This window comes from Phycodurus eques, chromosome 16 (assembly GCF_024500275.1).
Source record: "Phycodurus eques isolate BA_2022a chromosome 16, UOR_Pequ_1.1, whole genome shotgun sequence".
In the NCBI taxonomy this organism is placed as follows: Eukaryota; Metazoa; Chordata; class Actinopteri; order Syngnathiformes; family Syngnathidae; genus Phycodurus; species Phycodurus eques.
In genome coordinates, this window is record NC_084540.1 from 4,021,566 (window position 1) to 4,257,500 (window position 235,935).

Consider the following 235,935-nt stretch of genomic DNA (forward strand, 5'->3'; position numbering starts at 1 on the left):
GTGCCTCACTGGCATAAATAGAAGAACAAAGATGCATTATTTACTGTCAATAAAATGTTTTGAGCAATTAAGTACACAAGTATATACAGTAAATGAACAGGTCATTTAAATAGACACATTCCTCCACCTTGTGATCGGATCGGTGATCGGTAACCTTTTTGTTTAAACTCGCTGATCGGTGATCGGACCCGAAAATCCTGATCGTGTAAAGCCTAGACTCGTTAGGACACCACCGTAAATCTTACTTTCGGAGGACGGATGCCAATCAAGATGACTCATTTTTTTTGGGGGGGGGGGGGGGGGGGGGGAGGGAACTGCATGAGTGTGTTTACAGATCAAAAAGCAACAGCTTTGTCATGCAGCTCTTAAATTGTGACTGCCCAAAACTTTGACATTTCAGCCCATTTCTAACTCGAGAAAACACCTTGTGGTAAATTGCAGACGTTTTTGCTGTTGTTTTGGCGTCGGATGTGGCAAAATTAACTCATGCACACACGCACACACACACACCATCACTAAGTCTTCTTCATTTAAGTGAATAAAAAAAGTAATGTTTCTGTAGGGCCCAATGCATGTGTTGTTTTTTGGGCAGTTAAAAATTGAATTGAAAAAATGTAAAAAATGTGGCAGGTGTGTGTGGACTCCCATACATATATATTCTTATTTGACGTTCAGAAGTTACTCACAAATTACTCTTTACCTTCATATTTTTTTCACTGTGTGATTTCTTACTATTACTCAAGTAAATATTTGGATGACTACTTTTTACTTTTACTTGAGTCGTCCTATTCTAAAGTAACAGTACTCTTACTTGAGTACAAGATTTGGCTACTTTACCCATCTCTCGGTCATATACAGTTGTGGTGTAATTAGTTTAACCTGTCTTAATCCATTTCTTAACTTCTTCCACTCAATACCAACACACTCCTGTCATTAACATTGCTCATATGCACTGCATTTAAACATAGCAAATTCTTTATATTGTTAGGAGTTAGATGACATTTTCTTGCCAGGAAATATTTCCTTGAATTGTTTTTCTATGGAAAATGTATTTTATACATAAATGGAGAAAAGAGCAGAGAAGATTGCTATTAATTTCATGTAATGTTAATGAAAAACACAATATTGGGATACATATCATTATCGGCATATAAAATTACCAATATTGAATAATGGGTTTTAAAATTTGGTCCGTATTGCACAGTACTATGCAGAAACATCTTTTGTATTAGCATATCATATCATGATACATATAATAATAATGACAAGAATGAAATATATCATTTATATTAATTCATTTGTGCACCTAATGAGAATCGGTGGTAGGAGAATTGACAAGGGAATCGGACGGATAAGCAGTACTAATAATGAAATCGGAACCGCTAAATTCTAATCAATTCCCCGTCTCGACCGTTAATCCTCACTAGGGTCGTGAGTGAGCTGGAACCTGACCCATCTGAATTTGGGCGAGGGGCAGGGTTCAAACTGGACTGATTGCGAGCCAATCACAGGGCTAAGGCTCTATAATTTGGGCTTTATAATATTAGAATTATTGCACACACATATTTATGGGCCCATTGTTCCAATTTCCACATTACATGGCATGATCTTTCGCAAACAAAAATGGCAAACTGGATGGAGAAAGAGAGAAGAGTTGACTATTGTCTCCGTCGTTGCCTTGGTGACCCCAGCCCTTAAACCCGCTGCAGATTGATAAAGAATATCAATCTTTGTTTGTTTGTTTTTGTTTTGTTTTTTTGCTGGTTTCCAGCTGCATTGCCAACTAAATGCTTTCCATGAGCTTTTGGTTTGGGTCACTTGTGTTTACTTTGAGCTGCCATTGGATTACGCAACATGAAATCCAACATTTAAAAAAAAATCTAATACCTCAAGAAGCTTAGGAGCTCTTCAAAGCCTCTTTGCAACATTTATTCAGAACTGAAGGGTGCTCTTAACAGTGCCTCTTGGATTCGTTTAGGCACACTAACACACGAAATCTTTTCAGCTGCAAAATAGCACCGGTGAGTGTCGAAGCGCATTTGCAGATCTGACAGAGAACCTTGGCGTAACAAGTTGATTACCTGGATCAAAACAATTCCTTCTTTATTTATTTATTTATCAATGAATCATGTTTATTATTTGTTTCAATTTATGTTGTCCAGTGAAGTGTAGAATATTCGAAACAAAAAAAAAAATCTGTTCAGGTTGTCTTATTTGACGTTTCGCCTCTCATCTGAGCAGGCTTCATCAGTTCATGCTCAAAAACAACAGGACGGGCAAAACGCGGCTTGTCCTCATTTAAGGCACACTCCGTCCTCCGAGATGGTGCTTTCCCGACAAAGTGGTGTTTATCAGAGATAACCTCCAGAAATGGAGAGTGCAAAGAATGACGTGACCTGCCAAAGGTACTGGCCTCAACCCAACTGAACACTTGCGGGATGAACTTGCAAAAGCTATTCTGCTCGAGTGATCATCACAGCGCCATTGGCCGACTAGCGATCACTCCAACTTTAGGAGTACAGTGCCGTCCCACAACAGTGTGTGACCAGGCTTATCAGGCTTAATTGTGCTGTTCATCCAACAAGTGCATGTCCCTCTATGTGGCTATACGAAAGACGGGTCATTTGCTGATTAAACCATTCGGCACAATGCATCAAGGTGTTGGTCTATGCGTTGTATGCAGTGCAAAGCAAAAAGGTGCTCGCTACTGCTTCCCAGAATTCTTTGTGATGCTCTTTTTAATTAAAGTTTGTAGAAAATCAAGCTAAACGTTGCTCTTTACTTGCATTTGTTCCAGATTGTTTTGAGTGTGTGCATTATCTACACTGTATGTCGGGCTAGGTTGTTATTTGAGAATTTATTTCAGGAAACTCTCCCTGTGTCTTGTGTGTTAAGCATTGGCATTCCAGTCATGTTAACTGCATTACAAAGCAACTTGGCGCCTTACCAAATGCGTGAGTTGAAATTGATCAGTAAGGTACTTTCTCTGCAAAGCAAAATAGCAAAAATTGTACCGATGTGAGTCATTGCTGTCACATAATAGTCAAATAGCCAGCAATGCTAACTATACCAAAGATGTGTAGGTGAGTAAACACACTACGTTGATTAATAAAAAAAAAAAAAAAATCTGCGATGCACTAAATCTGAAATAAGTGAACCGTGATATAGCGAAAGATTACTGTAAAAGAGAAATAATAAGGCTCTTCAACAGTATAAAATGTGTTTGCAATAAATATTATGCCATGACAGCACATACAAAATGCTACAACAGAGAAAGAATCTACCAAACAAATACAGTACAATTATCACCCGCTATCTCACGCTTCACCTATCGCGGTGCCGCTAAATTGCAGATTTTTCTGTTGAACATTTTTTTATCGAGGAAATGATTGCGATAGCGTTAACATGAGCATTTTATAGCGATTTCTTACGGGCATGACACACTCCCCAGCCTTTTGTCACCTGCATGCGCCAGGTTAGACCAGCCGCAACGCAGGCAGGAAGGGGACGGCTGAACAAGTTCAAGATGCCATTTTTCAAATATGTTTACAATGTGTTGAAAGCCTATTTTCTAATAAGTAAAAAAAAAAAAAAAAAATGTAAGCATGTGGCAGGGGTATTTTAAGGCCTAAATTGGTTTAGAATGCACTGCAACTCCTGCAATGAACAGGGGATCACTGTACAGTATATACAACATTACAAGCAAAAACTAATTATCATTATGTGAAATACTTGAAAGGAAACATTTCACCTGGACTAATAAACTGGATAATAAAACAATCACAATAACGATTTTGGGCACACAATTGCATGGGTATGATGTCTGCAATGTGATGTTTCGTGGTGCACAGCAGGGCTGAGCTCAGTGAGCCTGGCCTTGTGAAATATTAACTCGCTCAGTCTTCAAACAACCAGTGGGTTTATCCAAAGGGCATACTTTTGTGTCTTCTACCTTTTTATTGACAACATCCACTCCTACAAAGATGTGTTATGATTAGTGACGATAGCTGGGATAGGCTCCAGCACGCCCGCGACCCTAGTGAGGAGAAGCGGCTCAGATAATGGATGGATGGATGGATGGATGGATGGATGGATTTAATTGAATGAACCATTGCCCTTGCCCTTTTAAATGGATGACATCATTTCTTTACAAAAGAGCTCCAACATTTGGTTTCAACAATAAAACAAACAAAAAAAACACTGTCAGTCCTCTGCTCCCAATATAAGCCCTCCACTTTCCCTGACTTCATATATTATTATGACAATATACACATCAACAGCTGATTATGCAGATATGCCGTGACAAAACTACAACCGTGGTTGCTTGCGTAATTAATAGAAACCTCACTGCAAATTAGAGCAACTGGGACCACTATTTGTGTAGTGGACAAAGCGCGAAATAAAGATAAAACCACAGATTTATGTAGGTTAACTTTACATTGCGACAGAAATACAGTAGTTCCACCTACTGTGATGGCTTGCAACTTTAAAGTGATTCAAAGTTGAGCAAACCAAGGGTTCAATGTCCATTTCCATGGTAACTGCACCATTATGATATCGAGTAATACCTTAGTCAAAGTTTGCAGGTTTTCGTGGTGTTGAGGCAAAAGGTGGAGGACCCAAATGCAGGGAAGCAGAGAGGCAAGGTAGGAGTGCAGGATGGTGTTATGGTATTTAATTTAAAAAATAATAATAATGACAAACAAGGTATGTAACAGAATCAGAACAGTAAATCATCAAAATCCAGAAAAGCAAGATTCAAACTAACAAAGAAACACAGGGAATAACTCACCACAAAAGGAAACATAACATGACTAGGTTGTGACTAAGGCCAATACACGCATAAAGACAATTGGCCTGTTTTTGTGCCGATCAAGTACGGCAAATGCCAGGCAATCTTAAATCTGATAAGATTATCCTATAAGATTGTTCTTAGGTCTGGTGTGTGATAAGAGTGGATTCGTCCCAATTTTAGGGTCCGAAACAGGTAGGGGCCGACAATCTTAAATAACGAACGTGTTCAATATTTACGACCAAAACCTCTGTGTGGGGAATGCCGACTTCTCCGGAGTCATGACGCTGAGAATGCTGAGGTGGAACAGAATGTAGCCAATCAAAGAAGCACCCAGACCGACGCACACAGAAGCGACCATAAATGAAAACAAATTTCTTACCCGATGTCGTTTTATCTATAAAACTGGGTTCCTCAGACAACAAAGCAAATGTTTTTGGGGAAATTTTACAAGGCTCTCTGCTCCGGGAACGTTCGGGAAACATCGGCGCCAAACCAGAAGTGTTTCTTGTTTGTTGGTTTTGTGAGATTACGTGTGACCATGCGAGACTTCGAGATTGGTGGTGCATTCGAATCTTTATGTGTGTGGTCTGCTGTGTTGAGCTTCTCGGAGGTGCACCACACACATGACGACCAAAACTCTTGAATGCCCGATTTTTGTATCTTTATGCGTGGGGTCTGTAGCCGATAAAAAAATATTTTACGAATAGAAAAACCTTTGTGTGTACCAGGCATAACATAGCAACATGAAGGAACAGGCACAGACTGAAAGAAACTAGGGAACTAAACATAAGCTAATGGATGAGACAACGAGGCACACCTGGAAAAGACACAAGTGACTGGAGGGAGATGACTGGTAGGCACAAGGAGCAGGGCTAACGAGAACAGAAGACGAGAACCCAACGAGGAAGACCAAACAAAAACATGGGACACAGGAAAACAAGACAAAACATGAAACAAATCTAAACACAAACAAAGATCTTGGTAGTCAACTTGGGGGTAGGCTCCCTCCTGTTCTCGTACATACCGTTAGCATTGCACCTCTGTTACTACATCAAAAGACACCAACACTATCCTGTCAGGTGCTGTCCCAAATTAAAGTAAGTTCAATTGCTGGGCGTTTCTCGTGACGCTTTCCCTGTTTGCGGTCACTGGTACCATTCTGTGGTGGCATCACGAAAAGCAAAGGAAAAAAAGCAAAACACTTGGGAAGTTCATCATTTGTTGCTCAGTTGCTCTGCTGAAATCTCAAGAGATTTACAGACGCCTCGAGTGATCGTGCATGAAGTGACTTCTGATGTTTCGTTTCGAGCCTAGTCAGGAGAAGCGGAACAGAAAATGGATGGATGGATGGATAAAGTTTATTGATCTATTTTGCTGAAGATAAAGTTAACATACAGACTTTTACTTTTAGCTTCATGTTGTATTTTGCAGATATATATATCTATCTATCTATCTATGTGTGTTTGTATAATCGTTTAAAGTGTACTATTGATTATGCAAACCATCACGTTGCAATTTTATCATCATAGCTGCATAATAAACTGTCAATGTTAAACTCTCCAATAATATATATATACTTTGTTAAATTGAACTCCAAACTGTACCACGTTCAGTGGGGGTTTGACTGGGTAGCTTCTGCTGGAAAAAAAACAACAATTCAAAAAAATATATATAAATATGTATATATTTATATTTTTGAACTTTGGACGGGGAAAAAACAGTGGATGCGTCAATGGCTGGTGGTAACATGCATCTCGGCCTGAGATAATGGATGGATGAAACAATTCATCCATCCATTATCTGAGCCGCTTATTCTCACAAGGGTCGCGGGACTCTATTGTTTGTTTCGCTTTAAATAGCACCAAAATACATTTGAACAATGTGGCTTTCGTCACACAAAAAAATGATTTCTTCTCCAACCCATTAATTTATTCTCTGCTTGCTCTTATTCGGCAGCCATAGTAACGGCCATTTGCCTCAGATCTTTAATCACTAAATCTGCACAGTGTGTCATTATCAGATTATGGGATTATCCACTCCACGCTGAGAAATCAAACGGGCTGGGACCCAATCATAGAGATACATTGCACTCATCACTCTCTCTCGATCACTGACACGTACGCAAGCACGCACGCACATGGCTTTTAAATATCCCCATCAGACCAGTTAGCTATGCAAGTACAGAGCAGAAACTTCAATGGGTTGATTGGAGAGAGCAGAACTAGAGCTAAAAGCGAACTTCTCTGGGACAGACAACTCCAGTCAGCGTTTTGCTCCGATGAGCACATCTTTAGTGGAGAGAAAACACAACTGCAAGGAAGTCAATCCTATTGAATCAAACATCTCCAGAGGGGATGAATACCACAATCCCCCCGAAAAGGTTTAATAGGAATCCCGTGACTTGTCATTGACTTTACCTGAGAGAAATGGAGATGGCGTTCACCATATATGGAAGGGGCTCAGAAGAATTTGGAACAGGGATTTCAACCAGAGTTGATAACATTTCAGGATGTAAGAAATTCTCATTACCCAACTGTCTTTGGGAGACATTGGGTCATCCAAAATAAACATTATATTCTCCTTACTTCTCTCAGCTTCAAGGTTTATAAACGTTGGGAATCACTGTGTTAGAGTGATGCACACCACTATTTAAGGTGCTGTGAAATGGTTCCAATCGACCTTAAACCAACCTTCTGCATAAAATAATTTTTGGGGTGAGGTTATTGATCGGCGGCACGGTGGACGACTGGTTAGAGTTCCTCACAGTTCTGAGGACCCGGGTTCAATCCCCGGCCCCGCCTGTGTGGAGTTTGCATGTTCTCCCCGTGCCTGCGTGGGTTTTCTCCGGGCACTCCGGTTTCCTCCCACATCCCAAAAACATGCATTAATTGGAGACTCTAAATTGCCCGTAGGCGTGACTGTGAGTGAGAATGGTTGTTTGTTTCGATGTGCCCTGCGATTGGCTGGCAACCAGTTCAGGGTGTACCCCGCCTCCTGCCCGATGACAGCTGGCATAGGCTTCAGCACGCCCGCGACCCTAGTGAGGAGAAGCGGCTCAGAAAATGGATGGATGGATGGATGAAGGTTATTGATCGTGGTGTAATATGTATTTTGCTCTAGATGCCTGTTTCTGGTGAAATTAATCCTAAAGCTCTTGATGTACATATGATAACACGGATGCTTGGGCATAATACCATGCCATTTTGGACCTTTGGGCAAGGAGTTAAATTCCAGTGACCCATGAATCAGGCTATTGAAAGGAAAAATATTGTTCGCTGACCAATTGTTTTTCTATTCGTGGTTTGTGTGGACAGAATTTGTTGATGTAGCCAAGGCATGGATAATGTTTCTTGTGGTGGCCTTTCATCTCTGTCATTTGCGAAGAGAGAATTTTACAACAAGGGAAGGAAAACATGCAAATAAGAACGAGATTTTTTTGTAAATTAAACATACAAACATATTTTTAAAAAGGCCATACTACAGCATGTGTCTCATGACTGGTTTTACTGTATGTTGTGATGCATCTAATATAACCTTAGAAGCAGTATTATGCACTGCACTTAGTGCACTTCATACAGTACCTGTATTTGATTTGTGCATGGTTGTTCATCTGTTAGTAAGCTAATAAAATTTTAAAAAACATTTTTTAGTGAGGATAAGCGGTCCGTAAAATGGATGGATGGTTGTTTTCTGACCTGGTGACTCATACTGTATGAATCATGAGTGACTTTAATATTCATATGGACTCAAAATATGAACCTCTTAGCAGGGTGTCTCAGACAATAACTGATAGTTTTTGGCTTCATGCAGTTATTCCATCAACCAATGGTGTGAGGGCCTCCAGAGCCTTTTCTGCTGGCCTAAACAATATCAAAATCACTGACCTACAATTACAATTTACGGTAATTCAATAATTATTTAGAATAGTTAGGATTAAATATAACAAAATATATATGTATATAATAGCATATATAATAATATATATATTAATTTATTTCCAAGTCCTTTGTCTTCATGTCATAGCTGAGAATTTGCTCAACTTCCAGTCGTGTACAGTGCTCTGATTGGTTGAGTTTAATATGTGCATGATTGACTGAAGAGGATGATTTTTGCACATGATTAAAAATTCATTTTCAAGGTCACTTTAATTAAAAAAAAAAAAAAAAAAAAACCTGAACTTTGCGGGGCTACAGCTCAACCAACATATTACTATCTGGTTTGTTTTCAACCCAGAAAATGATTTTGGGGCACTGTCAGAGCAGCATGTATGAGCTTGCTTACACAGACAGGCAGTAGAAAAGAAAGGAGGTCCGCTGCATCTCCATCAACATCTCCGGTGAGTGCGATGTATTTTATTTTATTATTTGTCATGTTATTAGAAAAATTTTGATTGTGAACTGCAATATCATAGTTTATACACTACAATAACTACAGTATAGCGGTTTGGAGTTGTTTGGAATTGATGTATTGGAATATCAATGTAACTGTGTTTCTTGCTTTAGTAATAATGGCATTCATCCTCAAATATGGGGAATGCCTCTCTTGTCTTTAAGGCCACACACAGTAATACGTGCAGTGTTTTTGTACATTATTTTTGCGATGTGATGATGTTATGAAGAGGTGGATTAGGATTTGTTTACTCAAAAAATTGAACTCATTAGAGAAGAGAATGTACTCTGTCCCAAACCCAGTTAAACCCTGACTAATACGGGCACTAAGGTAAATTGTTTGGTTCCACTCTCACACCATGAGGTAGAACTGCAGTGGACCCCTGCAATTCATGGGAGATAAGGACATGATCGTCACCATGTTAAGGTGGTTATTAAAAGAGTATCTATAATACAACACATACCTGTAATATGAAAGCTAAAAAAATATTAATAGTATATTATTCTATGGGTTGATTTCTTCATTTATTCATTCATCTTCCGTACCGCTTATCCTCACTAGGGTCGCGTATGTGCTGGAGCCTATCCCAGCTGACTATGGGTGAGAGGCGGGGTACACCCTGCACTGGTCACCAGCCAATCGCAGGGCACATATAAACAAACAGCCATTCGCACTTACATTCAGACCTACGGGCAATTTAGAGTCTTCAATTAACCTACCATGCATATTTTTGCGATGTGGGAGGAAACCGGAGCACCTGGTGAAAACCCTCGTAGGCACGAGGAGAACATGCAAACTCCATACAGGCGAGGCCGCATTTAAAACCGGGTCCTCACAACTGTGAGGCACACGTGCTAACCAGTCTTCCACCGTGCTGCCGGTTGATTTCTTATACATGTAAAAAATATAAAATCAGTACCATAACTGCATTTTACTGTTTAAATTAAATTTAAAAAAAAAAGTGTATTATATGAGTATATTGTTAGATTCTTTGGAAAACCTAATGGTTTTAAATGCTGTAAAGCCCATTAAGTCAAAATGTATTTCGTTATTGCTGCTTAATACTGCTTAACCTCAAATGTAACCCAAAGGTTGGGGGTGTGGTAACAACTGCCTTCATTTATTCCCCCACAGTTGTTTTCCCACATTGCTGATGGAAGTAGTTAACCCACAAGGGAGAACATCTATCTGATATGTGGCAGAAATGCAAGCTTGCCCCGTGGATCTTAACAGCTTGGTCAGTTAAATGTCAATTTATAGTTCATTTCATAGTTAAGGCAGCCTAAACGCAAAACACGTAGAGTAGAACACATGCTTAAACCCTTGCTGTACGTTGGGAGTGGGTATGGGGTTGTGAAGGGGCACATGATAACAGTATGTCACAGAGAGGTAAAGATGCTGAGGCCAGGTGACTTAATGAGAGCATGTCCTCTGTGACAGCAAAACTAAAGAGAGAGCCACCAGAGGCCTGAATTCCAAAGGAAAGGATTAGAGTTAGCCTGTCAAGTCAAGGTGCATCCAGCAACACCTTTCCTTGCCTTTGGCCATTTTAATGCTAAGAAAATCAATTCAAGGACACGTCAGTTCAATTTTTAGATAAATCGCTGAAAATCTTCTGTCTGATTTTTTTAAATTAAATTTGCAACAAAAAAAATAAAATAATAATAATTAAATTCCCACATGAACCATATGAAAACAGGTTGAAATATTTTTACAGGCAGTTTAAAAGTCCTGTGGTCATTTTACCTCGCTGACTTTAGCTTTCATTAATATTGGTGGTGTAACCTGGACACTTTCTTGTCTTACGGCAATGTCAATTTCATTATGTTAGTGCAGTTACAAACTAAACCTTTGCGTGTTCTATACAAAATCTGCAATCGGAACTATCCAAACATTTTACAATTTCAATTTTTCAATTTTCTTCACCCATTATCCTCATTTGGCTCACGGTTGAGCTGGAGCTTATCCCAGATGTCTTTGGGTGAGAGGTAGGGTGCACCCTGGTCTGGACAGCAATCTCCGCACAGGAAGGCCACGGCCGAGAATTGAACCCCAAACTCCAGAACTGTGAGGTAGATGTGCTAACTGCTCAACCTGTAGTAAAAATAACGTAGAAGAAATTATATAACTAAAACATGACAAAACGTTTACCGTAATTTCTCGTGTATAATGTGCCCCCGTGTATAATGCGCACCCACAAAGTTGACCTCAAAATTCTGGAAAACCCTTCTACCTATGTGTAATGCATTTTACAATGAATGATTTTGCTTCTACCCATATGATTAAAGCATGAACATAAATAAATTAATGATGGTTGTCATTCAGTCATCAGTCATATTTAAAAAACAAAAAAACAAAAAAAAAACATTTCACAAATTCTTCCAGGGTATGTAAACTTATGAGTACAACTGTACATATTATGCAGTTCCCCTGTCATATTGGAATGAAAGTGTAGTCTACACCTTTTTCATAACCACTAGGTGGCATACTAGAATGAAAGTGTACACATTTTTCATAACCTCTAGGGGGCGCTGGCATTGTGAAATGAAAGTGTGGAATGATGGAGGCATACATTGATAAAATGTAAAAGTATTTTTCATTTTCTCTTATACCTATGTATAATGCGCACTATTGACTTTTGACAATTTTGGGGGTAAAAAATGCCCATTATACACGAGAAATTATGGTAACCTATTTGTAACCCAGCATTTGTCAAAGATTTCTTTGAAGCTCGGCCTGCCCTGTAAAACTACATTAGCTTCATCATGCCAATGATCACTAAAAATATCAATTTAACACACAAACCAACCAACGAATGGGGTTGAAAACAATATCTCTCACCTTGGTGTATTTCGCGCTCAGCGAAGGTAACTACAATATATCATATAATATACAAAAATAACACTGTGTATATTGAGGGCAGGGAGTAGGGAAGGCCGCAGCTGTTTAATGTTCTTTGAACTGAGGTCCTCTTTCCCACACTTTAAAAATCCATGTGGTAGACATTTGTTTGATAATGTATTTCCCAACAGCGATGAAAAAAGATTTCATTTAAAAAACAAACAATTAAATGGATGAGTAAGCAAAATCGCACAGAAAAGAAACTTAGGTGTACATATAGTCGTACATTAAAATGAGCAGCCATCCTCCTGTTTTGTTGTTTTTATTTTTTACCTATTTTCCATGGTAGTAATGTTAGTCTTTATTTCTTTATGAGGTCCCACCTCAGTTACCATAGAGGGCAGCATTAGCCTTTAGAGTTGTTTGCAAGCTAATGTTTTTGAGATTATTGCAGTTTAGGTGAGTGTGAGAGTGAACCAGTCTTCAATTTAATTCAATTCTGATCTGTATGGGTTCTGCACCATTATGTAAATACAATACATATAAAATCTATTTAAATAAATATATCTGAAACAATGAAAATTTAATGAATGATGATAAAAGAAATGTTGATTATTACGTATACAGCCAATTGTTTGTTACTGTTCTATCAGTGTAAAACAAAGACGTTGGTAAATAAAACTAGGGTGGTATCACAAAATATTCAAATCCAACCAAAAAAGCAAAACATACTTCTGGCATTAATCCTTTACATGTTCACGAAGGCGGCATGGTGTGATGGCGGTTATCACATCTGCCTCACAGTTCTGAGGACCGGGGTTCAAATCCCGGCCCTGCCTGTGTGGGTTTTCTCCGGGTACTCGGGTTTCCTCCCACATCCCAAAAACATGTGTGGTAGGTTGATTGAAGACTCTAAATTGCCCGTAGGTGTGACTGTGAGTGGGAATGGTTGTTTGTTTATATGTGCCCTGCGATTGGTTGGCGACCAGTTCAGGGTGTACCCCGCCTCTCGCCCGAAGATAGCTGGGATAGGCTCCAGCGCACCCGTGACCCTAGTGAGGATAAGCAGTACAGAAAATGGATTGCAACACCTTACATACCAGCAATGAAGCTTGTATTATTTCACGCTTTGTTTCAGTAGAGACATTATCGTAGTAACAAAATATGATCCTGGTGTGCTGCTCTGGGTCAAGGTTTACGGTAAACACGCAGCTGAGATATGCGTCATCTCTCTCCTGAGCTTCAACGCTGACTGCGTGAAAGTGTCACCACTCATTCCCCTTGGAATCAATGAGATGGAAAGTGGAGGCCGTAACAGGATGCTCAGTGTGAAAACACACGCACACACAAGCACGCACACACACACACACACACACACACACAGAGATGACAAGGTGGAGTTGACTGAGGGTTCAGTGGTGCTGCATTTAATATCCCATATACCTGCATAAGTCTTAATTCAGCAGTATCCTGCTGACTGCTTTGAAGCTAAGGCATGCATTTTTTGTTGTTCTCATTTCATACTTGACCTTAGCCTGAAGGTAACCTGAATAACCTCTGAATATAACAATATTAATATGTGCATAGACCATTTTACACTTGAAACTATGTGAGTGCCAGGATGCACATGTCTTGAAACAATGAGTCCCAGCCCTTGAACAATGAGCCCCTGCAACTTATTACGGAATACAGATACAGAAATCCTACGCTATATCACGGTTCTTGCGTCGCTGTCGCGCTATGTTACAGATTTTTATTACAGTTGTTACTCTATTTTTTTACACTGTACAATATTTTTCTGTTATCCATTGCTCTCTCTCGCAATATATAAAGTGTTTAGTGTCTAAATTTATAATTTTTTCGGACGATATATTTGTCATGATCTGTGCCCTGCAGTTCCTCTTTTGGATCTTGGATGGCGCTTTGTGCCCCGCCCTCCCCGCTCTATCTCTCTCCCCAGGAATTACCACCTCCTTGCCTGCGCACCTGTTCCCAATCAGAATCAGAATCAGAATCATCTTTATTTGCCAAGTATGTCCAAAACACACAAGGAATTTGTCTCCGGTAGTTGGAGCCGCTCTAGTACAACAGACAGTCAATTGACAGAACACTTTGGAGACAAAGACATTGACAAAAAACAATTGTGCAAAAAGATGCAGAGTCCTCTAGCACTTAGAGCAGTTCAAATGACTAATATTGCAATAGACCGGTGCAATGACCATTGTGCAAGGGGCGCTGAGACTTCAAGGAGTGTATGCGGTTTAAAGTGACGAGTAGTGCGATAATCTGGGACAATGTTGGTTGTGCAAATGTTACAGATACTCCTCAAACAGTGTGCAAATGGAGCAGATGCTACTCTGGCACGAGTGGCCAGTATATGCAAATAGTGCAGCATGGCGAGACAACTACAGTGAGTGCATGAGTCACACATAATTGGCCCCACAGAAATGTGACAACGAACTCAAGTCAAAAAATTGCCAGCTTATTGTAATGGAATTATAGGTTAGGTGTTTAAGAAGTTGATCGCAAGAGGGAAGAAGCTGTTGGAATGTCTACTAGTTCTAGTTTGCATTGATCGGTAGCGCCTACCTGAGGGACGGAGTTCGAAGAGCTGGTGACAGGGGTGAGGAGGGTCCGAGAGGATTTTGCACGCCCTTGTCTTAGTTCTGGCAGCGTGCAAGTCCTCAATGGTGGATAGGGGGATACTGACAATCCTTTCAGCAGTTTTGATTGTCCGTTGCAGTCGGAGTTTGTCCTTTTTTGTAGCAGCACCGAACCAGACTGTGATGGAAGAACACAGGACTGATTTGATTACCGCTGTGTAGAACTGTCTCAGCAGCTCCGGTGGCAGGCCGTGCTTTCTCAGAAGCCGCAGGAAGTACATCCTCTGCTGGGCCTTTTTGAGGACAGAGTTGATGTTAGTCGCCCACTTCAGGTCCTGAGAGATTGTAATTCGCAGGAACTTGAAGGTCTCGACGGTTGACACAAAGCAGCTGGACAACGTGAGGGGCAGCTGTGGTAAAGGATGCCTCCTGAAGTCCACGATCATCTCTACAGTCTTGAGCATGTTCAGCTCCAGGTTGTGTCGACCGCACCACAGCTCCAGCCGCTCCGCTTCCTGTCGATATGCAGACTCGTCACCGTCCTTGATGAGGCCGATGACAGTGGTGTCATCTGCAAACTTCAGGAGTTTGACAGTCGGGTTCGCTGAGGTGCAGTCGTTCGTGTAGCGAGAGAAGAGCAGCGGAGGGAGGACACAACCTTGGGGCTCCCCAGTGCTGATGCTGCGTGTGGATGAGGTGGTCTCTCCCAGCCTCACCTGCTGTGTCCTGCCCGTCAGGAAGCCGTAAATCCACTGGCACATGGCAGGCGAGACGCTTAGCTGGAGAAGCTTGGATGAAAGGAGTTCAGGGATGATGGTGTTGAACGCTGAGCTGAATTCCACGAACAGGATCCTTGCGTAGGTCCCTGCACTGTCGAGGTGCTTTAGGATGAAGTGCAGTCCCATGTTGACTGCATCATCCGCAGACCTGTTTGCTCGGTAGGCAAACTGCAGGGGGTCCAGCAGGGGACCTGTGACACTCTTGAGGTGGTCCAGCACGAGACATTCAAAGGACTTCATGACCACAGATGTCAAAGCGACAGACCTGTAGTCATTCAGACCCGAGATTGCAGGTTTCTTGGGGACTGGAATGATGGTGGAGCGTTTGAAACAGGATGGAAATTCGCACAGTTCCAGAGATCTATTGAAGATCTGAGTGAAGACTGGAACGAGCTGGTCCGCACAGACTTTGAGGCAGGATGGGGACACATGGTCCGGGCCTGCCGCTTCGTTAATCTTCTGTTGTTTGAAGATGCGTCTCACATCCTGTTCATGAATGGTTAACGCAGAAGTCAGAGGTGTGATTGTGGTTGCGGGTGCGGCCGGGTGGGTGTGTGGTGTGAAACTGTCCTTTTCAAATCTGCAGTAGAAGGTATTCAAGTCGTTGGCTAGTGTGCTATTGTTCTCAGCTTGGGGGCATCGTCGCTTGTAATTGGTCAGTGATTGTAATGCATGCCAGACTGATTTAGAGTCGTTTGCGCTAAACTGTTTTTCCAACTTTGCTGCATAGTTTCTTTTTGCAATGTTAATTTCTTTAGTCAGCTGGTTTCTTGCTCGATTATACAGGGCCCTGTCCCCGCTCTGATATGCGTCCTCCTTAGCTTGGCGAAGCTGCTTAAGTTTAGCAGTGAACCACGGCTTGCTGTTGTTGAATGTGCGAAAAGATTTTGTTGGTACACAAACCTCTTCACAGAAACTGATATAGGATGTAACAGTGTCCGTATATTCATCCAGGCTGCCAGCTGAATTTTCAAAGACACTCCAGTCTGTGCAGTCTAAACAGCTTTGAAGTTCCATCTTGGCTTCATTTGTCCACTTTTTCACTATTTTCACTGTAGGCTTCACGCATTTAAGTTCTTGCCTGTACGTCGGTATTAAGTGAATTAAGCAGTGATCAGACGAGCCCAGGGCTGCACGAGGAATAGCACGGTATGCTTTTTTTACCGTAGTGTAGCAGTGGTCTAAAGTATTATTTTCCCTGGTAGGACAGTTGATGTGCTGCTTGTATTTAGGGAGTTCGTGGTTGAGTTTAGCTTTGTTAAAGTCCCCGAGAATAATGAGGGGTGAGTCCGGGTGTTTTTTTTTCATTTTTGTTGACTTGTTCGGCGAGCGTTAGCAGTGCGGCGTTCGTGTTAGCTTGAGGCGGGATGTAGGCTGCAGCCAGGATGAATGATGCGAACTCACGTGGCGAGTAGAATGGTTTACAGTTTAAAAATAGCGACTCCAAATGCGGGCTGCAGTGTGTGCTGAGCACCGTGACGTCCGTACACCATTTTTCGTTGATATAGAGGCATATCCCGCCTCCCTTTGTTTTCCCCGATGATTGCATGTCGCGGTCCGCTCGATGAATGTGGAAACCGGGAAGCATAACGGCGCCATCGGGTACAGCGTCGCAAAGCCAGGTCTCCATGAAGCACATGGCCGCCGAACGTCCGAAGTCTTTACTGGTCTTTAACAGAAGATGAAGCTCGTCCATTTTGTTGGTAGGGAGCGTACATTCACGAGGTGGATCGACGGGAACGCCAATCTGTGTCCTCTCTTGCGGAGTTTCACCTGAATTGCCGGCCCGTTTCCCTCTGTGGCGGCGCTTCCGTCTCCATGCGCCGAAAACCGCGGACGCCGCTCCGGTGAGTAACTCGGGGAAAAAACTGAGCGGATTTGCGAAAGTTGGTGACAGAAAGTCCGGAGTAGCCTCCTTGATGGTTAGCATGTCTCCCCTTGTGTAAGTGAGTCGTGTAAGGTCTCCAAAGACGGACGAAAAACACAAAAACAAAAACAATACTAGAGAGCGCGTTACCGTGGCGACCACACTGGTAGGCGCCATCTTGTAAAGCACTCATGACTACCTGTATTTAAGCCTGCCTGACCCAGGGATCTGGTGCCTGTTTTTGATTGGTTTAGAAACCAGATGGGTTTCATGTGTCTGCTTTCAAGTCGCAGAATTTGTTTTTATCTTCCTGTGCGGACAGGTGGCCTCGCTCTGCTTTTTTCTTTTTCTACTTTTTTTTTAGCCACACTGTTCAGAAGTTAGGGCACATAAGTGACCAAATTAGTCGCACTCTAGAGCCCTGTCTTGTCAAAAAAATGTATACGCCAGCTTTCCAGCACCACGCCAGAATACTTTAATATAGCGTTGCGTCCTTAGACGCAGACTGATCTTATTTTATGCGTCCTTGCTCACTTTTTGTCATGGTCTGTGTATTAGTTTGGGGTGTGTTTGGTTTTGTTTTATGTTTTCCTGTGTCCCATGTTTTTCATGTCTTGTGTTCTCATTTATTGTATCCACCTGTTCTCGTCAACATTCCTACCTTGTGTCGACCAATCAGCTCCCTCCAGCCACTCGTGTCTTGTCAAGGTGTTTGGACTTTTGTTGATTTAGTGTAACCTCCTTGATCCTTGTTTGACTTTTTTGGAAATCATTTTTTTTTTTTTTTGATATTACTGCACCCCTGCCTTGCACACCTGCCTCCCTGCTTCCCTGCTTCCCTGCACCTGGGTCATCCACGTTTTGCCTTGCATTCCTTGCTCTTAAAACCCCCCATCGTGACAGTATGACCACACAAGGACCCAGCAGGAAGCTCACGGCGTCGCCCTGCATGCCACCATTCTGCCTCCCAGTGCTCTCAGCCTGCCAACCATACCTACCGTCCTCCAGTAAGCCCCATCGTTTCCTTCTTCTTTGACCTTTTTATTAGTGTACCCCATTTTTCCAAGCTATTCATACCTCCACGTTTCTTTCAGATTCAAATTTTTCCCATTGTGAAGATGACCCCGATTGAGTTAACCTATCTTCTGATTCTGACTCTGACACAGATTTGGATTTTTCTGGTTCCTTCCCTAGTTTTTCTCATCCCAGTCAGTTTTTGTCACGTTTTCCCTTTTCCAACCCCTGTGAGTCCAAGACCATGTCCTTTTCCTCTGACCTTTACTTGGGCACCCCTTTGGTCATCTATCCTGGACCGCCGCGTGATTGCCAACGGAGACGCCCAAGTACAGCTCAAATTTTATCCTCCAGTTTTTCTGCCTGTTTCCAAATCACTTAATTTTTCACCAGTTTCCACACCTTGTTCCACACCTCCAACTAAATCAGCTCCATCCAAACCTGCCCCCTAGTCACCTTGTTATGTGGGGGTGGGGGGACTCGAGACTTGAGTTCACTTTTACTTAAGTACATGATTTGACAAGTCATCTCATTTAGAGTTTGAAATCTATATTTTAATTAAGACAGTTTGCCTTTTAAAAAAACAAAACGTTTTGCAATGTCAGTCGTGCCAGGTTGACTCAGATGAGCTTGGATCTGGGTGTTTTTGATATACTGTGTGGCTTTCGCTTTGCATGGTAGAGTTAACTTGCATTTGGAGATGTAGCGACAAACTGTTAACTGACAATGGTTTTCTGAAGTGTTCCTAATGTCATGTGGCAATATGCTTTACATAATGGGGCCTTTTTTTTTAACGCAGTTCCTCCTGAGGCATCAAATGTCACGGGCATTCAATGTTGTTTTTCAGCCTTGCCTCTTAGGTGCAGAGATTTCTGCAGATTCTCGAAATCTTTTGATGATATAATGGACTGTAGATGATAAAATCCCAAAATCCTTGCAACTGTATGCTGAGAAATGTTGTCCTGAGTGTTAGACTTTTTGCTCACATAGCTGTTCACAAAATGGTGAACCTTGCTCAATCAGTGCATTCAACTGAATATACAGTAGGTTGAAAACGATTTGCAAATCTTTGTATTTAGTTTTTTTTTTTTTCATTTTACTCAATGTCCCAATTTCATTGGAATTGGTGTTTGTGTTTAAAATGTGAATGGGTAAACAACTACACTAAGCTCTTTATATGTGGTGTCCATATTGCAGATTTTCACCTATGACCAGTGTGTGTGGAACATACGAACGTATAAATGGGGGTTCATAGTATATGTACAGCTCTGGGGAAAGCTTTTGCAGTAATTTGACCATATTTCATTTTCTCCAAATAAATGTCGGAAATGACAAGACAGTATTTGCATTTGGAATTTGGGAGTTATGGTGACAGACCCTTATAATAAAAATAAAGAAAAACTAAATTTTCATGTGCCACATGTACATTGTAATCTTTTAGGACCGCCATGCACTCCTCACTACCTGCTACATGACACAAAGCACTGAACTTTATTCGTGGGTTGGACGTTGGTACGGTATGCACAGTGTTACCTTCATGTTCTGTACTACTGTAGGAATTTGTGCATATATTTTTAAACCCAAAAAATGTGTTGGCCTCTGCTTCTCTGGCTGGGCCACTCAGGGCCACTCGTGGCCCGTGGGCACTAGTCCATCACATGGCACAAATAGAGACAGACAACCCACTTGCATTCACACAATCACTCAGTGAAAACTGAAGCCTCACTCAACAAACGTCAGACAAGTGAACTACTATATACAGTGGGTGCGGAAAGTATTCAGACCCCCTTAAATGTTTCATTCTTTGTTATATTGCAGCCATTTGCTAAAATCATTTGTTTTTTGTTTCCCCCTCATTAATGTACACACAGCATCCCATATTGACAGAAAAAAACGGAATTTTTGCAGATTTATTAAAAAAGAAAAACTGAAATCTCACACAGCCGTAAGTATTCAGACCCTTTGCTCAGTATTTAATAGAAGGACCCTTTTGAGCTAATACATACAAAGTTTTTCACACCTGGATTTGGGGATCATCTGCCATTCCTCCTTGCAGATCCTCTCCAGTTCTATCAGGTTGGATGGTGAACGTTGGTGGGCAGCCATTTTCAGGTCTTTCCAGAGATGCTCAATTGGGTTTAAGTCAAGGCTCTGGCTGGGCCATTCAATAACAGTCACGGAGTTGTTCTGAAGCCACTCCTTCATTATTTTAGCTGTGTACTTAGGGTCATTGTCTTGTTGGACGGTGAACCTTCAGCCCAGCCTGAGGTCCTGAGCACTCTAGAGAAGGTTTTCGTCCAGGATATCCCTGTACTTGGCCGCATTAATATTTTCTCCGATTGCAACCAGTCTCCCTGTCCCTGCAGCTGAAAAACACACCCACAGCGTGATGCTGCCACCACCATGCTTCACTGTTGGGACTGTATTGGACAGGTGATGAGTAGTGCCTGGGTTTCTCCACACATACCGCTTAGAATTAAGGCCAAAACGTTCTGGGGTTTGTACCAAACTCCATGTGGGCTTTTCATGTGTCTTGCACTGAGGACAGACTTCTGTCGGGCCACTCTGCCATAAAGCCTTTGACTATTATATATATATATATGTGTGTGTGTGTGTGTGTGTGTGTATATGTATGTATGTATGTATGTATATATAAATGTATACACACGATGTCCACAATTTCCAAAAACAATTTGAAATGTGGACTCGTCGGACCACAGAACACTTTTCCACTTTGCATCGGTCCATCTTAGATGAGCTTGGGCCCAGAGAACCCGACGACGTTTCTGGGTGTTGTTGATAAATGGCTTTTGCTTTGCATAGTAGAGTTTTAAGTTGCACATACGGATGTAGCGCCGAACGGTATTTACTGACATTGGTTTTCTGAAGTGTTCCTGACCCCATGCGGTGATATCATTTACACATTGATGTCGGTTTTTGATGCAGTGCCGCCTGAGGGATCGAAGGTCACGGGCATTCAATGTTAGTTTTCGGCCTTGCCGCTTACATGCAGTGATTTCTCCAGATTCTCTGAACCTTTTGATGATATTATGGACCGTAGATGATGAAATCCCGAAATTCCTTCCAATTGTATGTTGAGGAACATTCTCCTTAAACTCTTCGACTATTTTCTCACGCACTTGTTCACAAAGAGGTGAACCTCGCCCCATCTTTGCTTGTGAATGACTGAGCAATTCAGGGAAGCTCCTTTTCTACCCAATCATGGCACCGACCTGTTCCCATTTAGCCTGTTCACCTGTGGGATGTTCCAAACAGGTGTTTGATGAGCAGTCCTCAACTTTCTCAGTCTTTTTTGCCACCTGTCCCAGATTGTTTGGAACATGTTGCAGCCATAAAATTCTAAGTTAATGATTATTTGCTAAAAACAATAAAGTTTATCAGTTTGAACATTAAATATCTTGTCTTTGAAGTGTATTGAATTAAATATAGGTTGAACATTATTTGCAAATCATTATATTCTGTTTTTATTTATGTTTAACACAACGTCCCAACTTCATTGGAATTGGGGTTGTACTAAAGTTCGGTAAAGATAATTATCGGCCCTTATCACTGATTAATGGAGATATCAAGATTATCTCGAAAGCCCTCGGAGCGAGACTTGACCAGGTACTCCCGTCGATAATCCACTATGACCAGACAGGCTTCATTCAAGGTAGCAGTTCCACAAATAATGTCAGACGTCAGTTAAATTTAATAAGCATGTCACAGCATAAAAATCTAAACGCAATCATCATGTCACTTGACGCAGAGAAAGCTTTCGATAAAGTTAACTGGGCTTTCCTCTTTGCAGTACTTTGCAAATTTGGCTTTGGAGATTCATTTATACATTGGATAGCAGCATTATACAATTCGCCGAAAGCGAAAAGCCAAACTTTTACATTACAAAGAGGAACCAGACAAGGATGTCCACTCTCACCAATGCTATTTGCAATATTCATCTAACCTCTTGCTGCCGCTGTACGTCAGAATGCTAATATTAAAGGTATCTGCTCACTAGTGACAGAACACAAAATCAATCTGTATGCTGATGATATCCTTCTTTACGTAACCCAAGTATTCTCTTCAGAGAGTCTTCAATCTCATTAAAACATTGTCACTAATATCAAACTACTCTGGACTACCCAAAAATCAAAATCAACAATACTCCCAACAACAGCAAACTCATGGACTCCTGCAGATCAAATCCCAGATTTCCTACAGGAAACATTAAATATTTAGGTATTAATATTTCGCCAAAACTCACAGAGCTAACCAATCTAAATTGCTTCTGGAAAAAATCTGAGCTGATTTAAGATGCTGGAATAACTTGCCTATATCACTACTGGGAAGAATAGCCACAATAAAAATGAAAACCTTACCTCAAATAATTTATTTCCAATGATTCCATTTAACACCACATTTAAATGGTTTCAAACCCTAGATTCTGCTGGAGTAAATTTTTATTCAAAAAATAAGAAAAATAGAATTAGTCTATCCAATCTTCAGAAAAGTAAACAAGAGGGAAGCCTCAATGCTCCCAACTTTAAACACTATTATTAAGATAACCACTTACAATACCTCATCAAATGGTTGCACCACAATGAGGAGTGTGATTCTTGGCTAGAATTGGAACAAATAGACTGCAACAACATCAAACTCCCAAAACTCACATTTATTTCCACAAGTCTTAAACGCCATAAATGCTTCAAGAACCCAATAATCATCCACCTTAACGGCTTGGTGGCAAAGTTTAGAATCTACAGGATCTCTATTAGCTCCCAATCTGTCATAATCCAGATTTTGAAATTAATAATACACTCCTTCATTTTAGTACATTGGAACAACATGGAATTGACCACCTACAACAACAATTTAACAACAATGTTTTTAGGACACGTGATGAACTGTTCCAAGAATTCCAAATAACAGGCGGAAACTTTTTCCAATACAATACATTAAAAGCAGCAATAATAATAATAATGAAAAAAAAAAGAATACCGACACTCCAGAGCACCCTCGGACTGCCGGAGTTTGTCAAGCAAATAGTGAAGCTTGTCCCGCAAAGTAAAAGAAATCTCTCAAAGGTTTATGAATTCATTTCATGTACTAAATCAATGCACTTACCAATCACCAAATGGGAAGAAGACCTTTCCATGTCTGATGACCGTAACTACTGGATACAGATATGTAACAATACGTTTAGAGTGACAAAAAAAAAAAAAACACACACACACAAATCTACAGCTTATACGATATAAAGTACTCCATAGAACACACTTTACTCAGTACACTATGCATAAAATTGGCTTTTCTCCAGCTAATATATGCGCGCAATGCACCAAAAATACTCCAGACACCTATTTTCATGCTATATGGGAATGCACACCAATTCAATGCGCAAAAACTCTTATTTTGAATTTCAGGATTCCACTTTCCCCAAGATTGTGCATACTTAGCGACTTAAGCATAATCGACATCCCTAATAAATATTCACAATCATTATTCGTCGGATTAGCATTACTCGCCGCTAAGAAAACAATTCTTTAGAACTGGAAAAACAAACGCGCTATTAACATCAATCACTGGCTAAATCTCATTATAGAATATATTGTGTTAGAAAAAATATCAGCAGAATGAAAAAAATCTATTCCATATATACGTAGATAGCTGACTCTGGGCATGTACACATATGCATGAATGACACAGACTCCCCACGTTTTAATGCACCACATACACCCATCTCTGGGGGACGGCGGGTCATGGGGGGGGGGGGGATTTGGCTATCAGGCAGCAGTGCACTTTTTATATCCACTGCATATATCCACTTTTATTTAGTTATTTTTTATTTTATTTGACATTCATCCTATGATTTTAAAAAATAAATCAGAAGTTACTCACGAGTTACTACTTGAATATTTTTTAACATTTTTTTTTTTTTTTTTAAGTAATTATTTTTTACTTGGCATATTATTGGAAAGGAACAGTACTCCAACTTGAGTACAATATTTGGCTACAATATGCGCTCGTGACTGAACACTTGCTGCCCTCATCTGGACAGCCTCACATGCAACCGTCTCGCACTTCCAACGCCACGTCTGTTTCCCTTGATGTACAGAATTATTCATACAATTTACTATTGTGATTGATGGAGTAGTTTTGTTGTTAGAAGATTCAGGAACAGACAAGATGGTTTGCGAGAATATATTCACAGTCATCCGTGCTTTCTGCGTAAGGTGTGGTCCCCCCCCCCCCCCCCCCCCCCCATTTTTTGTTTCTTTTTTTAGCACAAATGCCAAGCTTTCATCTTTCAGCTACAGTAACTGGAATGTCATGTAAAAGAATGTGACTCACATTTCCGTACCGGCAGATTATACAGTAACTACTGCACACAGAGTGGTCCCATCACAGTTGCTTGACTCGTCACACTTCAATCAGTCCATTCACACAAACATATGTAGTAACATCTGGAGTTTGCTTGTTCATCCACACACAACCATTATGTAAACTGTCCATTCTCAAACACACACACACACACACACACACACACATGATGGAAACATCTGTTTGTCCATTCATTAAAGTAATAATACCCAGCAGTATGGGCTCATGCACCTCACAGGTGGCTACAAAATGGACACACAAATTAGATCACTTACTCATCTATTTAACTGTAACTAACTTTTAAAAAGGTATTTTCAGTTAGTTTCATTAGTAGATCGTACTCTAATGCTTTTATATTTTTGCATTAGGGATGGGCAACTACCGATAGTTTGACACATCTGCAAATCATCGTGTGCGTCAGAAAGAAAGAAATGTCTTTGTTCACAATTATCTATCATTGTGTTAATTAAAATGTTATGGATCAAAAGTACGAGTGGTATCGGTAATCGGTATCAGTGAGCACTCGAGTATTCTTTTACTGGTATCACTCTCCCAAAAAAAATAAAAAAGTGTTATCGAACATCCCTACTATGTATCTGGAATTAACTAAGCCAAGGCTCATTTTTCGAGTGGTGCACATGGAATAATTACCTCTATTCGAAATTATGACCACTGTTTTGTTTGACGGCGGCACGGCGATGCGCGGTCATCACATCCGCCTCGCATTTCTGAGGACCTGGGTTCAAATCCCGGCCCCGCCTGTGTGCAGTTTGCACGTTTTCCCCGTGCCTGCGTGGGGCCACTCCGGTTTCCTCCCACATCCCAAAAACATGCATGGTAGGTTAACTGAAGATGCTAAATTGCCCGTAGGTGTGAATGCTAGTGCAAATGGTTGTTTGTTTTTTGTGCCTTGTGATTGGCTGACGACCAGTTCCGCCTTTAGCCCAGAGTCAGCTGGGATAGGCTCCAAGCACGCCAGTGGCCCGAGTGAGGATAAACGGTCAAGAAAATGAATAGATGGATCGATTTTGTTTTACTTTATTTCATTTTACTTTCACGTATTCTATTTTAAAAGACTTATACGTATGCATGGTATGTTTAAACTTTTTCTTGTTTTTAATATTTTTAGCAGTGTTGTGCTCAAGATCACTCAATCCGAGGCCAAGACTTGCCCAAGGCCAAGATAAGACCAAAGTCCAAGATTTGTGCGAGTCGAGACCAAGACCGATACAAGTTGAGATAGTGACAAGACCGAGACCATAAAAATCCATTTTAAAAAACCGTGGCAATGTTGAACTTTTTCATGTTTTTTTATTTGACGGCCCGCGACCCTTGTGTGGTGGATAAGCGGTACGGAAAGGCATGGATTTATTTGACAGCCGAAAACACAGCGTTAGCAACTCTTTCAAAACGCAACAGTGTCAACTAAGTTCTTGGGGGAAAAAAAAAAAAAAAATCCTATCTCATCAATTAAGTTACAGAGGCAATGCAATACCTCATCCACTGTTCAATACATGTCGGATACCAGTTTTATTTCTTTTATTATTATTATTATTTATTTATTATTATTTATATTTTTTATCATGACAACTCTCCCCAACGACTAGAAATGATAATGGACCTCAATGAAAAACTCAATGTTATATGTGGCCTGCCATACATTTCTTGACCATCCTATTTAATTACAGGATGCTTTCTAATCACTGTGCTCTTCAATCATCCATCCATCCATTTTCTACACTGCTTATCCTCACTAGGGGCGCGGGCGTTCTGGAGCCTATCCCCGCTAACTGCGGGCAGGAGGCGGGGTCCGCCCTGAACTGGTCCTCAGAACTGTGAGGTGTGCGTGCCGTATCGTCAAACATTTACTTGTTGAATTTGAGTGCTTTTAAATTCGATGCGGACGTCCACAACCAAAGACGTGTAATGTCGAGATTTAATATAATGTGCCTGAATAAGAAAGAACTCGTAACAGGAGGCAGATGCAGCACTGGCTGCAGGAGAGGATTTAGAATGCATCACATATTTGAGGCCAGGGTGGAGGCATCTTACATCTAGATTTTACATGGGTGGCTCAGTGTAAGAATGTTCACCCCCCCCCCCATATTGATTCAGCACATTTGTTTGTAAATAGATACATGGTGTATTTCATGAAACATGTTTGTTTGAATAGAGCATAGTCGTCACTGATATGCTATTGCTTTGTTGCAATCACGCTCCACTGAGACAAAACAGCTTCCTCATAAGTACAACCCCAATTCCAACGTAGTTGGGACGTTGTGTTACAACAGCGTGGCTTCGTCGTAAAAGAGTGCGGGTACTTGACTGGCCAGCCTGCAGTCCGGACCTGCCTCACATTGAAAATGTGTGGCGCGTTATGAAGCGTAAAATCCGACAACGGAGACCCCGGACTGTTGAACAAGCTGAAGCTGTACATCAAGAATGGGAAAGAATTCCACCTGCAAAGCTTCAACAATTAGTGTCCTCAGTTCCCAAACGTTTATTGAATGTTGTTAAAAGAAAAGGTGATGTAACACAGTGGTAAACATGACCCTGTCCCAGCTTTTTCGGAACCTGTTGCAGCCATAAAATTCCAAGTTAATGATTATTTGCTAAAAACAATAAAGTTTATCAGGTTGAACATTAAATATCTTGTCTTTGTAGTGTATTCAATTAAAAATAGGTCGAACATGATTTGCAAATCATTGCATTCTGTTTGGCGGCACGGTGGACGACTGGTTAGAGCGTCAGCCTCATAGTTCTAAGGGCCCGGGCTCAATCCCCGGCCCCGCCTGTGTGGAGTTTGCATGTTCTCCCCCGTGCCTGCGTGGGTTTCCACTCCGGTTTCCTCCCACATCCCAAAAACAAATTCCTGTCTTCTGTAAAAATGCGTATTCACAATACAGTGAAAATACACCAATGAAGTGACAGATTACGTGTAGCGGGTGGTAATTAACGTTAAAAGGCTACACTACGATATTAACGACAATCGCTGCATTTTTTTGCAGTGTGGCTGACACCTCTCATGAGCCATAGAATGCAACATAACATAACATTCAGAGTCACCTCAGACTCAGGATGTATGCCAACACCCTTGGCAACAATGTGCCATACTTGTCATACTTGTGTCTTGACCCGCCTCCTCCAGGTAATTAACTTCCAAACACACCTTAAAGCTGCTGAGGTCCCACCTCCAAAGGGAATGTGGAAACCCAACAAAGACCATACTTGTGTCCATTCATTGGCGGAGTAATGGTGCACCATCAACCTCATCACATTTTCATTCAGTCACGTGGGTGCATTATTGTCACATACACAATGTCTGTACAAAAACTGGAACGCTATGACTGAGTTGTTGTTAATGACTTTTCCCAGTTAAAAATGATCATTTTTGCGGAAACACGCAGATAATAGATTAAAACCTCTTTTAGGAACACACATTAAAAGCAACCATATGATTCAAATGTATTATTGTAGTTACTGGGTTAGGGAACACATTGGCCTCGGTGTTATTCAGCTGCATGTCCCTTTCACAATTGCCCTGTGATTGACTGGAGACCACTGCAGGGTGTAGTCCACTTTCCAGGATTGTCTCCGGTCACAGAAATGTGTGTTTTTGGATGTTATTGTCGCAACAATGACTCTGGACAAATGCACTTTAGTTTCTGTGACATCATTGCCTTTTACGGAATCTCACAAAGCACATACAAGTCACTAAATCCTAATAATATTCAATCTGACAATGCTGGTACACACAAAAAAATGCTTGAAAAAAATGGACAGATGGCAGTTTACACAAGAATCAAAACAAATTTTAAAATGTGTTTATTGTCTATGTTCAGACTGGGTTTGAGTAAGTGACATTCTTATATAAAACATTGTTTTATATCAGACCCTGTAGTACAAGCATGCACATAGTGTTAATGTCTGAAGTGAAATCGCTAACTACAGCCCAGCCAGCCCAGCATGAATGGTAAACTGTACGACAGGCACTCAAAAAGTGATTTTATTTTACCTACTGACAATAGATTTTTTTTTTCTGAACTTTTCAGTTTGAAGTTTAAAACGTTCTTTCAAAGTTTAAAAATTTATTTATTTTTTTTTTTTTTTTAAAGCTTTGTTTAAGCCTGTCCACTTCCTGTCAGCTATTTTGGATATGACGTCATTGTTGGAAGCCTGTCAGCAGCAGAGAGCTGTGATTGAATTTCTTGCATTAGCTTGGGATCTGCCACTAAACATTTTCAAAAGGTTGCAAAATGTGAACGGCGTTAGGGTTATGTCATCGATGAAAACACACGATGGCGACGTCATCAATGGCGACTCTACGATCTCCTCTAATCAGTGCGTCGACCCGAGCACTATTCCCACGATTAACCGCTAAAGATGGTCGGCCGCTCCTTTGCTTGTCCTGGAGGTCACTCAAAGCAGGCTCTTGTTCTTCACCTTTAATCCCGGACACCCACTTTTTTTTATTCTGCTGTAGCCTACTGCATTAAAAACATACTTGGGGGCCATGTGGTTGACTGTATAGTTCCCTTACAGTGCACTTGTGTTCAAGAAATGTTGGTGCCTTGCCCAAGCAGTGGTGGTTCTAGCCCGTTTTTAGCGGGGAGCCAGACTGGGTTCAAGTGTTTTTGCAGGGGGACCGGACTATAATCATCAAGGGGGAATTGGAAGTTTTGACAGCCTAGTCCGGTCACATCCTATCCATTTTGACAATGGGGTGTTGGGCACGGGGGCCAAGCCCAGTGTTAGGGCAGCCCCCTGGCCGCACCCGAGAGCCGCCACTGTGCTCAAGGACACTTCAGCTGCAAGTCACACTTCGGTGTAGATGAAAAGTAGAGTGAATGCCTGAGTAAAACACCTTTTAAATTGATATCCAGCATTTGATTGGTGTTTCAATAAGCTCAGCTGTTGTACTATGTAGTGCTTGTTCTCCTGATACACGAGTTATTATCACTCAGAATGCTGCTAAACCAGTCCAACAATGCAGGCAGACATTCCAGTCATCGTACCGTACTGATGTGACTTCCTGATTATCCCCTTCATTACCACCTGTCACAAATACATAGGACTTTCTGAGACATGTTTATGGAGCAACTTCAATGACAAGCTCAGCTCCTGATACGAGGCCTTCCTCAACCCTAGTTGTGCTCGTGTTGTGAATCTGCTGACTGAAAAGCACAGTGTACACAATGGTGCCTTGAGATACAAGTTTAATTTGTTCAGTGACTAAAAGCACTCATATATCAAATTATATTTCCCCACTGAATAATCGTAGAATAGTATATTAGTTCAGCTTGTTGTGAGTTGAGTTCACACGACTCTCAAATTCTTGCTCGTAAGTCAAAGCAAAGAATTGGCCGAATGACGGCCCGTATCTCAAAAAACGTGTCACTTGTATCTCAAGGAATCATTGGACTGTATATTAAACCTTTGCCAGAAAGTATACAAAGCTGCATTTTCCCTGGTTAGTTTCCTTTTTTAATTGACAATTTCCAACTACAAGAAAAACCCAAACAAACTTGTTTAACATCTTATGTAAAGATAAGAGAGGCATAAAACATCGCATACCGTAACTAAAAACATCCCAAAATGTACTGAAAGGAGTAACAGAAAAGAGAGACAGAAAGAGACTGTTTAAAGGATAAAACCAAAGCGCATCCAATTTAACTTGAATGCAGCAAGAGCACATACTATTCTGTGAAGGTATGCGTTAGAAACTACTCAACTCTGCATTCACCTGCCACACCTATGTGAGCAGCATTCCACACTTGAGAGTCCTGTGAGAACCTGCAAAGTTTGCATTGATGATCTTCTTCTTCTTCTTCTTCTTCTTTTCCTTTCAGCTTGTCCCATTAGGAGTCGCCACAGCGCGTCATCCTCTCCCATGTAAGCCTGCATCCTCCTCTCTAACACCAACTGCCCTCGTGTCTTCCCTCACTGCATCTATCAACCTTCTCTTTGGTCTTCCTCTTGCTCTCTTGCCTGGCAACTCCATCCTCCTCATCCGTCTACCAGTATACAACTCCAATTCCAATGAAGTTGGGACATTGTGTGAAACATTTAGTAAATAAACATTAACTTGGAATTTTATGGCTGCAACACGTTCCAAAAAAGCTGGGACAGGGTCATGTTTACCACTGTGTTACATCACCTTTTCTTTTAACAACATTCAATAAACGTTTGGGAACTGAGGACACTAATTGTTGAAGCTTTGTAGGTGGAATTCTTTCCCATTCTTATTTGATGTACAGCTTCAGCTGTTCAACAGTCCGTGGTCTCCGTTGTCGTATTTTACGCTTTGTAATGCGCCACACATTTCAACGGTAGACAGGTCTGGACTGCAGGCCGGCCAGTCGAGTACCCGCACTCTTTTACTATGAAGCCACGCTGTTGTAACACGTGCAGAATGTTGTTTGACATTGTCTTGCTGAAATAAGCAGGGGCGTCCATGAAAAAGGCGTTGCTTGGATGGCAGCATGTTTCTCCAAAACCTGTATGTACCTTTCAGCATGAATGGTGCCTTCGCAGATGTGTAAGTTGCCCATGCCATTGACACTAACACAGCGCCATACCATCACAGATACTGGCTTTTGAACTTTGCGTCCAGATGTTTCTTTTCCTCTTCGGCCCGGAGGACACGACGTCCACAATTTCCAAAAACAAATTGAAATGTGGACTTGTTGGACCACAGAACCCTTTTCCACTTTGCATCAGTCCATCTTAGATGAGCTCGGGCCCAGAGAAGCCGGCGGCGTTTCTGGGTGTTGTTGATAAATGGCTTTTGCTTTGCATAGTAGAGTTTCAAGTTGCACTTACGGATGTAGCGCCGAACTGTATTTACTGACATTGGTTTTCTGAAGTGTTCCTGAGCCCTTATGGTGATATCCTTTCCACATTGAGGTCGGTTTCTGATACAGTGATCGATACTGAGGGATCGCAGGTCACGAGCATTCAATGTTGGTTTTCGGCCTTGCCGCTTAAGTGCAGTGATTTCTCCAGATTCTCTGAACCTTTTGATGATATTGTTTTCCGTGGATGATGAAATCCCTAAATTCCTTGCAATTGTACGTTGAGGAACATTGTCCTTAAACTGTTGGACTATTTTCTCATGCACTTGTTCACAAAGAGGTGAATCTCACCCCATCTTTGCTTGTGAATGACTGAGCAATTCAGGGAAGCTCGTTTTCTACCCAATCATGGCACCCACCTGTTCCCAATTAGCCTGTTCACCTGTGGGATGTTCCAAACAGGTGTTTGATGAGCATTGCAGTGTTGCTGCCATAAAATGTTAAGTTAATGATTATTTGCTAAAACCAATCAAGTTTATCAGTTTGAACATGAAATATCTTGTCTTTGTAGTATATTCAATTAAATATAGGTTGAACATGATTTGCAAATCATTGTATTCTGCTTTTATTTATGTTTTACACAACAGTCCCAACTTCATTAAAATTGGGGCTGTATATATTTGTGATTTTTCTTTTGTCCAGTCCAAGATTCTGTGACCTTTTTTTCTTAGTGACTAACGGTTTAGGTGATGAATAGATGAAAGAAATGCTAATGGGATACAAACCCAGTAGGGCTCTGAGATCTACAGACTCGGGTCAAATAACGGAGCACAGAATCCAAAGCAAACATGTTGAAGCAGCATTTAGCTGTTATGCTGCACACAAATGGAATAAGTTGCCAACAGAAGTGAAGTCAGCCCCAAGTGTAAATCTTTGTAAGTTCAGGTTAAAAACTTTGAATTTTTTTCTCATACTTATGATTGAACATTTTGGAGCATTTTCCATTTTTAAAAGATCGTTCTTGCACTGTACATTTATTTATTTTTTGTTGTAAATTGTGTCTCTTTGTTTTTTAATTATTTTAAGCTCTCTTTTCCTTTTCTGTACTTGTTGTGTCTTATGTCTTTTGCTCTTTGTTTTTAAATGCTTTTAACCATGTAAAGCACATTGCATTACCTTGTGTATGAAATGTGCTACATACTGTAAATACATGTGCTTGCCTTGTCTTACAATAGAAAAAAATGTATATTAAGAGAGAATAAAACAATAAAGCCATTACATTACATACAAAAAATATTTTACAGGAATAAAGTCAAAATATTGTAATGTTATTGAGGGCGGAAACTGTTCTCCAGAAACGAGTCAATAAAATCAAAGTTTAAAAACGAATCGTTCTCAAACATGAAATGCGAATGTATTGAACTTAAAGTTAAATACAACTGAACTGCACTTAGGCAGTGATTCATTTGTATACAAGTAGAGGGAGCCCGCATACCACTCGTGGTACTCGTCGCATACTATGAATCATTGCTGTAAATCAAAAGATTCTTCTTGGGGTGTGCGTGCTAAACCATATTAGCATATTTGCAGATACCCCTCTCAATAGATCCTTTTTTATTGTGGTCTTTTTCTTTTTTTTCAATTTGAACAGGGTTGTACTCACTTTCTATATCCTCTTTAATATTCTTATGGGAACATACAGAAACGCACAATTGGTTTGGCACCACGTAGTTAGTTGTTCCTGATCTTCCTTCCAGGAGATGCTAGCATTTCCTGATGGGGTCAAAGGGTTGAAGGCAATATTGAATGACATTCGAGATAGCTGGATAGAAAGAACTTAGTGTGTAGGGTGAAATCTTACACACTAAGGAGATGAACAATTATGGCTCTCCACTTGAACTATAACACAATTTTGAAGCATTTTCTTGTAAATATATATATATATTTTTTAAATACACTGAGTTACAAGAAATAAAGTTGTCTGAGTTTATTCAACTGATTTGGGACAATTTTGCATCGCTGAATAAAAAAATAAAAAAAAATGCTAACCATTTTTTTTGTTTATTAATCAAATATTACAAACTTTGCTTACTGTAAATTGAATAATAGACATTGATATAAAAAAAACATACACGTAAATGTTACTACGTGATTGTTCAAAATGCGGGGCATGAATTTGATATATCTAAAGCGAAAATACCTGTACATGTAAACAAAAAATGGGGCAATAGTTCAAAAAGTTGACCTGATTGCGCAAAACCAATGTGATATTTGGATTCATCATCATTAATGCTCCTTGGTTCACATAACTCCATGTCAAGATCAATCAAGATCTCAACCGCCGTTGACTTTACGTGTCTCTGGAAAATACTAAAAAATTAGACTATTTTCAAATGTCTGGGGTCAAACTAAAAAGTTGCTACAAAAACACACTTTAAAGGCCCTGTAAAGTGAAAATAAAGTGTCTTGTAAATTTGACACGCCACGGAGAAGAGTATCGTGAAAAAAGCCTGCCAAATTAGAATGAATAAATAAAAATTTAAAAAAGAATCGCCAAATAGGCCTATATAAAATGAGGTTCCAAAATCATGAAAATCATCGCTGTGGGCATGTCCACTGAATGCGCTGAAAACATGCCCTGGTCGACCTAAACCACGTGCCGCTGTTTAATAAGCAGTTAAAGTGTGTCTGTTATGTGGAGATCCACACACACTTGACAAACTTTATGAGATCTTGGCGGAGCTACACCAGCGTACCCACAAAGTAAAATAAATATGCGAAATAAGCACGTGGCAGCTCTTGTCAGAATAAAGTATGTAGTACGTTATTCTTAGATCCGTTGTGAATCGAATCACAATATTTTTATTCAGCGTGCGTTTTTTGTTTTTCAGCAGACTCGAATGCCAATTTGAATCACCGCTGATGTGTGCATTGCCCAAGTATTTAGAAACAAAACACAGAAATGACTTTACGGACTTTTTGAGTAAAGTACAGATACCTGAAAAATCCACGTAAGCACAGTTAAAACGTATTTTTTTTTTAACTTTATACCACTGCATTCATAACTATGGAAGCGTATTGCATTCACTTGGAAAAAAAAAGATAAAATAAAAAAACTTCTGTTTTTCTGAGTAATTTCTTTGATGGCTTTGTTTTTTTAAAAGTATTTTTTCAGTTTTTCTGACTAAATATTTTTCTCCGTTTTTCTGTCTATTTCCTTCCCCTGTTTCTCTGAGTAATTTAACCCCCCCGTTTTTCAGACTATTTTTTTTCTGTTTTTGTGACTAATTTTTTTCTAATGACTAATAACAATACCATCTATGTGACTCAAAGACAGGAGTATCTCCCAGTGTCTTAAACCCATATAAAAATAAAACTTGATCAAACTAAATAAGCCGGTCATGTTGCTTACTACGGAGTCCGCAAAGAGTCACCTGCAATTCGCAGGTTCTCGCGTGAGTTCGATGTGTCCCGACTAACTCAGAAAACAATGAGTCAGAAAAACAGAAAAACTCATACAAATAATTAGTTAGAAAAACAGAAAAAAATAGTCAGAAAAACAGAAAAAAATATTTTAAAAAAACAAAGCCCTCAAAAAAATTCTCAGAAAAACATGGGTTTTTTTTTTTTAATATTTCCAAGTTAATGCAATACGCTTCCGTACATATCAATGGACACTTTAGAGTCTGCATTTATTTATTTATTTAGAACAGAGGAGGAGTACTCAGAGAAACCCCACACCCACGCAAGCACGGTGACAAATGTGCAACCTCCACACAGGGAGGTGCTGAGCAGCAAAGAAAAGCTGTGCATTCTGTAGTAGGTGTGCTGCAATTGCAGTGTGTCAAGTCACATTCTTGATGTATAACGCCCTCGTGCATTGGCGTTCACATGCACTCAAAAGACACTGTCAAGTCGGACCGGTTCAGCCAGTGCAATGCGTGTGTGCGCCTTTGGGCCGTCAATACCTGCACGGCTGCATGGAGCCCCGCCCCTGCGGGCTGTCAACTAGACAGGTGTGGAGCGACTAAAGTCAACTCAAAAGGGGACTTCTCCGGGTAACGATCGCAGCGGAGCAGGTCGGGGGAAGCGTCGACATAGTGTGGACGCAGCTGACACACGGTCACCATGATGAAGAAAAAGAGCAAAAGTTCCATCGTGACTCCGGTCAAGCAAACGTAAGTAGCCTTTTAAATTCTCCATGTGGCTCATTGTATTCATGTGCATTACATAATGGTCAGACTTCCTGCAATTCACCATTTAGAGTCGCCTTCATATTTCCCCTAAAACGTCTTACTTAATTGAGTTACAACTTGAAGAGGACTTCAAAATATAGCTACCTTACCAGGTTCACTCACTGTATTTTTGTTTTCATTTAACAATATATTATTTACAGTACGCTTACAAAATGTGTGCATGCAGGTATGACCATTTTACAGACATGGGTGTGAGATTTAAATACCAGCCCATTAGTTTGCATGATTTGCGCTCTTTTCAAGAGCGGGTGTGGCACTGTCGTAAAGTTGTAGTAACTGGTTAGATAGGTATTCAGCTGTGCCTCCTTTAAAAGACAATGTGCATGGAATTGCTCGCAGCCTCTCCCACACACCACAGTACTGTCTCCCTGAACCAAGCTGTGGCTGATGATTGGTAATGCGCAGCTGCATTAAGTTAAACAAATCATGATCTCCGAAATATTCTCTTTTCGTTCGTACTCGTAGTGACCTGCTCTCAGTCGCTTCGTTGCGCGGAGATCAAATGATGTGTTTAAGAGTAGAGCGTCATACCGCAGGTTTTAGGGAGGGTTGGGGGCCCGGACAACATGGTGACTAGCAGAAGAGTTTGTAATATTTTTTTCCAGTAGTTTTCCCAGACTGCCATAGACAGATAACAAGCATTGTATAATTTCTTCAACCTTACATACATAGCTAAAATACGGAGCCCCTAAAGGGACATGGGGAGGGGGAAAAAAAGAAAAAGAAACGTAGTTTCTCATTGTAACGAGAAAGTTTCTCTTTACAACGAGAAAGTTTCTCGTGACAACGAGAAGGTTTCTCGTGACAACGAGAAACTTTCTCATTTGAATGAGAACTGTAAACCTGTCTACCTACCTGTGAGTGCACGCATAGCAAACTATGGCTCAGCTATTCTATAGCCTGTACTGCTATATTCGTGTGATGAAGGTTTACATTTATACTCACCTTATCTTCTTTTAGTTGGTCGATGACACTATCAGGTATATTTCTTTGTTTTGAGGAAAGAGAGCAAGTCCTCTTCTGTTGCCATTCTCACAGCTTGACATGCGCTGGAAGAAAGTTTTAAATAAGCTCCTGTACGGCTACCCGAACGCAGGAAGCTACCGCTAGCAGGTAAATAAGATAGCACTCAGAGGTCGACGTTTCTCATTCAAACTGAGAAACTTTCTCGTTGTCCCTTTAGGGCCTCCGTACTAAAAAGCTATATTATTATCATTATTATTATTTGTTGGAGTAGTAGTAGTAGTAGTAGTTGCAGTCGTAGTAGTATATCTATATAAATAAGTTACGAAGTGACAAGAATTACAGCATGGCAAACATCAACCACCAAACAATGGTAAACCATACTATGGCATCACTAACTGTTATGTCTCAATTTTGCTCCGCAGACAAGAATAAACTATACGTAGCTGTATATGTCCGGATGGCTCGGCGGGCAACATTACACCAGACCAAGTCACACAAGCGTTATTACAATGTTAGCAAGCTTACCTGCAAAATTGCAAAAGTACGAGGAGATGTAAAGGTTTCAAGCTTATACTCCGAGCAGTTGCGCTGCAGTGCTGGACAAGTCTTCGTACGTCGTTTTTATTCATTTCTATTTATTTTCTTCATGTCTTCTTGGTGAATTTCAGGGCGGCGCCCTTGCACCCTCTGTTGGCCAGCTGCCACCAGTAGTGCGGAATTCCTGTGACGCAATCCTGCCCACTTGGTTCTGTTATTGCTGCTCTGGTTGTTCATTTGGTTGCTGAACAGAGAGAGGGCAAAAAAAGACAGTGACAAAAAAGCCTCAAACTGTTTATACACGGGTTTAGATCTGTTACAATTATTTCTTAACCTAACCTCTTGATAGAATGTTGGCAAATGTGACTACCGATAAGGTATAATGTCTCTCCCAACGTACACACAGAGACCAGGCACCAGTAGAAGGATTTACTGTGATGTTCACAACAAATGACAACAACCACACCCACTATGACTTTACCATTTGAGCGTTCTGTTCCCAATTCGTTTCCCCCTCTGTGGAAACATCGGAGTTGTGTGTGTTTCTTATGCTTTTGTGTCAGGAACGTCCCCCGAACCAGCACATGTTTGAATTAGTGCAAGTGAGCAACCAGGGAAACATTTGACAACACCCTTGAAGGGGAAAAAAAAAAAAAAAAAAAAAAAAAAACATGCAGGAAAACATGACATTTCCTTCAAATGTTCCAACTGCACAACCCTGCTTTTTGTTTTTTGAAAGCATTTTCATTACAATTGCTCTTTTTTTTTTTTTTTTTTTTTTTTTTTTTGTTAAATATGAAATTATGTAAAAGCCACATTTTGGCTTCCACAAGGGCCTTTTGGCTAAGAGCGTCACTGAGAATATTACCTTGGCAATTATGGGTTTGTGTTTAAATGATCGGGTGTTTTTTGTTGTTGTTGTTGTTTGGATGGAACAGCCGCTGTTAGATTGTCAGACATTAGGCCACACGCCAGTCCAAACTTTTTCTCGATTTGTTTCACATAAAACAAACAAAACAAAAAAAACGAAATAAACATGAAAGAGGCTGTTATTAAAGTTACTGGCGAACATGCAACCAGTGGGAGTTATGTAAGGTTTGTTCGATGCTGTGGCCGTGTCCATGAGCAGATGAATGTGAACTAGTGTTTTAAAATGACATGTACATAATTTGTCAAACGCACACACAGACACACACACACATGAACACGCGTTGTCACTGCACTCGCACAATTCGATTTGATAAATATTCAGCCGTGAGGACATTTTTACGATTCATCAGTTTATATGCTGTGCACCTACCAGCATCTCAGGATGAATGAAACAAGCTAAACCTCTACTGAGTCATATTTGTGTTTAAATGGGAAATATTTGGTCTTGAAACGTGAACTAGTCTTAAAGGCAGGAATATAATATAAAAATTGCTATCTCTAATTAGCCATATTCAGGCTGCTTCTACTCAACAGTATGTCGTCTGGGATGTTAATACCAAGCTGATGACTCCCAACTTTTTACTAAAAGCTCTAGTCTCATCAGTGCTATAAGCGTCTCCGCTTGAAAACACATGAAATGTTACAGTGCATTATTGTTTGACGTATTTGATGTTTTTTTTTAATTGTTCCTATGAGGTAAAGACACTTTTGACAGCAAACTGGCCCAGCTGGTTTTTTTGCTTCCTTTCCTGTCTGTGAGCAGACACACCTCGTGCTATCACTGACCGCTACGATTGCAATGAGGGCGGAAGTCCACGAAGCACTCATCGCACTCACAGTCGCGCCTTCATTGAGCATAGGTTGGGGTTAGCCTATGAGACCTTAATAGTTTATATAATTTTAGTTGACACCCTACTTGATCGGGAGAGGCTCACCAGTTTAATGGCCATCTGACTATGTTTTTGTACAGTATATTAATCCGGGAAACTCAACTCCAGTTATTAGGAGTAAAATAATTGCTAAAAGATGCAAGCAAATTTCCATACTTAAATGTGTACTAACATACTGTACAATTGCAGATTAATACGATCCAATATAAGCGCTGTTCAAGTTATTCTTAGGCACGTTTCAAGTCTACACCACGAGTAAATCCATGATAATACATATAAACAACTCCCTGAGTTATTTTTATGTATTATTCTGAATCCTTTATTGGGCCGGTGGGTGTACAATTATATACAGTCGGCCGCAGTTTTTGCTGATATATGCAGCAAAGACATTTTGTCAGCTCATTGAATGCTGTGTCTCACTCTGGCTTTTTCTTTTAGTGTTTCTTCCACAGAATTGACAGCGCTGATCGAGAAGCTGCAGAAGAATGCAGATAAGGTGGAGAATAACATCTATGATGTGGAGCAGAACCTCAACAAGGTACAATTTGCTCAGAGGTTAAAGAGCAACAACTCTTTCAATGCCAGCCGTCTTCAGGAAAGACAACCTGTTGAGTGCCAGCTGATTTAGAACATTCTGGCTCATCTTTAAAGGCCCACAGAATATTGTTTTTTGACTATGTAAACACAGAGACGAACTATTTACAAACTATTAACAGGCTATTTAGAGTTACATGTTCCTTCGCGCGCGTGTGTGTGTGTGCGTGTGACCGCATGCGTGCATGCATATGCATGTGTGCATGTGTTTTTGATTGCAAAATAATGAATTTATAATTAGGCAATGGAACATTTTTACATTTGACTTGACTTCTTGAGGGCCCGGCCTTCTTTGTTGTGGGTATATGCAAGAGTATATTTGGCATTTAATTTTGTGAGTTTTATTCAACTTTTGTACACTCTTCATGTTCATGGTCAAAAATAACCGCTCATTAGAAATCAATGTGGAAGATAACAACTGCGGCGCACATGACAAAAGACTTGTACAATAACTTATCTTTCAAAAACAAGAGGCACCACAAATTTGAAGATTCAAATTTTCAAATCTAAACAGGATGACTTGTCGGATCACATATTTCAAGTCAAAGTCAAGCCAAGTCGCATGAAGACCAACTCAAAACCAAGTTGCGTCTTTCTTGAGTTTTAGCCAAGCAGATCACGAGTTCTAAAATTCGCGACTCGAGTCCGATTCGAGTCAAGTCATGTGACTCAAGTCCCCCACAGCCGATAAAGGGAACACGCATTAACTCTAGGTAAGTGAGTGGGTGAGGTCACATAATGAACATGCACTGTGGGGGGGGGGGGGGGGGGAATAATCCTTAGAAATGATGTTTTGCACTGAGTGTATTCCCACATATGTTTGTCTCACACTGACTTGTCTTTGCTGCAGGATGTAAGTAAGATCAATGAAGGCAAGCAACCATTGTATCAGGAAGACACCAACAAGCGCCTCCTCAATTCTCTGGATCTGCTTGTTGGCCTGGATGATGATGCTGTCAACGCCAAGCGCCTTCAGCATCCTCAGGCAGAGATGATTGAACAAGAGTGAGTCACAGTCTGTGCCTTCTTCATTTAATGTTTTCCTAAATGGCTCAATGACTGCGTGCGTGTCTCTGTTTACACAGCATGAGGCAGCTGCGTGAGAGAGTGATGAAGCTGAGGGAGGACCGTGAACGCATCTACCAACTCATTCGCACAGATGGGGTGCCCACCATCAACTGGGGCAACATGATGGATGAGAAGCTGGTAGGGAGCAGATATACTGTATAATGCGCATCTGGTGGTCATTTAGTTTGTGAAAGTAATCAAGCAGCCAGGCAGTTTTATTTTAATAGACTTAATAAGGGTCAAAACAATGTGAAGACAACTCAAAAGGATTAGCAAGTGTTCACAAGGAATAATTGTTATATTTGATTTGTGCTTTACATCTTGCATGATATATTTGTATTGTTAATATATCATTATATAGTCTTTTTGCAACTGTGTTAGAAGTATCTAATTAAGCTTCTTGAAGAGGGGTTATATGCCACCAACTTCGGCATTCGGCAAAACAGGTTGAATGACTTCTTTCTAGTTCACGTGACTGGCGGAGCCCTATGGCAAGTCTAAAGCAAGTCTACAAATATTAAGACGTCTACAGTGCAGTCTTTTGTTTTACACAAGATGTCTTCAAGAGTCACCAAAGATGACCATATCCAATGTTTAGATTTCATTCGTGTTTACATGTCATATCATATGTGTACAGTATAAATGAAATGCTACAAATGTATTTCAATCATTCATTCATTTTTTTATATGGCACTTTTTATACATGCAATGAAACCCAAAGTGCTTTACATCAATTAAAATCAAGCCCTCCAACCACTTCTCCACAGGGACACAGACACATACACACATACATTTTGTTCAAAGACACCAGCCATAAAGAAAACTAAATTTTAGCAAGTTCAGATTCAAACCATCGTGTCATCAGCCCGTGGTTACATTAATTATCGCAGCATCCACAGGAGGTCTGCAAACCTATTTTCTCGGTTCGGTCACATAAAGTTCCGCATAAAGTGGATTCAATTCAAGTCAAGTGAGTAAGATGATTACACACTGTAAAATGCAGGCATCTTTATGGTCGAACTGACTAAAGAAAGTAATTTAAAAAAAATATTATAATGACTTTGAATCAGTTACAGCAATATGCATGAGTAAAGTTAGTTGTTTGCTTTAATCTGGTTTCTTAGGACATGCTGAGCAACAAGGGTTTCGGCCAGGACCTGCCATCTGTGGAGAATGAGGTGGAGGAGCACAACATCTTCCATAGTGAGGTGGAGGCTTTGGCTCCTCACATTTCTGCCGGTGGTGACAAGGTACAAACAAACAAAGGAAAACAATTGTTCTATGTAAAAGCTGTTAGGAGTTTCACTTTCTGTGATAAAGTACATATTACAAAAATGTATAAGTCATGAAACACTTTTAGTCCATTTAGAATTTCTTGGCAAAATGTGTTTTTTACATTTTGTCTGTGTTTCTACAGGAATATATCAGTGGGCTCCAGATGAAGTACAACAAACTGTTGGTAATGAAAGTCACACACTATCCTGCTCATGTGTACCTATATGCAGAGGTGGGTAGAGTAGCCAAATATTGTACTCAAGTAAGAGTACTGTTACTTTAGAATAATACGACTCAAGTAAAAGTAAAAAGTAGTCATCCAAATATTTACTTGAGTAAGAGTAAGAAAGTACTTAATGAAAAACTACTCAAGAGTAACTTGTGAGTAACTGGTGATTTTTTGTTTTTAACTTCGAGCATGAACATCAAATAAAATACAAAAATAATAATATATGGGATTCGACACACACCTGCCACCATTTCAATTTTTAACTGCCAATAAAACAACAACACATGCGTAAGGCCCTACGGAAACATTACTTGCTTTATTCGCTTAAATGACTTCATGAAGAAGCTATTTGTTGACCAGACTTAGTGATTGTGTGTGCCTGTGTGAAGCCATAGGATAGGGCTAATGTTGCCATATCCACTGCCCAAACAACAATAGAAACATCTGCAACTTACCGCAAGACGTTTTCTCAAGTTAGAAGTGGGCTGAAATATCCAAGTTTGAGCAGTCACAATTTAAGAGCTGCATGACAAAACCGTTGTTTTGTCATGCAGCTCTGTAGAGTAAACACGCTCGCACGGCTGTTAGAACTCCACCCCCCCATAATGAGTCATTTTGATTGGCTCGCGAAGGCTAAGTACGTGGTCATGTGACTGCCCTGTGTCATCCGATTGGTGAATTTAAGTCAAATGACATTAGTGATCACGTTGGATTGGCGCAACAGACGCCCTATGCGGAAGTGGAAGATGGAGTCTAAAAATAGACACGGACACACAAGAATGGATAAATAAAAGTAGCGAACGGCATGTCGATCATTGTAACGGAGTAAAAGTATTGATCCTTCTTCACATAAATACTTAAGTAAAAGTAAAAAGTATGATGCATTTAAAGTACTCTGACAAGTACAGTTTATCGAAACTGTTACTTGAGTAAATGTAACGCGTTACCACACACCTCTGCCTATATGTATATGTATTTAGTGTACAGTGGGTACGGAAAGTATTCAGAACCCCTTAAATGTTTCACTCTTTGTTATATTGCAGCCATTTGCTAAAATCATTTAAGTTCTTTTTATTCCTCATTAATGTACACACAGCACACCATAGTGACAGAAAACAACTGAATTGTTGAAATTTGTGCAGATTTATTCAAACTGAAATATCACACAGCCATAAGTATTCGGACCCTTTGCTCAGCATTTAGTAGAAGCACTCTTTTGAGCTAATACAGCCATGAGTCTTTTTGGGAATGGCGCAACAAGTTTTTCACACCTGGATTTGGGGATCCTCTGCCATTCCTCCTTGCAGATCCTCTCCAGTTCTGTCAGGTTGGATGGTGAACGTTGGTGGACAGCCATTTTCAGGTCTCTTCAGAGATGCTCAATTGGGTTTAAGTCAGGGCTCTGGCTAGGCCATTCAAGAACAGTCACGGAGATAATCTGTAGCCACTCCTTCATTATTTTAGCTGTGTGCTTAGGGCCATTGTCTTGTTGGAAGGTGAACCTTTGACCCAGTCTGACGTCCTGAGCACTCTGGAGAAGGTTTTCGTCCAGGCTGTCCCTATAATTGGCCACATTCATCTTTCCTGCGATTGCAACCGGTTGTCCTGTCCCTGCAGCTGAAAAACACCCCCACAGTATAATGCTGCCACCACCATGCTTCACTGTTGGGACTGTATTGGACAGGTGATGAGCAGTGCCTGGTTTTCTCCACACATACCACTTAGAATGAAGCCCAAAAAGTTCTATCTTGGTCTCATCAGACCAGAGAATCTTTTTTCTCACGATCTTGGAGTCCTTCAGGTGTTTTTTTTTTAGCAAACTCCATGCAGGCTTTCATGTGTCTTGCACTGAGGAGAGGCTTCCGTCGGGCCACTCTGCCATAAAGCCCCGACTGGTGGAGGGCTAGAGTGACGGTTGAACTTTCTCCCATCTCCCGACTGCATCCCTGGAGCCCTCTCTCACATACTCCACTCCCCCGATTGCTCAGTTTGGCCGGGCAGCCAGCTCTAAGAAGGGTTCTGGTCGTCCCGAACGTCTTCCATTTAAGGATTATGGAGGCCACTGTCCTCTTAGGAACTGTAAGTTCAGCAGAATTTTTTTTGTAACCTTGGCCAAATCTGTGCCTTGCCACAATTCTGTCTCTGAGCTCTTCAGGCAGTTCCTTTGACCTCATGATTCTCATTTGCTCTGACATGCACTGTGAGCTGTAAGGTCTTATATAGACGGCTGTGTGGCTTTACTAATCAAGTCCAATCAGCATAATCAAACACAGCTGGACTCCAATGAAGGTGTAGAACCATCTCAAGGATGAAGAAGGTGTAGAACCATCTCAAGGATGAAGAAATGGACAGCACCTGAGTTAAATGAGTGTCAAAGCAAAGGGTCTGAATATTTGTGGCTGTGTGATATTTCAGTTTTTCTTTTTTAATAAATCTGCAAAACTTTCAACAATTCCATTTTTTCTGTCAACATGGGGTACTGTGTGTACATTAATGAGGCAAAAAAATAAACTTAAATGATTTTAGCAAATTGCTGCAATATAAAAAGAGTGAAAAAATTAAGTGTAAAATGTAATTTCTGAATACATTCTGTATCCACTGTATATCATCACAGAATGAATGTAATCTTAATCATTCAATAAAATAGCACCGGTACATAATACATACAGTGTGTAACTCTATAAATTGCTAGCTGTCTTTAATTTAGTACATGAACTACCCAAAGTTTGAGTGCAAGAAAACAGTTTTTTTGTTTTTTTTCCCTCACCCTCCCTAGGCCCTTTCCAGCGATCGCCAGCGCCACTTGCGGAGCCTGCGTGACTACATGCAGCGCTGCACCAATGAGCTTTACTGGATGGACCAGCAGGCTGAGGAGAGAATCAACTATGACTGGAGTGATGGCAACCTAGATTACCCTGCCCGCCAGAGGCAGTATGAGGTACACACTATAAACACTTTATATATAATTGTGAGAATTTTGTGTGGTTTCCCACTCCGCGCATCTATCTAGATCCCCTTCAAAAACAAATGACAGTATATGAATAAATGTACCATAATTTATCATGTATAATGCGCACCCATGTATAATACGCACCCCCAAAGTTGACCTCCAAATACTGGAAAACCCTCTACCTATGTACAATGCATTTTTACAATGCATGATTTTGCTTCTACCCATATGATCAAAACGAAGTACAGTTGTATTATCTGTATTTTGTTAGCTTTTTTTTTATTCTGAAGTGAACCACTTTATTTGAACACGTAATACTTTCTTTATTTACTTTCTCTTATTTTAAAATTCAAAACCCTACTTTTAATGAGTAAATAAGAAAAAAAAAACACAGTTGTCCTCATATGTTTGATTACACAGGCAGAATTTGAAAGATGGGTACAATTCTTTAAAGAAAACATGAAGTGCCAGGCAAAGCACATTTTATTTTAATGTGATTCAAATTAAACGGTCAAGCATTGCAGAAAAGCATTATCATGAAACAAAACATAACCATAAAGTAATTAATGATAGTTGTTGTTCAGTCATCACTCATATTTAAAAATAACATTATTTCACAAATTCTGCCAGGTTATGTATGTGTACTTATGAGCACAACTTTACATATATGCAGTCATACGTACCCCTGTCATATTGGAATGAAAGTGCACGCGACACCTTTTTCATAACCAGTTGCTGGCAGTGGCATATTAGAATGAAAGTGTACACCTTTCTCATAACCTCTAGGTGGCTGTGGCATTTTGGAAAGAAAGTGTACAACTTTTTCATAACCTCTAGATTGTGGCGTATAAATTTATAAAAAAGTTAAAGTGTTTTTCCATTTTCCCCTATACCTATGTATACTGCGCACTATTGACTTTTGACAATTTCTTTGTGGGAAAACAAAATTACATTATACACGAGAAATTATGGGATGCTTTATTACATTTACAGAGCCTGTACCGTACACAAATAGAAGCAAAACATGTATAGTTCAATTGAAATACTCAGCACCACTCTTGTCCAAACAGACCTTCATCGGCAAATGTTTGGAGTCTAAGGAGGGGACCATCACCAAGCTCAATGAAGATGGAGAAAAGTTGATTGCTTCAAAGCATCCAGGGTCGAACGTTATTGAGGTATTCCTGAAATGATCTGTGTTCTCTGAAGGCAATGATAATAATAAAAAGGTTACCATATATTACATTGATCGTGTACATTATTATTATGATGATGAGTATTATTATTATCATTATCATTATAATTGCCATCAATATAATACTATACTACAGTATACTATACTATACTATACTATACTAATACTAAGCTTGTATGTACAAAGTCAGTGAGATGACGTGGGACATAAAAGGCCATAATGAAAAGAACAATATTTATTTTCATACACACTGTACAGGGCGGCACACTGGCCGACTGGTGAGCACGCCTCACAGTTTGAAGGTACCGGGTTCAAATCCAGCCTTCCTCTGTGGAATTTGCATGTTCTCCCCATGCATGGGTGGGTTTTCTCCTACCACATTCCAAAATCGTGCATGGTAAATTAATTGGAGACTCTAAAATGTCAGTTGGTGTGAATGTAAGTGTGAAAAAATGATTTATGTTTTCTAAAACACTTTCAACTTTAAATGCCAAAATAATGACAGTTTTGTGTCAGATCATTTTTCATTACTTTCTTCAGAATCACACACATTAAGCACTTCCAATTTACCACTTTCATCATTTAGACAAGATCTCAATAGGTTAGTTACTCTTCACTTGTTCTTGTTAATGAGATACTGTACATTTATCATCATCAAAATGATCAATATTCCGATTCAATTATTGATTCTAGAGCATAAAGATCGGTATTTCAGTTTCACACTGCCCATCATCCATCCATTTATTTTTTTCAGTCAATCACTGGGCGCATATAGAGACAGAGAACCATTCACAGTCATATTCACACTGTCACTGAGTGGAAACTGAACCCACACGGCATGCATGGAAGTCAGCCGAATGTACCACTACACTATCAGTGCTTTTCATATGAACATTACGTTTTATTTATTTACCTACTTCATTATTTCGATTTGTTTCACAAATCATAAATAATTACATACACTCTTTCCAAGGCTCATATGGAGGCCGTGCATGCTGACTGGAAGGAGTACCTAAATCTGCTCATCTGTGAGGAAAATCATCTGAAACACATGGACGAGTACCACAAGGTTAGACACTGATCAAATATAAACACTTACACGGGTTTAAACTGGGTTGTATACACGCGCACGCACACACAGTTAATTGGGAAACACTTTGTAATAGAACAGTGTGTGTGTGTGTGTGTGTAGTATCACAAGGAGGCACGTGACACCCAGGACCTGTTGAAGAAACTGGACATGGATATCAAACAGAAGTACAACCCTGAGTTTAAGGATGTGTACCAGATGGAGAGTCTGATCAGAGAGCTGGATGTAAGCTTTTCTTGTTAGACTGATCAACCATTACCACCATTTTCTAAACTTTTCTACACTGAAAATGTCATTTGCTTGCCTCTATAGGACCAAACCAAGGCTATGGACCACTTCGATGAACGGGTCAAGGCTCTTCAGAAACGTGGCCTGCAAGTTTTACCTCTGAAGTACAGACGGGAAACCCCTCAAAGGCTTCTGCCTGTTGAGTCTCTCTGCGATTTCGACTCAGATGAGGTACTGAAATTGTTCTTGTGAAGGCCTAACAAGTAAAGTTTTGTCAGGTCTCTTTACGTGTGGCTTTCAATTCAGCAGACCACATTAATAGGTATCTTGGTTGCCCTCGAGATGAAAAGCCACTCCGCATAGAACAAACAGGATGGGCCACTGATTGTGTGTACAGTACTTGTATTGTGGTACTCTTGAAACTCAATACACAGCTATTTTTGACATGATATATTTTAGTTCTCTTCCCGATCTTAGTGCTTGGACACAGTTGCCTTTTTCTAGCAAATCTTTCATGGTGGCTGAAATATTGATTTATTATATAATATCTCTGACATATTTTTATCTTCCAATAAAAAATGATTGATCTTTTGTCAATTTTTCTCTTAATTGGATTGAAGATACTGTCAGAGCCATTTTTTTTTTTTTTTTTTTGTTGCCACTTGAATATAACTTCTTTGAATTCCATGACACTGAGATATTATACCTTCTGGATGGGTGCAGGGGCAAATTCTGCGTGGTAGCAGATACACTCTGCTCCGCAACAATGGAACCAAGTGGGACGTGAAGGACGCAGCTGGACAAAAATTATCTGCTCCAGCAATCAGTTTCATTATCCCCCCCACAGACACTGAGGCAGTGGCGATCGCTGACAAGTGAGTCGGTATATTTTTGCAAATTCATAGTGTATCCTGGAATGACGATATGAATCTGTAAGCTGTTGTGTGCTCACAGCCTGGCCGGACAGCAAAATTCGCTTAAGCACAAGATGGGAGACAGCAAAGCAGCACTGCTGAGACGCTTTGATGAGCTGAAAAAATCCAGTGGTGGTGCAGGTAAAGTCAACACTTATTTAGCATATTTCATCATCTAAATCATTGCGTAAATTTAGAGTCGGCTTATTGTATGATGCAATTCAGTTCTACATCAGTGAAAATGACACCCAAAATGATCATGAACAGATTGTGTTGTAATTTTGTGTGATCAGACAAGCAGGAGCAACAGTGCCGCCAGATGATGGCTGGACTAGATAAGGTTGCCAGTGACCTGGACAAACAAGAGAGGGCCGTTCAAGCTCGACTGCGCCCACCACTGGAGCTGAAGAAGCCACTGCAGGATAGTGGGGACCGGCTGCAGGATATGAGGGTAATTAATTGCTATTATCCATTCTACCTCAAGAGCATTCATACATGATTCATGCAGGTTTAAACTCACCCACTCATGTATTTTCTCCAGGATATTGACATTGCAGTCCATAGAATTGAACCAGAAAAGACCTCCAAAGTGCAAGAAGCAAAGAACTTTTTGGTCTCCAACCCGACATGTGTCAGTGCTCCTCACCTTCACAATAAAGCAGATGAAGTCAACAAGAAGTACAACTACGTAGAACAGCTTCTTCAGTGTTCTCAGGAAAAGTATGACACTTGTTTATTCAACACTTGATTATTTCTCTACCTCATCGAAAAGCAGTATTGTTGATATGCTTCTGTTCTTTCCAATCCTCTTCAAGTCAGTTTAAATTTCACTACACTAACAATTAAATCCTGCTTTCTTTAGAATGAAGAATTCCAACCAGCTGGAGGCTTCACTTCAAAATGGGAAGGCTTTACTGTCCAGCTATGAGAACAGGCTGGCCAGGGAGGATGTTGCTCCCTCTGACATATCCTCATTGGAGAAAATTCAGCGCGAGCTTGCAGTAAGATTAACCTAACCCATTGTACTAGAGAGATATATACCCTCAGACATACTGTAGAAGACCGTTACAAGAAACAAAGTTGCATAATCTTGTCTGGTTATGTGCGTGTCAGAGAGCGTACTGTACCTTATACACACACTGTAAATAACTTGCAGATGATTTTGTGTTTGAAAGGAATTCAGAATCCGAATCATCTATATTTGCCACGTATATGTCCAAAAACACACAAGGAATTTGTCTCTGGTAGTTGGAGCCGCTCTAGTACGACAACAGACAGTCAATTTACAGAACACTTTGGAGACAGAAAGACATTGACAAAAAAAAAAAAACAGTCACTGAGCAGTAAATGGTTGCTTGGTTATCTGGTAATGCCGGTACATTTTTTTGGGGGCTAAGTAAACCAATAGCAAAACAAACAAATAGCATCCAAAAAGTAATGAGCCATCAAGTACAGGAAATAACAATTACAATTTGCAAATGTTTTTGGAAAACAGAAAAAAATGATTGTAGCACACAAGACAATGAATTATAGTTAAACCTATAAAAGAATAAAAATCATTAACTTGTATTTATAGTGAATACAAAATAAATAGGGTACTTTTTACAACGGCTGTATAGATTTCAAATATTGCATGCTCCACTGTTAGTGGGATTATTTTTGCTTGAGAACATTCTGCGAACAATATCACGTTCTTAACATTCATCAAGAACAAAGTGTGTGGTTCTCTCCTCCTTTTTGCTATTAAGATTCTCAAATGTACCTATTCACTTCCCAACAAATATTAATGTCTCGTGTATTTTTCTTTTCTGAAGCTAATCGTCTTCGCAACTATTGTCTGCCTGTCTACACTAACAGGATATTGCCTCAGACCTAAGGTCCAAGAGGGCAGTGATCAATGAGACTGAGCAGAACCTGCGTTCGGCCAAAAACAGCTCTGACCAAATGGCGATAAAATTCCAAGAGCATTGCCCTGACATCGAGAGGCAGGAATCTGACGTCCAGAAGCTAAACAAGCGCTTCAACATCCTGAACAATCAGATCGATACCAGGTCAGATTGTTCTCATGGGCAAGACAAAATCCAACCTATGACTATCACTTTCAATGCTTCCCTTTACACTATGTCACAGGGCCCAAAGTTTGCAGAGGGCTAAGATGTCATACAATAATTATCGCAATGATTATAGCAACATGAACAACTGGCTTTCTCGTATCCCAAACTATGAGCCGTCTGAAACTGATGACATAAAGCAACTGGAGACAAAACTGAAAAATCAGAGGGTGAGCGCAATGTGCAGCTGAATCTGGCTATGCTAAACTATCGGTCACTATGGTGCAAGGTTACAATAGGTAAAGGTATGATTTATTCATCTACTCCCATGTCTGCAGAACTTGCTCTCTGATATTGCAAGAAAGGAATCCGACATGAACAATCTCTCCAAAAATGGTCGATTTTACCAACAAGCTGTCAAAGTAAGAGAGTTTTTTCCACACCAGTCATAGGTTATACAAATAAAAAATAGTATGGTAATGGTTTGAATCTTACCAATGGACCTTTGTAGGACTATGAGACTGAAACTGAGAAGTTCAGATCCATACTGGACCTTGATGATGGACTTGTACCTCAGACGTACAAGCGGAGCCGAATGGAATCATCTGCACTGGCAGTCAAAGCAGAGGTGGGGCACGTTGCCAAAGTTTGTGTCAGTGCAATCAAACAGTAACCTTACGCTTCGAACACTGATTCCCAACAAGCCATGGCACCCTAGTGTGCCTCCGGAAAGTATCCAATTTCACTTAATTTGTCCAAAGATTATTATTCAGTCGTTACAAATGTATCTTTGTTCCTCTATCGATGCCACTGACATATTGTTACAGGCGGAAGAATTAAATGATTTTCCATAAGATGCCAAAATTTGCAAAAAACGGTTAACGCACGTGTTACCATACATACAACCGAATATGTCCTTTCTTCCTGCAAGTATATGAGCTTTGTGTCCAATTGGACAGGCCCAGGTTTTGCACGGAGTCACTCAGTTTGTGAGCACATTGAGACAGGATAATTATTATTTCAGTTTTTATACTTTTTGTGGCATTTTTGTTGGTGGTGTGCCATGGCATTTGACAAATGGGAAATGAGTGCCCTGGCTCAGCAAAGGTTTGGAAATACCAGACTAGTTTATTGAAAGGGGCATGTACTTTAAAGTAACCAGTAAATGCAAAAAAAAACATAACACAATTTCTCTACCTGTCTGTACTGGAAAAAAAAAAATCAGAAAACTTTGTCAGCATTGACTAATAACACAATGCCTCAAAAATAGTTAAGTGTGATTCTGTCTCTTTGACAGAAAATGTATTGATCTGTCCAGGATTTACATTGACTCTTGCCCAATGTCAGTTGAGATATGGTAACTTATCATTTTACGACATTGATTTCATTAGGACCATTATGGTAGACTGGATTATATAGAGAATTTCTACCTTCATTGTACTCAAAAATAGTGCTGACTTGTTCTTTTTAAAATATGAGTGTGCCATCTCTTTTATTTTTATTTTTATGTAACAGCTTACATTTTATAAGGACTGGAATTAATAGAAAAGCAGAAGCTTCTCCCAGCCCTGTTATCGGATAAAGACACTTAAATTAGAAGCTGCAAGAGGATTTAAGTAGTTGTAGAAGTAGACGAAATGCTAATTTCCCACAGTTAACATTTTTCATGTAGATGTAGCCCTTTAAGCTATTCTCACAGTAGAAATTAAAGCAATTAAAGGAAACCCTGAAATGTTGAAATGTCCAAGCTCGTCTATCTTTGATTCATATAGAAACTACTCCAACACACCGGGGCAGCTGTGGCTCGGTCGGTAAAGTGACGACCGTTTGGAATCCCAGCTCCAGCTGTCTGCTATTGAAGTGTCCTTGGGCAAGGCACTGCACCACAAATTGCTCCCAGTGGGCCTGGCAGCGCCTTGCATGGCAGCAGCCGCCCATAACTGTATGAATGTGTGCGTAATTGAGTGAATGTGAGCCTCTGTAAAGTGCTTTGGGCACACACTACAGAAGTGCACTCCATTTGCCATTTACACCATGTTGCTTGCATTTCGCACTTCCTAATAATGCGAAAGAAGAGTGCCTAAACAAACTTTAGCCATGACAAAATTTTGACACTAATTCAGAGGCACAAGTCGAGGAGGTTTTTGTTTTCTTTTCCCTCCAAGACTTAAACACACATGTAATTTATATAACACAAACAAAATAATTTAATAGCTGTGCAAATCTACTTTTTTTAAAACTACTACAAATAATGAATCTTCACTCGCATATCCATCCATTCACTGAAGTTAGGGTTATCAAGTCCAAGTAGATGTGTCTAAGAGTTGAATAAAGGTCCACAGAGTCAGATGGCAAATTACTGATTGAAAAATAATAGTGTGTATCAGTACAATGACATCTCATTTGTTTGTAGTGTCTCGCACTATCCCGTGCATTCAAATACGCACGTGATGTAAGCATCTGTCTGTGAAAGAAAAAAAGACCTCACACGTATCTCTTCCTATGACATTTTATTTGTCCCTTCTCAGGAAGCTGCTATTGAGGCCAAATATACTGAGGTGAATGCTCTGAACAAGCAAAGACTGCAAAATCTCGAGTTCACCCATAGCCTCCTCAACCAGGTAAATTTCTGCATTACACTGAACCATAAAGATAATTACCATAAATTACATTATTACTGTACACTTTCTTCTTTAGCAACCAGATATCCCTTTGATCCAGTCTACAAATGTCCAATCAGTCAATGCTGGTGCCCCAGGAGGGGAGCTTTGGAGAATTAGGAAGCAGTTGCAAGATGAGATTCAGAGGAGAGAGCAGTTAGAGAAAGAAATTGAGCTAATCCAGACTGACATATATGTCCTTGAAGGACAGAAGCCTCAAGATACTATTGTCAAGAAGGAGCTAATCAAAAAGGTTCCAGATCCTCAGCTCGATGAGGAACTGTACAAGGTTCAGCAGAAGCTTTCAGAGGAACGTCGTATTACCCATGTTCTAGAGAATGACCTTGAGGTACTAAAATTGAAGCTCCGTGGTCTTGAGACCGAGGTCAAAGAAGGGGCACAGCAATACATGGTGAAAGAGGTTCTCAGAATTGAAAGAGACCGTGGTCAGGAGGAGGAGATGCGCAAGCTTAGGGAAGAGTTGGATGAGCTCAGAAGGCTGAAGTTGATTAAAGACAATGAGCTCATTCAGATACAAAAGCAGGTGACAATCCTGGCTGAAGAAAAGAATAAAGAGCAAGAAGTTATTAAAGAAGAGGAAGTCATAAAAGTACAAAATGACCCCCAACTTGAAACAGAATATAGAGTTCTCTTAAACAGGAAGCAAAAAGAAACTGACGGAAGGAAGCAATTAGAGGATGAATTGAAATTCCTCCAAGAGAAGCTCCGTAGGCTGGAGAAGGAGAAATCAATGGCTGAGGAGAAGATTTCCATTAAGGAGGTTCTTAAAGTAGAGAAAGATGTTGTTCTGGAAAGAGAGGTAGAAAATCTGAGGAGCCAATATGAAGATGAGAAAACCAAACGGAGATCATCCCAGCGAGAAAAAAATGACCTCCAAAGAAAAATTGCTAGTCTAGAGGAGGAGAAGTCCAAGGTTGTGATCCAAGAGAAGATGCGGGAAATTGTCCGCCCTGACCCCAAAGCTGAGAATGAGGTGGCCAATCTCCGACTTGAACTTGTCGAGCAGCAGAGACGCTATAAAGATGCAGAACTGCACCTTAGGTCTCTGCAGGATGAGCTGACCATGCTCAAGAACCGGGGACCTCTCGTGGAGGTCAAGGAGATCATCAAAGAGGTTATCAAGTACAAGACAGATCCACAGACTGAAAGAGAACTTGAGAGACTTCGCAATGAAATTGTTGACAAAACTCACCAGACTGAGAAATCTGAGATGGAGATCCGCCAACTTAATGATGAAATTCAAAGATGGAAAGATATGAAACCTCAAGTGCAGACTAAAGAGGTTGTCAATGAAGTGCTGCAGTATAGAGAGGATCCAAAAACTAAAGAGGAGGTTGAAATCCTTAAAAGAAAACTGGCTGATGAACAGTCGAAACGTCTCGAGCTTGAGAGAGAAAAATCATCCCAAGAGGAAAAGATCAGAATAAGGAAGATAGACCTCTCTCAGGTCCGTGAGAGGTTTGTGCAGCAGGAAGTTGTCAAGATGGAAGAGGATGCCCTGCTCCGATCAGAGTGTGAAACCTTTGTACAAAACATTAACAATGAGCAGAGACAGAAGGATACTCTGAAAGCAGAACTCTATCAACTGCAGAGACTGAAGGCCGACTTGGACATGCAGCTGGAGGAACTTGAGCGTGAACGTAGGGCAAGACGTGAAGCTGAATTGGAGATCCAGAGGCTTCGGATCAGACTTACTGAGCTGGAGATGCGAGACAAAGAAAATCGTGAGAAGGTGACTGTCAAACAAAAGGTAGTCCTGCAGCAGGATCCTCAACAAGAGAAGGAACACTCTATTCTCAAACTTCAGCTGGATGAAGAGAGGCATAAACGCATCTTGCTTGAGAAAGAACTGAATGCGCTGATCCAGCAGCAAGTCACCTTGGAGAAGATGGATGTGAAAGAAAGAATTGTTCGCACTGAGAAGGTGCAGGTGGAGAAGGATCCAGAGGCTGAGCTTGAAATTGAGAATCTAAAGAGGACTCTGGAAGAGGAGAAGAGGAGAAAGAGAGAACTCGACCAAGAGTCGATAACTATCACTTCCAGGCTTTCTGAGATGGAATTTTCCAACAGCAAGTCAAGTAAGGAGCTGGACTACATCCGAGAAGAGAGTAATCGCTTGCAGCACGAAAACCAAAGACTGCAGAATGAAATTCGCAAGCTTCGTTCTGAGATTGAGATCACTAGCAAAGAGACTCAGCTTATCACTGAGTCTGCACCAAGAGAGGATGGAAAGAACATGGAGTTGAGGCTTGACTCACTGCAGAGAGAACTTGCAGAGCTCAGAGGCATCACCATCAAAAAGGATGAGGAGATTGATAGGCTACAAAAAAATCTGTCAGCTGTTAGAATGAAGAGAGAACAGAGAGAGAGCCATCTGCGAAGGTCCATTGTTGTTATTGACCCAGACACAGGGAAAGAAATGCGACCAGAGGAGGCCTTTAAACTGGGGCTGATTGACTGGAAGATGTTTGTCAATTTGCAAAGCCAGGAGTGTGACTGGGAGGAGATCACAGTCAAGGGCCCCAAGGGAGAATCATCTGTTCTCCATGATAGAAAATCAGGGAAAAAATTCTCCATTGATGATGCTTTGAGTCTCGGGCATATCACAAATCATCAGCTTCAGCAGTACATGAACAAACAATTAACCATCCAGGAGTTTGGTGTAATGGTGTCGGGAAAGAACCAATAAATCCATCTTCAAAACAGCTACAAAAGCATGTTTGATTTTATGCAACAAAATATTATTTTATTATTACATTGCTTAAAAGGTGTTTGCCTTTTACTCGCTCCTATCTTTTTTTGTTGATTTTGTGGTGAATTGGAATTTGTTTTCCCTCCACTTCCTTGATGACAAAATGGACTATGTACTTATTTGCTTATTCAGATTCTACTCTTTGGTACTCAAATGAACAAACAAATGAAACTACAATTAAATATGGTCTTATAATATATATATAATAATGCCCATTGCTGAGCTTTATTTCTACACTGGGGTCAACAACTTTTTTCCCTTGATTTTTCAAATACTCTACAATGCATTAGAACACAGGAATGTTTCCATTATTTGTGGTATTCTTCAGGAAATTAAATGTATGCTCTGCTCTATGTCTAAATAAAAGTCCAGTTAAACTGAGAAGTATTTTGTGTGTAATTAGAATTTATTAAAACGTGCTTTTATTTGCGATCGCAGTATTATGTTATCCCACACAGCTGGTCTGAAACGCTATACTGGAGTTTGCATGTTCTCCCTGTGTCTGCATGGGTTTTCTCAAGGTACTCTGGTTTCCTCCCACATTCCAAAAACATGCACAGTAGGTTGATTGAAGACTGTAAATTTTCCATAGGTGTGAAGGTGACTGCAAATGGTTGTTTGTCTATATGTGCCGTGTGATTGGCTGGCCGCCAGTTCAGGGTGTACCCTGCCTCTCGCCTGAGGTTTGCTGAGATCGGCACCAGCACACCCACGACCCGAGTAAGGATAATAGGACATTTCAGAAAATGGATGGACGGATGGAAAGGAATCAAACATTGATGCACAACACATCATGTGAAACACCCATTTAGTAACTATATTCACAATTTAAGTTCCCTCCAAATGAATATCTGCCTATTACACATTTTTCCATGTAGAAATTGAGATTTCCCTCTTTAATCTACAATTTGGCAAGTAAACACTGATGTGGTTTGATATTTATTACCAGTGACAAGACAAGCCCTATTTTGGGTGGGCTCAAACCCACCCAAAACTTGCCTTGGCCCACCCTATAAATTCGTCCTTTGTTTGTTTTTGTTCTGTGGTGATAGCACATGCTTCGGCATTGACAAAAAAGTAAACCTCGGATGAGAAATGAGCAAGTTGTTATGACTTCATTTCAATGTCCATGCATTGCCTTTGAAGGGAACATCGACCTTCCCAACATCGCTGGCACGTAGGCGCGTCGATTAACAGGGCTGCTACAGCGCGCTGACGTAAAGTCTTCATGTCTATGTCAGAACCGCTACACACATTTCCAGCTGCGTTAACACTAATGACCAGGTAATGCTTGCTTTACAATCCTCACACAATCTATGAAATGACAGTAGAACACACAGCGATCCTTCAATGTCTCCTTTTCAATTGCTGTAATGTGACGGCACGGATTTGGCGGCAGAGGCTTGTAATGGTGCGTAGTTGCGATTAGCTAATAAGCTAATTAGGCAAATGGCGCTATCACTAGCTAATTGAATAGCAAAGAGTTTTTGCCCAGTGTATCTGACACGATATGACATCGCTGTAAAGTATCTTATGCCATGTAGTTGTTATACCGTATATACTACATTTCCCACTGTGTTGTCGCTTACTCAAATCAAAAGGTCACCTTATAGAGAACTTTTTTCTACTTTAATAGAGCTAGAGACTAGCCAAAACGTTTTTAACATTCCTTTCCTCTGAGATGAAATTCTACTGTATATTGTATTCCTACTGTTACAAACGGTCTGTGCTGTTCTGCCAATAAACCAGACTTTTATAATGTATTGACTAAATGGATAGAATAATAATACTGTGATTGCCTGACGACCAGTTCAGGGTGGACCCAAAGCTAGCTGGGATAGGCTCAAGCACGCCCACGACCCTTGTACGGATAAGCGGTACGGAAAATGGATTAATGGATGGATAATAATAATAATAATAAGAAGAAGAATAATACTAGGGTCATAGCTCTATTAAACAGGAAAAGCTGTTAGGTGGGGACAGGCTTCAGCAAGGAGACGGAATTAATTTTCAGGGACTGTGGAAGCCATGAACGGGGACCTGGTGAGAGAGTTGTGGGCGTACTCAATCCATGGGAGGAATGAGGTCTAGGATGACGGGTTGCGTTCCGCAACACAACGGAGGGCTGATTCTCAGGATTGATTGGCCTGCTCCATTTGGCCGTTGGTCTGTGGATGATACCCTGAGGACAAGCTGCTGCGCCCACTACTTTACAGAATTCCTTCCAAACCTGGGAGGAGAACTGAGGGCCTCTGTTAGAGACTATGTCGATGGAGATACTGTGGAGTCTGAAGACACACTGGACAAGGAGGTTAGCAGTGTCGAAGCAGATCGTAGTTTGGGGAGGGGAGCGTAACGTTCCAGTTTGTCAGGGCCGCAGAGGGGTGAGTAAGAGACTGGGCATCTAAAGAAATGGCCAGGTCTTTGTTGAACACCAAAGAGAGATCATGGTATTCTTCAGGGACTCAGGAGAGGTCAACGGGGGCGCGGAATAGGGTGGCGATTTATCAGAGGGCGGTATAGCTGAGAGCAGGCAGTGAAGGCTCCATCCAGTGATGGCTAAGTGTGTCCAGTCAATGGTGGGGTTTGTGTTTTTTTGAGCCAGGGAATTCCGAGGCCTAATGGGGTATCAGGCGAAGGGATGACAAAAAGTTGTTCTCACGGTGATTACCCGAAATGAGCAAGGTGAATGGCACTGTTTGCTGGGTAACGGGGGAGATGATTCGGCCATCCAGGACTGTGACTTTCTTCGGGGACGGAGGTGGTTGGAGAGGGATTTGGAGCTGGTGAATTATTGCTTCATGAATAAAGTTGTCATCGGCACCGGAATCTATAAGGGCAGTATTGGGGGTGTTCTGAGCAGAAACTATAATGCAAGCGGGAACGGTCATCCGAGAGGGAGAGCTTGAGGGAATGGAGGTTTAGCAACCACTTGCCTGTTATTTGGAAAAAAAACAAATAAACAAAAAAACTTACATTTAACAGGCATGCATCAGAAACAATCGCTTGGGGCATTCAAACATTTAAAGAATGTCCAATGGTGTTTTCATAGCATAATTAAGACTAATTGTTGTTTACTTCTGTGAAAGCGGCTCGCAACTGAGCAGTCGGAAAATGCGGGTCACAGGCTGACAACAGTTGAGAACCATTGATTGAGCTCATCATTTAAAGTTTTGCATTTATTTTATCAAATGATACACATATTGCATACGATTACGTCTCGTTCGTGGCTTTGTCCCGCAAGTATGACATACAGTACAGATATTTGATAGTCTTTTGTGTTTTAACAGCAGTCTACTTTGTTCACGTGACCTGTCAACCGGAAAAGGCGTAAAGTGCGTCTGAGCCAATGGCAGGCGCTTTGTGCGTAGGAAGGGCGGGTCTTCTTTTAGTCATGAGTGGGTGTGTGAAGCTTGCGAAGTGTTGTCTTTTCCTCTCATTCGTTGCGACGTTTTATTAGAGTTGCAAGATGGCGACGGTGCATCTGAGAATCGGGGATCTAGTGTGGTGAGATGTCCTTTAAACGTTAAAGCCTGCCAGTTTTCTTCGTAATGGTCTCTACATTCATTAGTTTAGTTTAGTCTAGTCTAGTTAAGTTAGCCTACCATATAAATTCATTACCACGAACTCAATTTTAATCCTTAAAAGTGTTAGCCACTTGGTTAGTTGATGGACAACCCAAACAAATTGTTAGCCAAGCTGACTCAACATTCGTCGCTAGCTCGTTGCTAACATTAGCGGAAAACTAGCAGTTTTTATTTACTTAAATTATATTGTTTTGTGGGTACAATTCTATTCTTCGGAGCACGTATGTCACAGTTGTGCTTTGTATCCGTTCACGTTTATATTGCAGTGGACGTGTATAATTTCCTGCTTTGAAGACGGGTTTTTCTAGCGCAGTTGTTTTAAGCGGAAATCTGGGTTAGCAAAGAGGTGTTAACACTGAAAACTCTTAATTCGTCGATTTGCTTAATCCGTAACATTTTACAATTTGCCTGCCTATAGCAGAGTTTATTTTCACCGATGTGATATATATGTTTTATGGATATGTATATAATGGCAAACTGCTCGTAACGCTGGCCTCGGAGCACTTGTTTGCGTTGGTCGTCGCGAATGATCCACCACTGTTAGACTTCCACAGTAATGCAGCGAACAAAACTGAAGTAAAGCACCGAATATTTTCCTATGGAGTCGTTTTATAGCTAAATGTTAACCCTACATACCATTTACAACATGTAATACACGTCTTTTCGTTCCAAATATATTTGTCTGATGTTTCTTATTTTTTATTTTTTGGGTGTTTGTGGAAAATGGTCAATTGACGGAGAATAATATGGATTTGACAGAACGCCATGCTGATAGAGTTGTTAAAAGCGTTTGCTTGTTATTCCTAAAACGTTTGTGGATGTAATTGTAAACAAAGAAACCCGTTATCTAATTTAAAAAAATAGCATTGGTTATTTATTAACATACAAACGTTTGAGTAAACAAGCACCGTTTTTAAATACATTTGAAGTAACTTTACCATGTTTTTGTTCATTCATTTTGTTCATCATACCATGTTTGAAATTTCCCTTGGTTTTAATAGTGTATGTATGCATCTATACGTCTATCTACCAAACATCACGTTACAAATGCTTTTTCATTTCAGCACTATATTTCTGTACAGTACCTTCTCTGCATGCCACTTGCTATACATAGAAATTATAATATTATGGCTAAATACTTGTCGAATTTCAGGGGGAAACTTGGCCGATATCCACCATGGCCAGGAAAGGTAAATGATTGGGTGGCAAAACCACTGATTTATGGCTCCAATGAATACAAATGATCAATGCCACTGTTGGTTTTGAATGAATGAATGTGTATATGTATATGTGTGTGTGTTTATTTTATTTTTTTCCAATTTAGATTGTAAGCCCACCCAAGGATCTAAAAAAACCGAGGGGCAAAAAATGCCATTTTGTGAAATTCTTTGGAACTGAAGACCAGTAAGTAGAAATGTGAAATGTTGTGATTGTATTGACTAGTTCCTCTTCAACAAATGGGGATGATCATGTTTCTGTCCCAGTGCTTGGATCAAAGTGGAACAACTAAAGCCTTATCATGCTCACAAAGAGGAGATGATCAAGATAAATAAAGGCAAGCGCTTCCAGCAGGCAGTTGATGCAGTGGAAGACTTTCTTAAAAAATCAAAGGGGAAAGAACAGGTGAGGAAGAAGGCCTCTTTATACTCCCGCGGCCGACAACGCCCGCATTGCGTCACATGACGGACGAATTGCCCCGCGTGGCCCCTCTGCGTAGCTTGAAGCGCACATGGCAAAAATAGTTGCTGCGCGTCGAACGCCGTGGAGATCATCTCTCGTGATTGGTCCGTTTTAGTCGCATGGTGTGATGACGTACTCAGCGTGCCCCTTGGTTCTACATACCATCTCTCGTGATTGGTCCGTTTTAGTCACGTGCTGTGATGACGTACTCAGCGTGCCCCTTGGTTCTACATAACAAGGCAGCGGTATAGATGTTATTTTGCAGCATAATTAAACGTATCATCTGGTCATCTAGGTCCATTTGTTCTCGCAGAGACTGTTCCACGGTCACCATTGTTGTTGCTTTGTTCCTTGTTACTAAAAGGAAAGTGGAAATGGCTACTAGAAATGGCCAAAAAATGCAGAGGAAACTCCACCCTGTGGTGTCCTAGCCAATACCACTCGTAGCGACACACCTGAACTGCAGCACATTTTCAAAACTGCGCGCGTGGGTTGCGCTCGAGTATAAAGGCAAACTATGCGCCGTATAGCTGCAGTGTCGTCAGTACAAAGAAGCCTTAATACTTACAAAACAGTTGAGGGAACGCTGTGTTTTTGTGCTAATGTATTACCATACACATTATAAAAATAATATGCTGATAAGGCATGATGTTGTAAAATATTGTTAAAATTCCACCAAGTGAATATGGATCTCAGTCGCACAAGATGGAGACGCATTAAGCGCCTCTGTGGCACACAGATTTAAACTAACATGCTGTAATTTGTTTCTTATCCATTTCCATACATTTCTTTTCATGGATCATAATTGGTATAGTATTAAATTTTTAAAAAAAAAAAAATCAACAGCAGCGGTGTGTGTTGCCATTTGTACTGAAACATGTTTATTAAATGTCTTAGAACATATTTAATATCCTGTACATGCATTACTCCATATTGTGTTTGTAATCCAACATAGAAATATAATAGAGTGCACCTCACGTTAATTCAAGACATATGGGTAGCACACCCAGATCACTCAATTTCTTGTTATGCCATCTACGGCTGAAACAGTTTAAACAGTGATAAAATTTAAAAACGTTAGTCTTGCGTTACAACTTTTGTCACTTTTAGGGCTCTTGAAAGCAGTAGTTGTTTTTTGATGTCTTTCACGTGGCGTGGACTGCTGTACCTAACAATTCATTTTGGGGACTGCTCTGTACAATTTTTAATGTGCTATCGATAAATAAAATGCGGATGACTTTTATTTATTTTTTCCCCCCCAAGAACTCTGAAGGTAAAGGAGACGCCAAAGGAAAGAAGACTCCTAAAAAACCACTAAAAATACTGGATGAGGATGATGAGGATCTCAGTGCCTTGAGGGACCCCTCTGAGAAGGTCAGTAAGACAGCAGAATAGGAAAAGAAAGATGTCAGCTGTCAAATTATTCATCAAGGAGTCACACTGAGATTTACACCACAAATTCACTCAGATGGTGCAGACATCTGCAACAGTCCACTCCTTCAAATATGACAGGTAAATCACATGCCAGAACATCAATATGGCAGCTGCCATGAGAAAGAATAAGAAACAGACATATACTGCAGTATGCTATGTAAAATGTCACCCGCTTTGATTTGTTTGGCATCGAAATATGTAGCCCTGCTGTTCAGTAGCCTGATTTACTAATATCCCAAATAGTGGGCGTTAAATTGCCTATTTGCGCTGATTGCGTGCGCTGTTGGTGGCCATGTTGAACAAGGTCTGCTTAAAGGGTTGTCCATGCAAAAATTGCCGCAAACTTAATTGTACACGCAAAAAGATGCAGAAGCTTATCCACTAACCAGGCACGACCAACATTTCGAGAAATTTCGTAGCGCTGTGGGAAGGGTTTTAGTAAAAATGTGAATTTAGTATGCGCAGTGTGATTATTTAAAATCTGAGATGAATTGCCATGGCTCATTTGTCTTTTAAATAGTGTTTCTGAAAGGATTTAGGGCCAGTTTGATACACACTTGTAAAAAAACTAATCTAGTGAAATTCCTTTTAATTATTAATATCAATGATATTCATTGATATGAATCCACTGATCATGTTAATGATTTCTCACAGTAACAATGATTTAACAAGGTAGGAAACATCAATTGTCAATATGCAACACTAGCTATAAATCTCTGCAGGTATTTACATTTTCAAATGATCGTCTCTGCAACATTCCTCGGAAATCACAATGCCCCATCATTAATAAGGTACGGGTCCTTGAGGGCTACATGAGTGCACTGACTGTGATAGTGACGGCCTGCCCTAACAGATTGTGTGCCGTTGGTCTGGATGTGCGCATGATTTACTGAGATTGTGGTGTTTTTGGCAGCAGGTGTAAAAAGGCTGAAACACTAAAGAGTGGATTTAAAAGACAAGGGTTAATACTGTAGTTGAAATAGTCCAAGCAAACTACATCAACACAGTTTTTGTCCCTCGTGTGGTGATTTCATTTCAAGTAGCGCCTCAGACAAGCAGAGTTTCTTATAATGATCGAGCCATTTGTATCTGTAAGGCAAGGGTGTCCAAATTTCTTTCTTCCAATGACTGCTTATTAAAAAAAAAAAAAAAAACACAGTTTGCAAGGGCCACTTTGAAATCCTTTGTTTACACAGAACACCGGAGAAGGCGGCGGATGCATTTTGGCTGGTGCGCTTGAGCAACCGCTTTTCCCTTCGTTAAAAGCTGTTTTCAAAACGCTTCTTTTTAGTTTAGAATCACTTGCTTTAACCAGGATTCCTTGCCGCATGATGACTGTGGTCTGTTTTGTGCCGGCCTCAGCGCCGTAAAATGTGGAAACCCACGATGGCTGGCAACATCTGCTACTACTAAGCCAGCTAGCTAGTCTCGTTGCTCTTTAGTGGTAGCTGGCGAGCTCACCTAAATCATCTGCCATGATGTGTTGAATGAATCTTGCATAACTTCGCAGGGCTAGAGATGCGATCAAATTGGTCACATATGCGACATTTATTTCATTTTGTCACACTTGGGCGAGTGCATGTTTTAATGGTGTGGAATTTAGTCGCTCACTAAACGGTGAGAGAGAGAGAGCTGTGACGCTGTCTCAATCATTATGAATTTCATTTTAGTTAAAAAGCGACCCTCGCTGCAATATGATTGGCTGCCTGCTGCAACATAATTGACTGCTTCTTTCAGATAGGACACGCTATTATCAACAGCACCGTCGCGTGCATGTACTAGTATGCCGTTTTTTGGCCAGTGGCGTGGCCACCACATACCTATATTGACGCTGGCCTGCTAATTCATTTCACATGACAAGTGTGAGCTGTCATCTCATCTGGTGAGCAAGCTAGCTAGCCCGTACCTACCTTGGAAAGTCCGGGAAGCCGGTAAACGCCCCCCACCGCAAGTTACCCACAACTTTTCTTTTTACACACATTATCATGCTGTTACATATGTCACGGGAATAAAAGTTGTTTCCCCAAGCGACGTCACGTATGGTCGTCTAAATATTACGAGGGTGTGCGTGTGGGCAGGGGGGCTATACTGCTAACTGCAAAGATTGCCTGCTTAAACTGTCTCTCGTTTTCATTTCACTTATTATAATAGTCCTGTGCAAATGTTTTAATAACGTTATGAAGCTAGCAAAGCTAATCTCTCTCTTGCTCTACCCTGTTTATAGCATAGACACGTGCAAAGTAAAAAAAAAAATCCACACTCGAAACAAGACTGTACAGCAAACTGTCATTAAAATATAGTGCAATGATTGCTGTAGTAATGATGTATCCATGTTCTGTTTGGGACTATGATTTTAAATGGGTAAATTGGTTTGTTCTGCTAGTAAATAATTTGCTAAATAGTGTGGATAATCATAAATGGTACTTTTATATGGTGGTGGTACACAAAACAATCATTTTTAAATGTATGTCAATCATATGGTTGTGGTAATGCTCAAAATTAAGTGGTTTTACCAGGGGAAGATGGTTAGGAGCCCTCATGATGAAAACTGGCCCCTCTGAGTAAAACAAATGATCAAATAAAAGTAAAGCCTTTATATATAATGTGTGTGTGTGTGTGTACGGAACGTATTCAGACCCCTTAAATGTTTTTTTATATTGCAGCCATTTTCTAAAATAATTTAAGTTAATTTTTTACACTTTAATGTACACACAGCACTCCATATTGACAGGAAAAAAAACTGAATTCAGACCCTGTTGCTCAGTATTTACCCGAAGCACCCTGTTGAGCTAATACAGCCATGAGTCTTTTGGGGAATTAAGCTTTTCACACCTGGATTTGGGGGTCGTCTGCCATTCCTCCTTGCAGATCCTTTCCCCTTCTGTCAGGTTGGTTGGTGAACATTGGTGGGCAGCCATTTTCAGGTCTTTCCAGAGATGTTCAATTGGGTTTAAGTCAGGGGTCTGGCTTGGCCATCCAAGAACAGTCACGGAGTTGTTCTGAAGTCTTTTCTTTTTTTAATGAACCAGCAAATATTTCAACAATTGTTTTTTTCTGTCAATATGGGGCGATGTGTGTACATTAATGAGGGAAAAAAAATAACTTAAATGATTTTAACAAATGGCTGCAATATAACAGTGTAAAATTTAAGGGGGTCTGAAAACTATCCGTACCCACTGTGTGTGTGTGCGTATCTATATTTAATTGACCTGTTTTGTCTGCCACTGCTTCTTGTTCACAAACTATATAGCAAATATCATATCTCGAGTCACTGTCAATCTTCATACAAAACTGTTATACCATGGCCATGCTGTACCTCCTCGAAAATTCTCACTTGCCCAGGGCAACTAAAAAATACTCACGGGCAAGCGAGCAAAATATACACCAGTCCCGACGGGGCAAGAGTTTGCCATCGATACAAAGCAAAGCCGCTTAGCCAGGCTGCTACAGCGCTTCACGTCCTCATTTGATGTGTAAGCCATATAACCATGTGTGTACGTCTAAAGAAATAGGCCGATTTTGCTTACTGGCTCACGTGACCGCAACGTTGAGAGGAGTGTATTAGCGTTGCAGCACTCTACGGCGTACTTCGCCTGTCAGAGAGTCTGTTCACAATCAATTGGGCAAGACAGAGGCGCCTTGTTGTACACGTCGGCCTCTGTCCCAGCAAACGCCGGCTCACGGGCTGGGATTGGTTGCCGTGGTCCTCCGCTTCGCACAGACAGCATCCTGGCTCGTGAGTCGTATCTTCGTGTGTCACCACCGCCGAATTGTTCAAGCATATCGTAACAGTATCACTCTTTAGTAGTGTACTATTGAGTCGAAAGTCAATAGTTGAATGTACATCACATGTAGAAGGAATAACAATTCTAACTCCTGGTAAAACATACCTCCGTAATTACATTCCATTAGTCCCAAAAATTAAATTATAAAATGGGTCCACTCAATATCGCTGCAAAAATAAATCCTTTTATTTATTGTTACATAGCTGTTTCGAAACCCGTTGCCTTTGAGTGTTCCTGCCTTTCGGATTTGACTTGATTTATTTTATTTTTTTTGACTCACGCAAATAAATCACTGTTAGTTGGCATTGATGTTTTGTTAGTTAGAATAGCAGCAATTTCTAATGTTATAACTTAATAATAATGTTTGATGTGAAGATTTCAGTAATTCTGCTTTCACCTCTGTGCCCCACCTGTACCGTCAACCTTTCTGCAATACCGTGAGCTTTCCCACAATAGCGCAATAATTATCATTCTGTGAGATTAATAGTGTGGTAAAACCAAACATTAAGATACAGCAAACATTTGGGTACACTTGACCGAACAGGACAAGCTCAAGTTTGCCAGACGGGTAAGTGCCCTAAAAAGTTAACTTCGAGCCCTGGCAGTTTGTCTTAATAAATCGCATTACGCGTGCTAGATTTATCTTTCTTTTTAAAAAAAAAATAAAATAAAATAAAATCTATTTCCATGTACTTCTCCCACAATACGCAGAATACACTCTGTGGCAAATTGTGCAATTTTCATTACCACGGGTTTGTAGATCAGCTTTAGCATTGGTTTGTGTGCACAAACCAGATTCCACTCATTATTTCACACGTTACATAAATAAAGGCCTAGATATTCTGCTTTAATGTATGGTACATGGTAGATGCCTTGAGACATACAGTACAAGTGGATATAATGTATACACAGACCCGTTCAACTGCCAGGTTTTTTTTTTCATTGCATCAAAACGTTTTTCACCATTGTGGACCTATAGCCTGTACAACAACCTAATTAAAAAAACTGACATCTTTTAGCAAGGATAAGTAAAAAATAAACTGATAATGTGGTTGCAGAAATGTGTACACCCTCCTATCGTGGCTGTTTTCAAAATTAACCACATTTATGGGAATCAGCACACACCTGCCACCATCTGAAGTGCCTCTGATTTAACTCCAAATAAAGTTCAGATTTTCTAGTAGGCTTTTCCTGACTTGAAATAACTTCTTGCAGCGCAAGCCATGTTCCACGGAGACCTTCTACAGCATAACAGGGATCTCGTTTTTCAAAGGTATCAGTCAGGAGAAGGGTTAAAAAAAAAATAATAAAAAAAAAAATAAAACAAAACTTTTCCCGGCATTAATATACCATGGAACAGAGGGAAGACAGTCATCAACAAATGGATTGCCCGACATCACTGGCCAGTACGGGACTGTGTCTTGCCACTGTGACGAAAATGTTCATTAACGAATTTGATGAAACAAACACTATATTGTTGGGGGGGGGGGAAAGTTGCTTGGGGGCACACTATATTATTCCCCCCTCACCCCACCCCAGGGCTGCCAAGCCGCGTAGACGAAAGTTCTCTTTGCGTCCGGTGTCAACGCAGTTGCAAGTCATTAATCATTGCCTCTAAGGTAGCGAATAAACTACACTTCTTGCCATGCTTCGTACATGTATCGTTTATGTTATCACAAAGGGAGGGCGGGATGAAAAAAGATAGAAAAGCATGATGCTAATTGATAAGCTATCGTGTCATGAAGTCTCAAAACACTGAAGTAAGTGATTGGGTGATACAGTAGAATTGTCCCAAAGGTCTGGCTGTAGCCATGTTATAGCGGAGACTAAACAAGTTTGAACTACAAAAACACAAGCCAATTAATACGTGTCTGGAGATATAAATGTCAAATAATTAACGGCCTCTGAACCGGAAATGAATTATGTTGCTGGAGATGTCATCTGAGAACGGGGTCAAGTTAAAATTATATTTATGAATTATACATCTTTGTAAGATAACTGTTATTAGTCCCATAATGGGGAAATTTCGTTCATATCAGTAGCAGTAGTAGATATAGGAAATATAAATACATAATATAAATAGCATGGAAGAGAAGACATCTATACAAGTACATTCACAAACACAGAAATCTAAACTATTGTCCATTCATAAACTATTCAGTTCAATCGATGAGCAAATTATTTTTCTCTGCAAAACAGAGTTCTAGGTTGCCTTTTGAGATCCGATTTACAAACTTTTTCCTAACCAAGGTTGTAAACAGGATTGGTAAAGGCGACTTAATCCATAGACATATTTTTGACGACGGCACGTCGACATCTCATATACTTAGTTAGATTCAGGTTGCAACTGCATCTGCCATTACAAGGTTGGTGCAATAAAAACATCAAAATAACAAATATTGAAGCCATAATTTAATAATGATTACAAATATTGAGTCATGATTATGTTGTGCAATTGAACAGTATGCAGAATTATTTTTATCCTATTACATAATATACTGCAATAACTGTCTCGTGGTTATGTTGTTGACAAAATTTTGAAAATATTTAAAGTCACACAAATTTGGACAAATTGTTCTGGAAGTGAATTTCTATAGGTTGGCAGCTCTGCTATGATCTTTTTTTTTTTAGGTGTGACATTTTATGGATTTATGCCAGACTGGCTGTTCAAACAGCTTTGTCGGGAATTCTCGCATACCTATTTATTCATGTTCGTCGATTTTTGTTCATATTTTGGATTTGTGTCCCTCACACTGGTTAATTTGAGGATTGGTGTCTTTAATCCTCAAAACTCCCCTGGTTTTTATATATCTGAAATGGGTACCCCCTGCAATACACAGGAATCTCAGCAAATTCACCCTTTGTTTTAAAGGTGAATATGTGTCTCTCTCCTTCTTAAAGGACTTAACTGACTCTGACCCCGAGCCGTCCACTATTGAGAGGCTGGGGGCTGCACCTGGATTCAAATGGGAAAGCAGTGTAGGTGAACCCACCCCACCCCACCCCTACTTCCCACCAAGCTTGCCTTGCTCTTCTACCTTACCTTAACTCTTGGCTTTAATGACCAACTATGCAGACCTTTTCCCTTCTGACCTTTTGGTGCTAGCACTTGACCACTGATTCTGTTTTCCCTTTTGGTTTTTGACACATTTCAGTGTACAACAGCTTTAGAATGGCTGATTTGTTTCAGTTGATCCAGAAAATATTATTTTACCTAACCACTAAGCATTTAACATCCTTAAAACATGGGTTGTAGCTCTGCTCGAGGGTTTAGTTGAACCTAATATGTGGCCTCAGCAGTTTATAGTTAGATGTAGATTTACTGTTTTAAACTGTCTTCCTTATTTGACAGTGTTTGTGACATAACATTGGATAAAACTGTACAGCGCACAATGGATAGCTGCATTTTAAAATATCAAATTCACTCCACAAACTGCACAAATGAAATAAAATAGAAAAAGTATTTTTTTTCTCTGCTAAATCATTTCAGTTAGCATTGATTGATTGATTTTTTTATTTTTTTATTATTTTAAAGTCACGATCTGATGCATATAACTACCAAAACTAAACGTTTAATATTTAAAATAACAACCCAAAACTAAATTAGTAACACATAAAATAATATTAAAAAAATTTAGCAAATAGAAATAATTTTGGTAATCCCATTTAGCCTACATCTGATTTCATGTCCTGTTCCTGCTATGCGCGTGCCTTGGGCAGTGTGGTGTGATGCATGCATGGAGCGAAATGTTTGCAGTAATTAAAAAAATGTTTTTTACCAGATTAGGAATATGTGCCTGCGAGTATTGTTATATTACTTGTCTGCATGTGTGACTATGGAGTTTGTGTATAAATATTCGTTATTTGAAGGTAAATCCCACCCATGATCTAATGCTAATTCTAGCTAGCCCGTCAATGGGGGTTTCCATTTACTGTTAACATTAAGCTTGCGATTTCCAAAACGATCATGTCTTATATCGAAAAATACAATGTGTATATTTCTTTTTGTTGTGTGTTTATTTTAACAGTAAACTACACCTGGGGTGTCATTAAAGAGTTGAAAGCACGCTCAGGGAGGGCAGAGACCGTGTTTGTATGCGAGTGTCACCCGCGCACACGCAAACACACTGTCTGCATGTCGCTGTCATTTATATTATACCGGTACTAAAAATACCTGGAAAGTTACATTGTTTAATATAAAAAGAAGCTATTACTGTTCCATTTGGTAAGATCTTTGTACCTTTGGATTATTTTTGTCTCTTTGTGACATTTAAAATGTTAGAAAATGAATAACATTTTTTTTCACCTGACCTCGACCAGCTGAAAATCATGTGATTGACCCCGATTTTCGATCTCGTGATCGGCTCGGGATACCCCTCCCTACTTTCTAGTGTTTTTAAAAAAAAAAAAGATATATTTATATATATATTTTAATACCACCATGGTCAAATTAGTCTTTGTCAAATCTGTGTCGTTTCTTTGCTCTCAATGAGCTTCTGATCTGATAAATCCTAAACTGGTTGACCATTTTATGTGTACATAAAATTTGCCTCCATTAACGGTATATATATTTTTTTACCCCTCCCATCTGGTGCTCTCATAATAGTAAAGTCGGTAGTATTTTTATTCTGACTGCTGAATCCTCAGATTAGCTTCAGCTAAAGTTTAGGGTGCCCCTTTCTCCTTCGTAAGTACAGTGGTGAAATTGTCGTGCAACTGCTTTATTTTGGTTATTGTACATGAAAATGAAGCGCACTTTTAACCGCATTGATCACCAGAGTTCGGTTTGTCTGTAAAGGCAGCTGTCCACATGTAAGTGGGAAGATATTTTGATAATTGTATTTATAGTTTCCTGAAAATGGATGAGCAATCAGAACTGTTCCTTGACCTTGAAAGATGGATTAACAAGAGAAAATTGGTATGTAATGGCATAAAAAAACAGTTTGTATGTTTTCAGGCTGATAGATACTGCTTCAGCTTTTTCAAATGTCATGACATGAATCAGTACCCTTTGAGGTGACAGCAGCCTTGGTTTTTGCATTTGCTGAAACGGAGAAGCAAAGCAGAAACTTGGTTGGAATATTGTCGTTACACAAATTGTTCTTTTTATCAAGTATTTAAGCACAGGTCGAACAAAGAACATTGTCAAACTATCAAGTTATCTTTAACAAAAACAGTACTAGTTGGTCACTTTATGGTGACTGTTGTAGGTATACACTAGGGGTCTCCCGATTCGATCTTTGGGATTGTATATTGGTCCGTTGTCAGCAAAAAATAAAAAATACAAATCTCAGCTTTTGCCACTCTTATACAAGTATATATAAGTTCCATGCTGCGCTCCAGCACTATTACCCAGCACCACCCGGATGGTACCATACCATCGTAGAAAGTAGTAAGAGTGACTGTTGCTTGCTTATTCGCATATCATATGTTATTAACTTTCCAGCAGAGCTTTAGAAGTTCACTGTAAAGCTAAACACTCATCCATACCACTTATCCTTACTCTGGTCACGCACGTGGTGGAGTCTATCCCAGCTGAGTCTAGGAGAGAGGCGGGGTACACCCTGAATTGGTCGCCAGCCAATCGCAGGGCACATATAAACAACCAACCATTCGCATGCACATTCACACCTACGGGAAATTGAGAGTTTTCAATTAACCTACCATGCATGTTTTGGGGCTGTGGAAGGAAACCGGACTACCCTGAGAAATCACACGCAGGCACGTGGAGAACATGCAAACTCCACACAGGCCAGGCCTCACTATGCAATGTCTTAGCCTTTTCGGGTACAGAAATATTTACGTTTACAGTGGTTACTGCTAGCCCTAAATGGCCACCACATACCAGAATGCAGCACAGCCTTTGAATAGCATTGTGGGATGCAATGGCCATTTTAGGCCTAAAACAAAGATACATTACCTGAACCACTGAACCAATGATGTTTATACAGTGGAAGAAAAAGCAAAAATTTCTGAGCCTTCGCATGGCCATGTAAAGTCTGTTTATAAACCGAAAATAGTGTGTAAATTTGACTTTTTTTTCCCCCCATTAACAAAAAAATATCAACCAAATTGTTCGTAAACTGAAAGCAAAAATCTGTGGTCCCCCGATATTCGTGGGAGATAGGGACAGGGCCCGACCACGAATAGTGAAAATGGGAGAAAGGGACAGGGCCCGACCACGAATAGTGAAAATTTGCAAATAATTGGGGGGGGATATACACCACCAGTGTTTTGGGGGTTGGTCGCAGATGAAACTGATTATTTAATTCACATTCATTTCAATGGGGAAAGATACCTGTAATTTGAGATACAAGTGTGTAAGGTTATATGCGCGGTCAAGGAACGAAATAAACTCGTATCTCAAGTCACCCCTGTATCTTGTGTGTGAAATGTGCACACTTTAACTTCCCCTTAAATACACTGACTCCCAATTTTAACTGAGTTATTGTTATGCATGGTATTTGAAGCAGTGGCACTAGCGCTTTCCGATTTCTGTGCACCGCTGTTCAAAATGTGAAACAAACTTCTCTCCAAAATGTTATTGAATTTATTTTTCTCTTTGTTTTTCAATCCATTCGTTATGTTTGGTGTTTACTGTATTTATTTTTTTGTGTATTTGTCCATATAAATCGTGTGTGTGTGTGTGTGTGTGTGTGGGGCTTCATCGCACATTCCAAAAACATGCATGTTAGGTTAGTTGAAGAACCTTAATTTTACATAACTGTAGGTTTGAGTGTAAATTGTTGTTGCGACGTGACACTGAGGACAAACGCTAAAGAAAATTGATGGACATTCTGGAAAAAGAAGTTGCATTTTGCTCTGTCAAGAAAGTTCCTAATGAAATGTCACAGGAGAACAATTAATGCCTTGATCATGCTGCATTGTGCAGAATATGCGCTTCAATTTCAATTCAATTTCAAAGAAAGCACATTTCAACTCTGAGCCCTTATTCTTTTGCAGCCTGTTAAGGATGACCCACATTTTCATCACTTCTTGCTTAGCCAGTCTGAGAAGGTAAGAGTATGCACAGTGTTCATGTTTTTTTTGTCCTCTTGAAACCCAATCTAGAGTGTAGCCACACCACTTATTAATTTGTCACTCTCTGTTGTAATCTGTGATATTCATATGGATTTATATTATTTTTGTAAGAAGTATCAAATTTTTCCACAGATTTTGTGGCCAATGATTTCAGTTTCGTCAGTATTATCTGTATTGTTTGTTTGTGATGCGATTTAAATTATTTCCTACTTTTACAGTTTGTCTAACACCATAAACTTCAATGATTAAGCATCATATTGGTGCTGACGCATTAGCATAGTGTGGTCCGTAATTGACATAATGCATCTAAAAATGGGAAGCTGCTTTGTGCCAAATATGTCACTCTTTATATATACACACTGTATTGTTGTGTTCTTAATTCCCTTAGCCTGCCTCGTCCATGGAACCGATAAGCAAGCGCTTAAAAATTATTGAAGAGGTATAGTTTACAGACTCTGAAAATGATAAATCTAGTTTTGAATTCAAATTTCAATCACTCTAAAAGTGAACAGTGGTATTGCTTTTGATTTTTGCAGGACACAGCATCAACATCCATTCAAGCTGCAGACAGCACGGCCATTAATGGCAGCATCACACCCACAGATAAAAGGTATTAACACGCCTCACTGCAGTATTATGCGATGTGGCAAATTTTTAGTCAGGCTAAAATTCCAAAGAGTGGAATGTATTGAGGGCAATAAATTGATTAATCAAATCCTAACTGAACAAAATATGGGGATATGCCGCCATTGGGTCAGTGAATTTTCAGGAATTCAACATCAAAACAAGCAACACAAATGTGATTAAATCCTCTCCAACACTAAAGGTTTCATCCCATCATGCGGTGTGTCCATGTAGTGCTCGAAGCCGAAAGTCTTTAGACAATCTAAAAAAAGATAACTTGATGTGAAAATTTCATATCACAATTCTAGTGACCAAAATGATTAGTCATCCTTATAATCAATATTGCTGGAAAAAATGTAGACAAAATATAACGGTACATGCACCGGATGTATTAATTTATTTTTTTAAAATTAATTAAATCGGTACATTAACTATTTTAAACATCCAATCCATCCCTCTGCCCATCTGCGGTTGGACTACAGGGACAGTAGCCTGAGCAGAGAAGCCCAGTTCCCTCTCCCCAGCCACTTCACCCACTTCCAGGGGGATCCTGAAGTGTAGTTGACATTAGAGCTGTGCAATATTATATATTGTAGTGCAATATAAAAACATCTACCATACGATGTAACCCTCTAATCCTTGATAGCAATATTTTATAGTTCCATCGTTGCTACTGAGGGAATCATAATTTCTTTTCCTCCGCTTGGTGATATGCTTATGCCAAGCACAGTGGTGACTGCTGGAGTTTTTGACAGGGGGTGCTATATGTCATTTTTGGCTTATAAAATTACCTATAATCGGGATATTATAGTATGCTGTGCCTTATGGCACAGCATACCAGGGTTATAATAGTTTTGGATTTTCTATTATTGGTGGTTTTTATTTTGTTTTTGAATTTTATTTTTCCAATTCGGTTTTTAGAGCAGGTTTAAGTTCTTTTAAAAAATGCTTCGTTTTAGTGTTTATTAGTTTCAGTATGAGTTTTTTTATACGGGGTATTTCGAGAGTGAGATAAAAAAAAAAATCACAATAAGCATTGTGTATTAAAAACGCAGCAAATATTTAAAAAAATAAATATATATATATATATATATATATATATATATATATATACATACACATATATATATGCCTACACATATACATTAACTTACTAGCAAATGACGAATCATCCACAAATCAAATACAGATAATGTATAGCAGTCCACACATTTTGAAGTGCCATCAGTGCAGTGCATAATACTGCTTCAAAGGTTAGATTCGATGCTTCACAACATACAGTAAAGCCATTCATTAGATGCATGTTGTAGTACGGCCTTCATAAGATGTTTATGTAGAACTTACAACAACAAAAAAATTCTTATTTGTATTTTTTCCTTCCTTTGTTGCTGATTTGCAAACTTCTCAGTGGACTTTCTTCTTCTTTTATTTTATTTATTTATTTATTTATTTATTTATTTTTTGTGACTGTTCCGGTGGACGTCTGGTTAGAGCGTCAGCCTCACAGTTCTGAGGACCCGGGTTCAATCCCCGGCTCCGCCTGTGTGGAGTTTGCATGTTCTCCCCGTGCCTGCGTGGGTTTTCTCCGGGCAGTCCGGTTTCCTCCCACATCTCAAAAACACGCATTAATTGGAGACTCTAAATTGCCCGTAGGCATGACTGTGAGTGCGAATGTTGTTTGTTTCTATGTGCCCTGCGATTGGCTGGCAACCAGTTCAGGGTGTACCCCGCCTCCTGCCCGATGACAGCTGGGATAGGCTCCAGCACGTCCGCGACCCTGGTGAGGAGAATGGAACTGGATGGATGGATGGATGTTCCTATTAGTGGTTCTCCGATCCATCGGCGACCGATCATGATCGGCCAATTTCCGTTGTCCTGTTAGGCCAAGCAGAATGGAAGATCTGTATACCTTTTATGCCGGAACAGTTTTACTGTGTCACAGTGGAGTTGTTAAGCGTCCGCTGTGGTTTCTGAGTATTATAATTTAAGTTTATTCAGAATCCGAGTCGATCAGTCGAACAGAACAAGGTTTCTAGAGGTTTCTTTTCATCTCTTTTACCTTCAGGATAGGGTTCCTTGGTCTGGGGCTGATGGGTAGCGGTATAGTTTCCAACCTGTTGAAAATGGGCCATGTTGTCACAGTCTGGAACCGCACAGCAGAAAAGGTACTATATCACAAGACAAAGTCATTATCACAAATGCATGTGAGTTGTGTCAAGAAGGTTCCTGGGCTGGTGTCACAAAATATATTTGAAGACCTCAATGACATCTAGATGGCTGTGACGACAAAGCTGCCTAGGATCCTGGAAGAATCATTCCAGGTGAACATTAAGGTGCGGCAGAAAAGGCTGGAAAAATGCATTCGAATCAAGGCGGGTGACTTTGAAGGAGAAAACTTGGATTAGTTTCGGATTTAAAATATATCTTTTGTGACACCAGTCCTGGAACGTTTGACACACTTAATATCATCACATAAAACTGTCAGAAGATGAGAACCATAATCAATTAGTGTAATCAGTTTTCAGCTTTTACATAATATTTGATGACTCATCTGTTTGTTGAATACTTTTCAAATGGAAAAATGAAATCTTGTGAATAAATACAAGTTACCGATGTGGACTGTTCACAGTGCTTTTATTGTCGATTCTTCTATATGCGCAACACATTCAGAGGATTGAAATTGCTACAAAAGACTACAAATAATGTCAATATTATAAGCTAATTAAAACTATGGTATATACAGTATATAGTATTAATTGAATGTGCAAACACATACGCCTGTATGCAATGTGCTCAACAAAGTTAATAGCTCACTACTGAGTGTAAGGTTTATGCCATAGCTGCCCTAAATTAACAGCATTGGTAATTATCAAACTCATGTTTCTGTAATGCTTTATACAGAATGCTCTTTAATCAAAATGATTGTTAATGCTAAAATAATTCTTAGGTGTTACTTTTCAAGTTTAAAGGGCAACGAAACCTCCCTTTTTTTGGTTGCTTTGTTATTGTTGCAAGAATATGTTTTTGCTACCACTAGTTTAAACACAGTATTCTGAATAATAATATGTTTGTGGCACAAGAATGAAACAGACTAATTCAGCAATTTTTATCCATCTCAGTGGGCCGCCATCCATCCATCCATCCATCCATCCATCCATTTTCTACCTCTTATCCTGGTCGGGGCGCGGTGGCAGTAGCTTTAGCAGGGACGCCCAGACTTCCCTCTCCCCAGCCACTTCATCCAGCTCTTCCGGGGGGATCCCGAGGCGTTCCCAGGCCAGCCGAAGGACGTAGTCTCTCCAGCGTGTCCTGGGTCTCCTCCCGGTGGGACGTGCCCGGAACACCTCACCAGGGAGGCGTCCAGGAGGCATCCGAATCAGATGCCCCAGCCACCTCATCTGGCTCCTCTCAATGCGGAGGAGCAGCGGCTCTACTCTGAGATCCTCCCGGATGACCGAGCTTCTCACCCTATCTCTAAGGGAGAGCCCGGACACCCTGCGGAGGAAACTCATTTCGGCCGCTTGTATCCGGGATCTCGTTCTTTTGGTCACAACCTACAGCTCATGACCATAGGTGAGGGTAGGAACGAAGATCGACCGGTAAATTGAGCGCTTCGCCTTTCGGCTTAGCTCCTTCTTTACCACAACAGGACCGATACAAAGTCCGCATCACTGCAGACGCTACACCGATCCGCCTGTCAATCTCCCGTTCCATACATCCCTCACTCGTGAACAAGACCCCAAGATACTTGAACTCCTCCACTTGGGGCAGGATCTCATCCCCGACCTGGAGAGGGCATGCTACCCTTTTCCGACTGAGGACCATTGTCTCAGATTTGGAGGTGCTGATACTCATCCCAGCCGCTTGACACTCGGCTGCGAACTGCTCCAGTGAGAGTTGGAGCTCACGGCTTGATGAAGCCAACAGAACCACATCATCAGCAAAAAGCAGAGATGCAATACTGAGGCCACCAGGGCTCAGTATTGCAAGTCCACAAAACACATGTAGACTGGTTGGGCAAACTCCCATGCACCCTCGAGGACCCTGCAGAGGGTGTAGAGCTGGTCCACTGTTCCACGGCCAGGACAAAAACCACACTGCTCCTCCTGAATCTGAGATTCAGATTCTGAGTGGGCCAGTTTGGTAATATTGTGATATGTTTTTGCATTGTGAAAGTTACATGACCAAACCCGGAGAAAAAAAGGGGACTCCCCGTTTATGCTGCGATAACTAGCATAGCTCCGGGTTGATGACATGATGCTTTTAACACAGACTTTCTAAAATTTAGTTTTGTTTTCCAAGTTTTGGTCACATAATGTTCACAACGCAAGTGCAAAGAGCACTTGTGACGTTAATTTGGGTCAACAGCAGAAGGCGATATTGCCCAACATGGCAGCAATGTTCACAACGCAAGTGCAAAGAGCACTTGTGACGTTAATTTCGGTCAACAGCAAAAGGCGATATTGCCCAACATGGCAGCCCCTTGAGATGGATGAAAATGGATGAATTAATCCGTTTAATTCTTATTACATGAACACAATCAATATTCATCGGAATACAGTGTTTAGACGAGTGGGGGCACATACAGCGTATTCTTGCAAAAAAAGTTCGCCTATAACATTAAGTTGACGATGCAGTTTAGAACTAGTCCTTTTCTGTTATGTTCCAGTGTGACCTGTTCATCCAAGAAGGTGCCAGGTTGGGTCGGACTCCTGCAGAAGTGGCTTCAATGTGTGACATTACATTCTCTTGTGTTTCTGACCCAAAAGCTGCCAGAGATGTGAGTTTAACAGTATATATCTTCCTGGATTGAAGGATGTCTCGTTTCGCTGATAGAATTGTCTTTGTGTCTTTTAATACAGTTGGTTTTGGGTCCCAGTGGAGTGCTGCAAGGAATCAGGCCGGGAAAGTGTTATGTCGAGATGAGTACTGTTGATCCAGAGACAATTACAGAACTCTCACAGGTGTGTCAAGTCTTAGCGTTAATATACAGAATAGTTTACTTTGGCTTTACCACCCCAGTGTCAATGAAGTTTATATTACCTTTAAAATTGTAGCATTTAATTTGTTCCTTTGCATTTTTTATTTAATTTTTAATTTTTTTTTTTTTTTTTTTTTTTTTAATCAGGTGATCACTTCAAGGGGTGGACGTTTCCTGGAGGCACCAGTTGCAGGAAGTCAGCAGCTCTCTAATGACGGGATGTTGGTCATCTTGGCAGCCGGTGACCGAACAGTTTATGAGGATTGCAGCAGCTGCTTTCAGGCCATGGGCAAGACTTCCTTCTTCTTGGGTATGTAGGATGTATTGATACCAGCCATCTTGTGGTTCCCTTTTTCTCAATTTTACTGTTGAAGATGTATACCATTAAATTTGGTCTATGGGCTACACAACTATACAGTCCTTCTCACCATTATTGGCACCCACGAAGTTTAAGTACTAAATGTGAAATATCTCCTGAAGAAAATAAATCTAGTGAACCATTTTTCTATTAAAAAAAACTTGTTACATACAACAGAGCAAATGATAAACGACATGTTATGGACAGATGAAACAAAAATTTAGCTTTTTGCCAATTCACACAAACATGTTTACAAACGGTGCAATGACGCCTTGAAGGAAAAGAACACCATGGCAACCGTAAAGCATGGTGAAGGATCCATAATTCTGTGGGGCTGCATCTGGTACTGGAGGCTTTGACTGTATCACAGGCATCATGAAATCAGAACATCAAGAAGAGCGTAATGTCTTAACCAGTGAAAGAAAACATGCTTGAACAAATGGCAAAGGAAGAGTGGGAGAAAATAGCACCTGATAAGTGCAAAAGGCTTATAGATGGATACAGTAAATGTTTGGAGTCTGTCATTATTGCCAAAGGGTGTCCAACCAAATATTATATAATATATACACGCTGTTTTCTTGTTTTGTTTACATAATTATTAATTTACATAATTATTAATTAAATTACATAATCCGAGTTGGAGAAAAAAAAAGAATTAAAATACTTTGGCCCTCCAATTAAAAGATTCTGATGATGTAAGCCCGGTACATTTCCATTTATTTCTGAAGATGATATAAAAGTTATTCAAAAAATGGTGCCTATAATGGGGAGGAGCCGCCGGCTGTGGCTGAGCCAGGACCAGGCTGAGTAGGTTGGGTGGGGCGGTTGCCTGTCGGCTGCAACAAACACCGCATCTCGGTAATGATCCTTCCGCAGATTTACCTATGGAAACCTTTTTATGACTTTAACTTCCGCCAGATAGTGAAGTTTGATCATGGTCCTTATAGTTTATTTTGCTACAGTTTGCTATAGCCAACCCAAAAATAAAGTTTCAGCATAACTGCTCATTATTTTACTGTGACAAGACCACGGTGATATCGAGGTGCTTTTAATGCCATGATGTCATTAATTCTGTGTCATCCCTATTGTTTTTTACCGTTTACTATTTACTGCGTTCTAGCCGTGAAATTTATTTGCCGCAGAATATATTTGTTGTTGTTGTTTTGCGTGTTCTCATTAGAGCAGCTCCGTTAACTTTCTCGTGTATTTGATCTTTCAGCCTCTATTACCATATAGTATTATTTTAGCATTGTGCTAAACCGTTTCCACCATGAGTGTTTTAGCTGTAATACTGCTTTTGAGGAGAATATCGGCTCTATTGGATTTTTTATTTTTTATTTTTTTTATTTTTTTATTTATTCTCCCCCCCCACCCCACCGTTTACAATGTTACAACCGCAAGGAGCTTCACTCCAGCATGGATTTAGCCAGCAGCTGATGCATCCCAGAAGTGGTATGGAGAGGGAGGAGAGCTGTTGCTAAAATGACTTACAGTAACGTGAGGAAGAGGACTTCATCTGTATGGCTAACTAATGGCTGTTTTTATAAAAAAAAAAAAAAAAAAGCGTGCCTGCCTTGGCTGTTTAGATTGAAACTTTAGTGTCTGCAGCCAACCCGTGGGGCATCATGCACACTGCGATTGCAAGAGTATGATTTCAGCATCCTGTTGCTCTCATACTAGTCAGTGGGGACGTTCCGCTCTCATATGAACGAACAACTTCACACAGCATGTAGAATATGCAACTGGTGGGAATAAAACTCTGGACCTCCTGTATGCCAAATGCTAATGTGAAGGGAGCTCAGTTAGAAAATATATGTATGTATTTATCTTTTATTTAATTATGATTATTTCTTGGGTCGTATGTACTTCACTTTGTTACAGCTGCTTTATAAATAATTGATGACGTGTTTTTGCCACATCAGTCACACTAAAAATCAAAGGTGCAATTAGTGAAATCATTTTGGGGCCCAATACAGTTTTTTGTTTGTTTTGGTTTTTTGAGTAAGATGTTTTTTTGTTGTTGGCTGGAAGAACATTTTTAGTGGGTGATTCTCAAAATTCACCCAAAGAAACAAAAATAGCACAAAAACAGAAGCGTTCGTTATCCACATTGCTGATTGATTGAAGTTCATTCAATCTGTAATTATCACAAGCTCATTTGCTTAAAAGCCCAACATCTGTAAAGAGAATTTATTTCAATTGTGTCCCCCCCCCCTTAAAAGTGTTGTTTTATTGTATATTTAAAAGGTGAAGCAGGGAACGCAGCAAGAATGATGCTCATCCTCAACATGGTGCAGGGCAGCTTCATGGCCACCATTGCAGAAGGACTCACTCTGGCTCAGGCTACTGGCCAATCACAACAGACCTTTCTGGACATCCTATGCCAGGGCCAGATGGCGAGCACCTTTGTGGACCAGAAATGCCAAAGTAAGTAAAGTACATCAGACATCAAACACAATTCTGTCTCTGCATATTCCTGACACATGGCATGAATTTAGTTTTTTAAAAAAAATGTTTTTAATGACGTTAGTACAACTGCTGAAATATTTTACATGACAATTATTTTTTAAACTATATAATAGGATGTTATTATTTGGATCATGATTTTTCCTGTTGCTTTATCTAGATATTCTACAAGGCAACTTTAAGCCGGACTACTATTTGAAGCACATTCAGAAAGATTTAAGGCTAGCCATCTCCATGGGTGATATGGCCAACCATCCAACCCCGATGGCTGCAGCTGCCAATGAGGTACTTTTACTTGAGGTGTCTGCATGATGCATGGACTTCATTTGATCTGTATTCCAGTTTATTCTCTTGTTATACTTTAAAAAAGAGAAAACACAAGTTGCTGTTTTCTTATTAATTGGACAGTATTCATAATTGTTCCCAAACATGACTTCACTGACCCAGTCCCTGAAAGATCAGTATTTATCCTAAATTAAGTTCGATTAAAGGTAGACAGTCTAATCTTCAAACTTCCAGGGATTGTGCTGGGACAGTGTTGCCCAAACTACGGCCTGGGGGCCATTTGCAGCCCACTGTCCACTTTTAGCGGCACATGGTAGAGCTGTGCGATATAACGACATATATGGTTGTGGCAATATAAAAACGTCTACCGTATGATGTAAAGCCTCTCATTTACAGTGAGAGGAAAAGGTATGTGAACCCGTTCGAATTGCTTCAATTTCTACATAAAATGTGGTCTGATCTTCATCAAAATCACAATTATAAACGGTCTGCTTAAACTAATACCCCACAAACAGTTGTTTTCATATTTGTATTGTAAACATTCACAGGAAAGGGAGGAAAAAAATAAGTGAGCCTCGAGGCTACGGATTCTCCAAGAACACAAAAAAACACAATGTAAATAGCACCATGATATTAAATATATTTATATCTTATATTTTTTTTATAAACAACTGCTGTATGTTTGAAGTATTTTATATCTTCAAGTATTGGCATAAACTATTTTGACCCTTCAAAGCAACTAGCTAACAGTTTTGTCATAATACTTTAGAAGTGTAAATTGATAATTATTTAATCTGGTTTATCTAATCACATGCCAATAATTTGGAAACCGTTTAAGGAAGAAGGCAACCTAAGGAGACTGGGGATATTTATGATTTTGTGTACATGTGGAATTATCAAGGCTTTTGTGGTGTTTAATAAATCCTCTCCTCATTACTGACAGAATTGTTTTCTCTTTGATTCTGATTCTGACAAAAGAAAACAAGAGCTAATCAGTCTGATGTGAGCCAACCTGGAGTCCAATCAATGAGACAACATTGAAAGTGTGGCTTAAAGCTGCTCTGGCCACTAGAAAACACACCAGGTTAGAATTGTCTCCTGTCTAGGAGCATTGCCTGATGTGTACCATGCCTCGCTCAAAAAAAACCTTAGTGTTTGCTGAGCGTGCTATCTGAAGACTGACAGAAATCATTGGCAAATGCCAATATCTTTGATGGCACTCCACCATACGCAAAACATTAAACAAGAATGGGGTTCATGGGAAAACCACAAGGAGGAAGTTGTTGCTGTCTTACAAAAAAACAACTGCTGTATGTTTGAAGTTTGCTAAAGAGCACTTGGATGTTCCACACCACTACTGGAAAAAAAAATCCTGGACTGATAAAACCAAAGTTGTGTTGTTTGGGAGAAACTCCCAGTGCCATGTATGGAGGAAAAAACACACCAATATCAAAACCTTTTACCTGTGAAGCATGGTGGAGGGCGCTTCAGTGTATTCATGGGTTCCCTGCATTAGGGCTTGGACAGCTTGCTGTCATCAATTGAGAAATAAATTCAAAAATTTATCAACAATTGAGAAATAAATTCACAAATTTACCATGATATTTTGCTGAAGAACTTGAGGCCATCAGTCTAACAGTTGAAGCTAAAAGGGGTTGATTCAAAACACAGAAGCAAATCAACAACAGAATGGCTTCAGAAGAAGAAAATATATATTTTGCAGTGGCCTCGACAAAGTTCTCACCTCAACCATATTCAGATGCTCTGACATGACCTTAAGACAGCTATTCACACCAGACATCTCAGGAATTTTCTAAACTACAGGAAAAATGTGGTTATTATTGCTGCCAAAGGAGGGTCAACTAGTTATAAATCCAAGGGTCCTCTATTTATGCTATATAAAAATATGAAAATATATTGTTGTTTATGTGCTATTCATTTAAAAAGTATCTGTTTATTCTTGTGATTTAGATGATCAGACTATATACTGTATTTTATGACCAATTTATGCAGGAAGTTAAGAAATTCCAAAGGGTTCATATTTTTTCCACCGACTGTATAAAACACAGATAAGAGAAGGATTGCCATTCATTTAATCTAATATTAATGGTAAATTGACTGCACTTACAGTATATAGCGCTTTAGCTACCCCATCACAGTGCCCTGAGCGCTTTACAAAGCCTCACATTCACCCACACATTCATACACTGGGAGCAAATGAGGGCTCAGTGTCTTGCCCAATGACACTTGGACGTGGACAGTCATTGCCGGGATTTGAACCAGTGACCATTCGGTCACTGGCCAAGCCGCTCTCCCGACTGAACCACAGCCGTCTGTATGTAATGTAATATTAATAAATGCTTTTCTCGAGATATAAAATAACCTATATCGGGATAGGGAATTGTCTATATCGCACATCACTAGCCCACGGCATATTAAAAAAAAAATACAAATAAAAATTGACACCGCCTGCATTTTTCTACTTACTTTCTACATTGGGTGGCAAGGCAAGAGAAGAGATGGAGAATGAATCTTAATTTATGGGTCTAATTTCCATGGAGCCACTCTAGAATAATTCCTCTTGTATGTTGTTATCATATGCTTAAAAAGCTCATCTTTGTTTCATCTACAGGTGTACAAGAGGGCCAAGGCACTGGACCAGTCAGACAATGATATTTCTGCAGTCTACAGAGCCTACATTCATTAGATCGAGGTGTGATTTAACTGTCTGGACCACACAGTCTTTAATCCCTCATTATTCCCACCTCTTGATGTAACAAGTTTTATATTTTTAATTCTTTTTTTTTTTTTTTTTTTCATGCAGTTATTCCATTTTTGCACCTGCTTGGTTATATGCCCACTACTGATGGGATTGCAATTTCTTCATTGTAGGAAACATTGAACATTGCACTGACTTAATGAAGGGGAAGATGTGTGATTACTGCTCTAAACAAGGTTTTACTACTGCAAATGGAGGCATCTTATCAGACAAGTGGTAAAAGTAATGTAGGTTGTTTTGTGAGGGCAAGATTGTGGTGTCCAGACCCATTGAAGAGCAGGTTGTCCAGTCCCAGCCACATGGATTGCTGTCAGATTCTGAATGCATAACCCCAAATATTTTTTTATGTACAAATGAGCTAATTTAAATTTGTCTCCACTTCTACTCCTTTCTTTAAATAGCTAAAATTCCAAGAGGGAAACACAGAGAACATGCCACTGCATTGCCTTAATATAGTACTCCCTCAAATCTTTAAGTGAATTTATTTATTTGTGAGGTCTTCTGTGCAGTTCGGTCTTGGCATATTTCTGCATTTGACAAAGGCAATTGCAGCTTTTAAATGGGGGTTTATTGTATTTCCTGACCACAATAATGACAGCAGCCTTAAAATGCAGTAAGAATTAGATGTTCTCATTAAGATGTGAGATTTCCACATTTGCTTAATTTTTTAGTTCTCATTTATTTGTCTTTTTAATATATATATATATATATATATATATATATATATATATATATCCTGGTGCAAGGGGAATCCATGTTTGAGTTATATTTTAACTGAGTTAAATGAGATGGCCCCGTTGTTAGTCAGGCATGTGTTTTTGTTGTTGTTTTTTTTTCATTTATTTTCGGGGGGGTAGTATGGTCTGTGTTCTGCAAGGCAACGTTGGACCTTGCTCAAATTGGACAAATGAAAGGAAAACCTTAGGAATTAGTTTAGTATGGCTGAGAAATGTGCAAGTGACTGAAAGCTGAAGAATAAATGGAGTATTCTCAGCATCCAATTTTTGTTATATAACGTCATTGTTTAGTCACTGGCACCCTACGCAAAGCACACACATTGCTGAAGCTCACTAGTTTAGTACATTTTGTTATTTTGCAGATCAGGGCCTAGAACCAGGCACTTAGGTAATGGTTAAATATAGCGTGGGTTACTGCTAATGATATGAGAAACAAAAGGACAGATGGAGTGCTAGATATTTCACGACAGTTAAATAATCACACACAAATCAGAGATGGCAGAAAGACTTCATCAGAATAGCTTAATGAATTGCTTTCTTGCAGGAAAAACATTGTTATAAAATGCCTTTTTTTATGAATTGGGTTTAGCTGTGAATGTCAAAACAGAATTGAGGCGCATGCTTAACAGTCCATCATATCATTCAGTAAGTTTTCCACTATCGAGGGTTTTACATTTTAGTTCCCCCACACAGTTTGAAGATGTTTAAAAACAAAACGGAAAAAAAAAAACAAAAAAAAAAACCACGATGTAAATAGCACCATGAGTTTGACTACAAAATATTTTATATCTTCAAGTACTGGCATAAACTATTTTGACCCTTGAAAGCAACTAGCTAACAGTTTTGTCATAATACTTTCGAAGTGGAAATTGATAATTAGTTAATCTGGTTTATCTAATCACATGCCAATAATTTGGAAACCGTTTAAGGAAGAAGGCAACCTATGGAGACTGGGGATATTTATGATTTTGTGTACATGTGGAATTATCAAGGCTTTTGTGCTGTTTAATAAATCCTCTCCTCATTACTGACAGAATTGTTTTCTCTTTGATTCTGATTCTGACAAAAGAAAACAAGAGATAATCAGTCTGATGTGAGCCAACCTGGAGTCCAATCAATGAGACAACATTGAAAGGGTGGCTTAAAGCTGCTCTGGCCACTAGAAAACACACTCCAGGTTAGAATCGTCTCCTGTCTAGAAACATTGCCTGATGTGTACCATGCCTCGTTCAAAAGAACCTTAGTGTTTGCTGAGAGTATTAGCTGAAGACTGACAGAAATCATTGGCAAATGCCAACATCTTTGAGGACAATCCACCATACGTAAAACATTAAAAAAAAGAATGGGGTTCATGGGAAAACCCCAACGAGGAAGCTGTTGCTGTCTTAAAAAAACAACAACAACAACAACAACAAAACTGCTGTATGTTTGAAGTTTGCCAAAGAGCACTTGGATGTTCCACACCACTACTGGAAAACTATTCCCTCAAATGGTGGCCTTTACACCAGTTGGATGCAGAGCTCCATTTAAATGCTGTTTGTGTAGTGCACTTGAATTAGATTCCACATTTATTATGAAAATAATATAAAAGAACTAATCGAATTACCTTCACTATAACATCTGTTTGCCCTGCGGTACACATCATTACCACAGCACACACCACTTTCCCAGCAAGTATGGTATCTGTGAAGCTGAAGCTTGGGGTGAGAGAAGAGAATGTGCCTCCAAGCTGTTAAACATTTCAATATTGACCCATAAATTACAAAATTTAGAAACATTTCAACATTGACCCATAAATTACAAAATTTAGAATGCACTGTTCCAATGATTACAACAGTTTCTAAACATTGTATAGCTTGTCAAGAACTGAAAATAATCATTTGTTGAATTTGCATCTTTAGGTCATTTACAGAAATCATAGCTTCATAGGACAAGTTACATTTTAACATATGGCTGCATATTTGAAAGCAGCTCCACAACTCTACACCATGATCTATTTAGTTTGTGAGCTTTTGGAGTGTTTTTGCTTCAATTTCTTTGCGGAATGCTAGAAATAACCTCCCAGAGCTCCTCCTTGGGTGTGAACTTTTCTACAGCAGCAGTATGCCAATATTGGCCAATATATACAATTCACCCACTGATTTGGTGCTTGTGATTTCAATCATTTTGAATGAGGGTCCTCAACTTGCACAGAGCTACTGAACAAAAAGCTATCTTGAGTTGATCAAAGAGGCTCTCCATGTGAGTCTGTGATTACAGCGTTTTAGATAGAAGTGATGCTTGTTGGTGGAGAACATCAGCTCTAGCGGACTTTTTTTTTTTTTTTTTTTACTTTTGTTTACGATGTTCACCTACAAATGTGAGGAACGACTCCGCTTCAAACAGGTTTCCGGCCGGCATTTAAAGACAAGCCTTTGGAGTTTTCTTTAGATGAGACTGGCTTGTTGAAGAGAAACATGCGCAGGACACCCAGTAAACACAATGACCTCATCATAACGTCATTGTGGTAAGTTTTAAATTTGTTTTCTTTGTATGCCAGTGTGTCAAATGTCTGTGAAACCAGTCGGTGGTGGAGAAAAGATGGACTGTTATTGTAGAGAATGGCATGCACGCGCCCTTTTTTTATTGATAGACCTCCAAACATGCAGAGTCATAAGCACAGTACTGTGATTAAATTACTTGTCTTGAATTTATTCCATACAGAATAATAAAAAAAAAAATGTTCTCATTAATAGTCACAAGTACAGCCGGAAGAGTCTGCACGCACCAACTGGCTGCCTACACAGCCGTTAGACATTTTCAAATGTAAAGTGTGCTTTATCTTTTGCACAGATTTAAATGGCATTCACAATTCTGCGTAAAAGTACACGTTCTATGATTTCCACGCCATGCCAGTTGTAAATTAATCACACCTCTTTAATGTTGATTTAAATGCAGTCTGTGTGTCAGAAGTCCTGACAGGAGGATACGCATGGATGAAATGTGTGCAAGTCTCAAATGTCTAAAAAAGGATGAGTGCAAATGGGAGAACATAGCCCTAAATAAGAAAGTATATGAGATTATTCTTTGCATACAGTGGGTACTAAAAGTATCCACACCTTAAAATCCCCCCCCACTCCCCTCCAATTAATGCAGACAGCACCCCATATTGACAGAAAAACAAAAATTGCTGACATTTTTGAAGATTTATTAAAAAAGAGAAACTGAAATATCACACAGCCAGAAGTATTCAGACTTAGATTTAGTCGAAGCACCCTTTTGAGCTAATACAGCCATGTGTCTTTTTGGGAATGATGCAACATGTTTATCACTCCGGACAGAATACTTTCCATACACACTGTATGTCGCAACTTTATGATTCGGTGTGAATATGTAACTCAAGAATACTAAAAACAGGATTTATTGTACACAGACTTTATTGTACTTTTATGAGATGGGCATGGAACTGAAAATGACTGCATATGACTGAAAATCCACCTAGTTGTGTCATGTAGGTTACCAGCATTCGGGGTGAGTCAAAAATTGGGATTGGGGGGATACTGTGGCGATTCCTTGGGGCCTATGTGCCCAGTGCCCCTAATGTTGTGCCTGAGTGCTCTAGCTGCACCAGATGGGACGGGTTCTTGGGCTCCCAGCGGTTTCAGTGTAACGGGGTGCCAGTAATTCCTTTGCTTCTGTGTCCTGGGGACTTCCCTAACTTGGTTACAGAATGGGCTGAACACTTTGCTGCACTGGCGAGAGGTTGGTTGCATGATCTTAGCATAATACATCAGCAACCAGTGCGACCCAATCGTCAGTACTGTTCGGGCCCAACTGGTGCTGCTTAAGTGTTTGTGGCCACAACTGCTATATGTTTGAATATGAGGACTTCTGGGTTTAGTGGTGGAAGGGGATGCATGTATACAATCTACAGTAGTCTTAGCTCAGTTCTCGCCTTTATTTTACTGCCTGTCTTGTTTTGCTTCACATATGGTGTATCATGCCCTTTCTGGAGGATATATTAGCTTCAAATAAAAGAATTACAAGTTCTCTCTCTTACCATTTTTTATTTTTTTCTTTAGCTTTAGATCACTACTCAAGAAACAAAACTTGTATGCTGACAGACCAAAAAAAAGCATGTATGTTTTTAGAAGTCTTGGCATGAACCATATATAAATATGCAGACACAATTTAAATAATAAAACAATGCTACTCATAACAAGACAAAGACTACTACGGAAGTCACCCTAATAAGGATCAGTGGGCGGGGTCACTTAATTCCGAACGTGTGACCAAGATACGTTGCATTCACGGCTCTCCGCAATTTCACGACTTGATTTATGCGTCGTGTCGATTCATTGAACAGTTTTCTTACAGATAAACTTGATTTATGCGTCGTGTCGATTCATTGAACAGTTTTCTTACAGATAAACACTCTTGTACCGTAAGCTTTAAAACAGCAGCTCGTTTCCGGAGAGAGGCCGAATAAAGTAAATTAGTAAACCTTATCAAGTTCAAATCGCAATTGATATGCAGGTGTAAACTGTATATCCATGTAGGTATGTCATGTCGTAATGTTTCCACTTTGTCACAGTTGTGCTGTTGCCGTGAGTCAAGGCGTTCGTTTTTCCCATTTCCATTATGTGTGTGTGTGCGTGCGTGCGTGTGTGTGTTTTCCCCCTCTTGACACCCGCGAGTCCTCACTGGCCATCAATGCAGCAGCTCATCTGCTATGCTAGGAGGCAAACGTATATACACGAGAGCGGACACTTAAATACGTGTCTTAAGGTTGTTCTCGTTTCCTGCTCAGAATGCTCAACCATCAGAGATCTCTGTCGGAGCTACCCAAGATGTCGGCGGCAAGTCAAGTGGAGAGAACAGTGCTGGTAAGCGGATGTTTCTTGTTTCTTGTCTGCTGGGAAGCTAGCAGTCACGGTCTCAACCTAAATTGCGACGTCGCAGCCGTTTGGCCCCAGTGAGTGATGCGTTGCTACGTTGGCAGGCTCGCCTGGAGGACGTAGTCGGCTCTCATATGGCGATAGCGGGCAGGTGCTGTATTGGCAACGTTTGCGGTGGCAATTCTGCGTTGCGGCGGGCCCGACCGAATCTAACAATCCGTTGAATGGAGCGAGAGGCGCCGTGAAAAGTGCGACATGCGACACGCCGAGCAGCCAATAACCCGAGTCAGCGTTTTTTAAATTTATGTATTTTATTTATTTATTTATTTGTTGTTATTATTATTTTTAAATCGTATTTCTGTCACTGTTAGGGACGCCTACAGTATTTGCATCAGAACTTACCAAGGAGAAAAAGAAACCTCTTTATTCGTCGTGACTCATTGATACAAACGCAAAGTAATTATACTTTTAAAAAAATATAAAAAGTCATTATATACACTGCTGCCATATACGATTTATTGCGTGGAAATACGGAGCAACACGTCTAAAATCAACACTCATCCAAGCTTGACGCTACAAAAGAAGGCAATCAGAATTAGTCATCGAACTCAATCAACTATATATCCGCTTAAATACACTCACATTTTTACTACTTAGTTTAATTCAAAACAGCACGGCTAAAAATCCCATCAATCTGCTTTGCCGAAGTACTCGGAGGCTGTTCGAAATTAGAGACGGGTATTTCAAAAATCTAAAACAAGAACAAATATAAAACGGAGATGTGTCTCTGGGAGAGGAGTTACCTCTTGAATGATGATCATGAATTGAAAGCATATTGCTCCCTGACTATGTTTAAAACAAGGTGATTAAAAATTACATATAAAAATTAGGTATGGGGGGGGGGGGTGAAGTGTTGGTGTGCGTTTGTGTGTGTGTGTGTGTGTGTGTGTGTGTGTATATATATATATATATATAGAGAGAGAGAGAGAGAGATGAGGATGAGGATGATGAAGCAGTTAGCAATGCTAGCTTGGCTACACTTGGCTGGACCTGTTATTTTTGGATACTTAGAATATCCTACATATAATTAGCTTCGTACTTTGTCATTGTTACTTTACATGGACTGGCGAGTTTAGGATACCTAATGCTATAATATTATGCGATTAGCTTCCTATATCGCGACTATTATACAAGTTTAACATGTACTTAGAATTAGGGGTAGGACCTGATAAGTTCTTTATTTCTTACTTCAAAAATAATTAACCCTCATATATAATAATATAATGAGGTGATTAAACATTTATATGCTTTCACTGTCATAACGGCCCTCTGAGGGAAATAGTAACTACAATGTGGCCCGCTACAAAAATTTGTTTGACACCCCTGGCCTAGATATTCAACTGCAGTTGCGTGAAACCTGGTTTTGTCTTGTCAGGATTATGTAAAATATATTTCCCCCAACTATATTTAAGTTCTGTATTAAGAGCCAACCTTCAATTTTAAACATTATCCACATTTATTCCTATAAATTCCCATTGAAAGTTTCCAACTTTGAAAATTCCCAGAATTTTGCAAACCTTATTTAAGCAATGTGTGTCAAAGGCAGTGGATTATGTTGTGTATGTGCTACCAGCTAAAACAGGTGAAAGCACTTCCTTCCTGCACAGATATATGGCAGAACCCTTTATATAGCAGTATATCGAGACAAAGCATCCGCAAGTCTTCTGTTTTGACACAAGATGTCACCACAGCACCACCGAAGAGGACAATATTATTTAACTGTATATTATTAATAAAGGATACACATGTATTTTTAACTTTTGTCTGAAGACACCAGCCATAAAGAAAACAAAATTTTAGCAAATTCAGCTTCAAACCATCATGTCATTAATGCGTCGTTATTAGCCTTAGCGCAGCATACACGGGAAGTCTACTTATCTGTTTTCCAGGTTTGGTGATGTCATTGCCACATGACGATTGCTTTCACAAAGATAAAAAAACCAATAGCTCATCCATCCCTAACAGTGCTCTTTGTGATTGTTTCTGCTGACAAATACCAATGGTATGATGTTGTTTTGTTGTTGTTGAATCGATCACATTGCCTTTTGTTTCATAAAATGTATGCCAGGAGGAAGAGTTCAACTGGCTTCTTAAAGAAGAAGTTCACGCTGTTCTTAAGCAGCTGCAGGATGTTCTCAAGGTAAGCGTTGATAAGATAGCAATGTTAAGTTTGTTCTCGTCTCATCTTAAGGCTGACTGTGGCTACTGACATATTTAAGACTGAAATAAAAAGTATATGTAAGTAATGGAACCAAATATGTCCAAACATGGGATGCTGGCTGACCTACATCTTGTTTGAATTGAGAAACCGCTTAAACCAGGGGTGTCAAACAAATTTTTTGTCACAGGCCACATCGCAGTTATGACTTCCCATGGAGGGCCGCTACAACGGTGAACCCATATAAATGAAAGATGACCTCATATACTGTAATTACATATTGTATAGACACAACACATTGATGAATAACCAGTTTTGAAATCAGAAGCCTATAAAAAATTTGTTTTCGACTATTACATCTCTTTTCAAAGTGGTATTGGTAACAACAAAAAAATGCTTGCAAATATCTCAAAGGTATGACACCAGAACACAATGAGCAATTTTGATTTGTTTTCGCGGGCCACATAAAATGATGTGGCGGGCCGGATTGGCCGCCCGGGCCACCAGTTTGACACCTGTGGCTTAAACCAGAGGACATAATGGAAGTAGAAATAATTATTTTTAGGGTGACTTGTATGTTGCCGTTATTAGTGAAGCTAATAGGACTATATTTTTCAATCCTTTAGATAAGTACATATTTCGTGAAGATAGCTGTAGGCACGGAATGGTGAAAGGGAGTTTAAGTAAATCATAGGAGTCATCAGGTGGGCAGCCTGCTTGATTGAGGTTTTGTTGATTGAAGCCCACATCTCTAAGGGGCTCAACAATGTACCCTGCATCCCAGGTACACCCCTCTCAATGCCATAACCGCTTTGTGCCCCTACGGATTCTGCATTGGCAAGGGCATACTTTTCCCTTGTCGGTGGCCGACAGGGACAAATGTGCTGCAAATGGCGAAAACACACAAGGACATAAAACAACTTTCAAAAGAAAAAAAGTGCAAGATTTAATACCAAGATCTTGTTGTTTTGAGAGACGTTTCTAAAGGCTTTTTGTATGATGGACAGTTGATTCATTTGCAGGCAAGTCCAATCTCATGGCACAAATTAGTCTGGAGACTGTAGTCATAGAGGGCAATTGTCTTTGGAAAGCTTTGTTTATGTTTACGACACTGTTGCCCATATAAGGGTGCCTTTGCAGGTTTTTTTCTTTTAGGCATTGTATGCAAGAATGTCAGAATTTGACTACGTCAGTGTTGCGCTTGAAATTGGAAACCAAAAACAAGAAAAGGGATTTTGAAGGACAAAACATTTAACCGGTACAGAGGGTTTTTACTTGTATTATACCATCTGGTGACTTTAGTTTCTCTTATTTTAAACAAGTTACCCAATTTGGGGGAAAATCAAGTTTGAATCGGCATCATGCAAGACTTGTGAGACATCAGTTCAGTTAGCATAACAAGATGAACTCCGGTTGTGTGTTTTGCGTTTGTAAATATGGTTTGCAATGTTGGTTGAAAACATTTTGAGTCCAACTATCAAAAAAAATTGACAATATGTTACGCCCACGTACATTTCCTGGTAAATGTTTGAGGGAAAAAAAGGGGACTGGGCCCACGGTGGGTGTTTTTATCCATCCATCCATTTTCCTACCGCTTATCCTCACTAGGGTCACGGGTGTGCTGGAGCCTAACCCAGCTGACTCTGGGCGAGAGGCGGGGTAAACCCTGTAGTGGTCGCCAGCCGTTTGCAGGGCACATATAAACGAACAACCATTCGCACTCCCATTCACACCTACGGGTGCAAATAATAATGGGGAGTTAAGCGACCATGCATGTTTTTGGGAGGTGGGAGGAATCCTGGTTACCTGGAGAAAACCCACATAGGCACGGGGAGAGGCTGGATTTGAACCTAAGGTCATCAGAATTGTGAGGCATATGTGCTAACCAGTTGTCCACCGTGCCGCCCGGGTGTTTTTATCTACAACCCATATCTCTCTCCTGATGTCTCCATTTTGTTTTGGTTTTGCTCCTTACCAGGAGGCTTCCAGACGTTTCACAATGCCTACACCAGGCCTGGAGAGTCCGCTCAAACAGGAAAACTTCATCCTGGGCAGCTCAACGTAATGCCATCTACAATTTCTCTTCATGACTCGGTATTCGTGTGTGATGGACAGTATTCTGTCTGTGGAGGTCATGGTGAACAAATATATCTGATGTTGCTTTTGTGTTGAAATTTAAAAAACAAAAAAATCGTGTTTTGCAGCATGGATCAGGTGAAAGGAGTGCTGACACTACAGGGAGAGGCTCTGACTCAGGCAGTGAGTGTGAGCTGCTCTTAAAGTAGCGGTTTTCTCCTTGTGTGAAAATGAAAGAGCGGTTTGTTTCACCTAATAGTTTGTTTTTACTTTGAAAAGGACATCAATCTGAAGGTTGCAAAGAGTAGTCAAGTGCTACACTTCCAGTTCAGGGAGGACAAGCAATGGAAACTACAGCAGGTATGTCTGGCTGGATTAAACTACAGCGGATCAACTATAACTAACTTCTAGTTATAACCATCAACTTTTTAAACAGCTAACTTATTCCCAAGCAACATGCTGGCAATTTTTTATCTTGAGTTTGTTGTCACATTTCTGTCGGGCCAATTATACATTTCTCGTGCTCTCACTGTAGTAGTCTCGACACGCTGCACTATTTGCATATCTGTTGTTGACCAATACTGGCCAATCATGCCAGAGTAGCATCTGCACCACTTACACACTGACTAAGGAGTATCTGCAACATTTGCACAGTAGACAGTGTCCCAGATTATCGCCCTTTGCACAATGGTCATTGCACCGGACTATTCCTATATTAGTCAATCAAACTGCTCTAAGTGCTAGAGGCCTCTGCATCATTTTGCACCATTTGTTAAAAAAAAAAAAAAAAATTATAATAATTGTACCGGCATTACCAGATTACTAGCAACCTTTTATTGCTCAGCGACTGTTTTTCTCAATGTCTTTACGTTTCAAAAGTATTGGCGATACAAGTTTAATTTGTTCTTTGACCAAGCTCTTATCGCAATGCACTCAAAACATATTTCTCGATTTAAAATTCCTGGAAATGCAATTAATCCGTTCGAGTCCGCCAAACGTCCCCACAATATTTATTTTACGTTTTTAATTAAGAAAATTAGCAGTATATTTTTAAATAGTTATAAAAACACAGTAGAAGAGAACGCAACGATATTAACTTGTTTTGTGAAATGTAATCATCAAGCGAATGTTCTGTGTAAAATAGTAATGAAAACACAATAGAAGAGAGTGTAAAGATATCCACCCATTTTCTGTACCGCTTATCCACTCTAGGGTCGCGGGCGTGCTAGAGCCTATCCCAGCTATCTTCGGGCAAGAGGCCGAGTACACCCTGAACTGGTCGCCAGCCAATCGCAGGGCACATATAAACCGACAACCACTCGTACTCGCATTCACACCGACCAAGTGTATTCAAGCCAAAATTCTGATGCACGCACACACTGTAATACATTTGCATGCTGTGCCTGTAAAAGGTTGTTTCTCTCTCTCTCTCTCTCTCTCTCTCTCACTCACTCACACATGGATCTCGTGTCCACTGATTAAAGCTCCCATATTTTGGCTATTAGACCTCCACAGAGTGAATCGCTAACATGGACTGAGCATATAAGTGTCAATTTCATTTACAAAACACCTTGGTTTTGTCATACAAATGTACAGAAAAGGCCCCTCTGACTTCTGTTTGACCCAGGTTTGTATCGGCTTTGTCCATATTTGGCTAAGACAGCCCCCTTTCTTCTGATTGGTTGCCTCCATGTAGAAGACCCAAACCTCACTACTTGTTAGAGTACGTGTTTATGTTGACAGCACTGGCTCGGATTTGAACGATAAGTGGAGATCTTCGCTAGTGACGTAGATAAGCTGGAGAAATTCGACTGACCTGATTTCAGGCCTCTCAGCAGATAAACGTCTAGAACTCAGGAACTCTTTTAATTCATATTTCATGTTCACTGGGGCATCATAGACCCAATATTACATCCCAAATACTAGAAAAAAGGTGGTTTGGTAAATTACAAGACCTTTAAAATTTTGTGTTGTATCTCAAGGTACCGCCAGTCTGCATGGCTCAAGTAACATCATTCCAGTGTTTTGCTCCCAGCAAAGTTGCACATTTTGGGTATTTACTAAAAAAAAAAAAAAAAAAATCAGATTTCCTTTCAGATGTAGTAGTAGTAGTAGTAGTGCTCCTACTGTATTTGTTTTGCTTGTAAAAATTCAGGGAGTGAATTTGGGGTTTTGGTTAGCTGCAAGCTATAAATATTTCTATCAGTGTGAAATGAATCTGTTTAGTTTAACTTTTTTAATTGAACTACTTGTACAAGAATATTAAATATTATAATAATAAGTTGTATCAATTTGAGCATGTCGTAAAAAATTGTTTGCTGATACATTTTGGTTGATCTCTGTATTTGCTGAACATTGCTCTTGGGGACGTCAAACTGTCATTTGAAACTAACAGCTCTGATGACATTGTCCTCAATGTCTCTTAAATGAACAGGTCGAGCAACATGGACAATCAGTCAGACAAGTTTTATTCCACTGCCACCTCACCCATGGGAAAATGCCAAGATTGTTTTCGAAGATGTTTAAATTATCGTAAGTGATCATAGAGCCCTGGTCATAGCTGTGGCTTTTTTTTTTTTTGGATGCAGCAAGCTTCCGGTTTCATACTGTAGTTACGTTCCTGAAGCGCTTTCTAAAGACAGCGTTATTGTCAAAGTGCAGAAAGCATTGTAGACTCGTGTAACAGCAGTTGCATACATCTAGAACAAGCTCAACATACTGTAATTAGAAGAGTGTATAACACAGGCATTATAGCATTATGTGACGTGGGGGCCTGCGGGCACATAATGGTATAGCCTGTCAGTTTGGGGATGCTATGTGAATTCAGGAAAAAATATATGGTCCAAATCTCACGCAGCGGGAAATCTATGGGGTAAGTCCAGCAGCTGCCACCTAAAACCATCAAGAAAGAACGCTTCGCATGGTGGTCCACTCAGCATTGGCTGTGGAGCGCGTAGTGGCAGCTCGACACCCCTGGTCGTTGTCACATTTCTCTTTGTACCTGCCATTTGTTCGGGGATCGCCAACACTTTTTTTGTACTCACCCCCACTAAGATCTAACAAGACTTTTTTTGGTTTCAAAATACTTTGTAGTCGGCATACACAGTATCTGGCCAGCCAAGTAATTCATTTGGATTTCACCTGCAAGTAAATGGCTAGAGTCATAAGGTTTCCACAGGATAATTATTAAGTACTACAAATTCTCAAATCCTAACAGATAGTCCTTTTTGTTTCAAAGCAAAATGATGAATGTTTGAAGACACCAAGGATTTTTGGACAAAGCTCTTTATTTCAGAAGTGTGGGTGAACTGTCAAACTGGTTGTTAAAACTCAACGAGAGTAAAGCATCAGTAGCCAGATAATTATATGCCCAAAGGCAACACTGAACACGAAAATTCAGTAAAACATCCTTCTTTGTTCTTCTTGGCCTGCCTGTGTGGCGTTTGCATGTTCTCCCTGTGTTTGCATTGTTTTTCTCCAGTACAGCTTATTCCCACATAACAAAAATCCCTCTCCACTTTTTGTATGTCTTCTGTCAGATCCAGGATGCAAGAAACCATGTGACTCAAGCGCTTCTGTTGCTGAGCAGCCATGATGAGAACTATGACTTCAAGACGGGGGCAGAAGTTAACAAGGTTTTCCGTCAATAACAACGTATCAATGTATCATGCATTATGTAGTGATACCAACCTCACTTTTCTGCTGTTGTAGTTAATGGATGCTGTGATGCTCCAGCTAATACGCGCACGAAACCGCCTCACCACCCCAGCATCAATGACACTGCCTGAATTGGCCACCAGTGGGCTGATGGTACAAACTATTTATTGTCTCTCTCATGGTGTCCTGTAGCTTAATTGTAATTATGAATTGAGGCTGCTACTAATATTAACAATAATCATAATACATCCATTGGAACACACCCACTGGTCCCCCTTCTTTAAAATGGGGGACCACCACCCTGGCTGCCCCAAACAGAGCAACATCGAGGGCCTAATGTAACCCCGAGCAACTCGTCCACTCCTGGGCCCTTCCACAGGGGAACATTTTAACAGTCTCTGCGACCTTAAATCCAGAGATAAGAGAACCCAATTCCTCTATATTGGAAGTCGTGTCAGTGAATGAATGTAAGGGAAGTCTAAGAAATATTCTCCCCACTGACCAACAACATCCTTCAACATCCATGCAGCGCCTCATCCTCACTATACAGTGTGGATGGTGCACTGCTTCTCCCCCCCCCCCCCCCACCCCTGAGACCCAGGATGGTGGACCAGTTTCCTTGAAGCCATCCAGAAATTGTTCTCCATGGTCTCACCAAACTCCTCCCATGTCCATGTTTTTGCCTTATTTTATTGAATGAAATAAGTATTTGATGTAAAAGCAAAACACAAGCTAGTATTTGGTGGAGAAACCCTTGTTGGCAAGCACAGTGATGAGTAGTTGGTCACCTACTTTGCACACAGCTGAGGAGGGATTTCAGTCCACTCCTCTTTGTGGAAACTCTCTAAATCCTTCAAGCTTCTAGGCTGTGACGAATAAACTCCAAGCTTCAGCTTCCGCCCCAGGATTTCTATTGGGTTGAGGTCTGGAGACTGACTAGGCCACTCCATGACCCTTATGCTCCTTTGTTGCAGTTGGAGTTTTGGTTCCTTGTTAGAAGCCTGATACCCCAGTAGGTGGTATTGTTTTTTTTTTCCCAGGAGCGGATGAGGGACATTGGGAAAACACAGCATTGGGGAATCTAGGTTTAAGGGGTCTGCCCAGAAATAAAATGGGGCTTTGTCTTCACATTCATGTGATGGCACAGATGGCAGAGCGGCCATCTGCAGTGTCTCTTATATTGTCTTTATAACAACTTATTTTCCTCCTCAGTGCATATTATATATATTATAATAATTTAAGTATAGTTGAAACCAGATGTTTACATACACTTTATAAATAGACACAGTTATACTTGCGTACGATTGTTTGAGCAGATGAACTTGGCACCTTCAGGCATCTGGAAATTGCACCCAAGGAGGAACCAGACTTGTCCAGAGTTCTCTTACTGATATCTTGGCTGATTTCATTTGACTTTTCCATGATGTTACAAAAAGAATCGGTGTGTTTCAGGTGGGCCGAGTTCAAATACATGCACTGGTGTGTGTCTAATTAACTCAAATATTGTCAATTAACCTGTCAGAAGCTTCCAAAGACATGAGATCATCTGGGTTTTCACAAATTGTTAAAGGCATAGTGATCTTACTATATATAAACGTAAGACTTTGAAGAAGGTAATGAAAAATTGTCTGAAAAAAATCCTCCTGGCATTTAGCAAATTGAAATTATTTTGGTAATCCTAAATGACTTAAAACAGAATGCCAAATATGTTTGCCTCTACAATGTGCAATTGTTTTCCATGAAGCACAAGATAAACAGCCCCTAACAAGCTATCCTTTTCATCAGAAAATGTTCACTCCTCCCATGCCTGGTGATGTGATGGTGAATTTTTACATCAACTTAAGCAAACTGTGTCTCACCGTCTACCAGCTTCACGTGCTGCCGCCAAATACCACCAAGGTTTGAACACATGATTCATTTAAACACTCTACCACATGAAGTTGTGTAAGCTATAATGTTGGTTGTTGTGCTTGTATGTTCTTGCCTCCTGATAGAATTTCAAGCCATCTGGAAGCTCTGTGCTGCACAATCCTGGGGCCATGTTGTAAGATGAAACCTATCAGTTTATCTGTTGTATCTTGTAGCAAGTCATTCCATTCTGTCGTCATAGGCTGTTTCGTACTCCTTGAACGCTGGCATCTACCGGTAACGGTACTTTTGCTCTGTTACAATGATCTAAATATCGCTCGCTTCTTTTAATGATCAATTATTGCTTATTTACCAACTATTTCGTGCGCGAGACTTCAACTTCGGCATTGGGCGCTGTTTGCGGCAATCTAATTTAAGCGCTAGTGACGTTTAAGTCCAGTTCACCAATCAAACGACAAAAGAAATGACCTCACACAACACCTTCTATTGGGCTTCCCGGGCATGGGTATTAACACTAGATAAGCCAGCTCGGCTCACCGTCGTGTCTACGTGGCCACCATTTTGGGAAGGTTGTCGTTACCATTGAAGGCAACGGCGCGTTCCTCGTGTTCACATTTAGACGAACAAAAACAACAGCTTTCATGTATCGTAGTATTTGTCTGAAGCGGTCTGCCCAAACGTGGGTATTTCAGCTCACTTATTACTTGAGAAAACACAGAGAGACGCACAAATTGCAAATGTTTTTTTCTTTTTGTGTGCCATTTACTCAGTACTTGATTATTTATTTATGTGTACTTTTTACTCTTAAGTATTTTTTTGGAGGACTTCTTTTTGAGTATTCACTTTATTGTCAAGTAACCGTACTCTTACTTGAGTACAATATTTGGCTCCTCTACCCACCTCTGGAGCGGACATCCTCTATTGCTACTCTTAAGTTTAAGCAACATTTTTACTCATCAGATCAGCCCGTGTCGTATTTGTTGCACTGGTCTGTTGTATTTTCGCGTTGGGGTGCTGCGGGTCGTGGCCCTGGTTGTGGTCCCAGCAGAACAGCGACGCACACGTAACATCGGCGACAAGAGCTGGTCCGCTAGTACATTTTGTATTAATTAGGAAACGCGCCTACAATTATCTAATTAGCTTACGGATGTTAATGTTAAATGTTAGGGAGCGATGTTAGGGATTATGTCACAACACAGAATGAACTAACTTCAAATTCACAAATGGCCAATAAAAACTGAAAAATATTATACTTAATATTTTCCTTGAGGATGCATTTGGGATTAGCCTTTGAATTTGGTAATAGTGAAAAATGAAGTGAAACAGACAATGATTTTAGTCAATTATTTTACAGAATGAGAGTGCATAAAGAGGAGTATGCTGTTCATATGGCACAGTTTGAAGCAGGCAGGTGGAGATGGGCCTGGCTCAAGTTGGAGCCCAAAACAAAAAAAGCAAAAAAATGAGGCAATTTTAATCTTAAATTTTTATATGAACATGTACTTGAGCGGTGTAAATAAATGTTTTTCTGCGTAAAGGAAAATTCTTATTTTTTCGGTCACCTTTTTCATCCCTTGGTGTTTGCATGTCTGTGCAATACTTCCAATTCAATACCGATTCCGTAAATCCTCTGACTTGATTCACCTCCTGGCCAGTGGGAGGTGCTTTGTGTGTGATTCGCGTATATGTGCTCAGAGGTTTACATACCCAGGCAGGATTTTTGAATTCGAATTATTTTTTTTTTTTAAATACGACTCATGACTGAACAACAACCATCACCAATTTCTTTATGGTTATGTTTTGTTTAATGGTAATTCCTTTCTGACCGGCTGATTGTTGTGCCTATGTGGCGACCATGTTGGAAAGGTCGTCGTGACCATGGAGGCAACAACGAGCTACTCGTTTTCGTTTAGATGAGCAAAAACACTTTCAAATACTGGAGTATTTGTCTGGCACGGTCTCCCCAAACGTGGATATTTCAGCTCACTTATAACTTTAGAAAACACCGTGCAGTAAATTGCAATGTTTTGTTGTAGTTTTGACTGTGCATACACCCCCCCCCCCCCCCCCCCCCACACACACACAGAAATTTGCACATTCACATTTTATTTTGTAATTTTTTTGTTTGTTTTAATTATTGATGTTCAATTGTTTAATTTTAATCTTAAAGTTATACATATTTTGTTTAATAATGATTTTCTGAAATGTTTGATTTTATTTGAATCCCATTATAATAAAATTAAATGTTTCGCCTGGCCCGTCACGTATTCTATAAAGAATTGTACCCATCTTACAAATTCTGCCTGCGTAATCAAACATGAGCACAACTGTGTGTTTTCTAATTTACTTTTAAAAGTAAAAGTAGGGCTGTGAATTTAAAAATAAGAACCAAATCAATGAAAAAAGAATCAAAAAGAATGTATTACGTGTTCAAATAAAGTGCTTAATTTCAGAATAATTATTTGAAAAAAAATTAAATACAGATAATACTTTGTATTAATCATATGGGTAGAAGCAAAATCATGCATTGTAAAAATGCATTATACATGGGTAGAAGGGTTTTCCAGAATTTTTAGGTCAACTTTGGGGGTGCGTATTATACATGGATGTACATTATACATGAGAAATTACGGTAATTTGTAATGTATTTATTGTGAAGTAATCTTCTGTGTTTCTTCTTCCTCCCTCCACAGTGAACTCAACAACAACCGGTTTGAGGTGAGCCATGTCCACAAGGTGGAGTGTGTCGTCCCTTGGCTAAATGATACACTGGTGTTTTTCACCATCTCACTGCAGCTCTGTCAGCAGCTCAAAGACAAGGTGTGTGTCTCTTATTGTGAGCATTCGCTATTCAGTTTACGCCTAAAAACATGATATACCTCACATAGCCGTTACTATGTTATACTGTACTTCACATACACTGCATATAAAAAGTCCACACCCCTATTCAAATACCAGCTATTTGTGATGTAAAAAATGAGACCAAGACAAATCTAAATCATTTTCAAACTTGTTCGGTCATTAATGTGATCTATAACTTGTACAACTCAATTGGCAAAAAAAAAAAAAAACATTTCAAGGGGGGAGTAAAAATAACTGATACAATGTGGTTGAACAAATTTAACACGTAACTTCGGCGACGAGCTGATCCGCTAGTACATTTTGTATTAATTAGGAAACGCGCCGACAATTACCCAATTAGTTTACGGATGTTAATGTTAAATGTGTCAAGCGACGGAGTAATGATAGGTCTGGGAAATTCCCCGCGACACCTAATCTGGCCAATATTGAGGCTTAAATCTTGTAGTCTGATGTAGGCATTCGGGACCAAGCCCAAAAACAACCCCTAGTCAGTGTTGCCATCAATATCATGCTGTAAAAGTGGATTCATTATTTCCAAAGATTTTGTGCTGACGGGTACAGTATTTGACCCTCAACTGAACTCCCATTTCAAACTACAACAAAAAGAGCCCTAACCAAGATGTCACCAAGCCTCATCATGGGACAAAATGTTGTAAAAAGTTGACAAATGCCCAGGGAATCAGATGAACTTTATTTTGAATTTTTCTGCCAGTTGAATTGTTGGTAGCTACACTATATTGCCAAAAGTATTTGCTCACCTGCCTTGACTCACATGTGAATTGTGACATCCCATTCCTCATCCATCGGGTTCAATTTAACGTCGGTCCACCCTTTGCAGCTATACCAGCGTCAACTCTCCACAAGGTTTAGGAGTGTTTTTAGTGGTATTTTTTTTTAATCATTCTTCCTGAAACACATTTGTGAGGTCATACATTGATGCTGGACGAGAAGTCCTGGCTTTCAGTCCCCACTCTAATTCATCCCAAAGGTGTTCTATCGGGTTAAGGTCAGGACTCTGTGCAGGCCAGTTAAGTTTGTCCACACCAGTGTCTCGTATATGGGTTAAATAAAAATGTATTTAATTTCGGGTCACTTTCGGTTTATCGTAATTTTAAATTGCAGCGTTATAAATCAAGCTATTTTATATATAAGAGGAGCCCCACGTCGCTTTTTACATGGATTAAATTTAGGGCGAAACAACGAGAAACCTTTTTATCAGTCTCGCAATCTGAAGGTTGCTACACTTTAAGAAACTTTAAGAGTTCTAGAGCTCCAGAGGTTTTTTTTCTCAACCCAAACACACACAACAATGCAGGTAGTGAATTTTATGGAAAATCTTATGATCTAACATTGGGAATCTTTAGGGAAAGAAGACAGAAAAACACGAAACGAACAAAGTACATATGAACATTGGCAAAGGAAACTGACTTGTGATGTGAGATTGGTAGTATGAGCGTGTAGTGAATGCATATAGCTGGGGATTCCTGTTCTCGTTAATTTAAACCCAAATATGCACTAATCTGTACTTTTAGTAGACCGCAATGTTGGACTTGCGTGTCTTGAACACGTTTGAGGCAGGCGGCTCAAGCTTCAGAGTGTTCGGCCGGCCCGGTCCGCACCGGGAACAGGTGGATTTGGCGGAAAGGAAGAAGAAAAAGTGGTGGGCGGAAGGAGCCAAAAAAAGTTCCCAGGCAGGATGGCAGGAGCCCGGTGTCTCTGCTCGCAAGTAGTTCGGAACGGGCGCGTTGTGCACGCTTCCGTCCCCCAAACAGGGTAGCTCGGAGCACTTGCAGGATGCTCTGCAGCCGGGGATGGTCCGATGTGTCCTCGTCACCTCGTGATGAGGTGGGCGTCCTGCCTGGGCTAGTCGTCGGAAAGTTGGTCGGGTGAGACAAAAGCTGCCCAGAGAGCATAGCTCCGGCCTTTTTATGGGCGAAGCGAGCCAGAAGGGGGTGGTGTACCCCCTCTCACCTTCCTTTACCACCTTCGGGACCAAAAGGGGAACTGGACCGCCTCTGAGTGTTAATTTCCCATTTTGGTATTATTTCGTGGTTTAAAAGCAGTGGAATAAAATATTAATGATTGGATTTAAGGTAACGAGACCATTTTCCCGCATTGCATTGTCCCACGCTCATCCAATTTAATATCTGTAACGAATGCTTCAAATGTTATGTGGCTGTTGAGAACACTAGTATTTTCAATGTGGCATTTGTGTGGTGTGGAGTGAAACATTTCATCTGGTTCAGTTGACAACAGATTCGACATCAGACATTCAAGTTGGCAGCAATACAGTCACTAGTGACGTTCATGTAAAGTTCTTAAAATATGAACTCCCAGCCAAGTCCGGTACAGACTGTTTCATGAGCCTGTGTCTGTAGTGGCGTTCCGTCGCCTGTGGATGTCGCTGTTGCTCTGTCCAAACTCCCAGCTTGGTCGGCCAAGTATCCCACAGAGTGGAGACTCCTTGGTTGGTGAAACCCTCCGGGCTGGCTGGCGGTGGCAGGTAAATAATTTAGCGTCCTAGTGCGAACTCTGTATCTTTGGTCTCCGCTTTGAAGCTCCGGTTGCTGGTAATTCACTTGGTGTCGGGATTCCAATGCAAATGTCTGTGTCTTGTTTCTGTTGATTATGGCTGTTGATTCATTTAGTGTCTGTACGTGAAGTTACATCTCGCCATTCCGTGGTCGTCTACCTCTGTGGGTAGAGCGAGTCTCGCCGGAGACTGGGGTGCTGGGTTGTCATCTTTTCATGGCATGTCCGTTTCACCAGAATCTGTCATCCATATCTTTATGGACCTTGCTTTGTGCACTGGTACACAGTCATGCTGGAAGAGGTATGCTGAAGCACCTTTCACTGATACTAATTCCTGGACCAGACTACAAGTCGAATTTGGTCTTTGACAATTGCACCATCTCATACTACTGCCATAAAATCTTGCCGTATCTCAGTCAGAAAAACTACACAACGTATTCCGATACCACCGCACCCCGTCTGTTACGATTGTAAGTAAACATGCCGGCGTTCTGTCGAATCATGGTCTAAAGCTTCAGTAAACATTGGTTTGTGCACGTGAATACATTTTGACAACGGTGACCAAGTATTTTGACAACACGCACGTGAGGCGATACACCGGTCCCAATACGAAATCCTATTGGACGACATCAAGGTGCGCTGTCAGAGAGTTGTCGTTGATATGTCAGACTACGCCAAAAAAATCAACCATGCCAGACATTTAATTTTGGCGTCGTAGGGCCAAATCATTGGTCGTGGATTATGTCATGCTCCAAGAATTTTTGGGCCCGATCTGGGAAATTGCCCGCAATACCTTATCTGGCCAATATTGGGGCTAAAATCCTGTCGTCTGTGCTACGCATTAGGGACCAAGCCCACCTCCTGTAAAACAACCCCACACACATGCCATCATCCCCCCCCTCCACCAAACTTTACACGATGCAGTCAGACAAGTACCATTCTCTTGGCAACTGCCAAACCAAGACTTGTTGGTCAAATTGTCAGATGGAGAACCGTGTCTCGTCACTCCAGAGAACGAGTCTCCACTGCTTTCCGCCACTGCATCCGACACTTTGGATTGCACATGGTAATGCATGGCTCGGATGCAGCTGCTCAGCCATGGGAACCCATTCCACGAAGCTCTCCGTGCACTGTTCTCGAGCTAATCTGAAGGCAACATGAAGTTTGGAGGTCTGTAGCGACTGACTCGGCAGAAAGTCGGTTACCACTTCGCCAGCGGTATCCAAAGTGGTAATTTGTGTCCGAGTTGCTGCCATTCCCAAACCCTTCAACGGTCTTATCATAAAGCTGTGAGTCGACTGGGGAATATTTAGGAGTGAGTAAATTTCACAATTGGACTCGTGCACAGGTGACATTCTATCGCAGTTCCACACTGGAATTCACTGAGCTCATGAGACGGACCAATTATTTCACAAATGTTTGTAAAAACAAGTCTGCATGCCCGGGTGCATGATTTTATACACCTGATTCCGATTATTTGGATGGGTGAGCGAATACCTTTGGCAATATATTGTATGTAGTGAGCCTATACAACATGAGTTTCAATATAATGTGCTTAATTTATGGACAAACCGAGAGGTGTGACTAACAGATTGTCCTCCTGTACCTGCAGATATCAGTCTTCTCCAGTTTCTGGAACTACAGACCTTTCTAATCACCTCAGTCAACATCAGACCCAAACAAACCACACAAGTGTGAAGGACATGCTCTTATTTATTTGTAGATATTCATAAGCCAGTCAGTGTTGCACGGTCGTCAGAAGCGACAGACGTGTTTTCCTGTTCCCTGTCGGGCTTTGCAGCGGGTCGACATTCCTCTGATGTGTTTTGAATTTCACAATACTGACTAATACCACTCCATGAATGTATGGTTATTTTTTTGTTTGTTTGAGAGCTATTTTTTTTTTTTTTTTTTTTTTTATGTTCAAGCAATGCTTCGTCTATTTATCATCGTCTTTGGTGGTGAATGCTTAACCTCTGGACTCAGGTGAAAATAGTGGAAAGGGAAATATATATTGGAAAGGGAAATATATTCTGGAGTTATTTTAATTTCCATTGGCAGATATGAGTTTAAAGGTTAATGTATTCCCCCGCTTGTAGCGGTTGCAAAATTTGGGACATTTTCAAAATGGCAAACTTTCCATGAGAATTATAGGGATTTTACAGCAATTCATGGGTACAAACCGGACCAAAAACGGAACAATTTGCAAATTGCCAGGTTAGTCTGTTACAGGAAACCCATACACCTATTTTGCAGCTTAATCTCGGTTAGAAAATTTTGATACAGTACTCATTTTAGTTTGCTGCATGTCTTTTGACAAATCAAAATGTTCTGGTATTTTGCATCACTCACCCCCAAATTTCACTTAATTCTCCTGAATTGCCATCGGACTAACCAACAGGATGTTTCCAAACTTTCTCAGCCACACCATGGAAAGTTGTAACTCTTATGTTTTATTTTCATTTGTACAAAGTTGCGCATCTCTTGCTATTATCTGTGTGTAACCTGAGACTTTTGGAACACCTGGTGTGTTCTGTTCTATAATGCTAAGGGGTAGCTAAAGTCCTCTTTCCGTGTTTTCCCTGGATTAATTAAGTTTCACTTTTGCTGTGGGTCCCTGTGCTTTGGCAGCAATCAATGTCCAGCTTAATATTTACATTTAGACTAATGCAATAAAATGGAATAATGGTTCATGAGTCATGCAGCCATTAATCGGGTCGGCATGCACCACCAATGCAGTATATTGTGCAAAACGCATGATCATTGTAATAGAAAGAATCTTTAGAACCTTCTTAACTGCTTTGTTTAAGAGTAACGCATATCTGTACTGATTCACTGGCGTATCCGTTTTAATCGCTTTAAAAAAAAACGTGGTTAGTGGTGGAAGTCTTTTGAAAGTTGTGTGTGAATACAAACGCTAACATAGCATTAATATCAATGTATGCCTTTTTTTTTTTTTTTTATTATTAATTGCCCGATTGGGTGTAATTCATCACATTCCATTTGTTCAAATAAGCTAATCAATCATGCACATGTATTTAAAGGTTTTGCACGTTGATTCCTTTGGAACCTGAACACTAATAGCTTGTTGTCTCAGCTGCCATTTGGACATATCACTTTAAAATGGTTTCTCAAGTCCCATCCGTCCCATCAAAGAACCCGACAGTAGATCTTCACAGTTACACTTTTGTTCAACCTGCAGTGTGAAAATGGTCTCTGAGATAATGGCTTTTCATGAACAACACCATTCCAGTAAGTGTTAGTTTACTTAGAAATTGATAAAAATGAGGATGTGACTGTGCAATAAAAAAACTAGCAAATTGTCTACATCTCATGACCTAACCAAATCTATGATCACCACTATTTGGGAGTACAGCCCTTAGAACTATGACTGATGCTACAATTTACAAATGTCCAGGAGGCCTAAAACGTTACAGGTGACCACATCACCTAAATGCCTTGGAAAAATGTATTTTGTAATTCTTCCCTTTTTATCGCAATGGCCTCCGTCTTTAAGGCTAATGCAAAAGGGAGTTGTCGCTGCGACACATGTGCCAACTGGTCGGTCGAGACATCCCTTCCCGCGTGCACAGTCCGAGCTTCTTCCCCACAGGCCTACAAGGTATCTGTACCTTGAGGAAAAACTAAAGATCGTACTTGTTTCCTCCCCCGCTCAGGACATATAAACGTCAGCCTAAGAGGTCCGCCTACGCTCAGCAGTCGCCGCCTCCTGTTCAGGGGCAGAGAGTGGAGACAGCCCAGCATTCACCCCCTCTCAGGTTTCAGCCTCTGTCGCCAAGGCCCCAGGGATAGGGTTCACTCCTTCACAGGCGCCTGCACTATTAAACTTACCTCGTCTGAGAGGATGGAGGGTGTTGCAGTAGCGGACTGAGCGCTAGTCATGCCCGCTGTCTCCTCATTTGGGTCCCCCTTTTCACAGACCATAATGAATGTGTCGCTTGCATGTAGCGCACTTTTGTGACGCCGGCACAGGACACTCACGCGCACGATGCCCCTGGACACCACACGTCCTACACATGCCGGTCGTGAATCACTCCGAAGTACTCCGGGTACTCCTTCACAAACCTCGGAAGCTCGGACTGTGCATGCGGGAAGGGATGTTTGAGATGCGCAGCTGGTGCGGCGGAGAAGATCCGGTCAATTTTCAAAGTAAAACGCATTGCCACACGAATTGCAATACAACAGAAATGATATGAATTGGTCATTCTTTCTCTGCGGCCCGGTAACAAATGCCTCACGGCCCGGTACCGGTCCGCGGACCGGTGGTTGTGGACGACCGCTTTATAGGGTACCTCGTGCCTGAAATGGAGAAGCCTTTTGTGATTCTTTACTTGGCTTCAGAGCTCGAACGAGAGCTGGCGTTTTCATGGTAGTCAGGGCTCGAGCAAAAGGGCAACCTCATGCCTATAATGGAAAATATGCATTTTGTGAATCTTCACTTTTTATCACAGCCCCCCTCTGTCAGTCAGGCAAACCTAAAATAGCTTGCCTACGCACACAAACGTGGCGTCCGTTCTTTTTCACGGCAAAGTTCAGATGCATCAAGAGTGAAATGTGCGGTGCCTCACGGCAACGTCATGGCTGGCGTACGCGCATTTCTGCAGCTGTTGGCGTCACTTAGCGGTGACGACGGGAAACTGTTATAATATATCTGCATATCAGAGACACATAAACAATTTGCATTGATGACTAAGTAATGCTCGGCAACATTTGATTTCAGCAATGTAAAAGAGGCAAGGACTCAGAATTCACTTGTTAACCAGTGTATTTAATGAATCACTTTTTTTTTTGTTTTTGTTGTTTTTTTTGGAAGACCCCTATTAATTGATCAAGGCAATCATTTACGCCGCCTATAGCCCTCACAATCCAGAAATATCCAGATGTATGAATCTGTGCGTACACATGAATCCAAGCACATTACCTTCGTACGTTCCCATCAACGTGGAAATGAGCGCACCTGTTGGAGTAGCCGACTCCTCGCTGAATATGCAAATTAGAATCATTATTTGGACAGCTCTACTGTGTGCATTAAGAGGAGTGAAACAAAACAGAAAAAGAAAGAATTGGAGAGAAGATGAGGGAAGGAACATAGGATTAGCAGATAAATGGAACAGAAAAGTAGAAGTGGATTTAAAAAAAAAAAAAGCCAAGTGTACTCAAGTAAGAGTACTGTTACTTGACAATAATGTGACTCAAGTAAAAGTAAAAAGTAGTCCTTCAAAAAATTACTCGAGTTAGAGTAAAAAGTACACAGGGAAATAATTACTCAAGTAGAGTAAATATTGAGGTTTTTTTTAACCACAGCATGAACATCACTAAAATAAAAATGACCAAATAAAATATGAATGTGCAAACTCTGATTATTACTGTGTGTGTGTGTGTGTATACAGCCAAAACTACATCTGCAATTTACTGCAAGGTGTTTTCTCAAGTTAAAAGTGGGCTGAAATATCCACATTTGGGCAGACAGTGCCAGACAAATACAACAATACATGAAAGCTGTTGTTTTTGTTCGTCTAAATGTACACACGAGTAGCGTGCCGTTGCTTTCATGGTACAGACCACCTTCCCAACATGGTGGCCATGTAGGCACGACGATCAGCCGGGCTGGCCCATCTAGTGTTAATACCCATGCCCGGGAAGCCCACCAGAAGACGTGTGAGGTCATGTGACTTTCTAGTGTCATTTGATTGGTGAATTGGACTTAAATGTTACTAGTGCTTGGATTGGAGCAAACAGCGCCCGATGCAGAGGTCGGAGTCCTAGTATCTCGCACTAAATAGTTGATAAATAAGCAATAATTGACAAATAAAAGTAGCGAGCAACATTTAGATCATTGTAATGGAGTAAAAAGTACCGTTACTTCTTAACAGCAGAAGCGGTGGAAGTGTTTTTTTTCCTGGTCACATCAACTCCTGTGACTTATCCAAAGCACAATGCGCTCGCATATTAGTCCGCCGCGGAGTAATATCCATCCATCCATTTTCTGAGCCGCTTCTCCTCACTCGGGTCGCGGGCGTGCTGGAGCCTATCCCAGCTGTCATCGGGCAGGAGGCGGGGTACACCCTGAAATCACTAATAGACTGATAATATGGTACAGTGACAATTGTGCAAATGGTGCAGAGTTTTCAAGAAATTTCAACAGTTTAAAGTGACTAGTAGTCCGATAATGTGGAACAGTGACAATTGTGTAAATGGTGTACATAGTTCTCAAGCACATGAGTGGCCAGTATTGGTCAACAACAAATATTCAAATAGTGACGAGACTACTACAGTGAGTGCACGAATAATGTAGACGTTGACCCTACAGAGATGTGCAAAATTGGCACGTTACAAGGGAATTGTAAGTTAACTGTTTAAGAAGTTAATGGCAAGAGGGAAGAAGCTGGTGGACTGTCTGCTAGTTCTAGTTTGTATCGATTGATGGCGCCTACAGTCCTGACTGTCTGTTGCAGATGGGGTTTGTCCTTTTTTTGTGGCAGCACCAGATGATGTACTTCGTGCGACTTCTGAGGAAGCATGGCCTGCCACGAGCACTGTTCTCAGGCAGTTCTATACAGCAATCATCGATTCACTCCTGTGTTCATCCATCACAGTCTGGTTTGGTGCTGCCAAAAAAACAAAAAGGACAAACTCCGACTGCCGGAAAGATCGTCGGTACCCTCCTACCCGCCCTTGAGGACTTGCACGCTGCCAGAACTAAGACAAGAGCATGCAAAATCCCCTTGGACACTCCACATCCTGGTCACCACCTCTTCCAGCTTCTCCCCTCAGGTAGACTCTATCGATCAAAGCAAACTAAAACCAGCTGACATTCCAACAGCTTCTTCGCTCTTGCCATTTAATTGCTAGGGGGTAAACACACTATGGAGAGAGTGTGTTTTTATGTCTCAAGTATTTATTGTCAAAATGTGTGTCTATTGTCATACTAGAGTGGCTCCAATTCCCGGAGACAAATTCCTTGTGTGTTTTTGACATACTTGGCAAATAAAGAGGATTCTGAAAGGACAGATCCTTGGGTGGCCCCGGTGCGTGCTGATGGTGCGGGTCGATGAGGTGGTGTTCTCCAGCCTCACCTGCTGTGTCCTGCCCATCAGGAAGCTGTAAATCCACTGGCAGATGGCAGGCGAGACGCTGAGCTGGAGAAGTTCGGGGATAATGGCGTTGAATGCAGAGCTGAAGTCCACGAACAGGGTCCTCGCGTAGGTCCCTGCGCCATCGAGGCGTTCTAGGATGAAGCGCAGTCCCGTTTGACTGCGTCATCCACAGACCTGTTTGCTCGTTAGACAAACTGCAGGAGGCCCAGCAGGGGTCCTCTGACGCTCTTGAAGTGATTGGGGAGTGGGGTTTCTTAACGTACATCCGCACAGCCGAGCTTGCTCCCGTTACGCGTGCCTATGAGGTGACACTGGATAGATATGCTGAAGACTAATCACGACGTTCAAGTAAGTATGTGCACGCCGACAACGCTATTAAAAGAGGTTGGGCTGTCCAATCAAGTCGTTTCTCTCGTCCTATCAGCGATGAGTCTTATCTCCCCCACCAGTACCTGATTCTTCCTGGAGGTTCATCCAATCAGCAATGAGTCTTAGCCGGTAGCTTAATTTCATTTTATTTTATTTGCTGTTGTGATTTTTTTTTTTTTTTTTTAAGTTGATGTTGTTTAGTTATTTGCTGTTGTGTTTTGAACTTCAGGGACACCGTACGAATAACTTCCATCCATTTTCCACACCGCTTATCCTGGTTAAGGTCACGGGGCACTGGAGCCTATCACAGCTGACTTCGGGCAAAAGGCGGACGACACCCTGAACTGGTTGCCAGTCAGTCGCAGGGCACCTATAGACATGGACAACCATTCACACCATCACTCAGTGGGAGCTGAACCCACACTGCCTGCACCAAAGTCAGGCGAGTGTACCGCTACACCACAGGTGTCAAACTCAAGGCCCGGGGGCCAGAGCCGGCCCACCACATGATTTTATGTGGACCCCAGAGGCAAAATCATGTCAACTTCCATGATTCTTGTTCAAATCTGTACCAAAATTTCAAATCGTCATATATCATAAATGATAATGTTGCGATATTTTAAGCATTTTTGTGTTGCCAAACATTAATAATAGTTGAAAAACCCATTACCCTTGATTTCTGATTCCAAAACTAGTTCATACACTTCGTGTGTAAATACAATGAGGCGATTAAAAGTTTTTATGGTTTCACAGTCATAACTGCCCTCTGAGGGAAACCGTAACTACAATGTGACCCGCGACCAAAATTAGTTTGACCGCCCCGCCCTACACCATCAGCGACTAAAAATAACTTGTGCTAGCATACTCTTGTTGCACTGCTAGTCAAGATTGGTGATCTCTGTGTGTTTTACTCACTTAAATGGAGTTCTTGAAATTAGTCTAGAAAAATTGCACTGCATAAAGGTGTGTATCAAATGTATACAAATAATTAACCACGACATTACGTAAACCGGTGTACCCGGCCAGCACACTCTGATGAGCTAACAATGAGACCCGTACATAATTTTAATGTGACAAAAAATGGACTCCAACTACAATAGTAAACAATGCTTTACATATAGACCACTGTACAGTAGTTATATTAATTTCACTGTTGTATAATTCATTGTTTCGGGAACCTGTACTGTTTATTGTTGTAATTGTAGTTTGCAATGATGTAGAAGTACTCTGATTCATACTGAAGCAGCTCAATAAAGCCTGCCCATTCCAAAGGTTACTCACTGACATTTATCACTCTGGGTGAGAACAAGGAAGCTGGTGCAATTTCGACATTTTTCACAGCAGTATTCCAGCCAGTGCATGTGTATTACCATACATAATGCTGTATTTAAAGATATTGTACTTTTGTCCAGTCAGTTCTCCCACAAATAGCCAGTAGTGAGTGCATATGTTGAGTATTTCAGCGACTTGTACAGTGTAGCCTTTGGAGCAGTAGACCGCAACCTCAGAATGACTGTTTTTGTAATAAATAGTTTTAATAGATAGATGGATGGATAGATTTGTTAGCTTTGCTAGCTTCAGAAGAAAATGATTAAAACCTCTGCACATGACTGTGTTTGTAATAATGAGTGAAATTAAAATATATATTTCAATAGTTTATTCATCTGCAAGGCATATTTAGTACTATATGATACATCAGTACTTATTATATTACGCATCAGTACTGATTTACTTATTAGTGAATATTTGCTGCGTATGCCCCATTTGTCATTTATTTCAAGCCCAATTATCACTGTTGTAAAATTTAAAGAAGGAAATGCATATGGATTTTAAAATGCTGGTTTGAACTTTGAAAGAAGTCAAGGTGCGTCTGCTGCATGTTAAACACTAACAGTGTAGTTGTACAGTTGGGATCAACCTTAAAATTCATAAATACAGTGGGGGTACGGAAAGTTTTCAGATCCCCTTACATTTTTCACTCTTTATGTTGCAGCCATTTGCGAAAATCATGTTTATTTTTTCCACAATGTACACACAGCACCCCATATTGACGGGGAAAAAATAAACGTAATTGTTAACATTTTTGCAGATTTATTAAAAAAGAAAAAATGAAATATCACACAGCCATAAGTATTCAGACCCTTTGCTGTGACACATCTATTGAACTCGGGTGTTGTCCATTTCTTCTGATCATCCTTGAGATGGTTCTACACCTTCATTTGAGTCCAGCTGTGTTTGATTATACTGAGTGGACTTGCTTAGGAACGCCACACCCCTGTCTATATAAGACCTTACAGCTCACAGTGCATGGCAGTGCCAATGAGGATCATGAGGTCAAAGGAGCTGCCTGAAGAGCTCAGAGACAGAATTGTGGCAAGGCACAGATCTAAGCAAGGGTACAAAAAAAATCTGCTGAACTTAAGGTTCCTAAGAGCACAGTGGCCTCCGTAACCCTTAAGACGTTTGGGACGACCAGAACCCTTCCTAGAGCTGGGCTTCCAACCAAACTGAACAATCGGGGGAGAAGAGTCTACGTGAGAGAGGTAAAGAAGAACCCAAAGATCACTGTGGCTGAGCTCCAGAGATGCAGTCGGGACATGGGAGAAATTTTCTAGAAAGTCAACCATCACTGCAGCCCCTCCACCAGTCGGGGCTTTATGGCAGAGTGGCCCGACGGAAGCCTCTCCTCAGTGCAAGGCAAATGAAAGTCCGCAAGGAGTTTGTTTAAAAAATAAAAATACAAATAAAAAACACCTGATGGACTCCAAGATGGTGAGAAATATGATTCTCTGGTCTGATGAGACCAAGATTGAAATTGTTGGCCTTAATACTAAGTGGCATGTGTGGAGAAAACCAGGCACTGCTCATCACCTGTCCAAAACAATCCCAACAGTGAAGCATGGTGGTGGCAGCAGCATCATGTTGTGGAGGTGTTTTTTCAGCTGCAGGGATAGGACGATTGGTTGCAATTGAAGGAAAGATGAATGCGGCCAAGTACAGGGATATCCTGGATGAAAACCTTCTCCAGAGTGCTCAGAACTTCAGACTGGGCCAAAGATTCACCTTAAAAAAAATACAATGACCCTAAGCACAAAGCTAAAATACCGAAGGAGTGGCTTCAGAGCAACGCCGTGACTGTTTTTGAATAGCCCAGCCAGACCCCTGACTTAAACCCAATTGAGCATCTCTGTTAAGACCTGAAAATGGCTGCCCACCAAAGTTCACCATCCAACCTGACCGAACTGGAGAGGATCTGCAAGGAGGAATGGTAGATGATCCCCAAATCCAGGTGTGAGAAACTTGTTCCATCATTCCCAAAAAGACTCCTGGCTGTATTAGCTCAAAAGGGTGCTTCTACTCACTACTGAGCAAAGGGTCTGAATACTTATGGTTGTGTGATATGAGTTTTTCTGTTTTAATAAATCTGCAAAAATGTCAACAATTGTTTTTTTTTTTCTGTCAATATGCGGTGCTGTGTGTACATTGTGGAAAAAAATGAACTTAAATGATTTTAGCAAATGGCTGCAATACAAAAAAAAAAAAAAAAAAAAGAGTGACAAATTTAAGGGGGTCTGAATACTTTCCGTACCCACTGTATCACCTTTAATTTTCAAATCTTCAAAGACGCAGCAAAAATATTTCCTCACACGAAAGATGGTCAAGAAGGTGTGACTTCACTTGTATCTGTGCAGCGCCACACAAAGTATTTGTATGTCTGTAAAATAAATCAAATCAAAGACAAAATTTTATTTAGGTGCAATTTAGCACGGCATGCAAACTCCACACAGGTGAGGCCGGATTTGAAACCGGGTCCTCAGACTTGTGAGGCAGACGTGCAAACTAGTCATCCACCGTGCTTGTATTAGTTACTAGAGTCAAATGGAGCATGCAAATCTAATAATTGTGAGCGTCAATATTTTAGATTGTTTAGGGGAGTGAGATCCAAGGAAGAGGGTCTTCAAGGCTGAAAGCTCGGTGGTAACTCGCAATCATACTAAATTCAGACAGTCGGTATTCATGTTTCCAAGGTACTGTAAATAAATGTTTATTGAAAATATAAATCATTCATTATCATTATGACTACAATTGTACATGAATATCCAGTTTCTTGATTCAACACCGATATTGTAATAAAACTAAAACTCAATGAGCTAAGTTGAAGAAAGCACATGCAGGCGCTCCTTGGGCCAGCATTTAATTCACAAGAGTCTCTGCCAGTGAAACAAATATGAAATCGCATCAGGGACTTGGAAAAGTTGTTGACACACGACTTTTGCACCAGAGTGTATCTGATTTCTATTGTAAGGAAGTACCTATCAGGTTTCTATGGTTTGAACTGGTGTGTTCTTTCAGTCAGTAACGAACTAAGGTTAATAATTAGCTCCTGATAATACTTTGTGGTTTGTGATCTAGAAACCGCCTGGAGCATTTAGCTTTACATTTGAGATCCATTAAAATATGGGGAAAACTAATCAGAAATACACTGGTGGGAATAGCAAAACTAATTTAAAAAAAAAAAAAGGATTGGTTAATAGATTTGAATATTGCCTTTACCCCAAGGATGTAATCTAAAAACAAAAAATCCATACTGTATTGTGTAATAAATTAGTGACGCTAATGTATTTGGTATCAATGAGAGTTACTGGACATATTAATGAATCTGAACTTGATGCAAAGTGTGCTGCCGGCCACAGTAACAGGGACAACAACACAAAATAAAATAAGACAAAATAACTCACATTATTAACATTCATTTTAGCAGAACACATATTTGAGGGATGAGAAATTGTTCATCTTAATCAATTATGGGGCAATGAGTATTGTACAGTATGGAGCCTTCCATAATGTTTGTAAGCAATAGGCACTGGTGTATTTCCGGGTGGCGGAAAGTGATTGCTGACCAGACATGAACTGAAAACGATGTGGGGTTGCGTGACCAGCTATACCAATTCCGATACAGAACACTGACTAGTACTTTTGATGCATCAAATTTCAATTCAAACAATGACATGTACAGTGATTGTGAACAGAACATGATGATTTGCTGGCGTGTCAAAGCGCTGGAGTGTTGAGTGCCAACTGCTGGCTTAATGTCAGAATTTGTTTGCCACAAGTCTCGATGGCTGGTTATCAGTCGCCTTCACAAGTACCTATTACCTTGAAATAATAAATAATATCGCCTATCAATACTCGACAATCCATATTATTATTAACATTATTGTAAATTATATATACAAACACAAAATATTACTCCAGTTTTTATTATTATTTTTTTTTTTTACTATAGTCATGTTCTGATTTATAATACAAGATAATTGATTGATAATGCAGTCATGGCAAAGACCTCACCACTGGTCTTCCATTATGTAGCGGAGGTCTCTGTTGCTGTGGGAGGCATCTCCGCATCATAGCACTCCACCGAAGAGGCAGAAGTCCGAAAAGTTGGCTCATTTGGCGTCAAGGTTGCCATGGCAACGACCACCGGGCCCCCAGTCTGATCCGCAGCAGACCTCTGCGCGCCTCCCTGCCGGCTGCCGGGTGCCGCGCCTCCGTCCCTGCGCAACGAATTCCTGATGCCGCTGGACACGCGGTTGGACAGCCGCCGGACCGCCCCGCCGATGCCACCCAGAGCGCCCTTGTCCTTCTTCACCAGGCCCACGTCATCCTCAAGTTCCACGGAGAGCACCTCGATATTGCCGGAGTACCAAAACACCCACCACACGAGGCTGAGGAAGATGACAATGGCACCGGCGTAGATGAGCAGGTCGTAGAAAAATACGTTGACGAACACCCCGATGAGAAGGACGAGCAGTCCTACGATGTCGAAGGCCACGGCGAGCCAGAAACAACAGACACAGCGACCCAGGCCCTGGTACGCTGGTTCCATGTCAGCGTGCAGTGTCATGTGTCAGTAGGGCGGCTGTAAGGTGAGATCGGTGAGAGGCAGCGGGGGAGGGTGTGGGCTCAATGGAGGAGGGGCCCAAAGGACACTCACTACCTGCAAGGTGGTGTTTGTTTTTAGAGCCTGCTATAATGTCTGCCATAAAAGTATTGCTTTGTCACTGGTTGTGAGAAGTAACGAAGTACAAATGCTTCATCACTGTCCTAAGTAGATTCAGGTGTCATTCCGTACTTCGCGAGAGTATTTATTTTTTGGACAACTTTTTACTTTTCCGCCTACTATAAATAACAGATACACTGATGCCTTGAAATACAAGTTTAATTCACTACTTGGCAAAGCCCGTAACTCAAAACACTTGTATCTCAAAAGCTCTTTCCCCACTGAATTACATGGAAATGCCAATAATGTTCTTTAATATTTTCTGTGCACATGCGCACCGGCACACCACTTATGTGCACCCCTTGACTGTCTCCATGTGTTCAAATAGTTGTTTGAAGGGTTGTAACGCCGCAACATAGATGCTATAGTATTTAGCGCTACCATTAGCATTAGTCAATGGAGTTTCCCATTATTCGTTTGCAATACGCATTTAATCAGCATTAAGCGAGCGGACAAAGCTGTGTGGTTGTTTTTGAAGATGCGTTATGCTTTGTTTTATGTTTAGTTTGTCAGTAAACAGCTTGAAGCCTCCATTTTGAATAATTTTTCAGTAGTCCTCTGTGTTGTGAAGTGAATTGTGTTTACTGACCACCATACAGCGCTCGAATCTCAAGCTTGTGCGTTCAAGGCAAAGCAAAAAAAAAATTTAATCGGCCTAACGACGGTTTATATCTCGCAAAATTCTGAAGTCAAAACACTCATATCAAGGCACCAATTTTTCAATCTCCACAAATGACAACACGACGTACCCCCCTCTGTTTAACAGACACACCACAGTGCATCAAAGCCAAATAGGAGGGGGTGAAGAGCTTCAAATTGTTGGGCGCCCACATCACAGAGGATCTTAAATGGACTGCCAAACATCAAATGCACCGGTGAAAAAGGCACGACGACGATCATACTTTTTCACAGTATCCGCTGGTGTCCTACTACCGCTGCACCATTGAGAGCATCCTGGTACATCAGTAGCAGACAGCAAGGATCTGGAGAGAACTATACAAAAAAAAAGATAGAGAGAGAGAGAGAGATATATATATATATATCTATATATATATATATATATAGATAGATATATATATATATATATAGATATATATATATATAGATATAGATATATATAGATATAGATATAGATATATATATATATAGATATATATAGATATATATATATATATATATATATAGATATATATATATATATATATAGATATAGATATAGATATATAGATATATAGATATATATATATAGATATATATATATATATATATATATTATATATATATATATAGATAGATATAGATATCTATATCTATATATCTATATATATATATATCTATATATATCTATATCTATATATCTATATATATATATATATATATAGATATATCTATATATATATATATATAGATATATATATAGATATATAGATATATATATATATAGATATAGATATGTACGTGATTTCTTAGTTATTTTTATTTATCATACAATTGCAAAAATAACTTATAGGGTTCCATTTTAGAATGAGGCAACACAATGTGAGAAAGTTGGAAGCATGCGCTTTGAATATTATCCCAATGCACTGTACGCATCTTATCCGCAGATTGATTCTGCAGCCTATTTTTCAAAAAATGTCTTATATTGGAGCCCGAGTTCAGATTCAATTATTAAGGCTGTCACTACTGAATATATTCAGAACTGATTATTCTATCAACTCGTCCATTAATTAATCAAATCTGATAAATGTATATTGCTTTAAAGTTTATTGCAAATATGTGTTTCCCTATTACTGTTTATTTGGTATTGCTTTAATGATTAAACAAAACCAAATAAGCTATATCACACGAGAGAGTGATATACTCGCCAACAGTTTTGAAAGCGAGAGGTACTTCTTGGGTACTGATTAATGTTAAGGGCTACTAGTTTGATATACGCTTCTGAGGCTGCTTCAGGTTCCACTACGTTAATTACAGGTTATTCATACTACAGCTGTGAATAACTTAATTTTGTGATAGTTTACCCGGACTGATTATTTTCTCCATTAAATGATGATTCAGGTACTGGTTTGGTCCCTAACATGTCAGATAAAAGGGAAAATGTTGGTAATTCCCCCCCCACTTAAAGCAGATGTTTGCAAATGTCTTATTTGGATTCTCAGGGCATTGGATCAATCACAACTGGACTGTTCTGGTTGTCTCAGAATCGTTAGTACATCAAAGACAATCAGAACAGTCCAGTTGAGATTGAAGAAGTCCTCAAGAATGGAATGAGAATATTCACAGGCATGTCTTTATTTATTTATTTTTGGATTAAACAAATGATTTGGACAATTTTAAGTCCAACAACGGCTCTGAACGATGAATCTCTTTTCAAAATTGTTGTCAATTTGATCGATTAGTTGATTGTGGCAAAGCTAATTATGACGTATATGAAGCTCACAATGGATCAAATGGGGACATTACCGGTGCAATGAGTCACCACCGGCCCACTTCAATAAAATAGGTTGGTAACATTACTCACCAGTAAATCACTGCTTACAATGTCAAACAGTACTTCATAATGTAGATTGTGGCATTACACTGATTTACACCAGTGACCCTGTCAAGTGAACAACACTGCTCCAAGACAACTGGTGTTAATTAACATTTTTCACGTTACTATTGTCATTTAGAACTATTTTCAAACCTTTTGGTACTTCTGCTACATCAGCTCTGGAGCACAAGACAATAACAGCATTAGGAATCCGCTCTTAAAGGAGAAGTGTTTTTCCCAACAATTTTATTGTCATAGTTGTTTGCTTTAATAACATTTGAGCACGCTCAAGCAGACAGCCAGAACGCCACACGAGAAACCAAAAACTGGGTAAAAGCAAAGGGAGTCATTTACACCCATGATAAACATTTTGGTCTGAATTGGTGAAATTCTTTGAGATTATTTCTTTTTGCAGCGCATTTCTGAAATCACACTCCAAGCAAAAATCTTGGTCCACATTTGTTCACAGATTTAACTTCTGTCATTTGTCATTTATGAAAGCAAGAAAACCAAATAGAATAGGAAAAGAAAAAGAAAAAAACCTCAAACTGACCAGACTAGGGTGTTGGGGAGAGGTGGAGGGCGGGCTAACCCAGAAATGGCATAGCTGAGCTCTCAATATGAGAAAGCTGACTCGAGTAGATTTCTAGGATTTCACTGACTTAAAAACCGATTCTTTTTAATCACGTTTTTTTTCTCTCCTGAAGCTGATCTTCAACACACACAAGGTAGGTGTCAGAGGGAGGAGGTGCCTTTGCCGCTGACAACATTGGGCGGGTTATGACCGAGCTCCACCTTTTCCTTCCGACCTGGATTTTTTTCAGCAGCTGCGTTTTTAGTCCCGCTCTGCAACCAGCTTCAGAACCTTACCAATGGCGATGGTCTTACCTGAGACACACACACAAAATTGAATTTCAAAGTGGAGCTCTGTGCATTTTTAAAGACCATCTCAATTGGTTGCTATAGGCGTTCATCAAAATGTCTTTGGCCCCGGAGCACATGGTTTAAAACACACACACACGGACATTCAAAACTCGACTGTATAGGCGGATGCCTTATTTGACTGCCCGCTGTGTGCAGGTGCTTTACCTTCATCCCGCAAGGTAAACCGTCCCATCTGAGGAAAATCTTTAAAGGTTTCGAGGCAAATGGTTCCTGCCGTGCGCAGACGTGCGATGCAGACCTGGTCTTGTTTAACAAATCTCGGCCGTGTCTTACTCTTCTCTCCTGACTTTTTGTCTACCAGACAGATCAAGGCCTGGAAAAGGAACAGAATTACAGAACATTGTTTTTCATTGACTTACAAAAGAACAGTTTTTCAGCAATCTCTTTAGACACAATTTTCTTCCATCAAGTTTAATCCCCATGATCAGCTAAGTAGTGACCGGGAAGGCTTGCATTTATACACAAATAAATCTACTGAAAGTATCAAGCATCAGTAGAACAGCTTCTTCATCTAAATCTGCTCAGCCATAACTTAATTTTTTTAAACGGAACCCACAATGTTAAAGTGCAACCAAACAGACCAAATTTGACACATCACATAAATGCCGTAATTTTCACCTGTCAAATAAAAGACGTGCCTCCTCTCATGGGTCTCATGGAGAATTTGCAGCGATTGCGCACGCTCTCACGGGTTGCAGAGAGACATTCTGGGGCGGCCACCCCTTTCTTCCTTTGTTTAGTTGAAATTCAGTGGGACGTTAATCAATGGCGTAAAGGGTCATCAGCCGTGACGCACCGCGAGCAGGAGGAGGGGAAAAAAAGTCATCCAGGCGCGGGGACCGTGGTGCATGCACTGCTGTGACCGCCGAGGTTCAGCTTTAGGTGGCCAAAGTGGGATGACTGCTTTTCTCAATGTCTTTATGTCTCAAAAGTGTTCTCTGTCAATTGACTGTCTGTTGTCGTACTGGAGCGGCTCCAACTACCAGAGACAAATTCCCTGTGAGTTTTTTGGACATACTTGGACAATAAAGATGATTCTGATTAACAATCGTTGTAGTGGCTTCCTTTTCGGCTGGCCTGACCACAATGAAAAAAAAACGCAGAGAGTAAATAGAGAAGGAAATCACAACTGTCGAGTTCTTTGCAGTTTGTGACCGCGCACGACTGACCAATGGTCAAGCAGAACAATGGACACAATTCACTATATTGACGGGGATTTTCAAATGAAGAGTCTGTAAACACCGATGCATGTTCGTCAACTGCATGTGATATGGTGTTCATTCAGTCATGAGTTCGAGAGACACGCTACACGCTTTAATTGCTTGTGCTGGGACCATTAATAACATAGGTTAGACTAACTTATCAACTCACAAGTTCTTACAGGTGTTTAGACACTAAAAAAAGAATCCCACTGCACCACTCATCAGTAGCAATCCTTGCTCATTTCCCACATGCTGTCCTTTTCTGGCCTTTCATCGTTCTCTTGGTTAGATATTGCATGTCCTCACCAGGTGCCCCCCCATCCACAAATAAGAACACAATTTAACTGTTGTAATGTGACTTGTGCTCAAATATCTAGGGTGCCACTTTTGTTCTGCTGTGGTTCGCACCCCTATTCCCCCTTGTCCCCTCTGCATTTTCAATAATCAGAATAATATTTTTTTTTCAAAATAAGGAGGAGTATTTCAAATTGGACAGCAATGGTCCGCTTTGTTGTAATGCTGAATTGCAGTAGTAGGGGGCGCCCAAAACGCAGACTATAGCTTTAAGGATTCGTTTTGCACTGAAAACTGTTACATATTGATTGTTGAAAAGTAGTGCAATAAAATAATGTTTCCTAATGAGGAATAATCATAATTAATATTCGGGATTACAATATCGATCCAAATAATCTATTATTTTGGAGCGCTCCAAACCCAGCTTGGAGCGCTCCAACCCAGATACAGGCTACACAACATCTGAGACCACTCCGGAAATAGGGGAGTTCGAGAAGAATAAAAAAATCTACCCAAATGCAAAAAGAGAACCACTTATTATCCAAGTGGAACCAAAAGGTTCACTTTTTCAGTGTCGTGGCTCCGCACGCAATTAAAAAAAAACAGTACTGGCCGGCCACCGAGTTGGCACACATGTATTGTTTACAATAGAAGAAATCAAATGCAGCCAAATACAAGAATACTGCATACTAAAAGGTTACACAGTATTACATATGAGTAAAGTGAATTACATATAAACAAAGAATATAGTCACGGAAAAAACAGATTTCTTTTTCATTTTTAATGTTTGGTGCAACTAAAAGCATTTGTTTGGACAAATACGAAGATAAAAATATAGTCTCCTCCAAAAGTAATGGAATGTGCAGGTTAATACCGTTGTTTTTGTTGTATACTGAAGACATTTGGGTTTGAGATCAAATGATGAATATGAGACAAACATTCCAGCTTTTATTTCATGGTATTTCCATCGAGATGTGCTCAACAATTCAGGACAGAGCACCTTTAGTTTCAAGCCACCCACTTTTTAAGAGAGCAAAAGTATGGGAACATGTGATTCATGGGTGTTTGTAGTTGCTCAGGTGTTGCATTTTAGATTGATTGCTTAAACATTAGATAGCGATTGTTTTTGGCTTTGGGTTTCACATGTGAAAACTGCATTTGCTGTTAAGCAAACGTGAAGATCGATCTGCGCTATTGCACAAACATTGGGCATAGCCAATACAACAATTGGGAATGTCCTGAATAAGAAAGAAACTACTGGTGTACTGAGCAACAGACAACGAACAGGTCGACCAAAGGTATCAAGAGCAGTTGATGACAGAAACATTGTGAGAGCTGTGAAGAAACACAGCAGTCAGTGACATCACTCACCTCCACAGGGCAGGGGTGAAGGTAACACAATCCACTGTTCGAAGAAGACTTCGAGAGAAGAAATATACAGGCCATAACACAAGATGCAAACCACTCATCATCAAAAAGAATCGTAAATCCAGATTAGATTTTGCAAAGAAGTACAGAGATGAGTCACAAAAGCTTTGGAACAAATGTTTATGGACTGACGAGAGCAACATAAAACGCTACCAACATGATGGAAAGGCCAAAGTATGGTGAAAGGATCTGGTTATGATCCAAAAAACAAGCTCATCTATAAAGCATGGTGGCGGTAATATCATGGCTTGGGCTTGCGTGGCTGCTTTTGGAATGAGCTCACTAGTCTTTATTGATGATGTAATTCATGATGGTAGCAGCAGAATGAATTCTGAAATCTATAAAACCATTTTGGCTGGCAATTTACAGAAAAATGCATCCAAACTAATCAGGAGAAGCTTCATCATGCAACAAGACAATGACCCAAAACACTGCCAACACAGCAAAGGACTTCCATCAGGGCGAAAAAGCAGGTCTTAGACTGGCCAAGTCAATCATCGGAAGTTAATCCAATAGAGCATGCATTTTCCCTCCTGAAGAAAAGAACTGAAAGAGGCTGCAGTGAAGGACTGGAAAATAATTTCAAATGAAGAATGCAACGGTCTAGTGAAGTCAATGCGTCGCAGGGTTGATGCAGTTATTGCAAGTAAGGGTTATGCCACCAAATGTTCAATGTTATTCATGAGGTAATAATGTCTGCTCCAATACCTTTGCTCACTTGAAAAGTGGGTGGGTTCAAACAAAAGATGCTCTGTCCTGAGTTGTTTAACACATCTAGATGTAAATACCATGAAATAAAAGCTGGAATTCTCAACTTTTGTCTCATATTCATCTTGTGATCTGAAACCCAAATGTACACAATGTACAATGTTTTGTATGCAACAAAAACCTTGCCGTTCCAATACCTTTGGGGGGGACTATATATAAAATCATGCAGGCACTGATCTAATTATTTAAAAATTACTAATGTTAAGAATTCCATTATTCGATAATTCAAGTTTATAAAATGTTTTGAATTAATAAAAATAAAGGTTAATAAAGAAATTGTTTTGTTAGTTTTCACGTCACTACTTTTACTAATGTTTGACATTTTGGCCATGGTATCGTTTCAGTACCGGTATCGAGGTATTTCACGCACGTATAGTATTGTAGTCGGAATTTCGGTATTGTGACACCACTATTCCACACCAAACGAACACAGCTGTCCGGAACAGGTGGACCAGACAGCAATGGCTTTCCGACCCACCCCAACCAAACTGTGACAACTCTTAGCAGCAGATCACTCTGCTCATTCAGCGATGAACTATGCAGCTAGCTCTGGGAAATAATGTGAATTGCAGGACAAATTGCTCATCAAAACCTTAAACGCACCTTGCGGCCCATTGCTTCGCTGGGCGAGGCTGCCAGTAGAGCAGCATTCAAACAGTTATTACTCAGTAAAGTGCTTGAGTTGATTAAGTTGTTTGAAAGATGACTATAGCCCATCTGAATTATGAGTTAGATCCTTGTAAATAGTCAGATTAAAATACAGCTTTAACTCTAATTCCTACAGTTGCACTTGTGTGTGAAAATTCACTTTGGGTGTTGCGGTTTACATAGTGTTGCTCATTTTATATTTTTTTGTATTGAAAATAAAAGGTTGTGCAACATTTTCATCCGTGCTTGTTTTGTTTGTTTAGATTTTATTAAGTATTTTTGGTCATGATAATTGTGATATTGGCACAAAACGGACGCTAACCGTTTGGTGCCCAATTGTAATTGGATTACGGTAGGCTACTTTTACTTGGAACTATTAAAGACCACTGACTTTAGTGTTAAATATTGTCCAACCTTTTCATTTTACGTACCGTAATCTGCACCTCTTCAATGCACGTGTGAATGTGAAGGACTGCGTTATAACCAGGACAGATGATGGATTTGTGTTCAATGATGACAATCTAGAAGGAAAAGAAGCCCAGAAAGTTTTTAAATTAATCCTACTTAGGTGTACGACTGAAATTGCATCTGGTTGGCGCTTCCAAACTGACTTGGGCATCAAAGGTGCGCCCAGAATGGCAGAGGTTCTCCGCATTACACAGGATAAAACCAGGAAGGATCTCCTCCTCTTCAATGCCCTTAAGTCTCAACTTTAGATTTTCACCAGGTCCTGCATCGTCTGTTTCCACGTCATCAGATAAGAGGCTCAACACCTCAACCACATGCTGTTAAGACATTATAATGACATTCACATTACAGAAGAGGAGTAAACAGGCATTAATGTAGTATAAAAACATTTGAAGGGTAGAACACACAAACAAATAAAGCTTTTATTAGCAGTACAAGATGAATAGCCTTACCCTATTTGGCATCATAACAAGCTGTTGTGCTTTACTGATTGAGCCTGACTCAAGTTTGCCTAGAATCACAGTGCCCATGTCCTGTAGGAGAGACAACATTGAGTAACATAATTTTCTCTGTTTGAAAACTTCTGAAATGCAATATCTGAAGTCTATTTGAAACTTTGGCATTTTAAAAAATAAATTATCTAGTTCAAGACCAAAATTGTGTTAATATTCCACACCATTATTTTTACCAAGCACAATATCGTATCTGCCGCAGTGTGGCAAAAGCATCAAACAAAGACCAGGGAGCAAGAGGCTCTAGTTTAAAAACAGTGCGACATCAAGGGATTTCAATTTGTTTTTGATTTAAAAAGTCGGATAGTGAGCAGAAAAATGTCTTTGGCAAAATGTGTCGAGTGACAGTGCCTGCAAACAAAAGGTAACACAAGGCTCTCGCGTGCGACCAAATTTTTCAACGGTGCACCCCACCCCAACAACAAAAAAAACAACAACAAAAAACGACGTCGTACTGGTGCCATTGAGCTGTTCCAAGGGCGAAAATACTCTCTAGTGATGTGTCGGTTGCAAATGAAACTGCTCTTAGGTCCTAAATGACACCCCCCCCCCCCCCCCTTGCACTGCGGGGAGGGTAGTGGTGGCACAAACAGCGCTGCAGATGCACAGTGCATGCCCATGATTGGTCATTGCACTGGGTAGGAGGGGTGGCAATTACACAGCCCACAGATGAAGAGTTGAGGAGAGGGAAGGAAACGAGAGAATTAAGAGTACCGTATTTTCATGACCATAAGGCGCACTTAAAAGTCTTAAATTTTCTCCAAAATGGACGGGGCGCCTTACAATGCGGCACGCCTTATGTGTGCACAGAGTTCAAAAATCTGTAAATGTTGTTGTGTGACTTTAATGAGCACTCCGCTTGACTGACTGGGTGCATTTCCTGCCGACTCGCTGCTTATATAGAGGAAGGCGGACGTGACTGAGGACAGCATGCGGACGTAAAGGGGGACGGTCGCGCGTGACAGAGAACGCTAAAGACACGCCCCCAGTAGGTATATAGTTCCTGTATGTGCATCGCTTTGGCTAAGGACCCCTGAAAATGGCACCTACGAAGAGAAACGCTTACGAAGCACAGTTTAAACTGCGAGCTATTAGTTACGCGGCAGAACATGGGAATCGAGCAGCCGCGAGAGAATTCAAGATCAACGAATCCATGGTTCGCAAGTGGAGGAAGCAGGAAAACGAGCTTCGCCAAGTCAAGAAGACGAAGCTGAGTTTCCGCGGAAACAAGGCGAGGAGGCCCGAGTTGGAAGACCAACTTGAGCAATCAATTAATGAGCAAAGAACAGCCGGGAGAATCGTCTCTACAGTCACCATTCGACTGAGTGCAATAACTCTTGAGCTTTCCATCATTCCGGGAGGCTCGGCGAAGCAACTCCAACCGGTGGACATCAGTGTAAACAGGGAGTTCAAAGTGAAGTTGTGAGCGGCGTGGGAGCCATGGATGACAGATGGCGAACACAGCTTTACTCAGTCTAGGAGGCAGCGCCAGGCGAGTTATGCCACAATTTGTGAATAGATTGTGGATGCTTGGGCTAACGTGTCTGCTTGCACTGTTGTTCGAGCTTTCGTAAAAGACGGGATTATTTCTGAGACGCCGCACGGCAACGAGACTGACTCTGACAACGACGTGAGGGAACCTGGCATGTTTGATGGAGAACTTGCCCAGTTGTTCATTTCGGATACAAAAGATGAGGACTTTGATGGATCTGTGGATGAGGACTGATCAAAAAAATAACGTGAGCACATTGTTAAATACTTCAATAAAGTACAACCGAACTCAGTTTTGCTCCCGCTGCCTTTTTAAAAACATTGTTTTAGCGTGCATGCATGCTACTGTATGTTTAAAGCTAGCGTATGTTTTACAATGCCTGTGCCCAATAATACGATCCGCCTTATGTATGCGTTAAATACAGAAATAGACCCCGTAACTGAGACGGCGCCTTTTAATACGGTGCGCCTTATGGTCGTGAAAATACGGTACAAGGATAGACTCACAAACCAACGGAAGGAATACTCTAGCGAAGAAAATAAGTGACAGCAGGAAATTAAGTAAAATGTGGTCACATTACTATTTCATTGACAATTCAACTGCAGAATATAGAATCTGCAACAAAAAAATATGGCTCCACAACCTACACAAGTGTAGGTCCGTTCATATGAGGATTGTCCACCAATCAGTGAAATGGGAAGAAAAAAGACAGCAACTGAACCCTAGATAAATTAATGTGTCTGTATTTCTGCTGGAACTAATGCAGCTGATGCTGGAGACCTCAATAAACATACTGTAAATAAAAAAAACAATGCATGTTAATTCTTTTTACATTAGCAATTCATTTTGCGCATATTTACTCTACATTTCAATACCAATGTTCAACATTCTTGAGAATTAAGAGTTAATTGCTTTTAAAAATTATGTACTTTAATTATTATGCTCTAATATGTCAGCAGCATAAAAAACTGATTTATCATGGTAGTTTCTGGGAAAATATATCGTCCTAAAAAATGTGTTATAGTGACGGGCATAGGTGAGTGGCTAGGCCCATCAGATTTAGAGTGAGAAATAGCCACAGAGGATAAAATGAAAATAAATTGACAACTTCTTCAATGATTAGTCCGAAAGTCTTAACCAACACTCTGACACGGAGCACGTTAAGCAGCAATACTTTTCAGTAAGTTACCAGTCTTGTGGAAATTGTGCTTCAAATAAAGAAATTTATGTTGACCAAATTGTAAGTAAATCATTTACCAGTCAATATTCCTTAAAAGACAGGCAGCTATAATGTTTTGTTTAAAAAGAGTAAACCTGCATATGCGTTGTTGAATGCAATAGCGTAGAAAAATTGGGTGCACCTAACATTTGTGCTGGTGCATCCAAGAAAAAAAGTCAGGCGCAACAGTGCAAAAAGTTAGTCTAGTGCCCTGGGTACCAGGCAATATGTTCTACCATTTCAAAAAACAAAAACTCAAACACCCAGTCACAAACACCGGAGGAAAGAAAGTTTACCCAACTAACCAAACGCAGAATCTTATTGTGAAAGTTTTTTTCAAGAGTACAACCCCCTCATGGCACGCGGGAGACCCTCGCAGACTCAACCATTGGTTCTGAAATGTGGCACAAGTTGGCATTTTGACCGGTCGTAACATCCAAGCTGTTGCAATGCCATTCACTTGCAAATTGACATTTGAAATCAAAAACTAGTTGCAGATGGTCAGCAATCAATGAAAACTAGTTGCAGAAATACGCAAACTGTGCAATGCAACTGACGTGTTCAGTGGCATTCTGCTGCATCGCACGGTGTGCAGCTGGCTGCAGAGGCAGGCTTCTGCATCTTGAGGTAAGAAATATAAGTGTGAAAAAAGTTGAATGTTACCTTGTATTTGTCTACAATGGGCAATCTGATAGGGCCATCACTTGATCTGTTAAAATTTGGCAAACTGTCCAGGTGTGGAATGAATGGTAAACCTCTGCAAAAACAAATATGGACACATGGAATGGGGGGAAAGTAAAGAAAGGCTTTATATCTGGTCATAATTAAGGACTTACGTGTACCAGGAGCACATGTCAGTGGGTTCCTTCAGGTTTGCTCCTGTTAACCCCGAACATGGCATGAAATGAATGTCTTTCTTTGGGTTGAAGCCCACCTTCTTCAAAAATGGCACTAGTTTCTCCTTACACTCTTCATACCTGAGCATTGAGACAAAGGAAGTCATGTAAAGTCAGTTGTATGGAAAAACTAAACTAGCCTGCAGTACAGTGAAACCTCGGTTTACCAACTTAATTCGTTCCGTGACTCATGATGATGTATAATGATCTCTGATTTATCCTGTGCACTAAATCGGGACAATATTGACATGATCCCAGAGCGAGAACACTTAACATCTATCAAATAATCAGATCATCTTATACAACCCCAATTCCAATGAAGTCGGGACGTTGTGTTAAACATAAATAAAAACAGAATACAATGATTTGCAAATCATTTTCGACCTATATTTAATTGAATACTCTACAAAGGCAAGATATTTAATGGTCAAACTGATAAATCTATTGTTTTTAGCATATAATCATTAACTTAGAATTTTATGGCTGCAACACGTTCCAAAAAAACTTTACCACTGTGTTACAGGACCTTTTCTTTTAACAACATTCAATAAATGTTTTGGAACTGAGGACACTAATTGTTGAAGCTTTGTAGGGGGAATTATTGCTTGATGTACAGCTTCGGCTGTTCAACAGTCAGGGTTCTCCGTTGTCGGATTTTACGCTTCATAATGTGCCACACATTTTCAATGGGAGATAGGTCTGAACTGCAGGCAGGCCAGTCTAGTACCCGCACTCTTTTACTACAAAGCCACGCTTATTGTAACACATGCAGAATGTGGTTTGGCATTGTCTTGCTGAAATAAGCAGGGTCGTCCATGAAAAAGACGTCGCTCGGATGTCAGCATGTGTTTCGCCAAAACCTGTATGTACCTTTCAGCATTAACGGTGCCTTCACAGATGTGTAAGTTACCCATGCCATTACCACTAACACAGCCCCATACCATTACAGATGCTGGCTTTTGAACTTTGCGTCCATAACAGTCCGGATGGTTCTTTTCCTCTTTGGCCCGGAGGACACGACATCCACAATTTCCAAAAACAATTTGAAATTTGGACTCGTCGGACCACAGAACACTTTTCTACTTTGTGTCACTCCATCTTAGATGAGCTCGGGCCCAGAGAAGCCGGCGGCATTTCTGGGTGTTGTTGATAAATGGCTTTTGCTTTGCATAGTAGAGTTTCATGTTGCACTTAGGGATTTAGCACCGAACTGTATTTACTGACATTGGTTTTCTGAAGTGTTCCTGAGCCCATGTGATGATATCCTTACACACTGATGTCGTTTTTTGATGCAGTGCCGCCTGAGGGATCGAAGGTCACGGGCATTCAATGTTGGTTTTCGGCCTTGCCGCTTACATGCACTGATTTCTCCAGATCGTCTGAACCTTTTGATATTATGGACCGTAGATGATGAAATCCCTAAATTCCTTGCAATTGTACGTTGAGGAACATTGTCCTTAAACTGTTCGACTATTTTCTCACGCACTTGTTCACAAAGAGGTGAACCTCGCCCCATCTTTGCTTCTGAATGACTGAGCAATTCAGGGAAGCTCCTTTTATACCCTATCATGGCTCCCACCTTTTCCCAATTAGCTTGTTCACCTGTGGGATGTTCCAAACAGGTGTTTTATGAGCATTCCTCAACTTTCTCTGTCTTTTTGGCCACCTGTCCCAGCTTTTTTGGAACATGTTGCAGCCATAAAATTCAAAGTTAAGGATTATTTACTAAAAACAATAAAGTTTATCAGTTTGAACATTAAATGTCTTTGTAGTGTATTCAATTAAATATAGGTTTAACATGATTTGCAAATCATTGTATTCTGTTTTTGTTCCCAACTTCATTGGAATTGGGGTTGTACATAAAACCGTACCAAACCAACTTCAAGATAAAAAAGATTCAGATTTTTTATTTGATGACCCTGGTACAATTTCGTTAGAACTCAATGTTCAATTACCATTAAATTATTGATTCTTACTGATTTAATCCATCTACCAACAAAAAAGCTGAAAGGTCTGTTGTGTTAGGTCCAACATTAGCATGTCGATGTGTTCTAAATTGACCATGCACACCTATATACAGCTGCTGAAATAAGTATTTAACACGCCACCATTTGTCTCATATTTCCAAAGGTGCTATTGACATGAAAATTTCACCAGATGTTAGGAACAACCCAAGTAATCCATTCATACAAAGAAAGTACAACAAATAAATTCAGAAATGAAGTTATGTGTAATAATGTGAAATGACACAGGGAAAAAGTATTGAACACGCCAACTGGTATTTATTTAATACTTTGTACAAAAGCCTTTGTTTGCAATGACTGCTTCAAGAGGCCTCCTGTATGGAGAAACTAAGTCACATGCATTGCTCTGGTGTGATTTTGGCCCATTCCTCCACACAAGCAGTCTTCAAATTTTGAAGGTTCAATGGGCTTCTTTAATGGACCTTGCGTTTCAGTTCTTTCCATAGATTTTTAATTGGATTCACGTCAGGTGATTGGCTAGGTCATTCTAGCATTATTATTTTTTTTGTTCGAAACCAATTGAGTTTCCTTGGCAGTGTGTTTTGCATCATTATCCACCCTCCTTTCATTTTCATCATCTTCGTAGATGGCAGCAAATATTTGTCAAGAATGTCTCAGTACATTTGCCCATTCATCCTTCCTTCAATGATGTGTTTACCAGTATAATTTTCTAAAAAGCAGCCCCACATGATTTTCCCACCTCCAAAGTTCTCTGTTGGTACGGTTTTGTTTGGGTGATGTGCACTGCCATTCTTCCTACAAACGTGGTGTGCATTATGGCATCCAAACAGTTCAATTTTGCTTTCATCTGACCAGACTATATCCTCCCAGTATTTAACTGGCTTGTCCAAATGTCGTCCAGCAAACTAAACGAGTGCTGACTTTTTTTTCTTCTTCTCCCCCAGCAACGGGGTTCTTTAGTGGTGAGCGTGCATACAGGTCAGGACAGCAGAGTGCATTACTCACTGATTTCCTTGTGCCAACAGTACCTGCTAATTATTCCAGATATTTTTGAAGCTCTCCACAGGTGGTCCTTGGGTCTTGGACAACTCTTCTGATTATTCTTTGCACTCCTCTGTCAAAAATCTTACGAGGAGCACCTGATCGAGGCACATTTATGGTGGTATGATTAGCTTTCCACTTGTTCGAATTATGCCCCCCACTGTGCTCACTGGAACGCTCAGAAGCTTAGATATACGCCTGTAACCAATGCCATCATTATGTTTAGTTTACGATGGTCTTGAAACAGCTCTGTGCTCTTACCCGTCATGAGATGGGTCTTGACTCACATCTTGGCAATGAGACCTTTTATATAGGTCATCAATTAGGACTGAACCAGCTGATATTCATTTGCACTGAGAAGGGGCTGGATTGCTGTTTGATTATTGACAGATTTTAGGTGTCATCTTGGGTTTCCATCCCTTTTTGCACCTCCCTTCATGTGTTCAATACCTTTTCCCCCGGTGTCATTTCACATTTTTACACACAACTTAATTTCTGAGCTTATTTGTTCTACTTTCTTTGTATGTATTTATGTTTGGGTTGTTCCCAGAATCCGGTGTAATTTTCCGGTCAGTAGCACCTTCGGAAGTATTATTTAGTGAGAAAAATGGTGACGTCTTAAATACACATTTCAGCCGCTGTATGTACAGTATATGATGGAAATAACTAAAAAGAATATTACCATAAAATTTTAAATACAATTGTAACAATGCAAAATTTTGAAATTACCTGGAAGGTAAGAAAGTTTTGTTATGTACTCTAGGAAATATCTAGTTTCCTGTGTAGGGTAGAGAATGATGATCACATAGCTCGTGGTTTTCTCGAGAAGCTGTATCACATCCATACATCCATTTTCAGTACCGCTTCAAGTTGCCACAAAAAAATGGATACAATAAATCCCTGCTACTGTGGGTGATAGGGACAGAGCCTTGCTGCAAACCGTGATAAACCGCAAGAAATTTACGCTCCCATTACATTTCTTTTTTTTTTTTACAATTGCCTGATTAACTATACCAAAGTATACGACCCAAAACACAAATATAATTTGAAACTCAACTTCCATTATCTTTAAAATCTATTTTGATGACTTGATTTTTAAAAATCTACAAAGGTTCTATGCCCATGTTCATGTGGAAAAGATTCGCCGTAAATTCAACACACAACTCAGGCTAAACTTAGCTCCTCACTGACATGCAAAGATGTTAGGCGCATCACTTTAACATACTTCCTTGACACAGCTACTTTTTTTATTAGCCAGGGCTTTGGTGCGACCTTGCGGCATCTTGCAGCATTGTTGAAAGAGCACAAAGGCTACGAACAAGTGAATTTTACAGAAAATTGTCGGATAGATTCCACAGAAAAGCATATGAATAGGTGAATTCATGAATAGCGAACCACAAATAGGCAGGGGGTTGGGAGGATACTGTCATGCATACATTTCAGAAATGAAAAAGTAAATGCAAATTCACATTTGATTTAGAATATCGCCCCTTACTTTCTTTACCCCTGCCATAGATTTATTCAAAGGAAAATGTGACTCCACTGACCACAGTAGAAATGAAAGACTCTCTCTTTGCTTGGAATAAATTGTATTAAGACTAGGTTTTACACGATCAGGATTTTTGGGGGCGATCACAGATCACAGAGTTTTAAAAAAACGATAACCGATCACAAGATGGAGGAATGTTTCTATTTAAATGACCTGTTCATTTACTGTATATACTGGTGTTTGTAATTGCTCAAAAAATTATATTTACAATAAATAATGTATCTTTGTTCTTGTCCTGTTCTGAGCACCGGTGACCACCAAAACACGTTTCCCCCCATTTTGTCCTCATAATACAGTCGGCACGATCCACTCTTGTTGTCGTTGCCACGGTAACACGTGTATCCGGTCGCATTTGAGTTGACAAGATAAAGCCCAATGATCGTAAAAACGGGATGCGGTGGTATCGGAATACAAGATTTTATTGTAGTAGTCTGAAAAGGCAATCATGAAAGAGCAAATTTGTTTTGTAGTTTGATCCCGGGCATTACGCGATTGGCTGGCAACCAGTTTAGGGTGTACCCCGCCTCCTGCCCAATGACAGCTGGGATAGGCTCCAGCACGCCCGCGACCCTATTGGGGAGAAGCGGCTCAGAAAATGGATGGATGGATGGGCATTACGTGTTGTCTGTGTCAGACCACAGACGTGTTTTTTTTTTTTTTTTTAAATACATTTATTGCCCGTCAGATATTTCCAATAATACGTCAAAAGACGAGGCTAAAAATAAACAAGCTTTTGGATTCAAATATACTGTGCACGATAGCGACGCGGAGTAAATGTCTTTTGCGATCGATCGGCGAATTATGACAAACCCGATCAGCATAAAATGCTAATTATCGGCCGATATCAATCAGCCCGATAAAATCTGTGTAAAGTCTAATTAAGACCAGTAAAAAGACAATTGTAAATAAGATTTTCAATTTAACAAAGGAAACTGTTCCTGCCCTGCCAAGTGTGAGACAACATTGCAAGAGTAACACTGTTCATAGTGTTGCTCATTATGATCCATCTACCCACCTTTCTAGGCTCCAGTTGACTGTAGCGTCATCCATTTTATTCACCAAAACAATCAGGTGCTTGACACCTGCTGTTTTGGCCAACATGGCGTGCTCCCGTGTCTGTCCACCCTTTTCAAAACCTGTTTCAAACTCGCCTTTCCTGGCAGAGATCACCTGGAGGACAAACATTCGTGTTACAATCTCTAACTGTGCATGTCACAAAACACGAATATACTATTATATATACACAGATCCTTTCCCAAAAAGATTTATATCATGGAAGTTTATTTCCATAATTCCATTCAAAAAGTTAAACCTTCATAGATTATAGATTCAGGGCCCACAATTTAAACAATGTCAAGTATTTGTTTATTTTTACATAATTTGGGCTTCCAGCTCATGAAACCCACATTATCAGTAATTCAAAAAATGTTAATACTGTGAAGAAATAACCATTTTCTTCTCAGTTTTTGTAGAAAAAAAAAGAAAGAAATTAGGATCACATAAAATCAAAATATGGTACTTTCAAAACGATATATTAATCTTCAATACTTTGTTGGGAAACCCTTTGCTTTAAAAACTGCCTCGATGCGTCGTGGCATTGAGGCAATCAGTCTGTGGCATTGCCTGGGAGTTATGGAAGCCCAGATTTCCTTGATGCTTGCTGTCAGTTGATCTTTGTTTTTGGGTCTGGTGCCCCTCGTTTTCCTCTTGATAATACCACATAGATTCTCAATGGGGTTTATATCCGGCGATTTGGCTGGCCAGTCAAGCACTGTGATGGCATGGGCATCAAACCAGGTTTTGGTGCTTCTAGCGGTATGGGCAGGGGCCAGGTCCTGCTGGAAGATGAAATCTACATCTCCATACAGATCCTCAGCAGAAGGAATCAAGTCCTCTAAAACATTCTGGTAGACTGTTGCGGTGATCTTGAATTTAAGAAAGCAAGGGTTTAATCAGCCGAAAAGCTAAGCCGAAAGGCGAAGCTCTCGATTTACCGGTCGATCTACGTTCCTACCCTCACCTATGGTCACGAGCTGTTGGTCGTGACCGAAAGAACGAGATCCCGGATACAAGCGGCCGAAATGAGTTTCCTCCGCATGGTGTCCGGGCTCTCCCTTAGAGATAGGGTGAGAAGCTCGGTTATCCGGGAGGATCTCCGAGTAGAACCGTTGCTCCTTCACATCGAGAGGAGCCAGATGAGGTGGCTGGGGCATCTGATTCGGATGCCTCCCGGACGCCTCCACGGTGAGGTGTTCTGGGCACGCCGGACACGCTGGAGAGACTACGTCTCTCGGCTGGCCTGGGAACGCCTCAGGATCCCCCCGGAAGAGATGGATGAAGTGGCTAGGGAAAGGGAAGTCTGGGCGTCCCTGCTAAAGTTACTGCCCCCGCGACCCGAACTCGGATAAGCGGTAGAAGATGGATGGATGGATGGATGGAAGAGTTTAATCAACACCTGCATTGGACATTGCACCCCATATCATTACTGACTGGATATTTCACACTGGACCTCAAGCTGCTTGGGTTCTGTTCTTCACTCGTCTTCCTCCAAACCCTTGGATCTAGATTTCCAAATGAAAGGCACACTTGACTTTCATGCGAAAAGAGGACCTTGGACCACTGGCCAACAGTTCAGTCCTTCTTCTCCTTGGCCCAGTTGAGACGCTTCCTACGTTGGCTCAGGCGTGGCTTGACCCCAGGAACCCGACAGTTGTAGCCCATCTCCCAGATGCGTCTAAATGTGGGAGTTTTTGAAAGTGTGACTCCCGCCTCATTCCACTCTTTCTGGATCTTTGCTAGATTCTTGAATCCGCCGAAGCCCCCGGTCATCTTTTGCTGGTGCATCTTCGCCTGCCACATGTTGTCCTTCCACTTGACTTTTCATTGATATGCTTGGACAAAGCACCCTGTGAACAGCCAGCCTCCTTAGCTATGAACCTTTGTGGCTTACCCATCCTATGGAGGGTATCAATGATGGTCTTCTGGCCAGTTGCCAAGTCTGCAGGCTTCCCCATATCGAACCCAACTGAGACAATTGAACCAAACTGAAGCAATTTAATGACACCTGGGGAAACCTGTGCAGGTGCTTTGTGTTTAGTAGCTGATTAATGTGTGACACTCTGTTTAAAACATTTATGGCCTGCAAAATGTGGGCTGATTTCTTCACAGTATTCAATTTTTTTTAATTCCTGATTGTGGGTTTTATGAACTAGAAGCTCAAATTATGTAAAAATAAATACTTTAAATTGTTTAAATTGTGGGCCCTGAATTTATCTATGAAAGTTTAACTTTTTGTATGTAATTATGGAAATAAATATACTTTTACATGAATTTGTTTTGAATGGGTCTGTATATATACACCCACACATTCAATAGCTGCAGTTCTCTTTGTATTATTTTGATTTATTTGCTTTGATATGGTAGTTACCTTACCAAATCAAATAAAGCTTTAATTTCATACGGTTCGAGATTTGTATTTTTTCACTTTTTGGCACAGATTTCGTGTGAAAGAAATTGGTGTTTGAAATGTGTCTGTACAATGCCATCGTGAATTGAGGAAGCACTGTAAAATCAGTTTCTACCTACTCTAGTGCCTATTGTGGTTCTGTACTACAAGCGACAAAAAAATAAATAAAAAACAAAGTTGAATGCAAATAGGACAGGGATAATGGAAGCTACTGTGCACTTGCTTTTACCACTGGGCTACACTTCCATCAGCACAAAATGTAGATTAGTATAGGTTAGTCAAGTGCAGAATATGGTATGTCCATGTCAACTCGATACTTCTGAAGCAACTTAACGTCACCATTTTGTTTTGGGGGGAATTGTGTGTGAAACACACACTGACTCACATTCTGCAGAAATCGACTACGATGTAGACGTACTAACCCTATACCATAAATGCAGACAGAATTTATGTTCAAAGATAAACGTGTTTGGAGAATTACTTTTGTTTGCTTAATGCATTACATCTGACGCGGATGATATGCTTACACCACTTTGTCTGTCTGATCACATGTGCAGTCAATTTTGATTATTTTCCTCTACCCACCAGCACAGCCAGGTCAGCTTGTGATGCACCTCCAATCATGTTCGGCACAAAGCTCTTGTGGCCTGGGGCATCTAAGATGGTAAAGTGCTTTTTGTCTGTTTCAAAGTATGCTCGGCCCACTTCTACCGTCTTGCCTTTGTCCCGCTCCTCTTGATTGGTGTCCAAGGCCCAAGACAGATACCTGAAGAGAGACAATCAAGATGTTATAATCTCATTTTTTTTATGGAAGAGGAGGGATTTATATATTCTAAAATCTGTCCATCCAGCCATTTTCTTCCGCTTATCCAAGGTCGGGTCGCGGGGGCAGTAGCTTTAGCAGAGAAGCAGATTCTCATCCTAGCCGCTTCACACTCTGCTGCGAACCGCTCTAGTGAGAGTTGGAGATCATGGCCGGATGAAGCCAACAGAACCACATCCCCGCCGAGGGTGAAGAGCTGGTCCACTGTTCCACGGCCAGGATGAAAACCACACTGCTCCTCCTGAATCTGAGATTTGACTTCCCGACAGAGCCTCCTCTCCAGCACCCCTGAATAGACCTTACCAGGGAGGCGGAGGAGTGTGATCCCCCTGTATTTGGAACACACCCTCTGGTCCCACCACCCCAGTCTGCCAATCCAGAGGCACTGTCACCGATGTCCACGCGATGTTCCAGAAGAATGTCAACCAGGACACCCCGACAACATCCAGAGCCTTTAGGAACTCTGGGTGAATCCCATCCACTCCCGGGCCTTGCCACCGAGGAGTTTTTTTAACCACCTCGATGACCTCAACCCCAGATATAGGAGAGCCCGCCTCACAAAACCCAGACCCCGCTTCCAACGTCCCGAGTCGAGGTCAGCAGCACCCCATCCCTACTATACACAGTGTTGATGGTGCCCTGCTTCCCTCTCCAGAGACACCAGGTGATGGACAAGAATTTCCTCGAAGGTGTGCGGAAGCCATTCTCCATGGGCACACCGAACTCCTCCCAGGCCCGAGTTTTTGCCTCAGCAACCACCAAAGCTGCATTCCGCTTGGCCAGCCGGTACCCATCAGCTGCCTCAGGAGTCCCACAGGCCAAAAAGGCCCGATTGGACTCCTCCTTCAGCTTGACAACATCCCTCACCGTTGGTGTCCACCAACGGGTTCGGGTATTGCCGCCACGACAAGCACCAACCCCCTTACGGCCGCAGCCCCGGTTGGCCGCCTCGGCAATAGAGGTGCCGAACATGTTCCACTCTGACTCAATGTCCCCCGCGTCCCCTGAGACATGGATGAAGTTCTGGTGGAGGTGGGAGTTTAAACTCCTTCTGACAGGGCATTCTGCCAGATTTTCCCAGCAGACCCTCACAATACGTTTGGGCCTGCCAGCTCAGACCGGCATCTTCCCCCACCATCAGAGCCAACTCACCACCAGGTGGTGATCAGTTGACAGCTCCGCCCCTCTCTTCACCCGAGTGTCAAAGACATGCGGCCGCAAGTCAGATGACATGACCAAGTCGATCATCGAACTGCGATGTAGGGTGTCCTGGTGCCAAGTGCACGTGAGGACACCCTTATGCTTGAACATGGTGTTCGTTATGGACAATCCGTGGTGAGCACAGAAGTCCAATAACAGAACACCACTCGGGTTCTGATTGCGGGGAGGAGGGGCGTTCCTCCCGATCACGTCCTTCAAGGTCTCACTGTCATTGCCCACGTGAGCATTGTAGTCCCCCAGCAGAACAATGGAGTCCCCAGCGCAAGCACTCTCCAGCACCCCCTCAAACTCCCAAAAAGGTGGGTACTCTGAACTGCTGTTTGGTGTATAGGCACAAACAACAGTCAGGACCCGTCCCCCCACCCGGAGGCGGAGGGAGGCTACCCTCTCGTCCAACGGAGTTAAACCCAACATACAGGCGCTGAATCGGGGGGCATTAAGTATACCCACACCTGCTCTGCGCCTCGCACCTTGGGCAACTCCAGAGTGGAAAAGAGTCCAATCCCTCTCAAGAGGACTGGTACCAGAGCCCAAGCCATGTGCATCAAGTCTGAACTTCTCAACCTCACACACCAGCTCGGGCTCCTTCCCGGCCAGAAAGGTGATATATTCTACGTCCCTAGAGCCAGTTTCTGTAGCCGGGGATCGGATCGTCAAGGTCCCCGCCTACGGCCACCGCACAGCTCACACTGCACCCGACCCCTATGGCCCCTCCCACAGGTGGTGAGCCCATGGGAAGGGGGACCCACGTTACCCTTTCGGGCTGTGCCCGGCCAGGCCCCAGGGGTGCAGGCCCGGCCACGAGGCGCTCGCCTGCGAGCCCCACCTCGGGGCCTGGCTCCAGAGTGACCCGCGTCCGAGCAAGGGAAACCTAAATTCATTAATTGTATTAGTTGTTGGAGCCGTGCTTTGTCTAGTCCCTCACCTAGCGCCTGTTTGCCATGGGTGACCCTACCAGTGGCGTGAAGCCCCAGACAACTTAGCTCCTAGGATCATTGTGACACACAAACCCCTCCATCACGTTAAGGTGACAGCTCAAGGAGGAGTCTAAAATTTGTCTAAAATACATAAGAGGGTTAAATATATTTTAACAATAATTACTTTTCAATTGCTCAGAAGTGAGCATATCTCCATTTTCTAGTTTGAAATAACAGAACAACACAACCACTCACCAGGTTTCTCGGTTCTTCTCCTTTGCTTCTCTCTCATACTTCTCTAAGGTTCTCTTATCTACCATGCCTGTAAGATACCTAATGGTGAGGAAGGGAAAAAGAGAAAATATGAGACAAGACTAATGAGTATTTTCACCCACAGTTAGATGAAATGTACCAAAACAAAACCTGTGCAACTTACATGATTTGTCCGCCAATAGTGGACTTTCCAGCATCTAAAGAGGAAATACAATGTTTATATGTTTTGACAATCACTTGAGTGACTTAAATCCAACATACACTATATTGTCAAAGGTATTCGGTCCCCCATCCAAATAATCTGAATCAGGTGTTCCTATCACTTCCATGGCCACAGGTGTATAAAATCAAGCACTGAGGAATGCAGACTGTTTTTACAAACATTTGTGAAAGAATGGGTCGCTCTCAGGAGTTCAGTGAATTCCAGTGTAGCAGTGTGATAATATGCCACCTGTGCAACAAGTCCAGTCAGGAAATTTCCTTGCTCCAAAATATTAGGATATTAAATATTCCACAGTCGACTGTATTTTAAGAACGTGGAAGCATTTGGGAACAACAGCAACTCAGCCACAAAGTGGTATGCCATGTAAACTGACTAAGCAGGGTAAGCGGATGCTGAGGCACATAGTGCGAAGAGGACGCCAACTTTCTGCTGAGTCAATAGCTACACACCTCCAAACTTCAAGATTACCTCATGAACAGTGCGCAGAGAGCTTCATGGAACAGGTTTCCATGGCCGAGCAGCTGCATCAGAGCAACACATCAAGTCCAAGGCAAAGTGCCGGATGCAGTGGTGTAAAGCACGCTACCACTGGATTCTAGAGTAGAGGCTGACATTTTTGGGGATTCCCACCGGGTCCTGTAGGTCCCGTGGAACAAGAGTGAATTTCACCTTCAATCACATGATTGGGAAGGAGCGGGAACTACTAAAATTCAAAATGCTGAAGCTCGGGTTCTGACAAGAACAAAGAGGTCAGAGCAGATTACTCAAATTCTAAAGTCTTTACACTGGCTTCCAGTTAGCATTAGAATAGATTTTAAAGTTCTGCTACTGGTCTATAAATCACTAAACGGTTTAGGTCCTGAATACATGAATGAAATGCTAATAGAATATAAACCCAGTAGGGCTCCGAAATTGACTCTGGTCAAATAGTGAAGCACAGAGTCCAAAGCAAAGCATTTAGCTATTATGCTGCACACAAATGGAATAAATTGCCAACAGAAGTGACGTCAGCCCCAAGTGTGCATGTTCTTAAGTCCAGGTTAAAAACTCTTCTTTTTTCCCCATGCTTCTTAGAGCATTTCCACTTTTAAATGGTATTTCTTTCACTGTACGCTGTTTTAATTGTATTTGTATTTTTTCTCTCTTTATTTTAAATGTTTATAAGCGGTTTGTTTCTTTGTTTTTAAATGATTTTAATCATGTAAAGCACATTGCATTACCTTGTGTATGAAATGCACTATATAAAGAAATTTGATTTGCTTTGCTAAAACAAAGTCACCGGGAATAGACAGGAGTGGAAACCATGATGGCGGGATTTGATGGGAGTGAAAACCATTACAGGAGTGAAACCATGAGGCACTTCTCTTTTATTTTTAATCAAATCGACATTTGAACATTTCTCCTCAGCACTGAACTAAACATTGCTAAACTAAGGGAGTAATACACCTTCTGTTAATGAACGTATGCTTTGTTTCTTGATCACTCCAGTAATTCACTGTATTTATAACGATGAGTAAGGCAGACGTACCGCAATTTCTTGTGTATAATGCGCATCCATGTATAATATGCACCCACAAAGTTGACCTCAAAATTCTGGAAAACCCTTCTACCTATGTATAATGCATTTTTACATGATTTTGCTTCTACCCATATCATCAAAACATGATTATCTGTATTTTGTTAGTTTTATTTTCCAAAGAATTATTCTGAAGTTCAGCACTTTATTTGAACATGTAATTCTTTATTTACTTGCTCTTATTTTGAAATTCACAGCCCTACTTTTATTGATCAAGTGAGAAAAAATACAGTTCTCTTCACATGTTTGATTACCCAGGCAGAATTTGTAAGACGGATACAATTATTTAGGGAAAACATGAAGGGCCATGCGAAACATTTAATTTCATTTTAATGGGATTCAAATGAAACTGTCAAGCATTTCAGTAAAGCATTATCATTAAACAAAACAAAAATAAATTGATGGTTGTGGTTCAGTCATATTTAAAAAAATAAAATAAAAATTTCACAAATTCTGCCGGGGTATGTAAACTTATGAGCACAACTGTACAGATATGCAGTGATAAGTACCCCTCTCATATTGGAATGAAAGTGTAGGCTACACATTTCTCATAATCTCTAGGTGGCAGTTGCATATTAGAATGAAAGTGTACACCTCTCTCAAAACCTCTAGGTGGCAGAGGCATACAGGAATAAAGTGTACACCTCTCATAACCTCTAGGTTGTGGTGGCATATTGGAATGAAAGGGTACAGCTTTTTCATAAGCTCTAGATGGCGGCATACATTTATAAAATGTGACTTCCCCCCCATTTTTATCTTTACCCATGTGTAATGCGCACTATTGACTTTTGACAATTTTTTGGGGGGGGGGGAATGTGCATTATCCACGACAAATTACAGGACTGCAAACTTTATACTGAAGAAGAAAGATAAAATGAAAAAAGAAATTGGGATTTTTTTTTCAAAAATTCAGGATTGGGCTGGATTTTGGTGGGATATTTTTTAAAACATTTGGGATTGCGAGGGAGTGGGAGCGATCTCTGTGGGAGTGGGCGGGTGCAAGAGTCAACGTCCACACTCCTGTCAGCCTCTACTCTAGAGCAGTGGAGACACATTCTCTGGAGTGAGGAATCACACTTCTCCAACTGGCAATCTGACGGAAAGTGTGAGTTTGGCGGTTCCCAGGAGAATGGTACTTGTCTGACTGCACTGGGCCAAGTGTAAAGTTTGGAGGAGGGGGGGGGATTATGGTGTGGGGTTGTTTTTCCCGGGCTGGGCTTGGCCCCTTTTTCCAGTGAAAGGAACCCTGAATGCTTCAGCATAACACGATTGTGGACAATTGCATGCTCCCAAATTTGTGGGAACAGTTTGATGCTGGCCCCTTCCTATTCCAACATGACTGTGCACCAGGGCACAAAGAAAGGTCCATAAAAACATGGATGACAGAGTCTGGTGTGGATGAACTTGAATGGAATGCACAGAGTCCTGACCTCAACCAGATCGAACACATTTGGGATGAATTAGAGCGATGAACTAGCAAGCTGATAAACAGGCCAACAAGGTGCTAGCTGCCGCTAAACCTACTGCCTTCAAATAAACAGTAAAGACTAGGGATGCACTGGTAATGATGTCAATAACTAATAACTAAGTACTTTATCGGTACATATAATGGTACAACCCTAGTCAGGAACCCAAATTGTTATTGTTTAGTATTAGAAAATAGATGACTATAAATAAAAACATGCATTAATTGGAGACTCTAAATTGCCCGTAGGTGTGACTGAGTGTGAATGGTTGTTTGTTTAGATGTGCCCTGCGATTGGCTGGCAACCAGTTCAGTGTACCCTGCCTCCTGCCCGATGACAGCTGGGATAGGCTCCAGCACGCCCGCGACCCTAGTGAGGAGAAGCGGCTCAGAAAATTGATGGATGGATGAAAATGGAAGATAAATTTGCATTGTGGAATGCTGATTGCAGGGAAAAGACAGGGAGTTTGGACACTAATATTATCAGGACAAAGTAAATATTACTGTATAAGGTTTTATAATTAAATATTTTTTTTATAAATATGTAAATATTTTAAATGAATATGCGTACTGTTGTAATCTTTGTCTCATATAGTATAAATACTGTTTACATATTTTAAACATTCTGGTACCCACATAGAAGAAAAATTCCTGGGGTTGGGGTGGGTGGGGGCAAAATCCTACTTCGCAGTTTTTCACCTTTCGCGGGGGGTTCCAGACTGCTAGACATAATGGCATAATCAAGTATTGGTACTCAGTGTCGGCGAGTACTCAAATGTACTTGTGCACGACAGTGGAAAAAAGTAGCATCAGTGCATCCCTAGTAAAAAGGAGGTTTCACTGTGATCTTTTTGTTGCTTTTGTTTTTTTCACTTCGAATACTTTCATGTTTGGATATGGCATCGCCAGCTAGTGGTGTGCGGTACACCTGGTTGCAGGAGACAGTATAAATTTGGCCTTCAGTATAGACTAGGCACTTGTTCATGACGTCATTATACAACCCCAATTCCAATGAAGTTGGGACCTTGTGTTAAACAAATAAAAACAATACAATGATTTGCAAATCATGTTCAACGTCTCAACTTCTTTGGAATTGGGGTTGTATATTTGCATTGTAGTAAATAGCCTGTTGTACTGCTTTTATTTAAAATAGGTATCACTGATACCCATTTTAAATGAAGATGTATCAAGATGTTATTTGTGCTCGTTTGTACCATTTTGCACCACAGTTCTGATTTTGAAGATCTGTACAATAAAATTACATGATATTTTTGTTCTTGTTTCTTATTTCCCCCCCAATTTAGCTTTGCTTAGGGACTACAGGTATGTGCCCAAAAGTTAAAATATTGAGGGAAAGTTCATTTTTCAATAAATTGTTCAAAAAATGTGAAACTTGTATATTAGTTCACCACACACAAAGTGTAATATGTCAAGCCTTTGTTTCAATTTTGATGACTAAGGCAGAAAGACAAAAAAAACAATTAAAATAAACAAATCCAGTATTTCACAAATATTTTATGTGACCAACAAAAAAGGATATTCAACACAGAAATGTTGGCCTTCTAAAAAATGTATTAAAGTAATATGCCCTCAGTACTTTGTTGGTCCTTCATTTGCATTAATTACAGTATCAAGGCGGCGTGGCATGGAGGTGATCAGCCTTTGACACAGTTCAGGTGTTACTGTAGCCCAAGTTGCTTTGATATTGGCCCTCAGATTGTCTGCCTTTTAGGGTTTCTGTTCCCCAATCTTCCTCTTGACAATACCCCATTAATTTTCAATGTGGTTGAAGTCAGATGAGTTTGCTGGCTAATCAAGTACTGTAGTTCCACGGCTATTAAACCAGGTATTGGTAGTTTTAGCTTTGTGGGCAGCGAAAAGCATGAAGTGCTCTAAAATTTCCTAGTAGGCAGCTGCGTTGACTGTGGACTTGTTAAGACAATGGACCCACACCAGCAAATGACATGGCTCCCCAAACCATTACCGACAGTGGAAACTTCAGACTGGACTTTAAGCAGGTTGACTTCTGTGCTTCTCCAGTTTTCCTCCAGAATCTGGGACCTTGATTTCCAAATGAAATGCAAAATTTACTTTCATCTGAAAAGTGGACTTGGGACCACTCGGCAAGAGCACCAGACCAGTTCTTTTTCTCCTTAGCCCAAAACAGACGCTTCTGACGTTGTTTTGGGTTCAGGAGTGGCTTGACATGGAATTCTACAGCTGTAGCTGTATGTGGCGGTTTTTGATGCACTGACACCAGCCTCAGTCCACTCCTTATGAAGCTCCCCCAGATTTCTGAATCGCCATTGCTTGACAATCCTCTCAGGACTGCGGTCATCCCCGTCACATTTGCACTTTTTCTGGCCACATTTTCCCCTTCCGCTTTACACTCTGTTAATGTACTTTGATACAGCGCTCTGTGAGCATCCAGTTTCTTTTGAGATTTCTTTTTGAGACCGTTTCTCCTTATGGAGGGTGTCAATGATGGTTTGCTGCACAACCGTCAAGTCAGCAGTCTTCCCCATGATTCTGAAACCTAAGCCAGACTGAGACCATTTAAAGGTTGTGGAAAAACCTCTGCAAGTGTTTCGCGATAGTTAGCTGACAAGATTTGGACACAGGGAGCCTACAATGCTGAACTTTGTCGTGATATTCTAATTTTGTGAAATATTGGATGTGTTTATTTTTGCCTTCTGCCATAATCATCCAAATTTAAACAAGGCTTGAAATATTTCACTTTGTGTGTGGTGAACTAATGTAACATACAAGTTTAAATTTTTGAAACAAATTATTGAAATGGACTTTCCCTCGATATTCAAATCTTTTGGCACATACCTGTATATAACCCATTGAGAAACACTTCAATTGTATCCCGTTTACACTGTATATTACTCTATATACTTTTAGCATGAAGGTATTCCATTATTATAGTGATATGAATTTTAAATGCCCAGTCCTATCGCCAGTGTTTGTACTGACACCTAAGTTGTGCAGTGTGAAAAGGGAGTATAGTCAAGGCTCTACTGCTGTCACAAACAAATGCAGTGCATTTGTAACAAATTATGAGCCATGTATTTATTTGCACTGACCTACATGTCCGATGAACACAACATTGATGTGTTCCTTCTTGGGGGCATCTGGCTGCATAGGGGGAACCTTGGGTGCAGGCATTTCCTCTTCCTCTTCCACCATCTCTGACCCCGTCTCCTCAGTTGTTGCTAACACCTCAGGCCCACAGTCGCCACGGCACCCACCTCCTGGCTCTTCCTCGTTTGGTTCAGCTTCTTTCTGGTCCCATGGTTCCTCTGGCGTCATTTCTGTGTCACCATTCTCCAACGGAGCTGCAGAAATATTTCAGACTTATGTGCACATTTTCTTCTCCAAATAATAATTTTTGTAAAGTTTAGGGCCTGCAACTAACGACTGCTTTAACAAAACCATTAATCCGATGATTATTGTTTTGCAGTAACTGATGAATCATAAAAAAATATATATTTTGTAATTTCCATCCCTTTATTCAAAAACAGGACACCATTTGAAATTGATAAAAGAGAAAAATAAATTGAAATAAAAAAATATAGAAACTGATTAAAAATCAGTTACTGGATGGGCCAGCAATTAAAAATTTTTTTTTGCAAAGGTCCGATTAAAGACAAAAATGATCTGTCTGCTTTCATGGCGGACTACAGAAATCTGACAATATTTACTGTTCAGGCTGAAATTCCAGGATTTGGACAATTTGAAATTAAAAAAGTACTCTAAACAAATTGATTATCAAAATATTTGTTGATTAATTTGATAATTAGTTGTAGATCAATTTGATAACTGATTAGTTGTCGATTAATTGTATTAATTGTACTGTATTTAGCATGTGTTTAGCATGTGGGCAGCAATAACTACTACTGCATTTTTATAAAATAGTTAAGTTATATTTCACTATGTCTGGCATCAGTTTAAGAAAACACAGCACATTGGACTAAGTTCAATTCACCAAGTCAACTTTTCATACCACCCAAACATTCATTTTGCCAATAGTTAAAGAAAAGAAAGAAAAAAAAAAATCAAATAAAAACTAAACCTACTTCTTCACTCACTTGGTTTTTTGATAAAGTTAGGGTGTAGGCAGACAGGCTCCACTAGTATTTAACTCTTTCAATTGTATGTTTACAAGGGGTTGGCTGCTGGAAGATTGTCGGCTATTGTTTATCAGTCTTACTTAATTAGGAAAAAAAAAAAAACAATGGTGGTGGCCAAAGTCTCCCATCGACGTAAAAGCCATTTACCATTTACCCCACAAACACACAAGACATTGGCGGCACGGTTGCTGACTGCTTAGCACATTTGCCTGACAGAACCTGTGTGGAGTTTGCATGTTCTCCACGTGCCTACATGGGGTTTCTTCAGGTATAGAAATTTGGGTTTCAGATCAAAAGATGAATTATGAGACAAGTGTTCAGAATTCTAACTTTTATTTCGTGGTATTTACATCTAGATGTGTTAACCAAGGCGGCACGGTGGGCGACTGGTTAGCACATCTGCCTCACAGTTCTGAGGACTGGGGTTCAAATCCCGACCTCGCCTGTGTGGAGGGAATCTCAACCCTCTAAAAAGTGGATTTAACCAATATATAAAAAAAAAAAATTGTGAATGGTTATTACCGACAACAACTAAAACACGGTCTTGAATTAAAGTGAGCAACATATACACTCCAATCCATCAGTGGTCTCCCCTGAAATTGCACTAACTAGACACCCTTCTTGTGACTATAGTAAAAACTCAAAGATATTAACCATCTCCTGGAAATGGGTGGAAGGTGGACATCAAACTGTGAAGCACTTTGTACGCTTACGCCAACTTCTTTTTAATGTTTTCTGATAATAGTTAAAATCCCTAATGCTAAAAAACAATTTAAAGCAACAACGTGGAGCTAGTTACTTGGCATAAATGAATGCAGAGTTCAATGGCCAATCTAGCCCACCTTCTCGACTCAGTAGCTATACTAGGGTTGGGAATGATAAACCGATGCGACCGGACATCCGTTCGTAAAGGCGAGATACACGACTATCAGTAGCAGACTCCGATATAGATACAAAATCCGCCAGGAATCCATAGATTTGTCAGTTGTAGTGCTGCGGACTAGATACCGCAAGCCTGGGAATCGGTTGCCTGAAGGTTTATGGTTTTCATCTCGTAAAACAAGCATGAGAGATCTCGCTGTCCTCGGCAGGTAACGTTATGTTTACAACCAAACGCAGCAGTGGTGGATATTAGCGACACTACTAGCTTAACTACATTTCTGCGTAGCGTCACTATTTCAACATCAAATAGCTTTTCAGTCGTTAAGCTACTTTCGTGGTCACGCCGATAGCAAAGTAGCGTTCCCCCAAGAGTTGTAAACATTCAATCCGACGTCACGTTATGTACTTTATCTCAAGTCCGCCGCTGACACCGGGGCCGGCGGCGAAATGTGCGCCACAGATTGTACACAAGTACATCTCGCCAATTTCCTTGGGCTGTAACTCAGCAAACTAATGCTTCTTCTCGAGTCCTCGCGGCCCACTTATACGTTTGTGTTGGTACTGTGACCGTAATAAGAAACTACCGGGAGGACACAAAGCCAGGTATGTTCCGAAACTGCCACAACAATGGCCAGTTAAAATAACCTATTCATCACGACTTAAATGTTCAAAATGTCAGTCAGCACAAGTGTGCAATGGCGGTCCTAGCTTGAAAGGGACGGTGTGCGAGATCACCCTTGGCTCTTTAAATATTGTTTATGCAGAGTTTGTGGAGAGAAAATCTTAAAAAAATAATAGTTGTATTGTTGTGGTCCATTTAAATACTTTATTTAAATAAAAATATATATTTTTGATTTTTTGCAGTGCCATAAAGCAACAATGCTCATGGTTAAGTGGTCTTTTACTGTACATGCAGACATGTACAGATGAAAGCCATGAAAAAGTTGACCAAAAAAAAAAAAAAAAACATTGTAAGGAGGAGTCTGGGGGGAATCGCAAGGCCCTCGGGGGAGATTATTTTTATTTTAACAAATTATGCAATCTAGAAGAATCTGAAGAGTACAATAAGGCAAAATATATTTATTTACACCGCTCAAGAACATTTTGACGTACAAATTTAAGATTTTAATTAAATTTGCCTCATTTCTTTGCTTTTTTGTTTTGCTATCCAATTTGAGCCAGGCCCACAATGACCTGCACCTGATGCCTGCTTCAAGCTGTTCCACATGAATAGCATCCTTCTCTTTAAGCACTCTCATTCTGGAAAAGAATTGACTAAAATCAGTCTGTTACACTTCATTTTTCACTCTTACCAACTTAGCATAAGCATACTCCAGGAAAATATTAAAAACAATATTTTTCAGTTTTTATTGGCTATTTCTGAATTTGAAGTTAGTTCATTGTGTTGTGACATAATCCCTAACATCGCTCTGTTGCTTAATACATTTAACACATCCGTAAAATCATTAGATAATTGTAGGCGCTTTTCCTAATTAATACAAGATGTACAAGACTTGTCGTCTTGTGCTACGTGTGCTTTGCGGTTCTGCTGGGACCGCAACCCGTAGCACCTCAACGCGAAAATACAAAAGACCAGTGTAACAAATACGACAAGGGCTGCTCTGATGAGCAAAAATGTTGCTTAAACCTGAGAGTAGCAATAGTGGATGCCTGCTGAACAGCGTCCGATGCGGAAGTCGAAGTCTCGCGCACGAAATAGTTAAGCACTAATTTATAAATAAAAGTAGCGAGCGACATTTAGCTTATTGTGACGGGGTAAAAGTACAGTTACTTAACTGCAGAAGCAGCGGAAGTTTTTTTCTGGTCTCGTCGACTCTTGTGACTTACCCAAACCAGGTCCCGAGCACACACGCGGAACCTCAGGCCGCGTATTAGTCCGCCACGGTGTAATATTCACAATTACATCTGTGTGTGGATGGTGAATGTGTGGAATGTATCTAGCTGCCAGCGTCCAACGAGTACGAAACAGCCTATGACGTTTTTAGTTCAAAACGGGGAATTTCGCCAAAAGGCGACTGATTTGCATGTATGTACATGTTTTTAAAATAAGGTTAGACAAATGTCATTTTATAGAATTGGATTAAGTCAAGGTTCTTTATGATTGCCACATGTGCAAATGTTAACTATCCCATTTTTTCTGCCTCCGAATCGAATCGAGAATCGTATCGCTCACATACTGAATCAAATCGTATCGAATCGTTCCGCCCGAAAACATGTTTTTTTTTAATTGAATCGCTACCTATGTATCTAGATATGTATCGAATTGGCCTCGTTCCAGAGATTCCAAGCCCCTAATCTATACATTCTGTTGTCTGTTACCTATGACTGAACTACTTCTGCTTTAAGTAACTGAAAACTGGTGCAGTGAAAGTTTGAAATTTTTAAACAACCTCTAAGAAGCTGAGGCTCACCTACAATTTAAGTAGTTTGTAGACAAGTAGTAGATCACATTCAAAGAGGGGCTCTTCACATAAAACTGAAACTTCTGTAAGTGCATTTCAGTAATTTGGCACAACAGTCATTACAGGACTTACTATAAGACTGCCTTTAAAGTATTGAACAACAAATGAAAATAGATCTCACTGCTGGAATGCTCGTTGGCACACACACTTAAGACACTGAGGCCATACATACCAGCGCTTTCTGTCACCTCCATGGTGGCTATTTTTTCAACAGCAACTGAAAAACAACATGCTTTGTTATTCCAAAACCAGAAGTGACGAATTCAGGCATTGTTTAATCTCCATCATTCAGATATTACCATACCATAGGGTATGCACCACTGTTTTGTTGCCAACGTGAGGGTCGCAAGTCATTGTTTAATGTCAAGAAGGCATACAATTAATTGCAAATGGCTTTTGATTCAGGTTTGCCATAATACAGTGGTATCTGCTTTATTATTTATCATTAGTCTATGTAAAGTATATACATGTTAAGGCACTGTATTGGTTTTAAGCTTGGGGCCAATGGGAGACACATATCCAATTTAGAGCTTGAGCTGAAAGTTTTGAAAAAAGTTAAATTTATTATTACGATTATTAAACGTCCTGCTAAATAAAATAGAAAAGTGAGTGTGTCATGTAACCAGCGACCCGTTACAACACCATATAATCTTGTATTGTGTCGACCATTGCGTCCTTAGCGCTTGTAGTGTTGTTGACGCCTGGAAACGGGCCTTGACAAAGAGTTCAATGAATCGTTATGAGTCATAATATCCACGTCACATCACACTAAGGTCAACACGTAAGAAGAGTCCAAGTAGGTTAGCTTTACCAAAGTGGTTCAATGCGTTTATAACTGTTAAATATGACAACAGTTCCAAATTTCCTTCAATTACATTCCTCTTCCAATAACGTGTACCGTTTGGAGAAATAACGGTTTATACGCCACAATAAGTAAAACAGGGCGGTACAAGAGTTCAGCACACTATCGTGAAACCACACGCTACGTTAGCATTCACAGCTAACAAGCTAATGCCGGTTGGGATACACCAGGCATTTAACACATACAGAAAAGTGATACAATTCCATAACATGAGTATCCAACCACAACCTGAACATTCACTCTCATCGATGTTTTCATTTCAGCGCAATACACTTCCAATTATAGAATAAAAGTAGATCGTACAGTAGTTCTAAAACACGAACGCGCGCGCGTGTGTGGAGTCGCTCGAGTTAGCACCTGCACAGTCGTGCTCACGTTAACGACTAGCATGTTGCTAATGTTGCTACCCAACGTGACAAGACGGCTTACCCATTGAATCGAGATTTTCAGAGTGTGCTTTCATGGCAAACGTCGGGACAAATTCGGCGGCGTTCACATTGGGAACAAATGGTTTAGCGTTCACATTTAAGCTTGTGAAAGCAGATTCAAGCTGCCCGTCGATTGTGGCCTCCCCATCGTCCTCTTGTTCCCAAGAATCAGGGGCAGTGTCTCTCGAGTCCATCGTGGGTTTTGAATTTTTCACTATAGTGAGATTTGAGCAACGCCGTTCTTGGGCTACGTTAAGTGTCCACCCAAATCCCGGTGTTCAGGCCACACCTTGGAATGATAGAGAGCGTCCCAACTCGAGGAGGAATGTTTTCAACCCGACCTAGGTGAAATATAGCGGCCGGTTTCTATCGGTGGAGACGCCAAAGAGGATATTCGACTCAGCACTCCCAGAGACAGTCCGCGTGAGCTCATGCGTCCCTTCAACCGGACGTGCTGTCCGCAATGACACATGGGATATGAAGTCTGAAAAGATACAATAAACTAGCTTTTCGTGACTCGTGAAAACAATAAAACTACATTTCCCATTTACTCCTATGATACTTCTCACCATAAACAGCACCGGTCCTTTAAATATAGTTTTTTTCCCGTTTTTTTTTTTAGGGGGGGGGGGGGGGGGGTGACTGAACTTGTTTGAAATGTTCTCATGGCGGTTTTAACAAAAATAGTAAATAAAAAATGTAATGTCTGGGTGCGAAACACTGTGTCGGGTGACCCGAAATTGTTTTCCTAATTCATAAATCCTTTGCATGTAACCAATTTTAACAATTAATAATTGATAATAATAATAAAATCTACCAAAATACCAACTTATTTTTAAAAAATGAATACAATTATTATTATATAATATAATCTTCATTATGGCATATTTTAAACATGTCTAAATGCATCTGTGATAAAAGGTGCTTTTAGGAAATATTGCTTAAAGTCTCCCCCTCCATTTAACCAGTTATATAAGAACTCCAGACAAGTGTGGTTTCCATCTGCTATTTGGTTCTACTTTTCTTTAGTAAATATTTGCTATAAAAAAGTAAGCAGGAGATTATTATTAGCTTTATATTTTGACTTTCAATATTTTTAAGTGCATTCAAAATGCAACATTTGATTTTTATTAGTTATTTGGACCCTCTTGACATAATTGCCAGTAGAGCAATTTTCTTCTGCCAGACTTTTTTCTAGAACCGTTAAAATAAAAATGACATGGAGTGACATTTTTGAAAGAAAGGCACTCAACCTCCTGATAAATCAAACGGTATCCTTTAAAACTTTAATTTGCGAGCAAAACAATATTTAAAGTTAAAGTAGCACAACTGTGGGCCTGTCACTGAGTGGACGATCAAATTACATTAAACATTTCTGTTTTTGCAGTATTTGATGCATATTTGAATAGTCCTTTAAATGACCCACATCATTGTATCTATGTTCAAAATAAATCTTTCTAAAAACCAATTTGGTTTATATGTTCAGCGCATTATGGAGAGCAAATTTCATGTCAGTGTCAAAGAGTGACAGGTCTATCAGGGACAGATTGTGCATTACACGATTCAAGGTGGCAGTAGATCACACCAGCTGATTAGTGGATGTTTCAAGCGCACAATTTACGAGTAAAAGTCTGCCAATTCAATTACGGAATGGGTTATCCAAGACCATAATTCTCAAAAATATGGTGGTGGGACACGTCATGGTGTGACATTTCATTTAGAAAACATTATTTCCAAAGAGCAGCCAGGAAAACTGTTTTTGTGAGAGAGAGAGAGAGAGAGAGAGAGAGAGAGAAAAAAAACATGTTGTGGTTAGCATTAAGTATGACTATTATTTAATGCTACATTAACAAAAGTATGTTTTATTTTAAAAGAGGTAAGGACCTGGGTCACCTGTGGCCACTAAAAATGTAAACCCTCATTTGATCATTACAAATGTTGATCGTCCGAAATACCTTGTACTGTTCAGTATTTAAATAGTAGGGAGATTGTAAATTGGTGAGACTGCATTCGGTGAAAGTGTAAATTATAGTCCATAATGCCATTTGTGAGTTCCAAATACTAGGTAAATTCAAATTCAAAATTAATGTACCTATATAGTAACTGAAAGAAGTATTTGAGAGAGTTTAATTATTATATATTCCCAATAAGACAACATTACAACAGGTTGGTCTATAGAAGATTTCATTAAATCAAGGTTCTTCATGAAAGATTGGACGGTTACAAAGTTAGTGACAGAACTTTACAATCATCTGACATGTAATCATGAAGCATGAGTTTCATTTTCATCATGTAAGAAATTATTTACAAGTGCAATAAAGGTGAATTGTTTCTTAATCCATTTTTATTCTTCCCACAATAATTTACCAACTCAATGCATTTCTATCCACAAATGTTTGTACTTCCATATTATATCTAAACCTTCCAGAATGATCTGGCTCAGAGAATTACAGTAAGACTTTAGGCAACGTACTTTTTAAATTTGATATAGATTTAGCAGTTAGTAGGCAAGGCTTATAAAAATAAAAGTATACCAGGCCTGACTAGTTCAATCTTTCACCAAGTTCCAAGTGATATTGATAAGCTGTCAAACAGAACTGTGGTCAATTTAAACAGGTTTCCTGCGCAATTGCACAAACCTGCCACTGAAAAAAAAAATTGTTGAATAAAGAAAAATGTATGTAAATGCTGTCATGTGCAAAATAATTTGATTTAAATGCATTCAGCAAGAATAATTAATATTTTCTATGGGGTATAATTTGGAAATGTACACTATCTAAAAATATCCTCTCTTGCTGCCTTGAGCTCAACATCTCCATAATCAGAAATTGTAAAAAAGTTCCAAGACTGCTGACACAAAAGATATATTTCAAGCCTGAAGTACCAGTTTTCCCCTTCAGTGTGGGCCAGATGATAAACCGCCACATCTACCAAGAGCTCTTGCGGCATTTGCTTCGTTCAGTGTGCAAAACGATTTGAGTTATAACAGGACAACTCGTGGCTGCTTCACCATGACAACAGGCCCACTCAAGATGCTGACAGTTCCTAGCTGAGAAGAACATCGCCTTGTTGGAGCAACCTCGCTACTAACCCGATCCTGGCTCCCTGTGATTTTTTTCAGCTTTCCCAAGCTCAATGGGTTTATCAAGGGGAGCCATTTCGAAGACATAGATGACATCCAGATGATGGAGCTACGGTAGATGCTGGAAGAATCCTTCCAAGAGTGCATGAAGACATGGTAGCGAAGGCGGCGGGGGGGGGGGGGGGGGGGGGGGGGGGGGGAATGCTAATGGACTCAAGGGGGATTAAATTTGTAGTTTTGATTTTAAATATCTTTTGTGACGCTAGTCCTCAAACTTTTATGGCAAACCTCATGTGTTTGTATCTCGAGTTCCAGCATCATGATGCAGGACTATGACATTAGAAAATGTTGAACGGTATTCCTCAAAGTACTTTCAGTTCAGGTGAGAAATTTTTGGCAACAAAAAAAAAAAAATGTAAAAAAAAAAAAATATATATATATATATTCACTTTCTGACAGAAGGCCATGATTAACTCATACACATTCTTTATAGTGTAGCAATTAAAGGTTTTTGTTTCAGTGTGGCTATGGCTGTAAAATTGTTGAAATTTATCAACTCTTGTCTTGCTGCAAAAAGATCAGTAGAAAACAAATGAATTTTAAATTTGGTATAGATACAATGTGGTTGTATTGTTTTCTAAATCTACTGTGTTACTTTCATCAAACTACCATGTTCTGGTGAAATTACAACATATACATTTTCATTTTTCTATGCTTGTACATATGCACCGACAGCATTATTTGTAATTTGTGTCATTCACTTCAATTTGCATAGCTGAAGTTAAAGTAGATGATACTTCTATAGATTATGTGGATAGATTTCTACAGTGTTGTGCAATCAAACGTGTCCAAAATCATTCTGGATGCAGTCAGGCTTTTCTGCATGATAATCACAGCAGTGCATGAAGCAGACCAGTTCTACTAAGCCATTCCCCATTTAGGTAGCGCTTTCTTCATGAAACTTAAGAGTCTCTTCCACTATGACCTTGAAATCTCCCACAGGGTTGAAAGAACAACCATCTAAACTAAAGGGTTTTAAAGGGGGGGAAAACAGCTCCTACTTATGGACTGCATTTTGAAACGTTACCATTTGTTATCCCTAATGATTTCATGTAGTGCAGCAAATAAGGGACATTTTAATCATCCCAAAATAAGCAACTAACCAATTGCACCCACGATAAAACATTTCACCAGCATGTGCAGTTTTTGTGCATGCCACTAATATGCTTGAATGTAATGCCAGCTATCTGCCAAGTCACTGATGGTGAAGATGTTCACTTAGAGAGCTCCCACTCAGTGATAGTGTAAATGTGAGCGTGAATAGTTCTTTGATTGTGTATCCTGTGATTGACTGGCGACCAGTCCAGGGTGTACTTTGCCGTTCAACCAAAATCAGCTGGGACATTTCTTTTGCAGCTCCTTGCAAGCCTGAACTGGAGAAGCCGCAAAGAAGATAGATAGACGGACGGATGGATGATGGATATCTGAGTCCATCTTCAGACAGTTTAAACAAAATTGTGTGTAAATACAATGTAAAATGCGACCACTGGTAATGTGAGTGTGATTAGGAAACGGCCTCACAGTGTTATAATATCCCTGTTTCTCGTCAACTTCAACTGACATCCTTTCCAACCTTTTTGGAAAGAGGCTCTTGACAATTATTCCAAACTAATTCGGCTACTTCACTTTCACAACAGTTAAATGCATAATTTACGTAGAACACATCTTTTTAATCAATTTAGCTGGTACCATTATTGGGATGGCTGGCCCTCTTAGCCCTCAAGCTTCCTTTCCTCCAAGAATGATTTGTCCTCCCCTTGGTCATGCTGTTTCTGCAGACTAGAATCCTGAATTTCTTTTGGAATGCCTTGACGTGCAGAGTCCTCCTCTGGTACACCTATAGAGGTTGATGTGTGGATGGCGGTTGACCCCTCAGCTTGTCCAATTGAGCCAGATTCACTGAAGGAGTCAGAGCCTGCACCTGAGCGCCGAAACAACTTCTGACCTGTGATGGAAAAGAGCACAAGGGAGCTGCGATGCATTTGGAAGCACAAAACATACATATCTACACACATGCTTCACAGTTGCAAGTGATGTTCTCCTTCCTCAAATGCATCACTGAGCATTGTCTGTCTGTCTGACACAGTCTGCTTGCAGTAGTAGTCGAACGTAGTGCTACCTTGCAGTCTCTCTGTTGACAAGGTGGAAGAATCTTTCAAGAGAGCTCTGCTTGCCTGGGCCTTCGTAGAGTACGTCACCTCTGTGGAGTCCAAGGAACCTATGTACAATAATTAATACAAGTATAAATCAGACCCATATTTAAGATGCACCACCAAAGTGACAATTGCCTTTTTCAGTACACAACAGAATCTTGAATGATTTAATGCTCTACCACTGTATTATCTCTGGAACTTTGCCCTAGCCTCGTGTGTTTCTTATCTGCATATGGATGTTGTCCACAGCAAGGCGATACACTTTATTTAAGAAGAGACTGAAGACAGCAAGAAAACAGACGACTGGAGCAAAGTTGACCCTGTGGAGTATAACACTGCACCTTCCAGAGCTGGACCCAATAGGATACACTAACATTAGCATGTGTTGACACAAAAGCAGGTTTAACCTCACCAGTGTCCTTTGGTAACCATCAACAAGCTTCAGTCATAATGATGGCTTCATATTTTACCGATGTTGCCAGGGCTTGACATTAACACCCCGGCAGTTGAAAAAGTTTGCTGAGAAAAACTTCACGTCTGCATATATATTAATTATTGTTACTGGCTAGATAAAATGTTAAATTTAACATGTTTAACTTGTATGTTTCCTGGAGCTCAACTCTAAACAGTACCAGCAAATAAAAGCAAATGAAATACAAAATGTGATCTGGGTTGTATGTGAGGATTTAAATTGCTTAAATTAAAACAAAGTGTAAAAACACAGCAGCTTTGCTCTTTATGAACTGAATTATAAAGTATAAAATGCTTTTTTAAAAAAAAAAGGAAACAAACAACAGTTTAACTTGGTGTCAATCACACGTTTTGGAGATCAGCCTGTCCAGTTAGGAAGCAACACTGATTCTGAATCAATTTCACCGGCTGTTGTGCAAGTGGAACAGACAATAATTAATTATCAAGACAATTCAAGGAAAGGATCAAGGAATGGTTCTGCAGGTCTTGACCACATACCATTTCCGTCTTCATCCTTTCTGGCTGATTATGGTTTCACTTTTTCATTTTGCCAGTGCTCTCATCACTAGAGGCATATTATGAGCTGGTGTCTACAACCCACAAGTTGCTCAGGCAGTGGAGCTCATCCAGGATGCTATCTCAATTGGCACTGTGGCAAGAAGGTTTGCTTGAGAGGATGGAGGAGATACCAGGAGACAGGCCAGTACACCAGGAGATGTGGAGGGCTGACTGAGGAGAACAATCCAGCAGCAGGACTGCTATCATCTCCTTTGTGCACTAAGGAACAGGAGGAGCACTGCGATAGCCCTACAAAATGACCTCCAGCAGGGTAATATTGTGCATGTTTCTGCTCGAACGGTCAGAACACCAAAACCATGAGGGTGCGATGAGGGTTCAACGTCCACATGTGGGGCGTGTGCTTACAGCCCAACACGATGCAGTTTGATTAGCATTTGCCAAAAACACTGAGATTGTCAGATTTGCCATTGGCGCCCTGTGCTCTTCACGGATGAGTGCAGGTTCACACTGAGCATGTGACAAGACGCGATAGAGTCTGGCGACGGCGTGTAGAATATTCTACTGCATGAAACCTCCTCGAGGATGAGTGGTTTGGCGGTGGGTGATGGTCTGGAGAGGAATTTCTTTGGAAGCCTGCACAGCCCTCAATGTGTTAGCCAGAGGTATCCTGACTGCCGTTAGGTCCCGGGATGGGATCCTCAGACCAATCGTAAGACCATATGCTGGTGTAGTGGGCCCCGGGTTCCTTCGAGATGCATGACAACACTACGCCTTATGTGGCTGGAGCGGTTCCTGCATGATAAAGGCATTGATGTTATGGACGAGCCTGCCCGTTCCCCAGACCTGAATCCAATTGAGCACATCTGGGAGATCACGTCTCGTTCAATCCACCAATGCCACGTCACACAACAGACTGTTCAGGAGCTGACTGATGCTCTGATCCAGGCCAGGAAGGAGATCCCTCACGAGAACGTCTGTCGTTTCATCAGGAGCATGCCCAAGTGATGTATGGCGTGCATACAGGTACACGGAGGGCACTCACACAACTGAGGCACATTTTGACTTGCCTTGAGGGATTTCCACAAAGGCCGATCAGTCTGTGATCTGATTTCCACTTTGATTTTGAGTATGATTCTGAATCCAGACCTCCATGGGATGAAGATTTTAATTTCCACTAATCATTGATAAATTGTTCCCAATGCATTCCACTATTTAATGAATAAAGATTTTCAAACGGAGTATCTACCGGTAATTCATTAAGCTCTATGATGTATTGTTGAAGTGTTCCCTTTATACTGTATTTTTGAGCAGTACATGTGCACACAAACCTGCCGCCAAGTTGAAGGTCCTCCCTTTAACTGAAGTTTGAACAGGAGAAAACCAGTTTAAAACAGAGCCAACCAAGGGAAGTTGTCTCAGCATGCCCTAAAAGACAGTACAGTGATTATTTCTAGGCACTGATTATCATTTCCCCCTTTTTGGCAAATTTAATTACCAACACTATATTCATCCTGGTTATAATGTACATCAAAATTCTCTGTTTGCGGGTTAAGGTTTAGGCAACACAATGTCATGAAGCCCAAATTCACTAACCTCTTCCATGAGTTTCTCATCACTGGCTTTTAGCAGCTCCAGCTCTGCCTCCCGAATGCCTTTCCTCACCACCTCTGTCATGTTCTCCAGTAGCTACATTGGAAAGAATCGATTTAGGATGGTACTACAACCACATATAGAAATGTTGAATCACTTACAATTTACAGATGCTCTTAACCTGCAATAATGGAGATTACCGGTATATTAAATAGTAAATTAACATACTTTTGTTGTGCTATTGTTTTCAACTTTTGTTTTCAACATTTTACAATTGAGTTAAAAATTTGCTTAAGCCTATTCAATATGTTTCACTATAACCCTATTTCAGCAATGAATTGTATTTCCTTGAGTATTATTATCCACATTTTTAACTAAAATAAAATGAATGCTTTTACAGCAACTTCAAGATTTACAATTTTGAAGAAGTGTGTTAGTTGTGTTCCTCAAGGAGTGAGTAACAGTCTCATGGAATAAAAATGCTGTAGAAAGATTTTGACTTTCATCAGGACTTGAATTTACATTTGAGGGAGCTTTTTAAATCTAAACCTCTGAACTTTCCTAAGTCATATATTTCATCCATTTTTAATATGGTTCAAGCCTTTTCACACACAAAAAAAGTAACAAAAGTTAGATTAGCCACAAAGCATTATCAGAAACATTTTTATGCAGTGGGTATATCCTTGTCCCAGCAGATAAGCTTGGCCAAAATGGGACCTGCAGCATGCATGCGTTTTGACATGAGTAGCTGCGCAGAGTGAATCTGGTGGTTTAGTTTAGATTTTGGTTTCTTTTACATAAAAAGCACATGGCAGATGCATACAGAATCAGAGTGATTATTCAAGCAAAACAATGGCCACCTGTAATATTCCCTGTGTATACCTCAAATAAATATGATCTACAATGCGATAATCAATATTTTTTTATTACAACCGTAGCAGCACTAAGTGTTACTTACCGCTAACTGTCTGTGCATCAACAACATGGCTCCTATGGTGAATTTCAAGACTAGAAAATTCTAAACTATATTAGTACTACTTACATTGGTCGTTGCGCATTAAATGACTCTGCTAACAACACTAGAGTCGCACAGGAGAAAGAACATAGGTGAGTAAAAATAACGGAATGCAGATTACTCTTCCATTCTCTTCAATGTCGCGTCCCAGCGTCATTACGGTTTCCACTAGCTCTGAAACATCAACGTCATCAGCTACCATGCTTATAAAGATGCAGTTCTCCTCTCTGGCAAACTCTTGGCCTAGGAAGAAAAATATATATGAAAAGAAAAGGTTTGAAAACCCCACAAAGAAAATTAAGCTATTTTACTGACTTCATTTTACTGATGACTCTACAAAATGAAGGGATACAAACCAGTGGAAAAGATGATGTCACTATCTAGCTCTTGTAGTTTTTTCAGCAGTTCAGCATTTATTTTCTTAATTTCCTTTGTTCTCCTGCTATCTTCAATTCCCTCCACTTGAGGCTCGTATCTGAACAGTATGGGACGAAACAGCAGGTGTGGTCATGAAAAGAAAAAGATGAGATGTGTATTAGTTAAAATTCGAATCATTTCTTTCAAAGCAAACCCCGAACACAGCCGAGACTCAAGAGCACATTTTGAGTCATTGTACCTAAACGAAATGAGTGTTAAACTCAACAGGACTGCGCCAATTCGATGGCTTGGTTGAGGTATTGAACTGATAAAATACACTCGATGAAGCAGTAAATCTGTAATTTCGAAAGGTAATCTTAACATGCTACCTGAAGCTTTATTGCTTAAAATTGTGGAGTTTATTACAATAGCAAAAATGTCAAATATAAAACACGGTTCGCCAAATGGTTGATCTGGCAGGCCAAGATTATGGTAGTGAAATCAAATTAGGGTAATTAAAACTAAGATCAGTCGTTACTGATGAGTTTTAATTTCATATTAATCCATGAAAAAAAAAAAATAATAATCAGTTCTAGGACTTAATTTGACTGTCTCCACCACATTGCTATATTTGGTAGACCAGTGGTTCTCAACTCGGGAGCCAAAAGGGGGTCACAGACCCATTTTGAGTAGGTCGCAGAGAGCTAGTAAAACATTTTACATATATTCCTGTTTTCCTGATTATTACCCCCCAATTCAGTACAGAGGCGTACTAAGTTCCCACACGAAACAGTGGAAAAGTGACAAGAAATGCTATTTCCTTGCTCTCTAGCCACTAGTTAACTCTCATGGCAAGCAATATGCCTTTCACAGTACAGTAAACTCATTTGAAACGGCATTTAAAAATGCAATATACCGTACATTTCAGAGGATGCTTTTAAACAATTTAAAGAATGCTTTATTATTCTTAACTTCTATCAAACTGGGTCACAACTTTGCAACAATAGGAAAATAAGTGAAACCGGTAGACCGTGTTTTTTTTTTTTTTTCACAAAAATATTAACATTTTTACTGCATCAAATTACAATACATAAGTCAAATAAAGGTGTGCTGTCGCACCCTATCCACAGACATGATCAAGATTAGAAAACCCACCATGGTAATATTTCAGTTAATGTTTTTGAAATGTTCTGCAATATTTCCAAGCATTATAAAAACCAAAACAATGAGCAAACCTATAAAAATATTTCAAACTCCTTGGACATAAGCCTACAGAGGCAAAATACAGTATACAGTACATTAGTCCCATAAGGGCTACAATAACTTGTGTGAACGGCCTCTGAAAAAATTACAAAGCTCAAAATTGTACACTGTGTTTGCTTCTGAATTAAAATGCACTTGAAAATATGAGCAAATAAAACGTATACGTCAGCAGAGTATGTTAACAGGGATCCTGTTGTGAAGTTCCGTTCAAACTTCTGCTTTTTTTTTTTTTTTTTTTTTTTCTCCTTTGTATGTCTGCTTTACAGTAACTACCATAAGACTGTAATTTCTCAGTTAAGGAGGTTTAATGCCAGAAGAGTTGACACAGCGCTGGAAGACAGTCTCTGCAGGGCGGCTAGAGAATCTCCGCCGCCCACTAGTTTATTTCTTCCTTTTAACTTGTCTTGGGTCTACGCCCTCGCAGGGATGTGACACAGCCCAACAATGTCTCAGCACTTTTCCGATGTGTGACTCAACGGTCTTAACTGTTTTTTTTCCTAGTCTGAGCAAGCTTAGGGTGCATAGATAGAGAAATTCAAGGCCGTAGCAGTGGAAAGTTTACAGATCAACTAAGACTCAGGCCTGAATCTAAAATATGTGCTTGAAGGAGACCCATCCTAACAATGTCTTGCATTATGCCTTACCCGACAGCTCCTAGTCCTGGCCAGCTAAGCTCGTCTATGTATCTGAGGTAGGGTGAGCGTCGGTGAATCTCCTCTTTGAAGTCCTGTCTGAAGGACATTGTGGAGGTCATCAAAGGCACCAGCTCCAACAACTTCTTAACCACATTGTCGACATCCTCAGGTTGAGTCCCTAAATCTGTACAAAATCATGAATTACAAAGTTTGCACAATAAGTTCATTATTATACATTTTTTTAAAAAGTACCAAAGAACAAAAACACCCTTTTAACATGGTATTTTTTAGCCTTACTGGAAATATTTACTGTACTGCTAGACAAAAAAATTAATAAAAAAATCTAGTCTTGTGGGTGGGCATTTCTGTGAGTCTTACCTGCGGCCGTCAGGAGTGGGCTGAACCGAACACAGGTGCCTTCATCTTCAAGCTCCACAACATCAACCCCACTAGCAGGAACCATCTGGGCGAGCTGCTTGCCAAGCTACAATTAAATAAATTACTAATATCATGTCATCATAAAATGACAAGTCAAGCAGACAGGAGACTTAATAAAGCACACATCTGCTTTTATGTCACACTAACAACATTCATTACAGTACTTACAGCAGGTACGAAAGTATTCAGACCCCCTTAAATGTTTCATTCTGTTATATTGCAGTCATTTGCTAAAATCATTTAAGTTCATTTTTTCCTCTCAATGTACACACAGCACCCCATATTGACAGGGAAAAAAACTCGAATTGTTTAAATATTTGCAGATTTATTAAAAAAGTACAACTGAAATATCACACAGCCATAAGTAGTTAGACCCTTTGCTGTGTCACATTTAACTGCTGTCCATTTCTTCTGATCATCCTTGAGATGGTTTTACACAGTCATTGGAGTCCAGCTGTGTTTGATTATGCTGATTGGACTTGATTAGTAAAGCCACACACCTGTCTATATAAGACCTTACAGCTCACAGTGCATGTCAGAGCAACTGAGAATCATGACATCAAAAGGAACTGCCTGAAGAGCTCAGAGACAGAAAAAAAAAAATTCTGCTGCACTTAAGGTTCCTAAGAGCACAGTGGCCTCCATAATCCTGAAATGGAAGACGTTTGGGACGACCAGAACCCTTCCTAGAGCTGGCCGTCCAGCCAAACTGAGCAATCGGGGGAGAAGAGCCTTAGTGAGAGAAGTAAAGAAGAACCCAAAGATCACTGTGGGTGAGCTCCAGAGATGCAGTTGGGAGATGGGAGAAAGTTCTAGAAAGTCAACCATTACTGCAGCCCTCCACCAGTCGGGGCTTTATTACAGAGTGGCCCGACGGAAGCCTCTCCTCAGTGCAAGACACATGAAAGCCCGCATGGAGTTTGCTAAAAAACACCTGAAGAACTCCAAGTTGGTGAGAAATAAGATTCTCTGGTCTGATGAGACCAAGGTAGAACCTTTTGCCGTTAATTCTAAGTGGTCTGTGTTGAGAAAACCAGGCACTGCTCATCACCTGTCCAATACAGTCCCAACAGTGAAGCTTGGTGGTGGCAGCATCATGCTGTGGGGGTGTTTTTCATCTGCAGGGACAGGACGACCGGTTGCAATCGAAGGAAAGATGAATGCGGCCAAGTACAGGGATATCCTGGACGAAAACCTTCTCCAGAGTGCTCAGGACCTCCGACTGGGCTGAAGGTTCACCTTCCAACAAGACAATGACCTGAAGCACACAGCTAAAATACCGAAGGAGTGGCTACAGAACAACTCCGTGACTGTTTTTGAATGGCCCAGCCAGCACCCTGACTTAAACCCAATTGAGCATCTCTGGGGAGACCTGAAAATGGCTGCCCACCAACGCTCACCATCCAACCTGACAGAACTGGAGAGGATCTGCAAGGAGGAATGGCAGACGATCTCCAAATCCAGGCGTGAAAAACTTGTTGCATCACTCCCAAAAAGGCTCTCGGCTTTTTTAGCTCAAAAGGGTGCTTCTACTAAATACTGAGGAAAGGGTCTGAATACTTATGGCTGTGTGATAGTTCAGCTATTATTATTATCTTTTAAATAAATCTGCAAAAGTTTCAACAATTCCGTTTTTTTCTGTCAATATAACAAATACTGTCCGCACCCACTGCAAGTCCTTCATTTACACCCCATAATGCCAGATACACGCTCTGGGTGGAGCAACTCTAAAACGCTGGCATTCAGTGTCAAATATAGACTTGTGTGTTTTCTCCCTTCAATTTAAGCACTTTTCCTCTTACCGAATTCAGAGGCACTTGAACTGCACTTCAAGTTTGGATGCAGTCACAATATACACCGCTGTATAAATGAATACACTTGTAACTTAACAGTGCAGAAGGAAAGATAGCTGTAGTAGTACAAGCCTTGACACAGGGGGAAAGTCACTATCACAGTTTACGTAAAGCACATTTTTAAAGTAGATTAGTACAAAGTGGAAAGAGATTTCCAGTAAGCTATCAAATGTATTTAAACTGTCACTGCTTTATGTTTTCTATTTTATTTTTATTTTTTTAACTCATGCGCCCATGTCTCATGCAATATGATTGCCAATAATGACATACACCTGTACATTGTGACGCCTCAACTCTCCAGGCAGACCAATCATTCCCATGCCTTTCCGGCACTTATTGAAGTAACAAGCAAATTGAGCAGGGTACCCAAACACTGTAGCCGCACAGTGAGACTAAACAAATGTTTTATTACAGCATTTTAGCAGTGATATTACTACTATTGGTGAGGAATATTAGCGATAGGTGACCTCTTTTGCTGTTTTTTTTGGTTTGTTTTTGTTCTTTTTAAACAAGACTCTCCAACATGTAAGGAGCGATTGTGCTTCAAACATGGTGCCAACAGACATTAAAAGACAAAGATGGGACCGACTTGATGAAGAGAAACAAGCGTAGGGCTCCCACTCATTACAACAACCACATTCATCGTACTGGTGTAATGGGGAGTTGAATATTTGTTGATTTGTTTTAACTTAAATTGACTGGATTAACTTTGATTTCAGAAAGTATACCGTTTCATACCTGGCATCATAAAAAAATCAACAACAAAAGTTTGAACATTTGTCAAAAATTTGAATTGTTAATGCTCTAAGTAAAAATGCAAACTGGGTGCTCGCCCTTTGAACTCAGCAACATTGTCAACTAGAGTTGAGAGCCTGGACCTTGGGTGCTTGCCCTTTGACCTCAGCAACTTTGTCAACTAGAGTTGAGAGCCTGGACCTTGGGTCCAGGAATGGGAAAGGTGCTGTCGGTTGAGTTATATTATTCAGGGATACACACAGTTTATCTAAAATAACCACCATGTTCAAAAATAAGAGTAGGCCTGGAACCAGGACACCTTTTGTAGACTAGATTGACAGCCCTGACAAAACATCTCCACAGACATAGCAGACCATGGCAGAAATCTTAATCTATAATCTTCAAATTATACAATTTAAATTACAATACTTCAGAAAAAAAAAAAAAAAGATGACTGCAAATCACGTACCCATCTATTGAACACATCAAGTACCTCCTTCTCCCCAGCACAGTAAGCCTCCACTGAACCACTGTTGGATGCTAACAAATAAGAAAGAGGGAATTAAATTTGTTTACCACTATTGACGTTTACTATCACGACTATATCCAGGTACTGGTCACCACTGGCGCCATACTGGATGTGTGAAGTCTTCACACTACAACCACAAATACAGCTTAACAGTGACAAATGATGGCAAATAAGTCTTTGTGAAGTTATCGAAAGGGATGACAGTCCCCTCCAAAGGTATTGGAACGGCAAGGTCAATTACTGTTTTGTTGTTTTATAAAGACATTTGGGTTCAAGGTGCTTTTATTGTCAATTTTTCAATATGCGTAACACAGAGAGGATTGAAATTACGTTACTCACGGGCCCGCGGTTCTACAAAAGACAGTACAAATAATATAAATATAAAAAGCAAAATAAAACTATGGTATAAAGTATAAAAAGTATTCACTGAAAGTGGAAATATCAAAGATCATGTGACGTGTGCAACATAGTCAACGTCAGAGAACCTTGGCAAATAAACAAATTAGATGAGAAAACCCCAATGCTGCTAAAGTGGCCAGTGCGACCCTGAGGCTGGTGTGTGTGTGTGTGTGTGTGTGTGTGTGTGTGTGAGAGATGAGATTTATATCGAGATGTGTTAAACAACTCAGGAAATAGCATCTTTTGTTTGAACCCACCTACTTGTCAAGTGAGCAAAAGTATTTGAATATGTGACTGATGGGCGTTTGTAGTTGCTCAGGTGTTGCCTTTTAGATTGATTGCTTAAACATTAAATAGTGCTTGTTTTTGGCTTTCACCTGTGGGAGAAAAGCTGAGAGAAGAGGGACAATCAATCAGAGATATTGCACAAACATTGGCCATAGCCAATACAACAATTTGGAATGTCCTGACGAAGACTACTACTGGTGTCCTGAGCGACGCCTTTGAAATTGACACACTTTCCCTTCTATTCTCGCATACGTCCTCTCTCTCTCTCGAGCAACTTCCGTCTTCCTTAACTCTTAATCTATCTTTTTATGGGGTAAAAATGTGACCACGTACAATATACTGTATATACAGCATCAAACGCCCAGCTGGATGCCTTGCGAGAGCCTGCCATAAACACCGCCCACCTTCATTGTAACATAGGAACATATTTGGAATGGCTGTAAACTGCGATGTTGCAACAGTGTGCGCCCAAAACCAGTGACAGACTCATTGGCCACTCATGGAAACAGTTGGAAAACCCCACACTCTACACAACAGTTCAAATCGGGTTCGGCCAAGTCGTTTGGTGTGTGGTAGCCTTTGTGCTGTTGACTTGCATTCAGCCAACCAATATGCCAACTGTCTTCAACGGCGTTAGTTAGAGAGTATGATGTCACATTGTCATCATACTGCTTTCCTGAAGATTTTATCTCCTCCAATAATTTCCCAAAGACATTAGCTATAATTTGTCACTGTTAAGCTGCATTTGTGGTTGCAATGTGAAGACTTGACACATCCAGTATGGCGCCAGTGGTGACCAGTACCCAGATGTAGACAAGTGACAGTAAACATCAATACATGCCCCACTCAAAGTATTGGAGAAGTGAGACCAATTCCTTATTTTTGCTGTAGAAATTTGGCTTTGAGATAAATATGACAGAAGCATTTCTTTCCAGTTATTTACATCTGGATTCGATAACTTACAATATTTCTTGTTTTCCGTGGTCTGTGCGTTCAAAGTCTGTTACAACTGTAGTTTTGTTTCTCTTCGGGACTTTCCAAATGGTTATATATATTGGTTCCAATTGATTTTCCAACTTCCGTCAGGTTATGAATTGCTTGTTTATCACCCAGAAATGCCTCTTTGTTTTCCATAATGGTTATATGGCTAATAACTAATATAAATGTAGTCTTCAAAGGCAAAAACTAAATCTGAGACTAAACACTGACATTCAACACTATTTGTTTGAATCAGTATAATTGGACATACCTGGGTGACAAGACACACCTGTCAGTCATAAGATCCTATAGTTTTTATTGAATCAAAGTATTGTGTATCATATTGAAAATAATTACTAAAAAGGTGATCTATTAGTCTCATATTAATATATTGATGTCAAACATATTTGCAGTCTACAGCAAGTATTTAAAAAACTGGGCTCACTGTTCCGATATCTCCGGAGGGGTGTGCAGGTTAAAAACACTTTAAAAAGGCCAACAAAAGTATTCATATGCATTGCAATCATCATGGACATAGCCACTACATCCTTTAACAACAAAACATGATGGTAGAACATTATGCACTGCAGAAACATAAACAAAGAGCTCTTACTATTCTGCCTGACAGAAAGTGACCATGTTTTTTTTTTTTAAACTGATAATATTAAGTTTCCCTAATTGTATATGTGGACATTATTTAACACTATGACTCCCTTACCTGCACTCATTTCCTGTGAAAACCTAAAGAGCACCACAGGAGAGTTGAGTTCATCCTCCACCTGTTAAGAGACAAACACAGAGACAGTCATCTGAAATTTGATGACCATTATGACCATATTTCAATATAGACAACTGCAAGGTATGCAAAGAATTAGCAGTTTAAAAGATGTTATGAAATCAGGGAGGTTTCTTAACACATATATACATTCTGTCCATTGTAACCTAACTACAGCAGCCCAACAACATTAGCAACTTTGGAAGAAATGACTGAATAGATGAATCGGTAATGTATTATACATACTTTCAAACTAAATACAGTTTAATTTGTTCCGTGACCAGGTTTTTATCTCAAATCACTCATATCTCCAAACATATTTCCCCATTAAAATGAATGGAAATGCAATTTATCCGTTCCACAGTCCCCAAAAAACACAATCTTTAAAATGTTTTAAAAAAAAAAAAGACAAGTAGCAGTATATTGTAAAATATAGTCAGAAAAACATAAAAAGAAGAGAATGTAAAGATATTAACTGGTTTTATGAAGTGTAATCAAGCCAAAAGTCTCAAACACACACGGAAGAATCTTTTGCGTGCCTGTACCTTCTGCCCGCCCACACACCCTCTTTTCATTGGAGAAACCCATCACCGATTACATCCAAGTGAAGGGTTGAAACAAACATCATGCTCGGGTGGAGTTCAACAGGAATAGTGTGCATGGGGTGTGTGGCATCAGGGTCATGAATAATTGATGAGGTATGTCTGCCATTGTCGTGTTTCATAAATTACCAGTATTATGACAACAAAAGTTTATACTAAATGAATGACCTCTTACGCATTATACTGGATGGTGAAAACTTCAGGTTTGTTTTGGAAGGAAGTGGTTTGTGACAAGTGTGTGCATGGTCTTTTATTTTCCTAATAATTTTAAATGAATTCAGTGAACAAAAGCAAGGCAAAGGGATTCCAGAACACTGAAGCAGCAGAATTGATTTTCTGCAAAACTGCTTCCGTGGTTTTAGGAGGTTAGTCACAGTGGTTGACCATTAAGCCTGCGGAACAGAACTCCTAATGCAAATGCATTTTCTTGATAAGTATAAATGAAATCTCACTTAACTTTGGTGATTGGGTAACATGGCTCTCTAAAGTCTTAAATAATTACCAAATTATAGTGGAATATATTTCATTACCCTTAGATTTTTACATTTCACCTGGAGGTATAGGCTAAAAGGACTGAATTTATACAGTGCCTTTCTAGGTTTAGTGTAATTTCAAGCTCTTTTTACATTGTGTCTTAATGACACATTCACACAATTATGGTTGGCGCTGAAAACTTAAGGGTCATTAAGACCCATGAGCAGTGATGAGATGGGGAGCAGTAGCTCTTCTGTCGGGATTTAAGCTTTGGAACCAAAGGGTCAGTTCGAGTCCCTATGTGTACAAAAAAAATTTTAATTGTAGGAGAGCTGCTTGTCGACTTTGTGACTACTGTCAATGTGGCCTTGAACAAGACACGAATCCACCCAGCGAAAGCGGTTCTCTTGTTTCCTACCAGTGTGCAACAAAAATATATAGCAGACTGTGCATATCATTATAATACATAGATTTTCTTTATTTATTATTAAAAACAACAGCTTATGAAACATTCATCAATTATTCATGACACGGGAAATTTCTTCCAAAGGCAACAAAAATAATGAGTATAAAGAGGCATTCCCTGAAGTACCTCAAATAACATGCCTTGTCCACATCCTAAACAATTAGGAAGAAGTGAACAGTCCATCAGCCAATGGAGACCCAAATACTGCTGAGCTAATGTGGGTGGAAAATGGTTAAGAGTGAAAGAGAGATAGAAAAGCAAGAGAAAGGCGCAAATGGCAAAGACAAGAGTGAGGGACACAGGCAGACACTTGGCTACAAAGACGGAGCGGAGACTCCCACCTACAATAGAGAGCATGAGAGAGCCCAGAACATCTCGAAGAGAAGACCCAGAGATGGGCGGGATCGGTGACACGATGGCCTGCAACCAAGGTAACCCGTACTGGCTATTATACAAAAAAGTACTTAGATACACAATCCTACACACATTTTACTAACACTCGGGCTTCCACGAGTACAACAAATGTTTCTCTACCTCTGGGATCTGCTTATTTAACTCATTCACTGCCAGCTCTCTTCCAGTAGCTGCCTGTTAATGGCAGGAATGAGTTAAATGTGAAGCTCAACGGAGCGGAAGCACAACAACAACACACTTACGTCATCGATGCGAGAAAAGTAGGCGGAAGCGAAGCGCATATTTTTTAGTCAAGAAGCGGGAAAATGGCGATGCTACTATTCTTGGATACTGCAGTTAAACACGGCAAAAAAACTGGGAGAAGATAAAGGAGAGAAAAAAAAGACAAAATGCCAAAAGTTTGGGAGCATTACAGACTGAGCAGAAAGGCTAACACCGAATTTCTCCTAACTACCACAGAGCTATGACTGCAGTTGACTTGTCACATTGCCATATTTCAATTTTTACAGTACTGCAGTGATCATCTACGTCTTTGAACCACACAGCGTACACTATTTAGTGATATAACTACTGCCTTTTTCTGTGACTATTTCCAGCTGCCTCGCCAATTTGATTGACAGTTGGAGCGCATCCAATTGATGGCCGTTACGTACCTAATAGCGCTCCTTAAGCGCAACTTTGGTTAATAATGTGGTTACTTTTCATCTGTTGGGAGCCTGGAGAGAAGTGTGTTTTAGAGTGGGGTTTTGATAAGTGTACGCCAATAGCTACAGGATACAGACACTGAGAAATATGGCCAGTGAACTACCATCTGATCTGTAAGTGGCTACATTTTGAGTCATGTAATGTAGGTGAAAAAAATACAAACCCGAGTCCAATGAAGTTGGAACATAAATAAAAACAGAATACAATGATTTGCAAATCATGTTCAACCTATATTTAATTGAATACACTACAAAGACAAGATATTTAATGTTCAAACTGTTCAACTATTGTTTTTAGCAAATAATCATTAACTTGGAATTTTATGGCTGCAACACGTTCCAAAAAATCTGGGACAGGTGGCAAAAAAGACTGAGACAGTTGAGGAATGCTCATCAAACACCTGTTTGGAACATCCCACAGGTGTAGGGGCTAACTGGGAACAGGTGGGTGCCATGATTGGGTATAAAAGGGGCTTCCCTGAATTGCTCAGTCATTCACAAGCAAAGATGGGGCGAGGTTCACCTCTTTGTGAAAAGTGCATGAGAAAATAGTCCAACAGTTTAAGGACAATGTTCCTCAATGTACAATTTCAAGGAATTTAGGGATTTCATCATCTATGTTCCATAACATCATCAAAAGGTTCAGAGAATCTGGAGAAATCACTGCATGTAAGTGGCAAGGCCGAAAACCAACATTGGAATGCCCGTGACCTTCGATCCCTCAGGCGGCACTGCATCAAAAACAGACATCATTGTGTAAAGGATATCACCATATGGGCTCAGGAACACTTCAGAAAGCCAATGTCAGTAAATATAGTCCGGCGCTACATCCGTAAGTGCAACTTGAAACTACTATGCAAAAGCAAAAGCCATTTATTAAGCCGCTGGCTTCTCTGGGCCCGAGCTCATCTAAGATGGACCGATGCAAAGTGGAAAAGTGTTCTGTGGTCCGACAAGTCCACATTTCAAATTGTTTTTGGAAATTGTGGACGTCGTGTCCTCCGGGCCAAAGAGGAAAAGAACCATCCGGACACAAAGTTCAAAAGCCAGCATCTGTGATGCTATGGGGCTGTGTTTGTGCCAATGACATGGGTAACTTACACATCTGTGAAGCCCCCATTAATGCCGAAAGGTACATACAGATTTTTTTTTTCATACAGATGCCGCCATCCAAGCAACATCTTTTACATGCTTATTTCAGCCAGACAATGCCAAACCACAATCTGCATGTGTTACAATAGCGTGGCTTCATAACAAAAGAGACTAGACTGTCCTGCCTGCAGTCCAGACCTGTCTCCCATTAAAAATGTGTGCGGCATTATGAAGTGTAAAATACGACAACAGAGACCCCGGACTGTTGAACAGCTGAAGCTGTATATCAAGCAAGAATGGGAAAGAATTCCACCTACAAAGCTTCAACAATTAGTGTCCTCAGTTCCTAAACATTTATTGAATGTTAAAAGAAAAGGTGATGTAACACAGTGGTAAACATGACCCTGTCCCAGCTTTTTTGGAATGCGTTGTAGCCATAAAATTCTAAGTTAATGATTATTTGCTAAAAACAATCAAGTTTATCAGTTTGAACATTAAATATCTCGTCTTTGTAGTGTACTCAATTAAATATAGGTTGAACATGATTTGCAAATCGTTGTATTGTTTTTAATTTATGTATAACAACGTCCCAACTTCATTGGAATTAGGGTTGTAATTGCGAGTGATGTGTTCAGTACTTGTCACATTTTACACATTGTGAAATGTGACAAAGTTGGTCAGAGAGGACTTTAGAGTAGAATGGGTCATGTACCCAAACTAAATGAAGGTACAGTTGTGCTCATAAGTTTACATACCCTGACAGAAGTTAAGATTTTTTTTGGGCCATTTTTCAAAGAATATGAATGATTTAAAAAAACATTATTATTTTTTTCCCCCCACATGGTGAGTGCTTGGGTGAAGCCATCTATGATCAAACAACTGTGTTTACGCTTCTTAAATCTTAATGACAACAGAAACTACGCAAATTACCCTGATCAAAAGTTTACATACCCCAGTTTTTAGTACAGTGTATTGCCCCCTTTAACATCAATGACAGCTTGGAGTCTCTTATGGTGGTTGTGGATGAGGCTCTTTATTTTCTCTGATGGTAAAGCTGCCCATTGTATGAACAGGATGCTTGAGATCTTCCCGGTGTGGCTCAATGATATTGATGTCAGGAGAGTGAGATGGCCACTCCAGAGTTTCATTCTTCACTTTATTCTGCTGTAACCAATGACAGGTCGACTTGGCTTTGCGTTTTGGATCATTATCATGTTGGAATATCCAAGTACCTCCCATGCGCTGGTTCTGGGCTGATGAGTGCAAATTTTCCTCTAGTATCTTTTTGAGAACATGCTGCATTCATCTTGCCATCAATTTTGACCAAGTTTCCTGTGCCTTTGTAGCTCACACATCCCCAAAACATCACTGATCCACCTCCATGTTTCACAGTAGGAATGGTGTACTTTTAATCATAGGCCTTGTTGACTCCTCTCCAAATGTAACGTTTATGGTTCTGGCCAAAAAGTTCCATTTTGGTCTCATCACGCCAAATGATTTTGTTCCAGAGGTTTTGAGGCTTGTCTCTGTGCTGTTTGGCATATCGTCAGCGTGATTTTTTTTTGGCATTGTGCATCTTGAAACATCCACTTTTTTTTCAGAGTCCTGTATTTCAGCTGAAGTCATCTGTGGGTTTTTCTTTGCATCTCAAACAATATTCCTGGCCGTTGTGGCAGGAATTTTTGTTGGTCGACCTGATCGTGGTTTGGTTTCAACAGAATCTCTCCTTTTCCACTTCCTAATTAGACTTTAAACACTGCTGATTGTCACTCTCAGTTCCTTGGATATCTTGTATCCCTTTTCTGTTTTATACAGTTCAATTACCTTTTCCCCTAGATCCTTTGACAATTATTTTGCTTACCCCATGACTCAGAATCCACAGATGTCAGTGCAAGGGTCTGTCAGGAGCCCAGAAACTCACTGAACCTTTATACACACACTGATTACAAGCAGACAGATCACAGGTGTGGATGGTTACCTTTAGTAGCCATTCAAACCCATTTGTGTCAACTTGTGTGCATGTTATCAGGCCAAAATCTCAAGGGTATGCAAACCTTTGATCAGGGTCATTTGTGTAGTTTCTGTTGTCATTATGATTTAAAAAGAGTAAAACACAGTTGTTTGATAATAAATGGCTTCAGCCGAGCACCAACTATGTGTGAAAGAAATACTTCTGTGTTATCATTCATATTCTTTGAAAAAATGGCCAAGAAATCTTAAATTCTGTCAGGGTATAGAAACTTATGAGCACAACTGTAATATTTGTGTTTCCTCTCAAGGTGTCTTCATTTTAGTTAAGTTAGTCTGGTCGTTACCAGAGCTTCACAATACTGAAAACCTGTCATATCTGGAAAAGGTCTTGACCAATTCTCTCAAGTTCTCCTTTTTACAGCTACACACACACACACACCATTCAGAGATGGTTAAAAACATATACTTCTACAGACCACAGGGTAACAACAGTGCACGTAGTGTGCACATCTCTTGATACGGTCTGGTTGGTCTTCACGCAAAGCTACCGAACTGGTCTTTAGTTTAGATTTGATTTGATTATGTCAGAAAATTATGTTATCACCTACCGATGTTTTGATGGCGCTCACAGATTTGAGGTTGTGTAGCAATTGTTGACTCTGTTGATGAGACAAAAAAAATATATGATTGCTCAACATAGCAACAGAAAAGATCAGTTAACTCCAAAAAATGACAATGAAGTAGAGCTACTGACTCTGTGCGCTGTAAACTAGTCTTTCAGTAAGGTTGGCGAATAAAGCACAAACTACTTGTAATAGCCAAATCTTACAATGTACTGTATTCAAGATCAGGGGTGTCCAAACGTTTTTGCCAAATGCCGTATACAGAAAAATCCAAGGATGCGATAAGGTAAAGATATATAAAGCAATTGTATATTGCTTTATATATGTGGTATATATGTAAATATTTTCAAACAGCCAGGTGGTAAGGCAGAAAGTAAATTTTCTTGATGTTTGGAAGATCAGTGGCCCTAAAAAAAAAAAAAAAAAAAAAAAGTAGCATAATCACATCTCCACAATTCAGAACAAAAACAGGAACAATGTGTTGCTGTTTTTTTCCTTTTTGAATTCTGTTACTGTTTCTTGTTTCTCTCCATTTGCTCTTGTTGCTCACCTTGAAACATAACAGAATGTATGGCGTGTACTATGAATGGAAATTTTGCTACTAGTTTAGTCACTTGTGATTGGGGGAAAACAAGGAAGTGAGATGTGAGAACAGATTATTGTTTTTCCCGTTCAACCTTGCTATCCAGAAAGTAAAAGAAAGTAAATGGTAGGGCGCAGGCAAACCACATGGGGTGTGTGGGGTTTTCTGCAGGCCGCTGAAGGCCCCGGGGTCATAGCGTGGGATAGTTTGGACACATCTATGCTAGATATATGGCAATGTAATGTTTTCTGCTCACCAGTGTGGTGGCGTGTCTTATCTTTTGTATGATTCCACTGTAACCAAGGTACTGCAGAGACAACCAGAGCGGTAATGCTCGCAGCTTCTCAACAGGCTGACTGGAGGTTAACCCTGCAGCCAGGGACTATGACAAAACAGAGACATAGACAGAATTGATTCATTTACAGATAAACATACCATACTATGGAATATAACTCATCTTGATTAGATATATCTGTGTATGCAAAAAAATGCTGGAAAAGTTGTTTAAGTACTAGCAGCCTACCAGTGCTGGGTCTTCATGTCTGTACAGAGTGACAGCGGTTACAGCTGGTAGTCCAAGCCATGGACCTGGTGTCAACGTCATACTGTCACTTCTGGTTGCTGCCTGGATGGGAAAATTATCAGCTCAATACAACACTGAGTATACATTTGTGTATGGAGAGTAAATTAATGAGATGATGAGAGCATTTGAGTTTACCATAACAGCAGAGGTGGCCTGACCCAGCACCAGCGTCGCAAGGTTAACCCTGAAGATGAAGCAGGTATAACAATGCATATCTTTAAATACCATAAACAAATACAGTAGTGATAACAGAACAGCAAATTATTCTGGGCACAAAAATGTTATACCGATGTTAATCAACACTTCCGCCTGAGGTATGCATTTAATTTTTTTTAAATGAGATCACGACCATCAGATCATATGAAATGTCTCACCCCTCCACATGGAGCCACATTTTGGACTGATCACACAGGTCCCTAAGGCGCCCCAACTTGTCAGTGTGACCTGCCCCAGGGGTACCTGGGGAAAAAAAATAACCCAAAAATTTAAAACATACATTACTATGACATGAAAACTTTCTTCAATCCTTATAATAAACATACTGTGTGAATAGTGGTTTTTTTCTTTACCTGCATTGGCGATTAACAACAAAGGAAGCTTTCCACTTTCAATGTCCTCTTTGATTAGTTTATCCAATAGAGCAATATCCTGTGTGTACAAAATAAGATGCGTATATATTTCCCAACCGGTTTCCATTTAACTACATTTATGTGTATTCTCTTACCATTTGATGTTGGGATCCAAAGAGGGTGTTGCATGGGACTGTGCACAAACTGGAGAGCGGCAGGGCAAGCTAATGACACAGAGACTGACATTAAAATAAGACATGAGTGCAAACTATTGCAACATTCCGACGTGTTTCGACAGTGAACGTGTACAAGGTCACAACATCAAAACAAAACTCGGTGAGCTTTAAGCATAAATGAGTGTTTGATTTCTACCTACCTGGTTGCACAGATGCTGTCCTAGCCCAGATCTGCTTGATGTGCTCTGGTAGATGACTGGCTGCTTTGAGCTGAGGACAGCGTAGCCCTCAGAGGCATAATCGTCATAGCACGCGTTGATGACCAGTCGACATACTTTGACCAGGCCTTCTCTGTCATCCTCGTGGAAGTAAGCTGAACCATTCTCATATCTAAACATCAGAGTAGGCAGTTGTGTTTAAAAAGCCAAATCTTAAGATAGATGCGGAGACAGAAATAATGTTACGTAGAACAAATGACAAAGACACCATTCCAGACCCAATGATTTTGATTCAAATTACAGTTATTATACAATGTAACCTGACTGAAGACTGTTAAAACTGCCGTGTCTAGAGCCTCTAACTGCAACGACCAAACACAATCATGAGTTGAATTTTGAGATTACCTGAACAGTCTACAGAGCCACAGTGTGGTATCAGACAAGATCCGAGTGGTCAGCTTCCGCAATCGCTCTCTGTCCAGCACTGAGATGTAGGCTGCCAGGCTGTGCCCTAGTAGTGCTATGTGACCCTGTTCACCCACATTCTGCATCCTACTGGACACACAAAACAGAAAGCTTATTTATCTTTTTTAAAAATGACTGATGTCTAGCACTCGATTATTCACCATTCCTCAAAAGAAATACAGATGTCCTTTTGTTTATAAAAGGTTCCCTTGCTGAAAAATCTTTCCTATGGGCAGGGGAGGGGGCAGTGATAAGGGTGCCGTGAATAAACAGTTTACCACTTACTGTGGGTTTGGCTTGTCTTCTCCCTCCTCCTCTTCATGGATGAGGCTGTGAACAAGGTGCAGTATGGTGGCAACATCTTGACCACTGCACAGTAGAGGATCAAGGATTCCACATTAAACTTTTGATCGTTGTTTGTTCGTTTACACATGATCAACCATCATTTTCATGTCATGATAAATTCATTTTGGCAAATCCAGAATGCCAATTTTTGTCAAGTCATCGCATGTTAGCATGCACATTTATTGAAAGTGAATGTGTGTGTGTGTGTACGTGTGTACATGTGTTCGCGTGCGCGTCTTACTCTCCCTGAAGGGGGCCAGGTATGCTGGTTCTACTGAAGAGTGAGCCCTCCGTTCTTCCCTCCAGGCCTCTAGTTGATAGAACACCACAAACACGTTTATATGCACGCATGAATCGGTTTACAGACATTGTTCTTTCTACTTTTTGACATTCCTCTGTGAAGCCCCAGTATGTATGCACGGGGTCTAATTCCATCGTTGGCCAAACCTTGTCTGCCACCGCTACGTTCGGTGTCAATGATGCTCCTTTCTGCTTGTTTAGCTGAAGGGATTGAAAAAGGAAGATGAGGCTGCCTCTTGCTTGTTGCTAAGTGGTGCAAGCAAACTGGTTAAAAGGCATACTTTTACAGCTCCGTAAAGCTTTTACCTGCGGTCATTTTTTTAAAATTATTTGCACAAAGGAGATCCGCCTTAGCTCATGTAGTTATGGTGGTACGTTTTGATTAAGCCTCTTGAAGCAAAGAAGGTTTCCAGCCAGAAAAGGTTCATGTTTTGAGGCTTCAAATACACAAGACACATCCTGGACAGAACAATTATTTAACCATCAACAGTAAAAATTCACATTAGTGAGACGTGTGTGCTGTGGTTCTCAAGGATATATCCATGTGCTAACCACATTTAACTTTCCATGAGTTCGTAAAAGGAAAACGTTTGCGCTGTGTTGTTTCATCACAAAGAAGTCAAAATACTTAAAATACAATTATTTGTTCCCAATTAGAAAACGACTCCCAAATCGATGACTTAAGTGTCAAATGATACAATCGCCAAAACATCTCAACACTAAAAAATTTGAACGGGTCAGCAGAGCCTCTTAAAAGGTTAGGTCCTTCACCAAACCGAACCACTATTTGAAGAACTGTGGCTTCAAACATAAATGTCGACAATGATGCAAGCCTCGATATGCGCTTTACTAAATACTTCCTGGATTACTGGAGACATATACCACAACGTTACTACGAAGGTCCAGTCGTAATTATTGGATGCTGACCCGAAGTAGAATCTTCTGCTAATAATGGATTAAATCAATTCAGATGGTATGCTTTGAAAACAAACGTTTCGCTCCTCTGGTCACTATTTTAAATGTATTGAGTCATGACACATTTATGATCTTGTCTATTTCTGTGGTGCCCAAAACCTTTTTTAACGGGGCCCCCACTTTTTGGATCTGAAACATTTGGAGCCACTTCTGGATCCCTGTACATTCCAAATATATTTGAGCTCGACCCCAGCAATGATAAGCGGTTCCGAACACGGATGGAATATGTTGCTTTGAAAGTTGACCACATCGAAGTTTGACCGGCATCACGTACAAGATCAGTGTCAAACTTTGAGCTACCATTGTACTTCAATAGACTTAGGGCTCACATTTGTCCATCTCCCAAGAGCCTCATGGCTTCAGTCAGATTCTTGCCCACTTGAGCCAGTGTGGTGTCCACCATCTTGGAAGATGTCTGCCTGCGTGTGTGCTGGGAAAGGATAAAAGACAGTGTCTTGTGCAGTAAGCATATAAAGTATACACTTATTGTTATTCCCAACATACAAAACGCAACAAGAGTTTGAAAACATTATACACAGGTGCAGAGCAATGAGGCCAAAAATCAGAAGACAAATATAAATATGTTTTTATGTTTTTCTCAAATTCATTTCAAATATCAATTTCAGAATCATTTCAAATGGTAAACTGCGTTTTACTTAGAAGGAGGAGTATCTCTGTCGCAGCAACCCTAGATATTGTATGTGAACAAACATCGGTGGAACCGTCCTGTACTCATCTCGTGTCATATTGGCAAATTGGCGCTATCACTACTGTTAAGAATTGTGTGCAGTGGTGGCATGAACTTAATGCACATTAACATGATCAGACACGATCAACCATTGGCTTGGTCTCTTTAAAGGTGACACTGAGGAATTTCTGTTCACTGGAACATCTGTTCAAAATATAGGCAACATTGTAAATAATCTGTTATGTTAGAGGCACAGTTTCCTTGTAAATGTTGGTTAAACATCTGATTTATATGACGTTAGGCTCATGCAGCGTTTCACTCTATAATAATATAATAATGCATTTACTTCATGGGCGCTTTTCAGACCATATAAGGACACCATAAAATCAAAAAGTAAACTCAAAGTAAGGCATGTGTTTGAGTTACAAGTTACACATGCCGGAACTCAAACAATAACCCACAGGTATCTTTTTCTTAGCTGTTCTGTAGCCAAAATAGATATGAAAAGACAGATCACATGTTTGTAATGCGTGACTTTACAAAATAAAATAATACAGTCGGTTGGCCATCATGTGTTTCTCTGTTCACTAAGTCAACCCAAGAATACAACAAAAGGGATTGTATGTCATGTCAGACCTGAAGGGTTGAATTCAATACAGCAGCTTCATGGGTGTGACTCTAGCACTGCCTGACAAGAGTTTATTTTGAAAAGCAGACTGCGAGTTCGATTTATTTAGGACTTACCAACAGCAGGTATGATGCTCTTAAGTAAGTAAGTGATTAAATGAGTAAATACATAGTTTTCCTAAAAGGCAGTAACATTAAAATCAAATAAAGACGAAAGATTCTTTAAAAAAAAACAGCTTGACATACTTTGATTTAAAATAATAATAATAATTTTTAAAAAAGGAAGCTCAACATAGGACCTAATAGCATAATATTTAAATCTACCAACATTTACACGCTGTCTTTTGACAGGTGCACTGCTGCTGCGCTGTGACACTCCTTCCGCGGAAGAGTCGCAAAGTAAGCCGCTGCCTTTGCTTTGCTTATACGGCGATAATACCGATGTAAAGGTGCTGAATGTGTCACAATACATTGGCCCAAAGGAGGATTTAAACGAGCCCTCTACGTGATGTGGTATGTGGTGTGTAGTATGTAGTCTTGACAGACGAATGCCAGTCGGCTAGCTAGCAACACGCATGTTGTTTAAGAGCTTCTTTACCTTCACCGACTCCAATGAAAACGACCCACTATCTGCGATGAAAGGACAAGCCTATAGTAAAGAATTTCCAGGAAGTCCCGTCATGGAGCTTGCTTGAAGAAAGACTGAAGTGTGGATTTGGAAGTGTTTCCTGCTCTTTCTGTGGTGTCAGACAGGCGTTATTAGGATTCCCACATAGTTTCCAGGCAGGACACGCCTCGCTACAACATGATTGGCTGCTGCGTCGCGGGAAGGGTCGTGATATCACATACTTCTTTTCCAGTCTGTTAGCAGTAAGGGTGTATTTTGCCGGGATACAACAGCCAATCATAGTGCAGCTGCGCGTGTCCTGGAACAAGTAACATTGGAGCAGAGCGTGTCCTGCCTGGAAACTACGTGGGAATCCTAATAAGGCGTCAGACAGACCCAACCGTGCAGTTTACTTCCTGGTATGGTGAGCGACGTGCTTTCCACGCTGGCAGTGCTGACGTCACGCTTGACACCGGCCAGTCAAATGGCGACGCGGATAACATCGCAAGATTCACTACATGCATGATACAGGCACAGCAAATAGTGGCGCGAGTCAGCTCAACACATCACAACAAATGTTCATTTTGTGATATATGCATAACATTTTGTAGATTTGCTAACGCATATGTGTCAAACAGATCTCACATTTCACAAAAGAAGAGGAAACCATTTGCTTCGCGAAAACAACAACAAATATGAAAATATGAAAAGTGACAACATAATGCTGCGACTCTTACTGATTAATAATGGAGCCCCCAGCCACCGTCGTATCTCCGGTTCAGGCCGTCCCCGTCATCTGGACGGGAGTCAAGTTAGCGCCCCCGCAGCGATTCTCAGGGGAGACTGGGCATTGCAAACCCTGAATGACTGTTCCATTCACTTTGAACATACCCCCCTTGCATGCACCACGAACCAGTCCAAAATCGCCTTCATGATCTCATGAGAACATGGGCCACGGCAGAGTGGGATGGTGACTCCCCACTCTGCAGCTCCCTCAAGGACTTTCAAGTAGCACTTATGAGAACCTTTGACCCGGTATCCATGGACAGGGAGCAGACTGAGACAGGGCAGCGGCTTGGTTTGTAACTACGCCATCCACTTCTGCACCCTGGCGGTGGAGAGTGGGTGGAACTCCATTGCCTTATATGACGTGTTCCTGAAGGGACTCTGAGCTCCCATACAGGAGCTACTGGTGCCCTTGGACCTTCGTCCGGACCTGGACTCCCTCATCGCCCTGGCCATCCAGAAAGACAACAGAGTCAACGAACAGACGCAGCATCAAGGGGGCAGGTCATCATCGGAGAAGTCCCCACGCTTCCTGGCACCTGGCTGGAGTCCCGACGCTCACCTCCCGAACAACTTCTTCCTTTCTCCATGTCAGGGGAAACAGAACCCATGCAACTCAGCAGGGCACATCTGACACCGGTAGAGCAACGGCGACGACAGCAGGTGCTTTTACTGTGGGGAGTCTAATCACCTCGTCACCGCCTGTCCAGCCAAAAGACTCAAGGTGGTGAGGTCACTCCCAGCTCCCGATCACGCTCCGCTTCCCCTCATGTCTGTCAAGGTAACTCACCACGCCACCACCACTATTCTTAGGGCACTCATAGACTCAGGGGCTGATGAGAGTCTGATGGACTGGTAAGCCCCAACCAAGCGAGAGCATTTAATGGCCAAGAACCCCCCCCCCCCCCCCCCATAACACACACCACCGAACCCATAGAATTGCACATTCACAGTCATAAATAACTCATGAATTTTCACTTTTTTCCGTCGCCATCCCAGACACTGGTTCCTGGCTACCCCTGGTTGCGCAGATACAAGCCACACATTACCTGGAAAACCGGGGCTATCATGGATCGGTCTGGTATTAACCATTTCTCTCTCCATGTTGCCACAGACTTGGAAACCAACCTGAAATCCATGCGCCCCTGCTACCACCACCTCAAGGAAGTGTTCAGCAAGTCCAAGGCCATGTCACTGCCATAGACCGTACGACTGTGCCATAGACCTGATTCCTGGCTCCACCATCACAAAGAGGTGCCTGTACTCTGTCTCCGGTACTGAGAGAGCAGCCATGACTGTGTATGTAGTGACCTCTCTGAAGCCGGGGCTTACTCGCCCCCCCCTTAATTATCTGCCGGAGCCTGGTTTTTCTTCGTGGCCAAGAAGGACTGGTCTCTGAGGCCACACATCGACTATGGTCCCCTTAATGATATCCCTATTAAAAACCATTACCCACTGCCACTCATGTCATCGGTTTTTGACCAGCTCCAGCAGGCCAAGGTCTTTACTAAGTTAGATCTTCATAATGCATACCATCTTGTCCAGAACAGGGAGGGGGACGAATGGAAGACGGAGTTCAACACCCCTAATGGTCATTATGGGGGACGAATGGAAGACGGGGTTCAACACCCCTAATGGTCATTATGAATACGTTGTCATGCCGTTCAGGCTCACCAATTAGCCCGCGGTCTTCCAGGCCATGATCAATGATGTATGAAGGGACTTCCTAGACCATTTTGTGGATGTATAGCTGGACGATATCCTCATCTTCTCAACCGACCTAGTCACACATACTAAACACGTAGCAGCAGTATTACGACTATTACACCACAAACTCTGTGTCAAAGCCGAAAAAAGCGATTTTCATGCCAATACCATCTCCTTCCTGGGCTTTATAGTCGCCCCCGGAAGGATGCAGATGGGGCCCAGCTAAAGTAAGTGCTGTGACTGAGTGGCACCTGATAGCCGCTAGAAGGTTCAGCACTTCCTCGGATTTGCTAACTTTTACAGATGGTTTATTAAAGCATTCATCGCAATAGCAGCTCGTCTGCATGCACTCACCTCTTCGAAACTGTGATTCTCCTGGGCACCTTCCAAAACCTCAATACCTGCTTCACCACTGCACCAATCCTTACAATGCCAGCTCTTCAGCGGCAATTTGTTGTGGAGGTGGATGCATCCCTCGACGCAATCGGGGCAGTTCTTTCACAGTGGTCGGAGCAGGACGGGAAGGTGCACCCCAGCGCCTTCCTGTGGTGGCGACTGTCCAGGGTGGAGCGCAACTACGATGTCGGCAACTGGGAGTTGCTGACGGTCAAGGCAGCCCTGGAGGAGTGGAGACACTGGCTGGAGGGGGCTGAACACCCGTTCATCGATTGGACTGATTATAAGAACCTAGAATACATCTGCAAGGCCAAGAGACTCAATTCTCGCCAGGCCAGGTGGGCGCTGTTCTTTAACCACTTTTCTTTTACTCTCTTACAGGCCAGGGTCCCGGAACATCAAGCTCGATGCCCTGTCACGACTCTACAACCCTGAGTCTGTTGCCAAAGATCAAGAGCCAATCCTTTCACTGACCTTTGTGGTTGGAGAGGTGACTTGGCAGATAGAAAATGAGGTTAAGCGATTTTTTTGTCAGTTCGACAAGAGGCCATTGGTGCTTACGATAAAGCCCGCTCTCTCCAGTGATCTCTGCGTCTGAGTCCTGTGTATAGTCCAGGCCTGAACATGTTTTTTGAAAAATTCTGTTGATTATCTAAAAGAGGAAACCAATTGGTCTTTTTTTTTTTTTTTAGTATGTCAAATGTCTCATTTTCTCTTGTCTATTTATAATTGCTCTTTAACCAAGCAAAAATATATTTCTTCCTTATACTTGATTATCCCAATATAATTGTCAGTAGAATACTCGATTACTAATTGTAGCACTACTGGATGCAAATTCTTACTTGTGGCAGGTCTGTTTAATGTCACTTCAGAAATAAGGTGAGGAAAAAGTCATAGCATAGCATTTTCATAGAATAACTGAAAACGTAGTATCGATCGGTTTTGAAGGGGCAATAAACTAAGCCCCCCTACTTTTCTTATAACGGTTCAATGCACTTGTTTATCAAATTTGTTTTGGTAAATAAATATGTATTTTAAAATATATTAAATGTGCAAATGCAATACATAATGAATACATATTAATCAAACTAAATATACGTTAAAATATTTTTATTTTGTTGTTAAAACGACTCGAAACTCAATGTGTAGGATTTGCAACTTGACTCAGGACTTGCATATCTCGACTTGAGACTTTACTTTGGACTTGCCTGTCTTGACTTGGGACTTGACTTGAGACCAAACACTTGAGACTTACTTGTGACTTGCAAAGCAATGACTTGGTCCTACCTCTGGGACTCAGCTCCAGGAGATACACAGGATGTCGCACACATAGCACCAAATTTCACAAATAGCTAACAAAAACTGAGAAATTGCTTTTCAATGTTTTTGGACCGATTTAAAGGTGAGTTTGCAGTTTAAATAAATATACGTTTTTTTTTTCCATGTACAGTGGCATCTCGGTTTACAAATGACTCAGTTTACAAACGACCCAGTTTATGAAAAAATGTGTTTATGAAAATTATTTTTAAATAAAAATGACATTAGGTTACACACTATTTTCTGTTTATGAACAGTCTTGACATGGCCGATGAATTACTCAGAACCTTGTGCTTTTTCTCGCACAGCATAAACATGATTGGCTCTGTGCTTCGGGTATCTTTGTTTTTTTTTTTTAATCCAAAATGACTGCCATGTCCCACAAAGCAACACAAAATCTGCACTGCATTGTGGGAGGTGGTGACCATTAAGGGCTAGGAGTATCCACAGTGAACGTAAACATTACTGTACCCAAATAGGCTTAGAACCTGCACAGTGATTTGCTAGCGAGCCCGCTGTTATCATCATAAATTGGGGTTTCACCTATTTCTATATTATATAGTATTTATTATTAACTACACAACGGTCAAAATAAGGTAACTTTAACGTCGTTCTGCAGCTAGAACGGATTAATTGCATTTTCATTCATTTCAATTGGAAACATTACCTCGGTTTGTGAATGTTTTGGTTTGAGAACAGGGTCACGGGACAAATCACATTCATAACCTGACTCCAAGTGTGAGGACAGAATCGTTGCTTGGTATGACAGAAATAGCCGTGCCTATTTTTTTTTTTTTTTTTTTAAAAGTACACCAAAAAGTGCAGAAATACAGGTTAGTGAAGTTTATGGTTAAAGCACTAACAAAGCAGGAAACACAATCACCAGTGATGATGACTACCCGGTACAGAACAGGGTAAACCAATGGACACCAAACATTGATGTGAACCCAAAGGTCATAGAACCCCAATTCCAATGAAGTTGGGACGTTGTGTTTCGTACCCGCACTCTTTTACTACAAAGCCACGCTGTTGAAACACGTGCAGAATGTGGTTTGGCATTGTCTTGTTGAAATAAGCAGGGGCGTCCATGAAAAAGACATTGCTTGAATGTTTCTCCAAAACACGTATGTACCTTTCGGCATTAATGGTGCCCTCACATATGTGTAAGTTACCCATGCCATTGGCACTAACACAGCCCCATACCATCACAGATGCTGGCTTTGCATCCATAACAGTCCGGATGGTTCTTTTCCTCTTTGGCCCGGGCGACACGACGTCCACAATTTCCCAAAAAATATTAAATGTGGCCTGGTCGGCCCACAGAACACTTTTCCACTTTGCGTCAGTCCATCTGAGATGAGCTCGGGCCCAGAGAAGCCGGCGGTGTTTCTGTGTGTTGTTGATAAATGGCTTTTGCTTTGCATAGTAGAGTTTCAAGTTGAACTGAACTGTATTTACTGACGTTGGTTTGATGAAAAACGGTACCATTCCAGAGAGATTTAAATAAATAAATAAATAATCTGGGTATTTAATGGTCTGGTCTTTGGGATATTTAGACCTCTATACAGTGACTCTCTAACATGGACTTAGAATAAAAGTGTCAATTTTATTCAAAAGAAACACCTTGGTTTTGTCACATAAGTGTCCAGAAAAGCCCCCTCTGACTACTAAAGCTGGGTAAAGATACTTCTGCTTTATCCAGTTTTGTATCCGCTTTGTCGATATTTGGCTAAGACCGCCCACTTTCCTCTGATTGGTTGTCTCCGTGTCGAAGACGCATGTTTATTATGTTGACAGAGGTGGCTCAGGAGCGAAGAGGACATAGATAAGCTCAACAAATTCGAATGACCTGATTTCAGGCCTCTCGGCAGAAAAACGTCTATAACTCATGAACGCGTGGACAATTTTAATTCATATTTCACATGTTTACTGAGGCACCATAGAGCCAATATTACATCACAAATACTCGAAAAAGTTGGTTTGGTAAAAAATGGCACCTTTAAGGAAATACGTATGTGATGAGGAAAGCGATGATCAGATTCTCACCAATGTTGACGACTGTTATCGGTTAATGTGTAATATACCTGTAATACAGCAAAGCTGTAACCCCATCTAACGCAAGACGTTGGGGTCGAAGCCATAGATGATGAGATGCAGTCGCTGTGACATAAACATAACGTAGCCACTAAAAAAAGTGCCTTGAGAGAGGGACAAGGAAGCGGTTGAAAAAATGTGGAATTTGGTATGGTCATCTCGTCTCATCCGCCCAACTTTCCCTTCTTGCCTGGGGCCGTAGGGCGTTTCCAGTCTGGAACTGTGATTTACGGTAACGCAAAATGTAAAAACTGAAAGTTTGCTTGTTAGCTCTGTAAGCTTCATGCACGCAGAGGCTGAGGAGCACTTATAGCCAATGGCGTGTCCTTCTGAGTTTCTTTTTTCCTCTCTGCAGTCCTTGTTTGGTTTGGCACATATGTGTGAATGTAGTTTAGTAAAATGTATGTCGAAGAGTCACATTTTTTACTTTAAAAACGACCTCTGTCGTAGTTTGAGAAGCAGGCCAAAGTGGTACTCTGTATACAGTAGGTATGTTTGTAAAATTTCAAAGATGAATTAATTCATATGAGATGAACATTATCAGGACAGATCTTTGAAAGACAATTCCAGTGTCGTTTATGTATCATTTTCCTTTGATAAATATCAAGTTATAAATCTTTAAAACCTGCGAAAATGCACCAAATCGCGGATAAAACTAGGAAATGTTTTCTACGTCATTGGTGTTGGCATATAATGGTAAGGAAAACAATGCGAATGCAGAGAAACGCAGAATACAGCAGAATGTTTGGCCATTCTACATCTTCTCCCAAACTGAGGTTCGCAGGTCAGTTTTTTAGTGGATTACTGATTGGTATGATAAAATTCTGTATGCAATGTTCTTGATTTTTGAAGCAGCCAGACATTTTGTCTTGTGCTCTTTATCATTTGCCTGCTCTACTTGATAGAACATTTGTGACAATGAGAGAAGCAGTGTTTGTTCCACTTGTGTGTGATTTACAGTACCTGCTCTCTACAGGGACAATGTGCAACAAAATGGTGACTAAAGCTTTGTGAGTGTTAAGGCAATACTTCTAGGACAAAATCAAACTTCCACCCCTAGGGCGGGATTGTCTTGATCTTCTTGTTGATCCTGTTGGTGTCAGGTGCTCTCACACCAAAGTTGACTCAGGAAACCAGTAGGTTGATACCACAAATATTTGCTATTTCCGGTTATATGCCTTGTTGAGTCCAGGACTCAAAGAAAGAATGAAACCAGAGAACTAAAAACAGAACTAATGAGACTAAAATAACTCTAAATTGTGCATAGATGTGAGTGCGATTGGTTGTTTGTCAATACGTATACTGCAATTGGTTGCCGACCAGTCTAGGGTTTACGGCCCGCATCTCACCCAATATATAGGGTTAGGGTTATATATATATATATATATATATATATATATATATATTATATTATATATATATATATATATATAATAAATAAAGCTAGAGGAAAATTGAGCTCATTACTTTCTCACTGACCATCGTATAGTCTTTGTAGAACCCGTTTTTGGGTTGGCTTTACAATGGAACCTTAAAAGTCGAATTTAGCCATGATTTTCTTTATAAAAATAAGGTTTTTCATGACACCATGCAATACACCATGTCAGACTCAAACTAATTTTGTCTCGAAAGGGCACCGTATCTCTTTATTATCTGTATAAAATGTAGGAAAAAATGACGAAAAACCCCTTATGAGTCTCATCTCATGAAGGTTGCTGCACTTAGGAAATTAGCCCTAAGATAGCTGGGATAGGCTCCAGCAGCCTGCGATCCGAGTGAGGATAAGCGATAAAGAAAATTGATGGACGATTAGGCACTCATTTTGTACATGCTGGCAACGATTGTTGTGTCCTACTCACGACCGTAGATCCGTGGGTCTTTGGGGTGGTCTGTCTCCGCGTATCTCAGGAGGAAAACAAAGCAGGTTTGGTCGCAGAAGAAGATGCACAAAAATTCAACATAAGCAGGTGGGAAAAGGACAATTGTTGTCCCCTAATGGTGCGCTCGTAACTTTCCTGCTGATTGAACTTGTGGCGGGCCCAGCTCTTGCTCTCAGCTGCGTGCGTGACCGGTACGGGATGCCGGTAGTTGCTTGTTGAGGCGCCGCCAACCGATCGCGGCTAGGAATTTCATTCTCTCTTAATAGTATAGTTTGATTATGTATCCTGCATTATATTGTCTTGTAGATGTATTCTACTGCTTTTTTACATCTTGGCCAGGGGACTACAGATGAAAACTAGCCTTCTGGCTAATTCTGGCTTTTTTAACCACGTGTACTTCATGTGTTTTATGAAATTGCATTGTCCCCTTTCAAAAATAAACTGAAACTGAAACTGAAAAGTGATCGAAAGCGCCACCGTCCTGGTCCCGGCGGTCGCTCGCATACGTGGTGGCCGGTGGACAAAGGAAAAGAAAGTAGTAGTACTTTCTGCACAGTTCGTAAAATATCAAAACAGACATTTATCTTCAGTTAAAGAAATTTCAAATGGGAGTCCACGGGTTGCAGTAACTCTTAAACGCCAGCGGGTGCCGCCCGTGTCCCAGCAATTGTTCCTATTGGGGAGCGGATCTCCCCACCAATTTGGTTGCATCGGTCCTTTCAAATGAAAAAGACTCTTTGATGACTGTAAACCAATAATTCGAGGGGACCTGCTAATTAATTTATGGTCCACTTGGCCTCCTTGGTGGCCATCTTGCACAGCAGGGCATCTTGGAAGAATGCAGCTTATCAAGTTGCAGGGAGTTACTGTGGCACCTCAGGTTGCGGGGGCATGTCCGCTACAGCATTATCTAGTGGCAATGTGGTTATTGCAGCAGTTCTGCGAATCCGTCCTTCTTTGATGAGGTCATCAGTTTGTATTCTCTCTAAACCATGCAAGCAGATGGCTGTCGCCATAATTCTTCTCCCATGATGTGGTTTATAGTTATTGTCGGTATGTAAAATTGTTCATAAAGGGTAATTGAAGGAATATTTAGAGTATGTTTGAACAGAATACTTTATTTTGAAGAAACAATTAAACAATGTAAATGCTCATTAGTATTTTCGATTAGGATTCTTTGTATTGGATTTTGTATATCACGTGAATATTTAAATGTGCTGGCTTATTATTTCTAATGGGAATGCATTTATTTGTATTCCTTAGTTTTACCCTACTCCATTTGACTTCATTAAAGGCGAGGCGCAGGAGCCAGAGAACAGAACAGCCCCTGGTGACTAAAATAAAGTATTGTCTGCAGACCTCAGTATTTGACTGCCTCTTCCCAATGAAATTCACCAAAATCGCGTTAGACCAGCTGCACCAGCAGTTAGATGTGGTCTGAGCAGGCGTAAATTGAGGCTGACTTCTGCCACAAATTGTCACTCCAAGGACACATTATAAATAAATACGTTGCATTGCATGATGTCCTGTGGATAAAATACAGCTCAATTCAGGATTATTTACAATATATAAGTAATGTGTTATTCAAGTTACAAGGTAAAAGCTCTAACTAAAATGAGTTCATATCAGCTCAGTTTAATTGGTGTCTGTTTTCTACAGTAATGTTCACCTTGTTAGCGAGACTTACAGCCTAACTTGATACACACTGTCATTCATCTTTTTTTCTGTCTTGTCATTGGGTAATGTTGAATTCATCCAATATGAATTATTTGGAGGTCTTTGTCGCAGGGTATGTACCGTAACATGAGAATGCTTGAGCACATGCTGGAGGGAAGCAGTTTAACCAAACGTTTTGAGCTTTTTGTACAACCCCAATTCCAATGAAGTTGGGACGTTGTATTAAACATAAATAAAAACATAATACAATGATTTGCAAATCATGTTCGACCTGTATCTGATTGAATACACGACAGACATTTAATGTTCAAACTGATACTTTATTCTTTTTAGCAAATAATCATGAACTTAGAATTCTATGGCTGCAACACGTTCCAAAAAAGCTGGGACAGGGTGATGTTTCCCACTGTGTTACATCACCTTTTCTTTTAACAACGTTCAATAAACGTTTTGGAACTGAGAACACTAATTGTTGAAGCTTTGTAGGTGGAATTCTTTCCCATTCTTGCTTGATGTACAGCTTCAGCTGTTCAACAGTACGAGGTCTCCGTTGTCGTATTTTACGCTTCATAATGTGCCACACATTTTCAATGGGAGACAGGTCTGGACTGCAGGCAGGCCAGTCTAGTACCTGCACTCTTTTACAACGAAGCCACGCTGTTGTAACACGGGCGGAATGTGGTTTGGCATTGTCTTGCTGAAATAAGCAGGGGAGTCCATGAAAAAGACGTTGCTTGGATGTCAGCATATGTTTCTCCAAAACCTGTATGCGCCGTTCAGCCTTAATGGTGCCTTCACAGATGTGTAAGTTACCCCTAACACAGCCCCATACCATCACAGATGCTGGCTATTGAACTTTGCATCCGTAACAGTCCAGATGGTTCTTTTCCTCTTTGACTCGGAAGACACGACATCCACAATTTCCAAAAACAATTTGAAATGTGGACTCGTCGGACCATAGAACACTTTTCCACTGTGCCTCAGTCCATCTTAGATGAGCTCAGGACCAGAGAAGCCAGCGGCCGAACTGTATTTACTGACATTGGTTTTCTGAAGTGTTCCTGAGCCCATGCGGTGATATCCTTTCCACATTGATGTCGTTTTTTGAAGCAGTGCCGCCTGAGGGATCGAAGGTCACGGGCATTCAATGTTGGTTTTCGGCCTTGCCGCTTACATGCAGTGATTTCTCCAGATTCTCTGAACTTTTTGATGATATTATGGACTGTAGATGATGAAATCCTTAAATTCCTTGCAATTGTACGTTGAGGAACATTGTCCTTAAACTGTTCGACTACTTTCTAGTCGAACAGTAACCTATAGTCTACATTGTTTTTCCTATATACTGTGGCATTGTACATATTAGTTTCTCACATATTAATAAATATTTGTTTCAATTTAATTCATGTCATGTATATAGAATCACACCATACATAATTAATAGGGGTTTAAAAGGTATATAAATATTTTAAAAAGTGTGAAAGGAAGCTATTCCAAATACTTTAATGGAGGTACCGCCAACAGTAATTCAAAATTAACCATTAAAGGTTTATCAATTCAGGTGACAGCGCCACCTCGTTAAAGCAGAACCCTGGCCCCGCCCAAAGTGGGAGGGTGCTACACATGTATAAAAATACTGAATTTTGCATTTTTAATATTATCTTCTTTCACTCCTGTGGTGAAGTATGAATACGAAAGGTACACAAAAATACAATCTTTTATTTGTTGTCTTGAAAATAAATGTAAACCAATCAGTACCCTATATATGTAATTATACAATGTGGCAATTCATTGGTAAACCGTACATACGACAATAAATCATCATATCATTCAAATATTATATTATGACAAATGTTCTTTTCTTCGTGCAGGTAAATGTATAACGCAAACAGATTGCACTATAATAATAGTAATAATAATAATATATCATGGTGGTTACATTGATTACTATAATTTCTGTACTTGTATTAAACAAATTGCGATGTAAAAGCTGTCGACTGCAATGACAAACAAATACATGTGTAAGAATGGAATCCTTTATTAGTTCCACAGGGTGCAAATCAAAACGCTATTTTCGTATGTTAACATGTTTGTTGGCCTGGACTCGTTTTACATCTGGTTCATATTGAGTGTGGAATTTGAAAAGATTTTGCAAGGAGCATTATCTAAGACGTAATTATTGCACACAATTCTACATGCCCCTGAGTAAACAAGACTAATGCAGCTTCCAAAATGACTTGTGCAAATACATTTATTAATATAGAGTACTGTCATGAGCGGTGTCCTCTCGCCCTCTCTCTCTCCCCATCCCTATCTCTCTTGACAGTAATCAGCACCACCTCGGCCGTGCACCTGTCATTAATCAGCCCTCATCGTCACCCGCATAAAAGCCTGCCGGATCCCGGAAACTCTCGCCGGAGTATTAACGCTCTCGTGCGGTACGACGGCTCTCAAGCCTCTAGTAAGCCACGCCACTTCTTGTGATTTTTCTCACCTCCGTGTTTCTCCTTCTCCTCGGTGCTCCCTTTGTGTCCCTCGCCAGCCGCCTGTCCTTGCCACCGCCTGCCACACGTTCCCTGCCTCAACAAACCACCAGCATATCTCAAGGACCATCTCCATCCCCCTTTGTTCAATAAACGTTTCATCACAACCTCTCAGCCTACGCCTGCTCTTAGGTCCTGTCTGAATCAACTCGTGACAAGTACGGTATCACCGAATTTTCATCATGGAGGCATTTAAAGTGCACATGCATGTTCGGTCGGTATTGATGTGTTATCAAAACTAAAAAGTTATACAGTGGAATTTCAAAAGTCAAACACTCGAATAGCAATACTGTTGTTGCAATTACTTTAAATTGTAGCAAAGTGAAATTTCTTCAGTGTTTACCATGAAAAGAAATTTTAAAAAAGTGAGATCATTGTACACTTTTTAACTGCAGCGGTACCTATAAAAATCCTCAAGTGACAAGAATTTTCCTTCCCCATTATGTTTGTTTCAAGCCTCTTTAATGTTTGAGTAGTTTTACTTGATTTCAGTTTTATTAATATGAATTAATTTTTCTTTATATTTTTTGAACAGTTAGGAATGTTAAATGCTATCCAAAACATTTTCTGGAGTGAATAAAGATATTAAATCACTTTACATTAAATGTCATGAAACTGAGTTGTGTTCAACTTTTGAGGTTCTACTGTACAGTATTTCTAGCATTTATAAACAAGCCTTTATAAATACACACACATAAACACTTTTGTGTTTAAAATATTTGGAATAAATAATCCCACCCACCCTTAAACTGGCTGACCCAACAACCATAACATGCATCCATGCTTTACACGTGTCATGCGCAAAAGGCCCCACTGGACACAAGCATTCATCATTTCAAGCAGGCTTGTGTGGAAGAAAATAACAATAGTGGTAATGCAGAAGACGTGTTACATCGAATGCAGACACATTTAAGAGAACATTCTTCAGAACTGCTCCAACAAGGTACTGTCTAAATATTTTGTGCAGCTCAGAATTTAACAATAAGATGATGAATACGTGTATCTTTGTGTCACATTTTGGGGGGCAAAAGCGTCATTGCAAGGAATAAACTATTGAAAATAGCTCTGTATGATACTCAATTACTATATAGTACAAATTCAACTGGATGAGTTTTGAAATGACAAATTATGCCTCTGCAAACATTCCGTAATACACAAAAAGTTGGTGCCCAGTTTCATGGCATTAAAAAGGACGGAGCAGCTGACAACAGAGAAAAGCATCTGACTGACATTTCATGATTTCAAAAAACGTCCAACATGAATCACTCATCTTTAAAGCTTAAAATAAATAAATCTGTGACACTATAAAAACCCGGGCAACTAAAAGCAAACTGTTTACTCATTTTTTAGACATGCTGCCCTGTTATTATGCAGATTTTTTTACATTTTTTTTTGGAGTATGTTTTATGAGCAGCATTGTAAAACAACAACAACAAAAAAATATTGTTCATGGTTTGGATTATAGTTTAATACAGAAAAATCACTGAGCATACGGTCTATGTTCATATAATTTGATCAGTAACGGTAAAGACATGGCCCACTGAATTTCCTATTGAAAATCAATGACTTGTACTGATATGAGAACAGTATTTGGGTTAATGGCAGTTGTTATCCATCAAAATGTCATTAATTGTTTCTATGAAAAAAAACAATTCTAAAGTAATACTTTTCAAACTTTTGTCAAAATTTCTTTGCCGTTAGGTCTTCGAAATGAAGTTTCATGATTTGCAACATATTTTCTGATGATGTTAATTCATTTTTTTGATATGGAAGACTTTTCTCCTATTGCTTAATATGTCTTTTCCATGAAAACGAATACAATTGCATCTTAGCGTCTTCAGTGTTCTTTTACAAACGCTCCTTTGTCACTCAAGCTTTCTTTACCGCTAATTCCACTGGAGAGAGCCTCATTATGTTGTTGCAATACACCAGCGGGATCTGTGAGCTGAAGTGCCAGGATGAGGCAGGCATTTTGCATTCACGCAATAGCAGACAGCAAAACAATTAGGTATTTCTGAGATATGAATGAATATGTATGAATTAGTGCAAGTGTTGGAACGATTGCATGTCTTTACCGTTATTACGATTGTATAAAGACGAGTGAAATGGGTTTAACGAGTAGTTAGGATCATTTAGCGCTTGTACAGTATCCACAGTTTGAAAGGCAACACATGTAAATTGCAATGCAACTCACATGGTTTTTATGAAGCGGTTGATGTCTTTTCCATTTTGTTTTTTTGTCTTTACTGTTATAAAAATAGGTGTACAGTATTTCAAAGGGGCACCACCATCCTACTTTGAATGCTTAAAATTTAAAATCAATAACTTTTTGAAAATAGGACTTTAAGCAGGTCTGTTTCATAATGGGAGACATTTACCCATATAAAACTAAGGGAGCATTTAAAAAATTGCTAAATTAGATGTGTCTTTACCGTTATTGATCAAATTATATGAAAATGACCCACATGCACGGTCATTTTCTGTTGTTTTGTTTCAGTGAGAGTGCATACTCGCAAAAAAAATTTGACCTCCCAACCAGATGTTTTCATGAGACGGATCTTTTCTCTCACCAGCGTTGTCTCATAAACTGAGTCTTTGCTTTCTTTATCCTTTCCAGTTCGGTCATCCTCACTCGTCGTCCTAGTCTAGTGTCCAACCCCAAGGAATCTTTTCATGTGCTCATATACAACGTAGGAGATGCTAACAGCTGGAATGACTTTGAGAAAGTTGGGTGTGATACCACGATACAGACCAGACACACCTTCGTTGGATAAGATGAATTTGAACTGGCCCACCAAGGTCAGTTTTGGGTTACCCTCCGTGCTGGCTGAAAGAAGTGGAACGATTGCGGTCACACAGTCTCACATGACAGGCGGACTCATTTGCGTCATCAGAATCTGCAGCAAGTCTCACCTTGCGCCTGCATTCGTGTCCGAATGAGAGCAAGTGGATATGACGCTAGCTGCCCACAGGTGCTGGAAACAGTACCACAGCCCAGTAGGACCAAAACACCTGGATCTGCAGAGTCTAGACAGTACCTCTGAAGCCAGGCATTCTTTAGAGTCTGAAGGAATGACAAATAAAAGTGTTTAGATAATAAAAAATGGAATTGGAGGGTGACAAGGTGCTATAAAATATAGCTATACCTGCACTACAACATTAATTTAGAGTGGAACTTCCAAAGTCACTATCTCCAGGACTTTCCAGGACGCCGATCAACAGCCAATTTGTTAATATTTCAAAACCACTTTTACCATAACAAATAATTCCAGGTTTCTGGGTCAAAATCTTTTAAGTAATATTTTAATATTGTAACTGTCATACAAGTGTAAAATTACAGTAGCAGACAAACATGACATGATCTGGAAATGAGGAAAAGGGATTGTGGAAAGAGACTCAAATTCAAACTATCATACACGTGTAAAAAGCTAACTAACTTTTTTACTATACTATATATACTATATTAAAACTTGATAAAACAATAATAAAATAAACTATAGTGGTACCTTGAATTTTGAGTTTAATTTGTTCCGTGACCAAGCTCTTAACTCAATTTAATCGTATATCATATTAATTTTCCCGATTGACATGAACTAAAATGCCATTAATCCGTTCCAACCCCCCCCAAAATACACCACGATTTTTTTGTTACGGGTTTTTAATAATAATAAAAAAAATAGCACTGTATTGTAGAGAAACATAACAAAACATAATAAGGAACAATGTAAAGAAATAAACTGGTTTTATACAGAGTGAGGCAAAAGTCGCCATACATAGGAAAAAAATGTATTTTTAAATTTTACAATTATAACCTATTCTTTTTTTTAATTTTCAGACATATTTAAGATGCCTTTGACAAAAGAACGAATTAAAATCATTTTGATGGCCATGTCTGGAAGTAGTAGAAGCCTGGCTGCCGAAATTGAGCTCAGTCAAAGGAGCATAAGTGGCATCCATACAAATTGCAGATGCTACAGCATATGAGTGAAGATGACACAGTTAGACAATATTTTTGTCCTATGTATGGTGACTTTTGCATCACCCTGTAAAGTGTAATTACTGTATGTACTGTTCTAGTTGTCTGCTGCATATGTGCCTTTAAGGGGCGTGGCCTAGTGAGTAACTTCAGGAGCTAGAGTGGGGTTGGCCTATCAGTGTGTGTGTGTGTACGTGTGTGTGTGTGTGTGTGTGTGTGCGTCTTCTGGACGCCAGTTATGTCCTTCAGCCTATCCTTGCCGATGTTCTGATTTTGTATTTGTGTGTTTGATTGTCCCCTTCTATAAACGGCTGAAAATGCATCAGCGACTCCGGGTCTCCTTGTCTATATGCAGGAGCATTACAGCTCCCTAATTGCTCCAATTATTTTCACTTTACTCTTGGCTCCCAAAACAAAGCAAAATATCAACCAAGGTGTGGCTTGTAACTCCTAAAACTCTTTAAGTTGTACACTCATTGTACCACTCCCTTTTTGACCCTTGCTTTTTTATACTTATGGCGACTTATTGTAACTGTAGTCATACATTACTGGTTCATCATCTCTGATACACTTGGGTGGCTGCATCACAGAAAACATAAACAAACACATTTATTTCACTAGCTTCTGAGCTGAAGTCTAATGAGATTTGCTATAGTATCGTAACACATGCTGATGACGCTACGATGCTATGTCTTGTGGGATGTCGCACATAATGACATTTCAAACTTGATGTTTTTGTAAGCCTTCTGATCTATACTGATCCTGACCGTGTTTGGTTGCACATACAGTAAAGTTGGACTATGTCCTTAGGGGAATTTGGTTTTGGATGTTACACTGTGTCCAAGACATAGGTTGACTTATTTCCACTAACCTCATACACAGCTAAATCGATACCAGCATAGGGGATGATGCCGATTGTATTTGGCAGGTAGCCTCTGTAGAAAGCCCGGACTCCCTCCCTTTTCAGGATTTGTCTGGCACAGTCAGCCATACCTGAGTATTGCCCTGTCTTCCTCAATGTTAGACGGGTTTTCAGCACCTACCGAATAGAGAGAGAAAAAAAACATGGATTAAGAAAATAATGCTTAATTTCATGGTGATGATCCAAATTGTCATATTTTTAAAAGTCGTCAAAGAGCCAGTAAAGTGATCCTCTCTCTTTTTTAAAAAATATATTAAATATGTTTGAAGTTATGTGATAGATTGGCGTTCCCGTCGATCCACCTCGCGAATGTACGCTCCCTACCCAACAAAATGGACAAGCTTCATCTTCTGTTAAAGACCAGTAAAGACATTGGACGTTCCGCCACCATGTGCTTCATGGAGACCTGGCTTTGCGACGCTCTACCCTACCCTACCGCGACATGGAATCATCGGGGAAAACAAAGGGCGGCGGGATATGTTTCTATAGCAACAAAAAATGGTGTACGGACGTCACGGAGCTCAGCACACACTGCAGCCCGCATTTGGAGTCGCTGTTTTTGAACTGTAAGCCATTCTACTCGCCGCGTGAGTTCGCATCATTCATCCTGGCTGGAGTCTACATTCCGCCTCAAGCTAACACGAACGCCGCACTGCTAACGCTCGCCCGAACAAGTCAACGAAATTGAAAGAAACACCCGGACTCACCCCTCATTATTCTCGGGGACTTTAACAAAGCTAAACTCAACCACGAACTCCCTAAATACAAGCAGCACATCGACTGTCCTACCAGGGAAAATAACATTTTAGACCACTGCTACACTACGCTAAAAAACGCATACCGTGCTATACCTATTGCGGCCCTGGGCTCGTCTGATCACTGCTTAATACACTTAATTCCGACGTACAGGCAAGAACTTAAATGCGCGAAGCCTACAGTGAAAACAGTGAAAAAGTGGACCAATGAAGCAAAGATGGAACTTCAAAGCTGCTTAGACTGCACAGACTGGAGTGTCTTTGAAAATTCAGCTGGCAGCCTGGATAAATATACGGACACAGTTACATCCTATATCAGTTTCTGTGAAGATGTGTGTGTACCAACAAAATAATTTCACACATTCAACAACAGAAAGCCGTGGTTCACTGCTAAACTTAAGCAGCTTCGCCAAGCTAAGGAGGACGCATATCAGAGTGGGGACAGGGCCCTGTATAATCGAGCTAGAAACCAGCTGACTAAAGAAATTAACATTACAAAGAGGAACCTTGCAGCAAAGTTGGAAAAACAGTTTAGCGCTAACGTCTCTAAATCAGTCTGGCATGCATGACTAATTACAAGTGAAGATCCCCCCCAAGCTGAAAACAATAGCACGCTAGCCAACGACTTGAATACCTTCTACTGCAGATTTTAAAAGGACATTTGAAAAGGAGAGCGTTCAACACCATCATCCCTGAACTCCTTTCATCCAAGCTTCTCCAGCTCAGCGTCTCACCTGCCATCTGCCAGTGGATTTACAGCTTTCTGACGGGCAGGACACAGCAGGTCAGGCTGGGGAAGGCCACCTCATCCATACGCAGCATCAGCACTGGGGCGCCCCAAGGTTGTGTACTCTCTCCGCTGCTCTTCTCTCTCTACACGAACGACTGCACCTCAGCGCACCCGACTGTCAAACACCTGAAGTTTGCAGATGACACCACTGTCATCTGCCTCATCAAGGACGGTGACGAGTCTGCATATCGACAGGAAGCGGAGCGGCTGGAGCTGTGGTGCGGCCGACACAACCTGGAGCTGAACACGCTCAAGACTAGAGATGATCGTGGACTTCAGGAGGCATCCTTTGCCACAGCTGCCCCTCACGTTGTCCAGCTGCCTTGTGTCAACCGTCGAGACCTTCAAGTTCTTGGGAATTACAGTCTCTCAGGACCTGAAGTGGGCGACCAACATCAACTCCGTCCTCAAAAAGGCCCAGCAGAGGATGTACTTCCTGCGGCTTCTGAGAAAGCACAGCCTGCCACCGGAGCTGCTGAGGCAGTTCTACACAGCGGTCATCGAATCAGTCCTGTGTTCTTCCATCACAGTCTGGTTTGGTGCTGCTACAAAAAAGGACAGACTCCGACTGCAACGGACAATCAAAACTGCTGAAAGGATTGTCGGTACCCCCCTACCCACCCTTGAGGACTTGCACGCTGCCAGAACTAAGACAAGAGCGTGCAAAATCCTCTCTGACCCTCCGCATGCCGGTCACCAGCTCTTCCAGCGCCTTCCCTCAGGTAGGCGCTACCGATCAATGCAAACTAGAACTAGCAGACATTCCAACAGCTTCTTCCCTCTTGCAATCAACTTCTTAAACAGCTAACCTACAATTCCATTGCAACATGCTGGCAATTTTTTGACTTGAGTTCGTTGTCACATTTCTGTGGGGCCAATTAGACATTACTCGTGCACTCACTGTAGTTGTCTCGCCACGCTGCACTATTTGCATATCTGTTGTTTACCAATACTGGCCACTCACGCCAGAGTAGCATCTGCTCCATTTGCACACTGATTGAGGAGTATCTGCAACATTTGCACAACCAACATTGTCCAAGATTATCGCACTACTCGTCCGTTTAAACCGCATACACTCCTTGAAGTCTCGGCGCCCTTTGCACAATGGTCATTGCACCGGACTATTGCAATATTAGTCATTCGAACTGCTCTAAGTGCTAGAGGACTCTGCATCTTTTTGCACAATTGTAAAAAAAATAAATAAATAAATGTACCGGCATTACCAGATAACTAGCAACCCTTTACTTCTCAGTGACTGTTTTTTTTGTCAATGTCTTTATGTCTCCAAAGTGTTCTCTGTCAATTGACTGTCTGTTGTCGTACTAGAGCGGCTCCAACTACCAGAGACAAATTCTTTGTATGTTTTTGGACATACTTGGCAAATAAAGATGATTCTGATTAAGTGCCACAAGATGGCGACGCGTGCATACGCAGCTGCTGCTCTCTGTCCCAAACAAATGGTGTTTTCATGTTTTTCGTCTTATAGGTCCGAGTGTTTTAGTCCGTCTTCCTGATGTCTACATGAGATTCTGCTCGACATCGGCAGAACTACTTTTACGGAGTTAAACTCTACTCTCACTGAGGAATTATGAAACGGCGGTCTGCTCTGGGTGCCTACAACAACTCTGACCCCCATTCCTGCGTCGCGCCCAGAGTGGAGGCGCCACGGACGGCGAAGGAGGAAGCAGAAACAGGGCAAGCGCGGAGGTATCCGAGCTAGGCTAGCGGCTAAACCACACAAGCCGGCTATTCCCTCCATTGTGTTAGCCAACGTACGGTCTCTGGACAACAAGCTGGATTACATTTTACTGGTCCGCTCTACTTTTAAGACGGTGTGAAAGTGCGGTGTTTTTGTGTTTGTGGAAACATGGCTTAACAGCAGCGTTCCAGACAGCACCATTCAGTTTGACCGGCTAGCATGCTACCGAGGGGAGAGAACTCTCACGGGAGGTAAGACTCGTGGCGGTGGACTGTGTGTTTACATCAAAGACACCTGGTGCCGGGAGGCTATCTTGGTCAGTCAACACTGCTCACCGCTACTGGAGTTTATGGCTCTGAAGTGCCGGCCGTTTAATTTACCGAGGGACTTCACTGCCATACTGCTTGTGGCAGTCTAATGCACGCTTACAGACCACTGGTTAAAGTCTCCCAACCAGTTAGGAAACAGGTACGAGTGTGGCCAGAAGGGTCCCTTGAGGCACTTCAAGACTGTTTTGCCACCGCAGACTGGACCATGTTCAAACAGGCTGCCACCTAGAACTCCATCACAGTCCTTCAGGAGTACACAGAGACTGTTACTGCCTACATCAGCCAGTGCATGGATGATGTCATGTTAGTGCTAATCAGGAGCCATTGCTGTTGGGGGAGGTCTCCAGACTACTGAAGGTGACTTTTAGATCTGGAGATGAGGAAGGCCTGACGACAGCCAGAGCCAATTTGTCCCGTGGCATCAGGGGGGCCAAGAGAGAGTACTCCAGGAAGATCACCCACCGCTTCAGTGACAGCTATGACACCAGGAGTCTGTGGCGTGGTATTCAGACCATTACAGACAATAAACCCTCACCACAGACATGCAACACTGCTAAATGAGCTAAATGACTTCTTTGCTCGCTTTGAGGCACACAACAGCACTCCTGCACACAAGACTGCACCCCCTCCTGGTGACCAAGTGCTGACACTGACCCGGGACAGCGTGAAAATATCTCTCGACAGGATCAACACATGAAAAGCCCCAGGCCCAGATAACATACCTAGTTGTGTTCTGAGGGACTGTGCAGCTGAACTCACAGATGTCTTCACGGACATCTTCAACACCTCCTTGAGTCAGGGTGTTGTCCCCACGTGCTTCAAAGCCACCACCATCACCCCGGTCCCGAAGAAGTTGTCTCCCTCCTGCCTCAATGACTACCGTCCCGTAGCGCTCACTCCCATCCTGATGAAGTGCTTCGAGTGGCTAGTCATGCACTATATCAAGACCTCCCTCCCCACACTCCTTGGACCCCTTCCAGTTTGCATATCAGTCCAACCGGTCAACCGATGACGCCGTCTCCACTGCCCTCCACTCTGCCCTCAAACACCTGGACTCTAAGGGCTCATATGTCAGACTGCTGTTCATAGACTTCAGCTTAGCATTCAATACCGTCATTGCTCAACTACTTATCTACAAATTGTACCAACTGGGGCTCAACACTTCGATGTGCAACTGGCTGCTGGACTTTCTGACCAGGAGACCGCAGGCAGTACGGGTCGGCAGCAACACAGTCAGCACCATCACTCTGAACATGGGGCCCCTCAAGGTTTTGTGTTGAGTCCCCTCCTCTTCACCCTGCTGACCTATGAGTGCAGACCAACATACAGCTCCAACCTCTTCATCAAGTTTACACAACTGAGGTGGGTCAAATCAGCAACGGGGACGAGACAGACGACAGGAGTGAGGTGAGACGCCTGGGCGGGTGGTGCACGGACAACAATTTCGCCCTAAAAAAACAAGGAGATTGTTGTGGAGTTCAGAAGAGCGCACTCCCAGCATGCTCCCCTGAACATCAACGGTGCTGCGGTGGAGAGAGTGTGTGGCACCAAGTTCCTGGGAGTGCACATCACCGAGAACCTCTCCTGGATCAGCAATAACTCATCACCAGCATCTTTACTTCCTGCGCAAGCTGAGAAGAGCCAGAGCCCCGACCCCCATCATGTGCTCGTTCTACAGAGGGACCATAGAGAGCATCCTGACCAACTGCATCACTTTGTGGAACGGAGCCCGCACCGCATCCTACCACATAGTGAGGGTAGCTGAGAAGATCATCGGAACCTCTCTCCCCTCCATGCAGGACATTTACAGCACCCGCCTCACCGGCAAAGCCCTCCGCATAGCGGGGGATGCCACCCATACATCACACAGCCTCTTCAGTCTGCTGCCATCAGGGAGGAGACTGCGAAGTATGCAGGCCAGGAATAGCCATCTCAAAGACAGTTTTATTCATCAGGCTCTCTGGAATCTGAACTCTCTGCCCCCTCTGCCCACCTGAACTCTGACGCCCCACACACACGCACACACACACACACACACATCAAGACACAGACACACACCAGACTCGGGGTCGCACCAGCCTCTTTAGCAGCATTGGGGTTTTGTCATCTAATTTATATGTCTCATTTGCCTTGGTTCTCTGATCTTGACTATGTCGCACACCTCACCTGATCGTTGACATTGCACATCCAATTAATACTTTTTATACTGTACACAACATAGTTTTATTTTGCTTTTTATATTGATGTTATTATTTGTGCTGTCTTTGTAGCACCGGGGGCCCTTGAGGACCGTAATTTCAATTTGTGTTACGCATATTGAAGAATTGACAATAAAACCACCTTGACCTTGACCGTCAAAACTTGTAAATACTGAGAACAATTTAAATTTCATTAAAATTCATTTCATTCAAATTTGGCAGGCTTGTTACCAATACTGTTCTCTGTGGTGTGCCAAATTACAAGACATTTTTTCTTGGTCACTTCACTGAACCTTTAAGTAAAAACAAGAATTTTGCTATGTCGCCACTCTTAAGGCTCTATTTTTCGTAGACAGCGCATGTGCAGCGGTGCGTAAATGCCGGTGGATTCTGGTTTTCGTGGAAGCCAAGGATCGCTTTTAGATTGGGCCTGGCAGAGCAACATGTTGGTGGCAGAAAGTCAGCCTAAACGTACGCCTGCTCAGAACACATCTAAATACTGGCGCAAGGTAACTAACGCAATTTTGGTGAATTTGGTCAGGGCACAGGCAGTCAGATACTGAGGTCTGTGGACATACAGTATTTAAGTCACCAGCGGTGATCACCAGCTATGCCACCATGGGGGATCTAGGCTCAAGACCCGATCGGACCATCTGCCAACATCCCCCAGACTCACGGGTGTGGTGTCCTTGAACAAGACAATGATACTGCCAAACTGATCCCTGGGCTCTTCAGCTGCCCCCTGCTCCAGTGTGTTCCACCAACAAGTGTGTGTGTTCACTGCGATGGGTAAAATGCAGAGAACAAATTTGAGGCCGATGACTGTGGTGTCGTCTGCAATCTTCAGGAGTTTGACAGCCGGGTGCATTAAGGTGCAGTCGTTGTGTAGAGAGAGAAGAGCAGCGGAGAGAGGACATATGAGTTGGTCTGGGCAGACTTTCAAGCAAGTGGGAGATCTTGTTGATCTTTTGTTGTTTAAAGACCCGTTTCACGTCCTGTTTGTGAATAGTCCATGCGGAGGGGTAATGTAATGGTGGTCGTCGGTGGTGTGGCTGGGTGAGTGTGTGGTGTAAAAGTTTCCTTTTCAAATCTGCAGGAGAGGGTATTCAAGCAGTTAGCCAGTCTTTCATTGTTCTCTGCTTGGGGGGGGGGTGATCGCTTGTAGCTGGTCAGCGATTGTAATCCACGCCACACTGACCTAGAGTCATTTGCAGCCAAAAGGATTCTTAGCTTTTCTGCATAATTTCTCTTTGCGATGTTGATTTCTTTTGTCAGCTGATTTCTGGCTTTATTGTACTAGGCTCTGTCCCCAATCCAATAGGCATCTTCCTTAGTTAAACAGTGAACCACGTTTTTTTGTTATTGTATGTGTAAAATGTCTTTGTTGGCACACACACGTCTTCACTGAAGCTGATGTTGGATGTACCAGTGTCCACATTAAGTATTCATCCAGGCTACCAGTTGAAGCTTCAAAGACACTGTGCAGTCTAAACAGTCTGGAAATTCCATTTTAGCTTCATTAGTACACTACTTCACTGTCTTCACAACAGGCTTCGCACATTTAAGCTTGTGCTTGTATCTTGGTATTAAGTGAATTAAACACTGATCAGACGAGCCCAACGCTGCACGGGTAATAGCACGGTACAAGTCCTTTAGCGTGGCATAGCAGTGATCTAAAGTGTTGTTTTCCATGGTGGGACAGTCAGTGTGCAGCTTGTATTTAGAGAGTTCTTGGTTGAGTTTTGCTTTGTTAAAGTCCCCATGAAAAATGAGACCTGAATCTGGGTGCCTTTTTTCAAGTTCATTTACTGTGTCAGCCAGTGTTTGCAGTGCCGCATTTGTGTTAGCCCAGGGGAGGGGGGGGGGGCGGCAAACACCCCCTGGGCTAAAGCAAAGTCACGCAGCGAGTAGAATGACTTACAGTTCAAAAGCAGCAACTTCAAGTCTGGGTTGCAGTGTGTGCTGAGCTCCGTGACATCAGTACACCATTTCTCGTTGATGTAGAAGCATATTTCGCCAAATGTCTCCAGTGAGACTATTATTGCGCCACATTTAAAGGGAATGTAAGGAGCCACATTGATTGGTGGCAAATGAAGTTGGCTGTAAACACACCCACAGTGGCGCAGCCAGCCCATTCTTGAGTCCGCCAGGCTGCACTGGTCTACGAAATTACCAACACCGGTCTAACCCGCCCCTGGTGGACAGTTACGCCTGCTGGGCCGGATTTACGCCGGTCTTGAAAATAAGGCCCTAAAAGTGTTTGACCAATTAAGTCTCAAACACAATGATATGAGAACAAGTTTGTTTCAATTCTGACCAAAATGTGATTCATGGACATATTTACAATTAATTTCACCTCAATTGTGTCAAGGCAGCATTACTTTTTCTTGAATCTTCAATAAGTAAACAAATAAATATGTAAAAAGTTTAATGTTTTGACCTCCATGGGGTAAATGATGGTTTGGGCAGTTGCTCCTGCCAAAGAGCCAGCAAGGAATCTTTCTTGTACCCTCAAACTTCCCCCTTCCCTGCTGCCACGGATCAGCCGTTTGATCTAAAGAAAGACAAGAGGAAAGAAAAAGAGACCAGGTGCAGATATGAGGTTGCAATTAAGGGCAAAAAAATTGCTTGCTTCAACACCCCCTCCCCCACTAAAAAAAAAGAAAAAGAAAAAAGTTAGATTGAAGTCTGTAAAATTACTACATAGATGATTCCAGATTCATTCAGAAATTAAAGACAGAAAAGGCCTTCATTGGACAGCTGCTCGTTGTTGACTTATTAACACTGACCTGTTCATAGGCCATAAACTTAATTGCAGATTCTGGGGCAATCTTGAGGACATTGATGCCATTTCCCCTCCAGAGTGAAAAGACACCTCCTTCTTGGATCATTCCTCTCAGCCCCGACCACAGATTTGTCCCACGAGACACAGAACCATGTACCTTGACACACAATCCAGGACAGCGGTCTTATTATATCATGTGCTAAATTTGGGAACAGACTCCCTCATGAATGTGGTTACTGCACTGATCCTCTTGTGCATGCTCTATTCACGCTCTTTTGAGAACCTGAGCAAGACCCTAAGATACTTGTACTCATTTAGATCAGTTTAAATGTAGATACCTGTGTTTCTGAAAGTTGTGTTTTTAAAGTCATGATAATGAAATAAAAAAAATATGTTTCCTGCATGGAACCTCTGGATGATGTCATGTATTAAGCTAAAGAAAAGCAACAGTGAGAGTAGCTGCTGCGACATTACTAAATTATAGTGTCATACATTAACCTGTTGACAACAAATCTAACAAACACAGTAAATGTGAATATGTCCCAAATACAGTTAAGTCCATACTGCTTACACCACATACAAAAAAAGCATTCGCATCAATAGATGTGGAGGACAAACATATACTGTACCAAACCCTGCAGGATACAAACGAGATGCAGCCATTTTACACATATGTACTTCACATTTCACACAAACAAAATTATATTTCAGGGCCTAAAAAACAACATTTATCTCCACTTTGTCGAAGTGCAACTGAAAGGACTCACCTGCAGGAAAACTTTCAGGCGATCCAAAGGAGCAGTTCCTGTCCTGGACACAGCACCTGCCATTGCTCCAGCAACCAACTGCCTCCATACCAGTCCGGACTGCCGTTCCTTCTCTGAGAACTCATCTGGCACCGTCAAATGTTCCCCAATGTCAAACATCTTCCAATAGTTTTGAGATTAATGAATTTCATTATTAATTTTGGGTACAACACACTGCTAAATTTGCATCAATGCTGTATATACGCCTTCATATAGTCTGTATGTGGCGCTAAGGCATAAGCGCAGCAGTAGATTCACAAACACACTCTGTGACAAAATATTTCTGTTATCGACCTCTGTTATGTTCCTTGATCCTTCCCATTGGATTTCTGTTACTTTGCACACCATTGATTTCTTCTGAAGGACATTCCAAAGGGTTATATGATCAGTTGTATGGTATGTTATGTTTGTGCAATGGTTCTGATTGATTTTCCATCTTCCTAGCTTCACAATTGCTTGTTTTTTCACCAATATACAGATCTCTGTTTTTCATGTTGGTTACACCTACAACAAGTATAAATGTTCTTCTTCAAAGGCAAAACCCAATCTGAAACTGACCGTAGACATTCAGCACTATTTACTGTATATTATAGAACACAGCTGGACAACAAAAAAATACCTGTCAGTTACCAGTTTCAGTACCTACTGCACATGCTGCATTCTAAGTTGTCTATTAAATAAAGATCTAAATACCTGGAAACAAAGCTGAAATGTTGATCTCTAGTTCATATTCATATTTTGATGTCCAATCCAAATGTCTTCAGTCTGTGCATGCAGACAGATACGAACGATCGCGCATTCGGGGGATAGACTAGAACTTATGAAGCTAAACTAATGATAGATGTGACCCAGAATCTAGCATCTTTCTTAATAACTTTTGTATGAGCACACAGCCCTACAGAATTATGTCCACCTCAGGTTGTTGACAGCCTATATGTGCTCAACTCAGTACAATTAAATACTGTAATAACAAAGGCTTTACGGACAAAGTCTGCACCTCATATTTATCACAAAAGGTGTACAAAATGAAACAGCCACAAATCAGTCTGCTTTGACCCCCCTAACATTCTTAACAGCTCTCTTATTTTCAATGCAGCATGATACAATGCAAGCATCACAATGAATCAAAGATCACATGTTATTGCAACGAGAAGGGTTCCGCAACGACAGCAAATCAACCACAAAGTATAGTCGTGAGTGCTGGAGTACTCAGATTATTATTATCGTCAACATTTCAACACAATTACAGGAATTTGATTACTCACGTGGGAGTGCTTCCAGTAGTGGACAATCTCCTCCATGTTGTGGAAAGGATTGAACAGGAAGTGATCGCGCCATTCTTTCCAGTCAATGGTCATGGTGCCATCCCTGTCCATGCTGGGAAATTGACAAACTTGTTGGCTGGTTGGTCAATCCATCCATCCATCTATTTTCTGAGCCGCTTCTCCTCACTAGGGTCGCAGGCGTGCTGGAGCCTATCCCAGCTCTCATCGGGCAGCCTCAACTGGTTGCCAGCCAATCGCAGTGCACATACAAACAAACAACCATTTGCACTCACAGTCACACCTACGGGCAATTTAGAGTCTCCAATTAATGCATGTTTTTTGGATGTGGGAGGAAACCGGAGTGCCCGGAGAAAACCCACACAGGCACGGGGAGAACATGCAAACTCCACACAGGTGGGGCCGGGGATTGAACCCGGGTCCTCAGAACTGTGAGGCTGACGCTCTAACCAGTCGGCCACCGTGCCGTCTGGTTGGTCAATAAAAACAATAATTATAATTCGGCTAGGTAATATTGTGTTGGGTTTCATTATATAATTTGGCATGTTGTATGTACTATTACTTTGACAACAGAAATTTCAAAATCTACAATCATTTCACTTTTAAGTTCAATACATTTGCATTTAATCTTGAAGAACTGTTTATATTAAAACATTTATTTCGATAATATTTTTATTTAAGATTTATTCATCCATCTATGCATCCATCTTCTTCCACTTATCTCTCTATTTTCTGTGACCGTGCTTCCTCATCAGCATCAAGGGTGAGATAAAACCTATCCCAGTAGACTTTGTGCGAAAGGTGGGATATACCCTGGACTGGTCACCACTTGATTAAAGGGCACATATAGATAAAACAATGCACGCTCCCATTCCCACCTATGGATAATTTATAGTGAGAGGAATTGATTGGGATGTTGACATGCTAACCATTTTGACACAGTGCTGCTTTCTCAAAACTCAAAATGTTATGTACACATTATGTAACAGGTTTCATTCCAAGACTGCAAATAAAATAATAATGGTTAAAGTACAGTTGGTATCATTGGAAAGGATAGAAATGAAGCACGTTTGTGGGCGTGTGTGTGTGTTTTCTTCTTCTTCTTTAAAATCTTCTATTGTACCTCTGCAGTATTCTGGAGGCCTGCTCCTTGGTGACCTCAACTCCAAGCTTCTGCAGCAAGTGCTGGATCTCGCCCACATCAATTTGACCTTAAACAAAACACAACAGCATGTTTGTAAAATGTATTTCATCTTTGTAGTAAAACTAACCATTATTTACAAACTTGTAAATTAGGTCAACTTTCAGGGTTTTGTTATTATTTGACCTCTCCCGTGTATACTTTTTGTATACTTTATTGTACTTTTAATTTATATTGTAATCTTTTAGCCAAAATAAAGTCAAACATTATCTGTCTTATATTCCAGTCTAGAAGCTCTGAGGCGCAGTGAAACTGATCCACCAGTCTTTTTGCTCACAGTATGTTCATTATAGTAAGTGCTTCATTTAGATATGGAAAAGGAAGGTATAAATACTTGTGTATGGGATTCAGTGTTTTGATAGGTCAATACCATCATTGTTCCGATCCAATTTGTGGAACATGAGCCATAGCCTCTTCTCTTGAGCCTGCAGGTACTGGGAAAACTCTTCGAAGTCCAGCAAACCATCATGATTGATGTCACTCTCCAGGACTATCTGTGGGTGGAGATAGAAAAGTGTTAGGAATTAAGGCTGGAAAGACGGGAAGATTAATTTTCCTGCGCAGAAAGTGCTTGTGTACACAAGATGTGGTGGGCATACAGACAGCAAAGACGTGTCAGTGGTCACATGGTGAAGAGTGCAACAGATACACACAGGGGGGAGTGAGGAGGAGAGAGGAACACAGTCCCTCCATTAGAGTCCAGCTTACCTGGGGGAAAACTTACAGTAATTTCTCCTCTCTTGATGAGCAAATAGAGAAAGAGCATAAAAGGAAGACAGAATGCCAAACTTTGCTATTACATCTATATCTTCTACTTCAGATGTTTAATTTTGTGGACAGTGAAAGATACCCAAAATAATGATGACTTAAATGAAGCCCAAAGAAATTTAATAACACACTTTAATAACTTGAACAACAAAACGTAACTGTATAAAGAAGTCTAAACCCTTTTCATACATATTTGTGCGTAACATACCATGGTGGAGCTCAATTTATTTTAAAAACAGATGTCCTCAGCCAGCAGGCTGTGACATTTGGGGCCGGGCCGTGAAGAGAGGCTGATTTTCTTTTTTTTATTATTAATCCATCAATCCATCCAACCATTTTTCCATACACCTTATCCTCACTAGGGTCATCCATCCATCCATCCATTTTCTACCGCTTATCCGAGGTCGGGGCAGTAGCTTTAGCAGGGACACCCAGACTTCCCTCTCCCAAGCCACTTCATTGAGTTCTTCCGGGGGGATCCCGCGGCGTTCCCAGGCCAGACATAGTCTCTCCAGCATGTCCTGGGTCATCCCTGCGGTCTCCTCCCGTTGGGACGTGCCAAGAACACCTCACCGGGGAGGCATCCGGGAGGCATCCGAATCAGATGCCCCAGCCACCTCATCTGGCTCCTCTCGATGTGGGGGAGCAGCGGCTCTACTCTTGAGATCCTCCCGGATGACCGAGCTTCTCACCCTATCTCTAAGTGAAAGCCCGGAGACCCTGCGGAGGAAACTCATTTCGGCCGGTTGTATCCGGGATCTTGTTCTTTCTGTCACAGACCCACAGCTCGTGACAATAGGTGAGGGTAGGAACGTATATCGACTGGTAAATTCGGCTTAGCTCCTTCTTTACCAAAGTCCGCATCACTGCAGGTGCAGCACTGATCCGCCTGTCGATCTCCCGTTCCATTCTTCCCTCACTCGTGAACAAGACCCCAAGATACTTGAACTCCTCCACTTGGGGCAGGATCTCATCCCATGACCCGGAAAGGGCACGCCACCCTTTTCCTGACTGAGGACCACGGTCTCAGATTTGGGGGTGCTGAATCTCATCCCAGCCGCTTCACACTCGGCTGCGAACCGCTCCAGTGAGAGTTGGAGATCACGGCTTGATGAAGCCAACAGATACTGAGTCCCACCAAACCGGACCCCCTCTACGCCTCGACTGCGCCTTGAAATTCTGTGCATAAAAGTTATGAACAAAGGGCAGGCTTGGCGGAGTCCACCCCTCACTGGAAACGAGTTCGACTTACTGCCGGCAATGCGGACCAAACTCTGACACCGATCGTACGGGGACCAAACAGTCCGTATCAAGGGATTCGGTACCCCATACTCCCGAAGCACCCCCCGCAGGGCTCCACAAGGTACACGGTCGAATGGCTATTTTGAAAATCAGGTGCATCCACCAGTGTCCTCTAACACGTCAACTGCTCATCTCGGTCACATGATACGGTAGTAAAAAAAAGTAAGCCCAAAAGCTAGTCAAAATGTGTAAAAAACAAAGAGAGCTTCTTCAGAAAGGGGAAAAGGCCAAATAATGAGACAAACGAAGAGCCTACAACTTCAAAGAATAAACATCTGCATTTAAGAGACAATACTAACAGGACTACTTACAAACCCCAATTTTAATGAAGTTAGGATGTAGTGTAAAACATAAATAAAAACAAAAAAACAATGGATTTGCAAACCATTTTCAACCTATATTTAATTGAATACACTACAAAGACAATATATTTAATGTTAAACTGATCATCTTTATTGTTTTTTTTTTGCAAATATTCATTGATTCATCTTCCGTACCACTTATCCTTCACTCGGGTTGCAGGCGTGCTGGAGCCTAACCCAGCTATCATGGGGCGAAAGGCACACCCTGAACTGGTTGCCAACCAATCGTAGGGCACATACAAAACAAACAACCATTCGCACACACATTCACACCTACGGGCAATCTTCAAAAAGTTTTCAATTAACGTACCATGCATGTTTTTGGGATGTGGGAGGAAACCGGAATATCTGGAGAAAACCCCATGTAGGCACGGGGAGAACAAGTAAACTCCATACAGGCGAGGCCGGATTTGAACCTGGGTCCTCAGAAATGTGAGGCGGATGTGCTGCCCGACAAAGTATACATGTTTAACTAAAACCAAGGTAAACATAATTGGGCCAAAGTTGAGTATTTTTGCTGCACTTAAGGTTCCTAAGAGCACAGTGGCCTCCCTAATTCTGAAATGGAAGACATTTGGGACGACCAGAACCCTTCCCAGAGCTGGCCGTCCGGCCAAACTGAGCAATCTGGGGAGAAGAGCCTCGGTGAGAGAGGTAAAGAAGACCCCAAGATCAATGTGGCAAGATGCAGTCGGGAGATGGGAGAAAAATCAAGAAAGTCAACCATCACTGCAGCCCTCCACCAGTCAGGTCTTTATGGCAGAGTGGCCCGACGGAAGCCTCTCGTCAGTGCAAGACACATGAAAGCCCGCATGGAGTTTGCTAAAAACACCTGAAGGATTCCAAGATGGTGAGAAATAAGATTCTCTGGTCTGATGAGACCAAGATAGAACGTTTTGACCTTAATTCTAACCGGTATGTGTGCAGAAAACCAAGCACTGCTCGTCACCTGTCCAATACAGTCCCAACAGTGAAGTGCGGTGGTGGCAGCATCATGCTGTGGATATGTTTTTCGGCTGCAGGGACAGGACGATTGGTTGCAATCGAAGGAAAGATGAATCCGACCAAGTACAGGGATATCCTGGACTAAAACCTCCTCCAGAGTGCTCAGGACTTCAGAGGCTCCTAAGGTTCACCTTCCAACAAGACAATGACCCTAAGCACACAGTTAAAATAACGAAGATTGTGGCTTCAGAACAACTCCGTGACTGTTCTTGAATGGCCCAGCCAGAACCCTGACTTAAACCCAATCGAGCATCTCAGGAGAGACCTGAAAATGGCTGTCCACCAACGTTCAACATCCAATTCCTCATTGCAGATCCAAGAGGATCTGCAATGAGGAATTGCAGAGGAACCCCAAATCCAAGTGTGAAACACTTGTTGCATCATTCCCAAAAAGACTCATGGCTGTGTTAGCTCGAAAGGGTGCTTCTACTAAATACTGAGCAATGGGTCTGAATACTTATGGCTGTGTGATATTTCAGTTTTTCTTTTTTATAAATCTGCAAAAATGTCAACCATTCCATTTTTTTCTGTCAATATAGGGTGCTGTGTATACGTTGTACATTAATGAGGGAAACAATGAACTGAAATTATTTTAGCAAATGGCAGCAATATGACAAAGAGTGAAAAATTTCAGAGGGTCTGAATACTTTCCATACCCACATAGCCTAGCATAAAATCTGGTATGAGAGCAGGCACTTGCACGGACCTTTTTGGCGGCAGGTGCTCAAGCCCAAAAAAAGTGCACCCATTGCCAAAATAATGCATACAATTAAGAAAAAACTGTAGTATATATTTAACTTATTTCTGCTAACGTAATGCTGTTCATTACGTTAGCAGAAATAAATACATTAAATAAAACAAGTCAATATTACAAATATTAACAAAAGAGGTGATTATTAACAAACATCGTTTTTTTTATGTACAAAATGATACCAACATAATTAATTTTAAGAAAATCCACTATTAGTAAACCTATAACCTGTACAACTAAATTGATAAAGAAAATAGAGAGGGGAAGTAAAAATTAACAAGTGAGATAAGGTGGTTGCCAAAGTGCACACACTCTCTTATAATTGGGTATGTGGCTGTGTTCAGAGTTAAGCAATCACATTCAAAGTCATGTTAAATGGGGGTCAGCACACACCTACCTCCATTAAAGTGCATCTGATTAAGCCCAAATAAATTAAGGTGGCAGCATATGTACAATTTTCCCACGGACTCAAATATTAAAACACTAAGTGGAATTGATGTCATAAGAGGATATTTTTCCTATTTCTTTTTTTTTTTTTTTTTTTTAATATTGATGGATGAAGAAAAAAGGAAAAAGAGCACTTTTGTTCATCCAAGGCAAAGGGGCAGGTGCTAGAGCAGCACTTGGGGTCTATGTGTTCACATGCCTGTATGACACCAATTTCCCTAAGTTCTGAAATGATGGCTAGGTAAGTGTTCAATTAGAATTAATGCTGTGCCTTATGCCCGTTAATATAATATAATATGATATAGGCTGCACGGTGGACGACTGGTTAGAGCGTCAGCCTCACAGTTCTGAGGACACGGGTTCAATCCCCAGCTCCGCCTGTGTGGAGTTTGCATGTTCTCCCCGTGCCTGCGTGGGTTTTCTCCGGGCACTCCGGTTTCCTCCCACATCCCAAAAACATGCATTAATTGGAGACTCTAAATTGCCCGGAGGCGTGACTGTGAGTGCGAATGGTTGTTTGTTTGTATGTGCACTGCGATTGGCTGGCAACCAGTTGAGGCTGCCCGATGAGAGCTGGGATAGGCTCCAGCACGCCCGCGACCCTAGTGAGGAGAAGCGGCTCAGAAAATGGATGTGGTGGGTGGATGGATAATATAATATAATATAATACAATATAATATAATGTATTTTGACAACGCCTATTACTACTCCGTATTAACTGCTGAGTATACAAATAAAATTATGACCGAGCCCCTTATATAATACCAATATTGTAGAAAACAAAACGATAGTGTTGCAGGTGTCATGGTCTCACCTCTTCAGCCTCTCCCTGGTGCAAACCTCGAGCAGCCAGTCCAAGTCGCAGCTCACTGATGTCAACCTTGCCATCTTTATTCAAGTCGAGTTGCTCGAACAGATCAGCATATCTCCTCTGACGTTCTGACTCCACAGACGTGCCGTTTTCTGCCTTCGCTTCGTTTTCTCCGCGTTGACTTCGGCCGCACAGATCCTTGTCTTCTTCGCCCATGAAGCTGACAACGCTGACGAGTTCCCTTACTGGCAGGGAATTATGATTATAGCCCGAAATAATATACACCGCAGCAGTACGTCATCACAAGCGTGCACAAATGGAACGAAGAGGTGCGCGTGGGTGCGTGTTGCGCATGCGCAGCGGATTTAAGTCACCGACGGATGCGGCGTCTTTTTCTAGGTCTGGATTGTCATTCACACGTTCCAGGTTCTATTGTGTCACGCGACATTCATCATCGTCTGTAGTGCTCCTAAATTTAATTGAGCATAGATCGTTAGGAGACTCTTTAAACTGCACGCTTAGGTCTATTACTCTGTGGTTCATCCAACTGGACCCAGTGAAGACAATTATAAAAACTTCCCCATTTTAAATATCCCTCCGGCTCCTGTCATCAATACTTAATTAGCAACACTGGCGTGTTGCTAATTTCAGCAATCAGCCCATGTATAATCTTTTTTTTTTTTTTTTCAGATAATACAATGAAATGAAAAAAAAAAAAACAGTATCATGATTTGTTTTTGACATTTGTACAGTGTGTAAAACAAGTGAGCCATTTGACAGCTTACAAGCTAATAATAACTGCATTAGAGAGGATTGTACACTGTGACGCAGAGGGGTAAGCAAATTGCACAGTCGGCGTTCACAAGCTATAACAGAGAGATTTAACAATCTGTATTCCACACAGATCTCTCCAAGAACACATATATTGATTTAAATTTTTTTATTTGGTCTTTTTGTCAGATACCCTAGAGAAATGTCCTTACCGCCACAATGGCATATTGATTAAAAATTAATTAATCTTGTGACATTTCGAAGTTTTTAGCTAACTGTGCTATGCTGGTAGAGTTAGCTTAAATTTTTATTTTAGCTAGCTAGTCCTGTACAACATTTTATATGATTATGAAGTTGTTTACCCGAAAATATTTAAACATATTAACACTACAAGTCGTTTGGTAATGACATGCAATAAAAAATATTATGTTATATATTAAGGGTACAAATGAGGAAAAAACTTACTCTTCCAGTTATCAAAATGTCTGACTTCTCTCTGTCCTAGCGTGTGCTTGAGTGACAAGACAAAATGACACAGGGAACTAAAGAATCAGATTTTGAATAATCTTGATTGATCTGAAAATGGTCAACGTGGCGCTAATGACAGCAACTTTAAGGAACAGACATATTTTAGTAGAAATAAAAGACAGAATTTTAAATGTTTTGTATATATGATGAGAAAGCATTAATTCTATTATATTTTAAGGAATTTATGGTAAAGGTTACACCATTTTAGCATTTTTTTAGTAGAAAGATAGCGCTTCATATATCCAAACCCTGTGTTCCAAGGACAGGGTGAAAACTGTAAAATACCACTATAAATCCGCTCAGAAAATGTCAAAATATACTAATATTAACATGAAATTTGAGACAACACTTATAATTAGGCACACCCACTGCTGGTTATTGAAAAGAACATCTATTTTAATATATTTTTTCTTTAAATTTTACATCAAGGACACAAAAAGGCCCGTAATCGAATAAACACCCATACACGTGCATGAGTCCATATTAGCCTGCTGAGCATGTATGTTGTCTAAGATGTACTGGATGGTCATTGTTCCATGTTGATCCAACGTTGTAAAGCGTCTTTGAATGCTTTGAAAAGCGCAATAAAAGTGGTATGCAATATTACACTGTTGACTGTTGAAGAGCTGAAAGCACTGATGTCAAACTCAAGGCCTCAGGGCCAGACCCTCTCATCGCATTATTTTATGCAGGAAAGCAAATCAGGTGTGTCAACATGATTTTTGCTCATATCTGCTCTAAAATTTCAAATTGTCGTATGTCATAAATAATAACTTTGAGATATTGCCAGCATTTGTTGAGTGCCAAACACCTTTTTACAATTACTTGAACAATAGTTGAACAAACTATTACCCTTGACTTCGAATTTCAGTTATTCATCAATTTGTTGTGTATTTGTAATAATATGATGAGGCAATTTAATATTCTTTCAATATTAAAGGCTTCTCTTTGTCATTTTATCGTAGTGAATGACTTGGGAGAGACATTATACAAACGCTTGACACAACAATTCTGTCTGTATTTGTCTTTGGTAACAGTGCGAGCTTCAGGTACTTCCATTTTAGGTCAATGATAGTGTTCCTAGCTCGGTGTTGCCACACAGATAAGAATTCGTGATCATACTGTACATTTAGAAAAGGTTTTACAGTTACGACTGTCGGCCCGACCGTTTCCTGAGCTGATCAGAAGGAAAAATCCCTCTTAACACACTCCACACCACAGGATAAGTAGTCAGGATAATCCTTTAGAGACTGGAACAATTGGTGCTTTGTTAACTTTGATCATAAAGGGAAAAATACTCAAATTTGGCCCAATTATATTTACCTTGCTTTTAGCTAAACAATTATGTATGCATGTATAACTTGTCGGGCAGCAAATCTGCCTCACAGTTCTGAGGACCGGGGTTCAAATCCAGCCTCCCCTGTGTGGAGTTTGCATGTTCTCCCCGTGCCTGCGTGGGTTTTCTCCGGGCACTCCGGTTTCCTCCCACGTCCCAAAAGCATGCATGGTAGGTTAATTGACAACTCTAAATTGCCCGTAGGTGTGAATGTGAGTGCGAATGGATGTATGTATGAGTTAACTCAGTAAAAGCACAAACTGATAACCATATATTGTTCTGAAAATGTTCGAAAGTGTTTTGTCCCCATTGGCATTCTTTCAAAGATGGCGTGCAGGCGCAGTATGGCGTGTAGCCGGAATATTGGGTAACAACAGCATGGCGTTACACCTTTGGTGGCCAAGAGTCAAGGCACACTGTGCTGCACAATGATCTCAGTTAGAATATAATCCTTTACAACTCTGTGGTCCCATCATCTCATTATTACCTGCCTTATGTGGGAAATGCGAGAAAGGACGGTGCAATATATGCTGATTTTGTAACATGTGGCAGACGTGCTGAAAAGTTGAAATTGATTAATTTTGGAAGAACCACAGTGTCAAATTGTAAGTAGTAATCAATAAGTGTTAGTTGCTTAACATTTAATCATTTTAGGGAAGTAACATCAGGTCATGTAGTAACATCAGGTCTTCCATCTTGATTACTGAACTCTCAATTAAGTATGTTAAAGCCTAAATGATTATCGACCTGTGGTCCTCACTCCAGTAATCATAAACTGCTTCGAGAGACTAGTTCTCCAGCACATCAGGGACTATGTCACCCCCAGACTTCAACCCCTACCAGTTCGCATATCACTTCACTCTGTGTTGAGCCACCTGGAGCAGCAGCAGAGCTGCAGATCACTGCAGTCATCAAGAAGGCTCAGCAGTGCTACAATTTCTGCGAGTCCTCAGGAAGCACAAGCTGGACTCCAACCTGCTGCTGACCCTCTACCACTGGTCCATCAAGAGTTTGCAATGCAGTATGGTACAGCAGCTGCACCATGGCGGACAGGGAAAAGCTACAGAGACTAATAAAGGCTGCACAGAAGATCATCGACTGCCCTCTCCCATCTCTGATGGCTATAGTTACACCTCCCACTGCATTAGCAGAGGAAACAACATTACACACAAAGTTGAAACCGTGACCCCCGTGATTTCTTTAATCACGTACTGTGCAATATTCAATGTGCTTGGAACACTGCAATATCCATAGTGTGTCCAATACTGCTACTTAGACCACAATTCTATTCATTATCTTCTATGATGAGGAATTCAGTTTTTACTCTGCTATTGTTAGGCTTCCAATTGCGAGGAGGATCCAGGTGCAGGGGCAACAGATCAAGCAGTAGGTTATGATACTGTATGTTGACATACATTACATGATATTGCTGTGGCTGGCGGAAACCGCTCTTAGGCGAGGAAGGTCGAAGAGATCCTTGTTCATGGTCCAGGCAGGCAGGGAACAACGTCCGAAGCAAAAGTACAAGTGATGACTATAGGAGCCTGACTGAGATCAAAATGCATCACAAGGCAGGATAAATAGACAAATAATACACACTAGAATTTTTAAAGTGTCTGGATACAACAAACTGGCCAATGAGTGCTGACGATCTGGCGGCATGGTCTTAAGAACAGGCAGCTTGTGGCTGGCTCCAACACACAGACATCAAGCTGCCTTGTGTTCGTCTTCTTCGCAGATTTTTCGTCTTTGGCGTTTTGGAAGAGCCTTCTTCAAAAGTTGCTGATAAAAGTGCTCCTTTCGTTTACTTCTTTCTCCCTCCATTTTGTCAACACTCATTTATTTCTATATAAGCTTTGGCATAGATTTCTTAGACAGATAGATGCCACACCTAGGTCCAAGGAGCAAAATATACTGTATAATTCTATGGCTGAGCCGCTGAAGATCAACCTAAAAGGGATGTTCTGTGCAGCATCATTGGACATGATCGCACGGGTGTCAGGCTCTTCTGTCAGGCAAATGTACAGGAAGATGGAAGACTACAAGTCACAACTAGGTAGTGGTCAATTCCGAAACATGGAGAGGAAAATGGTGAACAATGCCCATCGACCAGCACTGACTGAAGCATCTATTTCTCACAAGATAGCCTTCAGTGTGAATTATGTTGCTTCTTTCTGAGGAATGCCTTGGTGTCAAATTGTGTTACATGCAAAAGGTCAAAGAGCAGTGTGCCCTGCTGCCAAACTGTGGTGGTCTTGTACTGTCCACATGCCAGAATCTCAGGGTTTCTTAAAAGAATAAATTAAAAAAAATACACACATATATATATATATATATATATATATCAATGGAGTTGGATACGGAATGCAGATTTAACCACTCTGCATTCACGATGTGCTGTATTTTATTGCCACCTGCAGGACAGAATTATGAATATTTCTCTGGTGCCAGGACTGGTGATTGGTGAGACCAGTGTTCGCCAACCTTTATTAAGTCATGGAAGGCAAATATTTACCATGCGAAAAAGGTCATGGCACATTACCAAACAAAAGTGCCACAAAAATTACTGAAACTACTGACTACTGAAATAATGATCTCGTCTCTATTTAGTCACGAATGTATTTAGTGTGAAATCTGGGCCCATTTCAATGAATACAAAACCCATTTCCCCTCAGCAAACCATGACTATATTCTGTTATTCTGTTGTGTGGATGGCAACCGGTGGCTACACAGATTATTGTACCTTCTTCCCTCTAGTGGGAGAGAATTTAATTGTTAATTGTTCACTACTTCTCTGGCATACTTAATTTCTAGTAAATAAATATTTTTGACCAACTGCGTAAAAGAGGATCATTTCATAATCTCATGTATATACATGCATCATTACAATTCATTTATCAGTTTTGCTGAACCCACCATAGACTGCTGTTGTCCCTTTCTGGATCATCCAACCATCCATCCATTTTCAACACCGCTTATCCTGGTTAGGGTCGCGAGACGCTGGAGCCTATCCCAGCTGACTTCGGGCGAAAGGCGGACTACACCCTGAACTGGTCGCCATTCAGTCGCAGGGCACATACAGACACGGACAACCATTCACACTCACATTCACACCGTCACTGAGTGGGAACTGAACCCACGCTGCCTGCACCAAAGTCAGGCGAGTGTACCACTACACCATCAGAGACTCCTTTCTGGATCAGTAATACAATATTTTCTGGTACTTTTGCTTAATAACCTTTTCTATGAAGACACATTCTAAAAGTCACCCTTCTACTTTTACTACTATTTATTTCATGTGTCATCCCTGCTACCCAAGCTGGCCGTCTCTACCCAACACGAAACACGAGGCCCCCCTCCATCGTCAATTTACATACACTTAAAATAGTATAACATTGTTTTTCATTTATAAGATAACATGTCACCAATTTAAACTATATAATAAAATTCAAAATAATTACAATTTAAAATGTTCATTTGTTATTATCATTTGTAGTAATATGAACTGGGAATAGATTTTCACGTGAATCTATGTTAACCTTTCCATTGTTAGTTAGAATTAGAGTTTGAGTTCATGGTAATAACTAATTTTAAATTGAAGACAAATTTTTACCCAATTCTGTGGTGACCCTTGAAGGCTATGGTGCCCTTAATTAGTATTTGCCCATGCTGTATCGCCTAATGATTTTTGTTTGTTTTTTTAATTTAAGGTGGTAATCATGTAAACGAGTGGGTTTCACAGTTCGTTTTGATCATAAACCTGCTTTGGCATGCGAGTGGCCTTGTAGTAGTGGTAATAGAGAAATTAAGTGTCCCAAATGCTAATATACTGTAGGACTTAACAACAGTTAGCTTGTAGTGGGATAGTAGTCAAATGTAAACACAAGCAATGCTACTCAACAAAAAAATAGTTAGCTAGACACTCTTGTGTTCCATAATACTGCAAAAATATAGGAGAAGGGGTGGGAGCACTCCTTTTTGTTTTGTTTTTAAATTGTCGTGCCAAACACAGCCGTCAACGCGTTGGCCTGACAGTGCTGTATACTGTTTTGGAGTAAATGTGCGCCTTCTCGCGATCCGTAGTCCATCCGGATCTCAAGACCAACACACAAATTCGCACCGCTGCTGGATTGCTCTGCGTAACATAGTCATATTGTTAATAGGTATACAAGTTAAATATGCCTTTGCCTGTGCAGGTTTTCAACTTTCAGGTAAGTGTGTCGCTGTTTTCATGTACAACAACGCAATCAACTAACGGGTGTTATCCATGAAACCCAGAGTAACGCATTAGCTGGCTAGCCGGCTAAGCTAAACTACAGAACTTGACTAACAAACGGGAAATCCCAAGCACAGACTCACGTTATTACAACCATAATTTAGTTAAATAGCAAAGCCGTACCGTTTTGCTCCAAAATAAATGTAAACGTGCGTGTAGTCCTTTCCATGAAGGGCTACGATTACGAACAAGTGACCAAATTGTTTATAAGTGCTCAGTGCGTTAGGTGCAACCAAACAAAAATGTGCCTGACGTACGATGACCACTTGTAAATAGAATAAACATAAACTTACCATCTCATTTTGAACAAACAGTTTTTAAATTACGTTTGGAATAGTTAGCTTAAACACGGCCTTGGATGGCTAACAAAAAACACTGACGGCCGTTACAGTATTTAGGTTTAAAGAACACCGAAAAACAGCAAACTATGCAAGTACCCAACATAAGTACTTGTATTTCAACTTAATGGGTGTCGCATTGACGAAGGTACAGGTTGTTTACATGTGCGCGTTGTAAATAACGATAGGTCGCAATAACAAGTTAACTTTCTGTTGGTTGGTAGCAACCTGCTTGTCACGAGCTTTGGCAAGTATCTTCATGGATTTGCATCATTTACAGAATAACATCTGATCTGTATAACAGCCAAATTATTTCAAAGAGTGCATCTGAACATTACTATTCCACCACCAACAACCTACTGATACGATGGAATGTTACAAAGCCATACTTACCTTCGTTGCCAACGTTCTGTATTTTGAGACATTTCTTGCATACTTACTATTATTGTGCGGGAAAGCCTTGTTTGCAAGGCCATTGTAAGTCCGGTCAATTACTTAATATTTTAACCTTCATTTTCATGTTATTTCGTGTTGATTTACATAATTGCCATTTCACTGTTTTAATTTTTGTGTTTTATTTTAACAATATTCAGTAATGCATACTGTAGATAAATACATAGTGTGACAGTAATTAAATGTATTGTATCACAAGTGCAATACAAGTACTGGCAGCTAGATAGATAGATAGGTAAATAACTCAGTAACTAACTTTAATAATTCCGTGAGGGTAATTAGATGGCCACAGCAGCAATGTTCACCATTACACTAACAAAAATAGGAGCAAACAACAAAGTCAAAAGAAAAAAAAACACCATTTGTCGGGGACCCAATGAATATAAACGTCTAATCAAAACAAGGAGAAAAGAAGAGATTTAAGATTTGCAAGTAATAGATGAAAAAGTATAGATATAGTCCAATTAGTAAATCAGCCAAGCAGATTATTGCTCAAGTGTGAACTGGTGCATTTGTCATAGGGAGCTGTGGAACCTATGCAGATTGATGCAGACCCCCAAGAGGACCAGCAAAATGCTCCAGACACCAACTACATAGTGGAGAACCCAACACTGGTACCTGTTGCTGTATATTCATTGTTGCACACAAGTGTATTGCCTTTGCACAATTGATGATTGATTGGAATATTACACATTTGTCCTCACATTAATCATTTGCATGTGACAAGTGTGAAGGCATTTATTTAGTATGTTATATAGTATGTCATTCACATTTGAGCTCTCTTGCTTTCTCTTTAGGACCTTGAACAATATGCGACCAGTTACAGTGGACTAATGCGTATCGAGAGACTCCAGTTTATCGCAGAGCATTGCCCGCAGCTCAGAGTGGAATCCCTGAAGATGGCTCTAACCTTTGTCCAAAGGACCTTCAACGTTGACACTTATGAAGAGGTCCACCGCAAACTAACTGATGCCACACGGTACTATAGTGCCCTTAATACGAAATTGCAATTACCTTCTTTTAGCGCTGGAATTAATGTTTCTATTGCCGTGTCATCATTGTGTGAGCATACACCATCACTAGCGTGGTTCAGATGGAGCCCAATATTCCAATTAGAAAAAAAAGAGAGTCAGTCAGGATAAATAGATCATTCGGTTTCACAGGGGTAGAATATTCCTTCCCCAAAACCGATCAAAAGTAATATTTTGTCATATACAGTGCCACCAGAAAGTATTCACACCCCTTCACTTTTTCCACATCATGCTGTGTTTTATTCTGAAGCTGATTTGAGTATAGTTTTCTTTAAAAAAAAAAAAAAGAAAGAGAGAGGCTGTAACCTGAACAATCTCCCATGCGCCCTCCTCATGAGTAAAATGACCAACGTCTTCATTCCTTTTGTGTTTATTCATTATAATGTTTGGTGAGATAAATCCAACAATAATATATTCCATAATGACAAAGTAAAAACATATTTTCAGAGAGTCGTGCAAATCCATTGAAAATGTTAACATTTAAACATAATGGGTACATAGGTATTCACACCCTTGGCTTAATATTTTGTTGAAGCACATTTGGCAGCAATCACAGCCTCAAGTCTTCTTGGGTATGTCTCTACGAGCTTGGCACACCTCTTTTTGGGGCATTTTCTCCCATTCTTCTCTGTAGAGCCTCTCTAAGTCAGTCAGATTGGATGGGTAGCGTTGGTGGACAGCCATTTTTAGGTCTTTCCAGAGATGTTCGATTACATTCAAGTCGGGGCTCTAACTGGGCCACTCAAGGACATTCATAGGCTGCTCCTGAAGCTGCTCCTTTGTTATCTTGGCTGTTTGCTTTGGGTCATTATCATGTGAATTGAGGCCCTAGTCTGAGTTCCAGAGCACTCTGGAGCAAGTTCTCTTAAATAATGTCTCCATATTTGGCAGCTGTCAGCTTACCCTCTATGAGGACGAGTCTCCCAGTTCCTGCAGCAGAAAAACAGCCCCACCGCATGATGCTGCCAACGCCAGGCTTCACAGTAGGGACGGCGTTAGCCAGGTGATGAGCAGTGCCTCTTCTTCTCCAGATATGACGCTTGCAATTCGGGCCAAAAAGTTCTGTTTTGGTTTCATCAGACCAGAGAATTTTGTTTCTGCAGGTCTGAGAATCCTTAAGGTGCCTTTTGGCAAACTCCAAGTAGGCTGCCATGTGCCTTTTAGTGAGAAGTGGCTTCCGTATGGCCACTCTACCATAAAGGCCTGATTAGTGGAGTGCATTAGCAATGCTTTACCTTCTGAATGGTGTTGTCCTATCTCCGCAAGGGAACACTGGAGCTCCGCCTTATTGACCATAGGCCTTCTTCCGCGGTTACTCAGCTTGGTCGGACAGCCAGCTCTAGGAAGGGTCATGGTTCCAAACTTCTTCCATTTCGGAAGAATCGAGACCACAGTGCATTTCAGGACCTTCAAGGTTACTGAAATTCTTTTGTATCCTTCCCCAGATTTGTGCCTTGACACAATCCGGTCTTGGAGGTCTGCCGACAATTCTTTAGACTTCGTTGCTTGGTTTCTGCTCTGATATGCAGTGGCAACTATGATACCTTGTATAGACAGGTGTGTGCCATTCCAAATGATGTTTAATCAACTGAATTTACCACAGGTGGACTCCCAAGTTGTAGAAGCATCTCAAGGATGATCAGTGGAAATCAGATGCACCTGTTCTTAAGTTTGAGTGTCATAGCAAAGGGTGTGTGAATGCTTATGTATCAATTATGTTTGATTGTTTATACAAATGTCTGAAAATATGTTTTTACTTTGTCATTATGGGATATTTTATGTAGATTTAATCCTTTTTTTTTTTAAAGAAAACTATACTCAAATCAGCTTTAGGATAAGTGTAACAGCAAAATGCGGAAAATGTGAAGGGGTGTGAATACTTCCTGGTGACACTGTAAATGGTGAATCAGAATGTTGTCAGGCTGCGTTCTGTCTGTACGTGCTCTGTCTTGACGTACTGTAAATGCTCAGTGACGTCATTTATCCGCTCAGTGCACGCCTCAGAGTGCTTGTGCATGGGAGCCTGGAGGAGGGAAAGAAAAAGATTCGGGAAGGTATCTGTCCATTGAACTCGCCTGGCTGTTTCAGAGTGCACCTCGGGTGGCCGCAAGGGCGCAGAGTGCTTGCTGAAATTTGCCCCGGAGGATAACTTCATCCATCCATTTTCTGAGCCGCTTCTCCTCACTAGTGTCGCGGGCGTGCTGGAGCCTATCCCAGCTATCATCGAGCAGGAGGCGGGGTCCACCCTGAACTGGTTGCCAGCCAATCGCAGGGCACATACAAACAAACAACCAGTCGCACTCACGTTCACACCCACGGGCAATTCAGAGTTGTCAATGAACCTACCATGCATGTTTTTGGGATGTGGGAGGAAAGCGGAGTGCCCGGAGAAAACCCACGCAGGCACGGGGAGAACTTGCAAACTCCACACAGGCGGGACCGGGGATTGAACCCCAATCCTCAGAACTGTGAGGCAGACGCTCTAACCAGTCGGCCACCGTGCTGTCCGGAGGATAACTTGAAGGGGCAAAAAAAATTCAGGAAGGGACCAGTGCGTCACACTCCCCTGGCCTCGACAGATTGCGCCTTGGTCAGCCGTGAGTGCGACAACGGCCTGCTGTCTACATAGATCAGCCCATGTCACACATTGGAATGATTTCAATCAAAATGAAATCATGTCCGCATGTAAACTTGGCTACTGTGTGAATTAGGCACAGTTGTAAAAGCTCCTTGAGTCTCTAGAAGGAAGAAAAGAAACGACAGTGGAGAAGTTGTAATCAAAATGTTCCTATTAATGCCTCGTTACATGGATAATCGTTTTAATGTATGCAGATCAGCTTTCTATGTAATCATTTGGCTCATTGTGTTGCAGAGGCTAATTATTATAATTACTGTGATTAACAAAATATTTAATAAAAACAAAATGTTTTCCGTTTTTGCCTTAAGGGAAGTCCAGAGTGTACCAGAAGTCGCTCCAGAGGGTGCGGTTGTCCCTCCTCCTTTGGATTCAGCGTGGGCAGAGTCTACCAGGAAGAAGGCTCTGCTTAAATTGGAGAAACTGGACACCGATCTCAAAAATTACAAGGGGAATTCAATTAAAGAGAGCATCAGGTACGATAAAAGAATTATGAGCAATGTAGGAATAAGTTTGGATAAGTTTGCATGCAGTCTAGTATGTAGCCATGTAAAATGGTACTCATCCTTGCTTTCTGACCATCCTTAGGAGAGGACATGATGACTTGGGGGACCATTACCTCGACTGTGGTGACCTCAGCAATGCCCTCAAGTGCTACTCTCGAGCCAGGGATTATTGTACCAGTGCTAAACATGTCATTAACATGTGTCTGAATGTAATCAAGGTAGAGAAAATGACACACCAACATTCAGACCCTCTTTTTGTATTCTATAGCAAGACTCCTTACAACTAGTGGTCAGGGTTATGAATGTCCAGCCCCCCCCCATTGTTTTAAGTATGCACATGCAATATATTGTGAAAAGACCTCAGATAATCAATCGCGATATGTGGTAGGGTTGGGCATCCTTTGAATTTGAGCGATTCCGGTTGCTTATTTCGTTTCCGGTTCTAAACTATTCTCGATTTAGATTCTTTTAAGGGTCTGGGTCAAAAACGTTTGCATGGTTTAAATGTAGGGTGTCCAGATTATGAACATCCATTTTATGAGCAGCGAGCAGCATAGACTAAAATGAACATTTGACTCAGTGTTCTTTACAACCAGTATCAATATCAAGATGGAGCAATGTTTCTATTTACATGACTTGTTCATTTATTGTGTGCTCTATACTGAGTACTGTATCTTCACAATTATTCTCTAGCATTTTAGACAAAAGTTAAAACATCAATGACCTTTAGGGGGCATTCAAAGATTGCCTACTGAAATAGGTTGCGGTCAAATCAACATAATAATGAGTGCCAACTTACTGTAATTAAATTAGTTTATTGCAATTCAATTAGTTTAACAAATACTGTTAATGACATGCTTACTCTAACTTTCTCACTGTCTCTCCTATATGGGCGGTGTTGTCCAGAGTTTGCGTCGGTTGAGCTCCCACCCCCCACCCCCCACACAGCGTTGCTTGAACGCGGCATGCTTCTCCTTGTGTACGTTCTTCAGGTGCCCGATCAAATTTATTGGGTAGGAGCATTTTGATGACGTTCCTCACGACATATACTTAAGTTATGCACAGACTGCAAATAACTTGTGTGTTGTTTGTCTGAGACACCGCAAAATTGTCCTACACCGACAACGTGTTTTTTCACTGACAAGCTTGAAAAAAACCTTATTGGCCGTCAGATAGTTACAATACTACGTTTCAAGACACATGATAGGGCTAAAAATAAACTAGCTTTTGGATTCATACGCGACGGCGACGCTGAGTAAATGTCTTTTGCGGAGCCGATCGATGACTTCATTGATTGGATCGGCGAATTGTGACATGAAAGCTGATCAGCATAAAATGCTAATTATCGGCCGATACCGATCAAACTGATCAGATTGGTGTAAAGTTTAGTTTTTGCCACTTCTTCTTCAGGGCCGGCGGACTAGGCATCAAAACTGGGAACCAAAATTTTAATGATTCAGGGAGAACCGGAATGTTAGTCACGCTTGCAATCGGTTCTCGATTCTCGATGCCCAACTCTGTGTTTTTTTTTTTTTTATCGCACAGGTTAGTGTTTATCTCCAGAACTGGTCCCATGTACTGAGCTATGTCAACAAGGCTGAATCAACACCAGAGATTGCAGAGGTGAGCATCATTCTCCTTGAAGAGAATGTCACTTTCACTCAAATTGTGCTTGAAGCTGTTTTTTCCTGCATTAATGAGCCATTACAAGGGATACAACACCCTCTTGTATGATTCAACTAAACAAGCGTGTGAGAAGGCCCCAAGACAGCATCAGCTTATCAGAAATAATTAGGCGTGTAACGATCGACAAACAATTCAACACAAGACTGGTTATTATAAAATCAAACAGAAGAAAAGCAAAATAAAACAAGATGATGAAAAAAACAAGCAGAAGGCAGCAGTAGATTTTGTCTCTTATCAATGTACAGAAACCAAACCACATTCTGCACGTGTTACAACAGCGTGGCTTCATAGTAAAAGAGTGCGGGTACTAGACTGGCCGACCTGCAGTCCAGACCTGTCTCCCATTGAAAATGTGTGGCGTAAAATACGACAACGGAGACCCCGGACTGTTGAACAGCTGAAGCTGTACATCAAGCAAGAATGGGAAAGAATTCCACCTACAAAGCTTAAACAATTATTGTACTCAGTTACCAAATGTTTATTGAATGTTGTTAAAAGACAAGGTGATGTAACACAGTGGTAAACATGAAATTGTCCCAGCTTTTCTGGAACATGTTGCAGCCATAAAATTCTAAGTTAATGATTATTTACTAAAAACAATAAGGTTTATCAGTTTGAACATTAAATATCTTGTCTTTGTACTGTATTCAATTCAATATAGGTTGAACATGATTTTCAAATCATTGTATTCCGTTTTTATTTATGTTTAACACAACGTCCCAACTTCATTGGAATTGGGGTTGTACATGTTCAGTAAGAGTAGGAAGAAGTAATGAACTTATCGGGTGCTACTCCTAAACCTGAGTACAGAGTGGATTTGGCTAATAATAAGGAAACAGGAAGCTATTCATATACAATATACTCTCGGTATTCAAAATAATGGGCCCATGTAAGGGAATCACAACAGTTAAAAAAAAAAAAAAAACGCTCACGTGACATGCCGACCAATCACGGCAGATAAAGGTGTTCATGCGCTGTAGAAATGTCTAACATACGGTTTGTAATTGTATGGTTATCTTATATTTCCCTCTCACCGCTACTGAGGGGGAGTTAGTTCACTTTAGTTTTTCCTGTCAGGATGGAAGGTGGTGCCTCTTGCTCCAGGCTGGGCGGACAGGCTCACCGGCTTTCACATGCGAGGAGCGGAGCAGCCACAAGCCTTGCAATCGATCGGTACAGGGAAGACTGGCAGCCCACAGTGGCCACCCAGGTTGCCGCCCCGCACCAAAATAAAGCATATAACCGCGAGGAACGTTTGAAGTGAAGTGCAGCTAGCTAGCTGGCTAGCTGCCTTGTTTATCAAAGCACAAGCAAGTGATCCACCATGCTATCACAGTGGCGTGGTCCAAGGTAAACCCAGTCGACTGGGCCTTTCACATCCACATGAACTCATGTATTGTACATCAGTTCAGTTTTGACAAACATCGGCTGAATACTGTATGTAATTTCGGCCACATTGTTTCTGCTTTTTAAATCTTTCACAATTATCTGACATCTTAAGTTACTGTTACCATTTTTTTTATATTCTCTGTCTGTCCAATAAGTATTTACCACCCAAATTTTCAATATTGTTGATTACTAATGCCCTATTTAAATACACCCTATGCAGTTTTTTGTTGTATTTATGGCACTTAATTGTTTTTTGAAAGGCTTGTAAACATGCCTAAAACAATACAAACACATTTAAACACATTATATATTGAGAGAGATCAATGGATAACACAAAAATATTGTCCAAGCAGTATAAAAAGTAGAGCCACAACTGTAATCAAAATCTGCTTTGAGGAAGCGTTAATAATACATAAAGAACTAAACACATTAACAAACCTGCTCTTTGTCGGACAAAGTGAGGCTTGGAGAAAGCATCCAGTAGTTGTTGTTATCGCTCGTTTTCTTGTCAGACAAGGCTGCTCCTCGTACTCTGCTATCGTTCTTTCAAAGGCTACAAATATTTATTTGATCGCTGCACCTGGTCGCGCATTCAGCAACGCTCAGCATTTTTATTTTACACATTTTCACACGACAATCACATTCACGACACTTTACACTGATACGTACATCTGCTGAGCGATGTGTTGATCATAAACGTCTCTATTATGTTAGGGGCTAGCAAGCTACGCTAGCGATCTTGAAAAGCGCTTAAAAACATATCCACGCACACAGTGGTGTCCCGGTCTGACCACTAGGGGCACTACGAAGAGGAGTGTCTCGATGAGGAGCATATACAGTACAGGATAAGAGGCTTTGTGGTAACAGCTGTGTGCTAACTGAAAAATAATGCAAGTAAAAGGAATTACAAGCGTGTTTCTTGGAAATACAACACAATCATACCTCCATATGAAGTCTGCCGTGTGTAAATCCAATGTGTTATTTCCTAGTATCGATAAATTCAGTTAATTACCTTTTAATACGATTTAAATCGATATATTTTCCTCCGGATGGCTAATTTGCCGAGTACAAATTGATCCAGTTGGATCGTTGCTTAATAAATCAATACATTCTTGTAATCGTTACACCCCTACAAATGATCCATGATGAAACATGATTGAATTGACACAGCAAATGGATTTAAAAAAAATAATAATAAAATGTTTTGCAAAGCCACCTTTAAAAGAGCCCAAGGAATCGCTTTGGAAAAAGAGTGGCACATATCCTGAAAGATGGATGAGTGTTCCATTACTCTGAACATTGTTTGGACTTTGCACGTTGTTTTCTCTTCATGCAGCAACGAGGAGAGCGAGACAGCCAAAATCAAGCAGTTCTTACCAAATTAAAGTGTGCTGCAGGTAAGAAAACATGACAGTCTGTTATGTTCTCCCTCATTATGAAAACATATTATGCCCTATCATTGTTGGGGGATGAATTCTATGGTGTTTCAAATGCTTACAACGCTCTTGTTTATATTTTAGGCCTGGCGGAATTGGCTTCTCGAAAATACAAAGCGGCTGCCAAGTGCTTTCTGCAGG

The 235,935-nt window shown here is 40.8% G+C and overlaps 8 protein-coding genes across 20 annotated transcripts in view; 4 read left to right on the forward strand and 4 right to left on the reverse strand.

The window, feature by feature from the left end:
- Positions 1–35,403: 35,403 nt before the first annotated feature.
- ppl (periplakin) lies at positions 35,404–56,453 on the forward strand. The gene is made up of 22 exons (XM_061700401.1): positions 35,404–35,641; positions 39,481–39,580; positions 40,487–40,641; positions 40,722–40,842; positions 41,829–41,954; positions 42,122–42,163; positions 44,985–45,146; positions 46,229–46,336; positions 47,327–47,422; positions 47,546–47,668; positions 47,756–47,902; positions 48,395–48,546; positions 48,626–48,726; positions 48,879–49,036; positions 49,127–49,305; positions 49,448–49,586; positions 50,443–50,636; positions 50,716–50,866; positions 50,975–51,058; positions 51,148–51,264; positions 53,165–53,257; positions 53,334–56,453. Exons 1-22 carry the CDS (start codon positions 35,592–35,594, stop codon positions 56,004–56,006), a joined length of 5,271 nt encoding a protein of 1,756 aa, XP_061556385.1. The 5' UTR covers positions 35,404–35,591; the 3' UTR covers positions 56,007–56,453.
- Positions 56,454–59,477: 3,024 nt separating this feature from the next.
- On the forward strand, positions 59,478–87,176 carry glyr1 (glyoxylate reductase 1 homolog (Arabidopsis)). 4 transcript variants are annotated; one of them, XM_061699759.1, is made up of 16 exons: positions 59,478–59,576; positions 60,810–60,846; positions 60,981–61,060; positions 61,141–61,279; positions 62,600–62,710; positions 69,457–69,534; positions 73,519–73,572; positions 73,985–74,035; positions 74,133–74,206; positions 76,286–76,385; positions 78,890–79,000; positions 79,083–79,184; positions 79,349–79,511; positions 81,807–81,986; positions 82,186–82,310; positions 84,943–87,175. In XM_061699759.1, the coding sequence occupies exons 1-16, from the start codon at positions 59,539–59,541 to the stop codon at positions 85,015–85,017; spliced, it is 1,518 nt and encodes a 505-aa protein (XP_061555743.1). In that variant the 5' UTR covers positions 59,478–59,538; the 3' UTR covers positions 85,018–87,175. The 4 variants fall into 4 exon arrangements, with proteins under 4 accessions (XP_061555743.1, XP_061555744.1, XP_061555745.1 ...); XM_061699760.1 differs by lacking the exon at positions 73,985–74,035 and having other exon boundaries at positions 84,943–87,176; XM_061699761.1 differs by lacking the exon at positions 69,457–69,534 and having other exon boundaries at positions 84,943–87,173.
- Positions 87,177–88,207: 1,031 nt separating this feature from the next.
- rogdi (rogdi atypical leucine zipper) lies at positions 88,208–109,500 on the forward strand. 3 transcript variants are annotated; one of them, XM_061699853.1, is made up of 12 exons: positions 88,208–88,332; positions 90,616–90,691; positions 92,832–92,903; positions 94,900–94,982; positions 95,126–95,180; positions 95,277–95,357; positions 98,537–98,632; positions 98,709–98,807; positions 100,440–100,553; positions 100,649–100,698; positions 103,217–103,343; positions 107,530–109,500. In XM_061699853.1, the coding sequence occupies exons 2-12, from the start codon at positions 90,617–90,619 to the stop codon at positions 107,569–107,571; spliced, it is 894 nt and encodes a 297-aa protein (XP_061555837.1). In that variant the 5' UTR covers positions 88,208–88,332; position 90,616; the 3' UTR covers positions 107,572–109,500. The 3 variants fall into 3 exon arrangements, with proteins under 3 accessions (XP_061555837.1, XP_061555836.1, XP_061555835.1); XM_061699852.1 differs by lacking the exon at positions 88,208–88,332 and adding an exon at positions 88,348–89,336; XM_061699851.1 differs by lacking the exon at positions 88,208–88,332 and adding an exon at positions 90,149–90,364.
- Positions 109,501–117,490: 7,990 nt separating this feature from the next.
- On the reverse strand, positions 117,491–120,483 carry si:dkeyp-72e1.6 (transmembrane protein 238-like). Its single transcript, XM_061699854.1, has one exon. The coding sequence runs from the start codon at positions 119,307–119,309 to the stop codon at positions 118,767–118,769; it is 543 nt and encodes a 180-aa protein (XP_061555838.1). The 5' UTR covers positions 119,310–120,483; the 3' UTR covers positions 117,491–118,766.
- A 1,732-nt stretch (positions 120,484–122,215) lies between these two features.
- Positions 122,216–155,649, reverse strand: gspt1l (G1 to S phase transition 1, like). Of its 4 annotated transcripts, none has more exons than XM_061700015.1 (14): positions 155,202–155,649; positions 154,083–154,127; positions 149,499–149,750; positions 143,309–143,342; positions 143,128–143,205; positions 140,497–140,677; positions 137,461–137,615; positions 131,811–131,951; positions 131,638–131,731; positions 128,204–128,284; positions 127,895–128,068; positions 127,715–127,804; positions 123,088–123,256; positions 122,216–122,886 (listed from the first exon to the last, which is right to left on the reverse strand). In XM_061700015.1, exons 1-14 carry the CDS (start codon positions 155,392–155,394, stop codon positions 122,834–122,836), a joined length of 1,740 nt encoding a protein of 579 aa, XP_061555999.1. In that variant the 5' UTR covers positions 155,395–155,649; the 3' UTR covers positions 122,216–122,833. The 4 variants fall into 4 exon arrangements, with proteins under 4 accessions (XP_061555999.1, XP_061556001.1, XP_061556002.1 ...); XM_061700017.1 differs by lacking the exon at positions 155,202–155,649 and adding an exon at positions 155,076–155,132; XM_061700018.1 differs by lacking the exon at positions 155,202–155,649 and adding an exon at positions 154,215–154,237.
- Positions 155,650–157,367: 1,718 nt separating this feature from the next.
- On the reverse strand, positions 157,368–184,993 carry pdxdc1 (pyridoxal-dependent decarboxylase domain containing 1). Of its 2 annotated transcripts, none has more exons than XM_061700014.1 (23): positions 184,814–184,993; positions 183,230–183,330; positions 181,867–181,935; positions 181,566–181,649; positions 181,221–181,367; positions 180,798–180,987; positions 180,577–180,645; positions 180,422–180,500; positions 180,227–180,311; positions 179,988–180,036; positions 179,793–179,894; positions 179,526–179,651; positions 178,672–178,722; positions 172,284–172,344; positions 169,841–169,911; positions 166,724–166,829; positions 166,355–166,529; positions 164,447–164,565; positions 164,212–164,333; positions 163,079–163,171; positions 162,814–162,910; positions 160,462–160,560; positions 157,368–160,287 (listed from the first exon to the last, which is right to left on the reverse strand). In XM_061700014.1, exons 2-23 carry the CDS (start codon positions 183,301–183,303, stop codon positions 160,055–160,057), a joined length of 2,301 nt encoding a protein of 766 aa, XP_061555998.1. In that variant the 5' UTR covers positions 183,304–183,330; positions 184,814–184,993; the 3' UTR covers positions 157,368–160,054. The 2 variants fall into 2 exon arrangements, with proteins under 2 accessions (XP_061555998.1, XP_061555997.1); XM_061700013.1 differs by having other exon boundaries at positions 181,221–181,370.
- An 11,382-nt stretch (positions 184,994–196,375) lies between these two features.
- LOC133414663 (mitochondrial adenyl nucleotide antiporter SLC25A23-like) lies at positions 196,376–219,730 on the reverse strand. 3 transcript variants are annotated; one of them, XM_061700179.1, is made up of 10 exons: positions 219,413–219,730; positions 214,334–214,457; positions 213,886–213,973; positions 212,745–212,856; positions 211,441–211,599; positions 210,678–210,830; positions 210,329–210,442; positions 202,067–202,234; positions 200,133–200,283; positions 196,376–200,046 (listed from the first exon to the last, which is right to left on the reverse strand). In XM_061700179.1, the coding sequence occupies exons 1-10, from the start codon at positions 219,623–219,625 to the stop codon at positions 199,865–199,867; spliced, it is 1,464 nt and encodes a 487-aa protein (XP_061556163.1). In that variant the 5' UTR covers positions 219,626–219,730; the 3' UTR covers positions 196,376–199,864. The 3 variants fall into 3 exon arrangements, with proteins under 3 accessions (XP_061556163.1, XP_061556165.1, XP_061556164.1); XM_061700181.1 differs by lacking the exons at positions 214,334–214,457; positions 219,413–219,730 and having other exon boundaries at positions 211,441–211,565; XM_061700180.1 differs by lacking the exons at positions 214,334–214,457; positions 219,413–219,730 and having other exon boundaries at positions 211,441–211,565; positions 212,745–213,968.
- A 6,402-nt stretch (positions 219,731–226,132) lies between these two features.
- Positions 226,133–235,935, forward strand: part of gps1 (G protein pathway suppressor 1) — a 14,785-nt gene continuing 4,982 nt past the window's right edge. For both annotated transcript variants that reach the window (XM_061699634.1, XM_061699635.1), the window contains exons 1-8: positions 226,133–226,255; positions 227,633–227,725; positions 227,909–228,090; positions 231,089–231,253; positions 231,366–231,501; positions 232,829–232,906; positions 235,695–235,755; positions 235,879–235,935. The exon at positions 235,879–235,935 is cut by the window's right edge and continues 29 nt beyond it. In XM_061699634.1, the coding sequence (XP_061555618.1) occupies positions 226,223–226,255; positions 227,633–227,725; positions 227,909–228,090; positions 231,089–231,253; positions 231,366–231,501; positions 232,829–232,906; positions 235,695–235,755; positions 235,879–235,935 (805 nt within the window). In that variant the 5' untranslated portion in view covers positions 226,133–226,222. The remainder of the gene's footprint in view (positions 226,256–227,632; positions 227,726–227,908; positions 228,091–231,088; positions 231,254–231,365; positions 231,502–232,828; positions 232,907–235,694; positions 235,756–235,878) is intronic.

What these genes read in the sequence shown, in the direction of transcription:
- ppl (XM_061700401.1), top strand. Translation starts at nt 35,592, where the DNA reads ATGATGAAGAAAAAGAGCAAAAGTTCCATCGTGACTCCGGTCAAGCAA. An exon ending in GCAGAGATGATTGAACAAGA is followed by an intron (nt 40,642 to 40,721) that starts GTGAGTCACAGT and finishes CTGTTTACACAG; the next exon opens with CATGAGGCAGCTGCGTGAGA. An exon ending in CAGGGTCGAACGTTATTGAG is followed by an intron (nt 46,337 to 47,326) that starts GTATTCCTGAAA and finishes ACTCTTTCCAAG; the next exon opens with GCTCATATGGAGGCCGTGCA.
- glyr1 (XM_061699759.1), top strand. Translation starts at nt 59,539, where the DNA reads ATGGCGACGGTGCATCTGAGAATCGGGGATCTAGTGTG. An exon ending in GATTCAAATGGGAAAGCAGT is followed by an intron (nt 69,535 to 73,518) that starts GTAGGTGAACCC and finishes ATTCTTTTGCAG; the next exon opens with CCTGTTAAGGATGACCCACA. An exon ending in TGTGGACCAGAAATGCCAAA is followed by an intron (nt 81,987 to 82,185) that starts GTAAGTAAAGTA and finishes TGCTTTATCTAG; the next exon opens with ATATTCTACAAGGCAACTTT.
- rogdi (XM_061699853.1), top strand. Translation starts at nt 90,617, where the DNA reads ATGCTCAACCATCAGAGATCTCTGTCGGAGCTACCCAAGATGTCGGCG. An exon ending in AGCTGCAGGATGTTCTCAAG is followed by an intron (nt 92,904 to 94,899) that starts GTAAGCGTTGAT and finishes GCTCCTTACCAG; the next exon opens with GAGGCTTCCAGACGTTTCAC. An exon ending in CGGGGGCAGAAGTTAACAAG is followed by an intron (nt 98,633 to 98,708) that starts GTTTTCCGTCAA and finishes CTGCTGTTGTAG; the next exon opens with TTAATGGATGCTGTGATGCT.
- si:dkeyp-72e1.6 (XM_061699854.1), bottom strand. Translation starts at nt 119,309, where the DNA reads ATGACACTGCACGCTGACATGGAACCAGCGTACCAGGGCCTGGGTCGC.
- gspt1l (XM_061700015.1), bottom strand. Translation starts at nt 155,394, where the DNA reads ATGGACTCGAGAGACACTGCCCCTGATTCTTGGGAACAAGAGGACGAT. An exon ending in AAGCTGACCTGGCTGTGCTG is followed by an intron (nt 137,616 to 140,496) that starts GTGGGTAGAGGA and finishes TTTGTCCTCCAG; the next exon opens with GTGATCTCTGCCAGGAAAGG. An exon ending in TTGAAGAGGTGCAGATTACG is followed by an intron (nt 123,257 to 127,714) that starts GTACGTAAAATG and finishes TTCCTTTTCCAG; the next exon opens with GCCTTGATCTGTCTGGTAGA.
- pdxdc1 (XM_061700013.1), bottom strand. Translation starts at nt 183,303, where the DNA reads ATGGTGGACACCACACTGGCTCAAGTGGGCAAGAATCTGACTGAAGCC. An exon ending in TGACATCATCTTTTCCACTG is followed by an intron (nt 164,334 to 164,446) that starts GTTTGTATCCCT and finishes TTTTCTTCCTAG; the next exon opens with GCCAAGAGTTTGCCAGAGAG. An exon ending in ACATTGAAGAGAATGGAAGA is followed by an intron (nt 163,172 to 164,211) that starts GTAATCTGCATT and finishes TTTCCAATGTAG; the next exon opens with CTACTGGAGAACATGACAGA.
- LOC133414663 (XM_061700179.1), bottom strand. Translation starts at nt 219,625, where the DNA reads ATGGGCGAAGAAGACAAGGATCTGTGCGGCCGAAGTCAACGCGGAGAA. An exon ending in TCGATTTAGCTGTGTATGAG is followed by an intron (nt 200,284 to 202,066) that starts GTTAGTGGAAAT and finishes TCATTCCTTCAG; the next exon opens with ACTCTAAAGAATGCCTGGCT. An exon ending in GACACGAATGCAGGCGCAAG is followed by an intron (nt 200,047 to 200,132) that starts GTGAGACTTGCT and finishes CACTTCTTTCAG; the next exon opens with CCAGCACGGAGGGTAACCCA.